This window comes from Epinephelus fuscoguttatus, linkage group LG20 (genome assembly GCF_011397635.1).
Source record: "Epinephelus fuscoguttatus linkage group LG20, E.fuscoguttatus.final_Chr_v1".
NCBI lineage: Eukaryota > Metazoa > Chordata > Actinopteri > Perciformes > Serranidae > Epinephelus > Epinephelus fuscoguttatus.
The window spans coordinates 13,122,843-13,366,753 of NC_064771.1; the positions used below are offsets into that span (position 1 = coordinate 13,122,843).

At 41.4% G+C, this 243,911-nt stretch overlaps 18 protein-coding genes, 1 long non-coding RNA gene and 2 other non-coding genes across 38 annotated transcripts; 13 read left to right on the plus strand and 8 right to left on the minus strand.

The window, feature by feature from the left end:
* The first annotated feature begins 2,892 nt into the window (after positions 1 to 2,892).
* On the plus strand, positions 2,893 to 27,849 carry gucy2cb (guanylate cyclase 2Cb). 4 transcript variants are annotated; one of them, XM_049562892.1, is made up of 28 exons: positions 2,893 to 3,531; positions 7,271 to 7,383; positions 8,737 to 8,804; positions 8,972 to 9,187; positions 9,423 to 9,535; positions 9,776 to 9,878; positions 10,297 to 10,411; positions 12,032 to 12,173; positions 14,425 to 14,507; positions 14,593 to 14,701; positions 15,944 to 16,025; positions 18,797 to 18,907; positions 19,085 to 19,187; positions 19,327 to 19,386; positions 19,482 to 19,553; positions 19,685 to 19,789; positions 19,954 to 20,040; positions 20,422 to 20,554; positions 20,657 to 20,794; positions 20,907 to 20,983; positions 21,075 to 21,166; positions 21,294 to 21,452; positions 21,546 to 21,738; positions 23,267 to 23,441; positions 23,606 to 23,704; positions 23,926 to 24,020; positions 24,194 to 24,270; positions 24,945 to 27,849. In XM_049562892.1, the coding sequence occupies exons 1-28, from the start codon at positions 3,318 to 3,320 to the stop codon at positions 25,156 to 25,158; spliced, it is 3,348 nt and encodes a 1,115-aa protein (XP_049418849.1). In that variant the 5' UTR covers positions 2,893 to 3,317; the 3' UTR covers positions 25,159 to 27,849. The 4 variants fall into 4 exon arrangements, with proteins under 4 accessions (XP_049418849.1, XP_049418850.1, XP_049418851.1 ...); XM_049562893.1 differs by having other exon boundaries at positions 8,740 to 8,804; XM_049562894.1 differs by lacking the exon at positions 18,797 to 18,907 and having other exon boundaries at positions 2,894 to 3,531.
* Positions 26,988 to 48,955, minus strand: kctd17 (potassium channel tetramerization domain containing 17). 3 transcript variants are annotated; one of them, XM_049562899.1, is made up of 7 exons: positions 48,492 to 48,955; positions 38,170 to 38,278; positions 37,335 to 37,426; positions 36,586 to 36,681; positions 34,300 to 34,425; positions 33,634 to 33,769; positions 26,988 to 31,408 (listed from the first exon to the last, which is right to left on the minus strand). In XM_049562899.1, exons 1-6 carry the CDS (start codon positions 48,849 to 48,851, stop codon positions 33,674 to 33,676), a joined length of 879 nt encoding a protein of 292 aa, XP_049418856.1. In that variant the 5' UTR covers positions 48,852 to 48,955; the 3' UTR covers positions 26,988 to 31,408; positions 33,634 to 33,673. The 3 variants fall into 3 exon arrangements, with proteins under 3 accessions (XP_049418856.1, XP_049418855.1, XP_049418854.1); XM_049562898.1 differs by having other exon boundaries at positions 36,586 to 36,684; XM_049562897.1 differs by having other exon boundaries at positions 36,538 to 36,684.
* A 1,077-nt stretch (positions 48,956 to 50,032) lies between these two features.
* plbd1b (phospholipase B domain containing 1b) lies at positions 50,033 to 62,780 on the minus strand. The gene is made up of 11 exons (XM_049563443.1): positions 62,489 to 62,780; positions 61,716 to 61,938; positions 61,216 to 61,299; positions 60,166 to 60,307; positions 59,923 to 60,069; positions 57,712 to 57,856; positions 56,484 to 56,684; positions 52,285 to 52,425; positions 51,990 to 52,175; positions 51,720 to 51,826; positions 50,033 to 50,839 (listed from the first exon to the last, which is right to left on the minus strand). Exons 1-11 carry the CDS (start codon positions 62,553 to 62,555, stop codon positions 50,663 to 50,665), a joined length of 1,620 nt encoding a protein of 539 aa, XP_049419400.1. The 5' UTR covers positions 62,556 to 62,780; the 3' UTR covers positions 50,033 to 50,662.
* Positions 62,772 to 62,844, minus strand: trnar-ccu (transfer RNA arginine (anticodon CCU)). The gene has a single exon. It is a non-coding gene; the product is annotated as a tRNA-Arg (tRNA).
* Positions 62,845 to 63,265: 421 nt separating this feature from the next.
* cby1 (chibby homolog 1 (Drosophila)) lies at positions 63,266 to 65,627 on the plus strand. 2 transcript variants are annotated; one of them, XM_049563513.1, is made up of 5 exons: positions 63,266 to 63,377; positions 63,619 to 63,717; positions 64,017 to 64,122; positions 64,262 to 64,374; positions 64,752 to 65,625. In XM_049563513.1, the coding sequence occupies exons 1-5, from the start codon at positions 63,372 to 63,374 to the stop codon at positions 64,830 to 64,832; spliced, it is 405 nt and encodes a 134-aa protein (XP_049419470.1). In that variant the 5' UTR covers positions 63,266 to 63,371; the 3' UTR covers positions 64,833 to 65,625. The 2 variants fall into 2 exon arrangements, with proteins under 2 accessions (XP_049419470.1, XP_049419471.1); XM_049563514.1 differs by having other exon boundaries at positions 63,287 to 63,462; positions 64,752 to 65,627.
* A 213-nt stretch (positions 65,628 to 65,840) lies between these two features.
* pdap1a (pdgfa associated protein 1a) lies at positions 65,841 to 73,823 on the plus strand. The gene is made up of 6 exons (XM_049563511.1): positions 65,841 to 66,026; positions 67,010 to 67,092; positions 67,171 to 67,245; positions 67,587 to 67,711; positions 67,862 to 68,013; positions 72,280 to 73,823. The coding sequence occupies exons 1-6, from the start codon at positions 66,014 to 66,016 to the stop codon at positions 72,312 to 72,314; spliced, it is 483 nt and encodes a 160-aa protein (XP_049419468.1). The 5' UTR covers positions 65,841 to 66,013; the 3' UTR covers positions 72,315 to 73,823.
* A 2,251-nt stretch (positions 73,824 to 76,074) lies between these two features.
* sh3bp1 (SH3-domain binding protein 1) lies at positions 76,075 to 93,294 on the plus strand. Its single transcript, XM_049563011.1, has 18 exons — positions 76,075 to 76,376; positions 80,518 to 80,560; positions 80,976 to 81,080; positions 81,169 to 81,245; positions 81,835 to 81,946; positions 82,315 to 82,391; positions 82,507 to 82,594; positions 82,708 to 82,776; positions 82,867 to 82,957; positions 83,054 to 83,190; positions 85,266 to 85,377; positions 85,811 to 85,892; positions 85,977 to 86,057; positions 88,215 to 88,328; positions 88,801 to 88,898; positions 90,003 to 90,174; positions 90,350 to 90,699; positions 91,950 to 93,294. Exons 1-18 carry the CDS (start codon positions 76,327 to 76,329, stop codon positions 92,225 to 92,227), a joined length of 2,136 nt encoding a protein of 711 aa, XP_049418968.1. The 5' UTR covers positions 76,075 to 76,326; the 3' UTR covers positions 92,228 to 93,294.
* Positions 93,295 to 93,328: 34 nt separating this feature from the next.
* On the minus strand, positions 93,329 to 108,257 carry cdc42ep1a (CDC42 effector protein (Rho GTPase binding) 1a). Its single transcript, XM_049563012.1, has 4 exons — positions 108,076 to 108,257; positions 100,953 to 101,061; positions 96,638 to 97,617; positions 93,329 to 95,059 (listed from the first exon to the last, which is right to left on the minus strand). The coding sequence occupies exons 3-4, from the start codon at positions 97,107 to 97,109 to the stop codon at positions 94,341 to 94,343; spliced, it is 1,191 nt and encodes a 396-aa protein (XP_049418969.1). The 5' UTR covers positions 97,110 to 97,617; positions 100,953 to 101,061; positions 108,076 to 108,257; the 3' UTR covers positions 93,329 to 94,340.
* A 25,023-nt stretch (positions 108,258 to 133,280) lies between these two features.
* Positions 133,281 to 138,484, minus strand: si:ch211-141o9.10 (probable endonuclease 4). 4 transcript variants are annotated; one of them, XM_049563002.1, is made up of 8 exons: positions 137,942 to 138,484; positions 136,584 to 136,750; positions 135,848 to 136,057; positions 135,499 to 135,681; positions 134,328 to 134,459; positions 134,022 to 134,126; positions 133,744 to 133,873; positions 133,281 to 133,533 (listed from the first exon to the last, which is right to left on the minus strand). In XM_049563002.1, the coding sequence occupies exons 2-8, from the start codon at positions 136,747 to 136,749 to the stop codon at positions 133,473 to 133,475; spliced, it is 987 nt and encodes a 328-aa protein (XP_049418959.1). In that variant the 5' UTR covers position 136,750; positions 137,942 to 138,484; the 3' UTR covers positions 133,281 to 133,472. The 4 variants fall into 4 exon arrangements, with proteins under 4 accessions (XP_049418959.1, XP_049418957.1, XP_049418955.1 ...); XM_049563000.1 differs by having other exon boundaries at positions 137,859 to 138,484; XM_049562998.1 differs by lacking the exon at positions 137,942 to 138,484 and adding an exon at positions 137,620 to 137,852 and having other exon boundaries at positions 133,282 to 133,533.
* Positions 136,770 to 158,201, plus strand: tnrc6ba (trinucleotide repeat containing adaptor 6Ba). Of its 4 annotated transcripts, none has more exons than XM_049562996.1 (22): positions 136,770 to 137,295; positions 139,298 to 139,387; positions 140,465 to 140,486; positions 140,933 to 141,376; positions 141,492 to 144,407; positions 146,202 to 146,366; positions 146,613 to 146,809; positions 147,036 to 147,110; positions 147,318 to 147,533; positions 147,741 to 147,860; positions 148,094 to 148,219; positions 148,950 to 149,120; positions 149,754 to 149,864; positions 149,968 to 150,172; positions 151,408 to 151,575; positions 151,974 to 152,120; positions 152,230 to 152,373; positions 152,713 to 152,805; positions 153,498 to 153,701; positions 154,049 to 154,116; positions 155,078 to 155,217; positions 155,714 to 158,201. In XM_049562996.1, the coding sequence occupies exons 2-22, from the start codon at positions 139,331 to 139,333 to the stop codon at positions 156,279 to 156,281; spliced, it is 6,357 nt and encodes a 2,118-aa protein (XP_049418953.1). In that variant the 5' UTR covers positions 136,770 to 137,295; positions 139,298 to 139,330; the 3' UTR covers positions 156,282 to 158,201. The 4 variants fall into 4 exon arrangements, with proteins under 4 accessions (XP_049418953.1, XP_049418951.1, XP_049418952.1 ...); XM_049562994.1 differs by having other exon boundaries at positions 136,771 to 137,295; positions 141,492 to 144,458; XM_049562995.1 differs by having other exon boundaries at positions 136,771 to 137,295; positions 139,301 to 139,387; positions 141,492 to 144,458.
* A 1,304-nt stretch (positions 158,202 to 159,505) lies between these two features.
* Positions 159,506 to 174,329, plus strand: csnk1e (casein kinase 1, epsilon). Of its 2 annotated transcripts, none has more exons than XM_049563021.1 (11): positions 159,506 to 159,595; positions 162,606 to 162,703; positions 162,910 to 163,020; positions 165,471 to 165,619; positions 168,333 to 168,561; positions 168,850 to 169,020; positions 169,239 to 169,387; positions 169,560 to 169,758; positions 169,841 to 169,986; positions 172,307 to 172,372; positions 174,259 to 174,329. In XM_049563021.1, the coding sequence occupies exons 2-10, from the start codon at positions 162,628 to 162,630 to the stop codon at positions 172,337 to 172,339; spliced, it is 1,263 nt and encodes a 420-aa protein (XP_049418978.1). In that variant the 5' UTR covers positions 159,506 to 159,595; positions 162,606 to 162,627; the 3' UTR covers positions 172,340 to 172,372; positions 174,259 to 174,329. The 2 variants fall into 2 exon arrangements, with proteins under 2 accessions (XP_049418978.1, XP_049418977.1); XM_049563020.1 differs by lacking the exon at positions 159,506 to 159,595 and adding an exon at positions 160,959 to 161,262.
* LOC125880491 (uncharacterized) lies at positions 172,294 to 180,669 on the minus strand. Its single transcript, XR_007448076.1, has 3 exons — positions 180,551 to 180,669; positions 174,037 to 174,085; positions 172,294 to 172,400 (listed from the first exon to the last, which is right to left on the minus strand). It is a non-coding gene; the product is annotated as an uncharacterized LOC125880491 (long non-coding RNA).
* On the plus strand, positions 177,600 to 191,290 carry tmem184ba (transmembrane protein 184ba). Of its 3 annotated transcripts, none has more exons than XM_049563018.1 (10): positions 177,600 to 177,933; positions 178,007 to 178,072; positions 180,578 to 180,811; positions 181,537 to 181,702; positions 185,896 to 185,986; positions 186,206 to 186,373; positions 186,701 to 186,870; positions 186,961 to 187,155; positions 187,463 to 187,489; positions 188,166 to 191,290. In XM_049563018.1, exons 3-10 carry the CDS (start codon positions 180,578 to 180,580, stop codon positions 188,393 to 188,395), a joined length of 1,281 nt encoding a protein of 426 aa, XP_049418975.1. In that variant the 5' UTR covers positions 177,600 to 177,933; positions 178,007 to 178,072; the 3' UTR covers positions 188,396 to 191,290. The 3 variants fall into 3 exon arrangements, with proteins under 3 accessions (XP_049418975.1, XP_049418974.1, XP_049418976.1); XM_049563017.1 differs by having other exon boundaries at positions 178,027 to 178,072; XM_049563019.1 differs by lacking the exon at positions 187,463 to 187,489 and having other exon boundaries at positions 178,027 to 178,072.
* A 1,286-nt stretch (positions 191,291 to 192,576) lies between these two features.
* On the minus strand, positions 192,577 to 198,559 carry maff (v-maf avian musculoaponeurotic fibrosarcoma oncogene homolog F). The gene is made up of 3 exons (XM_049563455.1): positions 198,419 to 198,559; positions 195,575 to 195,665; positions 192,577 to 195,367 (listed from the first exon to the last, which is right to left on the minus strand). The coding sequence occupies exons 1-3, from the start codon at positions 198,505 to 198,507 to the stop codon at positions 194,924 to 194,926; spliced, it is 624 nt and encodes a 207-aa protein (XP_049419412.1). The 5' UTR covers positions 198,508 to 198,559; the 3' UTR covers positions 192,577 to 194,923.
* A 2,248-nt stretch (positions 198,560 to 200,807) lies between these two features.
* On the plus strand, positions 200,808 to 203,368 carry tomm22 (translocase of outer mitochondrial membrane 22 homolog (yeast)). The gene is made up of 4 exons (XM_049564213.1): positions 200,808 to 201,105; positions 201,604 to 201,722; positions 201,954 to 202,071; positions 202,244 to 203,368. Exons 1-4 carry the CDS (start codon positions 201,016 to 201,018, stop codon positions 202,316 to 202,318), a joined length of 402 nt encoding a protein of 133 aa, XP_049420170.1. The 5' UTR covers positions 200,808 to 201,015; the 3' UTR covers positions 202,319 to 203,368.
* A 696-nt stretch (positions 203,369 to 204,064) lies between these two features.
* On the plus strand, positions 204,065 to 208,720 carry dmc1 (DNA meiotic recombinase 1). 3 transcript variants are annotated; one of them, XM_049563164.1, is made up of 14 exons: positions 204,065 to 204,240; positions 204,501 to 204,586; positions 204,969 to 205,013; positions 205,121 to 205,267; positions 205,399 to 205,481; positions 205,684 to 205,736; positions 205,847 to 205,888; positions 205,976 to 206,048; positions 206,319 to 206,410; positions 206,523 to 206,596; positions 206,832 to 206,946; positions 207,164 to 207,224; positions 207,346 to 207,462; positions 208,395 to 208,720. In XM_049563164.1, the coding sequence occupies exons 2-14, from the start codon at positions 204,524 to 204,526 to the stop codon at positions 208,462 to 208,464; spliced, it is 1,035 nt and encodes a 344-aa protein (XP_049419121.1). In that variant the 5' UTR covers positions 204,065 to 204,240; positions 204,501 to 204,523; the 3' UTR covers positions 208,465 to 208,720. The 3 variants fall into 3 exon arrangements, with proteins under 3 accessions (XP_049419121.1, XP_049419124.1, XP_049419123.1); XM_049563167.1 differs by having other exon boundaries at positions 205,414 to 205,481; XM_049563166.1 differs by having other exon boundaries at positions 204,065 to 204,586.
* A 119-nt stretch (positions 208,721 to 208,839) lies between these two features.
* gspt1 (G1 to S phase transition 1) lies at positions 208,840 to 223,129 on the plus strand. The gene is made up of 14 exons (XM_049563163.1): positions 208,840 to 209,231; positions 209,526 to 209,570; positions 212,657 to 212,926; positions 213,018 to 213,051; positions 213,557 to 213,634; positions 213,851 to 214,031; positions 214,321 to 214,475; positions 215,296 to 215,436; positions 217,415 to 217,508; positions 219,527 to 219,607; positions 219,815 to 219,988; positions 220,552 to 220,641; positions 220,797 to 220,965; positions 222,393 to 223,129. Exons 1-14 carry the CDS (start codon positions 209,036 to 209,038, stop codon positions 222,443 to 222,445), a joined length of 1,761 nt encoding a protein of 586 aa, XP_049419120.1. The 5' UTR covers positions 208,840 to 209,035; the 3' UTR covers positions 222,446 to 223,129.
* Positions 223,130 to 224,164: 1,035 nt separating this feature from the next.
* Positions 224,165 to 228,679, plus strand: rsl1d1 (ribosomal L1 domain containing 1). The gene is made up of 9 exons (XM_049563686.1): positions 224,165 to 224,251; positions 224,529 to 224,668; positions 224,767 to 224,905; positions 226,429 to 226,577; positions 226,738 to 226,839; positions 227,247 to 227,340; positions 227,451 to 227,576; positions 227,662 to 227,811; positions 228,168 to 228,679. The coding sequence occupies exons 1-9, from the start codon at positions 224,213 to 224,215 to the stop codon at positions 228,306 to 228,308; spliced, it is 1,080 nt and encodes a 359-aa protein (XP_049419643.1). The 5' UTR covers positions 224,165 to 224,212; the 3' UTR covers positions 228,309 to 228,679.
* LOC125881380 (small nucleolar RNA SNORA55) lies at positions 226,987 to 227,118 on the plus strand. Its single transcript, XR_007448234.1, has one exon. It is a non-coding gene; the product is annotated as a small nucleolar RNA SNORA55 (small nucleolar RNA).
* A 3,028-nt stretch (positions 228,680 to 231,707) lies between the features above and the next one.
* On the plus strand, positions 231,708 to 233,177 carry LOC125880878 (transmembrane protein 238-like). The gene has a single exon (XM_049563687.1). The coding sequence runs from the start codon at positions 231,927 to 231,929 to the stop codon at positions 232,419 to 232,421; it is 495 nt and encodes a 164-aa protein (XP_049419644.1). The 5' UTR covers positions 231,708 to 231,926; the 3' UTR covers positions 232,422 to 233,177.
* A 2,455-nt stretch (positions 233,178 to 235,632) lies between these two features.
* LOC125881304 (zinc finger protein 260-like) lies at positions 235,633 to 240,066 on the minus strand. Its single transcript, XM_049564395.1, has 2 exons — positions 239,763 to 240,066; positions 235,633 to 239,675 (listed from the first exon to the last, which is right to left on the minus strand). The coding sequence occupies exons 1-2, from the start codon at positions 239,932 to 239,934 to the stop codon at positions 237,583 to 237,585; spliced, it is 2,265 nt and encodes a 754-aa protein (XP_049420352.1). The 5' UTR covers positions 239,935 to 240,066; the 3' UTR covers positions 235,633 to 237,582.
* Positions 240,067 to 243,911: the final 3,845 nt, after the last annotated feature.

Here is a 243,911-nt window from a genome sequence, read left to right on the forward strand (position 1 = left end):
GATCGTGTGTAGTACCTAAGCAGCACATTCTTATGAATTTGTTTTTATTTTGTTCATTATTTTCTATCGCAAAGCATCAATCACAATCAAAATCCAGACATCTTGAATATGAAGCATGCACAGACACACAGACACACAGACATTTATAACTTGTTATTGCCACGTTCACCGAGTTGGTTCCTTCTGCGTCACATTGATAGATGAGTAACATTTGTATTGTGGAGGAAGTGAGCGAAATCTGGTCACCCCACTGATAGTTTTAACTGACAGTGTTTGTCAACATGTGTGTGTGTGTGTGTGTGTGTTTGCATGTGTGAAAGAGAGACAAACACAAACACACACACACACACATCGAGGGAAGATGAGATATCCTCCATGGGGTGATTGTTCCAAGTAATGAACTGATAATGAATTCCTGTCAATAAATTACGTGTGTGTGTGTGTGTGTGTGTGTGTGTGTGTGTGTGTGTGTGTGTGTCCTACATGTTGATGCAATAGGGTCACAGCACTGCTCAGACACCAGAGTTAACTGCCTGTGTGTAACCTGAACATTTACAGATTAATTAAGATGAAGAGATTGTACTAACTGAGTGAGGACACTCAGTTTGCAGGATTAATTTACTTCACTCAGTCTCTCCCGGTGACTGTATTACAGGGTGTGTATGTACATATGTGGTGCAGATAAACACCACAAAAAGCCTCTGAACTGAATCACAGAAGTGTGTGTGGAGGGGTTTATAGCGTGTTATCTGCAATGAATTTTATGGCCCGACCAACCTTTGCTCTTCTCTTTTCTCTCCTTGGTTTCCTTTCCATAGCTGCCATTCAGACATTTACGAGCTGTGTGTCTGTGTTTGCTGTCTGCCTGTCTCTGACACAATATAGTGAAGACACACACACACACACACACACACACACACACACACACACACACACACACACAAAACACATGCTGTATATCATCTGTCAGATTTTGAAGTATTTGTTGTAATATACACAGACTTCATCTTAAAGGTCCAGTGTGTAGGATTTAAGGGTGTCAGCTGGCAGAAATGTTTTCATTAGTTTATAATCACCTAAAAGTAGGAATCATGCTTTCATTACCTTACAATGAGCCGTCTATATGTAAATAGGAACCAGGTCCTCTTCCATAGAGTCAGCCATGTTGTTTTACAGTAGCCCAGAACAGACAAATCAAACACTGGCTCTAGGTAGGCCATTTGTGTTTTTGCATTGGCCACTGTCGTTCTTGGCGCACAAGAGAAGTTCGAATTCTGCGCCCTCGCTGCTGGATGTCGCATAATCCTACACACTAGACCTTTAAATTACAAAAATTAAAGATCATTTTAAGCTTACATCGCAGTGTTTATGTGTATTAAGATAAGCGCGGAATGCACCGAGATTAAATTGGTACAGATCTTCTCATTTAAGTCCTGGTCCAGGTTCCATGCTCCTAGGGTCCTACGTCTCTTGATAGAAACTAACATTGTAAGAGAAAGGTAAGGGCTAGCTTCCCAGTCCAGATTCCAAAAGCATGAAGTTAGGTTAATGTTTTTAATGTGCTGTTTGAATAGGGAAAATCTGCTCACCCATTGTGGAGGCATCAATCAAGAGTACAAGAAACTGTCTTGCCCACAAATTAGAGGGTTTTAAAGAACATCTCTCTCTCTCTGTTTATCAGACCGCAAATGAGAACTGGTTAACTCACCACCCCACAGAGACCTCCACGTCCTCCCCACTGCTGTGGACTGCTACCCCAGAAGGAGAGCAAGCAGCTATAGTGGCTTGAATTTGGCCAGCACAAACCTCATCCTGGGTGTCACAGTGGGCTGGTGGTCAGCGGTTTTCCCCACCAGGTCTAACCTATGTAACAGCAACAGCACATTTTTCTGATCCGAGGAGGAGTTAGGGCTGTCCAGTCCCTTGGTTCTGGGGTTTGTGCTGGCTCAATTTGGGTTGTTGTAGTCGCTGACTGGGGTCCGTCTGTGGAGCTGCTGCCTGCTTTCCTCCCTAGGATGTGGTCTGTAGTGGCGGGGAGTGAGGCGGAGGACACATTCCACATGATTCAAGACTCTCGCTAATGCTAGCTACGTAAACTTGAAACCCTTAGCTATGAGCCTGTAGCTCCACTTAGCAGAAGGCTAAACTATTAGCAACATGTTCTGTCCGTTTCTGAAACTCCTTGCCAATACTAACACGTGTCATTTTTTCATTTAGTGTCAGACTCTCTTTTTGATAAGATCGTCTTTGCAGTGTAGACAGTTGTTGCCGACACTAGAATAGCAACTTTCTCTGCAGGATTCTTCGCCATTGACTCAGGCTGTTGTTCTGCATTTGTAGAACAGCCAATAGGAACTCCCTCTCTCTGGAATGACCTATGATTGGCTAAAGTCTCTCATTGTGGCCTAGATTTTCTAAAGCCTGAGACAGAGCCAAGAGGAGGTGAAAAAGTCTAGTGCTCTTTCAGACTACTTGACTTGATGAAAGGTAATATGGGATTTCTTCCCAATGTAGCCAAAATTAAACTGCCTACCCCAGCTTTAATGTGTCATACTGACTGGATATTGACCCCAGGAACATAACACACTGTTGTGAACTCCTTTTGCTCACCAAGGAACAACATGACTCCCCTAATTATCTTGAATGACTCCTGGTGTGTTCAGGTGCACTCTGCTAGCTCACACCCAACAAGCTCAGCAGTTTGTGTCCTTCATGTGTTGCTGGCTGCCAATGTGAGTTTCAGGTCTCCCAGAGGTGACGTGTGCAAGACCTCACCTTTACTCTGCTGCTGAAGGTCAGTGCAGTGTGTTTCACATTACACTGTCATCAGTTATCCAGTGGTTTAATCTTTACCTGTCCTTTTTTTCCCCCTTTAAATTGTATGTTACCAACAAGCTCACAACCAGCTACAATCTGTGCTCCCTGTGTTTGAAGCTTGTAATTCATGCAGACCTTGGCACAGTACGAGCGAGAAGGTTATATGGCTCGCCCATGTATCTTTAAAGGTTGTATATTAACAAATTGATGTGAGAAGGACAGGTGAGCAGTCACTTAGGGAAACAGAGGGAGTGTGAATGTGAGAAACGCCAAACACAGCTCAGAGGAGAAAACAGTCAAAGACGTTGGAACTGGATATTGCTCTTGTGAAATAAACTCTTCGTTGTGGATCAGTCAAAATTTAATCTTTGGAATTTGCCACAAAATTCAAAAGGAAGTTCTTGGACTTTACTGCATGCACTGGACTCTGGAACAGGAGTGGAGAGAGAAAAACACTGGAAGTCTTTACTAGGTCATGGACTCTGTTTAATAGCTCAAAAATGGAGAGGAAAATGGGAAAAGGGTGGTGGTGGCTGGGTTTGTGTGTGGTGGGGATTCTTGCTGCTCCGTGTCGGGGCAGCAGAAACTGTCTGGAAGGGAGCACAATCAGTGTGATCCTGCTGTATGATGAAGTGTCTCCCTGGAGTCTGAAGTTTGTGAGAGGAGAAATACTGAAGGCCTTAGAGACGGATACAAACATTAATGCTGCCCAAGGTAATGGAATATAAAGATGTCTGCATGTGTACACAGAATGATGTTACTTTATGGACTCAGTATTTTATTAGATTCAACAGTAAAAAAAAAAAATGGGACACCATTCATTAGAACAGAAATTAACAGAAAATATTTATTATATTATTCTATTTAAGTTTTAATTTCTTGGCTTCCATCTGAACCAATGTTTGCTCTCTTAATACCCACCACACCAAACTATACTAGACAAGTTATAACAGGGGACATTCAAAACTATTAGGCGACTGATAATAGATAAGATATTCGACTTAGTCAGTGTAATAAATTATTAGATATGTTTCATCATACTGTGACGCAAAAGAAATTAATCATCCGTAATGATTACTTAATGTTTTATGCTAGTTTAGCTTAATCTGTGGTCTGATGATGATAACATTTATCATGTTTTGACTCACTTAGACACGGCCTGCTACGTGCTAACCCGCATTTGTTGTGGGTTTGTGATAATTTGGTTAATAACATTTCTTTTGCAATTATTTCCCATCTCAAATACATAAGCTAAGATAAGAGATAAGATAAGATACACCTTTATTGATCCCATAATTGAGAAATCCCAGTGTTACAGCAGTCAGGGGATAGAGTCAGATTAAAGATGTCACTTTTTTTAAAGATATTTTTTGGGCCATTTTGCCTTTAATGGACAGGACAAGTAAGCATGAAGGGGGGAGAGAGAGAGGGGATGACATGCAGCAAGGGGCCACAGGCTGGATTTGAACCCGGGCTGCTGCGGCAACAGCCTTGTACATGGGGCGCCTGCTCTACCACTAAGCCACCGACGCCCCCAAAGCTGCAATATTTAAAAAAAACTTAAAAACACTAGGCATGCAAAAAAGTACAAAAATACAGAAAACAGCAATAAATAATAACAATAATAATGAAAAAGTGAGCAATGGGTTAAAGTGAACATATTTAGTGCAAAGTGAATATTGAATGTGCAAATAAACAACAACATGGGGGACAACAATGCTCATAGTGGTGTTTATAAGAGTCCGTGCAGTTTACTGTGAGCAGTGCTGGTTGTGAAGCCTGACAGCAGCAGGCAGGAAGGACCTGCGATAGCGTTCCTTCACACACTTTGGGTGAATCAGTCTATCGCTGAAGGATCTCTCCAGAGCTTTTATAGTAATGATATAGTAATGATAATATAATTTGATGTGATATTGAGCATTATTCCAAGCCAATTTGCCATTAATCAGTTACCAAAAAGACAACTCATACATAATGAAAATTAAATACATTTTGAATTGATTTCAGCAAGGCCATAGCCAGGGGTCAGAAAAAAAATCTAAATTTTAAACACAGGTTAATTCCTGTTATATTGCATTATTCATCATAAGCAAGTACAGCTATACAGTATACTATACGCATATGACATAAAAAAATTTAAAAAACCACGCACAACTGCAGTACACTGTAATACTGGAACTAGTAGCCTCATAATAATGGTCATTTGTTAAGTTCATTTGCCAATGATAATTTTGGGCAGAGCTGTGTGGTTGCCTGTTGTAGCTCTGCAATTTTTAAGAATATTTGAGTATTGGTGGGGATGTGTCCCACCCAATATATATAATTGGATTTCAGACAGGCAGACAAAAGCATCTCTTCATTTCTAAGCGGGGCTTTTGCCTTCTGAAATGACAGTTGTTAGCATATTTTATGAGCTGGAGCTAGCTGGCTTATTAAGCTCTTTTATCTGTCAGGTCAACCTGATCTTTGACTGACCTCCTAATGTTTCAAGATGACTTTCATTAAAAAGGAGAACCCAGTATGATGGCCACATTATATCATGATTAGACTGAGGCTAAAGCTTCATCCTCATCAGATATTGATGTAGATAACAGCAAAATGAAGAAATTACATTGCACTTGTGTTGCAGTTAAAGCTAGTTGGTCCTAGTATTGTAAGTGTGATAGGGAAAAATATAAGATCAAATTGTTTTTTATTCTAACACAACCCTGTTTAGCTGCTTAGCTTACATACAGCAAGCAGATAGATTTATGCTTTACTATTCATATTTTAAAACACGTTTTAGGATGAGGATTAAAGCTACAGTGCTTAACTTCTGTCGCCTCCCAGCAGATAATGCGTTATTACAACTAATATGCCGGCGGCACTTCCATGTACACAGAGTAACACTCGCCAGACACCATGTACACAGAGTAACACTCGCCAGACGCCACACACCGTGTACACAGAGTAACACTTGCCAGTCGCTGCACACCGTGTACACAGAGTAAGACTCGCCACACACTGTTTACACAGAGTAACACTCGCTTCACACTGTGTACTGTGTATTACATTACGTTCATAGCACCATTTCCAAGCAAATAAAGTACTAGGTCCAGTACATGTAACAGCAACTCATACTACTCATAATATAATTATAAAAAAAGTCACTTACTTATCCAACAGCAGCAAGGCAACAACCATGTCTGCCCTCAGCCCAATTTCTTCCTTCAGGGCTCTCCACCGAGGAAAAGCGATGCCAGTACAAATCCTTGTTTGCCTTCTCTGTCGGTCACTTTCCTTCTTTGCTAACAGACCTTCAGCCGAACGTCCAGGCTTTTTCTTTGTGGTAGGATCCACTTCTGAACCGTGTCTTGGCCGCTTCTCCGCCATGTTGCTTTCTCTTTCTACCTGTGCTCTATCTCTTGCTATGACACTCTCCGCTCTTCCTCCCCCTCCCTTCTTGTTGTGAGGAAGCATTTCCTGTGCGCCAGCATGGGAATGTCGCCGGTCGACACGCAAACTAAAAATGATATATATTGAAAAATACCGCGTTGTTAGAGGAGCCGATGGGCTTAATCAGCATTGTGTCATCTCCTCTAGTAGTGGCTTGGGTGAAACGGACATTTATGGACCTGTAGAAGTTACGCACTATAGCTTTAAGGTCCAGTGTGTAGGATTTAGATGGATATATCAACCCTGTCTCACTCCAGAGTCGTTGAAAACTGCCACTTGGTCAGACACTGACGAAAAAAAGCTGTTTTTGGCATGATATGCATTTGGTTGCTGTTACTGTTTAATGGCGCACAGTAGGTGAACCATTGACTTTAACCCTGGAGTCCGGTGTTTGCTTCCCGTAAGATTCTAAAGCCAAACCCTGTTTTTTTTTTTCCTAAACCCAATGGCATGCTTTTGTTGCCTTAACCCAACCACATGCTAGTGTTTTTGAAGAAACAGCCCAGGGTACCTTGCACGTCCGCCATGTTGTTTCTACAGTGGCCCAGAGTGGACAAACCAAACACTGGAGCACTGTTGGAAAATGCTATACAGAGGTTGTGTTAGTCATGAATGGGCTTCTTAAATGTAATGTTTAACCCCACAAAATAATGTAGAATTAACTGCTGCTGGCCTTGGATGAAACTCTGGGTTAGGCCACTACTGTAGCAGTAAGCTAGTTAGCCGGACATGCTAACGTCTGCAGCTTGTGTTAGAGCAGTCAGATCTGTTTCATTTAACTGTTTAATCTATTAATTACATGTTTGCCCTGTTTTGGTTTTGGAAAAACGCAGATCATCATCATCCAAAGCTAGACAGACCTGCTGTGTCTATTTGTGGTTACTAAGCTATGATTATTTGTGTGTAGGGAAGAGATTTACTGAACAGAATATCAAAGTTAGAATAAAGTTGCTTTAAATTATTATTTTTTAAATTAATGCATTGTTTCTCTGCCTTTTATTCTTTATGTAAATCAAAGATGTGAAGTTTAATCTCACGGCGAACTATGGCGGGTTAAACACGACCTATTATCGACATAAAGGTTGCCAGAGCAGCGCATGTGAGGGAGTGGAGGAGATAAAGAACCTGATGGTGAGTAGCTGCTGTTTTACATCCACCGTCAACTCATGGTATACTCACTTAATAACATGTAAACTTGCCCGTATGCTCAGTGTGTAGAGGGATTCTACAGGGTAGTAATTGTTGTCACTTTTTGTTTCAGGTCTGCTCTCACTTAGGCCTTGTCCACACAAAAACATGGATATTTATAATATATAGCCTTTTCTATGCGTTTTGGCCTTTTGTCCTGTTTTAGGTTATTGAAACAAACAAACAAAAAAAACCTCCTTCCAGGGTGACTATTTCAGAGACTCTGTTTTCAGTGTTGATATGTAGACAGGGAAAAGAGTTTCTGGCAAAAAACGTCAGAGTGTTATCGCCCTTGTGATGCGTCACAAGTGAAGCATCATTTTGTGTGTGACCAAAATAGTGCTGCCTCTAACTTTGCTAACAGAACTTTTTTTTATGTTTACACGTAATTGTACAGCCACTCTTCCACTATACTGAGGAACAAAGGCTTCAGGATATGCTATGGAAGTCACTGCTCCAGGCAACCTTTTTGTAATGGCTTTTAATTAAACTGTAACAGTCTAGTACAAAACTGGGACTCAGTTGCGGAGGAAAACACAAAACACCAAGAACAGTTTATCAAATCCAGATCTTTACTCAGGAGGTCAGGGGTCAAACACATTAAGGCAATCAGTAGAGGCTGAAAAGTCCACAGAGGGAAATCACACAAAAAGTCCATAAATCAAAGACCAAGAAATCAACACGAGGAAAAGGCTTGATCACACCAGGGTGACAATGACGATACGATACGATACGATACGATATTTATTGTCTGCTTGCACAGAAATTTGTCTTACATCATAGTTGGCTTGATGACTAACTACACACAGGTGAGTGGAAGAAGACACAGGTGAAACACATGAGATAATTAACAAAGGCGGGAAAACTCTGTGAGTAAAAGAAACACTAAACACAATCTCAAAATAAAACAGGAAGTGGACACAAACACATGAGCATAAACTGACAGAATATCATACATACTCTTCACAGGACCTCAACTGTGTTATGCATTTTCATGTGAACTGGGATTTTTATTTGTAACAGTGCTTGTGTGGACGAAATATTTTTGAGGATGAAGGAGGGAAAACCCTGTTTTCAGAAATACCTGTGTATGTGTACATCAGGCTTTAGTTGCATCTTGTGGACACAAAGTTAATTTGTGAACATGTCTACAAGCAACACTGCAGAGAAATTCAGGGTTCACAGGGGTGGCTATCAAACATACTTAAAGGCAAGTACGTCAGCTCTGTGCACACACATATGAAATAAACACAGCTGACAAACAATTAACTTGCACTCATTTGTATTTTCTTGCAGCAGTCAGGATCCCTTGGATGTGCTCTGCTTGGGCCCACATGCACCTTAGCTACTTACCAAATGTCTGAGTAAGTGCATTTTTTTCCAAGGTCACATCCACATTAGTGCAGATAAGTTTGAAAATCTGTTTACTATCTCTTTACATTACTATCCCCCTTATTGTTTTTTTCCACCATGTACATATCATCATTTTCTATCTCTCCCTCTCTCTTTCCACTCCTCTTCTCTCCGTCAGTGCGGACAAAGGCCTGAAGCTCGGTACACCCATCATCTCGGCTGGAAGCTTTGGTCTCTCCTGCGACTACACGATCAACCTGCAGCGCCTGCTGCCACCGGCACGCAAGATTTCTGACTTTTTCATTCACTTCTGGAGAGACATCAACCACATCAAACCTGAATGGAAGACAGCTTATGTTTACAAGAAGCAGATTAACATGGAGGATTGTTTTTGGTGAGTCGCCTATGAGATGTCTTTAAAGAGCACACAGGAGGTTGGAGAGTGTCGAGGTGTGTACATCTGCTGCTTGAACCTACATTTTGCTGTGTTTGTTACCAGCAGTGTGAGGACAGATAGGTACTGCTTGTGCATTGAGGTCAAAACAATGATATGGCTGCCTGTTCCTTCGGCTTCATACATCTGTTGCTTTCTTTACTTGGACTTTACTTGGAGTGATGTTCTTCCACAGGTATATTAATGCACTTGATGCAGGCAAGTTCCCCCTAAATATTAGCAGAACAGTGCTGCGCAGACCAGCAGACCTGATAAGAGAACTGACATTATCCAACAGGACGAGCAACTGTAAGTCTTTTCTTTAAAAACATAAACACAAATCTCACATGCCATAGTTTTTTAATACATGTTGACGCAGCTATAAAAAGGGCACTTTGGGTTTTGGCATTAACTTTAGTTTCAAGGTTGAATTGGAAATTTAAATGCAAATCAAGGTTAAAAGGGGGTTTGACCCTGCTCGAGGCTACTACACTAAAAATGCATTACACTGTTGGTATATGGTGTTACATACAGCCTCTCTGTTTGCAGTGTTCATCATGTGTGGAACCCCAATGGATGTGATGGAGGTGAAAAATGGTAGCCCAGAGGCAGACAGCAGTGATATTCTCTTTATCCTTATTGATCTGTACAAGTCAGTGCTCTTTATTCTTTCATCTCTTTTATGACACGCTTACACTTATTATACTGTCTAGTTAATTAATGTTCATAATGGCTTTTTTGTATTCCTACATCCTTCTTTTTCACTTATTGTACTGTCTAGTTAATTAATGTTCATAATGGCTTTTTTGTATTCCTACATCCTTCTCTTTGACATTGTACACAGCAGTGATTCCCAACCAGCCTTACTTGTATTTCAAGGAGTAGCCTACTTCTGCTATTAACAGGGAATATGTGAAAAGACACCAGTTTGTGACAAAGTGCATGAAAATACGCAGTTAAAATCATTTGGTACAAGTAAGCTAACAAATACACAGTTAAAACATTTAGCTGAAAGTACAGAAATCATTGAAATATACAGTAATGGATAAATGGTCGCCTCCCCTCCACAGCGATCAGTACTACACCAACACATCATCAATGCCGTTCATGAGGAACGTGTTGGTGCTGACTATGCCCAACAACAGAAGCTACATTATCAACAACGACCTGAAAGGCAACAACACGGTGAGGACACAGGACTTCCATATTACTCCTTTTGACTACTGCTGTTTAAAGGAATAGCTGGATATTCTGCAAAATATAATTTCATTGCTTTTATGTTGCGAGTTACATACTGCAGTAAGGAGACTACTAATTTTGGTTGTGGCACTACCAGTACAGCTGATAATCACATCATGTAGTTTAATTGTTCAAAAAAAAGGTGGAAAAACAGTATAAAAACAAACAAGATGTGGTTTTACAGGGGCTTTGTGTGGGACCTGCTGGGTGACTTCCTGGTCTCTTATTGTCACGGTGGGGTTGCCATGGTTGCATCTCATCGGTACTCTCAGCAAAAAAGTGAATAGTAGTAGTAAAAGTATTCCCTTAAAGATCAGCTGACATTAACTGCAGTCAGCCAACTACTGACTCCAGACAGGCTCCTCTTCTAAAACAGTGATATTTAACTAGCGGCCCGTGGGCCAAATCTGGCCTGCAACAGGGTGCAGGGTGGCCTCCACCTATTTACTAATTTACAGTGAAAATAAGTTGATTCATAATGGGTTTTTTTCACTTTTAATGTAAAATGAGGTGCATAAAAAGCATCAAATTGGAACTTGTTTATCAAAAAGTGCCAGGGGAGGGTCCCCCATGGCCCCTGAAAGAGGTCTGGGCTGACACCTGAATGTCCTAAAATCCAAGAAACACCCTTGCATACACCTGAGCTGTACACCTGGCTTTTTCAATTGGCTCCTGTCCAGCTGTCAATTTCCGTAAGTGGCCCCTGGACAAAGGAATTTGAGTATCCCCGTTCTAAGAGATCTGTTGTATGTGCATCATTAGATGAGAGCTGGCTTGTCTAGTTAAAGGACCAGTTCTCACACATTACAGATAAACATGTCTTCTCACTTACTTCCAGTAGTTATTTAGCCTGACATCACCAGACCAACACCGCCAATTCATTTTCGATTCCAAGGGAATGTTATCAACTGCTGTAGACCCAAACATGAGATGTAGCGCTGTTGCTGTTTTGGCCATCAGGATCTGAAACTAGTACTTCAATACGTTCCTCCTTAGCTGCAGCCAGCTTGGTTTCCAAGAACAGCACTCCTCTCTACTATAATAGGTTTATGCTTTCCATAGTGTCCCCAGCGTGGTGGTGCATGAGACGAAAAATCAGATCATCACATATTTTGCATAAAGCATTAGGGTTCCTCAAGTTGTCACCCCTCATATTAGATAACCCGTTGTGATGGCCCCAACAAGGGCCAGACTGGCTGGAAATCTGTCTGAATGGGAGGGAACCAGACATATCATAAAATAATTAAAACATGAGCTCACAGATTCGTCTCATTCTCTTACTAGTGGTTAATAACCCAACAAATAGTTTGGGTTTTATTTGCCAAGGTAACTGTCTTCATTACATCCACCCTAAAACAATGGAGGTGAATGGAATATTATTGGTGCTGCTCACAGCACTGACAGATTACATATAAAACAATTAACAGCAAAATCTTTTTCAAGCATTAGTGTTCATGTTCCTGTTAATAATGTACTTTTCTTATACTGAATATATCCAGAAATGAATTCTTATCATTAATTTATCTCTCTCTCTCTCTCTCTCTCTCTCTCTCTCTCCCTCTGCAGATGAATGACTATATGGCTGCGTACCATGACTCAGTGCTGCTGATAGGCCAGGTGATGAGGGACCTTATTCAAAACAATCAGTCGGAGATTCAGCAGATGGAGTATGTCAATGTGAATTACTTCAGAGACATCTCCTTTAATGGTAAGGAAGGAGGAAGGAAGAGGGGGACTGAACCTCTGATGTGTTTGCCAGCGGTCACTCTGGGTGTAATGCTGAATAAATCATTTTAGACCCATTTCTGGGATGAGACAAAAACATAAAAATGATTGAAGATAAGTAATAATAAAATTAAGTGGAAAAATATAGCTTAGCTCAGAAAACATTGAGTAACAGAGAGAAGGCAGTGCTGTGGATATGATTTTAGAATCCTGAGGTCATCATCACAATTTCAGAGTTGTCCAACACTTTGGTTGATGACTGTAAACCTGCAAAACAAATGACATTCCCATCACTGTCACCAGTGTCTTAGTGTTTAGTGTCAATAAGCAAATATTAGCATGCTAAATTGATGAACATGACAACATACCTGCTAAAAATCAGCATGTCAGCATTCTTATAAAAAATTCTTATAAAATTCAATTCAAGGCTGCAGACTTTGAAGGCTGCATTTGACTGTTTGCGTCACAGCGGCATGACAAAGGCTGTCCCATTTTGAAGGCTCCTTCAAATGCGGCCATGAAATGAAGCCTTCTTGGCCCAAATTTAGAGGATACACAAATGAATCCTTCGTGGCTCAGTCTATCCCAAGATTCATTGCATGCTGATGACTATTGGGTTTTTCTATAGGAGTCAGTGGTGAAGCATCTCCTCGACTATGTTATAAAATAAGTAATGATCATTTCTGGCTCCATTATTTAACTAACTTGCAGCCTACTAACTTCTCTTGTCAAAAGCAGCTGGTTGCTAGGTAACGGGAGCATCAGGGGGTGGAGGCGGGAACAGCTGGTGACGCAATCAGTAAATCCAGACCATCCCATTTCAGAGACTGCTCAGTTCAGCTGTTGTGGTCGTCAAAGGACACGGGCGACATAGACCCCAAAGGCTGCGTCCTTCTAAGGCTGCAGCCCCTGAATAGAGACACAGCTGTTGTGTGAATATTAGCATGCTGATGTTAGCATTTAGCTCAAAGGACTTCCGTGTCTACGTACAGCCTCACAGGGCAGCTAGCAGAGCTGTACTGGGGCTGGTTGCACAAAACACCTTAAGTTTGTTCCTTAAGTATGACACAAAAGGCTTGAATGAAATACTACACCATTACCTGACTGGAAAGATCCCGTTGCTTACAACTGCAGAGCAATCATTAAACTGTAAAGATAGTGCGCAGCTTTGAAAAGTTGAGTGCTCCAAAAGCAGATGGTCACAATCATAAACTGACTTCTGGTCAGATTTATAGCTCAAAATCATTTGCTCATCTTTAAGCATGTCCATCTCATTCTCCTGGTTGCCGATCACTCTTCTCAGGAAGCCTTATTTTTTCTCATTCATTTCCATTAACTCAGCCATGTTGCAGTTAGGATGGAGACAAAGGTGCTTTGTGTTTTTGTCCTTACTTTGGCTACTAAGGTCCAACGGTTTAACAAACTCGCTTTGTCCCTTAAGTACAAGACCAAGATAATGCGAAAAATTTAAATCCATAAGTAAACATTTTAAGGAAACATTAAGGAGAAGACTTAAGATTGTTTTGTGCAACTGGTTTTATTGCAAGGAAACCTTAACTGGGACGTCTAGGAAAATCTTAACTTAAGGTGCTTAGTGCAACTGTCCCCCGGACTTCCAGAGAGAATGACTTGACCTTAAAGGCTGTGAAAGCAGCAGTTAGAGTTGATACTGGTCACTGTTGTGTCTGTGAGAGGGCTGAGGCCCAACAGATGGGAGCTGTCAACTGCTGTCACTTATTTGTGTGTGTGTGGGTTTTTTTTTTTTTACTGACAAGACAAAGCGATGAGGTGTTATAGCCTGCAGGCAGCAGCTGTAAATACCCTGTGTGTAATTGTGAGTGTGATTGAGAGACAGAAGTTGCTCCCTCTATCACACTCGTTCATTAGTTGTCCACTGTTCCAGACCACCAAACAACAGAAGCAGGTTTTTTAAGGAGAGGTCAGGACATGTCCAGCTGTGTTTGTGGCGACCAAACTGGGTATTTTAAGCTGAAACATGATCTTTTTCTCACCTGAATCAAGTGGTTTTTGGTGCTTAAACCTAACCTCATATTAACTGCAGCATTGTCATGACATTAGATTGAAAATTGAGACATAAAGAAACGTAAAGTTTCCACATCTCTGCTACATATAAAATGCCCATCAGTGTTTGCAGGAATGCACAACATTTACTATGGTGATTAGATGGTCTGTCATATGTTGGTCTATAAAGATGCTTCTATGATTCTGCTCAGGAATTGCTGGACACTACAAGTTGGACAAGTATGGAGACAGAGACGTGAATCTCTCAGTCATTTACACTTCTACCGACAACAAGGTACATTACCTCCCTCTGTGAATCAGTTGTTGTCACAGTATTTTACTCTGAAATGTGCACTTCTCTCCTCTCATGTGATTCTCAGTACCGACTTTTATTCACATTCGACACTGAGAACAACTCCACCAAAGTGGAGGAGACGGATCCTGCCTTCATCTGGGGAAAAAGACTTCCTAATTTCAAACCAGAACAAGGTACAGCTAAAACACACACACACACACACACACACACACACTGTCAGTTGTCAGTAGGCCATCACAACCTTCATCATAAACCGTGGTTATACGCACATTCACACCTGTCCACACACATAAACAGACACACAGCACACCTGTTAGATGACAGTGTTGAGTGATCACCGGCTGTTTATTGCTGTCAGTCAGGTAAGCTATCAGTTTTACTGTCTCTAAGGTGAAGTGGGAAATGTCGCAGTTAGAGTTGCAAGTTTTGTCTTGGTTGGGCAGTTTGTCTGTGAGCTGAAATCAGGTTGCATCTATTACAAGATTCAAGAAGTTTTTTTGTCATATATACAGTAAAAACTCAATCTGCCAGTCTCCATTCACTCAAAACAATAATAAAATTTGAATTAAAGTTAGCTTTTATGAAAAGAATAAGCAGAGACAAAGTCTGGCCTATGGGCAGAAGCTGTTCGTCAGTCTTGTTGGCTTTGATTTCACATTCCTGTAGCATCTGCCTGATGGCAGAAGTGTGAAAACACTGTGGTTGGTTGGGGTGTGTACTGTCTTTTACGTTGTGGGCCCTCCTGATGACCCTGCTGTTGTATTTTGTACTATAAAATTCTGCTGCCTCTTGGCCAGGTCGCTTTTGAATAAGAAATTCTATATCTCAATAAGCTTTACCTGGTTAAATAAAGGTTAATAAAAAATAAACGTCCTGAATGGAAGGGAGGCCTGCTCATGAAATGAGTTGTGCTGCTTTTATCACACGCTGGTTGGCCTTCTTGCCCTGAGCAGTACAGTTTCCATACCAGACTAAGCTTGAGCTGGTGAGGACACTCGACTGAACATCTTTAAAAGTTGCTGAGGATATTGGTTGCTGGGATTTTTTAATGATTTACCGTGTGTCAGTCATGTGAAGTTCAAATGTTACGCAGCTTTGAAACACTTTTACACAGAAACGCTGGTTCAGCTTAGATTAAAATCTCCCTGGCCTGTGGAGTTTTCTTGTAAACAGCCAAAGGTCATGTTTAAATTTAGTGTTCTTGTAGAGACCTATTTTTCCATTATGAGACCCTTGGGTGATGACTGGGGGAACTTGGCAAAAAGGTTTCCAAAACAACTTAGTTTAATTCCATCCATGAAGTGGTTACATACATTTTCTTTGGGAGCCTTAGTTAAATAAGAACAGGGTTTGTTATAGTAAATGCCTAAACTTTGAATTATAACAGTGTGGGGTTTTTGTGCTCATACCTTCAGGCCTGGCAACTCATGACATCATTGTCATCATGTTGGCTGTTACAGTGGTTGTGGTGGCCACCATCGCCTTCATTTTCTACAGGTGAGTGATGAACCAACTCTAATGCATTAAATCTCTTATCAAGGACATCATGCTGGTTAAAGTGAGCTGACAGCACAACATGTGGAAAACCCCAGAGGTCACTCTGACCACAGTTTCCATGGCAGATCACAGTCAATATTTAAAGTATGCTCAAGATAACTGAAGAAAGTGATCCCTGAAACAAACACTGACTTATGATGTGCGCACATTTTGTCAATTTTTACTATTATTGAACCACAAATCAAGTCATAGGTTAAAGGTTTAGTATTTTAGATATGTATGGGTGTTTTTTTTAAATCTCATAATGGATAATGTGAAACATTTTTAGACAATGGTTTTTGATTTTTTTTTTTATATGTACAAATGTTTCTATCTATTTTTAATTTCTTTCAATAGATGTACATTAAATGCAGGTTTTTCATTTCATTTCATTTATTTCCTTTTGACCCCTCCCTGGGGTATAAGGGACAAACAAAAATAGCAATAACAAATCAGAGCAGGCGGCAACCAATGTACAACAAAATAACTAAAACAGAATTAGTGTACATACGTACAAGTCAAAGCAAATCAAGAGAAACTATTCAGGATTTTCTTTTAAAAGTTTCAAAAAATTTGACAAAACCTTTACTTTTCGAGATGACATTAACTTTTGAAACTTGTAAATATTTGGATTTACTCTATAGAAATGTCCGACCAACCCTCTTCTCTCTTTGTTAAAAAAAGAACACACAAGTACATAATGATATTCGTCTCCTCGATTGCCAGTCAAACAAAGAGTACATTGCTGAGGGACATTTTCACGGTCATACCTGCGCTCAGAGATAGGTAACTTATGATTTCCACACCGAAACTTAGACAAACAAATCCTTTCGGTAGGTCTTAACATAATCAGATAAGGTTCAAAAGTGAAATCAGTTTTAAACAATTTATAACTATCACATAAAGGGTTACTTTGTAATTTCTCATGCCATCTCTGTAGTTCCATGTCAGATAATCTACGTTCAATCATTAATTTTAAATACTTAGGATTCATCCGTCCAGCGTCATGCCATAAGAACGATAAACCACAATCATCAAGAATATTTTTAACTTTGGAAATCCATTTACACTGAAAAGTACTGTCATCATACAAAATCTTGAAAACAATAAACACAATCAAAGAGATTTTTGTTGTATTATGACTAATTAAATGTACCCAAAAGTTAATCATTCTCATGTTTACCTTTAAATCTAGACTATTTCGACCAAACTCTCCATAAATAATACAATTTGCTGTGCATTTATTAACATTAAACGAACATTTCAAAAAAGATCTGTGAAGCATTTCAATTTGGTCAAGTTTATGAAATCCCCAGACTTCGCTTCCATATAAAAGAATAGGCACTATAAGCTGGTCAAATAACTCACATTGTATATCAACAGGTAACTGTAATCTAGTAACTCTGTTTTCCAAGGAGAATAAAACTCTTTTAGCTAGTTTAACTTGCTTAGCTATTGCTTTATCAAATCGTCCATTAAAATTAAATAACGTTCCAAGATAGTCATTCTCAAAAGTAACTTCTAATTTATCTGAACCAAACTTAAATTCTGGGAGTATCTATAATTTCCCCTTAGAGAAAATAACAACCTTTGTTTTGTCTGTGTTGACAGTTAAATACCAGTTTTTACAATAAGAAGCAACTGCATTTAATGTGGTCTGTATTTCTGAAGGAGTCTCTGCCAGTACAATTGTATCATCCGCGCAAAGCAGGACATATAATTTGTGTGATGCATGAATATTAGGGTAAATTTAAAATGATAACAGCACTTTAAATGGCTGGTTTCTGGATTCTCACCAACCTGCAGAATTTTGAGGCCAAATATTCCTTTGTCCTGATTTTAGAGCAAAGTGAAGAGTTAGAGTAGGAGTTAAAGAGTAAGAGCTAGAGTAAGGGTAACCCTAACCCCATGTACAAAACTGGAGGCTCAATAAGGCTGTACAGATATTACAGGGGACCTATTATGCTTTTCCATCTTTTGTCTCTTATGTATAGAGTTAAAATGAAAGATGTTCATATTAAATGTGGCCAAAGTTTTAAATGATAAGGTCAACATATGTAAAAGTAATTCCTGTAAATAAAACCCCCAGATTTCAGACTGTTCTGAATATTCTGTTTTCAATGTTTTTTCTGCTTTTGAGACAAGATGACGTCAAATAGTGACAGATTTCTTTATATGGACATCTGCTCCAGTGTTTACATTACATACCCTACACTGTTACATGAAGCACCATGCTAACAATACAGAAACATGTAAATCTGGTCGTCCATTTTGTTAATTTCTCTCTGATTTTGGATCATATTCCTGCTGGAACAGGTCCAGTTGTAAAGATTTTGGTTTAGAAGCTTCAGTTTGTGATTTTTAACAGGAGAATGTGGCTATAGACCTTTTTCCATGGCAGACATTTTGACATGTCTTAGTAGGAAATGCACAAGTAAATTTAATAACATGAATGATAGCTGCATTTCATGTAGGGGAGGCCCTGTGTGTGCTGGCTCACTAGAATAGCTCACTGGGACATTAACATTGTCAGTGTTATCAGTTTCATCAGTGCTTCTCCTGCTATGACATGTCAAAATGTCTGCCGTGAAATAGGCCTGTTCACAATCATTCCCAGCTGCAAGTACACTGCTAACGCACATGTACCTACATGCTAACGTCAGGGAAACTTGTAATCTTAGTTGCTGATGTTGTTTTCTTTGGATCATGTTGCTGCTGCGATGATGGTGCAGACGGGATACGGACAATCTGGAGACGCTGGCCAATCAGAGCAGACTGGACCTTTTTTTGGGAGGGGAGCTTAAAAAAACACAGACACTAAAATGGAGTATCTCTGACAGAGGGTGAATACAGCATGTATACATGTAAACATGTTCAAGTAAGAATCCAATATACAAGTATGAACCAGAAAATGAACACAATAGGTCCTCTTTGAAGTGCATGTCTTGGGTGCTCATGGATGTGGATCCCTGCCGTACTTTGCACTTTGTATTTCATTATGGTATTTTTTTCTTATGTAGACAGAACAGGAGAGAACGTCTGAACAGGAAGCGCTGGTCCCACATCGCCTCTCACCTCATCACACCGCTGGAAAACAACGAACTCAATGTCATCTCTCTGAAGGTAAATGAGGTGTAAGTCTATCAGTCAGTGTGGGGGCTCTTTTCCAACACTTTGTCACTTATTGACAGGACAAACAGGACAAAAACAAACAGTTTGAACATGTTTGCTCTGTTAAAATGTCCTCCATCTGCCCCATCAGATTGAAGAGGTGAGGAAAAACAAAAAATTCCAGATCCGCCGTGCGCACTACGATAAGAAGGTAGCTGGACACAAACAGTGGCTTCAAATGAATCGACATACTTTTGCACAGCACTGAACATTTAGATTTGCTGACTGGTGCTGCGATGTTTTCAGATTGTGATCCTGAAGGAGCTGGAGCACTCAGATGGGAACTTTAAGGAGGACCAGATGATAGAACTTAATGCGGTATGGTGGTTTGTGTGATGTCAGGGTTTTACTGATCTGATGACCCGTGTGTGCCTGTCCTTTGTGTTAAATTTTTTCAAAGCTAGCCATTGTGCAAGTCAAAGAGCTACTGTTTCTTCTTTTCTCTGCAGCTCTTGCAAATCGACTATTACAACCTCACCAAGTTTTATGGCACCGTGAAGTTCGATGAGGGTGTGTTCGGAGTGTTTGAGTACGGCGAGAGGGGGTCACTCAGGGTAAGTATGGCATGCTCGTGTCACTCATGTGCAGGTCAAGTCCATCCAGAAGTTCAGTTTGCACATGTCACATTATCACTTTGATTGACAAGTCAATAATATCAGTAACTTAGTACAGAACAAGCGACAAAATATTCACCAGATTTTATGTCCCTTTCTTCCAGTATGTGCTGAACGATAAGGTTTCGTACCCAGAGGAGACCTTCATGGACTGGGAGTTCAAGATTTCTGTCATGTACGACATTGCCAAGGTAAGACAGAGACTCTGGGCCAGACGTACTCAATGATAGTATCAGGGATCATATGTTCTTTTGTAATAAATTACAAAACAACAAATAAAAGTCAAATTACATTTGATTTTTAGTATTAAACACCTGACTAATAACATTTTTTTAATTGTAATGTGAGGAGTTATTACTTGTTTTACTTCCTATACTAGAATTTGCTCACTTTTGTGTTTCCACTATGTGTATTTTGGCATTAATCCGGGCCTAAACTTGAATGCTGCACACATACACTAGGAGGAATTGCGGCTGCAGTTTCCCCTGGCAGCCAGTAGATGTCAGTAAAGATCACAGATGACTTGCTGCCTCTTTAATCTAAAACGTCTGGTGTTTAAATCCTCTGTGTAGGGCATGTCCTATCTCCACTCCAGCCAAATCCAGGTGCATGGTCGCCTCAAGTCTACCAATTGTGTGATGGACAATCGCATGGTGGTGAAGATCACAGACTTTGGCTGCAACAGTTTTCTTAGCCCCGGCAGAGGTGAAGCAACAGCCGCAGTGTTCCTAATCCCTCACTGAGTTTATGCTCATTCCTTCACTTTCATCACTTTCTTACACCTCTTTCTCCTTGTCCTCCTGACAGACTTGTGGACAGCTCCGGAGCACCTGAGGAAACAGGGCACCTCTCAGAAAGGAGACGTTTACAGCTTTGCCATCATCGCTCACGAGATTGTTCTCAGAAAGAACACCTTCTATACTGAGACCTACCACAACCGAGCAGGTGGGACTCACACATCCACTGTCCAAAATTAAGCCCCTACGCTCACCCTCCCACCCACTCAACACTATTGTAAGCAACTTTGTGGAGACTGAATGTCTGTGTTTCCTAACAGAAAAGCTTGCCAAGGTCATCATGTCCTACTTCAGACCTGATCTTAACTTTGAGACGGCTTCAGAGAAAGAATTAGAGGTGAGTCAATCCCAGCTGTGCCCCTCTTTATCTGCAGTTGGGCTTTGTGTGTTTGAAGTGTCTTTAAAGCTTTGTGTCCTCCGTCTCGTAGGTGTACATGTTGATAAAACACTGTTGGGATGAGGATCCAGAAAAAAGACCTGACTTCAAGAAGATAGAAAACTGTCTGGGGAAAATCATCAGGTAGTCACTGTGTTTTCTTTCAGAGGTTCCTCTCCGTGCTCTGGGAAGCTGATGACATATTTGTAGTTGGTTTCAGTTAAGGTTTGTGTTTTCTTGCTTCCTTTTCTTCCTTTCCCTTGTCCTTCAGTAAAATTCATAACCAGGACAATGAGAGCTACATGGACAACATGATCAGACGGCTACAGATGTATTCCAGAAACCTAGAGCACCTGGTGGAGGAGAGAACAGTCCTCTACAAAGCTGAGAGGGACAGAGCAGACTGCCTCAACTTCATGCTGCTTCCCCGGTCTGCTCGGGATACATTTTAAAAAGCAACTGGTTTGGCTAATTTAACTGGAGGGACATTCTGTTTCATTTGTCTTTGTTTCTCTCTGTGTAGCCCAGTTGTGAAAAGCCTGAAGGAGACTGGTGTGGTGGAGCCAGAGCTGTACGAAGAAGTGACAATATACTTCAGCGACATCGTTGGTTTCACCACTCTTTGCCAGTACAGCACACCGATGGAAGTTGTGGACATGCTCAACGACATCTACAAAGGCTTCGATGGCATTGTTGACCACCACGATGTATACAAGGTATAAAGGGTAACTCTGGACATTTTTAACCTGGACCATATTTTCCTATGTTTTTTGTCTAAGGGTGCATTCACACCAGGATAGTCCGGGGCACTTGGTTTGATTGGGCGGGGAATGCCGAAAAATTTTACATCTTCATTTGGTTCGGTTCACTTTCACAGTGCACTTTTTAAAGTGGACCAAACGCCTGGACAACGTAACACAGTTACAACAGCTGCTCATTTGGGGGCGGTATTGCCCGAAACGACCACTCACCAGGAAGAAAGAAAGCATGAGGAAGATGAAAACCTGGCTCATCGATTGGCCAGGGCCGAAAACGGAAATCCATCCCCCTCAGCCGGCTTGGTCACCACAAAAACACCAAACACCAAAATGCGTTGCGCTCTACGTCTCTTCCTCTCTTTGGTTCACTTCTTCTCTTTGGTTCACTGGATAGTCCGTTTGCATTTCCCACTTTAAGCGAACCGCACCAGGGTTCACTTGCAAGTGAACCGAGACCCCCAGTTTTCAAGTGGACCAGGGTTCACTCGTTTGGTCCGCACCAGTGTCCGAATGTCCGTTCACACCACTCCAAACGAACTATCCGTGTAGAAGTGGACCAGGGTTCGTTTAAAGCAGACCAAATAGGGCAAGTGTGAATGCATCCTAACAGGAACATCAATTTTTTAAAATTGGTCCAGTATTGAATAGTGAGTGCAGCTGACAGTGGCGAACACAGTCTGCAGTGTAACCACTTAGGGCATTTGTACATCATTGATTTACCACTAAAAGTGCTTGTTTTTGCCACTGACAGGCTCAGATTGTTATTCTAAATGTCTGACAGCATTATGGAAAGGATTCTTACAGCGATAAGACTTTTTGTTAAAGAGTAAGATCCTTTTTGCCCCAAAATCTCTATTGTCAAACTCACAACACAACATTTGAATAAATAGTAATTTTATCTTTGTAAAACACGCTTCATTCAAAGTCCACATAAACAAAGTAAAACTCAAGATAACAGCCTTGGGTTTTTTTTGTTTTTTTTTCAATTGTTCCAACAATTACCAGCTCTGGTTTGGTTGAAATAAACCCTTAATTCACCCAGTTAGATGTGATAATATGCTGGCTCTGCACGCGGTAACAAGACTGTTTATTTAAATGGAATCTGATGGGTTTGGAGATGCAGATTTTGGGTCTGTTTTTGGTTACCCATGACCAAAAAGGTCTTATCTCTGCAGGAGCCCTTCTGTGATGCTGTCAGACACTTATGATAACAATCTGAGCCATTCAGTGGCAAAAACAAGCACCTTTAGTGGACGTACATTGAAGGTGCACAAATGCCCCAAGTGCTTACATTGCAGCCTGATTCTCAGCTGCTGGCTGCAGTGTTCTTGCTCATTTCTGAACTACTTTTGAAAACTGTTGTTCCCATTACTCATTTAGACACAAGAACATAATAAAATAGGTCCAGGTTGAAAAAAATGAAGTTACCCTTTAACAAGGGTGAAATTCACTAATGATGGACAGACATCCCCATTTGCTCCATCAGGTGGAGACGATTGGTGACGCCTACATGGTGGCCTCTGGGCTTCCGAACAGAAATGGGAACAGGCACGCAGTGGACATCTGCCGCATGGCGCTGGACATCTTGGCGTTCATGGGTACCTTCCAGCTCAGACACCTGCCTGGTATCCCTGTGTGGATACGCATCGGTGTTCACTCAGGTAGACAGCACCAAACTCTGGGCTGTGCTTAATATTTCTCAATCTCCCAGTCAAAACATACACATTATTTATAAATTAAACTTAAGAGCTAAGACGACTTGATCTTTAAATGCAGTGTGAGGCCACGGCTGTAATGATGGAAGACTGAATATGTGTGTGTGCAGGTCTGTGTGCAGCAGGTGTCGTGGGGATAAAGATGCCCAGATATTGTTTATTTGGAGACACAGTCAACACTGCATCTCGTATGGAGTCTACAGGACACCGTGAGTAGAGAAATAAAAACATCCATACCATGAGCACATGAGTTACACTGATGTTCCTGCTGCCAACCAAGACTGTCCACCTATGTTATAATAGCAATGTACAGCTCATTACTCCTGTGCATTTACAGAACCTACCAATCAATCTGATGAGAGAAATAAACCACAGCCAGGGTTTGGTAAAAAAACAGATGCCTGTTGTTTTATCTGTTAATATCCTTTAGCCCTGCGGATCCACGTCAGTCAGCCTACTATAAATATCCTGCAGAGGACAGACTGCAAGTTTGAGTATGAGCTCAGAGGAGAAACATATCTGAAGGTAAAGATGGGCCTCTTCATTAAATTTACTAACAATGTCAGACAAATGATCAATTTTTTAAATGAATCCAGAAACATTCAATTGTGCAAAAAGCCCTGACTGAAGCTTGGATGTCTGCAGACTTCACTGCCACACACTGAAGCACAATGTTGTAAATGTGTGTGTTTTCTAAGGGTAAAGGCACAGAGACAACCTACTGGTTAACGGGTGAGAAGGGCGAAGACTATGACCTCCCAACTCCACCCACAACGTAAGCAAACCCTCCACCTGCTCTCAAATACATCTCTTTAATACTTTTACTTCTAAACTTATGCAGCTTTCTGAGCTGCTTTTGTGAGTCTAATTATGAGGTGAGCAGTTTGCAATTGCTTTTTGTTTTTCTCTTTTTTGGAATATATAGATGTACACACCCCCTCAGTATTTGGATTTCTTAAAATAGGCATCAGACATGACCATTTTGCAAAACCGCAGTCAGTAAAATACGGGAAATATAGTTATTTGAGTTCTTGCCAAGACTTAGATGAGAAGATTGAGACCACTCTCATGTCTGTACAATAAATATGAAGCTACAGCTAGCGGCTAGTTAGCCTAGCTTAGCATAAAGACTGGAAGCAGGGGGAAACAGCTAGCCTGGCTCTGTCCAAAGGTTACAAAATTCATGCTCCAGCACCCCTTAAGTTCACTGATTAAGTGATTTACATGTTATATTTTATCTGTTATAGTATGGATTTATCCCATTAAAAGTCTTCCATACAATCTTCCATACTGTAGATACTTAACAGATGTTTGTGTCTTGTTTGTTCTGACTTCACCTGCATTTGTACAGTTAGATTTAAAATTTGACACAAAGACATGACACGATATTCTACTGCAGACTGGACTGTAACCTTTGTTCTCTTCATGTACTGGTTCCTGCTTTTCCAGGGAGAACTTCCAGCGGCTCCAACAGGACCTCGCCCACATGATCGTGGAGTGTCTGGAGCGGCGCTCTCAAGGCTCTGTGCGGAGGAAGAAGCCACTCTTGAGTCAGAGCAGGGAGGATGACAAGGAGCAGGAATCAGGGGTGGAGTCTGAGAGTGACCAGCTTGAGTACCTGCATCTGGCCACTGTGGATAACACCCTCAGTACATTCCTCTAGTACGTGCCTACTGTTGAATACATCGCTGACACAATCTGTATGTATGTGATTACACTATGCAGTAAGGGAGGGAGGATAACCAGAAGACAAGAAGGGAAGTATATGCATTACAACAGTATAACAAGCAGAGATGTAAAGACTAGTTGGTCAGTTCCATTTTGTTAAGGCTAAACTGAGGCTATGATCAGCATCAATGTCTAGACTACAACTTAAAAATGTTCTTGTATATATCAACATGTCTCCTGCATTTTCTTGTGAGGTTCATTAATTCATTTAAATATGTAATTCATTTGCTGTTTAGTGTAAACATGGGTCATATGCAGCTAAAAGATATTGCAGTTATTAATTCCCAGTGCTTAATATGTCCGTCATTCTGGAGGAAACTGGTTTGTGCATCACTGCTGTTAAGCAGGGCGATATGAAGGAATTAACAGGAGCATAAAAACTAAAAAAAAAGCAAAGCTATAGATGTAGCTTTATTGTGTCAGGTGTGAAGCACCTCAACATAATTGCAATGAAAGTGTCAATTTGTGACCTAGTAACCTATTAGATCTGGTATAAATCTATAGACTGAATCACATTTGTTTACAGTAACTTCCTTGTTTCACATACATTAAAATAATACAGTGCTGAGCAGACGCTGCCTCAACTGGATAGTCTTAGGCCACCTAAAAAAAAAGCCTAACCCTAAAAACAATCAGTATGAGTTAAAGTGTTTGCTGTGTTTAAATGTTTTTGCGGCTTTACTTCCCCACCAGACAACCCTTTCCCATGGGAGACTGAAGTGGTTATATCAGAGCCACCAAACTCCACTGACAAACAATAGCCATTTTACTTCACAGAACACGGGAGTTGCCAGTCTACCGCTGTCTGGATTTGTAGTGTGTAAGGTAAAGCTGTGAAAAATATTCAAAATATAATATTCACTTAAACTGATATTGATTTTTTTTAGGTTGCTACATTGTTTCGCTTCTGTGCTGGTAAATTTGATTTGTCAAAGATGATAGCAATTTACTTAGTTCATAAAATAGGCACAGCAGAAGTGTCAGATAGGTCTGATCACAGTGTTTAACTATATATATCTTTAAACGTTAGTTACAGCTGAAAATCACAACAGAAATAATCAATGTATGCTTTAAGCAGGATCAGCCAATGAGACAAAAGAATTTGACTTTTATCTGCCATATTGTTCATTCTTAAAAATGTCCTGACATTTTACTGAGTGATGTTTTAATTGAAAGTGTTTTTAAGTTCATTTTGTTTGTGTAAAATTTCTAATATGTTGAAATGGAGCAATGCCATTATTCTTGTACTGGTTATTTTCTATTCATATATTTTTTTTACCCAAATGACAACTGCTTTGACCGCAGCTGCATCGAGTGCTGGCAACCACAGATTGATGTGAGGTGGTTAAGGACAGTGGTTCCCAACTGTTGGGTCACAGTCCAAAAGTGGGTCGTGGGTCCATTCTGAATGGACCTCAAGTGACAAGATTGTAAAAAACACACTTGATTTTGAAGTACTGTGAATTTTTTAGCACAGAGCTTTTATTTTGGAAGTGCTGTTTCATGTAGGGAATAACTAACGGACAGCTACGTCACAGAGACAGCAAACTAGCTTGATGACATGTCCAAACGCAACTATGACGCTGAATGTTGGAAAGCAATGGTTTAGGAGATAATTGCTGTCATGGCTGTACTTTATAACCAGCTTTGTTATTTCGTCATTTTCAAACTAAATACCAGGGTATACTGACATGTGGACTCATAATGAGCGTGTCACGGTTGTAACATCTGCCTTGACGGGAAAAAAATAAATTCAAATCTGTATTTTAAACCAAAGGACAAAGATTTTATTTTGTTGAGAATGGTGATATTCATTTACATTAAATAAAAAAATCACTTTCTGTCACATCTGTTGAAAATGCTGTATATTGTTCAGGTGAAATACAGAAATGAAAACAGCGTTTCTCGAAGCCTGTACAGGTTCATCTGAGGCGTTACAATGCATGTGTCACATTATTTGACGTATACAGACACCCAGTATGGACAGCAGAAGAAAAAAAAAAACTCCAGCATCAGATTAAAATGTTTTTCTATCCACAGCTGCCTGACAGATGTTTGTTTTTTGCACGGAATAATGAAAAGTACTGCCAAGTAGACTTTTACACATCTAACACTATGTGAAAACACACTCTACTGTACAGCAGAAACAATTCAACACGTAGTGTACAAATAAGAAACTGAAGTGTGGATCCAGCAAACCAAACAAGGTGACTGGACATGCAAGTGGAGGCTTATAAAACGGATCGACTGGTAACTCCTTTTCATTGGAGGAAAAAAAGACTATCATCTGGGAAATGTCTTTTGAACAGCATTTATGTGAACTTAACTAACATATTCAGTAAACCTGATGAATATATTTCTATATACTGTTGAAGATCATCAGGTTAGTCAAAAATAAAAGCAAGTCAAGTAGAAAAAAGCAAAAGTCACCCTAAGATGACGTTAACACCCCCTCCCCACCTAAAAATATCAAAACCCAGATTCTTTTTACTATGTAACATTCAAAAAGAAATGTTGAGAATAAATTAGACAACTGAACGTACAAAAAAAAAATAAAAAGGCATGATATTTTATACAAAACAGCCTTCTACAGGAGCTGCGTGAAACCAGCTTCAGCTCACACACAGCTGCGTGTACTCTCAATCTCTACTTTATGAAAAATAAAAATTCTCAGATCAAACATGCACTAGAAGAAATGTACACAAATACCAAACCTAGACTCTCAGTGAGACTGTAAACTACCCATTTGTCGACTAAAATATTAAAACAACCATTTTAAAAAAATGCATGTAATGTAAAACACCTATGATCATGTCAGTTTTGCTGCTTGAACTCAAGGCACCGAATGATTCGAGTGAAAAGAGCTGCGAGAAAAAGCTGAAGTGACAAAACATTAAACAGTCTTCTCCCTCCTGCTAATATCACTGTTATGATTATCAAAAGCATGATGTAACATCACTATCCTAACATTTACTGTACTCTGCTAATCAGCCGTTAAGGTATTGCGAGGAACCTTAAAGGTCCAGGGTATCTGTTTACACTTTGGATGGATGAGACATTTAATTTCATGTACGCACACACAAACACTCAGTATTGTATTTGCAGCCTTTTTTTCAGATTTAATTATCAAAATGTTATTAAAAAAGTAGCCAACCATGATCTTAATTCTCGATTGTCTCACGTTGTAACTCTAAGTGCTTATTGCCTGTATAAAACAGCCGTGTGTGTTAGTGTGTGTCCTGACTGCATGTTGCTGGTCAGTCAGTGTTACAAAGGAGCTGAACAGCAGGGGGGGTCAGACATAAGCTGCTGACAGCCAATGCTCAATATGGCTGCAGAAATCTTTAGAGGCAGAAATAATCTCTCTGCGTGAGGTAAACCTCTGCAGGCAGAGCCAAAAAAGTGGTTAGTGAAGAACAGAACAGCTTTAATGAGTGGTTTGGTTTAGTGTTTTCTTTTTTCTTCTGGTCAGCAAACAAAAATAAACCGGAGCAAATGCTATGTGTACCCGTGTTAGAGTAACTGCAGCTAAAAACTTCACTTCCCACGTTTAAGGAAATGTTGTCAGCATAAATATCCCACAATGGCTAAACATGAGCGACCGCATATTGCTAAAGCTTTCAAAGATGGTCTAAAACCTGGTGTGGGGGTTGTAAAGTTGTCTGTTTCCACTTTAAATTAGGAATATGAACTGGAATATGTAGCCAACCACCATATCATAGCATAGTTACCCATTCACCTTCTTCTCCCCTTTGTATTGTAATGTCTTAACTGTTTTGTTTTTTGGCTCCTACCACTGCAGATGAACTCAATGAGTTAAATTATTTATGCCTCCACTAAATGCTTTAAAAGAGACCTGCCCCGCTCCCATTAGCATTTGTTCTACAATGTATTTCTGTGTTTTATTTGGTTAAATGTTTTCTAATAGGCTACGTCATGACGCTGGGGTACTGTAGATGTATTCTAGGCTGTATGTGTATTTACACAGTTTATTACCTGCTGATAAAAACTGAACACCCTGTTATTTTTAAGCTACTTTCCAGCATTCAACAACTGCAGCTGCAGATTTTTACCAGTGAATGTGCTGTCAAGACCTCATGGCAGGTACATTTGCTAATTCATGTCATTACACAGCACTATACAGACTGTCATGGGTTGTGCCACAGACCTGTGAGGTGGTTCCAAATTTGATCCGTGGTGCAGTTCCTACAAGTTGCCAACAGAGGTCATTAAAAGTCATGTGTGATTGAACTTGCTGCTTCTTAAAAACCTTTTCAATCATACACCTGCACTGCGGCAGATCTGCTGTTCATTATTTTACAAACAAAGATGATAGAGGACCTAGTGTGACTATCATTACTGCAAGGCAGAGATACACCTCATTCTCCTGTCTCTCCTCCTTATTTTGATCCCCCCCTCCTCCCGCCCTCTACCCCTCTCAGTTACAGCCTTCTCTGACTCACACCAACATCTCTCTGTCAGCTGGGGCCAAAGCTGGCTCTGGATCTCAGCCAGGGCGACAGCCTGAGACGACGCTGCTGCTGAGCATGCAGTGGCACGAGGTGATGCAGGTGTGCATCAGCTCAAGGAAGGATGTTGGCGCAGAGAGAAAATGTAGAGCAGTGTGTGTTTCTGTCAGTGCGGTGTGCTGGCTGCTCTGTTGGACAATGATAGCCTGTCTGTAAGGAGATGAAGCCTTTGTAAGGTGACCAGTAAATAATGGCGTAGGATAATACATCTGTCTCCAGCTACACTGATCCATCTGTCAGCAAAGAGAACCCATAAATGGCTAACATCTAATACCATGAGATCACACCAGGGTTAAAACATGTTCACACAGGTAGACCAGGGTCAATGCACCCGATGCAACTCAGAACCAAAGGCGCACTGACTCATATCTGCTTTGTATGCAGTGCACACTGCCAAGATCTGCTCCAGCCTCGACTACAGGGGTTGCGAGGTCAGTGTTCAAGATCAAACCAGTGTTTTCACTACGGCTGCCCCCTGAGAGTCCCTGAAGATTCGACTCATCAGTGTCGGTGACCCTATAGTCAACTAAGATCTCCTCAAGTCGGGCAGTCTTTTTATTTTGGTCGGTCAGTATATTTCTGGGGACGATTCAGTCCCCAGATGTGGCTGCAGAGTGAGAGCTTTTTGCTGTCACGCTGCTCTCTGTTACAGGCAGCTGCAGACCAAGAGCCAAGGTAAGTTTGACTAAGACGGAGGCAGCTGCCCAGAGGAAGAGAGGCTTTGCCCGGTCAGGCTTTGAGATAACGCTATCTTCTGCCTTTACAGCTCATGGCTACTTAATACAATATCGTCTCTGGCTTTTGTTTGATATCATTAGCATAGTTAGCTTGCGTTAGCTCGAAGGGCCCACTTGGCTTGTTTACTGTATTACGTGTATTACCAAACCCTGTTCAAAGTCTCAAACTCTACATAGAAAAAAGGAATGAATATTCATATTGAACAGCCACATCCATTCGGTGCCGTCCTAGTTTTCACAGACAGCAACATTAAATTAAATTACCATCATTATAACCTCCTCATTTAACAAGTAAAGTAAAGTTGGTCCTGTCTGAAATGTCTGCAGTCAAAACCTTTGCAAAATGCAAAATAAATGAGAAGACTACGGGATTTGCCTTGAATTAACATTAGGATACGTGTAACACAGTTAAAGTCTGATCCTTTCACATCATCCGTCATTCATCAGATCATAGTGACACAGTAAAAGCTCCTCACTGGGTAACAACAGCAAGACAATGTCAATTTTTCCTCAGGCAGATTTTCTATTCTCTCTCATATTTCGGTTCAGCACCTTGGTTCGGCCAGCTTTAATCTGGATCTTTGGTTATAATTTACTAAGCTCCACTACTGCCCTTGGCAATGTAACATTTGCACACACCGACACATTATCATCTCTACTAATAAAATTAATTCGCCTGAAAAATATTTCTGAACATATTGCTGTGCCTGACTGTGAGATTTAAGATCTTTTTTTCTTTTCTTCTTTTTGGTCGTTATCTTCCTAACTGGCATTTTGTCAATGAACTGATAACAATGCTACAAATCTGTTTCGATGAGTGTCCATTGACGCACACATGCACCATGTTGTGATAAGCCTAGAAAAAAATAACTTAAATTTCTTGTCATTTCTACATCCGGGACCCATGGATCTGGAAAAGCTGTGAAAGAAAAGAAGAACACAAACATAAGGATTTGTAGATCAATATCAATCTAATCCATAAACAGTTTATACAATCTATGCTGTGATTTGTGATGATGGTGATGATGATGATGAGAATGGTGATAGAATGAGAGCAAATGACTTTACTGACATGTGTAATGGACAAATGAACAAATACACCCACAGCCATGTCTTAACCACATATTACATGTTTAAAATGTGTGCCCCTTTAACATTTACTTTATTGTTGTATGGTTAAATGTCTTTATATGTGTCCGTTATGTGGTGGGTGTGACTGTGTGGCTCTACGTTGAGATTGTACATACAGTATGTACACAGACTGGGAAGAAGGACATCTAACACTTATGCTGCACTGAAAGGTCAGGGATATTTCATGTCACAGCATTGGTAATGAGAGCCCATAGAGACACAGTGTTCGATCAATATCTAGTAGGGCTGTGTCAGGTCACTGTTGGACCACACTGAGCATGTCCGTGTTCAGACGCTTACACAAGCTGATGCGGGTCATTGTGACAAACAGTGACAGGGAGTGACATTTTCAGACAGTGGCCAATTAGTAAAATTTATCACAAATGGGCATTTTAGATTACGACATCTTAAATCAACACGGGACACATTTTAATTTGTATTTAATGACCTTGAAGCATTTTGTATCCTACATCCTAACGGTTGTAGAGATATGCTCTGAGAGTCTGAAACTGTTGAAACATGTTCTCCTCCTAGCAAAAAATAAGCTTTACTGTAGCATCTTTTTCTAAAAGATGTGGGTCTTTTTTCTCTGATGCCCGCAGTGAAAAGGGACAATGGAGGAAAAGATGATGGTGGTTGTTTCAGGTCAGCCTGGTTTGCTGACAGACATCATCAGTACACAGTATCCGCACTGGAGGGTGTTGACTGCAATAATGATGAGATTTTCCTTTATTACATAGTGATATTGAATTATCCCTCGGCCCTACTGATGACTAATTAATGTTATTAGATGTTAGCTGTATTTCTGTTCAACAGTTTTAAAATTAGATGGCTTAAAGAACGTGTGGTTCACATTTCTTATGCTCTAAATCAAGGAGTTACAAATATGTAAGAACTAAAATCTCTCTGAAAATGAGATCTATGATACTGTTAACACCTTTTTACCAAGTGATTGACGGGGAAATTTTGTGGTCACCCAGTGGCAGCAAAAAGATAATAGTCGTTATTTATGCCGTTATGGGAATATCCAGGAGTACACTGACAGCCGAAACAGCTGATAAGTCTCATGACATGTCAGCTTCATTAAAAGCATAGCTGCAAATTAAAGCAACAATAGATGTAAAAACACACAGACAACACATCTGTGATCAGTTCCCTAAGTTAATTTTAACAATTTTTTCAATCTTTTCTTCTTTCCCGATTTCTCGTTTTATTTTATGGAAGTGATCAATGTAAGTGCATTTGTCCTTTAAACTCAAAAAAAAAAAAAAAAAAGCGAACAAAATACAAGACGCCTGGTACATTCGTTACAGGCGTATCAGCTCGTAGAACAAGTTTGTAGAACAGTTTTGAACAGTTAGAACAAGACTCCTTCTCGTGGCTGCCTGTGCTTTCCCTGTCCTCGCGGCTGCAGCTTGCGCTCTCTTCATCTACTTCATCACCACTGCTGTACACAATTTAAAAACTACAACACCCATAATTCATGTAGGAACTGCTGCAGCCAATGTGCAGCCGGTGGGAGCTGCAGGACGACTCAACCACCATGATCAGTTTTTAATGTTTTGAACATTAACTCTGCTCTAGTGTAATTTTCTGGACAATTAGGGCAGGATTCGGGAGTCGGGACAGCTGCTTGGATTTTGGGATGTCTGGTCACCCTAGCTCCTAATGGTGATTTTATCGGCACAGAAGACAACATTTCTCCTGAGTCTCGTATCCAAATGTTAAACAAAAGCAATATCAAAGCCTTAAACTTCAGTGTACAGTTGTTTTCACAGCTGTTTGCATTTGTCTATTAGAAATATTTAAGAGTGTTTTCAGTAAGCACAGGGTTTACTGATAGACAGCTTAGAGGTCATAATCAATGCAGCGCCATGAAACACCCCAGATCTCTGTAGACATCACACACATATATACTCACACACATGCGCGCACACACACGCACACACACGCACACACACACTATATTCTACTTGGTCTACCCACTAGCACATCTATCGTACAGTTCCTCACCCATTCCCGCCTCTCTTTGGAACAATGAAACATGACTCCCTCATTCTCTAAGCCACTCATTTGGTGTGGTATCTCTCCCTCCCTCCTCCTCCTCCTCCTCATCCTTCGCGGCTTCCTCCTCCTGCATCTCCGCCGGCTTCAATCAGCATGAAGGACGGAGGGGAAAACACAAAAGAAAGGGGAAAAAAACAAAACAAGACAGAAAATGACAAAAAAAATGAACACGCTGATGTGTGTCAGTGAGTGGATAGTGAGAAGCTTAGAGGTAAATACAGAGACAGGCAGATATATATCTATATATCCATATGAAAGAGAGAGAGAGAATAGATTGGTACAGAAACAGATAGACAGGAAGACAAAGCGAGAGGTCGATAACAGCAGGAAGGAGAGGGAGAGCTGTGTGAATGATGGAGTGAATGTGTTTGTGAATGACATTTCGAGGCGAGTGACATTTGGAGCTTTCAGTGGAGAGCGCAGGATCAAAGCACACTCGCTTCAATACCCCCCTTCTTTTTCACACACGCCACAACAAAACAGACACACACACATACAAAACAAGGACAGGACCACACATGGACACGCAGCCTTGCAGCTTGATCCTACAGCGGGTCTTTACACGTACATATGTGTGTTGGTGAGGAAAAAAAATTATGGACGGACACTCACCTTGGTTTTGTGGCTCTGCTCTGTAGCCAGCCCAGATCCCGGAGTGTGAAGCTCCTTGGACACGACACACAGAAACTCAGCCTGGTCCTCTGTTCCATAGCTGTATGATGAGCCGATGTTCACCATCTAGAAAAAGACACACAGACATGGGCACAGAAGGATACGCAGAGGAGAGAGGGACAGAGACAAAGAGACAGAGTGAGTGTCAGGAAGAATTAGAGATTACAGGAGAGAAAACAAAGCAAGAGAAAGAAAGAAAGTAACGGAGAGATCCCAGACTGAAGCGAGGAAAGACTTCTTGTGCTCATGCATGGCAGGGGGGGCTAAAAAGCGGACAGCCTGCTGTTTCACACTTAGCAGTGGACTCGACAGGAAGCATCTTTTACTTGTAGGAAAAGCACAAGCAACTGTGGGTGAGCTTCTGCAGGGAATTGTGTGCAAATCAGAGCTGTGCAGCATGCAGTGGAGCTTGGTGCCAAAGCAGTGGGAAAAGGGGGGTCTACTTGTGACTTTTAGGGCTACAGTGGGGACGACTGACCTATTAGGACTTCACCAGGCTCTGAGTTGTAAGTCTGTGTGTCACTGTTGCAGAGGACATCTGTGAACTAAAGCCTCCCTTAAGAGGCAAGGCCTTCACCTTAAAAGATAAAGTTAACACTGACAGATGTTCCCTATTACTGATGTAACAGTGACTAAAAGATGAATAAAACAGTGCCTGCTTTTACTGTGTGTTCACACTGTGAGCAACGGGCTGCTCTACTCTAAGAGATGGTCGATAGTGTGAGAGTAAATACTGGTCTGCAGCTTCGTTTTTTAACATTTGTATGCCACAGTACGACACTTAAAATTTTGACTCTTAGGAGTAGGCTCAGACTCACGATTTTTCTTTTCAATTAACTGATTAATTATTTGGTCTGAAAAAATACCTAACAATTTCACAAAGCCTAAGTTGACATATTCAAATCGTTTGTTTGGTTCAAGAAGTTTAGACGACTTTTGAAATTGTAATAAATTAATTTACTGTTGATAAAAGTCAAGACGGTCCAACTTAGGGATGTTCCTGATTACTCGACCAGTCTATTAAACGTACCTACCCTAGCTAAGTCGGCGCCAACCTCTTATTAGAAGTATTATCTTGTGCAATTTTGTTAACCCAAAGAAAATGTCATTGTAATAATCAGACATGTTTCCTAAGATTTATTTTCGATAAGTTATTTTCGATATTTATTTACTTTTTTTAGTAAGGTGTAATGGTTTGCAGGATAATGGGCAATAGTTATAAATGCCTGGTGCAAAGTGCCAGACACGTCAGTGGCATTTGAAATACTTACATGTTATTGGAAAAAGGTGATTAACAATTCTAACTAGCTCCATTTATACTGTATATATAATATTTTTCCCGACAATGTTCAACCTTATAGATTAAATGTGCTCAATTTTGACTGACCTTTATCTGCTGTCTTACTTTCAGACTCGTTGAAGAGTCTCAGTTTAAACGTAAGGGAAATTAGCTGTTAGAATATCGCTACTCTAAATATAGGGAACAAAACATAAGAGAAAAATATCAAAGCAAAAATGTATATTTCTGAGAATACATGTACGTAGTGGTCTGAGTCCCTTGCTGGCAGTGAAATCATGCATGGCCACTAGCTCAGCCAAGCAAAAAAGGTTCATGCATCCAAAACAGAAGCATAAAACTAGCTAACTAGTCTGTGACGCATTTGATTTTGTTGCTCATAATGTGAACACACTGTGTTAAGGTGTTTTTGTCCTATAACACCTAATGGGCACTTGGTTGTCTATGACTCTGATAAATAAACTATAAATCTAACAGCTGGAGACAAACCTCTTTAACAAACACAGTGACTGAAGCCTGTGACTATCCCAGGCCACACCCAGGACTACTCCAGTACCACTGCAGGATGTGGGCCTGGTATGGATTCTGAACCCTTGATGAAGGTATGAAGGTAAAAGATACTGAAGACTGGGTGCTGTGCCTGTGGCGGGATGTTTTTATCTAAGTACAAGTGCAATGGACAATCTTTAAGATTTGACTTGTTGGGACTATCAGTGAAAAAACTCACTTGATTAGTCCAACTCCAATAAAGTGATCTTAAGACTGATACTATCTGGGAGTCCTAAACTTTGGGAGTGCAGATAGCAGGGCTCAGGTCAGGGCCAAGGGGTCAGGCCAAGGGTCAAGATTGAAGGGTCAGCAGCAGCATGAGTCCAACCCACAGTCCAGAGCAGTCCGGTGCGGGGCTTTCTGCAGGCGCGCACGCTGACCTGCTCAAACTTCCAGCCGTCCGACATTGTGGAGACCATCTGGGTGAGCTCCTCCTCCTGGCACTGCAACACTCGGTAGACATGCTTGGGGGGCACCTGCTGGGGAGAGAGAGAAGAGGGGGTTGAGAAGACAGGGTCACATCTCAGAAACACATTTATTTCCCTTGTCCGAGCCTTTGCAAGATGGCATGGAGGCGGTGGACAGGAATCAAAGAGAAAAATTAAAGTAGTTGTGGGCTAGTTACAACACCAGCACTTCTATATTCATATTTTGGCACCACATTTGACCTCAGGCAGAGACTAGCTGTGAGTCCAGCAAAGTACAGTAGAACACAGGGAAAGTGGGTGTCTGTTTGAGAGGGCAGCGGGATTATGTAAGTAGTGAGTGCTACCATCCTGAGAAAAGAAAAGAAGCCTGGTGCACTACAGCAGAGCTCTCTTTGGAGAAGCAAAGAAGGGTGAAATCACAAACAAAAAGAAGATGATTGAAAGGCACTGCACCACAATGATGTGTTTGTGGATATGTACAATGTGTCTGCTTCTTTTGGGCGCAGACGGTATTGAAATATATAGTACAGTACATATAAGTGCTGTGTTACAGTATATCTTCAACATCATATGCACATGATGTACTGTATTTGGTAGTTTCATTAAAGACAACTGCAGCAACTGAGGCAATGTGCTGTTAGGTTTTCAAAGCGAACTCTTTGATCATAAAAATAGCCCTACTTGACAGGTTCTGTGTATACCTGTGTGGCTTTGGAGTCCCTCTCCACGATCCTCTCCTTGATCAGTTTGATCAGCGGGGTGATGTTGTAAAACTCAGCCTCCTCCAGGACACCTTGAGACAAAAGAAACATGACTCAGCTCCTGTGTGCACACCGAAGCAGAGTGATTCTCAGACATGTTTGTCAGACATTATGTTAACCCCACAGTCATGTGTTCATTTGAACAGATTTTTAAATGGATATTATTTAGAAATTAATGAGTGGATATGATTTTTTCCCTTGCAATGAACTATTAACACCTATTAATTGAGCACTTTCAGATAACTATTACAATCTACAACATTTACTATCTGTATATATAGTATGTCATATATTTTCCAGATTTAATAAACTAGAATATAAAGTGCTTAATGAGAAATGACAAGACATCAGGCACACCGTATTAGCTTGCCAGTTCCCTATTTCCACCAAGGAAAATATAGAGGAAGGAACAGTCACAACAACAGTGACAGCGTTCAAAGAGTCAGACTTTGGTGTCAGTTCCATTACAGTCAATGGGGCAAGCACAGCAAATCCCATTTTAACCCATCATATCTTTCTTGTTTCAAATTTGACTGAAAAATCCCTCCACCAGATTAAACACACATTCGTTTTCCTTGTTACTGATCTCCAAAGAGATCATGGCTCTATCCAGCAGAGGCTGAGATGCAACTCACACCAAAGTCTGACCCCTTGATTGCCATCACTGTCATCGTGACTGATCCTTCTTTCATATTTTTCTTAATTTCCACCTGTCCAGCAAAACCACCTCATGCACCCAGGACCCATCTGAACAGAGTCAAAGCAAATCAAAGACCTTCTTCAGCCAGCTCCTTGTTGTAGACCAGTTTGCCATGCCGCAAGTAGTTGAGGATGGGCCCGAAGTAGGTCGGGTCTCTGTCGATCACGTAGGCTCCTGACTCATCCTGTTAGACACAAATAATCACAGAGACAGAGAAAAAGAACCCACACATTATAAACTGTACACAATTACATTGCTTTTCTTGTGTTTTTCCCTAATGAACCATTGGGTTTTTATTGACCTGAACTAGGGCTGTAAACTGCACTGTTATTCTATTATTAACTGTGTGTGTTGTAAGTCGTTACAGTACTAAGGACAACTTTTTGTGGTCATGTGTATAAACATAGGATGTGGCTACTTTTATTTTCGGACCATTAATGGAGCTCTTCTGAGATATAGCGAGTATTTTTAGATCCAAAAGTTCACCAGCTGGGGAATAACATCCTGGTTGACTATTTTCATCTTACGCATGCAGTACTGGCTGTCAGAGCAGATGTTTGATGAAGATGAATTGCAGACTCCAAAATAACAGCCCCCTACAGAGCAGATGGAGAACTTTATGAAACTTTTTTTGCCGTATTGCTGCGTCAAAAGGCAGTGCAACTACCAGTGGTCAGATAGGAAAGTAATTCTTCAGCACTGATTATAAAAAGTTCTTTCATTCCCTAATATCACATTAAACTTTGTTGCTCCCTGTTATACAACATTGCTATTTAACATTCCTGCCACAACAACAGCATTTTTGCAGCTGGACACAGAAGCAACTGCTCACTGGAACTCCTGAGTAGTTGTTGCTGACTTTGTTAACACACGTTTGTTGACAGGCTGCTTGTCTCCCACCTCCAGGCTACATCTGCAAAGCCTGCCTGGCTGTTATGTCATGTCTACTGCCCCTCCAACATACACACAAATCCTCCCTCTGCTTGTCCTCGTGACGAACGCTTAAAGCCCCCTTTTTAGAGTTGACTTCACAAAAGAGCTACAGCTGGAAAAATCCATACAAAAACATACAGGCCTTTAGGAGACCCAGGCGTAGGGATATACAGGGGAAGAGGAAGTTAAATAACATCAGTCACATCTGCTGATCATGTGTCATTAACACATGGTTCAGTGGCCTCTGTAGAAAGCATTCAGGACAGAAAGGAGCACAGAGGCCAACACACGTACATGTCATTTGGTTCCTCAGTTGAAATCAAACTCTAGATTAAGTCCCACAATTCACAAACCACTGTCACCACTTTACACCCACTACATGTTTAAAATCGAGACCTTAAAAGTAATGGTTAAAGAGATGGTTAAGTTAAGTGAGAAAAATGAGAAGAAGCTTCATAATGTGAACCTACTGTATTCACATGACTGACTCTTTTCATGATTTGCATTAGTGGCAATGGACAACTGTAGCCTCCAGCCGCATCTTTGCACGTAAGCATGTTAGCGCTTTTATTAGCAGATCCTTAGTGACTCAGACAGCACCACTCACACCAACTGAAATTGTTATGTCCTTTAATTATTTGATTAAAATCCTAACCTCAAATGCTGAATCCAGACATTTGTACAGTGTAGAAACAAAAAAGCCAATGTATCTGACATTCCCAATCCAGTTTAGTGGTGTAATTCAGCTGCTGCAGGTAGACCTGATTAGGGTTTAGTGCTGTTATAAATATTTAAGGGGATTAACCGGACTTTCATGCTGTTCATGTAAAATCCGGTTTGTTTATTTGGAACTGCAATATTATCAGCTTGAGAGTCCCAGGTTAACAAAACAGTTGTCCAATTGAACTATAGGCAAAAGAGCTGTATTACAGCCAGTTTACGCTTCAGTTATGAGAATCAGAGGCCATACTCTGTCCTACTGGGTGCCTTGATTTAAAAAGGATTGAAAGTTTAACATGTTCTGTTGCTTGTGACAGTACAGTGACTTCCTGTTTACATTTGATTGGACAACAACAGATCTTTCCCAGCAACCAATTTACCCATTGCTAAGGTTTATTACTGGCAAACACATTCCTTAGTAAGTCACTTGTTTGAAACTATCTAGTGCTTAGAGATTATGTATGCCAGTAAAGCATCGTCGTCTACGTCTTCCTCTAATCCATCATCTCCAGTGTGACAGATTTGTAGAACAAGTCCCAAAAGAAACCCACAGTCAGATGGACAGAATCCGCAAGATAGGGACACTCATGATAGATGGTGTCTTGACGCTCATCTCTTCAAGTCCAGCCAATCTTTGCTGGCGAAGCGTGACAGGAGCTTCTGATGAGCCGTTCCCCATGTGAGGCATGAAACGAATGCAATGAACGAGGACACCTACATACACAAATAGACGGATTCAGACTGTAAAGCAGTCCATAGGATGTGCGATGCTGCTAGATGAAGGATGGATTGGTGGAGAAAAAGGCAAAAAGGCATGACAGAAGACAGAGAGACCTGCAGATCAACAGGAGAAATAAACAGCTAGAAGACTAATATCTTAGAAGAAAACTGCATGACAAATAACCTAATAGAAACGACAGGTAGACGCACTTGCAAATTCCAAGGACAAAGAAGCATAGAGGGACACTGCCATAGAGACGGTGGATGTAGACACATGGGATTTCTGTGTTTGTGTGTGAGACAGAGAGACACAAATAGAGGATCGAGACAGACAGATGGAGGGACGCGATATGAAGCCCAAAAAGCAGCATGTACAGACATCACTATGTGTCTTTGTGTCTGCACCCAAAATCACAATTATTACAAGCGTGTAAAGGCTGGGACTGCAGCACAGAGCACAGACACATGCACGCACACACCATCCTAAATGAGCGGAGCTGCAGTGGAGGACAGACCGACGCCTCATCAACGTGACTTGACTTGACAGTGTGGGCATGACAACACTGGGGAAAAGCTTCCTGAATGTGTCAGAGCCCCGTTTCTCTTTCTCACGCACGCATACACAGAATTAGTATTGTTATTCATTACGACAGACCCGTTTGCAGCCACAGTACATTCCCTTTCTCACAAGTTGACGTTTGCAGTTGTTGAGAGGACGGGGACGTGTAGTTGGTGAGTTAATGTTTTACAGAGCATTTGTTCAGGGAAATAAGATGTGACTCCACAACATCTCCCTGCAGAGGTAAGTACATCCCACGGGCTGTCACCAATAGCCAAACAAAAGCCCTGTTCACTTCTCAAAACACACATATACACACACGCCTGTCTGCATACTGGTGCTTGCTTGAGCAGGTGTAAATATTAGGGCTGAATGATACTGAAAAATATCAACATTGTAAAATTCTATAGCTTAATTTCGACATAATTTAATATGTATCGCTCAAAAGACATTTTTAAGAGAAAGTAGGGCAGTTGTTCAATTTTTTAGTTGATTGCAAATGACACAGTCGCATCAGTCTCATTCAATCAATACTAACTGATCACTCCCTTGTCTTACACAGACTGTGAAGTTGTGGCATGGCAAGCATGGAAAAAAGGTTCAGGATGGTATTTCTTTCCTTTTGTCGTGGATTTAGTTAAATATTTAGAAAGCCTGAAGGGGTGCCAAGTTCTTTTTTAAAGGTGGGAAGTTTTAGTTCTTTACTTTAGCATTTTGTAGCTTTGTAACTAGCACCTTGCCTCTGCCAGTATGGGGTTTTTGATTGTACAAAGTAAAATTCAACATGCAGTTGCTTTAAATCAACCTAATCATTTGAAAGACTAAAATGTCAAGCTTTACTTAATAAATAAAAAAGCTAAGGTTGCCACATTTAAGAGTACCATAGTGGGATTAATATGACTAATTACATTGTAGTCTTTGTGTTATTACTATAACACTGGCATTAATTGTGATGTAGATGTTGAAATACTGTTCTGCCTAAGTGAAAACGTGCAAACACACACACACACACACACACACACACACACACACACACACACACACACACAAATAATTGGCCTGCTCATTCTGATCTAAAGGCGGACAAGAGTTGTGGGAAAAAAACTGGACATACGTGAGATATCTAATTACGGATCAGCCTAATTTATCATCCGTTGCACCACAGATGGTCTGGCTGAACCACCGACATCTCGGTGTTGGTGACATTTTTGATGTAGGAGGCATCACAGGAGCTCCACGCTGATTAACACGTTTAGATATATGTGCTTCGACTCCATGCTGGGTGAATGAAACAGCTTTGGGTTAAATGCAATCTTTGGATTTTTAGGAAGTTCTTAAAGGGCTTGTAACTAATTTGTTTGCTGCAATTGTTTCCAAAGTGGCAGTAACCTTCTCAAGTGCATTTTCTCACCTCACTGCAAACTGTATTACTTACACCTGTTTTTATGTATTTAAAGGTGGAGTGTGGAACTTTACCATATGAATGAATGACCATTACATTCAAGCCCTTGCCAAATGAGTTCACAAAATGCTGATTAGGCCTACTGCTGCGAGGCAAAACTCTCTGTATTTCACAGTATATACTGGAGCTGTTGTGTCTGTGGAAGTGATGTGTTTTACAAAGGGGGCAGGAAGGGGGTAGAAACCATAGTGACAGAGCAGCAGCCAGAAGCGTCTAAAAGTTTCTGGAGTTGATGGTCAAGAAAAAAAATAGTAAACTCGGCGTTTGGAGGAGGGATTCAAGTATGAAATGGGTGCTCCTGGGGGTGGTGGAGATGTGGCAGGCATACGCCATAAGCACGCTTCCACAGTGTTCGTGTAAGTACACAAAAAATCTCCACACTCCAGCTTTAAGTAAGTGTACATAAACAAAACAGCAAATCTGTTATGAAAATAATTGAGAACTGTGGTGAAAAATGGCAAAATTTCAATCCTTTTTTCCTGAAAAAGGTTTGTCAATCCCAGCCCTGTGTTTTAACGAAATATCTAACAAGGTCTTATTGTGTAGCCCAAACCAAAGTCTTATTCATGTATCCTGAGGGGAGACAGGGGACAAGTTCACACAGCTCTGCACTGTTTATTCAAATCAAATGCTTGGTTCTTGCATCATTTTCATGATTACTGGTCCCTGCCAACGCCTCATATTCGACCTCTCACGGTGCAGATACAGCGGTAAAGCGAGTCAAGGCATGTCGTGGAATCCATGCTGACACTGCGAGATGGGACAGAGATTTAACATAAGATAAAAACATCTGAAGGTTTGTACAAATAACCCAGGTTACAAACTAGTGATCCCCGTGGTAATTCATATGAATTAAGCTGCTGATAATCACAAATCTGTGGTAATAAGATTAAGCAGTTATAGTCAACATCTGGCTGCCCTGTTACACCTGCTCAGCTAACATAATCCAGCATCATCAAAACTGAATCTCAGCTGCATAATGTAATTGGCGTGGGACGGCTTGAGGTCAGCTTGGGTCGCATTAACGGCAGATAGCCCTGGGTTTGGTTTGGTGAGGGGGGCAGGGCAGCTGAGGTGCTGGTAATCTCATTAAAACAGTCACACACAGCCAGACAGTCTGTGTGTGTGTGTGTGTGTGTGTGTGGGGGTAAAAACAGCAAAGAACCCCTGAGAAGGTACACACTAACGCCAGTGGATTAGACGGGGACGCCATCCAGCGTGGATAAAATCAGCTTCCCTCCTGAGTGAGACAAGAAAACACACACACACAGGCTGAACTGCTCCTCTGTGTGATACAGCTTCAGATTGTTCTGTCTCTCTACACAACCTGAGCAAAGGCTAGTTTCAACCTGATGTCTGCTGGGAAAGATAGCACGCTGGCACAATTAGCCCCCCTTCCAGGCCTAGATTTGGGACAGGATTTTGCAGTTTGTTCATTTTGTTGTTTCCCTGATACAACAAGGAACATTACAGGATGTCAGCAACAGGGTGCACCCTGTTAATTGTTTAGCAGAGGTGGGAGGAAACCCAGATCTTGATCCATTTAGCTTGTAGATGGCTGCCTAAACAAAGACAGCAGTAGCTCTTTTCCCCTGAGGGTTAATGTTTTCTTTCATGAAAGTGTATTCACTTTTTCTGATTTTAGTGAAGGCGAAGGGGAAGCCTTTGCAGATCTGCCTCACTTGCATGATCATTGTCGATAAGGTCAAATTTAGCAGGCAACTTGTACGGGTTGGTCTGTAATATTAACTTCAATGTAGTAAAACAACTTTGCTGGTTCAACGAGCTTAGAGGAATAAACTGTAGCTGTTAAACTAGGGCTTAATAAAAAAAATTCTCAATTCCGATTCTGGCTTCCAATGCTATGAACACAGGATAAGATTAAGATTAAAAAAATATATATTGTGCTGCCTTCCCTTTTGCAATGATGTTCTTGCTTTTGTCTTTGTTACAAATTCAGCCCACTTCTTTCCTTTACAACTGTGCACCCGGTGTTGCCAACATGGCGACTTCCTTGCTAGATAAAGTGATTTTTCAGATCCTCTCACTGACTCTATTTCTAGAAATTGACAAGCGACAAATTTAGCTACTTATTTAGATCATCAGGGATAAAGCAAGAAATATATGACTTTATTATATTTTAATTTATTCCTGTGCATGCTGCACAGACTAATCGCAGTGACCAGCTCTTCTGCCAACAAAGCGGGAATTCTTCCCCTCCTCTTGCACTCTGCTTTTTACATTTCTATTATGTATTTCACATTCAAGAAAATGCACTGCCAAAAAGACATTTAAAAAAAAGTTCAATAAATAAATACAGTATTTTCAAAGTCAGTGAGTAATTGTGTTAAATCGTGATCTCAATATTGACCCAAATAACTGTGACCATGATTTTTTGCCACAATCGAGCAGTTGTATGTTAAACATTTCCTCTAAAAAGACAGATAAACTTGCATCTGTGTTGCATTTTAGAAAAATGCTAAATTTATACCGAGACAGACTCCAATTTTCGAACTAGCTGTGCACTCAATCTGTTGTGCGGCTCACGCTTGTGTGCATTCACAGCTGTTAGGATCAATGGGTATTACTGATCCAAAGAAACATTTATCATGAGGCTTCTGAGGGTAAAACCACTAAATAAAAGCAAATTCACTTTTCCTTTTACTCCTGATTTCACATTTCTACTGCAATTATTCTTGTGACTTACAACAGAATTACTTTGTACAGCGATTTGATTTGCTGGTGATTATCTAACCAAACATTTTTCCTTTGGCTACTGGATTGTTGCTCTGAATACATCTGACGACGGGCAACCTTAGCTGCATACATATTTGCTCAGTAAAATCCTTAATCCTCCAGCGACCGGTGTTTTGTTCTTGACTTGACAATCTGAATCTCTAGGTATGATACAAAGGAACTTGTCCTTGTGTCTATGGTAACAACTTACATAATGGCAGAAGCACAGGCTTTGTCTCTTTGGTAGACAAATACTTGCATCAGGTCTTTCTATAGTGTATCATGTGTAAATACTAAATACCGACTTTGGATGGCTGTGTTAGATGCCTGACAAAAAGCAGCCCTGTCTCTCCTCGCCATCATATTCACAGGTCACAGCTCACGGAGGATCCAGAGCCTTGCCTACAGCTCCGTTCCTGTTTTTAGGATGACAGTGATGTGATGGCCCAAGAAAAAGAAAACACTAAAATTAAGCCTCTCTGCGTCTCTCCGCATTTGAGAGTTTGTGATAAAGAACAGAAATAAAAGGCGAGAAAGAACAAGTCCGCGATAAGCTCTTCCAGTGAGTCAGCCGCTGAGAGCGAGGATAAGGAGAGGACAGGACGATGGTGAAGGAAAGAGATGTAGGTGTGTGTTTGTGCATGTGTGAGACCGAGAGAGATTTTGTGTGTGACTGTGTGTGTCTTCGGGCAGTGCAGAGGGAGCTCCTGTCAGGTCGCTGCTGAAGGTCACATGGGAATATTCTTTCCACAGAGTCTAGTGGTGCAGCGAGGGAACAGTCATCGCTGCTGTCGGGGAGAAATCTCTGAACTCCAATTCTGGTGGTTGTTATTTTGGCTTAGTCACTTTAGCTGAAGGAAAACCTGCTGCTCTGCTGATATGAGGCTCTTCTTTAAGCGAACCAGAGACACAGCTTGAAACCCTCGACTGGGTTGGACTGGACACTAAACATGAGCTGATTAGGATTTGGCAGTGTGACGATGTATACTGTGAGATGACATAAATGTATCAACTGTTATAGTTTGTACTGTGGTAGTATCTGTGGGTGTATTTCAACATTGTGGGTGACCTAAGTAATGGTGTGATCCAGTACCCATACTATCATACTATTTAGAATACCAGAGGACTTAGTTCATCCCTGTACACAGTATGTCAAATGCAGTATGCCAAAAATACCAGGAACATTCAGCATCCAGTCACATTCTGCAGCATGTAAGCTGGCATGTTTTTCTTTCTATTCTGACCCACAATCCTCTGTGCAGTGGAAAATATGTCACACCAACTGAGCCGCAGACAGATGACAGCTTATTGACGGCTGACAGAACCCACAATGACAACAATCAATCCGTAAATCACAAACAATCTACAATGTGTGCAGTTACACCTACGTACTTTGTAACGGCAGCTGCAGTATGTACTTAAAGTAAAAGGAAAAAGTATGTGATCCAGAACACAGCCAAAATGAGCAGGACTGTTACACAGCAATGATGGATTCCAAAATATGTTTTGCACAAATGTGAATACCTCGATTTTTCTTTCATCTTTCATTCTCTTAATCCATCTTTAAAAAGTTATTTTATTGATTTTCAAAAAAGATAACTAGGGCTGCAATTTACTCTTCATTTTCCATTATTGATTACTGCAAAGATGAATTTCTCAAGTACATCTTTAAACATTTACACATCACACACTCACAGAGCCCATGGTGATGTCTTCAGATGTCTTATTTTTCTATCTTATCTAATACAAGCATATGGTACAATAGCCAAAACAACCCACATAATGGTAGGGTTGCAAGTGTTAGTTGCAACCCTATTTTGTGTGGTCTACAAAGTGTCAGAAATTGTGTAAAATGCAATCACTGTTTCCTAAAGGAAAGATGACGTCCTCAAATGTCTTGTTATGTCCACAACCCAAACACATTCTGGTTACTTTCATACAGGAAGTAAAGAAACCAGAACATATTTACATACAAGAAGCTCTTAAAAATGACACACCAATTAATCAAGTTAGCTTGCTATTAATTTAAGTTGACAACTAATCAATTAATCATTACAGCTCTAATTTGTACCAACCTATAAGACTACATATACCATAACTGGACATCCACATTACCCCCTCCTATGGCGGATTGTCTTACAGTCGCTATAACAGCTGACATTTTAGAGATACAAGCCTTTCACCCGACATCTACAAAATGTCAACTTACAGTAGACCTGTCCCCTTCTCCCCCTGTCACACACATGCATATCAAAGGCAGCAGCATAATAGAAATCTGCATCATTCATGAGACCTGCCCGTCCTTACAGTGTGCTCGCTCTCCATGTGACGGGGAGTCACATAATGCATCTCTCTCCCTCTCTCTCACCCTCTCTCTCCCTATAAGATGCCAGCTGTACAGCTACTGACTGTGCAGCTCCGTGCAGAAGAGGAGGCACGTGTTCATCCATCTGACCCAAGCTACATTCACACCACAAAATGATGCTGAAACACACACACACACACACACACACACACACACACACACAGAGGAGCCATGGAGAGAGCTTCATACTGCACATATACTGTATATCAGGTGGTCATTAGTCAACTGTACACCTGCTTTAAAGCTGCAGATTACAGGTGTAGTGATTTTGGGAATGACCCACACATAACACAGTAAGATGGTCCCTTTAACACTACTGTGGTAATTTAGGAGATTAAAAAAGCATCGTAGAGCACAATTCAATGATTATTATTGGGCAGATTTTTTACACCAAGGCTTTTCTTCATGCCAATACCTGCACATGTATTTTTGGCAATCCCTTTAGTCAGCTTAGAGAAAATCCACCTTACAAAATCAATCGTGTAATCATTTTACATGTTCTGTAAAATGTATGTCAAGCCAAACTACAACCACCTGTCAGGGTATCATAACTCACTACTACACGTCACTGTGAGTCACTACAGGAATGTTATTGAATTGTTATTGTGTTTTTTCTAGGAAACAGTCTGCTTTGTTACACATACCCTTCATGTTACGACAGTACCAGCCTTCTTCTTTACTATCCTTAAGAGATATTAAATGGTGGCTTACAGAGACACGCAGTCACTAACATGTTATAACAAAACTTAACATGATACGAATATTAAAGCATCACCACAGTTAATAACGCAGTGAATTGCTAATAACTAAGTACTACAAAGTGTTGTACCAAAGTAATACTTGTGTTAGGCGTGTTGTAAAGTAACGTTCACCGGCAGTTGAAGTGTCCTGACCGGACTCACCGTGTCTGAGTGCAGGTCCTGCTGTTGGCACAGCCGGTAAAGAAACGAAGTTTGCTCTTTGAGAAGAGTCTGCCGCGTTGTGAGGAACACGGTGCCGCCGACGTTCAGTCGGACCCACTTCCCGTTGTTCCCCCCGCTGGGGTTAATAACCGAGCCGTTACCGATGCTCTGCGACGCCGTCCCGCCGGGTTCAGTGGTGCTGGCGGTGGCGGACGTCGCGCTCTCTCCCGCCTCGCTGTCTTTGTTGTTGTTGTTATTATTATTGTTGTTGTTGTTGTTGCTGTTGTGGTGGCAGCCGTGGTGCGTCGACAGTGCGGCGACGTCCTCCGGTTCCCGCTGGTCGTCCGCTGTCGTTGCCATTTGGAAACAGCCGCTAGACACGAGATGAAGACGAGCGAGGGCGTCCGTCCGTGTCCGCTGTTGCCTCGGCTTCTTCTCCCCTTTACCAGCCAGCCGGAGTAAGTTCCGCCCCTAACCGAACTCAAAGATCAGGCGCGTGAAGTTACGGGAAGTGAGACGTAGAACATCAGAGAAATACTTTCAAAATAAAAGCACCCTGGACAGGTCGCCAGACTATCACAGGGCTGACACATAGAGACAAACAACCATTCACGCTCACATTCACACCTACGGACAATTTAGAGTTGGGACGCAAATTATAGAACTTAAAAAGTGAAATCGTTTACTACTAGTTTACTTAATTATGCTTCTTGCCTGATATATTCATTGCACAAATTAATTGACAAAAAAACTTATCGCTGCTTCATAATAATTTTAGGCTAAATTTAAGATAATAATAATATAATAATATTAATAATCAGTGTTAAGATAATAATAACAATAATAATAATAATATTTTTTTAAATAAATTTAAGTATGCCGGAGACCAAAAAAAAAAAAAAAAGTTGCATACAGTGTATTTGTAAATAGAAACGCAGAAAAAACAAATTGACATTGTAAAAAAAGAATGATAATAAATACAACAAAAAAATAAACAGGTGTGTAACAGAGACATGGCTCAAGAGAGGAAGGGTGGGCCCACACAGACTGCTTATGCAACAGGCGCAACATTTGCTACGCCCCTGTCCTAAGGTACCAAAGTTATATATTTCAGAGGGAATGGTGGATGACCTGATTTGTCATACAATCACATGCTGTGTAACTATTCTGTAGATATTAGGACGGACTTTGATTATGTCTCACACATTTTAGCAGTTCTTTTGAAAAGCAAATTTCAACATTTTATTTTGAAAGGTTTCCTATTTTCAGTTTTGGTCTAGTTTTCCATGGAAAACTTGACAAAGATAAAGACAAAATACTGGGTTTTGTAGTTTTTTGCAAAACTATTCTGAACACCAAATAAAGGAGAAAACGCACCACAAAGAACAATACTAAGACTTTATTATAGTCAGTATTTAGTAAGATAAATTTGCTCTACATTGTATAAACCTGAGTAAACATTGCATAGAACTTGGAAAAACACATCAAAACAGATAAATTAGTATTTATTGGAGAAAAAAAGGTGAATAGCATTTCCCTGATGGCTACAATCCCAAACGGTGTGGATCAAACCTTTACACAATTTGTGAGACGCCACTGATGAACACCACTCATATAAATTCAGAGTGCACTGTCATAATGCAGCCACTCTTGGATGGACACTGAGAAATGAGAGCTGCAGTGATTCTAACAGGATCATCTTGTGGCTAATGGCTGGTGCTCAGTTAAACATACAAACAAAATGCATTTTAGGATAATATACTAATGGTTAGTGTTTAATGTCAAATAACCAAACTGTCTTTCTACCTTAAATTTACATTAATCAGCTTTAAAATAAGTGACTATAACAATAAATTTATGCAGACTGCATATTTGACAATGGGAGAAGAAGTCATTCATATTGTCCTGTAACTGTATTTAAGCCTTTCATGACTCATTTTTAGTTGTAATATTGCACAGTTGGAGAATTTGTACTGATGCTGCACTTACAATTCAATTATATTTTTGTCCAAATTAGAAAGACAGTTTACCATATTTTGCCAAGCTGTTGTGCCCAGTAATCACAGGTGCACCAGGATGTCTAGTGTCGTGACAAAGTCTGTATTGCTGATTTAAACAGGGAAGCCTGACTAGTTGTTCCTGGATGGGTGATATCTTCTGTCTCTGTGCTCTCAGGGCTGACGCAGTGTGGGCCTCATAGTGACGAAGGGAAAGTTGTAGGTGTGTGGGAGCCCCTGATGAGTCGTGAGGTTGAAGGATTGCCATGAGAACGGACGCAGGCCCCCCTGCGTCGTGGGGCCATTTACTGCCTCCGCTACCAGCTGGACAGCCATCTGGTAGTCCGTCACCTGTACCATGAGATAGATGGGTGAGGAGGGCACAAAGGAAAGAGTGAGCAACAGGAAGGAAGTGAGGTTGCTTAATATGGTTCGGAAATCTAATAGACATCCATGAAGACATTTCTGCTGCCGTTAATGGAGTTTAGTCATTCAGAACCCGTATTTAACTTGTAATGGTTGTGTTCAATCACTGTTTGTTCTATGCCATATTTAAATTGCTGATTGCTCTTTTGTTTTTTTAGAGTGGAAAGCCGTTGACGTAAGCAACAGACTGTCAAAATTATTTCCATGTTTGCAGCTCTTTAAGGCAGGGTACATATGTGCATATTCTAAAATCTGGCATCTTTGATTGAAACATGTGCAGTTGCTTTAAACATTATACCAATGAAGCATTGGCATGTTAGCATTGTCATTGTGAGCATGTTAGCCGCCATCAGCTAGCTAGGCTGTAAACTATAGTCTTGTTGAACAAAGAATATAGTAAAAATATCAAATGACTCAACACAACGGGTAAAGACAGTAAAATATCATTGCAAGTTTTACAAACATTTTAGAAAGTTGGGGGCAGAGATAGTGGCACTTCCGGGTGGGAGGGCTGGTACAATCTAATCGAATTCCTGAAATTCAGTTTTGGCTTTTTGTTTTGGTGTGCCACCCCGAGATTTTCCGTGACCCCATCTGCCAACCCCTATGAAAAATTTCTGGGGGTGCCACCCACTGACAGTGGTGCCTAGCCAATAAACAATATCAAACAAAAGGCAAAATCATTCCGATACATAAAACAGATAAATGCACCCAAAACAAGTCTGTATTAATTTTGTAAAATAATTTTTTTAATGTACATAATCTTAAACTTGATTGGGGCACTAATGTGCTAATGACCTCTGACCTTAGTGTCATAGCATCCTCCTGGACGTGGTCTCCTTGGTCTCAGGTCGTTCCGACAACAGATGGTTTTACATGGATGGCCCTTGGAGTAGGGATCTCTCTTGTAGTCTGAAATAGAATCAGTCTGACCTAAGTCACGCTGCTTAATGTCTGAAAATAGCAACAATATCCTGAATTATTCGTGTGTTGTTTTCTGTCACATCCCTGAAGCCCTTTGAGTTCAGGAAAGGCTATGAAATATGAGGAATGCATGACTTATTGTTGTACCTACTGTTGTATCTCATGATGTGTTTGAGGGAGCTGAGGTCAGACACCTTGGCCTGGTCCCTGCGGAGGATTTTGGCCCGGGGACAGAGGTCGTAAGAGAAATCCTCTCCGTATCTTTTCCACATCACACCGTACCCACTCAGGTTGTAGATTTCAGCATGAAATGGTATGTTGTATGATGGCCAATAACCTGCCAAATGCAGCACACCAAAGGTGGAGGATGTCCAGACAAATCACCACCTAAAAAAGCCATCCTGGATAAAACCAATAAACCTATAGGCCTATGTTTTATTTCTTACCTCTTCGTAAAGCTTGAGTCTGATCAGAGTGCATCACCTTCCCAGGAATCTGCTCCACCACAGTCAGAGCTCCATCCCTGATACTGTGACCCAGAGAAACCCTGTCGAGGTCTACCACCATGTACTGGCTGTTATATGTACCTAAAACACAGAGGGGGACATGCTCTGTTTCCTGCCTCACAGGCACAAAGAATCCTCATGGTTTTTGAAGTCAGTATCACTATAAATGATTAACCTAAACAGTAGTGGTGTTGCATGTTTTAGCCACAAATTACACAAATTTTATATATTTCCAGAGAATGCTGATAGCTCTACAGCAGACATTGGTTGCACAGAAATCAATTTGGAGACACTTGTGCATGCTTTAAATAGGTAAACCATTACAGTGAACAATATGTTCTCTTTATCATTATTATTGGTCATGGTTACATCATAATAGCGTGGTACTAAAGTCTGGATCATCATTAAAACTGTCCTTGCTGCCACTTTCAAGGACACTCTGACAGATCAGAAGTAAAGGGAAGTCGGTAAAAAGCGGTTGCGTTGACGGAAAAGTGAAACTTGTGTGACAGTCATCATTTGATTTACATGAAATTTACATGGCATGGTCTCCAATTGATATAGATCAACATGAAGTACAATTAGTATTTGTTTTCTAGCACCACATAGTGGATACAGGAAGGAACAAAATTTACATTGGGTTATTTCCCACTCGCACACTCCACGCAGGAAATACCAGTTAAGTGTCCGACTTTACAGAAATGCACAGCCGCACTGTTCAGCGTCTTGCTAGTACCCATGGCGTCTTCTTCTTCCTCCGCAAAATGAATCACATTTTTGCATTTTTCCAAAACTCACAAAACTTCGCACACACATCAGAAGGGGTGCAAAATGTGATATTTTATTAAATAAAGGAACCATTATTATTGTTCTTTTATTCCTTGAAATTAATCACATTTTTGAGGGGTTAAAGGTGCTCCAAAACTCACAAAACTTTGCACACACATCAGAACCAGTGGCTGCACTGTAACCAACTGTGCTTTGAGCTTAAAGGCTATGTCAAGTATTGGACAAATTAAAAATTTTGGCCTGCTGGTGGTGTGAAAGGAAAGGTCAGAGAATCACCAAAGTCAGTAGGATTTATCCTCTTGGGACCACGAATGTCTGCATAAGATTTCACTGCAATCCATCAATCAGTAAAGATATTTGAATCTGTATTTAGGTAATGGACCAACATTGCCAATCCTAGAGCCATGCTGCTAGCCGGCTAAAGAATTCTTTAAAGGGATAGTGCACCCAAAAATGAAAATTCAGCCATTATCTACTCACCCATATGCCGAGGGAGGCTCAGGTGAAGTTTTAGAGTCCTCACATCCCTTGCAGAGATCCAAGGAGAGAGGGGGTAGCAACACAACTCCACTTAATGGAGGCTTATAGCGCCCCAGATTCAAACATTCAAAAACGCTTGCGCGCGAGACCAGGGAAAGCACGTGAACACACATGAAAGCGTTGCCCATGTCTCACGGTCTCGCGCAAGCACGCACACGTGGGCACTGTGCACAGAGAAGCAGTTAGAGCTACAGGCTACAATAAGGCTAAAAATAGAGTTCAAATGTCAGGGCTTCAGGACACTTGGATCACTATGGACGAGCAGTATGGAGATATTTTGTGGTTTCAATTATGTGTTTTTGGACGTTTGAATCTGGGGCGCTGTAAGCCTCCATTAGGTGGAGTTGTGTTGCTATCCCCTCTCCCCTTGGATCTCCACAAGGGATGTGAGGACTCTGAAACTTTACCTGACTCTCCCTCGGCATATGGGTGAGTAGATAATGGCTGAATTTTCATTTTTGGATGCACTATCCCTTTAAGCTAGCTGCTGAAAAGGAGTGTCAGTGATCTTCCGAATATCAGATATCAACACATCCTTGAACACACCAACGGGTAAAGTTAGACTGTCTCTGTGAGCACTGCAATACTGTATTGGCATAAACTTACTACTTTCTACGAAGAAGGAAGTTAATTTTAAAACTTCCTTTGATCTTTGGAAAGTTTGCATTGACATAAAACCTACATGATTTGGACCAAAAGATGCACACCTACCACAATAGTATAGTGGGATTATGTAATACAAAAAAAGTTGCATTATTATCTAGTTGCATTGCTTCCAGTGTGTGATTTGCACAGGAAAAATAACATGCACAGTCCTGCATGTGCCTGAGGGATCTGACATTAGAGATGGTTAACTTCTGGCTCTGGAGTCACTGACTTGCACAGACAGTAAATCCCCAACCTAACCCTGTCTACGTCAAGATTAAGAACAGGCAAAGGTAAAGGCTCTCATGCCTGCAGGCCACCACAACAGTTTGGCAGGACTGGATAGTATGAGAGCAGACACTGTTGGGTGATGAGAGGACTTTCAGTCTCAAGAACACTCTGTCCTGTTCTCCTGTGCCCTCCCATAGCAACATGACGTGAAAGATCAAAGCAGCTGCCCAATTAACACAAGTGTCATGTAATGAGAAGGATGGTCTGTTTGGGAGTCTGGTAAATCTCTATGGAAATTTGTCCTGTGAATTTTTACATAGTCAAGGTTTTAGCTCCAGACCAAGGTAATTCATCATTCATGCCTTTCTGCAAGTCTGATTTTCTTCCTGTCTGTTCTTAATTCTCTGCCCTGTCCCATCTTACTATTACTCAAATATAGGTTACATTAATTGTTAAAGTAAAAGTACTCATATTCATGTCCCCCTGAGGATGGACTGTAATAACTTTGGTGAGCCCCTGACTTTTCCTACAGCGCCACAAGCAGGTAAAAGTTCTCCCCTTATCCTGTGAAATATCTCAACGTCTGTTTAATGAATTGGCACATAATTTGGTGCAGACATTCATGGTCCACAGGGGATGAACTCTACCAACTTCTGTGAAATGTCTCAACAACTAATGGACAGATTTTTGTGACATTTAGTACTGATGTTCATGCCCCCCACAGGATAAAGTGTAATAACGTTGGTGATGCCCAGTTTCCGCAGCCATTGGCTATCAGTGTGACAACGATTTAGCTTCGGAGGACAACGACCAGTATTTTGGGGATATGGGTGTGGATATCCAGATGACGGCCAAGACTTTCTCTTCCATGCGCCAGTTATTGATAACTGTCTGATTAGCAATTTGAGATGTTGTATACACAGAGTCATGGTATCTTCATATGAATGCAGATAAATACAAAAAATAGAAGCTGATAAAAAGTCCTCGGACAATAGCTGATGGATTCCGAGAATGCATTTCGGCCTATGAGGTCTGTCTCTTTTGCTCTTCACATAGACTGTTTACCTTCATGCAACCAAAGCCTACTCAAACAGCATTGGTCAATAGTACAAACATAAATCTAGACACTTTCACCATGGATGTATAACAAGAACTGGATACAGTGTTTCCAGTCCAACAGAAGTGGCTATCTTCTGCTGGCTGAGGAGCTAACGTCTGGTTTAGCCCTCTTCTATCTTGAATGGGGATAAAATAGTTTAGTCATGCGGCTCTTCTAGACTTGAGAAAGGTTATCAGACCAAATGGATCATATTCCAATAGTGAAATGAGTCATTTTCATATCCACTCATTCATAGACGTCTCTTTCATAATGTAAGTCTATGGCATCACATGACAAACCTGGAACTTGTAATTCCACATTTGGCCACTAAGTAAAATTGGCTTCAAAGCCCAGCACTTTTCATGGGGGTCTGGCTTTTGATACCAAAATCTTGTCTTTTTGCCCACAGATTCTACAAACATATGCAGATATCTCTTTATATTAATGATCCCCTGACCTTTTCTATATATATTTGATTGTTTATTTAAATTACCTTCTCAGTATTGATACCTGGTAGGCCACTGTCCGCTGGCACTGATTAGTCATGGTTGATCTTTAGTCTGTCAGCCATTTCTTTGGTTGTGAGATGATCGAGTCTAAATAATAATATGCGAGGCAGGCAGAAGCTATAATCCGTACGATCAAAATGTTTGCTCAGGCAAAGATAAGGGAGTTCTACATCATGTCATCTGCTGACACGTCTGGAGGGATTTAAGGGTTTAGAACAGATTCTGTTCAACTGAAGAGAGATTGGTGTATTCATGTATTTGAAAAGTGGGTAACAACTTTTCAAACTTAACCTACTTTGATTTAACTCACATTAAGAGGATTTTACCTGAGTTGTATTTGGAGAAGACGTGTGCCCACTCCTCTCCACTGTGCGCCAGGCTGTTGGCCAGGCGGACTCTCTGCCAGGCCAGTAGGCTGTGAGGGCTGAGCTGGGAGAACAGAGAGGCGTTGAAAACACCGATGGAGGTCTGAGTCATTAGCAGGCCGCTCCCAAGCAGGTAGAAGTCATCCAGAGACATCAGGAAGCCTGGAAGAGGGGGAGGAGGAGGTGGTGGTTTTAGGGTCATGTTAGGGAAATACTCGAGACACATGAGCTAATAAACAATAATAATAAATAACAAGAATACAGTTTGTGCAAATTTGCAAATTTAATCTAATATTGCCTATAGGAAGATCCATCACTGCTTACTGGTATTACTATAACTACACACAGAAAGACATACTTCTAGTTCTTTTAACACTTCTGATACTAAAATTATATTTCCATTACTACTACTTCTATTGCTACTACTTCTGCTGCTGCTGCTACTATTATTAATGCTTATACAATACAGCCGCTGCTATCAATAATGTAAATCATAGGCAGAGGAATATTTCCACCACCCCCACATCCACCTCTACATAATGTATCTGCATCTGTTCTTGCTCTGTGGGCCCCGACCTGCTGCTGTGTACGCTGAATGTTTCACATTGTCAGAAAGAAAGCAGCTTAAGGAGGCTGCAGGGGTCACACACCACCTCCAGTGGCAGGGGTGTATTTCATCTCTTCGTTTTAATATAATGAAGTGATATCCTTGGCCTGCCGGTCTCTAAAAATAGTGCATTAAAACCACTGTTCTGATAGCAACGGAGCCCGTAAGAGGATTTTTATGGCCCGGACCACTCTGCAAATCTTTGCCCACAAAATTACTCAGCCTCCTCTGACTCGACGGTGAGGGAATACATCATTGTTTCTCTGTTTTGTACACACACGGCGGTGGATGGTTCCTCGTCACTGACTAAGCTGTGTGCTTAGCAGAAGAATTACTTTCAGTAGGCAAGAGAATGTACATTAAGGATTTGGGTTAAGTCCCTGATGTCAGTGTTTATATTTTCCAAGATGGAAATGAAACCATGTGGATTAATAAGGACAAGCAGTTCACCTCTGCGCAGGGCTTTTACAAGAAAGCTGTGTATCGCTGTAACATAGGTTGACAAACTGGAGGAGGAGAGAGTGTAAATACAGGCTGTGCAACTCATAAGTGAGACACTGTACTTTGTGTAAGTGTGTGTACCAGGGTAGCTGCTGAATGACATCTTTCCGGTGGCGGTGTGTGTGTCAGACACCCTGATATCCCAGTGTTTATAGATTCGCATGGTGGCTGCATACGTGTACCAGCTAGAGTGGCCAAACAGTAGGTTTTCAAAGCCTGGCAGCACCTTGGACACAGAGGAGGGAGAGAACAGGTCATGGTGAGGGTTGTGTGCATGTTGTGTCTGACGTTGGCAGTAATAAAACAGTGGACTATTTAGGGCATGTATGCAATTTACTGAATCACTGTTACTATCACGATTGTTATAACTGTAATTTCCTGACCCCCTAAACTTTTTAACCAGCTCCCCTGATCACGTCAGAATTTTGAACAGTCCAATAATTTGGCTTATGATTTAGCACCTGCAGAACTATGACATTCCCAACAGCTGTACTTTGTGTTAAGCGCTAATAAGAAAATGTTTGCATGACAGCAATATTAAAGGAATACTTCGGCCACAATACGATTGTTTGAATGTCATTAACTCGCCCTTGTGTTACATGGAATTCTGAAATGCCTCATGCCAGTGAATGAAGAATCAATAAACAGAAAATTCATAGGGGTCCATGTTTAACAACAACACGACTATATCAAAACATCCATTTACAAACTCTCACACAACTCATGCAGTATATTTTAAGTCTCATTTATCCAGTCTTATGCTCAGTACTTCCCAAACATATGCATTTTTGCAAAAACCTTACTATTTAAAACTTCACTATATCCACTACAGATTACTGAATACATGCCCTCAAATGTAATTTGTAATGTATTCCATTAGATTACTCAAACTAAGTAACGTATTCTATATACTTAGATTACTTTTGAAATACTTTAAAATTGTCTTATTGAGCTCATTTGACTGGGTCTTACTTTTCTGTGCTGAAAACATGTGGCAGTGTCCTGGCTGTGCACCTCTACTGCCATTGTCATGTAGCGATGCATTGCAAACACTTGTTAAAAATCTTTACATGCAAAATGCATGCCTCATATGAATTTTACACCGTGTCCTAATAGTAAGTGAGCATCCCTCTCTGTCCACACTAAGTCTTTTGAATATGCACTTCCATAAGTAGGTTGTGATGGTCATTTACCAGTAATTTTCATTCCCTGGCAATGCCCCTTCAGTCAGCTCTCACCTTATTTAGGTTTTTGTAGTGAAATGAGGAGGTGTTGTGTAGATAATGTCTCATTTCAACTTCATAAATTAGCTGCTCCTTTAAAAGCGATCGACAGATCGATAGAAAAAGGGCAACTGGCAAAAGGTTCAGCTCAAAACATCAGCGCTGCATTGCTCGCAGCCAGTTAGAACATTCCAGTAGAAAACAATACAATCAAACTGAAGTTCGCACTGCATTCAGAAAGGACATGGTGTTAGAACAAATATAACAAAAACAAATAATGTAATCTCTTCAAATAATCAATATTTAAAGACAGTAACCATATTCAGAATACTACCAATTTAAACTGTAGCTGAACTGTAACGGAACAGAGTTACTCCTATTTTTGATTTAGATATATAACGCCATTACTTCTATTCCATTACAGCCTCCATTGCATTCCAATGGAGCATGCTGCTCACATGCAAAAGGGCTTTAAATATTAAGGTTTTAATGAAAATGCATGTGGTTGGGAAGAGCTGAGCATACAACTGCATAAATGAGCCTTGGGTTGTTATTATTATTATTATTATTACAAGGTGTGTGAGAGTTTATCAGTGGGTGTTTTGATATAGTTTTGGTGTGGACCCCCATGGCTTCAATTCATCAAGAATTTTCTTGTTTTTTGATCCCTCATTCACCATGGAGGCATGTAAGAAAATCAAAGTTTCTTTGCATGAATCTAGTGTAACACTGGGTGACTAATTGATATACACATGATCATTTTTGGGTTGAAGTATTCCTTTAAGGCTCCTGTAATGAAACGAGAAAAGAATAATGAAGTCTCATTAATTAAAACCTAATGATGTGATTGCAATGCATCACTCAATCTTCGCCATTCCATTTGTACTTTGTTTTGCCTGAATGAGTGCAGGTGGAAGAGAAAAACATCCTCCTCCCAGTGGCCTTTTGCACTCATCGACACACTTCAGAAGAGGAACCCCCATGCACAAGGACCCACAATAAAACTAATTAGGCGTCAAGGCCTCCCAAGTGCTCCTTCACAGCTTGAGCCAAATGAGCTTGGCCTAACCTTAATGAGAGCAGTGCAGTGGCCCATTCCTGGCATCCTAAAAGTGCTGGTCCCTGTGGAGGAGTTGGAGCGAGGCGTCAGAGCTGGGATGAGGTCCAGGAGGTCGCCGACGCCATTCAGAAACTGGAAGGTGAACGCTGACAGAGGCTGGGGAGAGAGGGCGGAGGTGGCAGAGATGACTGAGATGGTACTGTGACAACTCTCTCACCAGCTCTCTAAACACACACACATACATTCACACACCTCTCTATGTTTGCTTTTGGCCCACTCTGCAGCTCCGGCGTGGAGTCCGTCCAGCTGGGCCAGGATCAGTCCCAGATGCTTCCACAGGGGGTCACTGTATCTCTTCAGTTTCACCTGCTCTCTGGCCCACTGGTCCTGTTTGCTGCGGATCATTCAGACAGCTGAGAGCCACTTTAGACTGTTTCTGTCACTAATGAGTGCTTTTTGCAGCTTCTTTTGATTTAGCTGTCCATCTGAGTACAAAATTATAGCATTCACTGCATGCATAAATGTCAATTTCGCAATTGGTGTTTACCAAATATGAGACAATTCTGCTGAAGATGCCAGTGAGTCATCAATCAAAATCTTAAAATTTGAATTTCTACAAATAAAAATACTAAAATAAATACAAATATAAAGTATTTCACATAGGCAGATCACACTGGGCCCCTGGGCACAGACACACAGACGGCCCCACCACCTCTGCTACATAGGAGCAAGAAACAGAGACTGTGTAGTTGTTTGTTGTTTGGCTGTTTTGTGTCTTTTTGTGGTTGTTGTGCATCTCTCTGTGGTTTTGTGCTCTTTGTAGTTAATTTCTGTCCCTTTCTGATAAATTTGTGTCTCTCTTTTTTGCGTCTGTGGTTGTTTTCCCCCTTCTGGTAGTTGTTTTGTGTCTCTTTTTTGTCATTTTGTAGGCTTTTGTAGTCATTTTGTGTTTATTTGTGGTTGTTTTGCCCCTTTTTATAGTTGTGTCAGTCTCTTTGTGTCTCTGAGTAACATTTTAAAGGTAAAGGGGCCTCTGACACTTTGGGCCCCTGGGCCTGTGCCCATTAGGCCCGTTCATTAATCCACCCTTGGTCTTTCAAACCCATTTAGTCAGGTAAAAAAGTATCTCAACCACCGTAGGACATGATATCACTTCAGTGAATCTCTCTCTTCTCTCATTCCTTGCAAGTTTCACAGACTGTTTCTCTTCAGCTGAAGGGAGGAACCTCTGGTATATTAAGAGTATTCTTAGCGTCTAATCTCAGTGTAAGCCATGGACATGAGCAGATGGTGGGACTGTACCTTAAAAACCTTTTCAGGGGATTCAAGACCTTCTCATCCTTTACGAGTTGAGGGTACATGTTGGAGTAATGATTGAACATCTGTCTGTGGAGAAAGAATAAGAAGACTGTGGGAATTAAACCATTTCTATGACACACCAAGTAAATACAGTTAGAGCTGCAGTTACTAAGGACACTGTCACAACTGTAGTCAGTACTGTAATCCAATTAATGAAACCAGTGGTTCTCAACCTTTTTCGTATCAAGGAACCCAAAATGTATACACATTATGCCAAAGACCCCCGTCTTCAGGGGCTTCCATCTGAAAAAACATTAGGTTGTTTGATATAAATAAGACCAGAATTCTCTATTTTCTGATTCAACATCTAGAACAAAGACTTGAACTGATGATGTGTTCAGGTGAGTTTGTCCGTCAGTAGCAAACTGCGGTTGCGTGGGCTCAGAGAGTTTTAGTTTGAGATATTTCAAACAAGTCTGCTCGTGTTGGACTGTGACACTTACCCAGCAGTGAGGTAACCCTCCAGGTACCCCGCTAGGAAGAAGGTGGTCTCATCCTCCTGTGTCATTCCCCTATGACCCGCGCAGATCTCCAAGACCCCCCATCCAGAGAGGAGCAGGGTGTCATTGAAGTAACCGTAGGCTCCCCCCTCTGTCTCCATCACCCCCTCTTTCAGGATCACACTTTTCTGGGCAACATCCCAGTACACAGTGGCCTCTTGGAGCTCTACCATTGTGTGAGGATTGACAGGGTTAAGGGGTTGAGGTTGAATAACACATATTATGTAACATAATGTCATGACACCAATTGAATGAACTATAAGGAAAACAGGACTTATAAATAAAAATAAATTGTTTTTTATTACTGACTTGACTTGACTTTTTACTGTTAAATGAATATGACTCAGGGTTCACATTGATTAGTGTAGTTACTTGGACATACAGATAGAATTTAATGTAATATTTGAAGCTAAATCTGATTTCTAGCATGGGTAGGTATATACATACAAGTAAACATGAGCGATTTAGTAAATATAAAATGACACAAAATAATTTATATGTTTAAAAAATAATATATAGCCTATATAAATAGAATAGTACAGAATAGAACGAAGAAAAATATGATATAACACCTAACATTTAGATGACATGTTTGTATGATAACATGAAATGTATCTATAAAAATATAAACATCCAGCTTGTCTTTAACAGTAACCTAACAGTAAGTTTAATTGTATTATGCTGGATTAAAAATAGGTTTCCCTTAAATTACTCACGGTTAGTTTGCACTGATGCGGCCAAAGTGCTCAGGAGGACGCACAGTTTGATGCTTTGCTTCTCCATGCCAGCTGATTTTTTCCTGCGAATCTCTGCCTACTTTAATAAATATATGTCCTTGTTAAGAGTACTTCCACTGAGGGCGCCGGGGATGGAGTGTGTTTTCAAGACCCGATGAACCTCCGTTTTCCGGTTGCTGTTTGTTTTAGTTGCTTGAAACATTTTTCGTAACAACGATATGTCTCATAACATTCAGCTTCTCCGTCCCTGAGCAAAAGAGTTCACCCCAGATGGGACTCGAACCCACAATCCCTGGCTTAGGAGGCCAGTGCCTTATCCATTAGGCCACTGGGGCGGTATGAAAGAGGGGCGGGGTCAACCCTATTTATATCCGGAACTACCGGTTGTTTATAACTGGTATGTCTGTAGATATAATATTTGTAAAATTCAAAAGCTCCATTTTTACAAGTTGAGTTTCCGAAATAACATTTTTATTAGTTTCTCTGAATATAAAATATATGCACGAATATAAACAGTTGGAAAGGTCGAGTGACGCGATCACCATGGTGATGCCTTTACGTTTCATGGATGGTTCCATTATCTCCTCTATATAGGGGTGTTTACATTAGCCGAATGTGACTTTACGATTAAAATATGCATAAAAGTTCCTAGATAGAGCATTAAAGCATAGAATTTCATATTAAATATCGTAAACTTGTTGGTGTTGGTAAATCTTTTCCAGCTGCTTTGTATTAAAGCTGTGCAATATTTCACGGTGTTGCCCATTTCAGACTGGACTTCACACGCTTGCGCAGTAGCAAGTATGGTTTTGAGAGAAAAGAATTTCCACCGCTACGTTAGGAATTTAAATAAATAGTCTGTATGGAGGTAAATATATTAGATATATATTTTCAGTGACAAAACAACTACTAACCCACCTGTGAGGCAGTCGACAGTTTCAATTTAATGTCAGGTATGGGTAGTACTCACAGCTAGCTAGTGTTAGCCACCTAGCATTAGCTTGGTAACGTGCCGTTAGCAACGATAAATACAGTCAACTGACTGTGGCGACGTGATGCTTCCGTCTGTAAAATACTAATGCTACTACTGTGCCCCATCTTTTATACAGGAACTTAAGAAGTCACTAAAGATGCCGCTCTTTGGAAACACATTCAGTCCGAAGAAGATTCCACCCCGCAAGTCTGCATCTTTGTCCAGCCTCCACACGGTGAGTTTAAAGACTTTGTGTTCTTAGGTAACGTCATTGTGCTAAAACCACTGTTTAAATAAAGTGTGCTGATGTAAAAGGTCAAATAAGGCTTATCTCTCATTGACCCTTTAATCTACACTGATCAACCAAGAGGATATACTGATGGGATAAACAAACGTAAATGTGTTAAACACCTTGTTTTGGGATAACAGAGGTGTGGATTATGCCAAAGGGACTGCATCTTGACATTGTGTAAGCATTCATACATTCATTGCATGCAGAATGACCTATTGTATTTGTACCTCCTCTTGTCTTAGTTGGATCGCTCAACAAGAGAAATAGAACTGGGCCTTGAGTATGGACCTCCTGTGATGAACCTTGGAGGTCAGAGTTGGAAATTTGAAGATGGACAGTGGATATCAGGTAATGAGTTAAAAATGCTGATCTAAATCAGTGCAATGGGTGCTTCCACAGTTTACGTGCATAGAGTCTCACCATTTCCGTGGTCTCTGAATGGCCAAAACAACATTAATTCCTGTTTTTTCTGTTTTTGGTGAACCAGAATCTGGTGGGAATGGGTCTGGTAGGGAACTGCAGCGGCTTAAGAAAAGAAATGTGCAGCTGGAGGAAGAGAACAACCTCTTGAAACTAAAGATTGAAATTCTCCTGGACATGGTAAGAGCTGAGCAGCTTTCATCATGCCTTAATATTCTCAGTAGCATTAAAGATGGAATATGCAAGTTTCTGCAAGCATGCTACTAATTTATTCTGGCCCCTTCCTCCTCTAACCTTTGTCAGACAGATGCAATGACCTTGGATAAACCTGTGTTTTTCATGTACGAATGGCTCAGGCAATCAGGTTCTATAACAATGCTTGCAACATAGGTTTAACACAAGTCAAACACTGCTTGGATTAATTCTAAAAGTTTGCATAATACATTTTAATATACACTCAATTTCCAGTCGATGGGTATCAGAAGCAGTTGATATTAGATGTCATTATCGTCCTACAAAATCTGTTAAATGACTGATATTTAATCTTTCCCTCCTAGTTGACAGAGACGACTGTTGAGTACCATCTGATAGAAAAAGAAGTGGAAGATATAAAGACCCAACACCGAAGGAAGAAATGACAAATCTGATCCAGTGCCTTCATCATGGAAAATGTTGTTTATTTGCAGACAATTTGAAGTTTGCTGATGTAAAAAGAAGTGTTACTTTGTTTTTCTTTTGTTTGCTCATAACTACAGAGATAAAGTAATGAGCCCTTTTTTTTTTGCATAATGAGGATTCTTGTGTTGTAGATCTTGGCACTGCTTGTAGTTAAAAGCAACTACCTTTCAATCAGATTTAGTGTCTACTTTTGTTTGTCATATCCTGCATTTGTAACTGTAAATCTGAAACAACTGTGAACATCTTTGTTCAATGCACTACATCTTCTTCTACATCTTTTACATATATATGACAAGTATTGTCTCACTGTTTCTTCTTATGTTTTTTTGTATTTACTGTATTTTCTATCTAGATTAAAAGTAAAAGCCATCACAGGGAGTGCCAGTTTTTTCACTCAGTTTTCAGAATATTGCTAAAACCACTTATTGGACTGAAAGTTTGTTGCTTAAATAATCCTCATAAATTAAAAGTTTATTCTTGACCTTGGGGACAGTAGTTTGACTCTCAAAGGCTACTTGCTGGCTTTTTGCAGAGCTTCTTGGTCAAAATGCTGGTAATGTTTATTACAACATTAGAATTAGATCATGATAATGTAATGTAATGCTTTTGCACCAACCTGCATAGAAGATCTTGGCTTTTTATTCTCTTCTGCATTGCTCATATTTTTATGACACTGTCATATTCCCCATATCATGATGTAATGATCACATTCTTATCCATTCTGAAAAGTAGTTTGGAATTTCATTGCTCTTGTGAGAGTGCACTTCTCAAAATGGGACTTTTTCTTCAAAGTACAACTGCATATCATGATAATATACTGTATTAAAATTAATAATGGATTCCTGTCAATGAAAGGTACGGCCTTTCATGAGTAAGTTTGACCCTCTTTATCTAATTGATGGCTGTACATGTAAGTTTAAATGCTCAGTGCAATGATTGGTTGAATGGCCCTAACTGCGCAGGCGCAGACTTTCATCAGTTATTGCAGTGTTTCAACGTTGGTGGTGCCGACAGCGGGAGAGACCAAGTAGTTTCTAGCTTTTTCTTTCAACACTTCAAGCCGTCGCCTTTGCTTTTACAACTATCACAATATTCAACGATTCAGTAGCGGACTTTATCTGTGTACACTTCGCTATTAACAATGCCTCGGGGTGGTAAGTATTGACATTAAAGTAAATGCTAATTTCAGCAAGCTAATTCGAGCTGACGAATTGTTAGCTCGCTAAAGTACTATGAAATCCTATGAACTCTCACATGCTTAGCTTTTAGCATGCTAACCGGTTAGCATGGAATATTTGCCGGTGTGAGCGATTCTGGAAAGACACAGCATGTACCATTAGTGATTAATCAATGTCTTAACATGAATACTTGATGATAATTTCAGCATTTAAACGGTTTAACGAGTCTATTTCTGGCCGTTTATCTATAACCGCTAGCACCATGTGCAAAGTAGAGCGCTGTAGCTTACCTAAACATATGTATTAGCATTTACTTTGCTTCTTAGCAGATAGCGACTGTTGCTACCACCAGATATGTGCGCAAATCTTTTGTTTAAGTATTCACTGGATATGTATCTGGCTGTTTTTGCCTTCTTGTCCCGAATACTAGCTCTACCTTTGCCTGTGAAAATAGCTGGCCCTCAGTGAACGTCATGTGTGACTCATCTCCTACCCCGCATACTCTCTGTCCTTGTTTTCACTTTGCACCAGCTTGAGATCTTAAATGTAGAACTGTAATTACAAGTTTGAACTGTGTTGTGATGTTATCATCCAGAGATGGTTAGGAACAGGTGTGTCCACATACAGAGAGTATACATACAGACAGACACACCTGTACCACATAATGCCATCTTGATTATACATCACCGCAAACTGTGACTGATGAAATTATCATAGTGTCTCGTCTAGGCCTTTCAGTATCAACTAAAAAAGTTTTTTTGAGGCTGTTACTAATTCAAGGGCAACATTTTAATGACATTACATCGTACAGTTGTTGAGTGGATGTAGCATAGATGTAAACGTGTCCCTGTACTGGAAATGATTTCGCACACATTGTAGTTTGCTTGTATAATGACAAACTTCAAAAACAGATGGATGCAGTTGAATTGCCTTTAACAACTATTACATTTGTTTTACAGGGAAGAGGGGCCACAAGGGCAGAGGGAAGCAATTCAGCAACCCTGATGAGATTGACCGACAGATGAGAGCACAGAAAGAGTTGGTGAGTGAAAACCTTTTGTGACAGAAATGGAGTTACTGTCAGACTAGGTCTGGTTTGATTCAATGTGTATGTTAACAGGAAGAAAATCCTGGTGCAGACAAGGAGAGCTCTGCAGATTCTGATGAAGAGAGCAGCAGTGAAGATGAATCTGACGTGAGTGATGTCAGGGCTTTAATGTTGACTTGGGAGTGAAACTACTCGATCTAGAACTTGGTGGGGTTAAAGGACTGACACTACACCTAATAATTAGCGTTTAAGTCTTGCCTTGCTAAAATGCACATAGCTGAAAATCTGTTGTCATTGCTGTCTGTATTCTTATGTAACATTGATTACTTTTGGCATTGGTGGGGAATTAAAAAATGCACATGAAAAATAAAATGGGTCTGAAAGTGTGTTTTGAAAAGTTCACTACCCTCTGCCATTATTTCCCAGCTCTGCAGGGGTGGTTTCCTGTCTCACTTGTGTTTTATAAAGGTGTCCCTTTTTGTACACAGTCCAGGAAGAGGAGTGGAGTGGAGGGGCTTATACAGATCGAGAATCCCAACCGTGTGTCTCAGAAGAACAAGAAGGTGGCTGAGGTAGACGTTAATGCTCCCAGAGAGCTGTCTCGGAGGGAGAGGTAGGTGTCACACAGTTACTTAGGAAAGGACTATTTGTATTTGTGTTGTTGTATTTTTGAGGTTCTTAAATCAAATCATTTGCCCTGGCACCAGGCTTTTTATTTTGTTAACTTGATCTTATGCATATGCCCCCCTGTTCTCTCTGCCAGAGAGGAGATCGAGAAGCAGAAATCAAAGGAACGCTACATGAAGCTCCATTATGAGGGGAAGACTGAGCAGGCCAGGGCCGACCTGGCCAGACTGGCCATCATCAAGAAACAGAGGGAGGATGCTGCCAAGAAGAGAGATGAACTCAGGAAAGGTGAGAGGTTGCAATGATTTTTGCACCAAACAGTTCCATAACGTTAAAACTTTTTGTCCTCGGGGTGGAAATTGTAAATCACTTCACGGATTTGAGTATTTATTTCAGTTTTGTTTCAACAGCTGTAGACACATCATCAGTCACGTCTGACTGCCTCTGATTGTCTTAAATTCAGTAGCAAGTTTATTCTGTTGCTGTTTTGAACATTTCCATTTAGGTGGAAGGTGGACACTGCATACAGTGTTTCTGTAAGTTGTTAATAAAGTTGGTAAATCATTCCTAATAAATATTACCTCTATCTCAGTTGCGAGATATCCAAAATACTGGAACGCATTTTTATTCTTCCTCACATTTTCTGAATTCATAAATATTCTGGGGGCTGTATGGGAAGCTTTTGTGAGATGTATATGGCAGGCCACTAGTTTACGATCACTGATCTACATGAACAGAGTTATGTTTGATTTTGTGGCTTTCAAGGTGCTCTAATGCTGTTTTCATACTACACATGACACAGCAATAGCATGACCAGTTACATTGTTGCAGAGCTACTGTTGAAGTGTTAGCACCAGCCAAATGCTGGTAAAATACGCAAGTTGCTACTAGATTTACTTCATCCACCAGCCAAACAAAGATAATCTGTTGAGTGGCTGATTCCACCAGCCACAGTGGCAGGTGGACAGAAAGTTAATTTCCAACCCTGGTTATGCTGTCACAGGCTTGTGTGTGCCTGCTACTTGCAACAAAGCACCTCGACTGAACGTCCTTTAAAGTTTGTATTAGGTGAAAACAAGATCTATGCTTTTGTTTAGTGTTTGAGCCACATTTTAACAACACCTTTCACCTCCCCATTGCATCCCTGTGTGCACCGCAATACACAGACAGCTAGTATAGCATCCGCTAAGTAACCTAAATGATACAGTAGGCTACCACAGCTACAAACTAAAACATATGATTGGTTGATGCCTCACCATGTCATAAGAGTGCTGAAAAAAGTTGAGGCTGGCTTAACTTTTATTTGTAGTGCATCATGCTTGATAATTGTACCCTATTGTGTATATATGTCTCTTTGTTTTTATTTATTTTATCTTATATATATATATATATATATATATATATATATATATATATATATATATATATATATATATATATATAAAGCCTGGGCAACTGGAGGACTGCTCCAACAGAATTTCCTTATTTGTGCAATGACAATAAAGATTATTCTATTCTATGCCCATCAGCAGCATCAAGTGTCAGATGTCAGTTTGTAGCTTCGTGTCTCCAGCTTCCACTGAAAAAGACTCTAAAGGTGCGGACACACCAAAACGACATCAAAGAACTAGCGGCAACAAAAGCCAACTGTTGCGTCGTCTACGTCGCCTCATGTCACCCTGTGTCAGTTGCATTTGAACACACTACACGGGCTACATCCGACGGCCAAGTAGCACGTACGTTCTGCGCCTGCGTGAGAGGAAATAACACAAAAAGGGAAACTGGAAGTCCAGGGAATGCATGAGATAAACAAAGTAGCCGAGTGAGAGAGTGGTACATCTTGTCAGCTGAGGGTTTCCTATCTGTGCAGCCGAGCACCGCAGCACCTCCACGGACTATTACATTCAGACGGTCCTGATGTTTCCTCTGCAGGCTCCACTTCACTCAGCTGCCCGATAAACCCGCTGCTTCTTCCCACTTTAACCTGAATAACAAACCAGGGGCCTGTATCACGAAGCCGGATTAATGTCTTAGCGAGGTAACTTCAGGGTTAACCCTGGGTTTTCGGTCTCACGAAGCCGGTTCAGTTCTTATCGGGGTAGATCACCATGGTAACTTACTCTGAACGGCTATCCTGCTCCGGAGCGGGGTAAGTTCAGGGTTGAATCTGATCCTATAAAAAGCACCACCCACTGGCCAATCAGCTGTTCGGAAAAAAATGACTCCGCTGACAGAAATGCAGCCCAGTCATGACAGAAGTTTAATTAATGTGATTGATTTTGATTTGAAAGTTTATTTTGAACAATAAAAAAGAAAAGAATGCAACAACAACAGACAATGAAAAGATTGTTCAAAAAGGAGTGGAAAGAAGTCGAAATTTCATCCCACCCCTTCATAGGAAAGAAACTGATCATTTGCGGACACTTAATAGCACCATTAATTAGTGCCAGCATTTTGTTTTGTTGGAGGAAATGATCCCTGTTAAAGATAATGGGCCTAACTGACAGCTTTGCTGCTGGAAATGTGGAAAGTAGCCTATCATGTCTACACTTCATGGTGTTTGAGGGATTTTCCTTTTTGTTTTTTAAAGAGGGAGACTAAGTATATTTTTACACAGCTGTTAATTTCTAACACAGCTCAATATCAGGATGATTTTATTCAGACTATCAATTTGGTGTTGATATGATTTAATAGTGGCGTCAGCTTTAAGCTTTATTGTAGCATATATAACGTTATGACAAAGAAGACCAATTTATCGGACGCAATGATGTTAGACGATAATTGTAATACACACAATTCATCTGCGCAGCATTGATTTCATGGGATCATGGGGAGTGTGATCAGTGTCAGATGTACAGGTACAGGTACTGTAGCTACTTGAACCAGTGATGAGTAATTTAACCTACACATCATTTTATTTGCTACCTTGTTTTGTCTTGATTTTTCCCTCTCTCCTCCTCTATTTCTTCTTTCCTTACCTGCTTTTTTCTTCTCTATTATGTGATTTCATTGATGTTTTGACAGGGGAATTTCTTTGATAAGCTTTTAGTGGCTTCTAACCTCTCCGGCACTTTTCTTTTTTTAATCTTGTAAATGTTATACGGTCTGTTTTTAACATTATGTGCAAATAAACTAATCTAAACTAAAACTAAACATTATTCATCCCGTTATGCGTTGCCATGCATGTTTCCTCCTCCTGCAGCTGCCACGGTGTTGGCCTTTTCTGTAATGTTGCTTTTCTCCTCCTCATATTTTAGCAGAATTAATCTCTGATCCTCACGAGAAATACTGTTTTTTCCCCTCACATACGGCGCTCTGTGAGGACGCTCAGTGACGCTGCGCTTCTCTCATGATTGTGATTGGTCCGCTGCGTGCGCGTTCACGGCTCTTGATAAAGCAACCCTGGGTTGAGTTACAGAGTTGATATCCAGCGTCGTGATACCGATTATCCTGATTGCCATTGTTAGGGTTAGTCAACCCAGGATAGGTCTGGGTAACCTAGGAAAGGTTGATCTCGCTTCGTGATACAGGCCCCAGGGCTCGGTGCTCCGGTTGGATCCAAACAGAGAGCCAGGGCTAGCTCAGACTAGCAGAGGTTAACTGCCTGTGCCTTCCTCCAGTCATGCTGCGGCTAACGCTCCGCTTGCCTCCCAGCTAGCTCCGGTTTGTTATTCAGGTTAAAGTGGGAAGAAGCAGCTGGTCTGTGGGCAGCTGAGTGAAGTGGAGCCTGAGGAGGAAGCACCGGTTAGCCCCAGTTTCACTACAGGCAGATTCACTCGCTACAGGGGCGAGGAAATAAAACCTGAACAGCCAATCAGAGTATTCTCTCTCACCGACTAGCTCCGCCGGTGATTCAACTCAGTGGCCAAAAAGCCGCCGACGCCGACACTGAAGGGCAGACGGTGCAGCACACACTGCAAAAACTAGGCCAACAGATGCTCACCGACGGCCCGACTTTGGTCAACGGCCGACCGTCGGCTTGGTGTGTCAGGGCCTTTAACCTGTTGCTGTGTTGCTTGTTCTGTGAACACAACATTAGGCCCCTATCAGACAGAGTGCGTTATGCAGGTTTCTGAATGCGAGGTGCACCACACTGCCTTTTTGTTGAAGGCTGCCCTGATTAGCTGGAGCGTGTTTTGCAACTGGTTGCATCTTCCTTTTTTGCTCTGTATGATCATGGGTTTTAATGAGCAAGTTACCTACTGTTAAACATGGTGCTCTCAGTCACCAGTGAGCTGCAGTGCAGAAAGCTACTGATTGTGATGTCATGATTTTTTTTTTCTCAGTTAAGCTTGAGGATTTTTTGTGAAAGATTTGTTCATACACGTACTGGTTACTTACTGTGTACACACGGTGTCCTGACACGCAAGGCCATGAAATGCAAATGTGTTTTAGTCAGGAGGAGGAGGTGGGAACTTCAGCAAATGTCCTGGCATCACACAAGATTTGTTACTTTATTGGGTTGTTCGAGCAGGCCCTCCTCGTAACTATCATCTTTTTCTTTTGAGCTTTACATAATTCTCTTTGTTGCCTCTTTTTTTTTCTTTTTTTCAGAAAAAGAAGCTGAAGAAGCCAAAGCAAAGCGCTAGTCCACTACCTGAAAGCTTCAACATGCACTTGTCTCAGAGGGATGGAGAGAGACGGAGATCTGGAGGAGGAGGAGGAAGAGGAGGAGGAGAGCGGGGAGGGGGACCAGTATGAGTGGCATCAGATCAGGGGCACTCCTGAACTCCTGTCCCTCATTTCAAATCAGAGAGGCGTGGGTCTTCCATAACAGTTTGGTCAGGACGGGGCAAAACGGGTGGATCAAAGCGAGACGAAGAGGAATGCAACATTTGGGATGCCTCTAGTTTTCTTCCTCCAGAGGAGACAATCGCAGGTTTTCCAAGTGCTTCACTACCTCTTTGCTCTTCCCCCACCCAGCAGGGTTTTAATTCTGAAGCTGCTGAAGTTATTTTCATTCCTTTTGATTTATACATTTTTACAAGGTTACCTAATACAAGTTTACTTAATGACTGGACAGGTGTTACAGTGAACATGCATGGGGATATTTTTGGTGCTTTACCTTTTTTTTCTCTCATCTCGCCTGTTTTGTAATACGGCAGCTGCAGATGGAGAAAAAGAACACTATTCAGAGGATAAACTGATATATAGGAATTATACAATGTAGTTTAGAATTTGTGGATATGTTGCACAAGGCATTGGTATAATTTTCTAAAGATTTCCCCCTTCATTTAGACACAAATAATCTTTCTCCACCAGCTTCTTTTTGTCCCAGAGTCGCCATGTTTTGATCCCCTTTGTTTCAGTTGGCAAGTTACAGTTGGAAGAATTGGCAGTCCTCCTTCCGCAACACATATTCAAAGTAGAAAATATTTAGTTTCCTTTGCTTTTTCATGGATCTTTCCCTCCAAATTTTCACTTTGCTCACTAGAATCATCTTATTGCTGTCAGTTCAAAAGTGTTTCAGAATGTGTTTTGTAATCTTTTGTTCAAAGCACCTGGAATATTACTTGAATTGCCTACAAGAAACGTTTTTAAGTTGTCATCAGTGCTGGAAAGCATCGTCTCAAAGTTCCTCAGTAACCGTGGCCTTGCCCTGTTTCTGATGGGGTCCTCTGTGGTTCTGTTGGAGGGATTGTGTCTTTTGTTGCCTTTACACAGTTTACACAAGACCAGTTCACTGTCTTACTCCTGTAATTGAAGTCCTACAAAGAACATACACTGAGTTAGTTTATTAGGTACACGAAGAATTCAGTGCAGTCCTTTACATCAGCACTAGTACCAAAATTACCAGCGACCACTCAGCTCTCTGACATTTTAAACCAGAACACAAAATTCTAAACTCCACAAGGAGAGGATTTACTGCAGGGCATTTGTATTGTGTGGACTGCACAGATGTACATGATAAACTGCCAACTCAGTGTGCGGGGGATTTGCCTTGATCAGGACACCAGTATTCCCTATAACATGGAAATAGCTTAAAAAACAAACTGTTGAGATGAGAAGTGTAAGAAATGTAGCCACAATCTAGTTCCAGTTTTCCAACCTGTATTTGAAGTCATTTTTAAAGAATAAATTCAACAATAGATAAATGACTATGTGGTGTTTTGTATTCAAATTTGTAAATGTTTATCATGTACTTAACAAAGCAGCTGGAAGTTGTAGTTCTTTGTGATTAATTCTGTGAAGTGTCTTTTACCTGCAAATTGGTTTGACTCTGAAAGTGACGTCAGTAGACACAAGTGTATTAAATACAGAATGTCGCAGAAGTTAAGTCAGATCCAGAAGCAATTCAAGAAAGACTTAAAATGACACAATGTCAAAGTTTACATGCACAAAATATTCCTTTATTCTGGAAAACACAAGTTTTCCTACTAAAGTGTTTAAATAGCTAATGAAAATGAACATTCCACTAGTATTCCTGTCTGCATGCAGCCGTGTATATGCCGATTAAGGTGCCCTGACATTATCTATCACATCAATATATTGAAAGGTGGAACAGCTGGAGCTGCTTGTGCCGTTTTGTGCATCAAAACAGGATTTTTCCAGAGTTTTCCACTACTGGCGGCCTTGTCCTCCTTTCCTTCCTTCAACCACCTTCTTGAAAGTTTAGCGTCGTGATATTTGCACCAAAAACATGTTGATACTCAAGTCTTTCATAATGTTAATAAGTAAATGTGTTTTTCATTTGACCAAATATGCGTGCTTTTCTTTTGGGCATGCATCTCTACTCCAGCCTCGGAAATCCAAACTGTTGGCTTGTTTGTGTACAGCGTATCCGTGACAACGCACAGAGCTGACTGTAAACAGGCAAGAGGCCATGTGTCACAAAGTATGGTACAAACCCCAGCTGAGACGCATAATCTAATGTGCTGTATATGTGTCCAAATAATGCTCCTAAAACCTGCATAACACATCCATATCCCACATCTCAATTGGGAAATGCTGCATTTGTAAAAAGATTTAAATCAGAAAGATCAAACAGACTATACTGTTACTCATTTCAAATTCAGAATATTGTCATATTCTAAATAATAGTGGAATAGTATTGTGCATGTAGTCAGTGATGTCAGACATGTTGTTCGTGCTCTGTGCATTTTGCCACTGTCACCACTAGACTGCAGCATCTGACAGTCACCAGGGTTACACCCTCCACCTGCGTGCCGCTCTTGATGCCTTGGTGACTGCCAGCATCTGAAGAGGATGCCATTTCACCACAATCCAAAGACAGCAACAGAAGCGCTCATGGTGATTTACCACATATAATCTGCAGAGCCGTGACTCAGGCTGCACTGTTCACTAAAATGTTTAGGGTTGGGACTGAAGGGATGTCACTGAGGTTGTCAGGTGAGCTCATCTAATCACAAATTCAACAGGGGTTTCTGTAAAAATGTAACTGTACACTGATGGAGAATTAAAGTATTCAATATGTATAGGTACAAAGCATGTGTAATAAATAATCATGAGCAAATGACAAATTACAGAACATAGTTATATTACAAGTTAGGCCAAACAGAAAGGATGTGATATATCAAAGTTTTTAAAGCTGACAGTGGGTTAGTACAACTTCTAAAAACTTTTAGTTACTAGTGTGTGTGTGTGTGTGTGTGTGTGTGTGTGTGTGTGTGTGTGTGTTTTATTTATTTATTTATTTATTTTATTATTGTGTTCACAAAGTAGTGACCTCAGCTGTTTTTTTGGTTTGTTTTTTAAGTAGTTCAAAAAATAATAAAAAAAAAAAAAAGTGGTTCTGTGCGTATTTGTAACAGGAAGTGTAAGTAATTGTTACCAAACCTATAATTAAAAAATTAACTTTATGTTAGAAACTAAAAGCAATAGCAGTTAATGCCAATAAGAAGGCTTGAGAAGAGACACATTTAAATAAAAAATCATTTAAAAACTGACTGAAAAACAGATCCTGCTTCAGGCAGCAGCATTGATAGTTTCCTCTTTTGGCCTTCTCACATCCTTTTAACTCATTAACACATACTGTTAGCATTTACAGAAGTACCTACTGATCGCAGCCTGTCAGACAAGTAATGTGAAGAGTGTGAAAATACTTCTAATGAGATTTAAATCTGCAAATGTGCTCTTACAATTCAGATATATTACATACAGATTTACCCTCTCAGACAGTTCTTAGAAATTGTACTTTTCTGTTTGGAAAGCTGACTTGAACAAATGTTCTTCCATTTTAGCTCTAATGTCAGGGTGAACACCAAATCTCTCATTACCTTCTGTGAGTTTGTGCTGGTGGAGTGTGTGTTTTAGTTAACTGAAATCATAGTGTGACAGCCAAACCTGAAAAAAAAAACTCTCTCTTCCCCCCTCACAGCTGACACTTCATCTATGCAACTTCCTCATTCACTGCCTTGTGTTCAGTGTGACTTAAGCGCACAGTCCTGAAACAAGAACGAAAACTGACGGCCAAAACACGCACAGACAACACACACAAAGACAGAGGCAGAGGCAACCAGTGTGTGCTGTCCTTCTCTAATGCAGTGACACAGCCGGACGTCTTCAGAGCAGGATATCTCGTGGTGCTGAGCAGGACTGAGAAAGGTCAGGGAGTAAAACTGGTCTGACTCCACTGCCAGCATGCTCCGGCAGTCTCTGAGCATCCTGAAGCAACTGGGCTCTGCGGGAAAGTAAGTGCTTTAATCTGATATATCTCTCCTTGTTGTTGCAGTGAGACTGCGAGCTGCACATCAAGGCTCTCACACTCACATGTACACTGAACTCAAGGGTTTTTCAAGACGTGTGAACCAAGAAGTGGCATGTTTTGGTGTGGGTTAGGATTTTGGTCTGATGACATACACACACTACATTAAGAAATCACAGTTTGTAACTTCATCTAACTTCTGAACATAGAAAGAACACAATCTTCCTCTTAAAATGAAAAGTTTATACACAAGCAATGAAATGCAGCCTTGTTTAAAGCAGTGCACATGTTGCTGCTACACATTACTTAGTCTGATCAGCCTATGGTGGCCTGTGTGGTCAAACTTTGGATAGATAGTTATGTAAAACCGACATCTGCCTTCATGACTTTGCTCTTCTTGTGCAACGCTGTTTTATCAGTGACCCTCTTCCCCTAACTGTGACTTGCCTGGTGCGGCTGATTTTGTTACGTCTCATTTTTAAGCTGCCCCTGTAAATCTAAATCTCCTTTGGCTTCTGGGTGTTAATTAATTAAGATTAATTCAAGGATGTAGGTTTTGTTTTGAAACCAGAGGTTTAGGAAAAATTTAAGCATCAAATGATTAATTTCCTGCATTCTGGTGATTTTAATGCAGCAGTTTGTGTCTTTTATGCGTCAATTTATTGTGTAAATGTCTAATTTTGCCAAAATAAGTCCTCTGCACCTATGGATGGATTAATTGTAGAGCTCATTTTCCCCCTTAAATTGAGACACTTCTGGGCCTTTCGCAAAGCCTGTGGGAACTGTAGTGCACCATTACCTCTGGAGAAGTTTTCATTTCAGCGTGTTATTCAACTTTGAGGAAATGTTAAGTTTCTGTTTCCATCTTCTCAATCTGACTGTTGCAAACACTGTGTTGAAAAGTGTGTAAAGCTGGAATGACACAGTCGCTGGTTCCTCTTGAAAGCGAAGCATGCTGTTTGGGTTTTGAGGGAAACCTCAGGCTCTTCGTGGCGTGAAAGCCATGAGGACAAAGTCACTCGAGTTTGCAACGAATTATCAAGGCAGTGGTTATCTACCAAAAGGGAGGTGATGTTTGTGGTATCTCTCTGAGAGGAAACAAAACTTTGACACATGAAACATGATTTATTGCACTTGTATTTTGTATTAATATGTCAGTAATTTGATAATAAACACCATGAAGGAACACTTCACCCACAAAATGACCATTTGTATATCAGTTTGTCATGTTGTGTTACCTTCAATTTGTGCAGAAAACATTGTTTATCTTGCATGCCTGCACAGAAAACAGTGGACATACTGATTTATTGATTGACCTGGGACTGCATGTAAGTCTTATTTATCCAGTTGTATGCTCAGTACTTCCCAAACAAAGACAAAAAAATGTGGTATTGTAGTCTGGCTTTGAAGAGAGCATAGATAAGTTTCACTTTAAGCTCATTTTTTTAAAGGTTGTGGTTTCCTACTGAGGCTTTTAAGTTAAAAATACATGTGTTTAGAAAGTACTGAACATACAACTCGATAAATGAGACTTGGATTAAACTGTAGAAGCTATGTAAAACAGATGTTTTGATGTAGTTTTGTTGTTAAAAAATGCACTCCCTAATCATTTAATAAATCAATTTGTTTGCCATGTTCCTGGAGGCATGCGAGAAAAATATTTCCTTCACAAATTCAACGTAACATGGCATGACTAATTGATGTACAAAATTTGTGGGAGAAGTATTTATTGTCATTGTCGAACAGGTTGAATTCCTCTCATCTAGAGGGTTTGAGCCTGTGCATGACAGCGTCTGATAACCATACACTTTCACCCTGTCTGATTTTCCTGTCACACAGTTGCATGCAGCAGGGATATAGGAGTGTGCTTGCGTGCAGGCCATGTTGCCTCTACCTGTGGCGTACTCTGGTTTAATAATAAACCTACGCAGCGTGCATCTGCAGCAGAGCAACGTGGGCTTCACCTACCACAGCAGCACTTCACCCAGTTCGCAGTTTTGCACTTACAGCACCATGGCCTTTGATGAGATGAACACATACGTACAAAAATAACACATGCACACACTCAGATGAACACGTACTGTACATTATGTATGAAAAGAGCTGTTTTTATGTCAAAGTGTATCAGTCAGGTCACTGTGGGGAGTAACCTCCCTTATATCAGCATACACACCTCCACACACACTTCTACTTTCTTAACAGAGCGTACAACACATCTGCTCTGATGTAATTCTACTCTTTGTGGAATGAGTTGCTTTCAAAAGGAAAAGCTGAAATGAGAGTCAGAGATTTAAAAAAAAAAAAAGGAACTGGCATGTGGTTCAAACACTACGGGGAATTCTCCACTTTGTGTTTTGAAACGTCAGGTGTTCACTGGAGGAAATAAGAAGCTGCACCGTGAAGGTGCTTGAAGCTCATCTGCCCTCTTTGCGAACTGGGCTGGGCTTCCTTTTGGTGTGACACCCAAACCTGAAGTTGTCAAAGCTGTGGAGCTGTTCTTCTCCCTCCCTCCTTTTTTTTTTTTACACTGCCACGTGTTGTGGCAGAGATGGTGTGTCAGCGCCTCCTTCCTCTCATAGAGCTGGTACTGAACTAAACCACAGAAGAAGCCCTCACAGATAAAGTGTACTCAAATCTTAAAATGCAAAGCCTCTACAATAGTTTATATTTAATGATCATCTGATTAAGGACATCAATACAGTCGACTTGTGTTGTAAAATCCTGTATTTCAGACTGTCCCACTAGCACATGAATGCAACACAGTAATTAGATTGTGTCATTGTTGTCATCGTTATGCAGAATATAACATGGTCATACTTGGTATTAAAGGTACAGTTCACCCCTGAATCAAAAATACATATTCTTCCTCTTAGCTGTAGTGCTATTTATCAATCTAGGTTGTTTTGGTGTGAGTTGCTGAGTGTTGGAGATATCGGCTGTAGAGATGTCAGCCTTCTCTCCATTATAATGGAACTAGATTGCACTCGGCTTGTGGTGCTCAAAGCGCCAAAATGTGGTACCAAATTTTGGCCTGGCCCATAGATTAAAGCAATGAAGGCCAAGGCTGCGGTGTCAAACCAGTTAGATTAATCAAAAACAAAGAAAATGAAACAATGAAAGTCCAAACATGTCATGTAGGATTGTGGCACAAAGAGCATAAAAAAATAACTCCAGCTACTGCAGCAGCCAAAAAACATGAAGGCGTGAAAACATGTTGAAGCAACACTCACAGAAACAAAGCCTCGTACAAACAAAGCAGCAGTTTCACCATCGAGAGAAGGCCGGGAATATGAAACAAGCCGCCCACTGTGATGCACAGACACTGTGATGCATAAACATGCCAGTGAGCAGAGATGCAACCTCTAGGCCAAAAGGCAGATGACAGCCACCAGACCACGGCTCACCTACTCTACAAACAATTGAATCTGTCTGCCAGAAGACAAGCCAGCCCCGCTTTCAGTTGCTGCGAAACCCAATCAGGAGGGGACTCAGCGTCAGCCATGCCAAACCACACCACCAGCACTAAAATTAGGTTGGACATACACATCTGAGCAGCCATCACTACTCTAGATATGGTGCACTGCGAGTCACTGAATGCAGCCCTGTGACAATTAAAGGGCAGAAAATGGGCCCACCATCTAACGAATCACGAGCAGTCACTCAGCTGGCACACACAGCTGTCAATCATAATGTCAGACCCCCCCTTTTTATAGCATCAAATAACAAATTAAAACCATCAGAAGAAGCAACAGAAACAAACAACAGAAACCATCTTTGACGAAAAGGTATCTGATTGTACTTTGAGGTTTTAGTTTTGCCCATGTCCCTTAAGATAACATGGAGGAGGCGGGGTTTATGACCTATACTGCAACCAGCCTCCGGCATACAATCAAGATGTTTTGGCTTCGCGTTGAGGTGCTGTCATGTCAACCATCTTTATGATACAGTCTATGGTGTAGATAGAAACAGTGCACAAAAATAGCAGATTAAACAAATAGTTGAGATTGTCAAATATGTGTATATGCTTTCTTGCTAAATATTAAATCTGTTATAGATTATTTTTGTTTTTTGACATCAGGGTTGTTAACCTGTATATTCACTAACCAATACAACACGCATGTCTGCAGGTCACAAGATGCCACTGAACTTCTACACGAGGACCTGGTCATGGTGAGACAAAGACAAGATTCTGTTTCATCCTTACAGCTTATAAATCTGCTATTAAGACTTAATATAGTTTTTATTATATGATGACTTTATAGCTTAAGCTGTATTTTATTACAATGTAATTCAAACTAAACAGTCGTGATTATGGGAAATTTATATCACACATCACATATCACTGATTTTTTCACAAGCACCACACCATCTGTTTTTCATTTGTATCATAGCTTTTAGGCTTATTATGGAAAATGTTTTTTGCATTCTAAAACATATCAACATACGTAAAAACACATGAAACATACAGACCTAATCACCACAACATGGACAAAGTTATATGAAACCTCAGACACTAACGCATGCACAAGATTTTCTGGTTAACAGATCAAAGCGTTACTGTATGTGTGTGTCTGACCGAATGAAGGTTGAGCAGCGGGTGGAACCGGCCAAGAAGGCCGCCCAGGTCCTTCACAAGAAGCTGCACGGCTGCATGCAGAGTCAGACGGGACTGGAGGCTGAAAAACGAATGGTACTGAAACCACAGCATCCATGTGGCCATGTCTGAAAATCATTTGACTGGTTACTAAGAGGTGTTACATCTGCTTCTGTGTCCTCAGAAAAAGCTCCCTCTGATGCTGCTGTCCATCAGCATGGCAGAGAGCCTCAAAGACTTTGACGCAGAGTCCTCTATCAGGTGACACCCATCGCTCCCTCCATGCTCTTGACCTGAACTGTTGACTGACTGCTGTCATGTGAAAACCTTATGACTTTAGTGCAGTGGTTTTCAGTTCTGGATGGAAAGGAAAGAGGATCCTACACATTGTCTGCAGCTTGTGACTAGAACTCTATTCAGTTATTTATAGTTTTGAGGCTCTGATAACCCAGCTAGGTGAGTTACACATCACTTGATGGTGATTTATGATGTTCCCATTGTGTTTTAGTCCCAAGGAAGATCCATGTCAGATCAGATTGTTTAGTTCTTGTTGCCAGTGTTGCCATATAGTGAAATACATTTATTTAAGAGTTGTAGTCAAGCACAAATTAGAGGTTTATGGCACTTCCTTCTTCTACTCCACTACAATTCAGAGGGAAATAACAACTATTTTTCAGATTTAGTTACGAGTTACTCTGCTTGTTGAAGCCTCTCCAGACTGCAAGATCCTCTTTACAACTTGTTTATTTTTCCAGATGTGCATGTGTTTTAGTTCTGACATCCATTTAAAAAAAAATATGGAAACAGCAAGACAGGAGTTGACCATACACTGTGTGTGTGTGCGTGGCAGGAGGGTGCTGGAGATGTGCTGTTTCATGGAGAAGATGCTGGCCAGCATGCTGGCAGACTTTGAGATGAAAGTGGAGAAGGAAGTTCTGGAGCCGCTCAACAAGCTCAGCGAGGTGAGAATGGCTGTGTACTGCAGACAGAAACTAATGTAATACTTCTGATTACAGCGCTTCATATGCGCCAGCCTATGTGTATATGCAGGGGTGACCACAGCTGCACATCTATAAATAAGTAGGTTAATTTTAAGATCCGGTATGATTGAAGTATAATAAAGCGCAAAGAGAAAGCCAGTAACAAGCTAATATCTTTCTTTCATTTTTATCAGATCTTCCATCTTTGTCCTTTTAATCTTCATTTTTCAATATTTTTTATGCACATGTGTAAATGTCTAGTTGTTAATAACAAAACTGAATAAAAATCTAATTTATATTGAATGGCTTGAACCCCAATATTTTAACTTTTTTTTAATTTTCCCTCCTAGGATGATTTACCAGAGATTCTCAAGAACAAGAAGCAGTTTGCAAAGCTCACTACAGACTGGATCAATGCAAAAACTAGGTGAGTTACACAGCTACAGTCACGGTTACATGTATTACAGTTTATCCAAGTAGCTTATGCACATTTTCCTCATTTCTGTGTGTGTGTGGGTGTGTGTGGGTGTGGGTGTGGTCAGGAGCCAAGCCAGCACTGGCCCCCAGGCGAGGCAGGATGGGCTCAAGGAGGAAGTGGAAGAAGCTTGGAGGAAGTTGGAGAGCATCAAGGTAACATTGTTTTCTCTTACAACCATCTGGGCTGCAGTATGCATCTCCGACACCTCTGTGGAATCAGTACGGTAGCCTCGACCTCTGACCTCTCTGTTTCTCTGTCTCTGTAGGACCAGTACTCTGCAGATCTGTATCACTTTGCAACTAAAGAAGATGACTACGCTAACTACTTCATCCGTGTGAGTTGGGGTTGTGACGGCTTTTTGTCTTCTAAACGTGCAAACAAATTAAAATGTAAAAACGGACCTCCCTTGTTTCTGCGTCTATAGCTTCTCGAGCTGCAGGCAGATTATCACAAAATTTCGCACGAGTTCCTGGACAAGAACATCAGCGAGCTCAAAGAGAATCACAGCCAAAAAGGTAAAAGTTCATCTGCTCCATGTTATTTGCAGCACTGTTGTTGCGATATTTCTACGTGTGTTCTTACTTCCTCTGTGTGCTTATCTGATTGCGCAGGGCAACCGCTGAGCCTCCCTAATCAGAAGGTCTATGGGGAGCCTCTGATCTCTCATCTGTCTCAAAGCAACAGAGAAATCGCAGCACCCATCCAGGAGTGTATTCACATGCTGCTGAGAACGGGAATGACTGAGGAGGTAGGACTGATGGGATGAGACTCCAGGGCTTACAATCCTGAAACTCAGATTGATAAGCATGTGAATTCTGCCTTTAGCTTTTAGTTTTATTCTTCACCAAGTTATGCACCTGTGCACCATCCTAGCAGGCAGCTTTTGTTTTATTTTGGTTTATTTTGACTCTTCTCATTCTCTAATACTGCTTGTTAACATTGATTAGTGATGCCATTTAGAAATGTGTAGTTTTATTAATGCTAGATTTATTTTCTTCTTGGCACTCTAAACAGATTTCAGCTGTGGAATCCAGCAGGTTCCTTAAACTTCTATGTATAAACACACATTTGAAGGGTCCGAGCATTTTGCATGTAGATAAACATCAGCTCATCCTTATGAAATTTCTTAAACATTGTCATTACATAAGCCAAGAATTGTACCCTGTAGAGAATGTGAAGTTCACGTCACACTGTGTTAAATGTTTCAGACAGGGGCGCCATTTTGTGATGGCCACACTGTGTTATTGTGTAAACAACACAACGCAACGGTATTTGGACAAACTTATCATGATAACAGCATAGATCCACATGACTTGGCATCCCAAGGCTGGATTACAGACCTTGATTCACTACCTCAACCTAAGTAGCCTACCGAGATATTGTGAACTATCTCATTTTTGGGCTGTGTAAACTTTGATAATAGAAGTAACAGAGGGCATACTTCAAAAAAAGCGCCCCCGTCTCATGCAGCGGGATGTACCATCACATTTTCTATTTCTTTTGTGAGTGCCATTTTAAGAAGCTAGCACTGACGGCAGCACAGGAAAAGTGCACACATATTACAAAATATCTTTCCCATCTTACTTCCATATGAAACTGCTGAGTTATCCACTGCAATCATTAACTTTAGCTCACAGCAATGGCACTGATGACAGAAAGGAATTCCTGTGACATTTGCGAGGTGCCACTAGTTGTCACGCAACCAGTGGCTTTCTACATGTTGTCGGCCCGGCCCTGACAGACACTTGTTAGCTTGGCGCAATAGCCGAGTAGTGTATTAAATGTAAGCCAAGAGGTAGCTTTCATTTTGCATTGGAGGAGACACATATGAAACAGGGGTTTTGGGGGTCCAAAGCCAGAAAAATTTTCGCATCTAACACACCTGCATTCTGGTTAATTTTAATGCACAAATTTGTGCCTTTACTGCATCAATTTATGGTGTAAATGTCTTTAATTTTGTAAAATGGAAGTCCTCTGCTACTTTCAATTTTTTAATGGGAGAACAAATGCACATTCTCATTCCTTAATCTACACCTATGAGTGAATATATTAAAATGGACCGCAGATAATTAAAACCAATGCATGCATTTCATGCCACCCTCAGGGGCCACGCAAAATGAGTTTGAGGGCAGCCATTAGCCCACATGCTACACTTCCTGTTCTACAGCCATGTAGCTCTGTGAGGCTGCACTGACACAGTGGTGCTTTGAACTAAATGCTAACATCAGCATGCTAACAATAACAATGCTAACAGGCTAATGTGAAGCAGGTCTAATGGTGACCATGTTCTCCACGTGTTCTCTATCTTAGATTAGTGTGTTAGCACGCTAACAATGGTAATACAAAAAGTAGCTTTAGGCACAAAGCACCATAACTGAAGCTGAATGTCTGAAATTTTGTGATAAACCTGTACAGCTGTTCAATTGTTGAGACTTTTGAGTTTGGACCAAAGTGATGGACTGACTAACCGACATAACCAAACCTCAGGCCATACCCAGCGTGGCTAAAAGAGTCAAAATCTCTTCAGAGTTTGGCTCCAAGCTACTGTAGGTGCTTGAGAAATGCAGGAGGAAATACAGAGTCTTTATATAAGCTTAAAAGCACTAGAAATTGTTAGTTAATTTGTCTTGAGTCATTTCAGTGGGAGGAATGGCACGCATCTCCTCCAGGAATATGGAGGATGTGCAGATGTTAAGTCAAAATAAATTGTATATTTTTGGGTGCTGGTGGGCTGCACATATGTGTTTTTGTCAGGTAACTGCTCTCATTTCAGCACTCTTTTTCTCCATCTTTTTCTCATTCCTCTTCCTCTTCGTCCCTCAGGGTCTGTTTCGTCTGGCAGCAGCAGCCTCAGTGGTGAAGAGGTTGAAGACTTGTTTGGATCAAGAAGCGGTCGACCACAGCGAGTTCAGCATGGACCCTCACGCTGTGGCTGGTAAGCATGTGTCCACTTGTTTTTCCTTAGATTTCCTCTTAGTTTGAGCTTGAGTTTCTGTTGTGGGGCCAATGTGACTTATGCGGCTCATTCTGACTGCCCAGTTCCTCTTCTGTTTACTTCAAATACAGCCGCTGTTGCAGCTTCCAGTAATGTAAAATACTTAATTTCCTGTTTGCTGGAGAATTTTTAGAACAGCAACAGGAAAGCTTTCATAACTTAAGTAGAGCATGAGTCACTAGTTTTACCAAACAGTGAGCGAAAACAGCCAATATCATGACTATATATTATTTATTTATCTGTTTATTTATATCATAGGTCATATATTATTATTATACATCTGACAACACAAAAAGGGGCAGTAGTTAACATATTACCTTAGCTTGTTTATTTGCGATGATGTGATGATTTATCTCTAAATGTATTGTGACAGGAGCTCTCAAGTGTTATCTGCGAGAACTCCCCGAGCCTCTAATGACCTTTGAACTCTACAATGACTGGTTTAAAGCAGCAGGGTGTGTATAATATCTACAATACATATTTCTTATTTCTACTCCAGTATCATGTCTGTTTCTTGAGTTTGATGTCTTTCTTCACAGGGAGAAAGACCTGAATGAGAAGCTGGAGCAGTTCAAAGTGCTACTGAAGAAACTACCGCCTGAAAACTACAACAACCTCAGGTCTGCACTCTTTGTGTACATTTGTTTTTAGAATCACATCATCAAATGTTGCTGCTACTAGATACACATATCTGAAAAAGAAAGCATTTCAGGGGCAAAGGACATCCTCATATTCAACTCAAATAGACAACATTTTTAGCCACACTACTGATGTAGCTTTATAGATAGCAATGTTGCTCTGTCAGTTGGTTAACCTTTTCCTCCAGACTAAAATATCTCAACAATGTTGTGGCTACTCACATTGATGGTTCTCAGGGAATGAGGCCAACTGACTTTAGTGATCCCCTGACTTCTCTTGTAACGCCACCACGAGGCTAGCGTTTGTGATTTTTAGTGAACTTCCTGTTTAGCGCTACTGTAATTAACAAATATTAGCATGCCAACACACAAAATAAGCCGGTTAAAGTGGTAAACATTATACCTGCCTATCATTAGCATGTTATGAACTGCCCTTCTGGGCTGAATAAAGTTCTTTCTATTTCTATTTTCTATGTTAGCGTTGTCATATGAGCACGTTAGCATGTTGACATTAGCATTTAGCTAGTTTGGTTTATCCAAAGGGTTTTAAGAGGGGTTAAAACCTGAAATCATCATGTTAGGGTATCTCAGCTCTCATCGGTGTTGGATGTAACAAAGTACATTTACTCACTGTACTTAAGTACTAATTTGAGGTAGGCCTACTTATGCTTTACTCAAGTATTTTCTTTTCATGCTACTTTCAATTTCTATTACATTTTAGAGGGAAATATTGTACCTTTTACTTCACTGTATTTATCTAACAGCTATGGTTACTAGTTACTTTACAATTTAAGATTTTTGCATACAAAACATATGAAAAGCTTATGAAATACTATGTTTTCTTTTTATGAAAATACCCAACAGGATATACAAGTACAGGTGCAATGCTTAGTTGATTTACCAATAAGTTGACTGACAAAAAATTAATTGGCAACTATTTTGATAATTGTCAGTTTTTGGTGCAAAGCATTTCATGGTTCCAGGTTCACAAATGTGACGATATGCTGCTTTATCTTTTAATTATTTACACCTATTATAAACAAAATTAAGTTTGTTTTGTTGTTTGGAATTTTTCTGTATTGAGTACTTAATATTTAAGAAAACATACTTATTATATTATTTCTGCCAATATACCCTCTAAAATCATACGCACAGGACCTTTGAGATATTAAGTGTATAATCACCTGAAAATAAGAATCTTCGTGTTTTCGTTACCTGTGAATGAGTCATTTATATCAACATAGGGAGTGAGTCCTCGTTTATGGAGAGCGCCATGTTGCAATGCCATGTTTCTACAGCAGCCCAAAACAGACAAACTAAACACTGGCTCTAGATAGGGCCATTCACCTTTTCATGTCAGTAAGCAGCCCCTCCACAACGAGCCAAACAGCACTGGAAAAACACAGATTTTTAATGTGAAATTGCTTTAATTCAGTATTTTTTTTAACTTTTTTTATTCACTGGGTCTGTTTGTTTTTGAGAGGAAGAGACCTCTGCGGATAATTCAGCTCCCAGTAAAAACCTCCTAAATGCCTGGATCTTACGTTATCATAGAAAAAGGTAAACATGCATAAGCAGGCGCTGGGCTAGTGAGCTGAAGAATGTTGGTGAAACACAGATTTGTAATGTGAAACTGCTTTATTCAGTGCTTTCACCTGATCCGTTTGTTGTGGTGAAGAAGAGACCTGAACGCTGAAAAAATCCTGATCGGGAGTTCACACTTGACACATGAAAAACGTGTCAGCTGGTTGCAATCAGCATTCCTCAATGCTAGTCGCCATTAAATATCCCTAAATCCTTCACACTGCTCCTTTAAGAACGTTTTCCTCTTTATACTGCCATGATTTTATTTACTGTAAGTAACATTTTCAATGCAGGGCTCTTACTTGTAACAGAATATTTTTACAGTATGGTATTAATACTTTTACTTTTGGTTTTTGGTAAAGGATCTGAATACTTCCTCCACGTCTGCCTCTCACCTGATAGCATTAATTTGTCATCTAGTTTCATCCTGTACACACCTGGGCACCATAACTATTTATTGTGATGCGGTTAGGTCTTCTTGACTATAGCCACCTTAATATTGCTCTGTAACTTCCTGCCTTTACTACTTGTTTTCTTCCTCTTTCTTCCTATCAGGTACCTGATCCAGTTCTTGTCTTTGCTGTCTGAGCAGCAAGCTGTAAACAAGATGACACCCAGTAACATTGCCATCGTGCTGGGGCCCAACCTGCTCTGGCCACGAGCTGAAGGGTGCGTAGCAACCTGGTTATCTTTGTCTTTACCCTGCGTGTACTGTAACCATACTCCATTCACACGTTCCACTGTCCTGTCTGCTCTTCCTCTTTCATCATCTTTGTGTCTTAATATGAAGGATGAGCATTTGTGACATATTTCATCAGCAAAACCAGACCTACTGGTCACATGAAACTGAACCGCAGCATCCTGTTAACTGATAAACCGTGACAGATGGTTCATGAGGCTAACATTTTCTTAGCAGTGAGGTGGTGGTGGTGGGGGGGGTGCATTAATTATAGGAAGTGCAGTCTTGATGGCAAATATACTCTCAGTGGTTAAACCTCAATGGACAGAGTGTCTTACTTGAGTAACATCAAAGTTAGATTTGTATCTCTAACCATGAAAACCTAAGTTAATGTCACCATATTCTGCAGCCTGAACCCTTATCCGTTCCACGTTTTAACCCTCCACCTCTCTGCCTCTTTAGTGAAGCTGCTCTGTTTGACATGGCGTCAGCGTCTTCGGTGCAAGTGGTGACGGTCATTGAGCCTCTTATTCAGTACAGCTCCAGCCTCTTCCCTGAAGGTATACAAACACTGACGTACTCTCTTCACGTGCCATCAGTACACAGTCTTTAAAGGGTTATTCTGTTTAATACAACTTGAATTTAGCATTTTTATCAGCTTTAATGACATTGTAATTTTCAAACCCACAACTGAGATCTAAGAATATAGCGGCATCACTACAATTAGTCAGATGATCAGACAATTTGTAAACATCAGGGCTGGTGCCTGGGGGTAAGAAGGAACTGTAGGCCCCTACTGACCTCTATTTCTTCCCTTGTCTTTGCAGTTGTATTTGTATTAATAAGTAATTAATAATTAGTTTTTGTTGCTGTGTTTAAGCCCAGATTTATTATTTATATGTACCATATAAGCATAAGATAAACTGAAATAATACAGATTTAGAAATCTAGATCTTAATTTTTCAAGATGGAGCCTCAGCATAATGTATTGATGCAGGTGCCACCTTAATGTATAAGCTGTCATGCCATTACATGCAGCATAGCTTCATATTAAACAGGGTTTTTTTTATTTTTATGTCTAAAAATATAATACAAAAAGCAGTAAATGTAAATGATGCCTATTTTTTTTTACTACAGTGACACTTTACTAGAATGTCCAATAAAAAAATGACAATGGCCAAATCTTGTGGCACTATTGGCCTATCCTTAACGCATGGCAGTGTGCTGCTGCACCCGCTCTGCAAACTGCAAATCTGAACAATTTTATTTGGGAGGTAAAACTGAAAGTCAGCACACCCACTGCACAGGAAACACAAACAACTACTGCAAGTACAATGAGTCAAGGGTGAACCAGGAAGTCGGTCTATAAACTCTGAATGTTTACAACAGACAGTTTGGGTTGTTTCATTTTTCCAGATCAATTTAGCTGACACGTGGGTTTGTTTAAAACCTGTCTGGTCATTTGACTGCTGCTTTCTTGCCCAACTGGACTTAGTGTTTGTGATGTCAGATCTCAGGGACAGAATAGTTGAGTACAATGGTATCACAGATGGGAAATATGGCCAAAACTGAACAAATAAAACACAAGAAGAACAATTCTTATAAAGAAAAGCTGTCTATTTGATGGAGCACTCATAAATTTCACTCTGTTTTGTTTTGCTCAGCTGTATCCTTTGAGATCCCAGAACTTCCTGAGGTCTCAGATGTGTCCCTGCCAGTTCCTGTTGCCCAGTCTCTGATGTCAGAAAGGGGGAAACTGAGCAGAACAGTCTCCTCATCATCCACTGCCTCCTCCTCCTGCTCCTCTTATCACCTTCCTCTCTCAAAGTCAAACAGGTACCGCTCTGTGACGACACAGCTCACAAATTGCATTCACAACGCAGCCTTGTATCATTATTGTGATGACAGCACAATCATAACACACTAACTGCCTTAGATTATGACCTTATGACAAGCTGCTCTGGGTTTGGCAGCAAGAGGTAATGTTCCAGTTTCATTTTCTTCCCACCAGCACAACCTCACAGGACAGTGGGGCTTTCGTCTTTGTGAAATCTGGCTCCCTGAGTCGTACTGGCACCTCCACATGGGGCAGCCCTGCAGCTGACTCAACAGCACCAACCCATCAGAGCACAACATCCAGCAGCTCGTCCTCACTCGATCCCAGCCTCGTTGGGGCCTCCAACACTTCCACCACCTCTGACCCGACAACACTTCCTAAAGCAACGGGATCAGCACCAACCCCAGGTCAGATCAGGAGTCCCACACAGAAGCAGTGCTCAGACCAAGGCCAGCTGGAGCCAATTTTGGAGGCTACTCCAGACTCTCCAAGAGCTTTTGTAAAGATCACCTCACCGTATAAACGTAAGTCAGGATCTGCTGTGCCCAATGGCTGTCCAAAGGCAAGACATTTAAGGGTTTTAGCAATGTACTTTTGTTTCACTTTTGTAACATACACAAGAGACATATTTGTAAAAGAATAGTCAAATTGAAGTAGCAGAAGCTGAGATATCACGACTCTTAGCTCCACAAAAACTGGATACTACATTTCCCATAATGCAAATCAAGTGTCTTTTGTTACACCCTTCCTGTTTGGTAAATGCCAACATTTTTCAAACTTAACACCTCAAGTTTACAACACAGAACTGCTGTTAACAGTTTGAGACCTTAAGTCCAAGTTGAGATTACCTTGATGACATCACCATTACATCATCAGGGTAATTTTCTAAGATTTTAAAAAGCTCCTTTAAGAGCCACAAAAGTTTTCATGAGCTAGGTAGTACTCTTCATGACAAGTAAAGCAATCTTCACATGTCAAATTTGACTCACTCTTGTTTTTGGGCTGAGGGCACAAAGGACGTCTCATTAATCATTTGTCTCTATTTATTGTGTAATGTCCTGTGCAGATTCTTTACTTCTAACCCTTGTCCTCTCACAAAGCTAAAGTGGCGGCTTTTCACGTCGGGCTGACAGAGAGAAAATAAATCTACTGCTCTTGTAACAACCAGGAAGTAGGAAACAGGAAGTCTCACACCAGTGACCAAAATATAAACCTCTAGGGTCATGCGTCATCTCTCACATTGTTGTAACTGCCTCAAGCGCGGGTAGAGGCTGAAATACTTTCCCTTATAAGTCGTCCCTTCCTGATATGTTTATCTGACTATGAAACTGATTCCCATGACAAATTTGTTTTTTACTGTTTCTGACATTGTGTTAAGTAGTGTTTCACTGATTTTTCCATCACAACCAACTGAGGTACTTTATAATCTAAAGTACAAAGTTCTTGGTAGAGCATATACCTTCACCAACACTAACTCATATGTAAGTGTAGTTTGTGTTCTAGGATTTGCTTCCTAATGAAAAGTAATGCAGATGTCTTTAGCAGTAAGATGAATGTTAGACTTCTTTTCTTGAACTTGAAAGCAGCATAGCGGTGAGACTGGCTCAGTTTTTAATATAACGAGTTTAAAATTGCATTACATTTTTGGTTAATTCATAGGTAGATAACGTGTTGTAGATAACTGTCTTGCATTGCATCACAACCCTTTCCCTAATCTATTTGCCCCCATGTGGCATCCCTGTAACCCCACTGTCTTCTGTCTCTCATCCTACAGCAAAGAGATGTTTCAACGTGACCAAAGGCAACCAAGCTAACGAGCAGGTAACAGTTCAGTACTCTAAACCCAAAGCTCCAGCGCCTCCTAAGCTCCAGGCCCCTCCACCCCCCACCACAGCACCGGCTGCTGTGGACACAAGGACCCACCCAACACCTGCGCCTCGAGCTGTGTCGGCCAACCTCAAAAAGCCTGCTCCGAAAAAGCCTGGACTCAGAGCCCCAAACTGCCCTCCGCCTCTTCCTCCACCGTCACAGGCGAAAGAAGTTCCTTCTTAAGCACAGTGAGAAAAATGACATACAGTATGTGTCATACATTAATAAGGTTGTTTTTCTTGTATCACACCTATCAGTGATGCCGGCTGTGGTCACAGGGTTAAATCTATTAACCAGAGTTTGCAGCAAATCACTGTTTTTCAGTCTGATTATAAGTTGCTCTTTAAAGGGGACCTATTGTGCTCATTTTCAGGTTCATACGTGTATTTTGGGTTTCTACTAGAACATGTTTACATGCTTAGATGTTCAAAGAGCTCTTCATTTTCGTCATACTGTCGGTGCTGGAACACCTGTATTCACCCTCTGTCTGAGATGCTCCATTTTAGCGCCTGTCTCTTTAAGCCCAGGGTTTGGTCAGCAAAACGTCTACCATGAAAAATCACCGATAAAAGCTTATAAACCAAAATCCTCACAGCCAGACATGTTCCAACATAAATTTGACCAGAATCGGAGAAGAAAGGAACATTGGCAACCAAGAATATATGTTTCCCTGACGTTAGCATGTAGCTACATGTAGCAATGTACTGAGGTTTTTGCCTGCAGGGATTACTTTTACATACATTTACCTCATTATTTGAAACTTTGGCCACATTTAACATGAACGTCTCGCATTCTAACATTATATATATGTGACAGAAAATAAGGAAAAGCACAATAGGTCCCCTTTAAACATAAAGGTTTTGTTATTGTAAGTCTGTGCTGCTCACTATCTTCCTTCAAGTTGCAGCTTAATTTCCTTTTGTTGGGTCTACAAACATTTCTGTAACCAGCTACATTTATTTATACTTCAGTTACTGATGTCCAATATTTCTCAGTGTGCAAAGTAATTTCCAGAGAGCGAGTCTTTCTGGTATCTAGCTACACAATAAGTTAATCCAGCCATCCAAAACTGATTGCCAGTTGCTATGTGTGCTGTTTTCAGGGTGGATTTTTTCCATAAATATACAAATTAATAGTGTTCATGTGAGCTCATTAAGTATGGGAAAATGTAAATAAACTTTTTACAACCACCTCCTGATGTATGATTCAAGATTTTGGGTTATTCCTGTAAATCAACCTTCAAAATTAGACCTGTAAAAAATGTAAATAAATGCATATTCAACCTAATTAGAAACATCTTTATTGTCAATTTATATCATCATAATATATCATTGGTATTGACTGCAGCATATGGATGTGAACTGCACTATGTGCTGCAGGTGCTCATACTGTAAGTACATATTTATAGGAGGTCAGTTAATATCTTCATTGTATAAAAGAACACATAAATGACAACTCTGCTTTAAAAAGTAATACAGGAGTCGGACTTCATAATCATAAAAGGTGCACGGAGTCTCTATATATAAAAGTCTGCAGCATACAATGACCAATTATATGGTTCAGCTTTGGTTGCGACTAGCAAATACCAGTATTACTTGTCATATTCCCTCAGTCCATGTAGTCTAATAACTGAGATGTTTGTGTTTATCTAATGAGGCCTGAGATTCCAGATTTCTTATTTCCCTTTTTGTTTCCTAGTAGTGTATTCCTGAGTGAAAGGAGTTGACAGGAGATTGTAGTGAGGCCTGAAGGCTGTAATAAGATTAAATCTTTTTTTTCTAATCCCTACTTCCTCTCTCGTGAGTGACTGGGACACACACTGAACATCTTTTCCCCTCTAATGTGAGGAAGTGTGAAAAGTATAAAGTAAATGACTGCTTCTACACTGAGTTATGTTGGCGTTTCCTTTGAGATTATCTTATCCACATTCTCTGGCACATCCTTGCTGTCCACGCCTCTTCTTTGTTTCAGTCCTTTTTAAGTCCTGTCCTTTGAAAAAAGCATCCTCCCTCTCTGTGCTGGGCTTGGAGACGTGCGTCACCAAGTCTTTCCCTCCTTTTAGATACATTCAGCAACAGTTTTGCATCCGAACTGTACATCCTTGAAGCATGATTTGTATTAAAGTAAAGGATCCAACATTAAGGATACTGGATTGGAGTTTTCATGGTCATCCTGTCCAAAGAGCCAGCCTCGTTCACCATAAAAAGATTTTTGATGATTGATTTGATTGGAATTACAGAGAAATCATACATCAGCAATAGTTCTTTAGTGTCAAAATGTCTCAGATTTGCTCGGCTCAGACCTTAATTTCATCCTCGTCGTCCATGTAACTGTAGGATATTTTGTTCTTGGAGTGGCTGGTGATCATCATCTCTGAATCTGCAACCTCCATCCGGCTCTGTCCCTTAAAGTGGCTGACGCCATAGTGACGCGCGAGCACATCTGTAGCGTTCTGGAACCGCTCACTCTCCATCCCAATCCCCAACCTCACTCGTTCAGGAGACCCCATCACCACATCAGGTACTTTGACAGAAAGCCCGACTCCGTTCACCTCCATCCCCTCCTCTTCCCACTCGGCCCCATGCGGGCTCTTCCTGCCCCCACAGTCCTCTCGCAGCAGGGAATCCACGTAGGAGATAGTGGCCGAGTCCATCTCTGATCCCTCGTTGGTCAGCCCGCACGCTGACCCCGCCTCCTCTCCCTCCCAGGTGTGGCCGTGCTCCTCCGGGTGGCTGTCGATCAGGCCGAACACCTCGCTCATGAGGGAGGGGCCGAGGTCAAAGGTGAAGGTGTCCAGAGAGGTGAGGGAAGGGAGGGAGTCAGAGAAGGCAGTGGAGGAGGGTTTGGGGTCAGAGGTCACAATGGAGGTGGAGCAGGTGGATAAGATGGCATCAGTGGGGTCGGTCAGGGAGCCACGGTGGATGTTAGGGGGGCAGGAAATGGGGAGGGAGATGGAGGGCTGCTGTCGCTCAGCGCGGGAGAGACGAGGCAGAGTGACGAAACCAGACTCCAGACCTGAGGACGCAGACACAAATTGATACAGGACATTCAGTGGCATGTATTTTGTTTATGTGGTTGTGTCTTGTTTCAAACACTAAATAAAATTCAGTCACACTCTTCACATGATTTATCAAACAATTCCAACAGGGGGCGATGTAAACCCATCTGAAAACATCCTGCCAGCAAACCCCAGCCAGCAAAGTGCTGAGTTGTTCTGCCCTGTGAACAGTGAATCATCTGCCCGACCGTGCCAGATCACTTAACAAATCACACACTCACACACTGCCACCTTCATGACCCAAAGGGCTAAAATTACCACAGCATCTCTCAATCCCAGTCGCAAAGGGCAATGAGTCGGGAGGTTTTTCATACCAACTAGGGACAGGGAGGAGCTGGGGGGGCCTCCCTTGATACAATTTGCTGGCCTCCCCCGCAAAAATAATTAGGGGCAGATATTACTGGCTGATATTACTGTCTTTAAGAGGCTGTGGTGCGCTCATTTTTTAAGCTATCATGAAGGTAGTGGTATTTTGTGACTACTAGGCAACGTGATGCACCCATTGGTACCAACCATATCAACATAGCTTGTCAAGAAGGGGGCTAAATAACCAATTGCAAGAAAGCAGTAACTGGTGAAACCAGCTTATGAGGGATTTATTTGGACGCTAACTTGCAGATTCTCCTATCCCTGTGTCATAATGCATAATTACTAGAGTACAGTTGCTCCAGTTTTCCCTACAAAAGTCAGCTGTGAATTATGTGATTTTAGTTTAAGATTTTTTGATAAGAATGTCTGCGTACACAACTCCATATAAAAACCACACACACACACACACACACACACACACACACACACACACACACACACACACACGAGCCATGAGTTTGGTATTAATGTGAGCCACTCAGACGGCCTGTTGCCAGCTCTGTCTGGATCTCTGTGTGTTATCAGCAAGCGAGCGAGCGCTGCTGATTAAGAACCAAGGTGATTCATAAGGACATCTGGGGGAAATCTGTCTAGATTAGCGAGTAGAACTGATAGATGAGTTTCACTGCAGCTCTGCAGACAGTTTCCACTTCTCTGCAGTTTCCAGTTAGCACCGGTTAACTCATTTGACCCCTGTGTTTCACTTTGTGCAGCCACAGTGCCATTTAATGTCAAGGAAACATCTACCCTTAATCTCGGGGACCATTTTTGGGTTTGGTGGTGCACTTTTTCTTAATCCTCAAATGACTGAGCAAAAAAAGATGACAGGACATTATGTCAAGAAATTCCCAGGAGTAGATAAACTGCACTTTTCCAGTGATCCAAAACACTAAGCAAAACCCCAATGAGCTTCAATCATTTCAAGGGGGAGAAATCCTGTGTAAAAGGATTGTATGTGTATCTGTGTATGGGCAGGTAGCATAAAGTGGGATTAACTGAGTATTGCTGAAAACAGTTGTCTGCTGTATCCGTAAATGAGAGTGAACTAAAACAGATAACACCATGACTGACCCCTTTCACACACAAACTTGTCTGATACATTGCTGATGTAAAAATATTGATCATACCATCTTTAAAAAACATGCACAGGCTATCACCATACTCACCATAAGAGCTCTTCTTGTCCTCTGGTGTGCTGTGAGAACTGGGGAAGAGCACTTTGGCAGTGGGACTCCCATTCGGCATATCCACATCCAGCCTGGGGAGGGAGATGGCATTCTTGATGATGGGAGAAACGACTGGAGGCGGCGGTGACAGATCCTTGGGTCCTCCTGTGGCACGGTTTTCAGAGCCCCTCCTGATGTGACGCAGCGTCCTGGAGAAGAACGCTCCGATCTTGTTGTCAGGGCTGGAGACAGAATCTGTTTCCCCATTGTTCCCATTGGCCGTGCCGCCGTGGTTGCTGAGGAAGGAGGTGTCCCCAAACACGTCGCCACCACGGCCGACGTGCATGGTGTGGCGGAAGTCACCCAAAGGAGGGCTGATCATATCCAACGTGAGGTCGCCTTTATAGCGGCGCTTGCTGTGGGAGTGTGTGACCAGACCTTTTAGGCCTGACAGCTTTTCCTGAAGATTCATGTTCACAAGAGGTGAATGGCTTAGTATTTCTTGAAAATCAATGTTGAACAATGTCTGGAATTGCCTTTAATCCCAGTGAATGGCAAAACTGAATGTTTCTCCTCTTAGATTTGAGCCAAAAGCTTTGACAGTCCAGCAGTCCAAAGTACGGACCTAAGAAATAGCTCTGAAAGGTTATTCCAAGATCTTGAAAACGTGTAATTTGTGAAAGCTTGAACTCCAGGCCTGCATCGCCAAATAGTTCACTGGAATATTATCTGTGTTTATCATGTGCAGGCCAAACTCTGTCCCACTCTTTGTAGCTCGTTGTTATGCATAGCTGGCTGAATTAAACGGCCATAAATTGAGGAGAACACTGTGCAGTTGTGTTCCTGGAAACAGCCAGTTGGAGTGTGGTCAGGTTGCCTGGTTTCCCCCGCTTGCCTTGGGCTTTGGCTTTGTCGACATCAGCTCAGAAATAGGTCTGAGTCCAGCTGCAAACGGTTCTGCGGTCGCACCACGGAACCATCTATCGAGAGCAAAAACAGGGAAAAAACATCTATCTTTAAAAAGGAGACAGGGATGTATTTGATTTTGAGGGATGTTGAGAGAAACGGATGACATTTGCAGTTTATTCTGTGGAAGCTGAGATTGAGTGAGAGACCACTGTGCTGAATACTGTATGTAAACTAGATCTGCCTTTCTGCAGGTTTTTAGGATTCCAAAGCTTCGCTGGTCTGGAACCATCTAAATTTAGACCACAGACACTCCTCTGTGCAGCAAACCAAAGTCCGCCTCTTGTCCATAAAATGGGTGGACTTTTTAAGGGAATTCCTGCTTCCATTTTGTCCTGCTTTGTCTGGCGTGAAGGTTACACAAAGTTCATTTTACATTTCACTGAAGAGACTTATCACGCTCTTAAAGCCGAGCAGCAGCTCTTATTCAACAGCCTTAGCTTTGTTTATAAACAGGCAAAGTATGCTACGCCAGATAGGAAGAGATAATGAACATTTCCTGATAAGAAAACCACTGCTGCTACTTAAATGTACTGCTACACTGCCTGGGTACAGAGCCCCGGCACTGTCGAAAGCACTTAAAGATTATCGTACAACTTAAGAAATGGAACGCGTTAATTAATCGTACTAATTCAAATGGTGAGTGAAAAGAATAAATATGTGTACTCCACTCGGTAAAAGAAAGATAAAAGCCTGTTTTTTCCTCCTTTGCCTTCAATATGTGGATGAAATTAATTTTACTCTTCTATTTATCTTTCACTGGCTCAATTTGTTGCAGTTATTTCTATTTTCATTTAGCCCACATTTTTTTCTTTGCCTGTGTGTGTTTTGGATCAGTGGAGCAATGAGAGGACTATGTGGCATGCTAGCTTTACGGAGAGGTACAGTGAGCGACAGCCAGGCCCCCAGGAAGTGCAACGGACTTTGAAGTCAATTTTTCATAGTAGCCAAACAGTAGAATTACAACTTCCGATCTATCACGTGATGCCATTGGGCCTAAAGGAACTTTTCCCATAGACTTAACATTGGGAAAAAGACAACTGTAAGTCAGTAGATAGATTTTTTGGAGTGTCACAACTCCCACAACATGACTCGTGTCACTATAGGGATTTTATCCATTGTGTCCGATAACATTTGGAAGGTCTAGAAGATCCACAAGATCACATCATTTTATCTCCATTCAAGTTAGCAGAGCACTATAGAGTCTCAAGTGCGCTTGCTCTATGGGCGCAATGACGCAGAAGCAGCACCAATTATCAGAATAAATTCCTGCGTGGCAGCTGAATGTTTTTTGTTTTGTTTTTGGCTTTCATAGGAATGAACGAGTCCTGCCTCCAACACTGTATCCATGTCTCTAATACATCCATAGCACCGGCCTTTTCAGTTAGCTACCTAGCTAAAGCTAACTTTTGTGCAGATAATTTCAGTCAGCTGTACCTCACACTCCAGTGTTACAAACTCTTGTTACAGTAGTTAAAACGTTTTGGCCCGCGAGGTAACACTAAAAAAGTAGGCTGGCTAGTGGAAATTAGCATTCTTGAGATACCACGGTTTTGTCCAAAATTCCATACTAACATGGTATTTAGTAAGCTAAAACAGTATGTAAGATTTTTTAGAGTGCCTGAAACCTTTGTATGAAAAAAATTGTGTGTGAATTACATACTATTTTCGGTGAAATGATACAGAATGCAAACACTGGACACTACGCCGGCATAAATATCCGACAATTCAGTGCGACAAATGTTCATAATGGACAGCGACCAAGACAGCTCTCTAACATCAATCTCATAAATCTAAACTTATAAGATTTCACTTTGTTAAGTGTAATATAGTTTTAAAATTATTCCAAAATTACAGATGGAGCTCAGGTTGGCACAGGTTACCATGGTTACATGTCTCCAACTGACAAGGAGGCTCTCAGGAAGTGACGTGGTAACTACAGCTCAATGGGCCTGAAAAGATACATACTACTGTGTTTTTTGCACAGTATGTTCAACATTAGTAGCCTATGCATTGGCTATGGAGTGCTTACTATGTAATTGTGGATACAGTGCATATTTCTGTCTTCATAATATTAGCATCCATTATCTTCTCTCTTTTTTACCAACTGATTTGAAATTAAAGAAAACGTATAAAGCTTTATATTACTTTTTGCACCCCAGTTGTATTAATTGAGTAACAGCATTATTACTTGATATATTGAGCTGTGTTTTTGAGTTGACTGACAGCCTTTTACTGCCTTTTGTCGATTTTGGAGCTCCACACTTCCCTAAGTCTGTAAGTCTGTAATGAAGGCGGACAAAAAATTGGCCTTCTTTCATGTGTTGTTCTTTGCCAGCAGAGTAATGGATATCCAGTTCTCAAATATTTTGATAGCATAAGGCAGCCCTGACAAGGACCTCTGGTTCTTTTTAAAAGCTTTCCACTGCACCAGCTAAATGTCGGCAGGCCTCCCACGCATGCACGGCCCCGTCTGGCTTCATTAATGACCTGCTATGGTTCAAGAGATGGGGGATTGCGTCAGGTCCAAGGCAGCCCTTCTAATTTGCTGCTGACCGCAGTCCCAGGCCCTTCGCTCCACTTCCCCTGGCTGGCGTTTTAAGAGGGGCATCTGGGAGCGGAGAGGGTGGAAACACAGCACATACCAGCACTGAGCAGAGCCATATCAAGGCTCACAAAGGGACGCCAGGGACCAGTTCACCAAGGTGTGATCTTTAATATGAGATGGCTCTAGCCTGCAGGGACTTTGCGCAAGTTCCCATGAACCTAGCAGAAGCAACAGGTCACCTCTCTGATTACAGCTCCTCAGTGATAGCCTTCACAGACACAATGGCACTATGCTCTTTCCAATGAGGGAAATAGTTTGTCTTGTTCTAGGCTGCACAAGGAAAACCTCAGTCTAATTGATATCCTACAGTGTTACAGGAATACACACAGGGCCATTAATTACTCTGACTGTGTGCTTACGGAAAGCTCTGGCTTTGTCTTTGCCTGTAATCCTGTTAAAGACCTTTGACCACAGCTCAGAGGGGGTCGCTCCCTCCGACTCCTCTTGTGTATCTGGACCCTCTGGGCAAAGCTCATTTTATCTGCACATATGCTTCTATCCCCTCCTTCGCTCCTCTCTGCACGGGCTCTCTGTTTTCTGAGTCACGCAAATTTGGCAACCAGCACCCTCAGGCCTCAGATAAAATGTACTTAAAAGCACCACGAGCACAAATACCCCAATATTTTGACTCTTTAAAAGGTAATTAGTTTAACGCTATAATCCCAGTAGCAGCCTGCCTGCCTGCGTCTTGGATATCAGAAAAGAATAGGGGAGCTCTCGACAGGAGGGACTCGGACGTACCCTGGATTATCCTCTAATTCTTCATCTCCTCCGTTACCCCCGGTAGGGCGCCTCTTTTAAGCAAGGCCTGGCTGCTTCTCCTGGACGGCTGCTCCACTGGTTCAGATTCCTGTCAGAGTAGAGGAAATAAAATACAAGATGAGTTTCAGGGAGGGAGAGAGTCAATTCAAACTGAAATGGGGGCAGGGTGAGGAGTGATCATAGGAGAGAAGCAGGGGATGTAAAAAGTCAGTTTCATTTTCATATAAAGGAATGAAGGGGGAGAATGCCAAAACAAGACAGAAGAGATGACAGGAAGGGATACTGAGAGAAATGAGTCACAGAGAAAAGGTCAGAGGAGAGGAAACAAGGGGATGCAATGTGTTGAGAGGAGGGCAGAATGATAGGACATAAAAGAAAGGAAAGACATATCCAGACTAAGACATAAAAGAACCAGTAAGGTTTCAGTGAATGGACAAAAGTCTTGGAACACATATCAAAGTCACCTCTCTTATGTCATGGTTACCTGCTTAACTTTTATTTTGCTTGGCAGTCAAGAGAAGGGAAAAGACAAAGGAAAGGGACCCTACTGGGAGAAACTGAATTGCAATGCCAAGCAACTGTATCTGGACAAACTACTCACAATGAACAACATAGATCCATGTGACTTGGCAGCCTATATGACAGACCCTGACACACTACCTCCACTCACTTAGATTGTTTTTATACTGTGTGCATACACTTTGCTGAATTCAAAAGTCTCCTCTCATCTGTAACCAGGGTTGAAAATTAACTTTCCTGTCCACCTGCCACCGTGGGTGGTGGATTCCAAAATCTACCAACCACTCAATAGATTACTTTTTTTTTTGGCTGCTGAGTGAAGCAAATCTGGCAGCCACTTGCATATTTTACCGCATTTGGCTGGTGACCTGTGCTAACTTTTAACCCTGCATGTAACTACTTAACGCTATTCAGGATCACAGAGGGACTGGAACCAATCCCAGTTGACACTGGGCAAGAGGTAGGGTGCACCCTGGACAGGTCACCAGACTATCACACGGCTGACACACAGAGACAGACACTCATAATCACATCTACGGGCACCTAACCTGCATGTCTTTGGACTGTGAAAGGAAACTAGAGAAAATCAACACAACCCACAAACTTGACACAAAAGAGGCCTAAGCTGGCCAACAGATTCCAACTCAAACCCTCTTGCACAGGTGGTGTATCAAAGTCTGTTCCCCCACAGCATTTCCCTCCTGTTAAAACTATGTTTCCCATAGTGCCAACAACAGAAATTCTCAGAATGAAGTGATTAAAAAACATTTTAGACCCATCCAATCTGAATTTAAGACAATTAGTCAGTGTGTATTCAAGACATGTTGAGTTTTTAAGGACTCGCAGCCATCCTGTAAAAGGTAAGCAGGTAACTACCGTAGCACACAAAAGCCCTTTTTGGACTCTTTGTTTGTGAGGACAAGGATGGCGCGCAATTCCTTGTCTCCCCAGTTGCTCATCTTTACAGTGTCTGTCAGGTTTGTGTTTCCCTCTTGCTACTAGCTCTCGCTAATTCCTGCTATCAGCTGTTTCCTGTTTATCCACCGCCAGTGGGTCGCATGTGCGGCATCATCAGCAGCTCCTCCCACAAGTCTTCAACAGCCCCTGCTGTTGCGGAAGGCCTCCTCTGTCTTTTTAAATTAAAAGGGCTGCGCCAATATGACTACCCTACGAGGTGGAAAATTGGGCACCTCGGATCAACTCGCCAATCCAGCTCTGTGTGTCTAAACGCTCGCAGCTTGCCGGCAAAATGGCCCAATATTCGCAGGAAATCTGGCAGTGTAAAAGGGGCTATTGATAGCCTAACAGTGCTTTCTTTACAATATGGCGCCCTTTCCCACAGAGCATGACATACCTTCCCATTCCCCCTAATTTTGCTAATTCCTTAAATTTCCCTCTAGCACCATCACATAGGTCCAATACTTTGGTTTTCTACCAAATACCAGCAAGTAGTTATAGTAGTAATTAGCAAATTTTAGCATTTAGCAACTAAGTTGGCGAACATGGTAAACATTATACCTTAGCATGTTAGCATTGTGAGTATGTTAGCATGCTTCCATTAGCATTTCATTCATTGTACTTTTCTCACAGCAGACATTTTGACTTGTCATAGTAGGAAAAACACAGTTTTTTTTAGTAACACTAATGATGGCTCTGATCTATTCAAGCATGCAGGATACAAGGATCCTGAAATCAAAGCAGCTAAATGTAATTCATGTCTTTTGTCCTGTAGAGACAAAAACAGGAGGCTGACGTTGTGTCACATACTGATTGTGAGCTTTTTTCAACGCTGTATACCCGACAGATCTAAACACATATCTTCGTAGTAGTGGTTTGAAAACGGATGTCAATACCCACAAATGTTGCAGCGAGACATCAGTAGACCAGACTTAATCACTGTTGATGGGAAAACAGCTCCAGTTTGTTATGAAAATGCATATTTGCATTAAAATGTTTGGTTCATCTTTCTGCTGAAGCTTCGAGTTGCTTTCCTTGGGCAACTCACCATTCAGGGGATTTCGGCGCGTTCATACATCACAGACGGGCTCAATAAAATATTTCCATGTCACTATGTACAGTATTTGCTTGAGGTGGCTTTGCTGGATATAAACCAGAATAACCACAGTCTAATAGGAGCCGTGTGTGTTGTGTGTATGTGTGTGTACGAACACATTCCTGAGCAGAGCATCGGTCGGTAGAGTCTCTCTCTCGACTACGACCATCAAACATCCTTCTTCTCAACCTCAGAGCTGATTGAAACCACGTTTCGGTCTGAACCATCTTTTTTTTTGCTTTCATTCTCCTCTCTCCTCACTTTGTCTTTGTCTTTTCTTTTCCATTGTTGCCTTCTAATGTCTTCTCTTCATCTCAACTTCTATCTTCTCTTTCTTCCTTTTCTACTCACTTTACACTCATTCTGAATCTTTTCCTCTCCATTCTCTGCTTTTTCTCTTTACCCTCTTTTTTTCTTTTCTCTTTTTATGTCCCTGTTTGTTTTCTTTCAATTCCTCTCTTCTTCTGTCCCTTTGATTTCTTTTCTTCGCTTCTCTTTGAGTGTCTTGACTGACTTCGGAAGGCTGAACCAGCTGTTAGGCCTACATACACCCATTAATCTGTACTTCTGATGACTTAAACTCAAAAATGTTTACTCTGCTATAGTTTGTCTTGAGTATAATCAGCCATGGACTTTGTGTTTCATGGCGAGTCTCCCCCTCCCTTCCTTCTGCTTCTCATGTCCTTCACTCACTAACCCCGCTAACCAGGTGAACAAACATACAAGATAAGGCCGCATTTTTCAAGCTCACTCTTTGACTTTCAATTACGTCCCTATTTTCGCCGTCCATGCTCGGTCTGAATCCAAGCAAAACACTGCTACACTTCCTCCTCAGCCAAGAAAACATTTTCGTGCTTCAACAAATATCCATACTCTCCGAGGCTCTCTGCTTCCTGCATCTGCTGGAGCTGGCAGTCCCAATTTGCCCTCTTTGTTGCCTCTCTCTTTCAGTTTATATCTCTACTGCGCACATACATAAACTGTGTTCCTTCCTTCTCCCTTTCTTCTACTCACACGTGCACATTCCCTCTCTATTCTTTTGATATTACAGGTGTTTAAAGAAAGTTTTAAATTGGTTAGTTTATCAGTTAAGTGATGAGAGCACATCGTCGCTGCAGTCAGACTGAAACATGTACATGACTGATAGTATCTGTCAGTTTATCTTACTCATACTGTATACTGATATGTCTGAGATCATTTACTGTAGAAATAGTGAAACCATTATGTAGTTTGTCCACCAGAGAGCAGTGAAAAGTTTATTTTCTGTGTCCAGCTCTGGACATATCATGGGCTCAAGTCTTGAAAAGAATAGTTTGACATTTTGGAAATTATGCTTTGTTGCTTTCTTGCTGAGAGTTGATGAGAAGACAGGTACTAGGCCCTATTCATATCTGTAGCCGATTAAGGATATGAAGGTAGAGTCAGCAGCTGGTTAGCTCAATAGCTAAGTGTTGGAAGACAGATTCTGTAACCTTTGGACTAATCTCTGTAAACAGATATCTGCACATGTATGCAGAATCTGTAGGCAAGGGGACAACTTTTTGGTTTAGGAAGTGCTCTGGTTTCCATTTTGAGCAGTACTGACCAATCACATTTGAACGGCAGGTAAATAGTCTGTGTGGAGAGGCGGAACACATTAGCTATCATCTAACAACAATTTTGCTTTTTTAAAGCTTTTTTTAAAAAAAAATTATCTTCACGCACATGCACAAATGTGTTTATAAAGATTAGATGAAATGGCCGCCACAAGGAAGAGAAAGTCTTGGCTTAGCTATCCCCTTGCTACACCACATCTCCCAAAATTTGGCCACTGCCCGAAGAGGCTTATGGTCGTTGGACCTATACCTGATGGTTTCTGAGATTGCCTTTGGACAGAACCAAGCTAGGTGTTTCCCCCCGTTTCTAGTCTTTGCACTTAGCTTACCATCTTCTGGCTGTAGCTTCATATTTAGCTTATACATACCATACACTGTAAAAAATAATGGACATAGCTACCACAACATCACCCATTGGTTTTGAAGCCATGAGTTTGGCATTACTGCCATATTAGTTTTTTGAAGCCAGAAGTGACCATATTTGGATGAGAGGCTGGGGCTGTGGAGGAGCAAGGGGTGGATCTGACTCACAGACCTCACCGACAACCTGTCACTCAAGTGGCTCCGCCCTTAAATATACATTTGCTTCTAGAGCCAGTCTCAAGCAGCCTTTGAAGGAACTACAGGTTTTGGCACTTTTTTTGGCTTCATTTTCAGTGCCGGAGGTTGCCGTTTCTACATATCTGCAAGTGATCTTTTCATATAACTGTCAGCAAAAAAAAGCAAACAACCACACATAACAATGGGCATCAGCTGATATTTTCTTATTACATTTCATAAACCCTCAAACACTGATACCAGCAACAATACTGGCCTCAGAAATCCAGTATCTGAGAGTTCTTACCACATGTCTCTGCTGGTGCTCCATGTTGAAATTCTCGCATTTGTAATTTAGAGTGATGATAAGCAGCTGGCACAGTTTCAAAAGTTAAAAAAAAGGCCTAAAGTTAAGTTGAGTACTTGGCTACTATCCCTCAACATGAAGCAATGACCTCACTGATTTTGTTTTCCATGTTCTTATCACACACACTGACAGCACAACATGTTGTAAGTTTCATGCAGTATATTGTATACTTTCAGGGAGAAGAGCTACACTAGACAGAGCTGGAGAAACTATAAAACTGTCCACATCAATCATCGTCTGAAAGGTCCACATGCAGTCAAATTCTGGACAGCAGCCAATCAACAAACAGACCCGAGCCTATTCTTGTTTTTCAAATGAAAAAATCAGGGTGGTTTGGTCAAAAATGTTGTCTTATTTCACCCACACAGTCCACTGAATACTAACTTATAAAATATGACGACTACAGGGGGTTTGGATCATGTTGTCAGATTAGTGAGTCGTGACCATTTAGTAACGACGGACCATGAAGGAGCAGTTTTCCCAACATCATCATGTGTGGCAAAAAAAAGAGCCAAGGAACCCAGTGGTGTGAAAACAAATACAGCAGCCGGATTCAGAGTTCGCACCTCTGCAAGTAACCCCTTCCTGGTTGGTTGCGTCAATGACACCCAAAGGTCACGAAGGGTCCCCCTCGGAGGAATGTTGAACTCAGGTAAAAAAAAAAAAAAAAAACAGGGGGAAAACCAACCACAAGGAATGTCTGTACTCATTTACTTCATCAAGACCTGTATCATTAGTGTAAATCATATGAGGGGGATGTACAGGAAACATACAACATGCATGTGTTAATCATTTGCCGCTGGCTGAGCTGAATGCATACAGGAGGCTGACATCGAAATATCAAAGCATGTTCTCATAGAGGATGTACAGTACGCCTACTCTGGGTAGACTGAGCGCCAGTTAAACATGAAAAGTCACATGAAGTCTGAGTTCATCACTGCACGTCATAGAATGGATTCTGTGTTATTACCACTGTAGCAGACTGGCTTTTTATTGATCACCACTGGGGATGTTTGTTTATCGGCGGGCATTAGCAGGGCAAGCAAGCTCTTCAATCAATGTGTGTGTGTGTGTGTGTGGTATTTCACATGGTGGCCTCCCTCGTGGACTGCTCGCAGGTTGCAGGGGTCAAAAGGCCACTGCCTCCCCCCAACTTGTAACAAGTCCAACACTGCTCTGTCTGTTTGTCCCCATAATTAAAACACCTCAAGGCCACCGACTTCAACTTCACCCTGTCATGTTCCACTCAGTCAGAGCCCATCTCGGTCATTATGGTGACATGTATGAAAATTGATAGGTTATGTCATGTAACTACCGTAATTACAAGGCCGAGTGACAACATATGAAAGCACTGGCAGGGGTTTATTCTGACCGAGAATTTACTGCTGCTGCTGAATATAAACATGTTGCAGAGCGGATTGAGTTTCATGTCAGACATCTGAGACTCTCACAACACTTCAACACAATATGCCCATTAACACCAGGTCTGATAACAGTTTGGTTTCAGTCAACATTTTTACAAGCCTTAATGGGATTATCTTATCTGAAACTACTCTTTCTGTGATCAACAGGAGCCTTTTTCTCCTATTAATTAATCTATATCTACAGTAGAAAAAATAACAATTGCTATTAATAATTAATCATAACCTATGGAGCTATATCAATAGGCAATTGATAAGTAATTTTCCATCTTCGAGGAGCAGTACGTATATGAGGACACAATACAAATATGACAGAAAAATACATGTAGGAATATTGTACAAATGTTATAGGAATACTTCAGGATATATATAGGCTACAAAATCCCCTCAGTGATGAAATGACATTGCACACATTAAGTTCTCAATATGCACTGAAAAGTCACTACAGATTCAGCTCACTACTGCAAACTAACTCAAAGTCTCTTATTGAATATGATATAAAATATAACAGAAAAGTCTCCATTAACTTAACACTCAGTATTACACTCACTGAGAGTCTGTCTGAGAAAATTAAGTAGTGATATATCGTCAAAATTGAACACAAACTCACCGAAGGAAACTGCGACACGAAGAACAGGACTCTCCCTGACTCCACTTTAATTATCTTTCCATTAGCAGTGTGTTTGAGGCTCGTGCGGTCCGAGGGAGCCGGTGGTGCAGCCGGACTGTCCCGCTGGTGCGCCGGGTGTGCGGAGCGGCGCAGCGCGGAGGATGAGGAAAGGGGCGGACCGTGGATCAAATACCAATGAAAGCATCACAGAGCCACACCGGGAGCTCCCACACTGCCTCATGGTTAACACTTCCAGTTGACGTCTCCCTACAACACGCCAATTGGCTTGTCAACACGGTTTGGAGCAGTAAGTAAACATGTAATGACACGAGGCAGGTGGCTTTACAGCCAAACTAGGTGGCGCTGTAACATGACCTCCTTGTGAATATTTTTAAGGCTTTCTAAAAAGACAGATTTTGAGTTCACCTTTATGTTTTTCACACATATACATAAGAGTGAAACAGGAGGCTCAGTGTGACAGCCACCTCCCATCATCAAGTGGTCATCATCAGACTTCATCAGCTGAGTAACTGCTGACTTTCAGCTGGAGGGAAATACATTATTATGAAATTGTTTCACAATGACGCAGTTAGACTTAATGTTTAATAACTCACTACAAGTTACAGTAATGTGACACAGTTTAAACCTAAATCTAACAATGACTCTGACCTTCACTGAGGGTGTCTATGTGGCTTAAACTAACACAAGCAGGGCCCTCAGAAAGCGAAGACTTCTGCCACCCAGTAGCCCAGTTTTCCATGTTCAAATCAGGAAGTGCAACCACTATATATGTCTGGATATGTTAACAGCACTATCAGGGTTATGTCAAAGTATGGTAACTGAAGCCTTGTCATCTCAGCTGTGTATCAATCAGCATATATGTGCTTCTAAATTGGAAATATTTCACATATTTAACATACATTTGTGAAAAGTGGAAAACTATCATGTACATAATATCATCAAATGCTTGACTTATCTTATTATATCATCATGAACATAGCAGCCTGTTATCAAAAACAGTTGTTATGGAAAAACAGTATGTTCACAAGGAAGAAATTTCTACTTGATTCAAATGTGAATTTGCGTATTTAAAAAAAAAAAGTATGACACAAACCAGTATGTTTTAGTATCGTAATATTTACACACATGGTGTTACTGTTGTACTGCTTCTCCCATGAAACCACTGTCCCTGAGTGCTCCATGCTTTGTATGCACTTTGAGCAGCTATGTATGTAGGCTACCCCAGAGGATTACTGCTACCCTAGATGCGTGGTTCCGAGCTGGTGGGTTGTGATCCAAAAGTGGGTCATGGGCCCATTCTGAATGGACCGCAAGTGACTCGCAAATGTGTCAGATTTACGCTTTATCTTTAAGTGCAATACATTTCTGACGCTTAATGTATTAGACTTTGAGACCTCAAACTACTGACTAAGGAGAAATCTGGACCCCATGGCTGGACCAATTGGGAATCACTGCCGTAGATGATTCACCTGCAGCGTTGGGGGTGACAGGGAATAAGATACCAGCACCTCTAAAGATTACTAATTTACATGTTATATCTTGTTTGTTTAACCCATACAAAAACCAAATCTGAAAGGTTTATTGCTGAATATATATCTTTATCGGTGCTCGTAGACGGATATACACATACTGTATACATATATATATATTTATTTATCTTTGAACAGACCCAAGGTCGCTGTTTCCCCCTGTTTCCAGTCCTTGTGCTAAGATAAGCTAAGCTAAGCTAATCATGACCTGGTTGTAATTTCATATTTAATGGACATATCTAAAAGTTGTACTATTACATATAAATTAGCCTACAATTAAATTTTGTTTTTAGATCCAAATGTTCTCGATGGTTATGTACATAGTTTTCATGTTTTCAGAGCTATTAAAAATCCACGATGGAGGCTGGAAATTGTACTGTGGGCAGTTTTTTAAGTTGGCAATGTTTATATGTGACTGAAACCTGGAATCCTAAGAAAAAAATTACGTCATGTTGGCTCATGTTTGTGATGATTCAACTGAAGGAAACCAGAGTTGAGTCTAGTGAGTCATTGGACAAATGGCTCATTTACTGCTGTTTAGGATAGGCTTTGCACTTACATGCCTATACACAATATCTGACTTTGAGTAAATATACATTATAGAATTTCCATCACAGGGATAAGTTGACTTCACTCTTGCAGACTCACTTAAAGCTGATGAGTTAACTAGAGTTTTATATACAAACTCTCAGCAGGTTTAGCTTCAGTTCATTAACTGCTCCATGACTGACCCCTGTAAAGCTTCATCTAGAGAACAACAGCCGTCGGAGGTGTAGCCCCATAAAGTGCACATGTCAGTGGTCCCACGCTGACCCGTCCAACAGGAAACAGTGCCTTATCAACAGGAACAGAAACATCCTCACCCCGTCCTCAAAGGCTTCTAACAGGTCTGTCAGTCGTTAAAGCTCCGAGGTGGCCTGTGAGTCTGCCAGCGTTCACCACAATCGATGACGCCGCAGCCACATGCCACCTCTTAGTGCTACTGCTGCCCCCACACCCCTCGTACCACACACACACACAAACACACTGACGAGCTCACACATAGGCAGGCGGAAGTAAACAGAATCTCACACAATCTGGAACGCTGCCATCATTCACCGTTTCAGACAACACCCTTCCTCATCTTACAACGTCTCTGTTTACCCGCGTTGTCAAAGATTTTTTAAAAATAAATACTTTTTTTAAGAGGTTAAATTTGTTACTGTAAATGTCCACATTTTTTACAAGAAGTTTCAGAATATATCCAGTATTCTTTTTCCTAATTAGCTCCCCTCATGGATGTATTTCAAAAATCCATCCAATCAGGTTTGCCTGTCAGCCAATAAGGATCCACTTTTTTTAGGACTGTGCCTTCAAATGTTTTCAGTGTGACTAATTTAATTGTTTAATCAATGTTATCATTGGAGCAGCAGCTGATTCATACTTTGTTTAGTGACAAAGGGGCTGAATGTCCTTTTAGCACATACCCTGTTTAATACACACCTCTAATCTGTATATACAGTACTGGAGGGCATCTGAGGATTAGTGTGTGTTGTGTATGTGTGTGTGCGCATTCCATGCCTGTGTGTCAAACAGCACGTCTGTATTTGGTCTGTCCTGTCTCCAGCTGCCACCTATGCCCACACTTCCCGGGCATGAAGTGCTGGCACGGCCACTCCAACTGCAGCTCTAACAGACATTCATTTAACACCGCCAGTAGCCAGGCTCCACTGTGCTTTCAGCAGAGTCATTGGGTGACCTTCACTGTGGATGTTTGTTGACCAAGTTTTGGCTGCATTGGCAAAAAACGTTGCCATCCAGTTTCCAGGCAGAATCAAGGAGCTGTTTTCTCACAGAGACACATTTTTGTCCTGGTTTACATCATTTCTTGTTAAAACATTCCACATAATTACCACAGGTTAGCACATTAATGTGTGTGTGTGTGTGTGTGTGTGTGTGTGTGTGTGTGTATCTAGTTGAAAAGGAACACACTAGTGATATTCTATATTTTTCTTATTTTCAGCAAACCCCATGAAAATACTGAGGAGGGAACTGATCTTAATATCAAGTATTGTTTGTGTAGCCAAGCCTGATATACTGTATCTTGCTCCTCTATGCCATTAAGCAACTTCCATTGCTGTCAAGAAACTATTAAAAACACATTGATCAGCCACACTGTTGCACTGGGTGACATGTTCCTTCATTACCATAAACTGGGCACTGTAGTTTATTTTGAGTCTTTGCTACATACATTGTCACGTTGCTGTAAATACTCATACAGCATCAAATGTGTTCCCAGCAAATACACCGTTTTATTTTTTTCTGATTTATGTGTACTAAAAACAACAGTACCCAGCAGTTTTAGAAAATTATATAGGCTTGATGATTAACGCCCTCAGTGGAGAATAATCTTCTTGTGGCTGAGCGTGGCAGAGAAGCCTATAGAGAAGTCAGAAAGTTTTGAAAGATGGACTCATTTTCTGACAGTAAGAAAAATATAAAATAAACACCAGGCCTATACGTTAAAGCTTTTTTTGTATTTTTGTATTAACAATGGATAAATTAACTACGTGTAATGTGAAAGATGTCAAGAAAGTGGTGAACCCAAAGTTAGTTAACACATGACTCTGCAGTTCCCCTCACCTGTGTGGAGCATTTTAGCCCCTTTAAGCTTATTGTTTTGGTTTTACAGCCCGCGACTTTACTGCTTTGGTTCTGTATTACCACTCTCATCAGTGTCAATTCCAACCACAGGCACCTGATTAGCAAAAAAAACAGTTTAACCCACTTACACTGCCTGCCCAGCACCAAACAGCAGACAAACACCGTTAGCAACTAGCTGGTAAACATAGTGGAGAATTCATCAGCCAAAGGGGGTCCGCTCATAATTCCCACATCCCATTATTCCGACATCCCATTGTTCCGAAAATGACCCACTGTTCCAAAATCTCAATGTTTCGACATCCCATTGTTCCGACCACATTAAACCCATTGTTACAAAGTCCCGTTGTTCCAAAATCTCACTTTCACTGTTACAAAATAACTGTTTCATAGTTAAGGTCTGGTTAGGTTTAGGCACAAGAACTACTTGGTTAAGGTTAGGAAAAGATCATTGTTTGGGTTAAAATTAGATCTTTCAACATCGTTTCTACTTCCTCAAAACAGGGCGACCGTTGTCGTCATGGCAACAGTAAACAACACGACAACACGGTCTCTTGCTGCTTTCCCTTGCTGCTTGCTTTTTCATCTTTTTGCATTGCAACATTGAGATTTCGGAACAACGGGACTTCGGAACAATGAGTATAATATGGTCGGACTAATGGGATGTCAAAATAATGACATGGCACCAGCCAAAGAGACAGATTTTTCCGTCAGAAGATAATGGAGAGAGCCGAAAGCCAATTTAATTTAGCACTTACCTTTGTCTGATGGCCAAAAACACAACTCCAATTAAATACTAATGTTGCTACCTATCTGTTGGGTATGTTGCTAAACAACTGTTTGTTAACGTGCTAGCTGTAACAACTTAACAACATGAAACTTTGTCAACGTCTTATGTAGCTTGTTGCACTGTACCCAAGTGGCCAAACACTTTCAGCTACTGTATCTAAAATTACAACCTTTTAAATGTACTTCCTTTTTGTAGATTTTAAGTGGCAACTTGCAAAGAGAAAGTATGTTTTCCTCTCCTGTGTTTTTGACCTTGTGTCAATGATGGGCTCAAACTTGTACTGTGAAGATGTTACGATGCCTGACTGATTACTATTAGGTTTTGTGTTTAAAGGAGCAGTGTGCAGGATTTAGTGACATCTTCTTCTCTGTGCCAAGCATGAACTTCTTCTCCTCACAGGTATCTATCCTGTCCAAAACAAACGGACTAGGTGGTTAAAACTGATAAAATCACTGAATAAAGCAGCTCTGCGATCTACGATGCTATTCAGCTCACCACAGATGGGCGGCCAGCCCAGCACCTGCTAGTGTGTACTGACCTTTTCTCTCTGATAACTTAACTGTTAGGCTTGTTGCGAGAGGGCTGCAAACAACAGCGGCCAATTCAAAAACACAAAAACATGAATGGCCCTATCTAGAGCCAGTGTTTTTGGTGTGTATGTTCTGGGCTGATGTAGAAACTTGGTGGTGCAACATGGCCATCTCCATAGACGAGGACCCAGTCCCTATGTTGATATAAACGCATCATTCTAACATAAGGAAAACACAATGATTCATATCTGCCAGTATATCCCCCTAAATCCTACACACTTGACCTTAAATGTTGCCTTGATAACAAGTCTATCTTTGAATTGTTTATATAGCAAATGTTGTTACAGTGGTATATATTTCTACTACATCATGACTCTTGTTGAAATATGTCTGTTGAATGTCGTTATTAGTCACTACTTCTTGAATGCTGTTATCGTAGCTGATATGTTATCTGCGTTATTTCAGCACTTCAGCCTGCAAACCCTTTTAAGATATTAGAAGTAAAAATAGTGTTTTGTACAATTTTAGATATGTATGGAGGCTGATACTGCAGCATAATGTTTTTATGTTCCTCACTTATGCTCCTGCAGGCTCCTTGGTGTTGTCCAGCCCTCTCCTATCTTTCTAAACCACATTGTGACTCATGTGTTTGAAGCACTGTTTAGCATGTCTCGACTCCACACTTAGGTAGATTTATTCTTACATTAAATCTCTGTCTGGACCTGTTGGCTGTCTTGATTTCTAGGCTGCCCATGTCTTTGTTGCCGTGAGTGTGAGAAGCAAAATATTGTTTCTGTAGATCTGCCGAAACTTGTCATTTGTTTTTTTAGTAGCCCACTTTCCCAAGCATCTCCTTTCTCTCCTGCCTCCCTTTTATTTCTTTTGCACAATCTCAAATCCTCCTGTCCATCTCTCTGTTCCTGTTTTCCCCCCTCCTCTCTCTCCCCAGTTTTCCTTGCATCCCGCTTCTCTCTCCCCTTCACTCCATCCCAAGATAAACAACCTCTGTTCTGAGGCATGTCAGCTATTTGTTCAAAAAAGTTCACAAGTTTTTGGATGCCGTTCAGAGCTGGGTCTCCAAAGGGAGGCAAGATTACAAATTTAGTGCTTTTTCACAATCTCCCTCTCTGTTTTTCATTTTTCTTGGTCTGCGCTGCTCCTTTTTTTTCCTTCCCAACGCTCTCACGACTTGTACATTTGTACTTGAAACTTGGTGATTCCCAAATTTGTGAGTTTTGATGCCCTCTCACCTTTTTGTTTGACCTTATGTTCCTCCTCGTGAAACCAGTTAGACCATACAGAGTCTTCAAATTCCCGTCTTGTTTGTTAAACCGTGATTTATTTTCTGTCAGGAACTTTCATCGCTCTTCTCTGATTAACACGGGGGGAGAAGCCAACACCAGTTCTCATGCCTCTGAGCAGTCTGTGTCAAGTCCCTGTGAGAGTACAACACACACTTGAGTGACTCTGCGGCAAAACACTCCCAATTTGGCATTTGCTTATCACTGACTTGTTTAGAGAAGCTTTTTATAGTGTGATGACCTGATGTGGACATTTTTCTGATGACAAGGTTGCGTGTGTTTGTGTGGTGGGAGTCCAGAATGTGGTGTTCTGTGGTGAGATAAAACCAAGAACATTCAAAGCAATCATCTGTTTTTCGGTTCACACACTTTTCCCTGTGTGGTCTGAAGGCTTGCAGTCGTGTTGCATGTTTTTCTGACAACAAAATGATCCTAACTTCAATATTTTTCACCGCAGATTACATCTTTTCTTTCTCTCTTTGATCTCAGTGTTTAGCTTATTCTCTCAAATGTCTCCCTCCTTCACAAAGTGTGTGCGTGTTTCCCAGAGGTGTGGACTCGTGTCAAATGACTTGAACTTAAGTCAGACTCGAGTCACAAATTAGATGACTTTAGACTCAACTTGACAACATCAAAAAAGACTTGCAGCTTGACTTAGACTTTAACACCAATAGCTTGTGATTTGACTGTGACTTGAGCCTTTTGACTCTAAACTACTTGATACTTTCTCCCAAACCCAAAGATTAAAAAGTATGTTATTTCAAAAATGTGCCACACTCAATTCATTTCTCTCCATTTCCTGAATCAACTCACATAAACGCTATTCACTCCTGGCAAGTCGACACTTCATTCCCCAGATGATCCACTTGGTTTAAACCAATCCATTAGCATCCAGTCAAGTTGCAGGAGAGAACCACAAAGAACTAACGTTACATTTCTGAGTGCCAGTTGGAAAAAATGATACCACAGATAATTTCATTCGTGTACAAAAACTATGCAGTGGTCAACAAGAAACAAATAAAAGTATGCAAAAAGTGTGGGTTGAAAATTACAGACAAAGAGGCAACAACTTCCAACTTCATTCAACATTTGAAGTTGCATGAAGAACAGTAAGTCTTGACCAGGGAAACTCAACTTGCTTTGCCAGAGGCCACTTCTGCAAGACAGGAGGCCAGAGGCCCATTAATAAATAATAATATTTTTCAATATATATAATAAATGAATTGACTCTTTTCAACCTTTCAATGTTTGCTGTCCTTACTCATTTTTGCAAAGCTGGTAGTAGCAGTCCCACACAGGTCAAGGGTGTTTCTAGGATTTGTGGACACAGCCAGACCTCTGTCTGGGGATCCAGATCCTCCACTGATACTTTTTTGGTAAACAAACTCTTTTTATTTTATTTAGCTTATTTACTTGCAAAGTACAAAACACCCCGAGTGTGAATCAGTTTACTTAGATTTGGTCCATGGACCTTAAGTTGAGTAGCCCTGGTCTAGACTAATATTCACACAGTTTGTGCGCTAATGCTCAGCTGATGTTAGCTTAACAGTGAAGTAACCATTTCAGTCTTGAAGTGGACCAAGCAGCAACCTCTGGTGCTGAAAAATGAAACCAACATGGAAGTACCAAAAGGTGCAGTTCTATGAATGGCCACTTGAGGCTGGCTCCAGGAGTGCGTCGATCTCCATAGACCCACATGTTAAAGTGCCCACCTTTACAGCAGAAATAAACATGTTTACAGCCTGGTGCAAAAAAAACGTTTTTGGTCTTTATAGCTAATTTCCCCCTTCATGAGGTATCAACGGGGGTGAATTTTTACATAACTTACCCGTTTACATTTTATGAAGACTTAAAATTACGTATAATTAAGGGACAGCCACTTTTGAGTGACAGGCTGTCTGCCAATAGTGTCCTCAGCTTCTCAGTCAGATCCACCACTCACTCCTCCAGCCTCTGCTCTGCCAGCTTCTCACCAAAATAAGGTCATTTCTGGCTCAAAAGCATCAGTATGGTGTTGGCATCAAGGCTTCAAAATGGTAATCCACAAACCAATGGGCGATTTGTGCTTTGGACTTGAGTGCAAAGACTTAAGACTTGCAAAACAATGACTTGGTCCCACCACTGGTGTATTCACGTATTGAAATGGTGGAACCACGAACAGGTTGCCCAGCAGTGCCTAGCCTTTGATGCAAGGCACTTGTGTACTCTTGCATCTTGTGACAAACACACTTTTTCCCATAAAAACACACATAGAAAAAGACACCCACTTCTCCGTACGTTCTGCTGGTGACACATGCTGAGATCTGCTTCTTTTTATATCCCCGTGCACACACACATACACACACATGCCTGTACACAACAATACAACGGTTGTGTTTAGACTAGGCCACCATTCCTATATGGAGATACAGATCACTGTTTTGCTTTCCCGAGCATGATGAAGGGGTAATTATATCTAACCAGAGGGAGCACAACAGAGAGAGAGAGGGAGAGAGAGTGATGAGGAAAGGAGAGGGGAGTGTTGGAGCACAGACCCACATACTGTTTATTGTCTTAAAAATATTTTCCCTATGGCCACCAGTGCTAGGGATGATGGTGAAAAATACATGTTTATGTCTGACCCCAAAAAGTCAACCCCTAAACCTGCCTCCTGCCCCATAAGTAAGTGTGTGACGACAAGAATCAGAGTCTGACGTGCTTGTTAACCCCTCAGTGTGATTTACTCTGTGTCTGTGAGAGTGTTGATGCTGCCTGTCTGGCCTCAACCAATTTGTCTGTGGCTTGTTGCCTCGGTGAGTCCTTCCAAGTGATGTCTGGAAGACGGAAGATTCAACCATGAACTTTGTCAGCTGGAGTGTGCAAATGTTTTTTGACGCATCTGGTGTGAATCACAGCATTTTGCTCAGGAGCAAGATTTTTTTTTTCCCCCCTTTTAAAACGAGGGGGATTGTCAAAGCAAAGAAAGCAAGATTGTCTTTGAGTTGTGTGTTTGAGTTTGCTAGAATATAACATTTCTAGTCTCTCTATGTCTTCATATTGAATGTACCGTAGTGAGTGACGGAGAGCAAGCTGTAGCCTGCATGCCATTCAGTGGTGTAACAGTTAATAGTGGTCCCCTCTCAATACACTACACAGTGCGTACCTCTGGTTCTATAGATCTTAAAAGCTTGCACTTGACATTGCACTTCCTTGGGTCCTCACCAATACACCTGCCAATTGAAAGTTGATTGGGCGAATGGTTGTAGAGAAAATCAAAGGACAGACAGACATGCAGACAGAGACTACTTCCATTTTTGTTTGATACGTTGACCACAAAGGAAAAGGGAATCGACCAGGGCTGTGTGGACGCTGAAGAACAGCCGACAGCAGGCACTCTGCCATGATCACCAGCTGCACAGACCTCTGGCCCTCTCTCTGGTTCTCTAACCAGTGAACCTTGCAGGCCCAGGCTTTCCTCACACCCGTTATAACTGCCTCTGCAGCCCTTGTAAAGCCTTCATCATGGTCTTGACTCTCAGCTGTCTTGCTCTATCTCACAGCCCCTGAGCAGCCTCCAGCAAGCAAGCCCCACTGACCCAGACTGTGCTCTGAGCTCCTCTGCCAGATAACCAAAGGAAGGTCAGGATATCAGCGAGGTCTGTGCCCATGGGGCCCTCTGTCAGCTTTCCTCCAGTGTCCACATACCTCTGGATGTGAAGCTGTGGGCTTTGTCAGTTTCCCCGGGGATTTCGTTCCCCTGCTCTACAAATATTTGTTTGTTATGATAGGACAAACAATATTTCCTGGTCTAGCCATTCAAGTGGGTTACATAAAAACGTGTCCCTGCCCCGTTCCTCCAGACCTCCATTCTAGCATCAACTTAACATAAGATGTAAACGTTAGCGTGTCCAGCCAATTAGCATACTAGTTTCAGTAGTTGGTTCCAAGCCAAGCATCCAAATATGAGTATGCTAGAATGAATAAGTCTGATAAAGGTATGATTCTTACCATGCTTAGAAGGACTTAAACCGTAATACAAGTAGGTTATGCTGTTTCTTTATGTACATGTCTTCTATGTGGAGTAGCAGCTTTAGCACAATATGGAGCCATCAAAAGATTTTTTTTTTTTTTTTTTACAGATTCTCATTTAAAAACAAGTCAGCTGGAAACACTAAAAGGTCAGCCAAAGACACAAAGCATGCGTAACCCAGTATTGTTATCTTCATTTCCTAGCTAGCAACAACTGGTAAAATCTGCTAATGACATTTGTCATTCAAGCCAACAAAATCAACGATAGCCAGCTAGAAATGAGGTGGTTTTGTCTACATCCGTGTGAAACCAATAAAGACTTATTGTTTCAAAAATAACCAAGAACTATGAGTGGAAAATGTACCGCTGTTATCGTTGTAAACTGCGTGAGAACACGTAATTGTGCTGTGAGAAAAACAGAAAGTTTGCCAGAAGTAGGAAAAATACCTAGATGGATAGATTTTATTTAGTAATGGTGCAGGTTTTAGCAAACGGTCATTTGGAAGCATCTTATGTCAAAGTGTGATCTAGAAAGCTGCCAAAGAGATTGATGAGGAAAAGGGAGGAAGGAGAGGAAGTCGGGGTGCAGACAAGGATGCAGAAGAGAGGATAAGGAGGAAAGAAGCTGGAGGAGGAGAGAAGGAAAGTGTGAAGGGAGTGAGCTGGTGTGCTTAAACAGGATGAATATTTCACAGACAGAACATGGAGATGTCTTTCCAGGAAATGACTTTTGCACAGTGCACATGCCTGCCAGGTATGCTGAAAGCATTTCCAGCAGCAGAAGCCCAAGAAATTCAACCAATTACCAAAGTAATTTTCAAAGAAAATCACTGCTGAGCCAGCTGTGAACTATAATGTATTTTTATTTGAGACCAGAGACATTTTCAGGTAATGAACAACAGCCCTCTGAAATTGTAAGTAATGGTTTGGAAAAAAACAGTCTCCCTCCCAAATTGCGCAGCAACATTAGAGAGTTATGTGCTGTTATAATGTGTGTACTTGAAGGAATTATAGTTGTGTTTTGGTTGAGTTTTATGATGTTGCTGCTACTTGACCCTCAAAACATGCCCGGATTAAGCTAAAACAGGCTGATCTCACCATTTAGCATACCAAGAAAAATGCAGGCTGGGACATTAAAGAGGCAGCCATGACTTCTTCTCACTGGTAAAGAAGGAAAAGAGTGAAATCTCCCAAAAGTCCAACTGCACTTTTAAGTGGCCCAGTGTCCTTTGTGTGAGTTTTGGACACTGAAGCAGACATTCGGCCTGCCAGCAGACTGTCTTATAAAGCACAAATTCTCACTTTCAAACAAAACTAAATTTAATTAAATTCAAATTCTCAGTCTGAGTAATATCCTCTTTTTTTATTGCAGTGGTGTGCATTAAAACAAAGATTGAGTACCAGTTAGTAAATCCTGTTTCTGCGGCGCGGTCTGCTCCCCAGCGGCCAGACTGGTTTAAATTAGGCCTCTCCAACCTTCAGCGGCCCGTCCACTAATTTGACTCCTAGAATAACAGCAGCTACTGTGTTTTTCAGGAGTCTGGAACCAAACGTCCATCTAGGGAGTCTGCAGTGGACACAGGTGCTCTCTCTCTCTCTCTGTTCTCCAGGATTCTGGTTGAATTATGTGTTCAGGAGGGAATGTTTAACTATTTTACTGAGAAAAAATCCCAAATGTCTTGTTTTCATCAAGTGTGTTTCCTGATTGGATCTTAGCTCTCTAGTCTGTGGATCTGGTAGCACGTGTGTGTGTTTGTCCATGCGTGCTCATGAGGGTGTGTATATTTTGTCTATGTAGGCATGAGTGCATGTCTGCCAGTTAATCTCTCTCAGATTACAGGTTACCATCTTCCAACTGTAACCAGCAGTTTCTATTACTTTTTGTCTCTAAAATAGATATTAAAAAATAATAATTTTCAGTTTCTTTTCAATCTACAGACAGGAAATTCAAAAACTAAACATTTACATACATAACTGTGCCAGAATATGTTCATACAGTGCCGTCATCCGTTCATCTGTAGGAAAACATGCATGGACAAAAGCAGCCACAACACAGACCCAGAGACCTTTGACCTGTTGAACACGCATGCACGAATACACATGGACACACAGAGTCCATAATTCCACTGAACACACAGTAGATGAACAAAGTCGATCAAAGGAATGTCCAGTGATAATAATAGTCTTCAAAAAGCACTAGGCTTGGCTCCAACCATGCAGGCATTATTGACACAACATATTGACACACATATATACACACACACATATGACTTTGCCCAGTTGATGACAACTGGGAGGTTCATTCAACTGAAGGAATACTTCACCAGCAAAATGACCATTTGTATATCATTAACCCACTGCGTGTTACCTTCAATTTGTGAAGAAATGTGGGAAAAACAGTTTTCTTCACGAATTCGAGGTAACATGCGGTCGACTAATTACAGGCTGTTCTCATGCACTGTTTGTACATATACCTACAAAAAGTAATTCACCACAGTCTTGTGTATATCCCATGTATTCATGATTTTATATATCTCAGTATTTTGTGTACAACCCATGTAATCAGGGAAGGGTGTGATCACATAACCAATGGGCTTAAGAGAGTAAAGATGGAAGTCGTCCACCTAAATGAAGCAGGTTGGGGTGGTGGGTGGGTCACAAAACACGGGACTTTCCCCCAGGAGACTAGTATTTGGAACCATGTGAAACCAAGTGAACTTTGGCTTACTTTACGGTAAGCTGTCACCTTGTTTCCTTTCCTAAACTTAACCAAAGTAACCTGCCTAAAGTGACATAACTTTACATTGAGTATGTAACTTTACGTTAAGTAAATAATGTCATTTATAGCCACTAATTCGTTAGATTTCATTTGAATTGATGTATGTGTATCTTCATAAAATATACAAACTATATGAAAATGGGTTGATTAATATCTATACAAATGGCCATTTTGTGAGTGAAGTATCCTGTTCAGTTGCACGAGTTTGACAACAGACAGAGGTGATGGAGTGGTTCATTTGTTGTTGTTTTTTCTGTAGGCTAAATACTGTATGAGGCTACAGCCTAGCATAAAGACTGGAAGCAGGTAAAAGAGTTAGCATGGCTCTGTCCAAAGCTAACATAAGGTAAAATCCACATACCAGCCTGTAAAGGTCACTTATTAACATGTTATATCTCATTTGGTTAATCCATACCACAGTGACTTCACAAACAGTGTGTCATGAGCTGGTGCCAATTCAGTGCCATGTTTGCTCTGAACCCAATGGCCTGGAGTGCAGAGGCATTACTCAAAAAGAGACTGTCAGATAAAGGCTTGTATTTACACCAAGCATGCTTGGAGTAATTTATTCCAAATCTAGCATGTTATCTCCTCTAGGTCATGCTGTTTGTCAGGGTAAGAGTGATGTCATTCAAGCTTGGCACAAACAAACATGGTCAGACACCCGTACTTTCCAGCAAACTGTGTGTGATGCAGTTGTTAAAGTCAGATTTATATCATCACTACTTGGTTTGGTTCAAGGCTTAAAACTCTGTATGTGGAGATTTTCTGAAATATTTATGAAGAAAATGAAGGGGATGTTTACTTTTTAAACCTCGGCTGCCTTAAAAAAGAGAGTGGTCATGTTTCAACTATCTGCAGCCAAACCTAAAAATGTGAAAAGTCCACTTTCCCACCAAGAAAACCAACTCACTTTAGGTGTAATCACACTCTATTTGATACACTATAAACCATAAAGGCCTCTGTTGGAAATCCCCCCCATTCCTGGTTTTGCTTTTCAAACCCTAACCCTTCTGCACTCCACCCTCCTGCTCCAGTCCCCATCACTCAACATTCACACGCATCTGAGTGCACATATGCATACTGTAGATGTAGACCTCTTGCATTCGTCAAACTGGGATGCGACGCTGATTAGCTTCCTGGCAGGAACGCTACCACCCAACCCCGGAGTCGAAGCCGGGCTCCTCTTGGAGGGCCCGACAGTGGGTGGAGAGCTGTAGCCGCCGCTGTTTGTTTGCACTGTGTCCCGATTTCCGTGAATTCTGACCTGACAGGAAGAGTGGAAGGGAGATGGGACAATGGGCTATTGTAAGACCGCACTTTATATCCATGCAGGGCTAAAACAGGAAAACACGTTAAGACGGGCACAAGCATACACACACTCTAACCTGCACGAACACACAGCGTTACAGAAAACCCGGCAAACGCCGTCTTGTTCCCCATCCTGTTTCTCAATCATGCATTTCATTGACTGCACAATTTCAACCCCTCCTGATCTTACCGTTCAGAGCAGATCAAATATAACTGACCCATTATACGCAATCCAGCCACAGCTGACATTTAAAATACGTGGACTGAAAGATTACTACCCATCAAAGAGTTCCAATAAGCTCAGTGTATTTTGGATGAACTGTTCCTTCACATCAGTTTGGCAAGACGCTGGTCCTTTGACACACTGTCTTTCTCCATGACCCTACCTCAATGTGTACCCACACACACGACGTCCTCCAGCATGTCCATGCCTCAGCCTGTGACCTCGTCCATTTCACCTTTCAGGTCAGGTGGGAGAATTGAGCTCTCAGGCTGAATGATCTATGGATTCGCACAGGCTGTCAAAAGAGTCAGAGGAAGGGAAAGATGTAGAGGAAGGGAGGCTATTTACAGACTGGAGGTATTTGGCGGGGCAGTGCTGTTTTCTGTGCTGTATGTGTGTGTGTGTGTGTGTGTGTGTGTGTGTGTGTGTGTGTGTATTCTCTCGTCAAAGCCTGTGAATATGAAGGTGTGAGACTCTTATATAAGCTGTACTATGTGTTTACTCTGTTCATCCATCGAATAGCGATGTCCAAAGCCCCGACAGAAGGGAGGTCAGGGCAGGCGTGTGTGCGTGTGTGTGTGTGTGTGTGTGTTTGTGCTGTGAGGAATGTTGATGTCTGACCTTTTTACTCTTTGCGTATGGATGATTGACCCAGAAGACAGACCTGTGTGTGCTGGCTTCACTCACACATACACCAGACGTGCCTCTTTTCTAAAGCGAGAACAAAAACCCCAATCATGCAAACCAAAAACATGCCATACATGCTCTCTGAGTGTTTGGACACATTTGTCAAAAAGTGGATGCTGATCCTAGTCAGTGTGTGTCAAGTGGCAGTGACAGTGTGATTTCACTCACCTCACTGTAATTAGTTCTCAATATGTTTGGCTCGGTGGTATCTAAATAACAGTGTGAGCGTAGCTGCAGTGGTAAGTTTGTAAGTGTGAAAATAGCAGTGTGTGTGCAGAGTCTGCTGCTAGAAGTTTCTATTTCAGTATGATGAGGAAAAACAGCTTTAAGAGTAGGGTTTTTCTGTGAATGAGAATGACAGCTATATTTTGTCACATTCTGAGTGCTTGTTATTGCTTGTGATGGTATGTCTGTTTAGGAAAAATACTGGTAACAGAGGCAGGAAAGACTGATTCTCCCAAATTGACCTGATGTTTCTGGCCTTGTGCTCAGATGGATTAAACCTGCACTCAGTCAGCATTCTGATTGTGTATTTGTGTGAACATAATGAATCTAAGTCCAATATCACTCTTCTTTTAGCTCCGTTTTGGGCTCCACCATCTTCTGAAGAAAACATCTGTCTCTTTAGCTGCTAAATGTTCTCCAGCTTGTTGCTAACTTTGACTGTCTGTTGTTTGATGCTGAGCAGGTAGTGTACAATAGGTTTGAAAGACCTTTTCTGTTAAAAACAGCTGCCTGCTGCAGCTGGAAACGAGGTTGATAAGAGCTTTGAGAGTGAGCCAAAACAGTAAAGTTGTGGGCCAAAAAAAAGGGAGGGGACCTATTATGCATTTCCTCATTTTCTGTCATATATATAATGTTACAGTGTCGGATGTTTACATTTAACGTGGCCAAAGTTTCAAATAATGAGGTTAACATATGTAAAAGTTTTCAGCTTTGGTTACAAGCTGACGTCAGCTCATGACGGATTTCTTTATATGGTCATCTGCTCCAGGCACATTACAACAAATGTTTACAGTACTTTCATTGCTATGCTAACGTCAGGGTAACATGTATTTGGTTGAATCTAGGTTGTGACGATGGGTGACCAAAATTCAATGTCAGGACAATGTCTAATGCCAATGTCAATAGTATGTATAGTACTGACGACAGATGATGCTGATGAATGGTTTTGATGGTTTAAAGTTGTGTTGCTAAGTAACCAAAATCCAGCGTCTCATGCCAACATCATCTTGACATATAATAATGACAGTTGTGTGTATGGGGAACAAAATCCTACATCTGCAAAACATCAAACTCTAACAACCACACAATGTGAAATTCTAACATCGTCAGACATTTAAAGTATCGTCAACCCCATTTTCATTCCAACCAAAATTTAACATGTCCAACTGTCCAAAGTCTTTCTGATGTCATAATATGTTTTTTTAATTAATTTCTCACACTTTCAGATCATATTCCAGCTGGAACATTTCAAGTTTTGAAGATTTCAGCTTTTTTTGGTTTGATTTTTCCCAGTAGAAAGTGCTACTATACTCTGTTATGCTCAGTTCCCGGCTTCAATAACAGTACAGAGGCTGCAAGACCGCAGATGCGAAAGACTCAGACACACTGACAAATCAGAGACGACTAGGCTTTTTGGGAGAGGGGCTTTAAGTAACAGGTGCTAAAACACAACATGCCAGACAGAGGGTGAATAAAGGTATATTCGAGTGAACAGTGTGACGAAAATAAGTGTTTAGTTTTTAAATTTTGATTTTTTTAACATTAAAGCAAGGTCCAGTAGAAACACAGAATACAAGTATGAACCTGAAAAAGAGCATAGTAGGGGCCCTTTAAAGACACTGAAAGTGAGAGGAACTGCAGATTTGGGTCATAATTCTCTGTGGGTTCATTACTACAAGTGCCTGCTTTAATGTTACACACAGTAATTTTGTTGAGTATTAATATAAAGATATTGAACAGAGCAGCTTTAAAGTAAAGAGTTTGAGTCCACAGAGGTAAAGAAAAAAGTAAGTAAGAACTCACAAAATGTCTTTTATTGTAGATTTATAGTGTAGCATTTTTCCATCATACTAACCTTTAAAATTTTTACTTCAAGTAGCGATAAGCCATATCTCCCAGGCTGCCATTGATAACACCCATTGGAGGGGGTTCTCAGATCTCAGAGTACATGAGCTGCAGAGAGAGTGATGACAATGCCATAGCGAATCAAAGTGACAGTGGACAGAGAACATCGTCTGGGTGTGCTGCTGCTCTGAGCAAATTACAAAGAGGCCACTGAAGCAGCCGCAGAGTTCCCTCTCCACCAGCGACAGTCAGATCCAAAGATGATGCAAACTGTGGTTGTATTGCATTGTGGGATACTGAGGAAACTACCAGTGGAGAAATGTGTCTCTGTGCCTTCTCTAGAATAAATGTTTGAGCCTTAAACATTGTAACTGACAACTCTACAAAGAGCAGTGTTTGAGTTTACTCAACATTTCTAAACTCCAGGCTTGCTGCCGAGAATGCAGTATATCTATATTCCTCCAACATCTGCCATTTAAAACTGTTTAAAGGTGGATTTGTCTTTCACTTAGTCTTTTCAGAGGTTTTTCATGGACCAGGTTTTCCTTGACATGTTGGAGAGCACAATAAAAAACAACAAGCCGAGACTGAAGTGGTTAAGAAGAGGTAAAACTGCTTCACACGACTTCAGCAGTAATGGCCTACGCAGCGCTCATCGTCACTCTGCTCTTTCGTTCTTCCTCCTCTCCAGCCTCTTTCTTTGCGTCCCTTTTCTCCTCATCTTTTTCCCTGCTCTCTGCTGCTGTGATTGCCTGTCTCCTTGTGGCCCGATGCCCAGCCACCACTGGGTAGCATTCCTCACCCCGAGCCAAAGGGAAGAGAGGGATCGGAGGGGGAGGAAGAGGAGAAGGACAAATGGAAGGAATGAGAGCAAGAACCACAGCGGGTCTCCTTATATAGAGTGTGATGTTATATATCTGTGACCTCGCTGAGGAGGCGAGGAGCCATTTCTTCTCCAAATTGTTTGTCGCACTCCAGTTTTTTTCACCGTGCCCGCTGGTCATAAACCTCCTTTTTCTGTTTATAGACACATCCACTCACTTTTAAACAGCCGCTCACTCGTTACCACACTTTCACTCAGGCCACAGGATGCCCACACAGTTTGACCACGCAGGGGTCTACTAAAATACACATAGCATTCACATACAAACAGCCTCGCCTTCTTTTTTCCCTTTTTTCGCAGTGGGAAATGAAATGCCATATCTTGAAGGTAAGTTATGATGCCTGCGCTGCTGCTGAGGTGCAAAAATAAAAGATTTGCTGAGAAAGCAAAATGGACTCCACCCTGGCCTTCAGCTCTTATTTCTTCTACGCACTTCAGTTCATGTGTATGTGTGTGTGTGTGTGTGAGCTTTGAGGCTTGGAGAAGCTTGTGTATTCAGGCCAATAAAGAGGATTTTGTGTGTGTGTCCTGCATGTGAGTGTGTTTGTGTGTGGCATCTCCTCTTGGAAGTGCTGGCAGATGTAGCAGTCAGACTGTGGGTATAGAGGGACGGATAAAGTTTGGCTCAGCCTGCAACTCAAGCCACACTGGAACAGAGGAGCCACGCATACAGTCCTTTCTCTTTCACTCTCTCTTTTTCTCCTCTTCTTAAATCCCTCATTGGTTGAACTAAACATGAATTTTCTCTGTCTTGATTGTTCTGAGCCTCCCTCAGGTTAACACACTCCAATCAGATGTTTTAATTACATCAACACTGATCTAGATAATTAGGTCTCCTTTTGAAAGGGCCTTCACAGATCAAAACTAGAATTACTGCCTTATGATTATACTTCTCCGCAAAGCAGTTATGTTGTAGTTAGTTTACACTCATCATGTCAGTCTGGACTCACGAACATGGATGCTTCACAAACATCTTCGACGAAGATCTACAGTGGGTCACCAATTCAGTATCTGACCAATTGCCTCCCCTTCTGTTCAGTTATGATGTTGAATAATGGCCAGAAAAATGTTTTTACAGACACTATAATGTAACAGTAAAGTTGACCTTTGACCTTTTGGATATAAAATATCATCACTGTCATTTTATCCTATTCCTAGACATCTTGTTCTAGACATTTGTGTGAAATCTTGCTGTAATTATCATATGATTTCTTGAATTATAGCCAAAAACATATTTCTTGAGGTCAAAGTGATCTTGACCTTTGACCACCGAATTCTAATCAGTTCACTGTTGAGTCCAAGTGGACATTTGTGCCACATTTGTTTAAATTGCCTCAAGGCATTTTTGAGATATGGCATGGATGAAAATGGGACAGACAGACATACAGATAATCCAAAAACATAATGCTTCCTGACGTGGCTGTGGAGGCAAAAAAAAAAAAAAACTGCTCAAGGGGAGTATGGGTGATAAGCATTACTTTGTAAAGTGTTAACGCAGTAATGCTCAAGCAAGGGATACCAGCACTTACAGTTATCTGGGGGTATGTAGGAAGTTTGTGGAGTTGGTCAGCTAATTTTAAAAAAAGAAAAAGAATACACACTTGATGAAAAATATATCCACATACTTGTGTTAAGTACCTGTTTTAAATAGTAATGATTTAGGGAAAATGCTTGTGTTTAGGAAGACTTGGATTATACTGCACAAGTTGTGTGAAAATTTGTAAATGGAGGTTTTGCTGTTTTTAAATGCAGCTCCCAATGACTTCAGTTCATCAAGAATTTTTCTTCATTTTTGAATTTGTTCCCCCTGGAAGCATGTGAGAAACTAAATTTCCGTCACAACTTCAAGTTAACACCAGGTGAATAACTGATATACAAATAAAGACAAAAAGGAGATCACAAATAGAATTTCAAATTAGCGTGTGGTAGATCTTTAACATATTCATTGTCCAAATGATCAGTAATCATCTGGCTACAGTAGGCAGATGGTACAGTCATATACACCTTGATTTTAAGTGTGTGGGGACTAGTTAGCAAGAGGACAGAGAAGCTAAAAAAATAAAAAAGTTTAAACATCCAGCTTCACCACTCCAAGAGGCAGCAGTACCAAAACAAACTTGACTGAATCTATTGACACAACAATTAGTGAGACTAAGTCCTGACAGCTCCATTTTATAAAGAAAATATTATAACAATATTCACTTGTATGTATTTAAAGGAAAGGTCTGACATTTTGGGAAATATTTGCTTTCTTGCTGAGAGTTCAATGAGAACATTGATACCACGAAATCCGCCTCCAAGCACATCAAAGGCTCACTAATCAACACACTAATTAACGTGAGTTTTGTACTTAGTACGGAAGCTGAGAATGGCCATGCTTGCAATATACTTTTTCAATTGAGTTATCCCCAGATCAGGAGTTAAGTATTTCATTATCTTGAGACAACAAAGTTCATTTTATCGCAATAAGGGGCTATTATGTAAATTCTTAAGAAAACAAAAGGCAGATTTCTCCAGATAATGAGATAATTTATCAGGAGAAAACAACTCGTTTTCCAGAGATCACAGGATAATAATTATCCCCTTTTGTTTTCTCCAGATCAAGGGATAACTATCACTTTGATAATAATTATCCCTTTTGTTTACCCAAGATCACAGGATCCTGTAAAACAAGTCGTTTTCTCTTTGTTAATTATCTTGTTATCTAAAAAAAAAAAAAAAAAAAAAAAAATCCTTTTGTTTTCTCAAAAACAACATAAATTCACACATTACCATGAGAAGACAAGCTTTGTTATCTTAACATAACAACATAATTAACTTGTGATCTCAAGATAATGGCATTAAAAAATAATTGCAAGCTTCTGTAAATTTGATGTGTCATGATATTTGTAATATGTTTAATCTTGTTTGTCCAGGCACATTTATTATCTTTGGACTTCTTTAAAATTCTTTTGTACGCTTCCATATTTCATTCTATTTAGTTTGCAATTCAAAAACATCTCATGTAGACAATGACCCTCTAATAAAGTATAAGTGACACAAGCTGTTTTACTGCAGCATGTGTTTGAAGTGAGTAAAACCTCTGTAAGTCATTTGGTGGGTTATTAAATCATTGGTTGTATTTCACAAAAAAATTGTTTCATACTAACAATCGGCAGCCTGAAGGTCACTGAGCTGGATTTATGACCTGAGGATAAAATTTCCTGTGTGGACTGTGTGAGTGTGAGAGTGAACACATCACTCTCCCTTTGTTTGGTCTCACTTGTGACCAAATCCCTGCAACCATCCCAGTGGAGCTGTTCAGATGAAGAGTGTGGTTTTACCGAGCAGTTCCAATGCATGCCCCGAAGCTTCAATAAAGGAGGATAAAACTGGAAATTGAGGAACTGAAAACCAACAGCGAGACATTGGTTTAGGCATGCATGTTAAAAAAGTTAACAAAGTGCTTGCAACAAATTGCAGGACAAACGAAATGTAAACTGAAGTGCAAGCATTCCAGTGTAATTTTAATTATTTTTCCCCCTCTTTGAGCCACTGAAGACAAACACAGAAACAATGTCGTCATTTTAACTGTTTGAGATTTCTTTCCAGCTTCTCTTTGGCAGTCCCTCAGAGGCTCACAGCAGCTATCAGTCTGATGGAAACTGAGTCCAGTGAGAGATCATCAGTTGGCTATTCACAAGTCTTATGAAACACTGAAACCTAACCAAAGATATCTGGAAGTATTTACAAAGTTGTATAATTAGATCAGTGGCTTTAGGCTGCAGTGGAAAAATATTCACGGTGTAATGTAATGACAGAGAAAGAGGAGAACGAACGGCTGGACGAGAGCTCGCAAAACATGGGCACACACACACACAGCGCACCAGAACCAGCTAATACCACACATCTTAAGATAATTAGAGAATGGAAAGGCATTTTTATATTCCCATCGGTGTTTTACTCCACATGCCTCCTCCAGCAAATGATTAATTTAAAGTTCAGGAATGTGTGGTCTCTGTTTAGTCTTCAGCTTCCCTGGGTTGTAACCCCTGACCCGCACAGATCACCAGAACACCTCTGAAAACCATCAGACATATGCTTATCTAAACTATAGAGCGTACATGCACCAGGCCCAGCCTCCTCATTATTCAAGCTCCATCCATCCTTTCCTCCGTCAGAAGCCAAACTCCACTAACGGGAGACTAGTTTTTTTTCATCAGCACAGACTCAAACAGGCTGGACAGGCATTTCCTGTGGGTGGGACCTGAGAGCAGAGACATTCTTGGGCCAGGCACCTCCACTTCCTGTCTCTGTTAACACCACACTGAAAGACGTACTGTCTGGACCTGCTCTTGCTTTACACTTTACTTGATGTTCTTATCCACAGTGCAAGCAGCAGTAGATTAAGTTTAAATTCCAAGATTATTAATGTTGGGTGTAAACAAGGATAAGAAGTGCGAGGTCAAAGTCACAGTGCCCAGATAATGGAGGGAACAGAACAATCCTGTGAACGTAACGCTGTGATCTGAGACTAAGACGTTAAGATACAGCTCTTGCACATGAAAGCACATAAAAAGAGCAGAAACTCCAGGAAAATATATTTTAGAGCAGGTAAAAGTGAAAGAATATGGTAGGTTCATTTGTAAAGGCTTTACCAGAGATGCTTTAAAATTCAGAAATTTGTCTGCAACTGACCTGCTACTGCGTTTCTGTGTGTCTTAACGCCTTGTATACAAACTGTTTTTTCAGTCTTGTGTGAAAGTTTAAGTTGACTCCAGAAAACATGATCAAATTTACATCTGTGTTGTGTTTGCACAATTTTGAGTATTGAGAATAACGGTGAAGTCAACACATATGATTAGCTCATACCCCCAACTAATGTTTCTCTCTGTATGTGCTCTCCCGTGTCTTTTTCTCTGCTGCATTCACAGGTGAAAAGCTGCAAGTTTCCAAGCCTCAAGTGTCAGGGAACGTTTTCACATTGTGTGTGCGTGTGTGTGTGTGTGTGTGCACATGCATGTTTATGTGCCCCGTGAGGTGTTGGAATAGGTGTTACAATCAATTGGTGTCCTCCCAGGGGTCAACAGCTGCACCAAAGTGTTGGTATTCGACAGCTGGACCTTTTTGGAGAAGGAATGTGGGGGTTTGCTATGGATGAGAGTTTTGTGCATGTGTGTGTGTGTGTGTGTGTGTTGTAGGGGGTCCTAATAAATGCAAGTACATATGTGACAACTGTCAGTTAGATACACAGTCAATTTACATGAGATGTTGTGGGCGAAGTATTCAGATATTTAACTTAATAATACAGTAAAAGTCCCTTCATTCAAAATCTTACTTAAATAGAAGGTACAAAGGTATTTGCATCAAATTACTTAAAGTACCAAAAGTAAAAGTACTCTTGATGCAGAATAGCCCATTTCAAAATCATATGTATTACTTGATTATAATTACTGATACATCAATGTGTTCATCATTTTAATGTTACAGCTGGGGAAGTTGGAGCTTATTTTAATTACTTTATATACTATATGCATGTATGTATACATGCTTGTATTTTGTATTGATATTCAAAATCCTAAGCTATTAATTACTCTTAGTGAAATAAAATATACAATATTTGCCTGAAGTGGAAGTATCAAGTAGCATAAAACGGACATACCAAAGTAAAGTACAGGTACCTTAAAAATATATTTCAGTACAATACTTCAGTCAATGTACTTTGTTACATTAAACCACTAAGATGTTGATTTAAAATGATGATAGCACCATTTCCTAGCTGACACACTGGTCCTGTTTTAAGGGGATTTCCTATTTACTTGGTGACGTTACAGGTAACTGAATGAAACATGACATGTCACATAAGTAGTCTTTTTTTTAATTGTCTTTGATGATTTCATACACTAGAAATACATCATTTCCAGTGGATACTACCCTCATGCTTGTTCCCTTGTGTCTGATTTTCTTTTTTAACTCTACAAATGTTCCTCATGGGAACAAGTAATCATCAAAATCCTTGAAACTTTCCTTGCAAAGTGATGTGATTTCATTCAGAAAAATATAATTTATGCTTTTACTGTTAAAGGCATCAGCTTCAAATAAATCACATTACCTTGATCTAACCTATTGTCATGTGTGCTATAAATCTACATCAAAGATGTACATGAGCAACAAAAGGCCATCTGCGAGTAGTGGCTTGTGATCAGATAAGCAAAATAAAGTCACTAGCAACAATATTAGGTCCTATAAAGGCAAACTGCACTATTAAAAATGTGACTGCCAAATGCGCATACAAGTTGGATTTTTATACATTTTTCCATCTCTGCCTGCAACATCATGGCATCTCATTAGGAATTTGAACTGAGGTTTGTTCTGTATTTGTGTGTTCTTGCTGCCCTCTAATGGTTCAATGTGAACAAGACGACTCCTCACAAGCCTGATAAAAACTTGCAACAACACATTTATTTAACTCGTGTTCAGAACTGTTCACATGAAAATTAACAAACAGACAAATTGTGAGTGGGTTTTAAGAGAACGGGCTTCCCCACCCATCCACTTTGGTCCTTGACAAACAAAATTCTCTTAACAGACATGTGGCCTTGCAGGGCTCAGTTTAGCAAAGCCAATTCAACAGTAATGGTGCTTACTATTTTTTCTCACATAGGGAGTAGAGAAGTTCAATCTGCTCAGCATACTCAAATCCTGGCCTGTGGGGAAAGGACATAATAGTCATGTTAAAACTGCACCTGAGCTAGTGCCTCATAATAGCATCCATAAAAAACTCCATCAGAACAGACTGTGCACTCTTCTCCCATTTTGTTCTAATCCCATTTTGTACATTAATAAAGACATGTTGTCCAGTATAAAGACCATCTCTATCCATTGTTCACAGACAGATCCCTCTGCAGTTATCTCACCGTCCAGGTGTCTCCAGTATCAGAGGGATGTTGTCCAGTCTGGGCTCATTGACAATATCTCGGAAAGCAGAGATTCCGATGTGACCTTTACCGATGTCTTCGTGGCGATCGAGGTTGCAGCCTAGTTGACCTGCGACAAAAGAAAAAAAGAAAAGATAGAAAGGTCAGTGAGACATCACAAAGTTGAATTTATAAAAGTCACAAGGTTCATATGACCCAATGAACTCCTCTATCCAATCTGTGTTTATAATATTTTTGCATGAAAGTCCTTACGTTACCTTTGGAGTCATTGAGATGGATAGCTTTAAGATAGTGGAGCCCCACTTCCTGATCAAACTGATCAAGCATGGCCTTCACTCCTCCCTCTGCAGCCACGTCATATCCTACCAAGACGAGACACAACACTTCAACAGGAAAGCAAACACTTGTAACCCTAATGGCAGTTTTTATATTCTAGGGCTTCTTCTTCTTCAGATATCAAGCAGATTTTAGGTTTATATCATGGAGTTTGAGCAAACTACGAACTAAAGGTTACCTGTCATCCCTTTTGTGGGACAAAATGATTCATTTCGGGTTCCACTCACCTGCTGCGAAGGCGTGGCAGGTGTCCAGACACACTCCAACTCTGGTCTGGTCTCTCACTTTGTCTATGATGCTCTTCAGCTCAGAGAACTTACCGCCTATTGTACTGCCCTGTCCGCTCATGTTCTCCAACACTGACCACATGGAGAGCAGGACAAAAGCAAAGAAGGCACCATCAGTCCCACACACCCATTCAACTCCAGTGTTTTCCTCAACAACCTGATACACATCCAGGCTGCTTTTGTTCATTCCTGAACCCCAGCCTGAGGCAGCTTCTGCTCCTGCTTCAGTGTGTCTGCAGGCATTCCTCTGCAGTGTATTCTCATCACACCAGCGGTATTTGGGGTATGTGAGTCAAAAGGACTGTGGTCATCGGCATGAATCACAATTAATGCAACACCAGTGTCAAGCCTGTAGTCAGTTCCTCAAATTCAAAGTTATGCATTAACACAGAAGTCAGTCTGAGGTCAAATGATTCTGTAAGAGATGATGACGGAGGTATGGATTAAAATCACTGTGATTGCTGAGGCTTTATTTTACAGTGTCATAGAGCAAATACAACCTTAAGTGTCAGTGGGTGAGTGAGGCTGGTAAGATGTTGGTGAGGTTCTCCACTGTTTGTCTTTGCCTAAGCTGTTTTCCTGTGTTTTGCATATGCAATTGTGGTTATCTGACACTTATTTCCCTTGCTACATGACATAATTTTGCACTCTTTGCAGGTGGTGCACCAGCAGCAACGACTATCTGGCCCCATTTTATCTCTAAGTTCCTCTCTTTCTTGGAAACAAAGACCTTTGTTAAAGCGGATAGACACACTGCTTATTCATCTGAATATGACATGCTGGAGTAGCTGCCTTTGTAATTATGTTTTGCAGTGGTCCCTCCATAAATGCAGATGCAACAGCCACAAACACAGCAAAAAAGTTGTAAAAGTGAAAGGGAAAAGTATCAAAAATATCACAAAAAATTGCATCAGTGAAAAAGTTACAACGGTCGCAGGTTGACCCTCATCAAATAACCAAGTGTATTTAAACAACATTAATACACCATATAAATAACCCTTGAGTCATATCATTACTGTTGACAGTCTCAACACTTACTCAACTCATCATATTTGCTGTGGGGCTACTGCACAGCAATGGGTGTTTTTGATATTTTGTCCACATCCTGTACCTGTGACCACAGCAGGTGTTTGCTGGTGAGCGTGGTTAATAGCTCCTGCTATCTTCTCCACACACTCTTCTGCGGTGATGGAGCCCAGGGAGGAGCCAGGGTGGAAGTTGTAAAGATTGAGGCCCAGGAGGCTACAGCGGCTGAGCTCATCCACCAGCAGGGCCTGGCTCTTCTCAAACACATCTGGGTGCAACATGGTACACAAACCAGAGGCGGTTGTCAGAAGAGAAGATGTTGACATAGTTGAAAAGATGACATAGCTAATGCAAAACAAATGTGAGAGTGAAAGAGAAAGGGAGAAAAGTCAAGGACATAATCTGCAGGATACATCCATCAGTGTCTGACAAACCTTCTTTAGGAGATCCACAGTTCATCAGGTAGGACCCATGAGGCAGGATGTGAGCAGGGTTGTACCCCTGTATGGAACACTGCTCCTGAAACTTTGCTGCAGCTTTCTGGTCCAGTGCGGGCCTCTTCCATGAGCGCTGGGAGCCCAGAAACAGGGCGAAGCTGCTGCCACCCATCTCTGTGCAGGACTCCACTGCTTTCCATATCCCACCTGGGGAGGAAGCAAAAGAAATTAGAGTGCATGTGTGTTTTTCAGAGGTGGGATCAAGTCATTGTTTTGCAAGTCACAAGTCAGTTTTAAGTACTTGTGGGTAGAGTCATAAGTCAAGACAGGCAAGTTTTTACTTTACTGGTAAAAACAAGTTTGTTGTAACAAGTGTGACTAAACTTAATCAGTAAAAAAGTAGTGCTAACAATGCACTTTCATATAGCACTATTAATCAGAACCAGATCAGAGTGAATTTTCTAAGTTTCTACTCTGTCTTGTTGGATTTAACTCATGTCAGATTGGAAAAATGTCAATAATTCCTCTTTCCAAATTGGCTTGTGGGAAGGTATCAAGTATTTCCAAATGAGAAGGCTCCAAGTCAACGTAATGTCACAGCTTTCTGGGGTTTATGTCCAAGTCCAGATCTAAAGTCATCAAATCTGTGACTCAACTTCAAGTCATGTACACCTCTAGTTTTAATGACTTGAGCAGACTCTGACAACTCTGACAGGAAGACATTATGCAGTACCTTGAATGCCAACATGAGCTCCAATGTATTTCTTATTCCCACGGTCCTTTCTCCGCAGGCCTCCTCTCTCCTCAGTCTCCTTCTCTTCAGTAGCCTCTGCCTCCTTTTCTCCTCCCAAATCATCCTCTGTTTTCCTCTTCCTTGCTCCTCTCTTTTTTGGAGCCATGCTATCAAGAGAAAGTGTGAAACCGCAGCTATGAATATGCAAATATATGCAAAAGATTGTTTATGGCTTTAGTGGCTAATTAGAAATGTGCATTTGGGAGGGCTATGCACCTCCGAAGCACAAACAGTGGTGCTAAGTTTGACTTGTCAAAAGTTTATGAAGGTCAAATGCGTCTTTTATGCATCCCTCCCGGCAGCAGCCAGCCACTCAGAGGGCTTCCACGCAGCTGCCACAGGCTGGCCATTGGAGACGCTTCATGCTGAGCAGCAAAATGGCCGCCCGTCAACCGACTGACTCCACAGCGCTTTGAAATTTAAATTCTTCTGCACATTAGGGTTTACACTATTACAACATTAGTACTTATTTACGAACCAGTAGCTTGTTACGCGTGTGTTTTCATCATCTGCCACTTACTTGACTGTCCGCTCAGGCGTCGCTGTTCTTGTAGCCTCGACGAATGCCTCAAAAAGCTAAAAAAAAATCGCACTGAAGCACTTTAGCTAAGCTAGCTAGCACGCTAGCTTTTCTTCATATGTGATTCCAGAGGTGAGTAACGTTCGCTTGAGACGTGCGTAATATGTCTCAGCCTTTTAACAGTTCATAATTTGTATGCATGCAAAATGACTGCAACATATTTGCTAATAAAATGTCACGCCAGTGCGTTTTCCAGCCAAGCTAACGCCGTTAGCTCGGCTACTTGTAGCTTCTGTCAGTCGGTAACTTAGCTAACGTTCGCTAGCATTAGCACTGGTGTCGCTGTATCTGTGGTTGTGCATTAGCAGAGGAGGATATATGGCTCAAGGCTCGGTGTATTTGCTGTTAAGGACCGTTGTGTACACAGAACAGAGTAGTTGCCTAACATTTACTTACGTTGGTTGACAGCTGGTTGAGCTCGATAATTTGTTAATGTGCGCGCTGATCTGTGTCTGCGTATTTTACAAGTAAGGGCAGAAACCACTCCTTAATGTTAGCCGTCGACGAAATATTTTACCAGCAGCTGCTGTTAAACTTGTCGCCTCTGTAAACTTCCAAGTAGTTACAGGGATGAAGGTGGGTGGCTGTTAACCTCAACGCTAAACCGTTTATTGACGTTAAGCGTGTTTAATCACCTGTGTCTTCGATTTTTATAAAACGTTTTTCCCAGTTTTAGCAAGAGAAAGCTCAGCTCTTCTAATGCTATAGTGTTAGCTACCTAAATGCGGATGAGCTTGTGATAACGTTGACAGGACAACAGGTACGGTAACATTTGCTGGTGTAGTTTACATCAGTGACTTGGAGGGTGGCTTGGCAGAGCTGAATGCAGATTTGACAGCTCGTAATAACATATTACTCAGGTCGGGCTTTCTGATCCGCCAGGCCTGAGGTCAGAAATGCTTCAGGGAGGATGTCAGGTTCTTCGTATGTGAATCCCGTCAGCTGGAAATGTTGTGGCACTATGCAAAAACGAAACCTACTAAAATCAGACACCATCAGGGCGTAGCACTTAAGTAAGTTCATGCATTTGAACCATCTGTTCTCTTCTAAGTTAATGAACAGACGATTTTCAACATGGTAACACGAGCCTAGATATTCTGTGGGGTTTTGGTTATTGTCATGTTCGAATGTACTGGTAAATTAAATGGGTGGTTTCTCTGCTACAATACAGTAGAGTGACAATATTTTCTAAGCCTGTTAGACTGTAAAGCCAAGTTTGACTTAGAGTGAATGCTTTAACCTGTTGGACTATCATATTGCTACATTATTTATAGTTTTCTTTGGGAAAAAAATCTTGTATATGACTATCGTATAAAGCATCAACATCTAACGCTATAATCATTCTAGAATTTTTCAATATTTATCAGTATTGAGGTATCCACTCAGAAAGATTTGTCCATCACATTGGCAGCCTGCTTTACGTTGTTATATTGGGAATTTAAAATGACAATGCATAATTTGGTGTTCTTGTGTTGCCCATGCTTCTTGTCTCACAGCTGTTAAAGAGCCTAATCTGAAGTATTTGCTCACACTCCATCTTAGAAACACTTAAAGCATAAGCATGGGTCTCAGATCTTTATTCGACCACTTGTTATTGCTTCCAAAGCCACATTCAGACTCACTCGGTCTGCTGACAAGATGAGTTGTTGGCTGACTTAATCAACCCCCAACACCATCTAAATTGGTTGGACTACCAGTGTGATCAGCTTATGGAGTGATGTATGCGTATGATAGGGATAATTACTGTGTTTGTTGCCCACATGTCCAGCATTATTCTTAGCTCAAGCACCTGATGGCTGCTGATTCCTCCAATCGAGCATGCAGTCCATTGTCGCTTACACACATGGATGAAGGCTCACGTGGCCACGAGCCTCCATCCACAGTGCGACTGTTATAACGTCTTTTATCCTTTGATTCTTGCTTCAGTCATCATTAATTGTTGGTCTTTGTGTTTTGAGCAGTGGTTTACTCTATGGTTAAAAGCCACTGGCTATACCCAAAAAGCAATCAGTGATTTTAAAATGGTGAATGAGTGGCCACATTTTGGAATACCCCTCTTGTTTTTTTTCTCTAGAAGAAAGGAGTATTGGGACAGGAGCAGTAGTTCATGGAAGACAAGAAAAGGAAAAAAGACGAAAAAAGGAAAAGGGAAGCCTCTCAGAAGGTGAGCATGTTTAAAATGACTTGCAAGCTCCCCTATCTAGGTTTAACACCACTGAAAAACACTCCATTGCCTTGCTCAACAGCAGTTTGAGAACAGATCATGTTATATTATTTTGAGAGTATATTGTTGGACTTACAGTTTATGATTAGATGCGAAAATCTTGGAACTGAGTTAGGATGATACTGGATGATACTGCATTTATATTTTCTAACTTTAAGGCTGTATTGAAAGGACTTCCACAATAGTCCCACTCCAATAGAACATATGCATAGATAAACCTGGATGTGTAAATGAGAATTTTTAAGGGTCTCAACTAACTTGCACCTGCTGGAGGCACACGTACCAACAGCACTTACAATTGTTGGCAGTAGCTGATTTATTTGGTGGCACAGAATGAATGAATTGTTGTTGAACTGTTGTGCTTGTTGCAATTAATTTTGTCATCCTCAAGTGTGCCACCATTTTGTAAGAGTATAGATTTAATTCCCATCTATATCCTATCATATGTTGGTTTATGACAATATGAGTACATAGTCATATTGTTATACGTTATATGATGCTGTCAGTTGTTCACCTCAAATAGTTTTATTATTTGGGAAGGTAGCACTATGTCATTTTAAAATGGAGCTTTGTTATTCTAAAAGGGACTTACGTTTCTTTTAACATGTGGATAAAGTAAATCCTCTTTGGAAACAGGTCATTGCATTAAGCACAAATCTGAAAAATGCAGTTAACCCCAGGAAGTGTTTCAGGTTGCACTGTTCTGACAATTTAAAATAACATGAAAAGAAGACCAAACCGTGACAGTTATAATCAGTGTTTGGATAACATCTGTCAGTGTTGTGAGAATACTGTTTAAAACCTGACAAGTCTCAACAATGTGATCTATTTATTATCCTGGCGCTCCTAGACTCAGATGAAACCACAAACACAGATTCATTCTTGTGAACCCTTATGTCTTGTTTTATACTTATTTTTCATTTTAGCCCAGCACATGTTTTACTGATGTTTGACACTTGTGTCCTCTTTGAAAGAATGATTCAGTAACTAATGTGTTTTTTTTCCTCATCATTTTAGGTCACAGAACAAAAAAACAAAGGTGAGCAGCACAGTGATGTATGTATATATGTTAAGATATACTGTAGATGTCATGCATTTGCTTATCTTATCTCATGTTTGACATTTGATATTTTTATTTTCAGTTTTATTGAGTATTTTTGTCCAAATGGATTATGATAGTATGTAAATTGAAGTTATTGGATTTTACATTTCTGGCAAAACACTTCATGGCTTTTCTTAATTGGCCTTTGCAACACGTTGATGTTGAAGTTTTGGGGGGAAAAATAAGCTGAAAGGAACGCTCATGAACCCAAAATAATCTGCATTAGGGAATTCTATGTAGCATCTTCCATTTCCTAATCTTTTTCATACCAATATATGGTTAGTGCTCACATTTACATTTACATTTTTTTTTGTACAGATTTCTCTCTTATGTAACACTTTTTCATCTCCTCCGTTTCTCTCTCTGCCCTGCCCTTCCTGCAGTGCCAGACTTGACCAAGCCGGCGTCTGCCCAGTCTCCTGCCACTCAGAGCAGCTCTGCCTCCCCCAGCCCTGGACCCACCCCCTCTGCCTCCCCATCCCCAGCCACCTTGGGCACTGGCAGTGCTGCCACCCCGTCACAGGGCGGCAACAATGCCAAGCGCCTGGCGGTGGCTAACGGACAGCCCACCTCCACCACCATTTCTTCCTCCACCGCTGGCGGCCCCAGTGCTGCCGGAAACGGCAGTACAAGTAGCGGAGGCGGAGCCCAGGCGCCTCAGCAGCAACCTCGCTACATGCCGAGAGAAGTGCCGCCGCGATTCCGCTGCCAGCAGGACCATAAAGTGCTACTGAAGAGGGGTCAGCCGCCACTGTCCTCCATGCTGCTGGGAGGAGGAGGAGGAGGAGGAGGGGATGGCCCCAATGCAAACATGGCTGCTGTCTCAGGTAGGTGTTAATAATACTGTAGGTCACATTTAAAATTGATTGAATTCCACGCAAAGATTATTTCGATAATTTCCTTTTGACCCCTAAGTCTCTTTCGTGGGATTTGCTTTTTCAGATTCTGGTGCAGCTGCCTCCTCATTGGCCCTCACCTCATCATCAGTTGCTGCTTCTACTACTACTTCTAATTATGCAAATTCCATGTGGGGGGCGAGCTCAGGCAGCCAGGCCTCCTCTCAGGGCAGGGAGAAGGTGATTGTCGATGGCAACGACCTGGAGGAGTGGCCTAGCATCGCTGGCAGTGATGGGGGAGGAGCTTCTTTCACCACCGCTGGAGGAGGCAGCAGCAACAACGGAATGCCTGTGAAAAGCATCAGTGCCTCTGGCAACCAATCCTCACCCACTTCCTCGTTCTCTTTGCCCAATGAATGTATGCAGTCGTCCAACGGTGTGGCGTGGGGGATGGCTGCCTCCCAGGGTCATCTTGGAGGAGGGAATGCAGTAGCTGCAGCTGGGCCTCTGCTACAACAACCCTCCTCACTTTCCAAAGCCTCCACTGTGCCAGGGAGCCATGATGCCAGTGGCCCCGTTGACGGCAGCAGTGGGATTCCAGGTGCCAACTTCAATCCAAATGCCAACCCTTCGGCCTGGCCTGCCCTGGTGCAGCAGGATGGGCCCGCTGCTGCAGTAGAAGGAGGTCCGTCTTCCTTCCATCACCAGGGCCCTGGAGGGTCTTTGTCTGCCAACAACTCTGCTTCCCTGGGCCTTGGGCTGGGAGGTGGGGCAGTCGGGGTGCTGGGGGGTCACCCACCTTTATCTGTGAATCAATCAAGTACCCATCAGCGGCAACTTCACCAAATGCAATCCAGAGACAGAGAGATGGGAGGAGGGAAGTGGGACAGCGAATCAGCGGGACCAAAAATAGCAGGGGGAGAAGGGATTGGGGGAGGAATGGACCGTGGTGTGGGAGGAGGTGAGATGAGTGTGGGAGACCACAGCCTTGCCTCCTCATGGAGAGGCCAGTCTTCTTTCCCTGCAGCTAACTCCAAAACAGGAGCCTCAAGGACTGATGGATGGGAGGGTGGAGGAGGTGGCACAGGTGGATTCGGAGCTGCTGAAGGGGATAATGGGACATCGGGTTGGGGGTATCCGAGTTCCACTAGTGGGGTTAATGCTTGGGGCAGTTCTGGAACTGCAGGAAACGGTAGTCAAACCTCCGGGGTATCTCAGGGAGGGTGGGGGTCATCAGGAGTAGGAGGGGAGAGAGGAGTTTCTGGTGGTGATTGGGGTAGTAGCTCCACTGGTATTGGTGGTGCTAATCCAGGAGGTGAGAGTATGGGTGGAGCCTGCAGCAGTAACAGCAGCAGTAGTGGGGGCAGCACAGCTGGCAACCCCCCTGCCACCTCCACCTCTTCATCAACAGCCACCACTATGACCAGAGCTTGGGACAATCAGAAGGGAGAGAGTGAAACAGGGGAATGGGGTGCGGGAGTAGACGGACAGGGAGCACAGGGAGGATCTTCATCCAGTGGTGGAAATTCCAGAAACAGCAGTCACAGTCGTCCTCGCCGCCCTTCACCTAATGCTGAAGTTGCCTTACAGAACCTGCTCAGCCGGTCTGATCTGGACCCTCGGGTCCTGTCCAACACAGGCTGGGGCCAAACACAAATCCGACAAAACACGTCCTGGGACTTTGAAGAACATGGAGGACAGAGTAAAGGTGGATCATCATCAGCTACATCAAAACACCCAGCTTCTCTTGGTGGTGGTTCTCAGTATTCTGGTGGACCCAGGACTCTAATCAATGATTCTTTGGGTCCAGGGGTCAATCCGTCCCTGGTTCCATCTGCTGGGTCCTCCGGAGAGGGCTGGGAGAGCAGCAGCAACAGTAGCAGTAGTGGGGCCTCTCTGTCTGGGAGAGCCCCACCACCTTCAGGCCCCAACATGAGAAATCTTGGCGTCTCACAATCTGGGCCAGTGACCACAACGGGACCTGGTATGGGGTCAGGGGTAATGCCAGGACATAGCCAGCAGGGGAAGGCTACAGGCTGGGGTGGAGGAGGAATGGGTGTTGGGGACGGCCAGCAGGCCAAGGGTTGGGGGACTGAGGAATGGAGAGACAGTAGTAGAGGAGGAAATGGTGGAGGATGGGGTGATCATGGGCAACAGAACGACCTAGCGAGTGGAGGCTGGGGAGGAAATCAGGAGGAGAAAGGGACAGGGGGATGGAAAGAAATGGGAGGAAATGGAGGAGGAGGTGGGTGGGGATCAGGACAGAAGGCTGGGGCAGGTAGGGACTGGGGAGAGCAACAGTCCAAATCAAATAGTGGAGGAGGGGGATGGGAGGATGAGAGGAAGAACGGAGGAGGAAACTCAGGTGGGGATTCAGGTGTGGGTGGTTGGGGGAGCTGGGATGATGGTGCTCCCCGCAGAACCTGGGGAGCAGGGGGCACAGGGGGAGGAGGCAGTGGAGGAGGGGGGATGGGTGTTGTTGGGGGCATGGGGTCCAAATCCCATCAAAGTTGGAGTGGAGGAAACAAAATGCACCAGATGCCAAACAGCCAGTCGGGCTCCATCACAGGCCCGCAGGCACAACTGCAACAGCAACAATCACAGCCCCGCAATCAGCATCCACAGCGACAGCAAGCATTGGACCAAGGGGCTATGCAAGGGGGCGGGGGGAGGAAACCTCAAGCCCAGAATCAGAACCAAAGCTCAGGCTGGACCTCGGGGCCCATCCCTGGTGGCTCCGTAGGATGTGGAAGTGGATCTGAACCAAGTGGCTGGGAGGAGCCCTCGCCACAGTCTATAAGCAGGAAGAATGAGATAGATGATGGAACATCAGCATGGGGAGACCCAACCCATTACAACTACAAGCCGGTCAACCTGTGGGATAAAAACAGCACCCCTGCTGGCCAGCAGCCTCCGGCCCAGACTCAGGCGCAACAGCAGCAACAGCAACAGCAGCAGCAGCAGCAGCAGCAGGCACCTCCAATACAGCAGCAGCCTAGCAGGCAGGCTGCAGGGCTCGGAGGTAACAGAGACTTTAACACTGGCCATGGACCTGGAAAAACTTCAGCTATTAGTAAGACACCTCAAACTATGAATTTAAAAATATTATTTTGATTTTGAAATTGTCATGAAGAAAAAAAACAGCCATAATTCATTCGTTGCTAGAATTAAGTGAGATTTTTTTTTTTAAAAAATTTTAGTAAATTTAGTAGTAACTTCAGTTTAGTAATTTTAGTAAAGATAATTGAGTACTTTTTTACCTGCTTTCAGAAAAACTGAAATATTATTTAAACCTTTGACTTGTATTATAAGATACTGTTGTGTGTTAAAGCTATCATCAGGCAAATCAGTCATGAAGCTCAAGTAAACACTAATATCGAATACAAAGTCTACAGTCGCGTTCACATAGAGCACAAGGTTTAGAACCACAGTTTGTCATGTGGTAATTTTGCTGGAGGAAGTTGAAAAGTATTACTAACTTGCACAATGCTAAGGAACCAGATTCCTGAAATAAGAAAACAATCTCCCATTAAGTAATAGTAATCAGAAGCACTGGGGTCACACTGCCCACGCGAGCAGTGATGCTCAGGTAGGGTTAGCTGCTGCACAGCTGTGGAACATGTAGAGAATAGTCCTACCTATTTTTCCACATGATGTAAGTGGTTTTAAGCACAATAGACAGTTAAAATGGACTTTTGATAATCATACTGACATAGTACCACATTTCACAAGTTTCAATATCTTTATTTCTCACAGACATGAAAAAAATATATTTATGTTTAACTCAAACACTTTTCTGTTTTCTATTTCTGTTTCAAAATAGAAGTGCTCCGACAACGTTTCTGTGGACTAAATCCCTTCATTTGTCAATACAAGGCTTTTTGTTAGGGAATATTTGCAGTACAGTCTTGTTGACAATTCAATAGCTTGCACGTAAATACAGTTGTCATAGCAGCAGGCGATGCAGCAACAACACTGGCTGTGTGAACACCACACACGTGTGGGTTGCAGCATTTCAGCAGTCACGTGCTGCTCACAGAGGCAGTTTGGCCAGGGCGTAGGAGTTAGTAAAATCTTCTGACAACATTTCACATAAATTTTATTTACAAAATATGTGCATTTGTAAATGCAGGCTTTGTGCAAGTTTGTTCATGAGTCAGCTGTGGTAGTTTGACAGCTTAAGATGTTTAATATGTCTGTGTGGAAATCACCGAGAAGTTAACGATTCAAAAAATGCTGTACTACAACAGTTGCCTTTTACAGGAAAGGTTGATCCGTTGTTTATTGGTTGGTATATAAGTTAGCATATCAGAATGACAACTGAGTCATGAGAGATGATGATGTTTTTCAGCCAGCCACCTGTCTGCTATCTCTGCAGTTTCATTTCAAAACCACATTAACAGTAGTCAGCCATGGCAGTTTAGCTTCAGTGGGTGTTCCAACTGAGCACAGCTGAGGAAAAAACACATTTACTGTCAGTAAATATTCTCTGGGTAATACTGTGACTGTGGAGAAGATGCTCTGAGTCTGGATCAGTGTGCTAGACCACATCAAGTCAATAACTCATCAAAAAAATATATATGTGAGGAAGAGAGTTGCTATAGCTCTTTTGTGTATCACTTTTAAAACCCTGCACAATTTCTAACTTCTGTTAACATGCACAGCTTCTCAGGTGACCACACGAACAGAACTTATTGACTGCTTGTCTGCATGTTGTCTGCATGAGCAGAGTTGAGAGAAATAATTGTGTCCTTACTCAAGGGCTCTCTTTCAGGTTGCTTCATCTCAAGCCTGTGTTGTCCATGTGTGTCTGCAGGTCCTTCGGGTTGGGGTGGTACTTCTCCAACTAGTCCTACAGTAGACAATGGCACGGCAGCTTGGGGAAAGCCCACTGATGCCCCTACAGGCTGGGGAGACCCTGACGATGCTGGAGGGAAGACAACGGGCTGGGGAAACCCTTCTCCCAACCCCATCAAATCTAGTGAGGAAAATCTAATCAAAACTAAAGCATATGTGGTGTAACCAGCTGAGAAATATTTGAATCACTGTACTATCTGTGGGATATCCATATAACTTGATTTTGAGGATTGCATTGGTTGTGCTGGGTTAGACATTTGATGTATTGTATTTGGAACATTGGCACGCTTATACGCCTTTAGTAGAATATACAGAAATGTACATATCCTAGTCTGATAGTGGCATTACGCATGACTCTTTTCTCCCACAGGTTCAAAGTCTATGCAAGATGGCTGGGGGGACAAAGAGGGCTCTGTGGCTGCCTCGCGCCACTCAAGCTGGGAGGACGAGGAGGAGGGAGGCGGCATGTGGAACAGCGCCGGCTCCCAGGGAAGCGGCTCGTCTTGGGGACAGGGAAGCAATGGGGGCTGGGGACAGAGCCACCCTGGGAAGAAGCCCAGCAACAAGGTTGGTTGCTGACAGGGAAAATAAATTTTGATAAAGGAGAAGTGCAAAAAAAAAAAAAGTATTTAAAAAAAAAAAAACAAAGTCATGACATCTGGGGCAGAAAAAAATGGTTTTCACTGGTTGTGTATGGCAGGGTTATTGCATGTGTCTATATAATCATTTCACTGTTAAAACCATTGTAGAACTTTTGAAATCATGGTACGCTGGCTTTGTATTCATCTGTCAGGTTCCACTGAAGCCTGGCGGAGGAGACTCGTGGATGAGCCCCATCAACAGACAGTTCTCTAACATGGGACTGCTGGTAAGGAAAAAATCTCTCAGCATTTTAACTAAGTGTTATTGTGGCAGGGCGACGTTGAAACTCTCCTCTTTTCCAAATGCTTTGTTTTGTACCCACGCACTTATTTGCCAAAATGTACAGGTATTTAGCAGGTTAGTTGTTTCCTACATGATGCCGATGATGGTGGTGGTGATCATGATGATAATGGTGACCTTTTCTGCTGGACAGAACGATGATCCAAGTGGTCCAAACATTGACCTGGCTCCAGGATCCCTCCAGGAGAAGAAGATGGATGCGGAGAAAAGAGGCATGGGGATGGGGATGGGTATGAACGATTATAATGGAGACATGAGGAAGGGAGGAAGAGGAGGAGGAGGGATGGCTTATCGTCCACCTGGTTCCAAAGAGGCAGCACCTGGGGATGCTGGGTCCTACTATGATAAGGTATTGTCTTACTGCCACTGTAGAAGTCTTTGTCTTCTATGTTTTTCTCATGTCTAGATAACATTTTGTCATTTCTTACTATTCTTTATTACCTCTTGTGATTCTACCTTTTCTTCCTGGTCTGCCCCATTCCTCCCTGTCTCAATCTTCCCCACCCCCCGTTCACCACCACTCAAATTGGTCTCCCATTGGCTGTCACTGTGACAGACCTTGCCTTTGACCAATCAGGATTGGTGCCTTGGGGAGGAGGGTCCTTGCTCTCTGTACTCACCACCCACTGTCTACAAGCCCCATTCCCTCTTCAACCACACTATTCCCTTTAGACAAGTAAGATAACTGCTCCTCTTGTTTCTGTCCTGCCATTTTTTTTTTTTTTTATTTTTTTTTTTTACATTAGGCTCTTGTAGTTTTGCGTTTTCTAAAAGAAATCATACAGTTAAACCCCCAAATTGTCCTTCCTCCAGTCTGTCATGTTCTGTGTAGTCTGTATGTTTTGTTTCATGTATATTTCTCCACTGTTATGAGTCCTCTGAGGTTTAATTTTTCATCTTCGATCACAGGGCGGTCACAGTATCTTTGGCAGTGGTGGAGGGATGGCTCAGTCAAGACACCAGCCAAGTGTCCCACCCATAAATCAGTCCCCAGGGATACGAGCGCAAGTGCCTCATCAGTTCCTGTCACCTCAGGTAGCGATGCTTTTGCTTTCACTCTGTGATGAGTATTCTTCCCAGCTGTCTACATGTTTCACGCTTTGCACTGACACAGGAAGTATGTGGGTTTACTGTCAGTGTTAAGCAGTTTATTTTTGCCGCTAAGTAAACAGTTAAAAGCAGAGTTACTGAGGGCAATTTCTGTGGCTCTTCTTGATACGATCAGCTGGTCTGCTTTTGATGACATTTGTCGCTCCATGCTCGTCACATATATTGAATGTGAAAACTTGCAATGATGGAGAAACTGTTTTCTGTAAATTGTCTCCAATGTAATCATAGCATATGACCGGATCATGAATGGGGTCGACTGTGAATTTCAGACTTGTCTTTGTGCTGTGAACTTTCTGACATAGTATGTAATTGTCTGGTTCCTTTTTCTACGAGCTTACAAAATGTTGTCTGCTGCCTGTGTGCATTGCGTCCATTAGTCAGTGCGGTCCCTAGAGTGCAGAATCTCTCTCCAGGATGACATTGATCATGTTTTTTTGCTTACTTGTAAAGAATACTAAAGTGAAACGCATGTCTTGAATCAATTTCATTCGCTTACTTTGGTCGAGACCCTTGTTAACACCAGCTAATGAGAACATGAAAGAGAATCAATGTTAATCGGGGAGAAGCAGTAAGCTAATGTGGTTGCTAGTGGTTACAGCACCGAGGCGTTTCTGTGGTAACAGGTGTGCCTGCCTGCTGTTGTGTCTGTCTCCAGGTGCCAGGCTCCGTGCTGAAGCAGATGCCCCCTCCCAGCGGGAGCGTGGGGGGTGTTGGCGGCGTGGGAGGAGTGGCAGGAGTCGGGGGAAGTGTGTTCCCTGCACAGCTGTCCCCCCAGCATATTGCCATGCTCAGCAGCATCTATCCACCTCACATCCAGTTTCAGCTGGTGAGAAACAGCGCTATACATTTCTGAAAGTCACAAAAATCACTGCAGAGTTCCATCACAGGTCTGCTGAGTCTGGAAATATACAGAGAAAATTATGTGATAATTTCACAAAAATCTAGGACAAGAAAATCATTTTTAAATACTTTTCATATGTACATTGTGTGTATACAGAGTTATACAGTTACACAGTTAAACAGAATTAATGTCAACAACATAAACTCTTCTTGCATTTTACATTTCCTCCATGTATAGCGACCAGTCAGAGGGGGTGAAGAATGACTCATTTAAATTATATTCAACACCCACAAAATCCTTGAAATCATATCAAGCAATTAGATGAATAAGTAGTTTGGAAAATGAAACATTCAAATGTTTTCAGACATAGTTTTTATGTGTTTCACATGTATTCTTATGAAGCAAACTTTTGCCACAGACTGACTCACTGCCCAAATATTTAGACATGATGATTACCTCCAAGTGGAGCCAAAAAAATGATACTCAGTCTACAAAGCATTCAGTTGATCTGTGGGTTTGTCAGTGCAAAGCTTGAAAATTGTTAGTGCAGAGTGCATTTTTGTCTCTGTTGCCGTCTCACTCCTTTGTTTCTGTTTCTTTCTGTCTGTGTTTGTTCAGGCTTGTCAGCTCCTGCTCCAGCAGCAGCAGCCACAACAGCAGCAACAGCAGCTACTGCAAAACCAGAGGAAGTTCACACCAAACGTGCGGCAGCAGCCTGACCCTCATCAGGTATGCACAGAGAAACAGTATCACTCACTCCTTAGTCACGTCTTCACTATCTCGTCCCAGCTGCTGACTCTTGTTTTTTTTTTTTTTTGTTTTGTCTCCTCAGCTGGCCAGAATCATGGCGGTGCTCCAGCAGCAGAGGCAGCAGCAGCAGGTCGGGGGTTTAGGTGGCAGCTCCAAACTCTCCCCCTCGCACCATGGTGGAGGTGGCGGAGGGGGTCCCAAACTGCCTGGGGCTGATCCCCTGCCCCATCCAGGCCTGGCAGGATCTGTGGCTGACCTGCATCAGAAAACTCTCGGACCATATTCCGGTGAGCGTTGATTCTTAGAACAGTTTTGATTGGTGCTGCACGATTTGAGAAAAATGTGCAATTGCAATTTGAGTGGACAATATCGCGATTGCGATTACAATATAATAAATAAATAGCATCATGAGTCGTCTTGCTTGATTCAGTGTTCCCCCTACATTATGTTAGGGGGGCGCTGACCTGACCTGACATAGTTATTGTTATGGGCAGTGTGTAAATGACCAACAACAGACGGAGCACAGTCAAACATGCTGCTCACACAGCAGCGCAGCACGACACTTTACCTACAGCGGAGCGAGCCTGTGTTGCGTTCAGGTGCTGTCACGTAAATGACAAATTCCAGCACGCCATAGCACAACACAGCAGCATGTCAAGTAGACCGAAAGCGAGCAAAATTGCTCAATTTTTCATTTGTTATTATGTAGTTTGTTGTGGAGTCCGTGATTTCCCCATGACACTTAAAAATGTTTGTGTAACTGTGCTTGGATGTTGTTTTATGAGGCTCTGGCAGCTTTCAGTTGTCTCATTTTCTGACGTCCCTCGGCTCGGCTTTCTCTCGTATGCATTCTTCCTACTTTTCTCTGTAGTGTCTCAAGTGTTGATACAGACTGGTCGTGTTGCCGTGGGACATGGTGACTTTAACTTTTAAACTTTTACACAGCACGTCTTTCTGTTCAGCGTCACCGTACCTGAATCCAGAGTATCCCTTTGTAAAACACGTTGAGTTTTTTCCGCCACCAACTCAGCCTGTTCATGGTCATGGTCGTGCTCATGCTCTTCTTCAGCGTCTGTGTTGGTCACTCCTGCATGCCGGGTGGTCACCTGACCATACGTGCTGCACATACACCAGGATAGCTTGTGGGCGTAATGTCAACAAACTCCACACACTACAGGAGAAGTAGTCACGTTCACAGGCACACATGTTAACATTTATTTACATTAAATCGCAAATCACAGCCATTTATGCGATTATGTATTTGCACAGCCTGACATCGCGATTGCGATTAGATTAATCATGCAGCACTAGTTCTAGTTTTGATCACGTCATAAACCATAGTCAGTTTAGCCCTGTGATTATTTTTTTTTAACCTTTATGTTGATGAATTCAAAGTAAGTTGCCATATTATTTTCATTTAGCACCAAGTTTCCTTTTAACATAATGAATGTTTTAAAGAAATAACCCTTTTTATGTTTCCTTCTGTTCTTTATCTATGTTCTTTATCTCTTTCTGTTGGCAGGGTTTAGTTCTGGGGTGAACCTGCCAGGTTTGGACCTGGGTGGCTCTGTAGTGGGGGGGCCTGGGGGCATGAAGGACCTTGGGATTCAGCAGTCCCGCTTCAAATGGATGATGGAGGGACACTCTTCTCCAGACACCTCCTCACCTGAGAACGCATTCCACAAAAATGGTAAGATATTTTTTTAATTTATTCAAAATCAGGGTTGGGCAGTCTGACGGTGTATACTGTGAGTCAGTAGAAATGTGTCTCCATTGGTGGAGATTTGACATAACAGTTATTATCAAATGTGTAGAAGTACAGTATAGTTATTTTAAACCATTTCCAATTTGAATTTACAGAACACGTGATATATACCATTACCTTGATATAAAATTACATATACCTTCATAGAATATTTGGCCATATCACCCTCCCCTATTAATAATAATGTTGTTTGATAAGTCATGGAATAAAGGGGTGTTGAGGCACATGGTGTTAATGTGAGTAGCTGTGAATTCACCTATTAGGGTGGTTATTGAACCCATCTGGTGTTCAGTTATGTAACATACACGATCATTACCTTCCAGGTCCTGTCACCCCCATGAAGATGCCAGGGGGCTCGCCCTACTCTCAGTACGACATGATGGTTGGAGACGGGCTGGGCGACAACTGGCATCGCACCCCTGGCAACAAGATGGGTGCCAAGCCTCCCACCACGGCCAGCTGGCCCCCTGGTTAGTGACAGTTCATAGTTAAAGTGATAACCTGAGCTAGAGGACCCTGCAAGATGTGAATAAGACAAAACATGGTCTTTAACAGACCACACATGTTTTTCTACTTCAGAGTTCCAGCCTGGTGTGCCCTGGAAGGGAATCGATCGTGTCGACCCTGAATCTGACCCTTACATGACCCCAGGAAGCATGATGGGAAATGCAGTGTCCCCCAACCTCAATGATACTGAGCACCAGTTGTTACAAGACAATACTGGTAAGCATTCAACAGCTGCCTTATTAGCCCATTAATAAGGTGTGTGAGGACACCATACCTACCTCTTAGTTTACCTCCTTTGTTTCATGTCTTGCAATGTTGCACAAGGTAAGATGGTTTTTTTAGCTCATGTTTGTGATATGTTAATGTCTTTTTTAGGTTTCATAATTTTGCTTGTGTTCATTTGCATACAGATTGAACCAAATTTTTAGGTTTTTTTTAAGCCAAGAAACAAGACTCCATAAATATGTATGGATTCTCTTTTTGGAATAGTTGTTGGCCATTTTTTAAATGAATGAATGAATGAAAAATGCAGCTGGTTGGTGCCTTTGTTTGCAGATTCCACCCCTCCCCTCAACACCTTGCTGCCTTCACCTGGTGCCTGGCCCTACAGTGCCTCAGACAGTCCCCTCAACAACGCACACAACTCAGGTAACCACACACACACACACACACACACACACACACACACACTCAAATCCTCATTCTGGTCAGGTGTGTAGCCTTGTCTTGATTTCTGATCAGAGTTGAGATGGTAGGTCAATTAACTGGTTACTCAGCTGTCGTGAGAATTAGTGGGTAAGTTGTCCACTGATTATTTTATTTATTTTAAGTCATTTTTCAAACATAAATATCAATCATTGGAAGTTGTTATTATGAGAATTCTTTTTCCAACAATGAATCAGTTGATAGAGAAAATAATCAACTAATAAACTGCCAATAAAAGTAACAGTTAGTCGCAGCCCTGATTGTCTAATTTTCTGTCACATATTATAATCTGGGTCATACATCAGTCTGTCTTGGTATCCTCTCCAAAATGTGCTTCAACAAGCTGGAGAATTGTAATCCGGGTGTCCGCAGGTCTCTTAAATACAAATTCATAAATATATACAAAACAGATTAGGCCTTAAACGTCATTAAATAGTCTTAAATTCAAATTTATGAGGGCTCAACTGCCACAGACATCTTATCTAATTTAATTTATCCATCTTGATAAGTCTGTGTCGTCTTTGTTCTGTTGAAAGTTCTTCTTCATTACAACACTGGTTTTGTTACATACTGGTGTTATGTTTACCAGTATACAACTCCTCCAGACCCTGATTCACTTTTCTGTAACCCTGCAGCAAAGTACACAGACTACAAGACCAGCTGGCCCCCAGAGCCCATCGGACACAAGTCTTGGAAAGCTAACCGCGGCAGCAGCCAGAACCAGCTGTCCCGCCCACCTCCAGGACTAGCCAGTCAAAAGCAGCCATCGCCTTCCCCTTGGTCCGGAGGAGCCCCTCGATTGGCTGGCCGGGGCTGGGGCGGCGGCTCGAGCACCACTGGTAATGCCCTGACGCATTTTTCATGTTGTGTTGGTTACAAGGTTGTCCAATTCCTTCATCCAGGCACAGTGCTTGTTGAATTATTCAGCTGATTTAAATGTACACAGGAGATAAAACGACTGGCTCCGATTGCTGAGACACAACACAGTGCTCTTTTGAACTTAGGAGTCTGTTTATATTTGATTTGGATGAGTAGCCAAGCCTTGCTGGAAGCAGCAGGGAAAGTTATTCATCATTTATTACATTTGAGCAGCCGAGGGGAAGAAACAGAGTGGGATTGTGTTAACAGGGAATGTGGAAAACTCTCACTCACGTTTTTTTTTTTTCTGTTTGCTCGCTCTCTGTAGCCTCGACCTGGAGTGATGGCAGCTCTCGGGAAAGCTGCTGGTTGGTGCTCAGCAACCTCACACCACAGGTAAACACACAGATGCATTTTACAAAAACAACTACTGAAGCTAGGGCAAAAACAGCATTTTTTATTGAGGTTGTTTTGATGTTTTCATAAAGATTTTGAGCTGTAACTATTGTAGGGCTGGGCAATATATCAAATATGACGTAACATGACTGTATCTTGAACATCTAGTATAAATGGTCAGGGTGTTTTTTTTAAGCCACCCTCATGAGACTTGCCTCAGAGTTTTGGTTCTCTCACTCTATCCTGTGGCGCTCTCTCTCTCTCTGCGACACACACATAAGACTCACAAACCACCACCACCATGAGCACCACTGCGACTTGCTAATATTATTAATACATGAACAGGAGAGCTGTTAGTTGGTCTCCAGCTTACAGTGAATAAATCATCACATTTGACAGTGTTGCAGTAACAGTTTAACTTAATGGGTTAACCATAGTGTGAGCAGAGGAAGTGTGTGTCTTGTACCTGTAGGACCCAAGACACGAGTATTTAGTCACAGTTTGCGACAACGGAGCACCAAACAGATTTTTCTGTTTCAAACGTTGTCAATGTAATGTTGTCAATGCAATGCTTTGATTTATTTAATTATAACTATACTTAATTTAACTTTAATACAACAATACTTCATTTAATTTTATTGTAACAGTACTTTTTTCAGCTTTGTGGCTACAGTATTTTTTTTTAACATAACTATAACAGTATTTTATTTAATGTCATTATAACAATACTTTATTTAGCTTTATTATGAGAGTAGCTACTTCATTTAACTCTATTGTAACTTAATTAACTTAATTGTAAGATTTTAAAATATCACGATATATATCGTTTATCGAGATACAGCCTAAAAATATTGCAATGTTTATACCATATTGCCCAGCTCTAAACTGGTCTGAATGTCATACCTTAACCCATCACTGTTCCATTTAAGTTCACAATGGTCCATCTTTTATATTCCCGCAGATTGATGGCTCTACTCTGAGGACCATCTGCATGCAGCATGGCCCTCTGCTGACCTTTCACCTTGGCCTGACCCAGGGCACCGCTCTGATTCGCTACGGCTCCAAACAGGAGGCAGCCAAGGCCCAAAGTGCACTCCACATGTAAGGATCAATCTGTTGTTTTTATGACATCTTTATAATATCAGTGTCATGTTTGTATGAAACTGAAACCAGTTGCTTCCAAAGCTCACTAATTAAAACTTTTCTCATTCGTTTAATCCGTTACAGAAACACTGTCATTTTAACACTGCTGTGTTTGTATGGATCAGACAAACGAGATATTACCTGTTAAAAGACTCCAAGCAGTGAATTGATTATCAAAGTAGTTGGCAATTAATGTAATAGTTGATAACCAAGTGATTAATCGTTGTAGCTCTAATCTTGGCAACTGTTAAATCTGTTTAGTCTATTAAAAATAGAATGTAAACCTCATAAAATCAATCATTTGTATTGTATTACCTGTTTAACAGTGAAAAGTATTGTAAAACCCACTGTATATGCTCATTGTACTTTGTTCAGAAGGATTATTAAAAAAACCAACAACTTTAAAACCTTTCCACCATTTAAGGGTGACTGACATACTTTATGTTTGTATCAGGTGTGTTCTGGGTAACACCACCATCTTGGCGGAGTTTGTGAGCGAGGACGATGTGGCTCGCTACATTGCACATTCCCAGGCAGGAGGAGCAGGGAGCGGAGGAACCACAGCTGGCTCTACAGGCTCCGGGCCTACAGCATCCTCCACAGTGGGGGCCAACAGCAGTGGAGGGAGCTGCGAGCGAGCCGGAGCAGGAGGCAGCAGCGGGGGAGGAGGAGTAGAAGGAGGTTCCACAACTGGAGGAACAGGAAATGGAGGAGGCGGGCCTTCCAGCTCTGGGTGGCAGAGTCTGGACAGCACAGGCAGCTCATCGGACCAGTCTGCCACCCAGGGGCCCGAGCTGGGAATCTTCACCCAGTGGAGCAGCAATGGAACCGGGGTGGGCGGGGCTGGAGGTGTGGGGGCCGGAAGGCAGGGCCTGTGGGGGGGGATGGGTGGGATGAGCGGGGCGGGGTACCCCAGCAGTAGCCTCTGGGGTTCCCCGGCACTTGAGGATCGTCACCAGATGGGCAGCCCCGCCTCACTGCTGCCAGGGGACCTGCTGGGCGGGGGGACTGACTCCATCTAAGGGGCCGACTGACACACATATATTTTACACCCAAGTTGTAATACATATGTCACACTCTGTATTTATTTACACGTAGAGAGATGACATGAATTAAAGCTACACTGGTTACCCAACATGCAGACACTCAACATTCATACTACACACAGGCTACATGCACACATTATTCTCACACATACACATTAAACCGCTTAACTTTAAATGAAGACAACAGTAAAACTTGAACCGGGGAAAAAGGTGAAATCCATTAAACTCTTTAGGACTCAACTGGATAGCTCTTTGTCTTTTTACTTCAAATCCCACCATCTGCATTCAGAGACCCGATCACTCAGGCATGCACTGTAGACAGGCTCAGCCAGAGTCGTACATGTCAACAAGTTTAGCTATTGCTGTTTTTAGTGTGCCACAATTTATTTTCTTTTGTATTACTATTTAATGGTCGAATCTCAAAAATTCAGACTTGCAGACTGAGCCCTCATAGACCTGGCTGGCGTACTTCTAAGTTCTCACGTTTGGAAGCTTGAGAGTGGGGAAGGATCTGGAGTTTGTAGAAAATTTGGGACAGCGCCACACTACTGAGTCAAATGGATGATCAGCAACCTTTTGAGATCTGGAAAAGGAGAGCGTTTCTAGTAGGTACCGACACCTCTACCTTGGTGGAAATATGCCATCAACATGGGACCCAGGGTAAAAAAAAAAAGAAAAATCAAACAGAAACAACATTAGCCAAACTTGCACTATATGCCTCTGGGTTTGTTGTTGACACATCCTCCACAAATCCCTCCATTTTTGAAACAGAGCTACAACACAACTACACAGACCTTACAGGACAACTAAATGTTACAACAGCAGTGGCCTTGGCTAACAACCAGCGGCCGCCCGCCCGCCATGTCAGCAGCCTTCACACCTTCTCATCAGTTACACACTGCTCTTATATTTGACAAGCAAAATTGTATCTCCTTGTTGATGTACGTCGGTTGTTTATCATTTTCTTCTGTTTTAAAAGAAAAGAGAAATGTGTGAAACTTTGTGGAAAATTCAGAGATGTCCTTTTTTTTGCCCTTCAAACACTGACCTCGCTATTGTATTTTTTCTTACTCAAGAAATCAAGTTGGTTATTATATATTGTCATGATGTTAATGATGACTATGATCACTTATTTACTCGCTGTACAAGGTGCCCTCCTGCCTGCCTGTGTGTGCATGAAAGGAGTGATGACAGTATGACCGAATGGAGGAGGATGTGATGAAGATAATGATGACGATGATATCGGGAGTGTCTGTGTTAATTGCTACAATGTTGAATGTTTTTTTGTTTCTTTTTCTTGTCCATGAGAGATTCATGAGATGTGTGTGTGCGTGTGTGTGTGTGTGTGTGTGTGTGTGTGTGTGTGTGTGCTTGCTTTTGAACACTTATCTGCTCCAGTCAGGGAAGTGAATAGATGTTAATCTGACAGCTTACATTTGAGAGAAAGGGTGCGTGTGTGGATGTGTACACATGTTTGCGTGCTTGACTGTCTGGATATTGTGATAGCTAAAAAGTTCAAAAACATTGGCACTATTGCATATGTCTCTTAAGTTGTGTTTTTTAGCAGCGTTTTGTTCCTGTTTGTATTTTTTTTTTCTGCCAAATGCAATAAGAGAATATTATGTTTTTAAGACAAAGCAACCAACTGAAGGCATTTCTATAAAGATGCCAAATCCTACCATACCAAGCTGAGCTGGAACAGTGTTTTACAGACACGTTAAAGACATTACCTGTTATGTTTTACTGTTTGTTTTTTTGTTATTATGTATCAATTTAAATTAAGTCAGTCTTTATTATCACTCCTGTTCAGGATGTTTTCATTTATTTCAGATGTTACAAAAGGAGAGGAAATTAATTTAAAGCAGAAAAGAACAAGATAATAAAGGTTGAATTGAAGTCTGTAGTGGTTTGTTGTTTGGTGTGTGCGATTGAGTCGTTGACCGACAGGATGTCAGGTATTCATAGCACATTGTCCTCTGCTGTTTGAGGTGAAATGCCAACCAGCTTCTGAATTCATGTTATCCATGTACCATGGGACAGTGAAGTCAGTAGGACTGTCTTGTGATGCAGCATTGTTCCACACACAGTGAATGAAGCAGTGTTCACTGCAGCAAATTTCTTGCATCCAAGGCATTCAAAATCTCCCTGCACCTGTCTCTAGCAGTGCTAGAACAGTTAATGTGAGGGTGAATGCTGCATAAATTCTGGAGTAGTCCCTGATTTCTCATCCCCTCCCAACTGTCTTGTTTTTTCTCTTTTGACTTTGTATTTTTAGATTAATAATGAAGTAATTCCACTGCAGAAAGGAACCTCTCAAGTTAATGTTTCCCTGTGATTTACAGCTTTGGACAAAAAGTGATTGAGTTTCACAAACACTGGCTGCGGTCAACAAAGAAATTTTTATCAATTGTAATACAAGCCCATAACCTCAGGGAATGTCCATTGTGAGAGGGGAGGGGGTGGTGCGATTGAGGGAGGCATGTCAAATAATTTTTCAAGCACTGGGGAGGGAATAACGTTTTTTTTATTTTGGTTCAGGGGAGAGACATTCAGCTTTAAATGGTTGTATTTGTATTTAAATATCCTTAATACCCTCAGAAACCTGATGGCAGGTTAAACGGTATGTTTTCTTTAAAAATTAACGAAAAATACACCTTTTATTATAGTCAGAAGCTGTGAAACCAGGAATAATTGCTTGATTTTCACATTTCAGACTGTCAATGAATGTATCATGCACACTGAATGCATCCGTCAGAAAAAAAAAAGTTAAAATGTGTATGCCTCAGTTTTGCAGTAAATAAACCTTGGAGGGAGGGTCATGTAGGAAATTCAAGGCAAAATACAAACAAAGTCAAACCCCAGCCGGCCCCTCTCCTCTGATAAGTAAAGAACAGTCCCTTAGTCCAATCAAAGCCTAGACTCACAAGTCAGTCTTTAGACGCTTTGCTTAACTAAAGGCGGAGATCTCTGATTGTCTGGTGGCGAGACTAATCAAAGCCAGGCTAGAGGAACACATTTCTGTTAATAGGCTTAGTTGTAGGATTCTCCGGAAATTAGTCATTATTTTGAATTTTAAAAAGTCCAAGCAAATATGAATAACAGAAAAGTGAAAGCTAACTAAAAAAATACACTACAGTTTACATTTGTATAGTTTAAGGAGGTTGTTGTTCATTTCTCGGAATTAATCCGGCGCATGCGCACCAACATATTTGTGTATTCTCAATTTTTCTGTAAATTATCCATCACGGCCCAGTAAACTGAACTCCGCCTTTTCTAACTACTGTAAATTGGTAAGGTACTTGCAGAAGTCAACACAACTTTTGGGCATTTAAAGATACCATGAAAATATTTTTTCCTGTTTAATGTTTTCATGTCAAATTAAACAAATTAAGCTAGCTGTTAGCCGCTAAACTAGCAAAGCGAAACCGTTTTCGTGTAACATTAGTTAACTGAAACTCGTTAGCCTTTTAACTCCTCATAGTGGTTCCCTGTTAACATACTGGTTTTGCTGTTAAAATGAATGTATGCTGTAAAATTGTCTTAAAGACCTACTTACCTTACAGATAGTCATAGCTGCTAGTTTTAGTCCAACAGAGGTGATGTTAATTAGCTTACTTAAGTGACAGCTGTGCTAATGGCGGCACCACTTTGAAGTCCATTTTAGGAGGGTGATAAAACCACTTTATTGGCAAGACATTTTATTGGCATGACATTTCTTATGCGTTGCCAAAGCACAATTACAATTTAAGACAGTGAAAATTCGAAAACATTTAACAACGTATTATTACAAATTATTATTATTACAACAAATTACTAAGTGAAGGAGTGAATAATAACACAGAGAGTGATCTGTGATGAGATGAACTATATGTTGTTGTGTTGGCTGTCTCTGAGGCTGTGATATGCATTGACATATCTTGCTGCATCTATGGCGCTGACACTGTTTTCTCCAAGCAGATGTTGCATTTTAGTCTGGCCACAACATTTAATTTTCGTAATTAACTTTGCTCTGATGTCGTCATATGTGCTAGTCTCTATGGCCAGGCTGTGATCACCGAGTCTGTACATAGTCAGTATCTTTCTCAGTTTCTGATCTGTCACAGCGGTCAGATAGTGTCAGACATGTGTACTGTTTGTTTAGGGTCAAATAGCATTGAAGTCTATGTTAAGATTTTGTGTATAAAGCGCTTTTAATGGTACTCAGTAGGGTTCCTCTGTACAGGCTACTGAAAAATACAAAATATTTGCAGTTCCACTCCAATTAGGTTTGTGATCAAGTGTTCAAATTTTTCACAAGAAATGTGGGTTATAAAGTAAGACATTTTTGTAGGAAGCACCACTAGAGGGTGTTGACACTTCTCCTAGACACAACAATTGGTGTGACACACACACACAGCACTGACCTGCCCATGCTGTTATTACATATATTTTCTACATTTTACTTAAAGGATGAATGTGAGAGTGATGTATTGGTGTAAATACATGTCGCAACTCTAAGTGAAGGGTGTGAGTGCAGCTGGTGTGTCGGTGCGCTTCATTCATGCCTGCAAAGCCCAGCAGCAGCACGGCGGCTTTAAGACAATCCGGGCATCTCTTCAAGTCTGTGGATGACATCATTGATATTGTCAATGGTGTAAACTGAGAGAGGGCTGGGTGGGGGTGTGTGAGAGGGGGAGAGAGAGGAGAGCAGCCAGAGAGGAGAGAGAGAGAAGGACCTCAGTGTCTGGTTTCGACGTTTTTCCTCCAAAGAAAAAAAAAATCGTGACAGTGAATATCTTCCAGGGGGCTCCGGTCGGCTCGCACCAGCTGTGTTATCTGGGGGTCTTGTTTCGGGAGCGGGGGTTCGGGTGACATATCTCCGAGGTTATGAGCCGTCCGAAGCCGCGTCGGTGCGTCGCTGTCCAGGGTCCTGAGTGAGACACAGCCAGCGGGCGACCACGGAGCCTGACATAACCCGGTGAGGAGGAGGTGGGGTGGGGGGTGTATGTTGGCTAGTGTCTGGAGGCTTGTGTGTATGTGTGATGGTGTGTGTTAGGTTAGACAAATAGAGTCCAAATAGAGGCGTGTTGGGGTGGGGGGTGCGCTTGTTCAGAGGTCCTACCTGTATATGGAGGGTGCGGTTATGGGAATTATTACCACGTTTGATGGTCAGTGGGGGGTGAACGGTGTGTTTTTGCATCCAGCACCTTCCCGATTTCATCTCCTGTGCTATCTGGGGCAACTGCATGAAGTATTCTCTTTGAAAATACAACGTCTTGCCTGTTTTTGCAGTCCTTTGCAGCAATAGTGGGTCTCAGTTTTGTAACACTGACAGTATAGCGCTCTGAGGAGGCTGCGAGAGGAGATGAGCTGGGGAGACTTGAGGTAAAGGGTTTGGTAATGTGCAGCAGTGGCTTGCTCTGCCTTATTTTCCCTGCACAGCGTATGTGGATGGGGTGTATGTAGGTCTACAATGCAGCCAAAAAAACGAACTTAGTCAGCGTTTAGTGCAATGTCAAACAGGCATGTAAAGCCTAACCTCTGTCAAAAAAAGCCCCCAGTCGTTTCCCACTTTTAAGTCCCTATTTCATGGCTGTTCACACAGATAGGGCTTGGGTGAGGAAAACATGACTCATTCAAATTTCGTCAGGGGACTCCAGTCAGAAATTGGGAGTTTATGCAAATCGCTTGTACACAAGACCAGACTCCCTTGAAGTGCTTTGGGAAGAGTGTGTGAGATGCTGATCCAGCTCCCCCCCCTGCAGCTCTGAATAAATCATGTTATACAACTACACGCTCTGTTCTTCTTTGCTCGCACCTTTTCCCCATGCACTTCGTAAACACTTCATTGGCCTATATTGCTGTTCTCTGAGACACCAGGATTCATCATCGCGGCCTCTGAAGATGTAATGTCTCCAACTCAACAAAACATGGCTGGTAGGAGCAGCAGGGTGGTAACATCAGATCCTGTATACTGAGAAATGATTTGCTTCCACAGTTACATGAAGTCACTTTATAGCTGGAAGTGAGCAACATTTTCCTTCCTAGTTCCAGTGATTCAACTCAGGCTGCACTACGTCACTGCTTCACCTCAGCAATTTGCACTTTTCATTCTTTCTCATCTCTGCCATCGGTTTTCCCAAGCCTCCACTTTCATTTTCTTTCATGATTCAGCCGCCCCAGGGCTCGTAGCTTTGAGTCTGAAGTCTGCAGCTTTGCACCACTGTCCTTTTACTCTATTGATCACCGCTAATTGATGACAGCTTTGTGTTTGTATCTGTGTGTGTGTGTGTGTGTGTGTGTGTGCATTTACCCCTTCAGTGAGTTGAAAAGCTCAGGAGCCATGGAGTTGAGGGTGGGCAACAAGTACCGTCTTGGGAGGAAGATAGGGAGCGGATCCTTTGGAGATATTTACCTTGGTGAGAATTTGGACTGTTTGTGTTGTGCTAACCTGATATTGTTCCTTATTTCCTTAAATTCCAACAAAAGCGGATATTACACATATTCTAGTTTTTGCGAACTATGTTAAATAGATCTCACCCTCAAATTTCACAGATCAAAAGACCCTTTATGTGTTGGAATTTACTGATGTCTTGTAATTACATCTCTGCTATTCCCCGGACAGGTTCTAACATCGCTACAGGAGAGGAAGTAGCCATCAAACTGGAATGTGTGAAAACCAAACATCCACAGCTCCACATTGAGAGCAAATTTTACAAGATGATGCAGGGTGGAGGTAAGACGCACAAGAAGTGTTTCAGGGATTTTGGAAGCTTTACTAGGGGGCACTGAGAGGCAGTGAACAGTTTAAGGGGCGCTAAGGGGTGTTTAGGGCTGCGGAGGGGAATGAGCAATGATTACAGTTATTTAGAAGGCATTGCGGTGTATTTAGAGACCTTAAAAGACATCTCAGGACATTTAGGGGCATGTAAGGTGCATTCAGGGTCATTCTGGGACACTGAAAGGCATCTTTGACTGAAATTAAGGAGCATTTAAGACAGTTTTTAAGGTCGTTGAGCGATATCAGTGGTTGTTCAGTAGCACTGAGGTGTAGTCATGGCTGTTAGGAGGTATTGAAGCATTGCATGTTAATGGAATTAACTAATATGAGATAAGACTTTATTGATCCTGGGGGAAACATTCACATCACAACAGGACAGAGACGAGACAGATGTAAGAGAGGCAGGTGGAAAAGTTTTTTAATGAAAAAAAAAGAAAAATACATGGTAAAATAAGATTTAAATTTAAAGTCAATATTTAAATAAAATGAGGGAATTTGTAGCTTTATATTATATATACATCACAATAAAACTATAATATAATGACCATTATTTAATATGCAAGTTACATAATAATTATATAAGGAAATTATTCAAATATTTGTGCCAAAGAAATCCATTGGTGCACATAGGGCATGACATGAAATGTGTACTATTTGTAATATAAACATTTATATAGGTGTAAGAATAAATAAGTACAATACATATAATTACATATTAAAGTATGTTTATATAATATATGTGCAGATTATGTAACATGCACGCTATGCAGAAATAATTCACTAGTAGTAGTAATAATATAGCATTTTTATATGATGATATAAGTAATATAAAAAAGATGTATTATGTAGTGGTACCTATGTTGTGACTACTTATACCAGTGGTTCTCAAATGGTGTGCCGTGTTGCAAATCCAGGTGTGCTGTGGGATTTCGGGATAACCACATATTATTATTGCAATATTCAACTGGGCTTATACAAAAAGTTATGAATGAATTTTTAATTGATAGTATCAGTATGTCATGCTCATCTATTTCCTGATAAAGAGGCAAACTCTACCTAAAAAATTAAATTTTATTTAAAAAAACCTTCACAGGGAACCTATTTATTGCTATTCATGTGAGGGAATTATAAGTGTGCGACACGTCACATGTCTTACATTATTGCCCGTTTAAATGGATGTGTTATTCGTGCTTTGATGTAATTTTAAAATGTTTAAAATGAATTCTTGAATCATTTTTTGAATAAATATTTCATGAGTAATAGTTGGTTGTCAATTTTGTTTGATAGTAGTAAATAAAAACAAACATTTATGTTGTCATAAGAGTGATAACACACATAATAGAGGATATTGTGCTCAGATATAAATACAGGTGTGCCTTGAGATTTTGCCTTACCCCTTGGTGTGCCTTGGGCACAAAAAGTTTGAAAACCACTGACTTATAGTACTACTTCCCATAATAATAATAATAATAATAAAAATAGTAATAAATATTATAAGGATTAGATGCAGGTGTATTGTTATGATTTTATTGTTATATTATGCAACATTAAAGCCACATACTGGGTGCTCTAGAGCAGTGATTCCCAACCAGAGGTACATGGATACATGGGGTACTTCTGTAGTTATCAGAAGATACATGGGAAGGTTGTCAAGGAGCTCAAGTCATTTGATGAAATAGAAATTTCTATTTGATGTGAAAAAAATGTCAGCATATTGAGTCAGTTATTACACCTGAGCAATTTAAAGGTATACTGTGCAGGATTTTCCCCTAACAAACAAACAAACAATGTGTAGACTCATACAGAAATAATCCCTCTCAGTCATCACTGACGACCCACTGGAAGTGCGTGGCAGTGTTCTTATCTGATTTTGCTGTGTTTGGGATGCTCCTCGGTACAGCACGCAGGTGAGGTTAGGACTTTATAAAAACATAGGGACCAGGTGCAAGACAGTAAGCAGCACACATCCAAGAGGAAGCTGCAAAAATTGCATGACGCAGCACCAAAAAATAACATCAAGCGGACAAAGCTTATTTCAAAACGAGAGTGAATCTGGGGTTTACTTTAATTTTTACTTTAGCTGGCGATGGTGTTTACAAATGGTAGCCGACAATTCCTGCATAGTATGCCTTTAAGTTGTGACCAAGAAGTGTCCAAAACAAGTAATGTTAAACAAGTAATGGAGAAACAGTTAAACAGTAGGTAAAATTGAAAATAGATTGTTGATAAACCTGAAAGTAAAGTAAATATTAATTGTCTGCTTTAGTGGCAGTAGTAGTATGAATGCAAACTGCAGTGAAAATTGGTGGATTGTAACCCATATATACACTAGTTACTCAACTCTGTCTGTTAATGCACTATTGTGTTTCCTAATCCTGTGATTCCCCTACCCTTCCTCCCCACAGTGGGAATCCCATCTATTAAGTGGTGCGGAGCGGAGGGTGACTACAACGTTATGGTAATGGAGCTGCTGGGGCCCAGTCTGGAGGACCTGTTCAACTTCTGCTCCCGCAAATTCAGTCTGAAAACAGTCCTGCTGCTGGCCGACCAGATGGTGAGACAGACTTCCTGACTGCAGTCCACACTGTAAAACATAATAGTTCATCAGGGTTTTTCTTGGGATCCAGAGCCGATAATTGCCACGCAGTCCCTCCGTAGTAAGTAATTACTGGAAGAGCTCGCTGAAGGACGCTGTTATGTTTTATGGAGGCTTCATCAGGGTTCATTGAGTCTTTGTAAAGAGGTTCCTCCGGGCATCCAAGGAAAACAACAGATAAACAGTAATAGTTGTAAATGATGGGAAGGTACACGCTAAATAATACTATTCCAATCCTATTCATATTTGTCTAAACATGCACCTTTGCTCCCACATAATGCACTGAAGTCAACCTCAGGCTGGGAAGTTACACTGATTTCAATAAAAGGATGTGGCTATTTTTAGACTGGAACTAAATGGATCATTTGAAATCGGAGAATAATTCTCATCTAAACCTCTGAAGCTTGTTTCCTGGCTCCAGACAAAGCTTATCCCCTCACTATCTCTGACCATTCAGCTCCTCCATAAAAGTCAATTCCAATCTAGGACATGGAAGCTCCGCAAGACGGCCTAATCCCCGTCGCAGGGGTCAGCCCGTGGTGTCTTTTATGAGCCTCTTTAATCCCTCATATGTCATTCTTTAGTCTACAACCGGCACATTTGTTCTTTTCGTTCCATTTTCTCTCTGCAACTTTGACCTCTTTTCCTAATCGCTCTCTGTGCTGTCGTTGTAACATCTCTCCTTTCCTCTCCTCTAAAGGGGCAATAACTAAGATTTTAACTCTCCCATAACATAAAATGACCTCTATATATCTGCAGACTGACTGACATTGTTATTGATTAATACCAATGACTCAACTATTATTTCACCAGGCAATGAGACTTGTGGCCTTTAAAACTCACTTTCAGTTTTAGACTAAACACTCTGTAACTATGGGAATATAAAGACTTTAAGCCAACTCACTAATCTGAAAACATGTGGAAAGATAGATCCTCATTTATATATTTTCAAACATCAGATCACTCAGTTGTATTCCACATTGCGGGTTTTATGCATGTGACCAACACCCGTATGTTATCTAGAAATACAGAAGGGGTCAACCCTTCAACAAATATAAAATTTCAAGGACCACACCCAACAACTGCACACACTAAGGCACCGACAATACTACTCTTTTTTAAAGCACACCACAGCAGATGATTTTAGATGCATTTCCCACCTTATAGGCAGTCATTGATCTCCACTTCTTTTATTGCGCTATGAAAATCAGCTTGAGATGTGAAAGGTAATCCGTCACTTTAAGGGCACCATTACTTGCCTTATTTTGTGAAAACGGTGACTGTAGTTTGGTTTTGCAACTGTGAGCATGCTCTGCTTAAAAAAACTCCTTGTTGGTGCATTCAAGGACACTATGACTTTTGAGATGTTACAGTAGCCTTCTTAAGGGCAATGCTTTTAATGTAAGAAACACCCGACACATACAGTATGATCCTTTTAATGTTGTCCCTCTGTGTTATTTTTTGTCTTCTGGCTTTGATTTTATAACAACTTATTAATAGAATGCCCTTTGGTAGTTGACGTTGAATCTTGGATGTCAGAGCAGTTCATGATGGCAACATGCATTATTACATGGAAATGTTATTATGTAACTGTGACAAAAGATTGATTCAACACATGAAACCCAGTGAACTTGTCAAAAGGAGTACAACTCGACCTGTGAAAACAGTTGTATACTGTCCCGTGACTCTAAACGGAGCCTTCTTTAGATTCAATTCGTATTTATGGTATGTCGAATTTTGCTTGAGACTCCAATTTTAAACAGACAGCCTGCGTTTAAAAACTTGGGGGATATTGCTGCCTTTAAATGGTATTCATGAGCTTGTGGTTAAGGCTTGAAGTTCAAGTGGTTTAAGATGTGAGAACACTGCTGCTAGGCAACAGCAACATGAACTAAAAAAGTTTGCAGTAATTACTTATAACTAAAAAGCACATGAGCTAATATTAATGTTATTGTCACCGTCTAGACCTCACCAAGGCTAACAATTTAGCAAGCTAGCGAGCAGGTAACATAATGGAGGAAATGGAAAGGCATTATCTATCTTTTCCTCAGATATATTATTAAAATTAAAAAGAAAAACACTATACGACAAAAATTACAATATCTAATCTTACCGTCCACAGAAAAAAAACAACTTCCAGACATTCATCATTTCCGAAAATGTCAGTAAGCACGTCACAACAGGGGGGCCTTCATTTGAACACTGTTACACAACCCATTTGAAGGCAGCTTAAGATGTGGGCACTTACCTAACAAAAGACTATTTGGTTGCATTATGGGAGCTATAGGATCCATTGTTTATGGAGCTAAACACATATTCAGGAGTAAAAGTCAAGATATCTTGCCCTCTGCTGCTTTGACCATTTCTTTTTTAAATCTGCCTCTTGTGTGTCCTCCAACACTCCAAGTCCTCCTTTATGAAAGTGCAGTGCTAAATTGCAGTGTGTGAGTGAGTGTCCCTCTAAGGCAAATAAATATTTATGATTCATTTTGACTGACTCTCATAGCACACTGACATAAAATAACCCAGGGGATTCCTGAAAGGTCTAAACCTAAAAACTCACAGTATACCCCATGAATTGAATTTTTTTGTTAATGGACAACAACATGCAAAACCACTAATACTCTCCGTTAATCCCAGCTAAACCCTGTTCCCTGTCTCTCCGTTCCAGATCAGTAGGATTGAATACATCCACTCCAAGAACTTCATCCACAGAGACGTGAAGCCTGACAACTTCCTGATGGGGCTCGGCAAGAAGGGCAACCTGGTCTACATTATCGACTTTGGCCTCGCCAAGAAGTACCGTGACGCCCGAACGCACCAGCACATCCCGTACCGTGAGAATAAGAACCTAACCGGCACGGCCCGCTATGCCTCCATCAACACGCATCTGGGCATCGGTAAGACAGCGTACACACAGAGACTGGCCTAGATATCTGTGCAGGTGTGAATGTGTGTGTTCTGCTAACCCCACTGTGGTTTATGTGTGTGTTCACAGCAGTGTCAGTAGAACATGTTGCAATATGCATGCTTATCGATCAGGACTGGATTATTAGAACTGCAGCTACCTCTCCTTTCCTTCAACTTTTATCCTCTACCTCTTTTTTTGTCTCCTTTGCTTCTCCCTCCTCAAACTTTTTTTGCCTCTCCTGTCTTCTCTCTTGCTCTTTCTGTCTATTCCTCCACAGAGCAGTCGAGGCGAGACGACCTGGAGTCTCTAGGCTACGTTCTCATGTACTTCAACCTGGGCTCTCTGCCCTGGCAGGGGCTCAAGGCTGCCACCAAGAGGCAGAAGTATGAACGCATCAGTGAGAAGAAAATGTCCACCCCCATCGAAGTGCTCTGCAAGGGATACCCTTGTGAGTACACAGAAACAGACACTAATAACAGCAGAGAGGCCACTTTAAAGAGGACTTTTGCAATATTTCCTCTCAGAAGGTTTGACACCTGACTTTCTTTGCTTAAAATCCCCTTCCTCTGACTCCACTTCAAGCCGCATTCCTTATATGTACTGATGATATGTGCACACACACTTGGCCAATAAAGCTGATTCTGATTTCTCTCTTGTGTCTCCCAGCTGAGTTCTCCACTTACCTGAATTTGTGTCGCTCCCTGCGGTTTGACGACAAGCCAGACTACTCATATCTGAGGCAGCTCTTCAGGAACCTTTTCCACAGACAGGGCTTCTCCTATGACTACGTCTTTGACTGGAATATGCTAAAGTTTGTAAGTGGCTCGTCATGTTCTGTAACAGTTGCTATATTCACAGAACACTGTGAGCATCATGCTTTTGCAAACTACTTCCAGCCTAGAGGTTTCAAATGCCTTTTCTATTATGTTTTTGTCCTTTTTCTCCTCTCCAGTATGTTTACATCTGTACTATTCCTCTTTGTTTCAGGGGGCCAGCAGGACCGCAGAGGATGGAGAGAGGGAGAGGAGGGAGGGAAAAGAAGGGGAGGAGCGAGCAGGAGGAGGCCAAAGAGGAGCTGGAGGTCGAGCTCTGCCACCTGGTCCAAACCCTTCAGCAGCCAACAGAGTCAGGAACGAGGCAGATGCCGCTCCCGCAAACCCGGCCACACGTGGGGTCCAGCAGTCAGGTCAGAATGCTGTTTGTGGTTTTGGAGATACAACTGTAACAGACTGAAGGCTTTCAAATCAAGCACGTGTCTATGTGTGCAGGTAACCGTTCTCCTCAGGCGGGGAGAGCAGAGCGAGCCGAGCGAGAGAGGAAGGTGGCCATGAGGCTTCACCGCGGGGCCCCTGCCAATGTCTCCTCCTCCGACCTCACTGCACGCCTCGACCAGTCACGCATCACTGCATCACAGGTAGAAAGACTGTGGCTTTACAGGTTCAGCAAGACTCTGTTGTGAAGGGAGGCACCGCATGTTTTATGCGCATCAGTTGCTTCAACTGAGAGTGTCGTCTTATTCACTAGGACATACAGATTAAGGTGGCGAATCACAGAGCACAGGGCCAACAAACAGACTGAGTCATCACATGTTGCAAGTGCAAATTGCCTGATATCAGACAGCACTGTCAACTTATTCCACTCCATTTCCATCTTCAGTGTGACATTACTGGATGTCTATTCTTACTGATTTCCCTGAGAGAGGGGGATTCAGTTTTCCCTAACCAATCACTAGAGACCCACGTATCTACTTGACTCTGTTGTCATTTTAAGTCCACACTGATGCGTAGCCAAGGCAACATACAGGTTTTGCCAGGGTTTTTATGAGTGGTGCGGAGTGAAGTGAAACAAAGTAAGATTTTGGGAGAAGACATAGCAACATCTGTCTTGTGTACAGCACTCGTAATTGTTGTTATTACTCCTCATTGGCTTCGGCGCACCACTTGACAACAGCTTGACAACAGTATGACAACAGGGTGAATCCTGCACGTGGTGCTGATTGGCTAATTGTTAGTCCCCCTGTGCGGCCCTCATTGATTGTTTTTTTATGTTAACTGAGAAACTGCTGTTCCATGCCACGATGCCAGGTGAATCAGTCAGCTCTGTGGAGTGGGTATATTCCAAGGTTGGACCCAGGCATGACATCTCACTGATGCAAACTGAAGAAAGTCCTGTGTTTCTTGAATCATTCGTAGCCATGTTAGCAGCCATGCTAGTTGGTCAGTCAGTCCACGGCTTTAGTCCACATTGATATATCTCAGTAACTGTTTGGCCGATCACCATGAGATTTTGTACAGACATTCATGATCCACAGAGGATCAATCCTACTGACTTTGGTGAGCATCTTACTTTTTCTGTGGTGTCATAGGCATATCAAAGCTCTGACTTAAAGGTGAGATACCCTGACTTCAGTCTACTGAGGGGATTAGCACAAAATTGTTCACGGACATTCAAGGTCTCCTGACGCTATACCCAAATGACTTTGGTGATCCCTGACTTTTTTTCAAGTGCTACCATGAGATTTAATTTTTTTTTTTTTGTCCAATACTTTGGTTTATGACCAAATACCTGCAAAACCAATGACTTTTTTCAGCTGTGGTGGTATGCTAACACACTAAACTAATACGCTAAACATGTTAAACATTATACTATGTGCTAGCATAGTAATTTTGAGCATGTCCGTAAGCTGATGTTAGCATTTAGCTCAAATCACCACTGAGCCTAAGTACAGCCTCACAGAGCTTCGGGCATGTCTGTAGACTCTTGGCCTTATTTTAGAATTTACAAAACTCAACCATAAATAAGCTGCAGTAGATATTTCCCTCTTTTCTTGTGTCACATTAATTGCATTTTATTGTGAATGAAATGGATCATAAGGATTTTCATTACCTTGGACTGCTGACATCGCTACGTTCTCTGTTATGCTCGCTGCTCATGTTGATACAAATTTATAATTTATGATGCCAAATTGCAAATATTGAAGCTGGGAAGATATTCAAACACACTCTACTCATAATTACCACCACAAGATATTGATGTGGAGAGGTTTTGTTACTGTGCAGTTTAAGTCTGACATGATACAAACACAGAATAGACTAATCCACCAAGGCAGGCTCCTTGTGTTCCAAAGCCTCTTTATCATGTGTAATCGAACTCTATTAAGTGCTTCTTCATTTATTAGGGATCATATCTGCATCCTGCAGTAATGTCAGCAGCCATTTTTAAAACCCAAACAGTCTTTACATCACTACTCAGATAATCTTACATGCTCTGTGACAATTTAGCGGAGCAGATGTTCCACATTCCAAAAGATAAAATCTCAGTTTACACTGTACAATCTGAATTTGCATAAATTAACTATGAAGTAGACAAAACAAGCACATTTGCATATTATCCTATGATCTTGATAGTTTAACAGTACAACAGGCGTTCACTGATTGCACCAGGGTGTGAGATGACTTAGTGGTGGTTTTCTGATTTGAAGCCGACTGTTCCAGGTCAAAACCTTTGGTCACTTTGTGTGTTTCTGTTTCTCTGTGGGCCCGCCCGCCATCTGAATTGTTTCTATGCTAGCAGCAGCCTTTGTATAACTGCTGACAGATCACAAAGATCCGTAGCCTTACCAAACAGGATTTGGGTGTGGAAGAGCTCGCATTTTAAAAACAGTGTCTTCTTCAGGTGTCTGTCTTCTCCTCTTTGATCAGCTTAAAGCTTCTCATCTTTCCTTCCTCACTCAGGTCAGTGTGCCATTTGAACATCTGGCAAAGTGAGTTCCTCCTGGCTGGTCTGCAGGTCAGTGGCAGGTATGGACATGTCTCTCTCTCTCTCTGCCTAGCAAACACACACATACACACACACACACACACACACAAACACAAACAGCATGCTTGAAGAGCTATCCATGTCTTTTGTCCTTAATGACCCCTGACCCCTTAAAATATCCAAGTAGAGAAAGACATTGTTGATATCCAGCTAAAATTATTATTGAAATTTAAAAAGTGCCAGTTATTAAGCAAGTAAATTTTAAAAAAAAAAGCCAGATATGTTGCTTTTAATAAGTTAAGTAAAAGGAGGAAAGGAGGTACAACATTTATCATGACATTTTTGATGACAAGTTTCCGCTCTTGAATTAAATGTTGCCATTTTTCCTGCAGGGTGAATGTTGCTTTTCCTTTTGCAACCATTACCTAAAGCAATGCAGCCACAAAACATGTTTTTTTATTGTGAAAGAAATGCATGTGTCATCATAAAAAGGGTGTCCATAAATGATTTGGCTACCTGGTTTTATTGGATTAAGCTATTCTTGTAAATGTAGAAAATCAAAAAAAATTACACTTGCAAAACAAAGAAAAAATATCATAGATAAAATAGACAGAATTTATCAGTGGCTTAGTAACAGTACAAAAGTAATGAGGCTGGGTCTAACAGTCATGCCAGTAGATACCCCATGTTGTAAGGCCCTGTATTTATAGTGTAGTCTGGTGCTATTCTATATATTTTCTTACTGTTACAAAATCCTTGAAAAAGAAACAACAATGGTCCTACTTACAAACAGATATCAAAGCCTGATATATCTACTTCCTCTGTGCCATTGAGCTCCATTGTTGTCCAAAAACTATTAAAAAACATCAGTGAGCCACGCTGTTGCACTGGATGACATGCTCCATCATCACTGTGAACTGTAGTTTATTTTGAGTGGATATATACACAGTCCTGCTGCTGTAAATACTTACTAGGGCATCTAATGTGCTGATGAAAATAGTCCCAGACAAATGCACTGTTTACTTCTTTTTGAGTAATGCTTGCTAAAAAGCTGCCAGATGTTTCAGTCCTTTTAAAGATGGATGTGTATATTTCTGACCTGTTTTTTAAAGATTTAAAGAGCTGTGTAAAAACTTGAGTGTGTACACAACACATAACCGGACAAACGACAAACATAATTTACATACAACATACAGCACAGTTTAGAATAGTTTAAAATGTCCACCTTAAAAAGGGTTAAAAATGTCCTTGATTAAGTAATGAATAGGGTTAAGCACCCAAGCTAGCTCAAGCAATAAGGAATATGATAGAAGTAGACACATATACACATAGGCACAAAGCTTGACATAGCCTGTGTGGTCTGGAATGGGAGTGTAGCCCCTTTCCTGCTGGACATAAAATCCGCGAATACCCACTAACATCAGGCTTTTGTATTAAGTGGGAAGGTTTACAATCGGCATTCATTCCTGGGACGAATCACTCTGCAGTTGTAACGGGTATTTATCGGCTCCAGCTCTGATCAGCTTCAATCCACCTGTGAGGACACGCCAATCTTAGCCCCTTTGCCTGCGTGATGCAACGATGGGCCGCCCCAAAGTACCATCCTCCTTCATCCAAGCCGTGCCCAAACATTGTTTAAAATTTAGTCAGCACTGAGTTTGAAAGAAAGACCGATAAGTAATAGATATAAAAGAGAAGTAACTACCGTGATGTCTTCACTGGTCTTCATGCTGCTTTCGACATTGGGCTGAGTGCTGCAGACAGGGGAGGGATAACAGAAAGTACTGAGACAGACTCATGCATTGTTGGTTTTGATCATGATTATGAGATTTATTGGCACAAAATATGTGAAATAATCCCAGTTTTATCCTTTCAGTAACCCCAAAAGTGTAATTTCTCTTCCTTTGTTTTGTTTCTTGTGGTGCAGCAGCTGCAGGGTATCAAATACCCCTTACTTTTCGAATGGATGAATGAAAACATGAATGAGTGGAAGAGGACAAGAGGAGCAGGATGGAGGCACTGCAGGCCCTTGAAGGGGGGATCGAGGCCATCCGTGTGTGTGTCAGTATGCTGTGTGAACAGTGGTGACCTGGAAGAGCCGAGGGAACACTGAGGTGATGGAAACCTGTGGGACGAACAAACAAACTCTTGGCTGGAACTGGTTGGTACTGCATTTCAGGATGTGGCCCAGGAGGGGGAAGTGGGTAAAACAACACACAGGTCCCGCCCCTTCTTCACTCATATTCACCTGTCCATCGACTCAGAGGCTCAACTTGCAAAAAAAACCAAAAACATCAAAGTGCACAAAATGGACTAAATTTCAGTTATTCTGTGGTTTACACCTGTGATAAAAATTTTGAAAAATCTGCTATCAACCTGCTAATGTTTAAGAGCTACATCTGCTGCTTGTGGTGTTCTTGATTATAAATACATATGTAAACAACTATGGAGACGAACACAAAATTGTATTCAGGCCAATAACAGATGAGACAGGAGACTGCTTGGAAATGGATCACAGAAGGGATCAGAAGTGGGGAGTGAATGTGAGTGAGTTTGGGGTGAATTTGTGGATGGGAGCGAGGCTGCTTTTTGTCAATAAGTGTCAGTGTCTGTCTGTGTGTTACTGTCTTAAGTGTTCGTTTTGCCTTTAGATTTCCTTTAGAGAGCCTGAGGAATAGAGGAGGGAAAGGTGGCTGTTGATGGATCATAACAGAAGACTAGTCCCCGGTCAAAACCCCCTATTCAGCACACTTGTTACCGTCTTACCTACGAGACTGACAAGGAAAACATGCTCATTGAAGGCAAAAAAGAGATGGAGGAGGAAGACTGCTTACAGTTGAGAACAGAACAGAGCCATGAGGATTGTATGATATGATAAAGCCTTAGTCCAGCTTGTAACTCCAGGTATGAAAAGACTTGAGAAAGTTGTAAGATCTTGGTGATGAACAAGTCTGGTGTAGTATTTTGCTTTTTTTGTTTGTTTTATAATACATGTAAAATGTGTAGATACCTTTTGCCAGAATGTGACAGATTGTTAAAAGATGGGGCTGGAGAGAAGAGTACTGTTCACATCCTGACAGCCCTGGGGGAAAAAAGTTAAACAGACGTTTGTGCCACTAACCTTTAGAGTCTGCCACAAGTGTGTGTTTGGGTTTCCTCTGTGGCAGGCAATGACGGAAAGGTTCATGTTAATATTTCAAGGAGTGTTGTTTGACCCAGGCCTGTCAGGATGAGCGGATGTCACCGATGGGAATGAGCTGTCTGATGTCCTGTACATTTCTTTACCATGCTTCAACTTTATTACTATGATATTTGTGTATATTTTCTGAATCAATAAAAAATATACACAGCTTACAGACTTCTTTCCAATAGCATGTTTCAATTAATCGCAAAATATTTGACGTTTCATATTTATCATTTAATACTGAAACATATAATATACATAATATACATTTTAGAATGAGTAGATGTTTGTGCCAAATTCGACAAAACTCCCTGAAGGCCCTCTCGAAGTATTGCATTCATAAGCATGAGATGATGTCTCAAGAATGCCTTGTGGGAATTTCTTCAGATTTATTACACATTTGTCCACTTAGACTTAACGATGAACTGGTTTGGAGGTCAAGAATTTCATTAGTTCATCATTGGGTCCAAGTGGACGTTTGGGCCAAATGTGAATAATTTCCCTCAAGGTGTTTTTGAGACATTGCATTCACAGGAATGAGACAAATACAAGGTCACAATGACCTTGACCTTTGACCTCCAAAATCTAACCAGTTCATCGTTAAGTCTAGGTGGACATTTGTGACAAATTTGAAGAAATTCCCACAAGGCATTCTTGAGAAACCATTTCATGGTTATGAACGCAATACCTTGTGAAGGCCTTCAGGGAGTTTCTTCAAATTTGGCACAAACACCTACTTGATTAGAATTTGGTGGTCAAAGTTTAAGGTCACTGCGATTTTGACCTTAATCTATCCAGTTCATCATTAAGTCTAAGTGGACTTGTGCGCCAGATTTGAAGAAATTCCCACAAGGCGTTCTTGAGATACCATCTAATGCTCATGAACGCAATACCTCCTTCAGGGAGTTTCCTTAAATTTGGCACAAACACCTACTTGATTAGAATTTGGTGGTCAAAGTTCAAGGTCACTGTCACCTTGACCTTAATGTGACCAGTTCATCATTAAGTCTCGGTGGACAGTTATGCCAAATTTGAAGAAATTCCCACAAGGCGTTCTTGAGATACCATCTCATGCTCATGAACGCAATACCTTGAAAAGGCCTTTAGGGAGTTTCCTCAAATTTGACACAAACATCCATTTGATTAGAATTTGGTGGTCAAAGGTCAGCGTCACTGTGATGTCGCAAATCATGATTTGGGCCATAGCTCAATAATTCATATGCTGTCTAGTAGGATATAATGATGAAGTGATGACATTTTAGAACCAAAAGGTCAAAGGTCAAATTATCCGTGACATCGCAGTGTTCTGCAAGAACACTTTTCTAGCCATTATTCAACAACTTAACAGCAACAGAAGGGGGGACATTTGGTCAGACACTGAATTAGTCACACTATTCTTGGGTGCCCACCTTGAAATGGTGCTGATTGCACAGATCTGTGCTGCCTGTGGGGATGAAGATGTGTGTGTAGCATCCATGTTTTCACAGATATGGATGTAAACTGTAAGTGCAACTTAACAGGTAAGTGGAATGACACAAACACAAAGTAGTAATTCTAGTTTTGAGCTTGACCCATACTAAGCACCAAAGTATATCACCACCTGCTGTCTCAGTTTTATCATAAAACATGTTTATTGTGAGTTCCCCATCAAATTTTTCCCAATAGTAGATTATAAATGTCCTTGGACAAGACAGGAAATGCTCAAACAAACTTTGGAACAAAACGTTACTTAGTGTTCCTAAAAAGGACAGTATAATTAAAGTACCAATTATTATTATGGTATTTGTCACGCACACACTGTGACTACACAGTTAGGACAGGAAGTTGTAAACAAATAATTCATCACTGAGTGTGTGGGAGCGATGGATGCACAAAGAGAAGAGGGAACACTGTTCAACTTATTTTGTACATCACCCACATATCCACTGCTGCTAGACCGAGAATAGACCCGCGCATGCTCAGTGCTCAACGAGCAATCCCCGCCCTCTTCCGGGTTATTAATGGTAGTCGTTGTGTGATTGGCCGAACGAGCTCGTCCTCGCGGAATGGGCGGAGCTCATCTGATCTGCAGTTAATCCGACAGGGATTGGTTTGAAGTCAGCGGAGTGAAGAAAGAGGAGCGGAGAGGAATGACGGAGTTTACTATTATAACTCCAGAAACACGGACTTCACACGATATTAGCATACAGACAGGACCACGAAAATGATTTTATAGAAGTAGTTTAACATGAAAGAAAAACTTTAGAGGTGAGTTTTTGGGGGGAGACGCAGAGGTTGACGGGGCAGTCCGCTGAGGGCTAACGTTAAACATGGATGTCCGGGGAGCAACGGTGCGGCTCTGAGCAGGAATTAAGGCCGTTTCTGGGTTATTTCTGGTCGGGAGTTTGGCTCCAGCAGCAGCAGCAGCCTATTTACCAGGTGAGCCCAGCGTCTAAAACAGGTTAGGAGTACTTTACCTTTACGTAACACTATTTTAACCCCGCTAGTAAAGTGTCTCTTTCTCAATTGCAGGTTTAAAATTCAAGGCTGTGACTTGTTGTAGCGTCCATCACCTAAGGTAAGTGGAGTTTAGCTATCTGTGGTTAATTTGTTTGCATATTAGCGTCATTTCCATGTTATTCAAATTTGTTAAGTCAAATATACGCGCAGCAATCATTCACAGGAGTGTCATAAAATCACTGTTAGGGACTGTTCTTTACTTGTTAGGGGAGGGGGATGACTGGGGTGTGACTTTGTTTTTTTTTTTACCTCTCCCAAAGCTAAAAATATTTTTCCTTGAGTATAAATATGCAGGACCCTCCTGCATAAAATAGTTATCAGATTTTTTTTAATTTACCCTTTGATGCTTGAAAGTGGCTTAAAGTTGAAATTCTAGCAATGAAATAAGCTTGGTTTTTCACTCTTGTCGTGCATGCTGGTTTGTTAGCAGTTTATTTTTGCCCAATCCTCAAACGAGACATAGATTAAAGTGATTTTGATGAGATTTGGTTATGTTTTTTTTTTCTAATGGAAAAGTCTGTGGCCCATAATGTGCCCAAGGACCATCAGAAATTTGAAAATCCAACAATAATGTCTGTTTTTACAGTTTCTGGCTATGATAAATGGTGTAATTTTGGCAAGTTTGGAAGAAAACCTAAATAAATTGGTTGTAAAATCAATACAGAATACAACAATTTATATTATAATGCCCCTGCCCTAAGCCACAATAAAAAACGTGTCCCTTCAAAGTGCTTAAAAAATTATTTGACATGCCTCCCTCTCTTTGCACCACCCCTCCCCCCTCGTAAATAATGAACAGTCCCTTATGCAAGTAATGTTAAAGCAAAGACAAAAGCGCTAAAATGTCGTAGAGGTTTCTTGCTGAATAAATCCCAGTGTTATTGTTATTGTTGCTTCAGCCAGTATGATAATCCAGTCTGGCTGTCACCCATATCATTACTTATTATGTATTATAAACACAACCCCCACCACCCCTTTCCATCTGTTGCTTTGCTTTATTCCTGACCCCCTGCCTCTCTGATATATTATTCGTATGTGTGTGCGTGTGTGTGTGAGGGAGAGACTCCACAGACTGACCTTTTTTGCCTTTCAAATGAAACACACAGATGTCCCTTTGCTTCAGCACAGCATCATTTCACTGTCACTGGCATTGTGTGTGTGTGTGTGTGTGTGTGTGTGTGTGTGTGTGTGTGGCTGCTGATGCCTTCACTTCTCCTTGTTGACATGTGGATCTGCTGATCCCTGGCAAACCAATACAAATGACCTGCTGTCTCACACATGCACACACACACAGGTTACACACACACACACACGCACATGCACACAAACAATGAAACGGTAACTCCTCTCAGTCTCATATATAAAAGCCTAATTCATTTTATTGACCCACTAAATTAAATCACTTGATTTTAGTTTGATTTATGTAAGTGTGTGTGTGTGTGTGTGTGTGTGTGTGTGTGTAATAGCACTCTGTCAGCCTGTCATTGTCCGTGCTGTTTTTTTAGTGTGCAATGTGACTTATGGTTGCCATGCTACTCTGGCAGACAAGACTTGATAGGTCAGTTTGAAGGATACCCGTTCTCTGTCTCTCTTTCTCATTTGGTGACCATTTTTAGCACTAACGCCCACTTTTTTGTCATTTGTTATCTCTATTTGTGCCTGAAATTATGTGTGGGTGCCTTTGCATCAGCCCCCACTCCACCTCCACAACACCAAGGTCTCCATCTCCCCGAGCTCAGTCCCATCTGACAGCTGTCTGTCAGTGTACAAGAACAAATGTACCCTGAGACCATGACTGTGTCACCATAGAGATGGTTACAAGCTGCTGGTTATATAATATGTCTTCCGGCCACTTCAAGTCCAGTCATCTTCAGGAGCTGGAAGTGGATGCGGCAGCATATGTGACGTCTCTTGTCCGTCCCTACCTAAATTTGGTCAGGCTGTGGGCTGTTGATTCTTGTTTGACTTACTAGTCAGACATTGAAAGATGACGTTTATTGCAGGAATGATGATTCAATGATTGAAAACTCAAGCTTTAAATGCCAGGTTTTGTTGTGGGTCTTGCAAATCAAGGAGAATTTTTCTATAGATCTAAAAAAAAATCTGCTTAGTTTAGTTATCATACAAGGAAACATGAGCAATGACTCTAAATACCAGAATGCCTTGCAGCTAAATGACACGTTGCTTTCCGTTAACTTGAAAAACACAGTGTGCTATCAAGCTCCCATGCTCCACCTAAAACCACAGCGACTAGTAGATGTTTAGACATGTTATTTGGCAGAGATCAAACAGCATTCTGGGATATGTAGGAGCTTACACAGATACCATTGTACCGATGACACACAGGCATTCTTAACTGATATTGACCTGTTGAACTGCTGTGTGTCTGTGTTTATCTTCTATCTGTCGTCCTATCTCTGATTACTCATTACATGATGACATAGTGTCAGATCTATATTCCAGGTTGATGATTGCTGGAGGAAATGCATGTTCATACTCAATGAATTGTATCACTGTTTCACACACGCACACTCACATTGTCTGCGTTCTGTGTCACTTCCAGATGTTGAAGCTGTGGAGGCGAGACGTGCCGCTCTCGGAGAGGCTGGGGGAGGACTCTCCTCTGGCCGCAGCACCCGTCCCCCCGCCAACGGCAGCTCCGACAGGCCCCAACATTTCATGGCTCCCCGAAGCCCCACTGCTGGGCCAAGACCCGCCCATCTTCCTCATGACCCCTGCTGCTCAGGCTGTGTCTGGCTTCTTCGTCTGGACCGCACTCATCCTCACCTGTCACCAGGTAACTGCTTCCAAACAGCAGAAGGAGAGAGAGGGGGGGGTTAAATCAACAGGTCTTTACCAAGTTATTTACTCAGCTGGTGATACAGATGTTGAGATTTGACAGAGCAGACCGGCTTTTCTGAAGGAAGTGCTCACAAAGATGTGAACTAGATTTGGCAGGCAGATGTGTTTGTGTTGTTTAATGCACAAATGATGTGATCCTGCAACACACATACATCTGCTCAGGCCCAGAGAAGGGCAGGAGTTGCTTGGCAACGTCCCTCGGCAGATGTTTGTGATACAGAGCATGAATGTGCACAAACACACACACACACAAAGGTGAAACTTGATCCAGGTGGATGAAAAGCAGGTATGAAAAAAACCCAAGCTGAATAGAGTCAGAGTTTTTCTCTTTCACACATTCCTGTAAGATGTTGTCTGTGAGGTGAGGTAATGTATTGATTGTTAAGGTCAGGGACATTGACACACTGACAAGACAGCAAAGAGACATTAATGATACACAGGATAAAAATCTGATTTAAAAAAAAGTTTTTAGTTTCAAGTACTTTTTTAAAGATCAAAAAAGCTCTGTAACTTTTCAACCTTTTATTCATTCTTACATAGTGCTGATGTTTTAAACTTACATTTTGCACAATTTATAGTTTTCAACTTAATGTGTAAAGTCTGTTCTGCCTAAAGAAGTCTCATTTTCAATACTTAAAGAGTCTCCTCTGTCTGCCCCAGATCTACATGCACCTACGTTTCTACAGCTCGCCAAGGGAGCAGCGCCACATTGTACGGATCCTCTTCATCGTTCCTATCTACGCCTTCGACTCTTGGCTCAGTCTCCTTTTCTTCACCAACGACCAGTACTACGTGTACTTTGACACCGTCAGGGACTGCTATGAGGGTAAGGACATGCTTTTGTCTTCATCCTGTGGAGCTCAGTCTGTCACTTGAAGTGACGATGCAGTTTTGTTCATGTCACCGGTTCAGCAGAGGGCAGTGGCACAAAATCGATGAGCTGCTTTGACAGTACAGGACACAGGAACAGATCTAGGGTACAGCATGCTTGTTGGAATGCTGTTTTGGGAGTCATTATGGTCACACCAAAAACTAGCCAAAGCCACTCCACATTAGGTATGGTATTCCCACCCAGGGTCCAACTAGGTTAACATGTGACACACTAAGTTATCTTAAATGAAAACACATTTAATGGCATTTGTTTTGAAACAATAGATGGATAGAAGTTACCGATTAAAATCCCTTCCACCTCACTGTGGGCACCTTTTCCAGTTGAGTTGTCGAAACACATTATGATCAGATCAGAACAGTCTGTCCAGCCTCAACAGATTATTCCACCTACTTGGTCAATGTTTGTTTAGCAAAGTCCCCGTTCACCCTCATTAGATTCCTGCCTTCTCTGTGGTATACTGAGCCTGTCTCTCCTCTACATCAACTGTCTTTGAGTACAGGTACATGGTAAATATTTTAATGAAATAATAGCTAGTAAGTAAGATAAACATTAAGACAACATAAGGAACCTAGCTGAACTTACCAATGTTTCAAGTATGTAGAAATGTTGCTGTTTCAAAGTACAAATGGCAGACATTAATTTTGGCAGTTCTCTAAATTGATACAGCAAAAAAAGCTTGATTTTTAATCTGTATGTTGTCAGACTTATCCAACAGCATTTATCTGTTTACTAAATTTTGAATCTAGTGTCTAAAGTGTCCATATCTATTTAGACAGGAGCATCTATTGTGAAATTTATATCAGCGGAGGCCTTTTTAATCATTTTAAGTTGAGTAAGTGTGACTGGAATCTAGTGGAATGGATGTAAACATGGATCAATAGCTTACTGCTCACTGCGGAGTATGGACTGTGTTTATTTTTGTCAGGTCAAAAGAGTTAACTTTGAGCTGTCGGCTTTGGTGAGTGGATGGATGACACAAACAAAACAAATGCTGCCTGACGCTTTGCATCTCTGACGCCTCTTACATTTTTGAAGCGACAAATAGGCAGCTGACTGCCTCTGCTCTACATTCCTCAGAGTCACTTGTGACGCCCAGGATAGAAATAGTCCACACACTGTGACACACTTTGTCACTAGCGTCACTTCCTGTGTTGGCGAATCGATGATGTCACACGCATTCGAATGTGGAGTGGAGTCTATGTATGGCTTCTACTTTTGGCAGGAAGCGGCGTCAGTGTTGTGGTCGTCATATCGCTCCCTCAGACAGATGGCTCTCATCCTCCTCGTTTTATCCTCCTCCTCTCTTGATGTTATCTTCTCTCACTTCAGTGTTTTTTTCCACACCTCCGCCTCACTCTCACCCAAATCTTTTTCAGTACATTTCCACTTTCTCGTCCTCTTCATATTGTCCGCTCCCTCTCCTCTGCCTCCTTGCTCCCTCCTGTTTGCCTTCCCCTCTCCACAACGCTGCCGAGCCCTGCCTAAATCTTTTCCTGAGCAAGGATGACCGACCTGTTGCATGGCAACCGCGCTTGCAAATCTTCCTCATCAACCAGAATGGCTGCATCAGATAATGAGATTCACTCGACCAAACTTGCTGCAAAGTTCTCATTGTATGTAGGCCTACTGTATCACCGTGGCAACCAGCACTGCTGACAGGGGTCCTTGGAGAGAAGTGAAAGAGCATAATTGTAAACAGCTGAGACACAGAGAGCTACGCAGATCGACCAGTATGCTCGCTATTGTGTTTAAGCCAGGTGGTGGAGTGACATGTATGGCATCTTCTCACCTGAGTATTGTTTGACAGGCATCTGATGTCAGACAGGCAACCACAGCAGGCAGTGACGAAGTTCAAGTGTGTGTGTGGGTGGAGTAGAGCTAAAGTCAGTGAGAAAAAGGAGAATATAATAACAGCAGCAGACAGCTGACGTAACAAGAATCCCTGCCAGCAGTACAGCTGCTTTGAGATCAGTGTTGTGACACACACAAACATCCTCCTGAACCTCCCACACACACACACACACACACACACACACGCACATGCACACTATGGCACACATCCAGGATATATCATTTTTCACACTTTCACAGTTAACTGATATACACCTCTAAAGCTCACCTTATTTACCACACAGTCACAGTCACACAAACACATCCCCCCTGAGAGAGTGTGTGTTAACAGGATTAGCCCGGCTGTGTTTTTATGAGCCCTTTGGTCGTCATCACCCTCTCACTGAAGCAGCACAGAGGAGAGATAATCCACTGGTCACAAGAGACAGTCAGGTGGAGATCAGTCACACTGGGGGAGATGTGTGTGTATGTTTTTATCTTCTATCCTTGTGAGATCAGTTTTAGCTTCTTGCGCAGAAAGTAAAGATGTTTCTGCAGCTTGAAGTCAGAAATTCCTCCCATAATTTAGTGTCAGGTGTTTATCTGGACGGGAAGATTTATTGTTAGTTAGGCTTAAGCTTGTGTAAGGCAGTGAAGGGTCCTCAGAAGGAGGAAACACAAGTTTCTACTCAGGCATCTGTGCTTTATTTTCTTTATTTTGATATGTATTCAACAGCATTTTATTTAATCTAAGTTGGAGTTCATGCTTGACATCGGGGAGAAGTTTGAGCTGGTTGCCACTAAATCCTATACAGTGCCGCTTTAATGTTTAAAATCTAAAACTCAACTTTTCATAGGTTATGTTTGCTTTCTAGCTGAATTCGTATGAGCATGTTTTGTGCATTGCTCTTTGCCAGTGGTGTACCACAAATAAATATGCAGCCTTAGTGGACTCCCACTTCCCCTTTCTGTACATCCAATCTAATGTCTTTACACGTAACTGAATTAACATATTGAATACTGAAGTAAGTTCACAACAAATTCATAGAAAACAAATTAATGTACAACGTTTTAGAAGGAAATAATTTAAATACAAATGTAGGTGGAGTCTGTAATGTCAATAGTGTAGGGAGTGGATGGGTGAAAGCTACAACATGATTGTCGGTACCTCTTTTGGGTCTTCTGCATTTTGTTTAACTTAAGCTTCTGCAATAAAGGAAGTGTCTTGTAGTTGCTGCAATTGCTCCCTGGTCCTGCAGTGTGATATGAGGCAGGCTGCCAGCTGATGTCTGCCTCAGCCTCCTCATTGTCCGTTGTCACTGTGCAGGCCGCAAGGAAAGAGTGGATGCTGCAGAACCTGTCCTGAATCAGCTGCAGCATCTTCTCGACTAGATCTACAAAGAGATGCTGGTCTCTCTGGTGTCCAGAGTTTGTCTTCATCACCTGCCCAAGGTCACTGAGACACTTGTCTCATAAGCACACTGCTCTGGAGTCTTAAATCTCCAGCGCTGCTATCTGTGGAAATAATAGCCTGTTCTGTTTCCACGGTCCAGCGCATACTCTGCTGGCTGGCCCTGAGTGTCTGTGATGAAGCTCGGCATTTTGCAGTCCATCTCTCGGGATGGACTGGGTACCCTGTAGCCTGATCTGCAGCCACCAGGCCCAGAGACCACATATCGATGGCCTCATTAAATGAAATAATTTTTAAGAAATGACATGATGCCATGCCTTACTGTTTTACTGAAAGAGCTGAAGAGTTAATTTTATGTCTGCTGCTGGTTTTGATCGACAGTGAATCAGCACATTTGTTAGAACAACACTATAAATAACACATGATTCTGACTGTAATATATTTGCCTGCAGATGTCAAAACAAGTGTGACAGGAAGCGACATGTGTTGTGTTTGTGTGACTGCTGGGGGGTCTGTGGGCGACTGAATGATTCACTTTGCTGTACTTTTTGGTCTGTGGTATTACAGCTTAAACTGTTATCTCACAGTTACCACTGAAAGTTGCCGTTTTGCAAACTTTCCACATGCCGTTGAATCTGTTTTCACATGGGCTACATAAAGTCAAAATGTTTGTTGCAATACTAATTCACATGACAGTTTGGAAATTACCAATACAATACAAGCAATACAACAAACAGGCTTTATTTAGTCATGGGGAAAGACATTTTGAGATGTCACAGTAGGAAAAGTATGCAGAATCTGTTGTTTAGGAATAAAGCAAATTAAGTAAATAATATCTGCATAAAGATAATGACAACTAACCTTTTCTCTTCTTGTTTCTCCCCAGCATTTGTAATTTACAACTTCCTGAGCCTGTGCTATGAGTACCTGGGAGGAGAGAGCGCCATCATGGCGGAGATCAGAGGGAAACCCATCGAGTGAGTCTCAGATTCCCAGTTGGAATTAGTTAGATATCTAAAAGGCCATTAAGTGATATTTGTTTCCAACCCAACATAAAACAAGTGCATATATAATTACTGTCCATATTTTCATCATTCCTTCTGTATTGTGTCAGTTTTGCTGCTTGAAAAACTTTATTCCTCACAAGTATGAGAAACAGCATTAAGTGTATCCTGGGTATTTTGCTGCGTCATCAGGTCCAGCTGTATGTACGGCACCTGCTGTCTGAGGGGGAAGGCCTACTCCATCGGCTTCCTGCGGTTCTGTAAGCAGGCCACTCTGCAGTTCTGCGTGGTCAAACCACTGATGGCCATCATCACGGTCATCCTGCAGGCCTACGGCAAATACAAGGACGGAGACTTCAAGTGAGTGCTGCAAACAAGAGGTCTATAATTGACTTTTGAGTTCATGTATTGCCTCTGATTGGTGGAGCAGAAGCGCAGAAAAACTGTTTACGAAGATGCTGCCATATTTATTAAAATAAAAACAGGAACTTGTGGATTACTCTTTTAATTTTTAGATTAATTGAATGTCCCAGACTGATCATCGCCTCCTCCCTTAATCGTCTCAGTTTGGGGTATTAATCTCTAATGGGAGATTTTGGCTTTTAGCTTGACCTGCAACAGCAGCAACCTATAAATCAACACCAGCAGAACTAATGTCTGTCTCCCTGTCGTCTTCTCTCTCAACAGTGTTGCCAGCGGTTACCTGTACGTGACCATCATCTACAACATCTCCGTCAGCTTGTCCCTGTATGCCCTCTTCCTCTTCTACTTCTCCACCAGGGAGCTGCTCAGCCCTTACAGCCCCATGCTCAAGTTCCTCATGGTCAAGTCCGTCATCTTCCTCTCCTTCTGGCAGGGTAGGGTTAATCTGCGCAAGATACTTTTATTCATATATCATGTGAGATTTCTTTATCTTTATCATGTATCGTCTTATCATTTGTGGTCAGGCATGTTGCTCGCCATCCTGGAGAAGTGCGGGGCCATTCCCCAGATTAACTCAGAGGAGGTGTCTGTCGGCGAGGGGACGGTCGCCGCCGGCTATCAGAACTTTATCATTTGCATCGAGATGTTTTTCGCGGCGCTGGCTCTGCGTCACGCTTTCACATACAGAGTCTACATGGACAAGAGTCTTGATTCACAAGGTGAGGATGGGAATAGGGAAGAAACGAGGACATTTAGTTCACTGCATGTCTTACAGAAGAAAAAATGTCAAATGTTCTAAAGTAGCCTTTTGTCTCCTTTTTATGTCTGTCGTTACCATCTGTTTCAATCTCCTTCATCTCCCTTCTTTCAACCAAAATTCTCCTACCATTCTTTATTCTTTTCTTTGTCATTATTATCCACCTTTTTTTTCTTCCATTTATCACTCATGTTTTTGTTTGGGTCTCCCTTCCTTTTTCTACACATCCATCTTTATTTGTCTCTCTTCTTCTCTGCTGCGCCATAAAGGACCCGTTCCTACATATGGAGAGTTTGGTAGGTTAAACACTGACGGTGTTTACTCCACAACCCCCCACCCCCCTTATTTTTTTCATTCGTCTTTCCGAGATGTTTTAAGTTAGTTTCTGTCTTGTGTTTTTTTATCCAAGGTTTTGAATGTATTTTGGTTGTGTTTACATGTTGCTGTTATTCCTAAATCATTCCCATCCTCTTTTATGTTCCCTTTTTATACTGCTCCTCCCTGCCTTGCATCGCTCTACATCACTGTGAAGTTAACCATTTTTCCCTTTCCGTTCCCTCGCTTTAAATCACATCCACTGTCCTTTTGCAATTCCTCCCTTTTTCCCTAATTTCCTTTTCACCCATTCCTTCCTTTTGTGTCGCTGTTAAACGCCTTCTAAATCACTCCTCTTCCCTCTCTCCTCTGACTCTATTCTCTCCTCTCCTTTCCCTCCCTCTCCATTTAATGTGCTCCCACTTCCTTGCCTAAATCACCATAAAGTCACCCTCCTTTAATGCTTCCTCACTTGTTATTTTTCCTTCCTCTCCTTTTCTCCGGTCTAAATCACTCCTCTGCCTCTTCACACCTTTTATTTCCTCCCCCCACTGTCCTTTACTACCCTTTTCCTCTTCCTTTAAATCCCATTTCCTCTCTTTCTCTTTCCCCTCTTCCCCTGACCTCTAACTCTCTCGTCTCGTCCGCCTCCTGCAGGCCGCCGTGCCCCCATGAAGAGCATCTCCAGCAGCCTGAAGGAGACCATGAACCCGGGTGATATGGTCCAGGACGCCATCCACAACTTCTCTCCAGCCTACCAACAGTACACCCAGCAGTCCACGCTGGAGCAAGGGGCGCCGCCACCTGTCTCCCGCACCCACAGCGCCGTCAGCGGCCGTGGCGACACAGAGAAGACGCTCCTGCTCAGCTCTGATGACGAATTCTAGAGCAGGACGTGTCACTTTTACAGCTGAATCAGATTCAGACTGTTTAAATGGCGGATGGAACCTAAACCTCCTGTGCAGCCGGCCCTCTTTAATGTGTGAATGATTAGAGAGGTTTGATTTTCCTGTTTTTGAGACTGATCACAAATACGAGGATCTTCCTGCATAAACATTTCTGCTCCCAAGAATCCTACTCGGTGGGAACTCCTAAAGCTAATTTGGCATTAAAACCGTTGGCCAGAAAAGGAAAAAGGTTGTGTTGGTGCTTGGAAAGTTTGTGAGTCACACTCTTACATACTGAATCATACTTGACTTTTGGAACAAAAGTTTTCTGGCTTGGGCAGAAGCTTAATTTCAGCTCAGTCATGTGGCATTATAATCATCCTAATGGATGTAGTTTTTTTTTTTATTTTGTTCTGGGCCTGGATTGGTTTACATTTTGAAGGCCCTGTTGTTTTCACATAGTCACCGGCTGCGTTTATTAAGCCAAGAAAACCCTTAAGAAGTTGAATTTCATGACTGGAGATAGAAAATATTTTATAAAAGTTTTGAACTTTTAATTTTGTAATCTTATATTTTGATATTATTTGCAACAATTTAATAAATTAGTTCATCTGCAAATACATTACAGAAGCTGTTTTCAGTATCGTAGCAGTCTTGTGGTACAGTCATAAAAATGTGGTGCAACGTTTATGGAAAACATGTGTAGATGAACTGTGAGTGAACTGGGACGACCCTGGTGTGTTGTGGGATTTTTAAGGGACATCCTTCGCTGTTTTGGATTTAAAGGGAAACAGAGTGAAGACAATTAGTTAATGTCAGTTGTACGGATCAATATATTATTGGTATTAGCGGAGCAGATGAGGGTAGATGATAGATTATGCAGTTCATCTGTTTTGGGGAGTGAAGGGCAGCAGCAATAGAGCTGGTCAGGATTACATTGGTGTAATTGGGGCGTTATTTGAATGGGCTGGATTAAAGCTGGAAATAGTTCACTCAGGGAGTAGACCTCCGCAGGCCACAATGTAGGTTAACTGGACTGAGGGGAAAAACAAGAGCAGAATATAGGTTAAACTTTAGACACTTGTTCACAGCAGAGGAGTATACATACATGAAACCAAATGTTAAAGATTTATTGTGCTTAATTTTCTCATGGTCGATTTTAAAGGTATACTAAGTAGGATATTCCTAAAAAGTAAACCCTCTCAACCATCACTTATGACCCACTGGGAGTGTGTGGCGGTGTATTTATCTGCAGAGACTCTGCCCTCTGCCTACATTTTCTTATTTTCTTCTTATCTTGTATGTGTGGGACATTTATGGGTGTATACCCTTTAGTGCTCAGGGCTTTATAAAACGGTAGTGACCATGTTCTAGACCGTACGCAGCAGGCATCTGCTGACAATCCTGCGGAGTATACCTTTAAATTTGTCTGAGTAGTCCATCCGTCTATCACCCTGATGTTCCTAAATGGCTCCAGATACATAAGAAGGACTAAAATCCATCCACATAAAGTCAGTTTTCTGCTCTTGCTCTTAACACACTCACTGTAGTGACATCTCTGTCAGCTGTCAGGCTCCATTGTTGTGAGTGTTCCTGCTTGTACGGACCTAAGCCCTACTTTTTTTGCACATTATACAGCTATTATAATGAGGTATGGTATATTTGAAAGCTGAAAAAAGAATATTATTACAGTAATACTGGAATATATATATTCACTGTACCACATTTCAAAGCTATGCATTTACAATATGTTCAGTCAATATTCTTTCAATAACATTTGATGTGTAACTTTTGATGCTCTTCTGTTCTTCCAGTCATTTTTTGCCAGATTTAACTTCACCACAGCCAGAGCTTTTTTTTTTTTCCTCCACATAATTGAAGTTCTTGAGTCATCCGAATGAGTCATGCCGAATCTGCCGACGTGTTTACTGTAACTGCTGTCACTGCTCTGCCGTGGCTGCGTATGAACACCAGGGGGCCGTGTGGAGGAGACGTGAACACATTCACACTCCTTATCTACAAGCAGACAGGCACTTATCACACACTTTAGGCTTGGCGCACATGTAACTGCTTTGTTGGAGCACCAGTTTTTTTTATCTCCTCATCACTCTGTGGGTTTCGTCAGAGGAATGAAGTCAGCCTCAGGCCGGTCATGGGTTGTTTTTTTTTTTGTATTTCTGCTTCTGCCTGGCATAATATTGGTTTTAAATAGGACAGAAGCCACGTCTGTGCACAGGAGCAGTGTCCTATTTTTAGACATTGCTGAGTGTTGTCTGGGTAATTGGGTTGCTGGATTTCCATGACTGAGCTTGGAGCAGCAAAAGTGACCCTGCATTACTTGTGTAAAAGCACTGGTCAGTTCATTGTGCTGCAGTTAACATGCTCAAACACTGAATGACAGTGCTGATATTTTTTTAGTTAAAGAAAGTTTTGTGCATCAGTTGGTTTGCTTCATGCTTCAAACTGAAAAAAAATGTCTTATCAGGATGGATGTCAGGTGTACTGCACTTTGAATGCCATAATTCACTTTCAAGCTTCACCCTCTTTCTGTATGTCTTTATTATCTGCTGATGTGTGACGTGTCCCGATGTGTGTGAGTCGAGCTGAGGAAACGCCGCAGACTGATGTTGTAAATACAGTTTTAAGTGCTGTCTGTGGGAGGAGTTGTCGTGGTGTATGTTGGTGTAGTCATATATGCTGTTAATACAGAGCACATTTGGGAAAAAAAGACCTAGTTTTGTATTTTTATTTCATAACTGTCTTTTTTTTTATTTCAATGACTGTTTTGGTTTCTAGTTCTTTGTATATGATGAAGCTGCTCATGATGCTGATATTTTATGTCAAAATGGAGGAATATCTGAGGGGATAATAAAAAATATTTAGTCTGCTATGTAATTAACTTCTTGTTTGTTTTGTTTTGACTTTTTTTGTGATATATATTACAGAAAAACAAAGCAGGTTAGCTGGGCAAAGATCCACTTCAGACACATTTAAAGATAAAAACCCCGCTCTTTTCACTTTTAATCATTTTTGTCTGAAATTGGACCACGATTAGTTGCAAACTAGCAAGGTGATCTGTGATGTCACAGAATCCTCTTGCATATGCTTGTCTTGAACTCAGATTTAAGATTAGAGAAAGTGAAACACTCGCCCTTCAGCAGATGGACGTGAAAACAAACTGCACATACATCATTCTGTACCGTAAAGGCCAAGCATTCAGGCGGAGTAACAAAAAACAAAACACATTTTTAAGCAGAGGGGGACTTTAATCTATCTTCACATGGTCTGTGGTTGCTGTCCAGTAACCCTTTTCTGCAGGAAATTCCATTTAATGAGAGGGAAGTCTATCATATTAAGAATCAAAATGTTTACCCAGATGATTAACCTCTGTGGACATATTAAAGGTGCAGTCAGCGATTTTATTTTTTGTCAAATATATCCTCGTAGGCTTTGAGCTCTGGGAAACTATGATGAGCATTTTCCCCAATTTTGACATTTTATAGACTAAACAATTAATTGATTAATCATGAAATAATCTGCTGATTAATCGATAATGTATATAGGAAACAAAGGAACTGTCTCCTACTGAGTTCTTGCTCAAGCACTGAACAGGGTAAAGGCCATGAATGTTAAAAGAGTAAGGCAGTGGGAGTGAGAGGGATGACAAATCTGGCACATGACATATTTGTTTGGCTGTGGAGTTCAAATAACAATCTGTCTCCAGAGACACACACTCCACCTTTAAATCTCAAAATGAATACATTTCCCATAATCCACTGCTTCCTGCAACAATAGGGATTCCAAATGGTGTAAAATCTAACAGACTTTCCCTTTTTTTTATCATCTGCCACTGTGAAAAACAATCAACTATGTTGATGAACTACTACTGTCAATATTAATGTTATGTAATGTGACACCCATCTACTGCAACACTGGGGGGGGGGTCTGATGCATTCTCGCATTGAGAAAATGTAACTTTTAAGCACTTGCAGTTTCTCTACATTTCAGTTATTCAAAAACCCTTTTTCTACGTAAACCTCGAGTTTATCTTCTGATCCAGAGCGAGATAGCTTGTGCAACACATCCTGTAGATCCCCTTTCTCTCTGTAGTGACAGTCACTGTGTGTGTGTGTGTGTGTGCATCCTCTGCTCCGACCCAGCCCACGACCACAAACACACCATTTTATGTACAATATGTACAACATTTATTATAATTAATATATAAAATAGACAATGTACTTATATTTTCACAATAGAAAAAATACAGGTAATAAATACAAAAAAACATTTTTGTTTTGCAAGTTATTACAAAACATCCAGCACAGTTTGACAGAATGTGAGACGTTAAAATATTGAGAATAAATGCTTTGCCACACTGATATTCATATAGCTAAATATAATAATATGCCTCATTATCTGAAGGAGTTATTTGTCAACACAGCCTAATGTGTTACAATGCCTGCTTATACATGATATTGCTAGCACTATTCAGTGGCCTAGACCCCACGACACCCCGAGCCTGTTTGAGCACGCGCTGGCTGAAACAGCCCGGGGACTGATGGAGGTTTTCAAGTGAATAAAGCACCACCTCTTTGTACATTCCTTTCCCAGTTTCCAGTCCGCCTTGCCTACTTTCTGTCTCCATCATCCAACAATTCCTCTGCCTTCTTGTCTCCTCCTCATCTCCATCTTTCTCTCCGCATCCCGTGGATCTGCCTGCCCAGCCAATTTAGAAGTGACCTTAATGGTTTCACACAAATAACGTACGAATTATCGTAGAAAAATAATGTCCCTCCAAGAATCCACTGTGACAAGCCAGTACAAACATGGCAAAAAACACACACAAACAAAAATCATCATACAGCAATATGGCCATTGGCTTTGAGCATATTTCTACATAGCTAATAATTAACATTTTGTAAAGTAATCATTGTTGCCACACAACACAATAATTAGACATATCCCCGGACTAGTCATAATAAGTACTTCTGAAAACACGTAAAACATCACAGCACTCGTTAGCTTGTCTTTTTCATAACATCTACCTTTAAATACAAATAAAATATAGAATATATCTCTGATAAATGTCACTCAACATTTTCGTCTCTCAACGGCACATACAAACATTACAAATAAGGAACACAAAAAAAACGGGAATGTGTGCAGAGGATTTGCATCGACTTGAGCGTAATTCCTACCAGATGCGACTCCGCTTTTACACGTTTGTAGCAAAAATGACCAACATCTGTTGTTGGGAGTCTCAGATATGAAAAAAAGGAGGCCACAGCAGACTTGTAGCAAAGTTACTGCACAGTAGGGACTGTGAAAATGAGCAATGAGGGATTATAGCTCAGAAATCCTACAGCAAAAAAAAATGTGCGGTCATGAACAGTTGACAATGAGCGATTACAGTCTGGTTTTTACCCTTTCCCCTCTTAGGTTTGCATTCTTCTAACTCCTACATACACTGAAGGCACTGCATTAATGTGAGAAATGTGTACACAAGCAGTACAAAACTACTCTCCCCTCATGTGGAGGGGTGGATCAGGTAGGAAGTAGTGGCAGGTGAATCCCACAACAAAGAATTGTCACAGAATAAACAGCTTGCACGCAGCGTTTCTCAACCTTCTCCTGGACTGTGTGGCCATTATTTGCTCCCAAAATCCTCGTGACCCTAGCAGTTATATTAGTCTTCTCCCATGACCCCGCCTGCATATCAAGTGACACCAAGGTTGAGAAACCCTGCATTAATGACTAACAAAAGTGAATGAGTCATACTTTGGGACACTGTCTTTTCTGAGGAACTTCAGGCTACAGCCACACCAGGAATACAGGCGCTGTAGAGCTGGAGGAAGCTGCACACGCGTCCGCTCCACCCTGGTCTTTTAGCTGTTGGTCAGGTGCCATGACCGGCAGCGGAGAGAAGCCCCGGCTTTGCACCAGAGTCAGAGCTGGATTCGCTGAGCAGTGAACATGTACAGTAACTCTGGTTGGGTTGGTCTGGCTTCAGTCAGAGTCTGATGTGTCAATGTGTACGTCCCCGTGGGGTTTGGGGACAGTGTGAGGGTTTTGTGCGCGTGTGTGACTGTGAGTGCATCAGTGCTCAACGCCTCGTTCACATGGAACCTGTTCTGAATATAACTCTAAACAAAGGTAAATTTCAGTCGACTAAGCTGCGGTGTCATGAGGCTGCGTCAAGCGGAGGACACCTCCACTGGTCCTAGATGATTTTTCAACTGTTCCTGACCCTTGCTTTGGAAACTAAGCATAGCTGTTGTCTGTTAGGTGACATCGCACGCCACTCCGTCAACACTGTGTCATGAATTCTACAGAATTCTAAAATGTGAACGAGGTGCAACGCAGACAAGTGCTTAGTATTTTCCTACTAAAATCGTCTTCCTGTTCTCCGGCATGTATGTGTGTATAGACTGTGTATGCCTGCAGGTGTGTGTATATGTGTGTCTGTGTTTGCACTGCAGGTTGAGCGCCCTCCCCACCCTCCCCCCAGTCTGGTTCCTACAGCTCCTTCTAGGACGGCTCCTGATCCCTCTGAGACTGAGGCTGTTGCGGACTCTTGACGATGGTGATGACTGAGGCGGTGTTGAGACGTGGGGCTGTAGCCAGCAGGTTGCCTCCTCCGGCCTCCAGGCCCCTGGCAAACCTCTGGAGTGCTGCGAGGCGTGCGCCGAGCCCCTCCAGCTCTTTCCTCATGCCGGCGTTCTCCGCCCCGAGCCTCTCCACCTCTCTCTGGAGCTCCATTTTCTGCTGCTCCAGGGCTTCGCGTTGGGACACTCGTTTGACTCGGCAGCTGGCAGCATAGCCTCGGTTCTTCAGGGTGCGACGGCGCTGCTTTAGCTTTTGGATCTCGTCACGGGACATGCCGCGCAGGTGGAGGTTCAGCTCTCGTACTGTGAGAGACATGAGCTCGCTGTCTGACAGGAAGGGCACATTCTCGCCACATTCCTGCTTCACCTGAAGAGGAAGGAAGGGAGGAGGAAATAGGAAGGGGGAAACATGTTGAGAGAAGAGAAGAAAAACCAATGACGTTAAAATCGACTGATTAGAACGACAGTAAAACATCTTTTCAACGCTGGCGTTTTCCCTCTTGTAAAAATAGTCAAAGGCTATAAACATGACTCATTCTTCTGAAATAAGATTTTATTCCAGGCTGTGTGTTACCTTCAGGGCTTTGCTGTTTCTTTCTGATGTCATGATCCAACTGTCTTCGGTTGTTCCCCCCAAAGCACCAGTCAACACAGATGCAGACACTCTGGAAGGGAAAAAAAGGTGTGTTATCACATGCGACTGTGGACATCATGCTGTTTTGGTCCAGATCTGGCCTGACATTTACCAGCCGCTCACAAGACAGCCAGTCAGGCGATTAACAAAAAAAAAAAGGAGAACCCACAGATCTTTCATGCTTCTCCAAACGCGCTCTCTCATTAAACTCTGTGGTTTGATGTTAAAGGAAGGGGAGGTTTTGAAAGCGACATGCCTTTCTCTGTTAGCTGGAAGAGTGAGGGGGAAGTTATCATGTGTCTGCCCTTTGGTTGCTCAAAGCAGGTGTCCTAACAATTCCTTCAACACTTCCTCTTGTCAACACAAAACCAACGGTTCAGAATGTTCATTGTGAGAAAAGACAGCCAACTATTGTGGGATGTATTTCTCATTGTTTCATTTGTCTCATTTAGGTGAAAAGGAACCCAACGTCACTATGTGTTTTTATGATGCTCATTATTTTTTGCCTCAAACCCTAAAATGAAAACCAACTGAATCATTATATTAAAAATAGGAGTTCTAAAGTTACTAAACAGTAAGTTTGCTCACCCTTAAATTGCTGCTTCCAGTAACAACCTGTAATAACAGCTGTAAGAGTGTTTGTTTAAGTCTGTACCGCCTTAGCGCTACTGTATTTGGAAATTTTCTCCCATTCTTCTCGCTGAACAGTTCACACAGACTGTGTGGGGACTTCCTACACTCCTCTTAAGGTCAGCTCACAAAGGTTGTTGTGTGGGATTTAAGTCCAACGTCTAAACGGGCCAACTTAACTGCTTTCTTTCCTCCTTAGTCACTTCTTTGATTTGGCTGTGTGCCTCAGATCACTATCACGTTGATATAAATGACTCTGCACTTCAACTCAAGGCTATTTCAGATATATCAATATCATCTCCAACCTGACACAGGAGAGAAATTGCCACAGAAGCCATGCTGTGACTGCAGCAAAAATATCTTCTGACATTAGCATTTAATTAGGACCAACAAGTTCTACTTTGACATCATAAAACCACAGGGGGTTTTCCCACATGGCTTTTGGAGAGTGAAAGTGTGAACTTTTATATTGCTGCAACATTGGATTTTCTTTTTAGTGTGAGTGGGCTTTCATTTAGTCCCTTTGTGGCGCAGAAATGTTAAAAAACCATGTTAACAAGCACGGCTGCATGATACTGCATGCACATGGGGTGACAAAATACAGTCCAGTCCTTGCTTTGATGTTGCTGGTTGCCTTTTGACAGCTTTACTGTTGGGCAGAGAAACAGACTGATCGAGACAAGATCTCGCTGCAGCATAATTTCACCACTTCTTGAGTATAATCTGTGTGTCTTGGCACCTTTTTAGTCTCTGTCCTCTTGTAAATCTATTAACAACATCTTTAAAAAATTATGTGACAGTGTTCAGGGGAATCTGTTGATAAGAGTCTTTAAATTCCAGAGATATTTTAGTTTATTTAGTGTGAATTATCTAAGATCACTTCAAGGTATGATAAGGGGATTTCTGTTTGCTTTGGACTATGATATACTGTTTTTTTGTTACATTTATGACCCCCAGTTACGAGGATATTACACTTCTGTAAATGGGGGTTTTTCATTTTCAATTTGACGACTACTAGGAAGCATACAAGCAAGTCATTTTAGCTAGAAAGTCACATTTCATCAGTTTCGTTTCTGGGGGCACTTGAGTTAAGTTACAAAACCAAAATCCAGCTTTCCTAAAACTTGACTTCACAGTAAAATCAGCATTAACGGTGCATGTGGGCCTACAGCTCATGTACAGTAGGGCTAACTAAAGAGCTAAACTAAAAGACCTGTGATAGTGACCTGAAGTTTGCTGACAATAAACTGCATTTCCCGACATGCGTGGGACGTGGAGGTTGCAGCAATAGCGGTTGTCCGACCAGCCGGCGGACTCCGGCTGTAAACCGATGAGACCGCCGTTTCGTAAAGTCAGGGTGATTCAGCAATAACCCGTTTGCTCAGCTCTGCCGAGGCTGCCAGTCAGTCCTAACCCTGGAAAACCAGCTGTGACCATGTCTTTATGAGTTTGTCCAAACAAAACAGGATATCCACGTTTGTACTTTCCTATAAATATCGCTTTAGAGGACGTAGTACTTTTTAAGTAACGCTACCACAGTGGAACGCAACAAGTGAACGCAGCACAGCCAAAACGCGACTATTCAGCGTTTTTTTTATGAAGCTAAACACCCTACTAGCTAATATTTTAAACATTTAATGACCACATAACAAACAGGGAACTCCAACCACGGCTGGAAACTGTTAAATTTATCTATCTACATCCAGAATCCACCCTTATCCTTATAGGGAGAGGAGCTGGCCAGCTCAGGGTAAAGGCGCTGCTGCTATAGTAAACAGCCATCACGAGAGCCCTCGACATCCATTTTAGTAACGTTTTAAATAATCCTTTTAAATTGTTTTGAAAGACACAGCTAACAAGGAAGTGAGGAACTCGTCTGGTTGCTAAAAGCTACGTTTAAAGAGGCATAAATATGACGAGCGGAGCCGAATTATCCACATCATCTTAAACATGCTAGTAATGTTAACTGTTAGCAGCTAGCATCAACGGTTTCTGGTGAGCTAAAGGAGATTAAAGCAAACAGCTGCCTGCTCACTTGTCCTTGGTTTGTTGGCCAGTCTCCGCCGGATACAATTCCTCTAGTCTTCGGCTTTAACCAGCGGATTCTAGCTAAATATATTAACGTTTGATATTTCGTAAAAAATAATCATTTACCTGCTGGGTCGAAGCGACTCTGGCGACAAAATGTCAGTCCGCCTTTTCCCGGAATTACTCCGCTGCTCTCTGAGGTTGGATTCTTTCATTCACAAAAAACACAAGCGACAATGACGTCAGGCCTAAAGAATGAGGGCGGAGCCAACCCCGCCCCCGCGGCGTACTCCGGGAGGATGTAAACAAGGAATCCCTGCATCCCAGAACTTTTCCATGACCAGCCCCCCTGCTCTATTACAGCAACAACAACTTCTCTGGAAAAAAAAGATAAAAACGCTGGGAGAGGCATTAACGTCACAATCTACCGAGAAGTCATATGATGGTGAACTTAAAAAAAAATTAAGCTGAATCCAACAATAAAAACAAGTAGGCCTATTTAAAGCTACAGTTCACACACAGCATAAACACACACACTCATAGCTCATAGTGTAAGTGTCATATATGCTGAAAAGTACATTTGTGGCCATTTCACTGCTGCACTATAGAAAACCATGGCAAGGTCTTTTTTTCCAAATTCACAGGGAATTAAAAGGGCTGCGACAATTTTATTCTATTCAGTAACAAGATATAAGCTATATACAGCAGGATATTTAAGATATTTTTAAAAAATCATAAATGAAAGTGAACAGAGGGAAAGCATGTATCACAAACAGCGTACAATAAAATATGCCCAACTGAGGTAGATAAATAAAACTTTATTGTCATTGCTCAAGACAATAAAATTACAGAATACTGTATATCTATAAATGAGCAAAATGTATTTTCACTGTACCTGCAGTTTCAAATGTATGTTCAACATTAAAGAGAGGAGCTTAGGCTCCACTTTCACCTGTACTGTAGTCTACACATCTTTGGCTTTTGCTTGACCCATGTGCCTGGTAGGGTGTATCTGAGCTGAGCTCACATTGACTCATAAGGGAAAATGTGAATATATTTGTTGTGTTATATTTCCTGACTGTAACCAAGCTCCACTGAATGGCAAAACATTGGCAATGTTTGTTTTGCACAGAATAGACCATATAAAAACACAGCCAAAATATGATATCCCTTTTTGCTGTGTTATTGTGCTTTGTTGTTGGTCTCACCATGTACAGAGTGTTCCAACACTGTATTGGTGTTATGACAATTTCAGGGTGTTCTACCAGTCTAAATCTTGTAACCATGTAACACTAAACCAACATTGTGAGGTAAGTCAATGCTTGATGAGTGATATTTTGATACTCCTTTGTGATTCAATAGTGCTTAAAGGGATAGTCTGGATTTTTTGAGGTGGTATTGTATAGTCAGTGTATTACATACAGTAGATGTCAGTCAGCGCACCCCCAGTTTGGAGAAGCAGGCTGGAGTCCAACACAGAAGCTAAGCAATGTACTGCTGTGGACAGGGTCAGCAACTAAACAAATTTTAGCCACCTAAAAAAGTCAATATCAGTTTACGTGTATGCTATTTTGAGAGTATTTGTTTACGACTTTACCACGCCGCAGACAACCTGTTCCAATGGGGAAGCCAATAACCGCTTCAGTTCCCCATCTATGCTGTTGTCAAAGCCACCAGACTCCATTGATAAAAACAATTTTAGCTTGCTGAACACAGGGGCTGCTGGTCTACAGCTACTATGATCAGTTAGTTTGTGCCATTGTGTGACTTTAATGAATATTGTGCTCTAGCTCTATTAAACTAACTCTTAAATGCCAAAGTCACAAAATAACACAAACAAAATAACTGTTCAAGCAGCAGTAGACCAGCAGCCCCTGTGTTCAGCAATGTTACACCACTTTTCTCAGTGGAGTCTGGCTCAGAAGAGAGCAATATAATAGCTTCATTTTCCAGCTGGAAAACACTGTCTGACAACATAGTAAAGCAGTGAAAACATTCTTTAACATACACCAACTTGGTGCTCCTGGACACATCTTCAGTGATGTAACCTGGGGTCATTGGGTGTTTCGGGTCTTTCAACAATCACACACCCTCTCCAAGGCGACCCAGCCGGGGTTGATCAAGCCCCGACTTGTGTCCAGGTAGCTCTACCCCACTCACGGCTCTCCTCTCCTGATCCTCAGCCTATCTTAGGTTCTTATCTATGGATAAGAACCTCAAATCTGAATTATCCCTTTAATACAAGTCACAGTTTGTAAGAATGCAGTTGTATCTGCTTTATCATGAGCTGTTTGAATTAAAGGTTAGATTAATTATTGATTTATCTTTTAAGGAATACTAGGGAGGCCCTGGACTAAATACCAGGCGCACAAACATACATTAGAATGGTATTTTTAGCCACTTGATTTAATGACATCACTGACACCACAGGCTGCTATTAGACAGCCGACACAGCAGGGGCGCTGTTTATTTTGGGTGACTCACATACTGACCCCTGCCCTGCTTTCGTCATCCGTCCCGACAAGCTTCACGTTTTCCCACCGTGACCTCAGTCTGTCGTTGGAGCATATGCACGCCTCCTAACGTTAGCTTTAGTAAAAGCCGGTGGGAAATCATTATAAATACATTAAAGTGTCTGTCGGCTTTAACGTACTTCATAGCGACTTATTCGCCGTACACACAGCTGAACCAAGCAGACAGAGAGGAGCGGGCTAGCAGGACATATGGCCGGAATCGAGGAGCTTTCCCCCGCTGCGGGCCCGGTGTCCACCCGGCCCCCCGAGGACGAAATTGACGATGATGAAGATGAAGACGTAAGTGGCTAGTCATTCTGGGGTACTTTGGGAATGTGAACAGGAACAAAAATTGACATGAAGTCACACAGTGTTGTTTTGAGCCTGGCTTTTTCTTGGCTAAGCATGGCTAGCTAACATGGCTGTACCAATGCTAGCTAGCTAGCTACCTGAGGTGTCTGCTCTGGTTATGTCAGACCCTGTATGAGTCTGTGGGCTGTTGCTATTTTACAAAAGTGTTCAATAGGTAAAGGTAGCCTGTTGTTTCCTCCAAAGAGCAGTTTATTTCACTGCCATGCTGTCACCACAGCAAATTAATTAGTCACTGTGTTGACACCAACAGTTAAATCAACCTGTAGCAACCTTCAGGATGGATAAACTCTATTTACCAAATTGATAAATGCATGTGGATGTATTCTCTCAGGATGCTTTTATTCATATGAGATGCTGCCTGATTGCTTATTTTCTGTTCTCTCACACCAAAGTTTCATGTCTGATGTTTCTCTCAATCTCCTTCAGCTGGATGAGACACTAATGGAGAGGTTATGGGGCCTGACAGAGATGTTCCCTGACACAGTGCGAAATGCTGCTGAGGTGTCTGCACAGTGCTCTGTCTCACTGGCTAAGAAGTTTTACAGGTATGTCTACTGTCTCCCCTTATAATTGCATGAATTTGTGCTGTGTGTCATGGTAGCTCAGTGGATCAAGAGATTAACTGCTAATTTGAGGGTAATCCCTGCAGCAGCTACTGGTCCTGTCTTTGTTTTCCTGAGCTAGACTCGCATCTTCCAAGTGGACGCACATTATAAATCACTGGAAGCTACTGACATACAAATTCATAAACTAATCAGGTTGCTACCTTGTTTCAGCTTTTCTCGCTCTGCACTCTGGGTCGGTACTACCTCCTTCATGATCCTGGTGCTGCCTGTTGTGTTTGAGACAGAAAGACTACAGCTGGAGCAACAGCAGCTACAACAGCAGAGACAGGTGAGTGTTCAAGTGGATGTAAGATAACCATGAGTGGAGAGATGGCCACAAAAATGAAGGTTTTACAGATGTGGGGAAGCAAATACTGGAGGATTGAATGCAATATGAACAGAAATGGCAAATTGGGAGTACATCAACAAACAACCTGAATGACTGACTCATTCCCTTCCAGATCCTGCTGGGCCCCAACACTGGAATGTCTGGTGGGATGCCGGGAATGATGCCTCCTGCACCTGGCAAGATGTGAGACACAGAAAGGGGCCAGCATGAACCTGAGATCTACTGTTCTGCGATACAGCGGGGCCGGCCACAAGGAGAGACAGAGAGACCACGGAGAAGGGCAAAGAACTGCAGTTTTGAGAAAAAAAAGAAGAAGAAGCAAAAGCTGTATGTCAACAGCATGAGGCTCACTCCAATGTGTTGGATTGGCTGGCGGGATTGGATACGGAGGATGTGATGCATTTCTAACACTTCTGTCTCACTGTCTCTCCTTATTCCAACATCACACAGAGACTTATTTCCAGGAGCACTGCTTCTTTTTTCTTTTTCTTTTTTAAATAAATACTTATATAAGCATAAATAATGCGTTCTCTAGGAGATAGCGGGTGCAAGTGGATAAATTGAAACAGTTGTATGTCTTGGTGTTTGCAGTCTGAAGAGCTATACTTACAGTATGTCATCATGAGCTTGCTGGTTCCACTTATATGTGGAGTTTAATGTTAACAGAATATCTGACAGACAGGTCTGAAGCATTGTGGAGTGGAGCACCCTGTAGACAGTGATAATGTTGTTTTACAGAATGGCCTCGAACTTGTAGGAGCTAAATGACACTCTTTTCTGTGTGCTGCGTTTGTCTGCACAATTGTCATGGTTCACAGTTGTACTATGTATGTATGTCAAAAAGTGCAATGCCTCTCATTTCACAGTTATTTCTTTGGTTTTAAGCAATGGATTGTATAATGTACCAACACCAGATTCTGTGCTGTTAAATGATGAAAGATTGTTGTGTCTTTTTCCATTCATAGTATGTGATATAACACAATTATTTTGTCATTTAAGACAGGACACACGTCATACAGTTCTGGACAGATGTGGTTGTGGTGGCCGATGAAGTTTTTAAATGCTAAATGTCTCAATATTACCCTGACATATCCAGTCTGAAGAGAATGTTGTTTTCAATTCTCTGTCATCATCCATGTGAATTTACAATCTCTTACCTCTGGTCAGTAAGCAAACCCATGTTTCTGTTTTGTGTTCAACATGACTGCGGAAATTAAAGCACCGAATCAAATGGAAACCCAAGTGTTTACTTTCAGAAATGCCCAGAAAGGATTGTATAAGGAATCATGAATGGAAGCCAAGTAAAGCAATGACATTTTAAATGGTTTATGATATAAAAATAAGTGAATAGGAATTTAGGAATAATTTTTTTCACTGAATTTTCATGTTTTTTTCTTTTCATAATGTCTCAAAATAGCTAACAGATTCAAATGCCCTATACACCTTTTCTTCACAGCAGACATTTTGACTATTCATAGCAGGGAAAGTATAAGTGCAATCAAGACATTAATTATTACCCAGGAGCAGGAACTGGAGCACCTTAATATAATGCAGTCATAACTAATATTATTTACACTTGTTCTTGTCCTGCTGCAACATGTCTGCAGTGACATGTCATCGTCATCATTTTTGTAGTGATGACGATGATGATGCTTAAGATTTTATTATTGTATCACACAAACAACTATACCCATCCGCCATGAGACACCACAGAATAATAACATGAAGCATATCCAGAAAGCAGCACATACATTTTTTAACAACACTACAAAGAGTCCAGAAAACGTGCTGCATTCACTGCTCTTTTTCAGCTCCTGGTCCTGAACATGTATGTATAAAGAGAACTTAGGGTTATAATGGGAACATGTTATGTTTGGCTGAGAGCAGTAGCTAATGAACATTTTTGAAAATTCAAACCCACATTAAAGCACTTTATGGAGTTCTCCGTCCTCGGCACATGTAATCAATAATTATTAGCAACGTCATAAATCAACCCTGGTTTATGTTCGTTCAACTAATGCATTTATAATTTCCGACTGCATTTCAATGAGACAACAATTACGGATTCCCGCCAGTTGCCTCGCGCAAGCTAATTCAAGAACCAAAGAGGTCTCTAAACATTTTCTTTTAATTTAAACTTGTATTTTTTAATCAATATCTTGAGATTCTGGTTGTTTTTGAGGTAACGCAGTCGACCAAGCAAAGTTTCGATAGCTTTACCAACAATTTTGTTTATGTTGTGAGCAGTTAAAAAAAGCTAGCTAAATTAGCAATTTGCTAGAAAGATTAGCAAGCTAATTTAGCTAACATTGGCTAATGATCCCTACTGATTGACAGTAACTGAATCTTAACATCCATTTTATCTTCAGCGTTTAATTTATAACGTTACTACATGAAAATGAAATGTGCAGAAGACCAGGTCGTTGAAGAAGATACTGGTTACCAGGATGATGAGGTGAGATACAATTAAAAATTCTAATAAACTTTGCTAAAAAATTCCCCCATAGCCATTAAATCTTTAAATGAGTTGCCATCAATGCTAATTATGAGCCTGACTAACAATTAAAATGACCAATCTGTCCAGATAGGAATATATACGCAACATATATCAATATAATTGTAATAAGAACAATTTAAAATATAAACTTCTTTTTTTTTTTATTGAAAACAATTTAGCTAACATAATAAATACTATATGACAATAGTGTGACAACCAAATCATACTGATGACTTATGCATACTACAGATGTTTTTAGGGTCAAAAATTCTCTTCAGTATTTAAGTTTACTGCTCAGCAACTTCCTCATATAGATTTTCTTTTCCTCTGACCCTAACAGGAGTCCTTCTTCCAAGACATTGACCTCCTACAGAAACATGGGATTGTGAGTAATAAGCAGCAGGGCTGAAACATATGCAGATTTTTCACATCAGTTCAAAAATAATTTGTATATGTGAGCATCTCTCTGTTCCTCCTCACTTGTGACCACAGAATATGGCAGACATCAAAAAGCTGAAGTTAGTGGGCATCTGCACTGTGAAGGGGATCCAGATGACCACTCGCAAGGCTTTGTGCAACATCAAGGGCCTGTCAGAGGCAAAAGTGGAAAAAATCAAGGAGGCTGCTGGGAAGATGCTGGTAAAATTGGGATTCTCTCCTGTGAATTTTGTGTCATTCTTTAACCTGTTCTCATTTATTCCTGTGGAAGACTGAACTACTTGCATGCTGCAGAATGTTTTATGTATTAGATAATTTCCTTTACATTGTAGAATGTTGGTTTCCAGACTGCCTTTCAGTACAGCGCCAAGAGGAAGCAGGTGTTCCACATCACAACCGGGAGCCAGGAGTTTGAGTTAAGATTTACTCTTAACATTGTTAACATATTGAATGTAGGATTTACACCGCTGAACATATCTTTATATATTTTTATTTTATGCATTTACAATTGCATATACTATATTATCAAGGTGGGAGATAAAGGGGCATAATACATATATTTTCTTAAGTATTGACATTTTATTGTGTAGATGTTAAAACACCTTTTATCTCTGCAGTAAACTTTTAGGTGGCGGTATAGAGAGCATGGCTATCACAGAGGCCTTTGGAGGTAAGAGGATGTCTTCCTATACTTTAATATATTGTATATAATTAGATTGTTTGAATATCACTTAGTTTGGAGTACTGGCTCAAAACTCCCAACATTATTTCATCCTACAGAGTTCCGCACAGGAAAAACTCAGCTGTCTCACACTTTCTGTGGTGAGTAACATGGCTTTTGAAAGCGGCTGCTGATAAAACAACACTGTACAAGTCAAATTAAACAGATTCTGTGCTGCTGTTGTCCAGTCACCGCTCAGCTGCCAGGCGAGGATGGCTACTCAGGCGGGAAAGTCGTCTTCATTGACACAGAGAACACCTTGTATCCTCATGTTGATGGAAACAGCCATACAACATTTGATATGCTGTTTAGTTGATGTTTATTTGCTGTCCCAGGAGGAACCTTGGCTATAGCTGCTACCATGTACTACACATTGCTCCATGCATGACATCCCCACTATGTGCTGATTTTGAAAACATGTTTATGAAATATATTTCTCCAGTAGTTGCCATAATGTGACTACACTGACTGTTCATGTGTGTATCAGCCTGTGTTTCTCATTATCCTTGACTTGTACCTGTGTGGTTCCAGTCGTCCAGACAGACTGAGAGACATTGCTGACAGGTTTAATGTGGACCACAGTGCTGTGCTGGACAACGTGCTTTACGCCCGGGCCTATACCAGTGCGAACACACAGTTCATTTAGACCAGAAAACTTTTGTGGTGTTCTAAATGCAGAGCAGTTTGTATTGAAACAACACTAACATTTAAACATTTGTCTTGCTCACTCCTCAGGTGAACATCAGATGGAGCTGTTGGACTTTGTAGCAGCTAAATTCCATGAGGAAGGAGGAGTGTTCAAACTGTTGGTGAGTAAAAGCATGAACTCTAAAAAGATGTTTTCACATATTCATCATGTTTGTGGTTTTACTTCCCCTGTCTATTTTAGTCATTCTCTGTGTGAAGCTATTGGAGGGCGAGAATGAACACATTCTTGTTTTTTTTTCTGTGTTAAACAGCAGGCATAAATTCTAAAAGTAGGCATCTCTGTCTAGCTCCCTCAGCCTTTCAGTCTCCTTCTTGTCTGCTCCTCCCTGTCATCAGATCATCGACTCCATCATGGCTCTGTTCAGAGTAGACTTTTCTGGTCGAGGCGAGCTGGCTGAGCGGCAGCAGAAACTGGCACAGATGCTCTCCAGGCTGCAGAAGATCTCAGAAGGTCTGAACCAGGAGTGTGCTTATGTGCAAATATGTAAAAGCCACGGACATCAGCCATATATCTTATCTATCATATACAGGGAATAGCAGCAGAAATTAATACTGCTGTTTTTGACTAATTTAGCTTGTGTGTCTCTCACATGATGGCCTTAAATATGTATTAAGTAAAAATGGAGTAATATCCCTGATTATTTGCTTTCATTTATGTCCTTTCTTAGAGTACAACGTAGCCGTTTTTGTCACCAACCAAATGACAGCTGATCCCGGTGCAGGAATGACGTAAGAGATAGCAAATTCTCTCATTCTGAAAAAATCAGACAGGTGTTAAAATTCTGTTTGGTTGCTGACATGTTGAGTGCAACATTGTTTTGTTTTTTAAAATTTTTTGGCCTTGTTTTAGTTTTCAGGCTGATCCCAAGAAGCCAATCGGTGGGCATATCCTGGCCCACGCCTCCACCACACGGATCAGCTTGAGGAAGGGGCGTGGAGAGATGAGGATTGCCAAAATATTCGACAGGTAGTTGGCTGTTTTTGATTATAATATTGATGTTTTATTGAAGTTTTATTTCCCTGTTACCATGTTATCTGTACCCACATTTGGGCTGGGTAATAATCAATCATGATAAGAAACTAGTTATCCTCTCAGATTTTAGATATTTAAATATCATAAATGTTGTCTTATTTCCTGGTTTTAAAGGTGTCATTACAGTAAAGTGGTGTAATTTTTGTGGTCATTATATTTACATCACTGATAAATATTTATCAGAAATATTAGGTATTTTGTAAAAGCACCAAAACACAACACAAAAATATCTGAAATATCAATTTTGAGGTGTCAGGTCAAAAATATGATGATACCTGATTTTCTCCATATTGCCCAGCCCTAACCTAAATAGATGCTTGACATGTCAATAAGGTTTTTTTGCCTATCATGTTAGTTTAATTTTCTCATATCACTGAGGCACTACTCAAGGCCTTAGACAGTCCATAGTTAAAAAATAACATTTGTGTGTCCTAAAAAGTCATGTTCTGCCCCAAGTGTATCTCATGATGTGACTATTAAACACCATTTTCAAGTTGAGCCTATCTTTGTACCTGCTAATCATCAACATAGGCCTACTTGTAGATGAGATGAAAATGTCGTTTTAAACACACTGTTGGAGGTATGATGTGATGTACTAGTGAGTGTGCAGTGCATAGTGTAGGAGTGGCTTACAAATGAACTGTCAGGAGAAGCTGTACAAAATGTATACCATGTCAAAAAACAACTGAAGATAAATGCTCTAACATGTATGAGTAAGCTAAAAGTGGTTGCTTTGACTTGATTGTTAATTACTTGAATCTGGCCTGTGACCTCAGACTAATTAATGTGAACAATTAAAACATTTGGGACTCAAATTTACTCTGCTTTTTTTTTTTTTTTTTTTATCTCTTCTTGATTTCCTCTAGTCCTGATATGCCTGAGAACGAGGCCACGTTTGCCATCTCTGCTGGAGGAATTACTGATGCCAAAGAGTGAAGGATAACACGAGGAGACACACATGTTAGCACAGTCCTCTGTTCCTGACTATTTAAAGTTATGTAAGGTATTTTAATGGTTTATTTATTGAGTTTGTTAACTTATAAAACTTATTGAAGTCATGCTGACAGTCTTGTACCAGGTACTTTTGATGTATTTATTCTATTTATACTCTGTTGTATTTCCCCTGTGTTTCATAAATGTTAAAATAAACACAAAGCAAGAGATTGTTATGTACTTTTTTTTACAGTTTATAATTGCGGAGATTGCTCAGACTACCCACAGATAAGAAACATGTGAAGTTGGTGTTAACATGTTGGTACAGTGAGCAGGAGTCCGGTGCTGGCCCCTAGCGGTGCTTGCGGGACGTGCGGCGGCTGTACGGCACTTCTCGTCGGCTACGGGATCCATATGCTTGCGAAAGCAAGGCTTAACAAAGCAATGGGAACTTCACCAAACGTGCTGCTAAGAGTCTAAAACACATCAGCAACTCAACGCGTTTTAACGGAACCTTACAAACCATCCACCTTCCCCGGTAGTGGAGAGCTTGTCAACTCTAGAAAAAGGAGCGATGGACCCGAGAGACACAGCCCCGGATTCGTGGGAGCTGGAGGAGGATGCCGAGGCCCCGACTGCCGCGGCGGAGCTCCCCACCGCCTTCGCCGCCCTCAACGTCAACGCCAAGCCGTTTGTCCCCAACGTTAATGCCCCGGTGTTTGTACCGAGCTTCCTTCAAGCCAGCGCCGTGGAAATGCCGGCCTCAGACGGTACGTGAATGCCAGACAGCTGGCTGGAAGTTAGCTTAACTTGCTAGCTTGACTGCTAATCCAGCTAAGTTAGCCTTCCTCAGTGTAACTCGCTGTGCTCAGTCCAGCCTGTGCCACAGTGATCGCATTTCCACTAACTAATCAACAAGTCGGCTTCAGTGTTAGTCATGTGTTGTGACGGTGTAGTAGCAGATTTATAACGCAGTGACTGTCACAACGAGACGTTAAGCGTGACAATCATTGTCTAATAAATATTTATGGAAGTTTGACATGCTTTGCTTTCTTTCCTCAAAGGTGCCCCTGACCCAGTGGCCAGCATGGAGGTGGCAGAAACAGCTGGTATGCACCCACATCGTACACCTCGCACCACAACTAAAAGTTAATCAGTTACAGCTCTGCCTGTCAGGCCGGTTGTTACCACAGGATAGGTGTGGTTACAGGCTCAGGTGTGCACTTTTACCTGCTGCCAGATTTGAAATCAGACCAAGCTTCATGCAGACCAGGAAAGCTTGGATGCTCACTTTTGAGCCCCTTCTTGTAGGTTCACTTACTGAGCCATATTTGGATCGCTGGCATTGGTAAACTCATGTGCATGGGCCTACGTATAATATGATGCAACCTCACTTGTCCATGCCCGAAATAGACATCCCATTGGCCCACACTGTGGTGTGTCAAGCGCGGCATGTCCGAGGTCTCTGTCTGCTGAGTGTCAGACCAATTTGCATTTGTGTCATTCCTTCAGTCACTATTTGCTGACTAGTTTTAATTTGCGCGAATCAGGTTCAGTCACATTTTGACCCCTGGATGCTGTATGCCTCTTCTCAGGTTACAGAGAACTGGTGGTGTTTTTGTTTTTTAATAGAGCGGCTGAGCACTGCAGCTGTAGCAGAGTGAGTGACACAGGGAGGCCAAGAGATCAGGTGCTATGTATATTTATTAGACAGAGAGAATGATGAGATACCTTTCCTTTTCACATTTCCCACAGACATATTCATGGAGATGCTTATTCTAATACTTGCCTTGTCAGATTTCTCTGAGCGTGTCTGAGAGAAAAATTCTAATTACAGCATGATGAGACTGTCGACAAAGTCAAGGCATGGATGGTGCTCTGAGTTGCCAGCAGCAATATCTCACAGGCTGGTTATAAACGAGGAGGGTTGAGAAGAAAATAGGCTTTGTACATGACTGCTGGGCTGCATAATTTCATAGTTACAGAAATGGGAGGCTTATTTGTGTGTTGCCATGGGAAGATGCTCCTTCTGCAGAGCTCAGCAGATTTCAGCGTACTCTCGTTACAGTTTTTTCTTTTGTTTTGTTATTTGTTCAGTAGAACATTGCACTGATTGTGCTTCTAACGAGTTGGACGGGACTAATGAATGATTAACTGCAGACCACAGTAAAGTCTTGCAACTCTTTATAGAATATCAGCAATGGCAAATAACTTTTATGAGTATCTGTTATCCTTGAGGTCTTTCATATATGTAGACAACTTCAACTATAGTTGTTGCACTGAGAAATTTTATAGTTTTTGCTGCAGTTATTTTCTTTTAAGTGTGAGAGAAACAGGAAAGATAGGGGATGTGATGACATGCAGCAAAGAGCCTGGTATGGACTTGAACCTGGGCCACTGTGGTAAGTCCTCAGCCTCACTGATATGTGCTCCACCTGAGGTCTGTACTGCAAAGCAGGATTTGGAGTTAGCGAGGTAACTTAACAGTTAACTCTGGGTTTTCAGTACTACAAGGCTGGTTCTCTTTTGTACCGAGATAAATCGCTTTGGTAACATATGCTGAACAGCTAACAGCTCCGGAGCAGGTTAGGTTCAGAGTATCTGATCACAGCCTGTCAACACCCTGACCTCTGACCAATCAGATCACTGAAGAAAAGAGTATCCATGGATAAACGTCCAGAGTCTCGTGTAAAAAAGAGGAGACTATATGTTGCTATAGGTCAGGAGAATCATTTCATTGTTTCAGGGCTCTATTTCTACTGGCTTCAAAACAGAGCTTCTAACACACACAGAGATCATTTACAGCGCTAAACACATGATTTTAGCTGTATTTCAACTTGTGCAAAGTTTAGTCTACAGTGGTAGTGTTGATACTTTGCACTCTGATTCCATCACTGCAGCTCAAAATAACATGAGACACCTGTGTGATGAGAATTAGGGAAAAAAAAGATTAGATTTCATTAGAAACAGAAGCAGTGTTTTAGTAGTAGTTTCATCATCCTCCAACTAAACAGCAAAACATATGTCACATATAGCCTAGTGATACCTACATGTAATTTAAGTCTCAGCCGACAGTGTATTTTTGGATAGTATTCATAATATTTCTACGTTTCCGTTATAAGATTACAGAGTATTATTTACATCCCATGCCACTGACATCTTACTGTCTCACAGTCCCGGAAACTTTTGGTACCGAAGTAGCCGACATCATTCATGGTTCTGGTGATGTTGCTCATATTTAACATCCCTGCCGCTTTCACATGTATAGTACGTGCTTGTGGTTGGATAGGAAGACCCAGAGTTGAGTGAACTAACTGATAACCAGCTTTGTAGTACCGGCTTTCCAGACGGCCAGTGTTAGGGTTAGTCAAGCTAGATAACGACAAGATATCCTGCGATTTTAATACAGGCCTCTGGTGAACTACAGGGGCGCCCATAGAATAAAAGTTTAAGATTAGAAATGGCCCGAAAAGATCTGTTCAGTCTTAAAAACATCCACGCAAGGACACAACCAACAGTTGACCTTGTGGTTGACAACCAAAGAGAGATTGTGCAGCTGTTGTGACAGTGAACATGTGTATTTCTCTGACAGATTGGATGTTTAAATTACAGTTTATTCCACATAAAAGGGCCCAAGCTGACCAGCGGGCTTGAACCCAGAACTTTGTTGTTGTGCAGCAATAGTGCTAACTGCTGCACCACAGCATAGCACGTGAATGTAAATTCAGTCAGAGATAAAATTACAGCAACATAAAATGACATAACTAGATGCACAATACAAACTAAACATATTGTCTAAAATAGAGCAGGTGAATGATAATGGTGTAGGAGATGCAAGGGAATAAAGTGACTTCACTCAGTGCAGTTTTGTCTTTGAAGTTGGATTTGTTCCTGCATGTGTTTGATGTGTGCAAAAGCGGCTCTCGTTCCAAATTTTTGTGCAAATGTGGTAAAAGGATTAAAGTTTGGTATAAACATAAAACTGGCAGAAACGTCGCAGCTTGAGTGAATTCCAGGATTCAGAATCAATCAGGATTTATTCACCATCAGTCTGCAGGTTTTCATTTCAGCCAAAAAGATGCTATATCATTAAATAGTTCCTCCGTAGCATCTAGACATTACAGAGGAGTACAAGGTGTATGTACATATATATATATATATATATATATATATGTATATATTTGTTTGGTTTCAGCTCCGGTGGAGAATGGAGGCACAGATGCAGACATGACCACAGAGGAAGAGACGTGGGAGCAGAAGGAGGAGCCAGGGGGAGGAGGAGGAGGCGGAGGACAGGAGGACCTGGGCTCAGGAGGAGCCTGTGAGGAGGGCGCTGCGAGGAATGAGGATGAGGAGATGATGATGGAGGAGGAAGAAGAGGAGATGCCCATGCCTAAAGTGGCTCCAGCACCACCAGATGCCCCCAAGAAAGAACATGTGAACGTGGTCTTTATCGGTCACGTGGGTGCGTCCCATTTGTATCTATATGTATATTAATTTATCTGAGGAAGACTGTAGAAACTTTTATTTATCTTCTGAATGTTTTTGTCTGTCAGACGCTGGTAAATCAACTATTGGAGGACAGATCATGTGAGTAGTACTTTTTCATGTTATGTGTCATCTGATCACAATGCTGCAGGGCTGCTCAATATTTTTTTATGGTTGCGTAACGTATTTATTCTTGCATATTTCCTATTTCAATTTTCTTTAATTTCTCTATGCCTGCATACAGTATAAAAGCAACTGAAAAGTGTCCCCTCGAAATAAAGTATTTCTGATTTCTGAATAGTTAAAAAATATCTATTATTTTTCTTAAACGCGGTAAAGTGTGACTTTTAATTTTCCCATTTTATGGAAAACTGCATCCAGACTTAGAAAATTAAAACAAACAAACAAAACAGTCCAGTGTTTATTGATGCCACAGTGGCTGTTAGCTATTGCGCAACATTTTGCCTCTTACACAACAGTTGTTTTTCTTCAGTTTCAGCCTCAGTTTCATTTTTGCCTCCATAATGCCACAGGTATAATAAAGACAACATAATTTCCATGACCCCCTGCTTCTCACCTTTCTATTTTCTTTTTCCTCCCTTTGTAGGTACTTAACTGGAATGGTGGACAAGCGAACCCTGGAAAAATATGAAAGAGAAGCAAAAGAAAAAAATAGGGAGACATGGTGAGAAAAATATGTTAATGAAAGCTCTCAGAAGCACCAAATCTGACCCACCATATTTTGTTATTTTGCATGTTTTATTCAGCATCAACATGGTGTTCAGGATGAATAATTCAAGCAAATATTGCCCAACAACAGCCATGTTTGGCACAGCAATTTTAAATGCTCATAAAACAGTTTTGTAAAACATAAATGAATACATAAACGTGGGGGTTGCAGGTACCTGTCGTGGGCTCTGGACACAAACCAGGAGGAGAGAGACAAGGGAAAGACGGTGGAGGTCGGGAGGGCTTACTTTGAAACTGAGAAAAAACACTTCACCATCCTGGACGCCCCCGGACACAAGAGCTTTGTTCCCAACATGATTGGTGGAGCTTCACAAGCCGACCTGGCAGTCCTGGTGAGATAAACAAACATGCCAATCCTAACATTCACCAACCTTAAACCTCAGACACACATAGATTAAATCCTGTAAATCCACTGGTGTTTCATCACAGGAAAAAAAAAGTATTTACGCATATCCACGGAAACTTCTCAATTCGCCTCTGCAGCAAAATCCTTTTTCCACTGTCCATCTTTATTATAGTTTACAAATAAGGTCACAGAATTTATTTAAAGAAGACGACACTTTTAAATGTCATGGAACCGTAACTGTGGAATTATTTACCTCCCTTATTGGTTTGTATCAGGTGATTTCAGCGAGGAAGGGTGAGTTTGAGACCGGCTTTGAGAAGGGTGGACAGACGCGGGAGCACGCCATGCTGGCTAAAACAGCAGGAGTCAAGCATCTCATTGTCCTGGTCAACAAGATGGATGACCCCACCGTCAACTGGAGCCTAGAAAGGTGAACAGGAATCGGGTTAAGATAGATATGACGTGTTTGTGTTGGCTTAAAGGGGCACACCACCTAAATTAAGAATTTCAATAGCCTAGGATTTATGAACATCAGTGTCTCTCTCAAGGCCAGAAACCAGAGATATATATCTCAAACTTGTGAGATGTCAGCTCCAGATTTTATACCTTATGACATTACAAAACCCAGGATGACAACCCAGAAACGTTCAGTTTACTGTCATAAAGCGAGTAAAGAAACCAGAAAATATTCACACCCAGAAAGCTGGAATCAGAGAATAGTTACTTTTTCCCTTAAAACATCACTCAAACCAGTTAATAGATTATCATATTCATTGGCTATTAATTTAATGGTTGACGACTAATTGATTAAGTTATGATAGAATTTTAATTATCCTGATGAAAATTGCTGTGCAGCAGTTGCAATACAAAGTTGGTGGAGTGCAGATACAAAGAGTACAAAATGAAAGGACTAAAATAACATAAAATGCAAATTTAAAGCAAATTTAAAATTGAATTTAAAGTGAAATATATTGCAAATATAGCAGGTGGTGTCAGTCTGTTGCTGAAGGTATTCCTGTGCATGAGCAGTACGTGATGGAAAGTGTGAGAATCATTATCCATGATGCTTCAAATATTTGTCACGGCTCCAGTTGGCACCGAAACACTTTCCATCATTTAATTATTAGCATTGGCTTTTATTCAGATGGTCCGTTAATAGCTCCTATCTGACGTCTTCTTTTGTAAAAACCCATGGTGTTACGTTTCTCATATTGTAGTAAATAATCACATATTTCATTACTTTCCTGCAGGTATGAAGAGTGTAAGGAGAAGCTGGTTCCATTTCTAAAGAAAGTGGGCTTCAACCCCAAGAAGGACATCCACTTTATGCCTTGCTCCGGACTCACAGGTGCCAACCTCAAGGACCCCGTGCCCGAGTGCCCCTGGTACACGTAAGTGCAGTGGGTGGGATGGTTTGTTAGTACAGTGTGAACTTTTGTTGGGTTGTCTGGTTCACAGGGGGAATTTTAAACACACAATCATCCTCTTAAGCCTGTATTTACCACTGGCTGAACCCAGCTACACACACTCGATTCACCTGAACAATGATGCTTTGTCACATGTTAACAAAGTAGTCATAGAACATTTTCACATCTCAGTACTCACATGAATTTATAAAGACATGATGATACATTGAATAAAAAAAGAGACCCGCCAGCTGCTTCTGTTCCTTTAATGCTGCATCAGTACTACCTTTATTTTCTGGCACAGTTTTATGTTTCCCAGAGGTGATCAGAGAGCTCTGGTATGCAGCGCTGACACAATGTTGATTCACAGTCATTTTTATAATGGAACATTTTTTTTTTTTTCCCGAAAGGTTGCAGCTCTATACTGTACACTGATCAGACAGTGTGTGTTTTGGTTATGGTTTTCAATGAGAGTGAAACCCGTTGCTCGCTCCTTTTGCGTTGCTGAGTGCCTTGTGTTTTTCCCCTCTATGTGCCTTTAGCTTTTGCAGGAACGTGCTAAACGGTTCGAGTTTAAAAAACTTCAGCTCAGAGCAAAAAAGCGCCCAATGTCATTGGGCCTCATTCACCAATATCTTAGCAAAAAAAGTCTACATCTGATTAATGACATGTTCTTAAACCTGTGTTCTTATAATGATGAATCTCCTTGTCAGTTTAAGGCGTGTGTCGACGCTAATTAACACCATGCAAATAGCCACAAAAAGGGCATGAGCCTGCAGGGCAACAAAACAAACAACAACAAAAAAACAAGTTTTGAAGTTGAGGTACTTCTTCGGAAAGTGAACACCAAACGATATGTCACATGAAGTAGTGTCAGGGGTCAATAAAAAATAACAAAATAAGATGTATGTAATGTTAAAGATTCATGTTAATCAATCACCCGACCCCCAAGCTCCAAACTTAATGCAGTTTCGTAGCACAATTTTCAGGACAAACGACTAAGACGCTGCCCAAGCTGTGTGTGTGTGTGTGTGTGTGTGTGTATGTGTGTATTTAGAGAGAGACAGAGAGAGGGGGAGAGAAGGTGAAGGTGGACTATTTCACGCAGTATTTCTGTAAGGTAGCAATAACCTACTTTTCATCACTTTTTTCCTGCCCATCCGAACTGCCAGTAATATTTGCCTCCACAGAAAACGGCAAGCGTTGGGGCGTCGGTGGCTTAGTGGTAGAGTAGGCACCCCATGTACAAGGCTGGTGCCGCAGCGGCCCGGGTTTGACTCCAGCCTGCTGCCTGTGGCCCTTTGCTGCATGTCACTCCCTCTCTCTCTCCCCCTTTCACACTTGTCTGTCCTATCCATTAAAGGCTAAAAATGCCCAAAAAAATCTTAAAACAAACAAACAAAAAAAAGAAAACGGCAAACATATTGATTTATTGATTTCTTGGGGACCACGTCTGACAACAGCAAAACTATATCATAACATCCGTTTAAAAACTCTAACACAAGTCACACAATATAATCCAAGTATCATTTATCCAGTTGTATGCCCAGCACTTAGCAAATATATGCATTTTCTCTAACAAAAAAAACTCTTTATTTGAATGTGCAGTGTGTAGGATTTAGTGACATCTAGTGGTGAGGTTGCAGAACTGAAAATTCTCCTGTGTATCAAGTGTGAAGGAGAACTACTTTGGTTTATGTGCAAATGCCCTGATCTAGAGCCACTGTTTTATTTATCTGTTCTGGGTTACTGTAGAGCAACATGCTTCAGATATGATACACAGCTGTGGTCTGATCAAAATCTGAATTAAAAAATCTGCTAGTATGCACTTGAATTATGAGTCATAGGCTGTCACAGATCACATTGTAGGTACATGGTAGGACATGGCACTCATGGAGACATTTCTGACCCCAAAATAAAAATAATTTTTTTTTTACAAGTGGTGATTTTTGTTCTTTTCCAGGGGTCTGCCATTTATTGCCCATCTGGACAGTTTGCCAAACTTCACCAGATCCAGCGATGGACCAGTCAGACTACCTATTGTCGACAAGTACAAGGTGAGCAGCTGGAGGACGTGTCTTTCTAAAGAGAGAGAAACAAATCTGTGGCAGCTTGTCTTCTCCCTGTCCTCAGCAGATGAGTGGGTGTAAAGATTTCTTTTGGTTTTCGTTCGCTTGGCCAAAATCTTTTTATGTTCCCTCTCCAGTTTGTCGTTCTGCTTCCTCTTTGGTGATTTTCCAAGCGCACACCAACATGCTTACACACACACATACTGCAGCCTCTGCGTAGTCATTGCTCTTTAAGATAATTCAGCTTCTTGGCACTTCCCTCAGTTTGGATGTTGGAAGCATTTCAGCACATACTGTAAGTGTTGGTGGGACTGAGTTATTTTGGAGTTTTCTCATTTGTCCATACATTAATCATCTTTCCCTTCTTCATGAATTATCTTTTCTTTTTGTCCTCTTGTCTTCAAGATGTTTAAATGCTCCTCTCTCCCTGTGATTGCAAAGAGACTTATATCGTGGTGATAAGATTAAGTAGTCCCAACTGGAGTTCCCCTGATGTACAGGGATTATAGTTCAGTTAATTGTCTGCTGCATATGAATGGACCAGCCAAGACTTTCATATAGCAAGCTTTCTGCAGATCCACGCAGCTGTGGATAAAACAATTACCCTCATTATTTTGTGAGGAATATTGGATGTAATGATTGTCAAGCATGATCATTAATGGTCCAGTGTGTAGGGTTTAGTGGCAACAAGCAGTGAGGGTGCAGAACGAAAACTTTTCCCATGTGTCAAGTTTGTAGAAGAACTACAGTGGCCGATGCAGAAAGCACCCTATCTGGAGCCAGTGTTTGATTTGTCCATTCTGGGCTACTGTAGAAACAACATGGCGTATTTCATGTAGGTAGAAACGGCTTGGAAAATATGCTTTGCTGCTTTCTTTACCAAGAGCTTGATGGAAGAATTGATAGCACTCTCGTCTGTCATTTAAATATAAAGCTATCTCAATTAGCTCAGCTTAGCACGAAGTCTGGAAAGAAGGGAAACAGCTGGCCTGGCTCTGGCCAAAAGTACAGGTAGTGAGCTTTAGAGGTGCTAGTAGGCAGATTTTTCTTAAATTTAGTCTGTCTTCTCATCAAACTTTCAACAACAAAGTGGATAAGCCCATTTCCCCAAAGAGAGGCTTGTAGGGGATTCACATCCAAATTTGCACGTTTTTGAAACTATGTGTTAGGTCTTGGTTCCTGAAATCGTGTGGGAATTTTTATGAGCTTGGATAAATTCACAGACTCCTCCAATGTTCTGGACTGCTACATACACTTCAATACAAAAAATGGGCCAATTAAATAGCTGTTGCTAGGTAAATGGAACTGAGATGAGATATACAGTAAGACACATACCTGATTTTAGCATTGCATTTATCTTGGATTTGCACCGTACTGTTATCTTAGGCTTTTACATAGTTGCCCTGTTTGTATTTGCACTCTTCCCACTTTGCATTGCAATTGCTGCACAGCGTTTTTCCTCAGGATAAAGAAAGTTTTATTTAATCTTAAATACTGTTTAGTGGGCAGTTGTGCGAGAAAGCAAAAGAATAGTTGCTTTCATATTGTAGGTCAACAGGATATCATCAGTATTATTATTTATCTTCAGCCTGCTAATATTTGCCTGCTGGTATGTGAAAACCACCTACCTCCAAAATGCCAGGTTTGCATGAGTTAAGGGACCCTGTTTTTAGCTTTACATGACTGCAGTGAGTTGAAGAAGTTTGTACATTTTTCAATCCAATACATGGTTTTTATTGAACAGTGACAATATGTTGTATTTTCCCGAGTTCAATAGGTGTAGCTGTAATGTTATACTGTATTTACTCAGGACAGGTATCATGGTCCACACTCATAAAACAGGTTTTGACACATTCCTACATTACATAAAGGCTTTACAAAACATTTGAAGGTCAAGATTAATAACTTTTGATCAGCCAATGATTCTAAAAGTTAAGACTAACACACATCAGAAGTTATTTATGACTTACACTCTGACCCTTCTCAATGTGTGTGTGTGCTTGCAGGACATGGGCACAGTTATCCTCGGGAAGCTGGAGTCTGGATCCATCAGTAAAGCCCAGCAGTTGGTCATGATGCCGAACAGGGTGAGCTCTCCTCCGTATTACTTTCCTCCTTCTCACAAGGGACCAAGAAACCTACCAGAAATAACTTCAAGGCCTCATTCTTGTATTAAATTTACTGCAGCCTAGATGGAAAAATGATATAGTTTCACTTCTAACACCAGCCATATATAGCAATAATGTGTTTATTTGAAGTGTATACTAATAAGAGTGTGTCTCTGTGTGTTGCAGCACACAGTGGAGGTATTGAGCTTGCTGAGCGACGATGTGGAGACAGACGATGCAAGTCCTGGGGAGAACCTGAAGTTGAGGCTGAAGGGCATCGAGGAGGAAGAAATCCTTCCCGGTTTTATCCTCTGTAGCCCTGACAACCTCTGCCACTCCGGCCGCACCTTTGACGCACAGGTACACTGACACCAGATGATCAAAGTCACTGCATGCTGGCATCTGTGTCCTCACTGTACATCTGACTTTCAGGGTCGTTACTTGCGGGGAGAGTCTGAATCAAGAGATCCAGGCTGGGGCTTGATTCACTCTCATTTATTCCATCTGATGCCAACAGATAGACTCCCAGATAGAAACTCCACCACACCACTCAAACAAACAAAAAAAAAACAGGTGTAGGTGGGAAGGCTATGCTGAAAGCCGATTGATTTTAAGGCCACACGTTTATGCAGAGCCACTGTTAAAAGCCCAGTTAGCAGCAGCACTTAGCTGCTTGTTTGATGCAGAACATTATCATTATTTGATTTATTGTTCAGTGTTCAGAGCAAGTGCTCTGAGCCAGAGTGCCCAGTGGTTTGGAATGAGGCATTTAAATGACTGATGCTTGCTGATTTTATCTGTGAAAGACACATTTTAAAGCCATTTAACACTGGGCAGCTTGTTTTTAAATATGAAAATGTGGAGACTATAGATAAGGAACTAATATATCCAGCTCTGTTTCAACTCTGTATGCATTTTTTCAGATCGTCATCATTGAGCACAAATCAATCATTTGTCCTGGTTACAATGCAGTCCTTCACATCCACACCTGCATTGAAGAAGTGCAAATCTCAGTAAGTTACCTGCCTGACTTCCCAAGCTGTAGCTGAAACATTTTACAGTATAAGAGTGTGTTTCTTGTTATCTATTTTATTTGCCTAGCCAGTGGTTTTTTATGGCCTCCTGGCCTTACTGGACTGTAGTTCAACTCTTTAAATCCTGACCGCAGGCCTTAATCTGTCTGGTGGACAAGAAGACGGGGGAGAAAAGCAAAACACGACCACGCTTTGTTAAGCAGGACCAGGTGTGTATCGCCAGGCTCCGGGCAGCTGGAGTCATCTGCTTAGAGACCTTCAAAGACTTCCCTCAGATGGGACGATTCACACTGCGAGATGAAGGTAAGGACACTGTGGGTGTGTTTGTAAGACAGTTTGAGGATGTTTAATGTAAAGGGTAAGTTTAATATTTTTTTATCCTGGATCATATTTTCCCATGTTTTTGTGTGTAAGGGTCTAATGTGAACAGCATTTTAAAGTTGGTTCATTATTGAGGGAAACAGGCTGCAATGTAAACACGATTGTTCCCACTGTCTATTTAAAATGTTTGTTTTGCTACTGACAGGCTCAGATTATTATTTTAGGTGTCTGACAACTTAGGACCAAGCAGCCATTGGTCAGTGTCAGGCTGTCAATGACCATCTGTTGCCCTAGTTTTTGCAGTGTATCTCATACCATTGGCACTAGCTGGCCCTCATTAGCTTTTTTTGGCCGAATCAGCATGTTGAATTAGTGTTGGAGATGGTGGAGCCCATTTTAATGACAAATACAGACGAACATCACCTGCTGGTATGGAGAGATTGTTCCTCTCTCGCAGGTGTAGAATATATGCGGTAGTTGGCTGTGGACTTAAGGTGTGTTCAAGCTCAACTTTTAAGCCGAGACACAGGTGACATGAGGCGATGCAACAGTTGGCCTTCATTGCAGGTAGTTCTGTGAGGTTGGTCTGGCATGTCTGGGCCTTTATGTACAGGATCCCTACAGAGACAGATCTTTTTGTTAAAGAGCAAGATTCTTTTTAACCAGAAACAGCCCTGAAATCGTTATCACCAAACTCACCAGACTCCATTTAAATAAACAGTAATTTTATCCTTGTAAAACACACTTCATTCAAAGTCGACAGAAACAAAGTAGAACATACAAAACCATCTTGCTTCATCTCCCCACCTTTTCAACTGTCACTAACTCTGGTTGAAATAAACCTGTAATTTACCCAGTTAGGTGTGAAGATATGCTGCATTTATATACGCTAAAATTACTGTTTATTACAATGGAGTCTGGTGGGTTTGGCAGTGGCAATTTCTTGGTTATTATTTGTTAAACAAAAGGATCTTATTCTTTAACAAATAGGTCTATCTCTGTAGGGATCCTTTCCATAATGTTGTTTAAACACTACAAATAACCTGAGCCTGTCAGTGACAAAAACAAGCACTTTTAGTGGATGTAAATTGATGGAAGTGTTTACGTGGCAACCCGTTTCACTGCTGCTGGCTGTAGCAGTCTCGATCAATGCTGAACCATTTTTAAAAAATTGTTGTTCCCATTACTCCTTTAGACACAAAAACATAGGAAAATGGGCTCCTGGTTAAAAAATACAAAGTTAGACTTTAAGCTAATAGATTTTTCATAATTTGCTTACAGACACAGACGTTACAGCAGAGATAATAAATCATGATTCTGCTTACTTCTTTTCACGTCTGACTTGTTTCTCCAGTGAGTCTTGAATCCCCATTTTGTCCCTCACTTCTCCTCATACACTCCTCCACCAGGCAAAACTATCGCCATCGGCAAAGTGCTGAAGCTGGTGCCAGAAAAGGACTAAATGCAACAGTGGCAGCATGCATGGAGTTCTTCCACCTGTTACCAGAGGAGACATGCTGCTAGAGCCGACCCAAACAGCTACTCTCTCTATACACACAACTATGCTGAAGAGAAGAACAATGACAACAAGGAGCGAAGAAGGAGAATAAAATTGCGTCACATGAAGAAAACAAGACTGAATCAGTTTTTATGATGAACAATATGAAATGAGAGACCAAGTCCAGTGTGTCAGCTTTCTCATATTGAGAGCTCAGCTATGCCACTAATGTAGCTACATGCCCCCATTCAGTACTCCCACGGCTAACCGCGCAGTCGGCCGGCCACGCCATTTGTTTTTAGAATGGAGATGGATGCAGTGTAACTGAGTTTGGGGAAGAAAAAGACAAAAACTATAGAATGATGATTTCATATCCTGCAAAAGACCAGAGTTAGCCTGTAATTATAATTTGCAAAGTACATCTCCCTTTTTAAAGAGCGGGATTAAGAATCCAGCGGACATTTTATTTGGTTTCGAGGATTGCTGTACCAAAATTTTTAGTTTGGTCTCTCTCCACATGGGATGGTTTAATTGGATTGAGCTCAAATACTACTCTGATGAACCATGGATAAACACACTCACACAGACAGACACACACAGCTGTTACATAATCTAAAGTGAAAATAAATGATCAAGCTGCAACAGAAAGGTGTATTTGTTTTCCTTTAAGTAAGCATTCCAGTTTGGGATGGGCAAGTGAACCTGACATTTCCTTTTGAATATTAGTAGCATATAAATATCAATACTGTATAAGTGTCCTGTCCTTTGATTTATGCATTTTTATATAGTACAATTTGATGTATTGCCATCATCTAAAACACTGCTATTTTTACCCTTTCGGGCTGCCATACATTTGTAATTTACTTTAGTATTTTATAAACAAACAAAAAAAAACTTTCAGTGCAGATACTTCCATAGTAAGACTGCAATACTTGTATCTAGTATTTTAACTTCGATTTAAAATCTTCTTGTCTTCAATATGGTCTTTAGTAGGCCAGCCATTAGAAAATGTTGGCAGGAAGTGCAGTATTTTCCAAGGTGAGCCCCTCTTCCACACCCACACCCATATCACTTTGCAAAATGATGTACTTCCTGCAATTATATTCCAATTAATCATATTTCCACATGTGCTTTTTGGCTGAGAAAGTGAACTCCAGTGAAAAGTAAAATCAAACTGAAGAAATAAATGCAAGAAGGTATTAAATCATAAGATCAAATCATGACTGAAAAAATACTACTTTGATAAAATAATGGTCAAAATGTGTGCAGACATGAAACAGTGTAAAGAGCATGTGGCTGTCAGCTCTCAGTTTTCCAGTCACACCCAATTTATGTAATTGCAAGACTTTTTAGGGGCTCCAGTATAGAGACATAATTTTGAAAACTGGCAATGCTTCTTTTCTTTTGCCAAAATTTAGCTTAACTTTGGAAGCGGAGTATCAGATGGCACAATGAAATGTGTTTTAATTATAGAATTATATAGCTATGTATTTGTTATGTTAATTACAGACAAATTATAAGTGATTTCGGACAGCAAGTAAATTGTTTTACTTGATCTAATTCGTAGGACAGCCATAGACCTTTTCATGGGCCCACACTTGGGCTCTTGAGGCAACTTTTCTTTACTCTTGCTGTGTTCAGACTTGTCATACAAATAAAGTTCTCTTGAAGTGTGACGTAGGTACACCGACTGCGCATGCGTGTCTACGGTTCGCACGTGAAGCAGACAGCATGGCAGATACAACACCGGTTGTCTTAGACCGGGCACAGGTAAACGTTTGTTTTTGCCACTTTACGTTTAACTCTTTGTAAATATCATGCCGGTTAATAAAAGTTTACGTTACTGTGATAAAAGATATTGTCATGAATCCGCAGCAGCTGTAACGTAGCTAGCATTAGCTAGTCTGTTTGCTAGCTGACTGGATTAGCACCGAAGCTAATTCCGAGTGACACTCAACAAGTCCTTATGACGAGAACTTTGGAAGAAAACTGAAGTTTGTCGGTTTGTTTACAGAGTATTTTATAACTCTGTTTATGTGTGTGTCAGGTGAAAAAGGCCGTCCAGGCTCTGCAGGCTTTCCTGAAAACTAAGTCCACCAGTGATGCCCTGTTTCTGGAAGACGCTCAACCGATCAGCCTGCTCTTCACCCTCTGGATGGTCCCGAGGGAGGCACAGTCCATCCGCATGTGAGTCCACCACACAGAAACATAAACCTGCCTTCATGCCTGACCTGTAGCTCACCTGAACCGGCTGTATTGATATGTATGTCTCATTCCACCGTCAGTCCCTTGCCCCATGGCCAGCGGCCTGACACAGACGAGGTTTGCCTCTTCACCAGAGATGAGCCCAAAATGACCTCAGACCAGACCCAGAGGTTTTACAAGAAGCTGCTGGAGGAGAAGGGAGTGAAAAACATCACTGAGGTATCTATCAGAGTTCTTATGGACAACTGACAGCTGCTGATGTGGTCATTGTTGCATGAGTGGTTATAGACAAACACAAATGCACTCAAACCAAAAAACCACCAGTGTTTTACTAGCTGGCAATGACTACATAATGACCTCCTGTTGATGGCAGACACAATCATGATTTGTCAAGATTCAAGATTAACTTTATTGTCTCACAAAGTCAGAAATTTGTTCTGGGCCGTTCGCCCATGCTGCAGCCACAACACAGAACATACAATACAATACAACACAATACCAAACATACAATAGATATGTGCATTCCATATCATACAAGGTGCCAAAAAGTGCAAGAAACATGGTGAATTAAGAAATGAATAAATAAAAGAATGAATAAATAACACCTAATAGGGCTAATAAAATGCTAAAATTGTAATAAGTAAAAAATACTAACCTGTGCAAAACAAACAAACGCAAGTCATCTGAGCTCTGGTCTTATCTGACCTTGTTTACCAGCTTTATTCACACAGGAACAAACAAGTTTTTAAATCTGTTCAGTCTGCAGTGAGGAACTCAAAACCTTTTACCAGATGGTAGCAGCTCATACTTGCCATGCATGATGTGTGATGGATTACAGATAATTTTATTTGCTTGTTGCAGAGTGGCCTGTTCATAAATACTCTGAATGGAGAAGTGCTCTTTAACACCAATAATTCTTCCAGCAGCATGAATTAGCCGAAACAGTTTGTTCTTTAGTTGCACAGAGAGGTTACCAAACCAAGCTGTGATACTATACCTGATCAGACTTTCTAAGACTGCCTTATAAAAAATCAACATAAATCTTTGATCAACACCATGAATTCTCAGACGACATAGAAAATTCAACCGTTGCTGTAGTCTGCAACAAAGGCTGTCGACGTGTGTGCTCCAGGTGAGTGTGTTGTCAATAAAGACACCCAGATATTTGTATGACTGCACCTGGGCAATGGCTTGGTTGTGGATGACCACGGGCCTGTGGTCACCCACTCCTCGAGGGTCGAACACCATTTCTTCAGTCTTATTCACATTCAGAATAAGGTGGTTATGGTCGCACCCCTCAAGAAGCCTCTGAATTTCCAAAAAGTAATCAGATATATCATGATTCTTTTTCAACAGTGATACAATTGCAGTGTCACACATACACATACACACATCTGTGTACAGAGTGAACAGGACCGGAGAACTCACGCATCCCTGTGGTGTACCTGTGCTCAGAGTTTTAGTGTCAGATAAAGTTCCATTGACACTGACCCGCTGTCTGCGATTTGTTAAAAACGAAAAGTACCAATTAATAATTAAAGGATCAACATTAAAATCATTTAATCTACTAATTAAAAGATGTGGCTGCAACGTATTAAAAGCTGAACTAAAATCAACCAATAAAAGATGTGCAAATGAGCTAGAATCCTCCAAGTGCTTATTGATAAGATGGGTCACAGCTAAAATGGCATCTTCAGTACTTCTGTTGCACTTGTAAGCAAACATCCCTGTCTCCGGATCAGATCATCCCATACTCGGTCCTGAGGACGGAGTACAAACCGTATGAAGCCAAGCGCCGTCTGCTGGGGAACTTTGATGTGTTCCTTTCTGACGACCGCATCCGCCGCCGGCTGCCATCCCACCTCGGAAAACATTTCTACGAGAGGAAAAAGTAAGACCTTTTCTTAGTGCTGTCAGAGTTTAACCTTCAATTCCTCTGTATCTTCAAAATAATACCACAGCTAACATGTCTGTTGGGTGTTGACCAAACCAACACTGAGGTTTTCCCAGCTGCCATAGATGCATCCTCACCTCATTTCTGTCTTTCCCAGGGAGCCGCTGTCTGTGAACCTGCAGAGCAAACATCTGGCCAGAGACATCCAGAGAGTCATCCAGGGCACCTACTTGAAGGTCACCAACAAGGGCTGCTGCTGGTGAGATTTGCTCCGCTGCTCTTTGTGTTCCTAATCAAATCTTTATTCTGCTTTATGAAAACATACTGTCTGAACTGTTGCTTCAGCGAGACTGCAAACAATTTCAGTTTCACAGAAGTTTTTATGCCGTGTGAGGTCAAAAGAATAGCACCTCTTAGCAACCCTGTCGATTCTGTGAAGTGTTTGATACGGGCATGTGCTGGTGCCATAGAGATTCAATGTAAATCCAGATGGACCTCCTCTCGTTGTGGAGCCTGTCTCTACAACCTTGATACACAATGTATAATGTTCACATGAAATACTACAACGCCTGTTTTTACACCACTTGTACTGGTGCTGTTTACAATGTCACCTTAGAGTTTTATTGGGTAACCCTGCGTTATCTTTATGATTGGCCCGTATCGTAGCATGGCACGTATTGCCCACGCCGGCATGACCGCAGATGAGGTGACAGAAAACATCGAGGCTGCTGTCCAAACAGTGGTGGCCAAACTACGCACGGTGAGTCTCGCTGTCTTGTGTTTTCATTAGAGGTGGTTTAGGCAAAGATTAATTCATGGACTGGGCTGCCATTTCCTGATTATGTATGTTATTTGCATGGCTATTAACAGAAAGGACCAGTGATGAAGCTCATTCACATAAAGAGTCAGACGTCAGTGGCCCTGCCCATCTTCACCTCAGACCTGAACCAGCTGAGCGAGCTGGAGAAGATAAAGGAACTGGCTCGCAAGAAAAGGGTGAGAACAAGTTCATACGTTTAAGTTCATCTTGTGTGTAGAAATGATGTGTAAAATAACCAGCTCATGTGTTTGTGGATCGCAGGGTGGCAAAGACAAAAAGGAGGCAGAGAAGAACGAGACAGAGAACATAAAGCAAACCGATGCCACCAGTGAGGGAAAAGAGGAAGAAGAGGAGGAAGAAATCCCACAGCTGGTTCCCATGGCAACACCTATTAAAAAGCCTAAACTGGAGGTCAGTGCTACTCTCAGCTGCTAGATTTGAATACCTAAACTAATTTGAATATATCGACTGACTCTAGAGTGTAACGGTACACAAATCAAAGTTTGGTACAGTGGGAAAAACACAAATGCATTATGAACAGTTACTTTTCATTTCTTTTGAGGTAACATTTCACTCCCTGTTAACGTTTACAAACTATTTTCATTATAAAAATTAAGAACATTAAGAACGTGTGGCTGTGCGCACCAGACCATGACTCACGTTCCCTGACTTTTCCATACAGTTACAGAAACCGTCACAGCCCTGATTACGCTGTACTGTTTTAATTTAGAAGACTGTAGACCCTCACTGCCTTTCTTTCTTTGTAGAAGCCATCTAAAGAGAAGCAGCTGGAGAAGGCACCCAAACCTGCTGTAGCAAAGAAGGAAGGAAAAGCACCGAACAAAAAGACCAAGACAGCCGGCAAGACCGACTCCAAAGTAAAAAGAAAAGTGCCTAAAGTGAAATGATTCTCAGCAGAGCATCTTTGCACATTACCCTCTCAACATGGACATTTTACACAGTACACAGCACCGGATCGTTCAGAGAATGGTCAATATGTTCAGTCTGTATTTTTGCTTTTTATGAAGCAGATTATAACCTTTGTTACCCGAAATTATCTTTGGCTATGCTGTGTTCTCTAAATGCTTTGTAACAACAGGCCTTTTTCACAGGTGGAACTAATGTTGTGAACTCGGGCTCTGTTGAGTCTATCAATAAGCCATGCCAGTGAGCCATCATACACAGAGGCCCTGAAACATTCTATTCTATTCTTAGATGCATCACTGTTGATGCAGAAATGTCAATAACAAAAAATTAAAAAATTGTGTGTAAATTGTGATTGCCTGTGACAGTTTTATAAGACCTGGATGTTCCCCAAGGCTGAACCAGTTGGAAGGTGAAATTTACTGGACCTAAACATGGTTATCGTGTTTACATTCTAAGCAAGGCTACTTTAGGACTTAAGTTTTGGTGAGGATGGCTGAGTGTGAACAGCCACAAACTGATACAATCTGACCCACACCCCCTGGCTTAAAAGGGACCTACACCCACTTTCAGAGTTGATTCATGTTATTCTTGTGATCTAAGACAGTCCAAACACATTAATAACTCCCAAATCGCTCCCAAAAGTGATGTCATATGGTATAAAGTCTGGAGCTGCTCCATTGACAATGAATGGTAAGATGTTCTTGATGACACTGAGAGCACCCAGGGTAATGTTCTGAGTATATGGGTACATTTTCTATCTTACAACTGAGAACACTACGACAGAATAAAGCTCATTTGGGTGTGAAAAAATAAAACAAATGTTATGTGGGTCCACAAAATCAGTCTCCCATTCATTTTCTACGGAGCAGCTCCAGACTTGCTGGATAACATCGCAAGTTTGAGACTTATGTAGTGGAATGTTCAATTTAGGTGGCATTCCCTTTTAAAAGCCAGTAAATTGAGGCATTTAACTTGTATAAAGTCTCATCTGTATGTTACTACTACTGTATTAATTAAAGATAATGGAAGTAATTTCTTGTTTGATTATGGATCATTACAAATCCGCTGTTTGAAAAGTAGCTTGTAGTCACACTGAGGAAAACTAAATCTTGTATAGGGATCAATAATTTTGATACATAAATAATTTGTAACCACAGCATAGCCCTTTGCATCAGAATCAAATCATGAGGTGCCTAGATTTTCCCACCCATATAAAGTATTCTTGTGGTTTTCCTGCTATGTCAAAATGTCTATGAATCACACCTTGTGAATTTGGTGATTTATGAGCTACTTAGGTTAATATTTACTGAATGGGATGTTCCAAATGCTGGGAATTTAGGTGTTATTCTTGATGTGACAGAAAAATACTACTCCTTAACATTTCGGCTTTTTGACCTTTTATTTTAAAGCACTAGTTCTCAACATGGGAGTCCGGATCCCACTAGTGGTCATCATAGCTTCACAGGGTGTCGCAAGGCTTTCTTGATTTTACAGGGTGTTAGAAGACTTTTTAAAAATATAAAAATAGGCCTACATCTCAGCATTTCATTTATTTCTGTGAGGAAAACTAAATCAAGTTGTTTTTAAACTTAAGTTATTCAAGATACAAACTTATAATCTCACAGGATAGGGGCACAGGAAAGACCTGAACATCCTCATAATCAGAGAGAAAGAATTGTATAAAAAGTTCTTAAAATATCAGGAAATCTGATGTGATATTCACAGGAAGTAATCTGCTCAAATTTAATTCAAATTGCTTGTTTTACACAAACTTCCTGCAGCTACTGCGTTTACTATTTGAGTTGATGGTACAGTTAATCAGCTGTTCTGTACTGTTACTGTTATACATTGAATACAGTATAAATTTTCATAAAATATGTCACTTGTGGTTTGTAAGCTTAGTCAATGACAGAAAAGGGGTCCCTCAAGGAAAAGGTTGGCAAACACTGTTTTAGGGTATTTGTACCTATCAGATGATGCTTAGGAGAAGTCATTCTTGTCAGGATGAAAGAGATAATACAGATATATTTAATCATCCCTGATTCATGCAAAGTTCGAGTAACACCCAGTATGTTATGGATCCTCCTAGTATGAATCATGAACATCATGATTTTGCAGAATGACTCACTGATCATAAATAGAATAATGACATTTTCAGCGTTGGCGACTAAATGATTTTCAATCTACTTTAGGTTTTTAAAAAACAGTACAGTAAACTTTACATCTTCAACACTTGGTTTCAACTCAGCAGTGCTTCATTTTAAGATCTTATCCAAGAGCATCACCATCAGGCAGCACAGAAAATTATATTGTTTCACACACTTAATAAATATGGACTGTTTAAACACCTTCTGTGTACCTAAAGTGCACCAGCCTCAAGGCCTGTTTGCTCTTGGTGTATTTAGCCATCAGAGCTGTGCATGTATAGCTGCCAGCTGTATCAGATGACATGCCTATTGTTAATGAGAGTATACTCCGGCTTGTTCAGCTGCTGCCTGCTACTCACATGGCACATCCCCTACAGTATGAGGCTCTGCATCTTCACGACTCCTTCGTGTCCTCGAGACGCCAAACATACATCCTACACACAAGCTGATCTGAAAAATTAAGATAGGAATTTATCTGTAGACAGTATATTTGTTTTGGAGGTATAATGCAACAAGATGGTCACTGAGTGGCCAGCCAATCGGTGATGATGATTTGGTTGTCAACAGGTGGGCTGAGTCTGTCTTTTGCATCCAAGCCCTCCCTCTGCTGTGTGGGTGTGGTGGGCCATCTGGAATTACAGTGTTCACGGGTTACTGGGCAGGAGAATGAGAGATGCATCATGCGGACACTCTCGTTGATCATACAGAGGATATAGCTCCTGCATATGAGTGTTGGGAGGCGGCTGCATTGATTTTGACGGGGACTGGCTGAGCAGACGGGACGAGCTGAGGGAGAGCTATGGATGTTCAGCGTCTGGTATTTGCATTATTCATGTGTTAAAGGTTCTCAGAGGGGAGAGACAGAGCGGGAACAGACATTGTTCTGTGAAGCATCCATGGAAGCAATTGGAGAAACTTCATTTCCAGATGACTCTGGGAGCCAAAGCCTGTGTCCAGACCCTCACGCAGGCGCTGCTGTGGCCCCGGGCTGGGCCCACCTCCACAAACCCATCATTGTGATGGTGATGGGATCTCTGATGTGCGCTGCAGGCGGACTCCTCTTCCTCCTCCAGTCATTAGGGGTGATTGAGTCATCCAGCTCCGTGGCCTCGGCCTGCCTGTCCATAGGTCTGATGTTCGTCGTGATGGGACTTGTTTGGATCCCCATACTGAAGGAGAAGCAGAGGCGGAAGTGGTACAGCCAGGGGGCTCGAATAGAAGTGACTCTATAATGTGGAAGTGGTTGTTTTTGTCATTGATGATGCAACTTCTTTTGAAACATCCAATGCAGTCACAGAGCTGGTGTGGTTCTTGCTGATAACCGCTTGCGTACATTGCACTTTGACCACTGCAGGTTATTTCATGTTGAGTCAATGAGGATTGCACTTCACTGTCCTGCTGATACACATCTGGACTAACTTTTGTCTTGTTTGGAGGATCTTCACTTGCACCATGTCCACATCTGTACAGGTAGAGCCAGTCATGGAGAGAAGGTATGAAGGAGTCGGCCGCTGCAAGTGCTCGTTCTGGTTCGCAGTGGCCCACGACATACTCGGTGTCTTCATCATGATGGTGGGAGTGTTCGGAGGGCTGGTTATCCACGATCTGTTCATCTACGCGGGGGCTATCATCATCTTCCTCAGCCTGATCTGGTGGGTGTTCTGGTACTCCGGGAACATCGACGTGCCGCCTGAAGAGCTGGAGGATGATGTGGGCCTGATCAAGCTGAAGAACCGCGGACTCAGCCGGGTGGTGAGGCGCGTGTCCGACCGCCTCTCCAGCAGGATCAGGAACTCTTTCAGAAGGAGCGGCCCATCCATCAAAGCAGACCCCGCAGTCAACAACAGACCTTCAAACGCTGGTTCAGAGGTGCCACTCTCCACTATCTATGACGCCACCATGGCCTCCTCATCTAAAGAACTTGTCAGAGAGACATTGTCAATATGAACTACCCCATTACAGACTGTAAATGACACACAGAGACACTGAACCTGAACTTATTTGTTTCCTTTGCTTGTCAGTTTGAAAGGGATTGTGTGTTTGTTCTGCTAACACACACGAGTAATCATTAGACAGCATTTAAGTCTTGCCTAGATAGCATCCACATGTTCTTATCTCGCTGATAAGATGTAAACTTTGCACACCATAACAGTGTTGCAGATGGCTCTGATTTACAGCATGCTCATCAGTCACTAGTCTGTCATCGTAAAGTCATGTGTGGTTGATTCAGAGACCTTACAGAGAAGGGATGTAGTAACTGTAAATAGAAAAAAAGGCTGTAACAAGAGATTTGCTACAATGAGACTGACTCTTATTTGGATAATGTGTGACCTGAATACTTTTTTTGTACTAGGACAGCAGTGGAAATTAACCAAAAGCAGCAAGTTTACTTATTTATTTCATATATAACATTAAACTGAAACCTTATCATTTTTGTTGTATCACATGTCAAATAGATAAAGTACAGCTCAGTTTCAAAATTCAACCACTAGATGTCGTCTGTCTCTAGCTTCACTCCCTTAGGTTTCCATTCTCTCCCAAACAATTTTGTGTTATGAATGAATATGTGAATATATTTGAGTACTGTGCAGGTACATTTCCTGCTTTTGCAAGGCAAAGTGAAAACAGCTCCTCAGTTATAACCTGTGTACACACATCAATTTGTGTCCAGAAGAAGTCCAAAATAAACATGTTTTTCCTCTTCCCTGTAGTGCTATTTATCAGTCTAGATTGTTTTGGTGTGAGTTGCTGAATGTTGGAGATATCGGCCATAGAGATGTCTGCCTTTTCTTAAATATAATGGAACTAGATGGCACTCAGCTTGTGGTGCTCAAAGCTCCAAGCAGTTTTATGTGGGAACTATTTTCTTTCTACCTAACTACACCTGCTAACTGTATCACTGTGCAGAAGGAAGCATGCATCTACTCATGGATGAGAGGCTCATGCGTGTTAAAGCGTGAGATGTAAACATTAATAGCATCCTCCTCAACTGAGGTGTAATGTTAGCTAGCTCAGTGGTGCTAGGTGAGCTAGCAGTACATGCACGCTTCCTTCTGTGCAGTGACATGGTTGGTGGATGAAGTTCAATAGGAGGAAAATAGTTCCTACTTGAAACTGCTCACAACAAGGTCTGTGGATTATCTTGAGTAATTGGGTCATAATTTATGGGAAGAGACATTGCTGTTGAGTTTTACAAATGTATTTTTTGTGCTTCAAGAGAAGGCAGACATCTCTATGGCTGATATCTCCAACATTCGGCAAGTCACAGCAAAACAATCAAGACTGATAAATAGCACTACAGGTAAGAGTAAAAAGGTGTATTTTTGATTTGGGGGTGAACTGTCCCTTTAAATAATGTTGCTATGCTTTTGTATAGTAAAAAAAAAAAAAAATACACGTTTGGGGCTGTGGCAACACTACCTACCTATGAAATGTTTGACTAGCCATCAAAAAACTGTAAAATGTTTTGATTATGTAGGTCTTCCCAGATTTTATTTAGTCATTAAACTGTCTCATAGCCAACTCTGCTGCCAGGAGTATAATTCTGTCGGAGGAACACTACATCCCTTTATGTACTAAATATAATGAATTCTCTAAAACATTTCTTGCTTGCTACCCATGCTTGGTTGCTAACATTTTTTTATAGGATACACTGGAAGAAGTGATGTAAACAATTGTTCTTTATCAAGCAGTGTGAAATAAAGCGAGAAGTGATTCTTTCTTCATCTTCTGGTTCAGCCAGTGCTTTAACATGTGTATTTGTACAGCTGAAATCACATACACTGGTTCAATTTGCTTCAAAAGCCCAAAACAGCCTCGTATGTGCGTTCAATGTGTAAATCCCTTGCCATGAACATGACAGAGGTGACCATGTAAAAGCAAAGCACAGCTTGCATGAAGATATTCAATCACAGACTAAACGTGCCCAATCGCTTCAAAATACACAATTCAGGCGTCCAAACTGTAGCATTTAAGTAAAACACAGACAATCTCATAAACCAGCTCTGGTCTGAGAGTATCATTTGATTGTCATCCTCCAATAAAACTGCAACACACATACATAGGCGATACACAGACACTAAAACCTTAGATAAGATATGACCAAAGTGATCAGATTACAGATTAAAAGAGTACTGTGTAAGATTTAGTAGCATCTAGTGGTAAGGACTGCAAATTGCAACCAGCTGAAACTTCTCGCAAGTGCCATTTCTTGTGACTTCACGGTTATAATTCCTTCAGTGTTAATTGTTCATTATGTTTTTACTGGGAGCCCAATCAGCAGAGGTGTCTACCTCTCCTAAACAATGGACCAGGTGATTTAAACCGGTAGAAATGCTAAATAAAGCAGTTTCATGAAAAAAAATCAGTGTTTTTCCGATGCTGTTTGGCTTGTTGCGGAGGGGCTGCTAGCTACAGTGGCTGATGCAAGAACCCATCTAGAGCCATTGTTTGGTTTGTCTGTTCTGGGCTACTGTAGAAGCATTGCAGTGCAACACGGGGGACTCTGTGGACAAAGACCATAGAGTGCTCCAGGGATGACGTTTTTCTGTAGGCCAACGAGGAAGTTACATCGCCCTGGTTCCTTTGTCAAAAACCCTCTGGAATTTTTCCATTGGATTTTGAACTATTGCAGCAAATAGGCTCTGTGGCAGACAAACATTTATGATACTTACATGTTTTGTTTCAGAATGATAATCTGTAGAAATGTTTCTCCTGCTGGCCCAAGAGTTACTGCTTATGTCACAGACTTTACATTGTGATGATGTCACAAATTTTAAGTTGCTTTTTCTGTGCTTGAGGAAAGTTATACAAATATAAAACCTCCAAAGATCAAAATGGAATAATACAAAGAGTCATACTTGACCTTGTTTACAGCTTGAGGAGTGCCGTCAACAGTTTTACAGTGGAGATCTATGGGTAAAGTGCCTTTTTTGCCGCAGGTGAATTCTTTCACTGCAGTTTTGCTAGTTGCCACTGACGAAAAATTCAAAGCAAAGCTAAGCTGCATTCCTGGGGCCTGACGAAGACCCATTCCCTTTGTAGATAAAAGCGGCTCATTGTAAGGTAACAAAAACACAACGATCCTTAATTCCAGGTGATAATACACAAAAGAAAACATCCTTATTACATTTCATTTCTGCCAGTATATCCCCCTAAATCCTACACACTGGACCTTTAAGCAGACTGCAATGAACTTCTCAGGTCATTGACCACTGATCAGGTTACATGATACCCATAACTGAGTGGTCTTGTCTGAATGAGTTCTGGGAAAAGGAAATGAAATGCCGCACATAGTGTAGCTTAATGGCTGTTTACTAACCACAGTGGTTTGGTCTGCATTTGCAGGAACAAAGGCTCTCTGAGCTCACAGAATAATGTGTTAACACAGGAGCCAAAGTCACAGACATACAGCTGAGGATGATGGAAATGCCATTGGTTTTGAATGTATTTGCTACAAAGCAATGTATCGGACAAATTGAAATTCAACCTAATGATGCTGCTGGATTTATTGGCCTGATCCTGATCCCACCCCCAGAGGTTGATTGACAGGCAAGCATCAGCCTCAAAGAGATACACCATGACATAAACAAAAGAAAAAGAAAACCTGCAGTAAAATGAATAAAAAAGCCAGCCATCAAAAATAAAAAGGTCTACTCAGAATATAACAAAGCATCTGAACTCCATCCTCCACTCCTTTGCCATCCACATTGACAACACTGACCTTAACAGCCAGGGCTCCAACACCCGCAACATGGGCTGGACGAAGAACAATCACAGACTACAAAGATGAAAATCAGCAGTGCTGAGGCAATGTCTGCATCTTTCCCAGAGTAACTGAACTTATTCAAACCGTTTCATTATATTTCTAAAATCCACAGGATGCTGTAGTGCTAAGTCCTGAAAGCATATGAGGTAGGGTTTGCCCCACTTACAACTTTTGACAATTTATTCTCTAAAAAGTTCTCCAAATCTAAAATTATTGGCATTAACCAGAAACTAATTTGATAATCAATTCATGACTCATTATTTACTAGAAAATGTATAATTTACTAGAAAAATGCCAAACATTTAAGACATATAAGTGACATAGTGTATGAAAACAGCAAAAAGGCGGCACATTAACATTTAATAGAGCTTAACAGTGATGTCACTCACTCTCAAATGTTACATTTACTTCTCACAAAGATGTGCAGGAGGCTTCATATAGAACAGTGGTTCCCAACTGGTCCAGCCACAGGGTCCAGATTTCTCCTTAGTCACTAGTTCAAGGTCCACACAGTTAAATATATTGAGCATCATGCGTGTGTTTGCCCATGTCATGCAGCTAGTTTGCTGTCTCTGTTAAGTAGCTGTCCATTAGTCACTAACACTCAAGATCCCACATGAGGTAGGGTTTGTTCCATTTACACTTGCTGGCATTTTATTCTCTACAATTAATTGGCATTAACCATGAACTAATTCAACAATCAATTAACCATTCGTAATCTATGGAGGAAAAATGCCAACAATTTGGCTAGCATATAAATGACGTAGTGTATGAAAACAGCAAAAAGGAGGCACATTAACATTTAATAGAACTTAATATATGGTAATAAATAAACGGTGATGTCAGTCACTCTCAAACGGAAAATTCCCTTCTTGCAAACATGCGGAGGGCTTCATATAGGACGATCAAAACAACTCGAGGTACGTGGATTTAAGTCCTTGTTATAGTTTAAACTAAAAGTGAGTCTGACATACTTCATTAACGGCTATTTGACAAAACTGAACACAATCATGAGTCATGACCCCACCATCACTTTAAAAGCAACTACTGTGCACTCATTAATTTCGAAGATAACAACTGTTTGCTAGGTAATACAGTCACATGAAGGGAACCTTTCACCTTTTCAAGAATGTGATTTAAGAAAAACTTTTGCCACAAGTGCTGCGATTATGTGGCTCCTCACATCTGTCAGTTCTTGTAGGTTTTGACCATGAAGTGACACAACTGACCTGTCTCACACATATGTTGCCAACACAGGGCTACTGGTTTGTATGTCATCTTATATGCTTTGCCGTACGAGACAAAACAAGAATGTTTTTCTGCAGATCTTGACGGGTACGTCTACTCACCAGCGTGGCTTTTCATGTGTTTTTTCAGGGAATTAAGATGTCTGAAATCTTTGACACACATTTTGCACTTATATGGTCTCTCACCACTGTGGATTCTCATGTGGCTTTTCAATCTTGCATTGTCCAAGAATCCTTTCCCGCAGGTCTTGCAAACGCACGACTTCACGCCTGTGTGGATTCTCACGTGGACTCTAAGGTCATGATAACATTTGAAAGCGCTGCCACATGTCGTGCAAGCGTACGGCCTCCTGTCAGTGTGGGCTCGTATCATATGGATTCTCATGTCACCACTAGTTATGAAACCTTTTCCACAGTTTTTGCAAGTATGCGGTCTCTCACCAGTGTGGGTTTTCATATGCATGTTAAAGTTTGTATGGTGGGTGAATGTTTTCCCGCAGGTCTTGCAAACGTATGGCTTCTCACCTGTGTGGGTCCTCATGTGGATCAACAAGGTTTCCAAACGCGCAAAATCTTGTCCACATGTTTTGCAAGAATATGGCTTCTCACCTGTGTGGATTCTCATGTGGGCTGTCAAGTGAGTGCTACGTCTGAAACATTTCCCACAATCTTTGCAAGTAAACGGCTTCTCACCAGTGTGGATCCTTTCGTGGTTTTTCAACGCTGAAATGCGTGAGAATGAGGTCCCGCAGGTCTTGCAAGGGTACGGCTTCACACCTGTGTGGGTATTTGCGTGGATTTTCAGGTCCCCACTAAGTCTGAAACTTTTCCCACATGTTTTGCACGTATACGGCTTCTCACCAGTGTGGATCATCATGTGCTTTTTCAAGCCTGTAAGGGCAAAGAAGCTTTTCTCGCAGGTCTTGCAAACGTGCGGCTTCTCACCTGCGTGGATTCTTTTCATGTGGGATGACAAAGCAGAACGTACTGTGAAATCTTTCCCACATATTTTGCAAGAGAACGGCTTCTCACCGGTGTGGCTTCTCATGTGGACTGTCAATGTTGAAACATCCCAGAATTTTTTCCCACAGGTCTTGCAAAGGCACTGCCTCTCACCTGTGTGGATTCTTTTAATGTGGACCGACAAGGCACCGTTTGTTGTGAAATCTTTTCCACACGTTTTGCAAACATACGGCTTCTCACCTGAGTGGACCCTTTGAGTGTGGACCTTCAGGGCTCTATTTGTTATGAAATCTTTTCCACAGGTCTTGCAAGCATGCTGCTTCTCACCCGTGTGGGTTTTGAGGTGTTTCTGCAGTCGTGAATTGAGCTTAAAATCTTTCCTGCACGTGTCACATTTGAAGGGTTTTTCATTACTGTCACTTTTGCTTTTGTGGCGTCTCTTCTTTAGTATTGTCTCCGCACTCCTGATTGATCCTGCGTCTCCATGCTCTCCTCCTTCCTGAGTTTGGCTCTCAGCTTCATCAGAGTTGTAAGAGAGGAGCTGGTGGTCGCTGTCTGCTTCTGATACCACAGATGTTGTATCCGGCATGTTGACGACAGGCTCTTCCTCTGTTCTGCAAGTGTACTTCTTCTTGCCTGTGTGGGTTTTGAGGTGCCTCTGCAATATTGAATTGTACTTAAAATCTTTTCCACATGTGTCACATTTTAAAGGCTTTTTAGCTGTGGGAGTATTACGGTGGATCTCTGACGAGTTACGGCTGTCTACGTTGTTACTGTGACTTTTGGTTTTGTGTGAGTGTCTCTTCTTCGGTTTTGGCTTCGCACTCCTAACTAATCCTGCATCTTTATCCTTGTATCCTTTCTGAGTGTGGCCCTCAGCTTCATGAGCGTTGTGAGAGAGGAGCTGGTGCTCACTGTTTGCTTCTGATACCACAGAGATTATAACTGGCATGTTGAAGACAGAATCTGTCTCTTCTGAACTTGTGTCATCAGTACTGAAGTTCAGATTCTCATCCTCACTGTGGTCCCTTTCCTCATTTGTATGAGCCAACTTTAGGTCATCAGTCTCGTGCTTCAGCACAAGCTGCCCTCTCTCCTGTTCCTCTTTAACCTGTGGAGGCTCTGGGTCCTCCTGGTCCAGACTGGAGCTCCTCTCCTGAACACAGAGCTGCTGGTCAGTGAGACCCTCCTCCTCCTCCTTAAAGGCATGTTGCTGAGGGAGCTCTGGAGGGACAGAGAACAACGGGACTGTTAATGTATTTATACATAATACTGTGAGAGTAAAGAAGAAATAATTAAGTGTAGCCTCACCTATCCTGTGTAGCTTTATTTCAGGTTTCCAAACGACGTCCAACAGTATGCGCTGACGCTTGATTTCTTGCTCGTACTCGACGACAGTTTTGTTAACAGCTCTGAATATTTCTTCAGCAGCAGCGGTTAGTCGCTCGTTGACCAACTCTCTCAGACTCTCAGCTGAAGACATGCTTGTTAAATGACAGCTGAAACTATTATCTGCTACAATATCGTCCTCTCGCTCATTCAAAGTATGTGTGCATGTAACCAAACACTATTATATATACACTATCTTTAATGTAACCCGCTGCGGCGCTGGGTGTCACACTGTTAGTGTTCCGAAGGTGGAAGTGAGGGAGCCTTTTGTTCCGCTTTCAACTGATGGCAGTCAGCTATTTTATTTCAACTTTTTCCCGCTAAAAGCACCTAGCAACAAATTTACCTGCTTATAGACCATTTCAAACTGGACAACATAAACATTCTAAATGGGTCCCTTTGTATTTCCTGTTTGAATATATGTTAAGATGTTAATATGCAGAAGCTGACAGGAAGTAAACAGGGACCAAAGTTGTTGCCCTAGCAACAGAATAGCAATGAAACGGTCCATAAAATACATCTGGGAACTTTTAGCAACTTTTAAAAACAGACTCAAACCCTAAAATGTATTTATTTCAATACACTGTTTAAAACTGATTGGTCAGAATGTGTAGTTTGACTGAGAAATAACAAAATAAACATAAATTTATGATACTAAGTTTGAGCCTGATAGCTGACATTCAACAAAAATCAAAAATCGTCTAGATTTTGACAGTAAAAAGAGGGTGCATGTTTTTTAAGTTAAAAAAACAAACAAAAAACCCTGTAAAGTAACTTTTGTAACTATAGCTGTCAAATATTTGGGGTAAAAGGTGATAAAGAATTACCACACTACAAATAATTATTCAGTCACAATAGTGATGTATTGTTGTTGTTGTTTTTCTCCATTTTTCTATCTTGTTCATCAAACTGTTTCTAAATCAGTGTGTCAGTGTTTGAACTGATTGCTCACAAGGACTACTAACAAAAACAACAGGATGCTGGTCTTTAAGAGAATGCTACTTATCCACACAGCAATCAGTCGTACACATCACCCCACTAGCTTAACAGCCATTACTGCACACTCACTGAGACAAAAGTTATGTCCCATATCGCTGGATCGCAGCCAGAGTGATTCTATCTGTAAATTTACAATGTGGGAATTTTGCAAGTGGACATCCAAGACTTTTATTGAACTGCGACTGCTATATGGCTAATTATTAGCAGTACTCAAATACAAATATGCAGTACACACACACACACACACACACACACACACACACACACACACACACACATTCATTTCACAGTATACATATCAAGCAGCTCTTCCAACAACTGTCACAAATGTCGTTTTATTACATTTCTTAAATCCGCTGGATGTTACAGTGCTCAAGTCTGTTTATGAGGTAGAGTTTGTTCCATTTAGACTTGCTGGCATTTTATTTTCTACAATTCACTGGCATTAATCATTTGTAATTTACAAAGGAAAAATGCAAAAAAAAAATTGGTCAGACATAAAAGTGACATAGTGTATGAAAATAGCAAAAAGAAGGCACTTTAACCTTTCATATATGGTAATAAATAAAAGGTGATGTTGGTCACTCTCAAACGGAAAATTCACTTCTTGCAAACGTGACAACGATCAAAGCAACTTGAGGCACATGGATTTTAAGTCCTTGTTATCCTTGAAACCAAAAGTGATTCTGACATACTTCATTAATAGATAGACAAAACTGTACACAAACAAGATCCACTAATGTGCACTCACTGTGAAACTTAAATTTGTTCATTATTTAGGAAGATAACAACTGTTTCAAAGAAATACAGTTGCTAACAGAAATATACAGTGAACCTTTACACTATGATATGAACATCTCCTCTTTGTGGAAAACATTTTACATTCAGTTACAGAAACAAAGCTACTGCAAAAGTGTATTACATTCAGGTGGTGAAGACGTCTCCACGGCAGTCTCAGCTTGATAGTCTCTCCTGTGTTTGTTGATCCTCAGGTGTTTTTCAAGGCCCAGTGACGATGAATGGTGAACGCACTGCCTCTCACCTGTGTGGATTCTTTTGATGTGGACTGACAAGACACCTCTTGTTGTGAAATCTTTTCCACACGTTTTACAAGAATATGGCTTTTCACCTGAGTGGATTCCTTTGATATGGACCAACAAGGAGCTATTTGTTGTGAAATTTTTTCCACACATTGTGCAAGAGAATGGCCTCTCACCAGTGTGGGTTCTCATATGGTTTGTCAACAATGAAATGTGACAGAATGTTTTCCAGTAGGTCTTGCAAACAAACGGCTTCACACCTGCGTGGGTCCTCATGTGGACTTTCAGGTCAAAACTAAATCTGAAATCTTTCCCACATGTTTTGCAGGTATACGGCTCCTCACCAGTGTGGATCATCATGTGCTTTTTCAAACCTGAAAAATATAGAATCTCTTCCCGCAGGTCTTGCAAATGTACAGCTTCTCACCTGTGTGGATTCTTTTGATGTGGGTCGACAAGGCAGTACTTGTGAAATCTTTTCCACATGTTTTGCAGGAATATGGCCTCTCACCAGTGTGGACTCTCATATGGACTGTCAGTGCTGACGCACCCCAGAGTCTTTTCCCTCAGTCTTGCAAACATGCAGCTTCTCACCTGTGTGGATTCTCATGTGGACCATCAAGGTTCTACTACGTTTGAAACCTCTTACAAGTCTTACAAGTATCCTTCTCACCTGTGTGGGTTTTGAGGTGTTTCTGCAATTGTGAATTGTGCTTAAAATCTTTTCCACATGTCACATTTTAAAGGCTTTTAGCTGTGGGAGTATGATGGTCAATCTCTGATGAGTTACGGCTGTCTACGTTGTTACTGTGACTTTTGGTTTTGTGATGTCTCTTCTTTGGTTTTGGCCCTGCATTCCTAACCTAGCCTGTGTAGCTTTATTTCAGGTTTCCAAATGATGTCCAACAGTCTGCGCTGACGCTTGATCTCTTCCTCATACTCGACGACAGTTTTTGTTAACAGCTCTGAATATTTCTTCAGCAGCGGTTAGTCGCTCTGTGACCCACTTCCCTGGGGCATGGAAATAACACATTGGAATTCTTACTTTAGGTGGTGTTTCCATTTAAGTTCAAATATCTCCAGCGAGGAAGCTGTGAACAAGAAAAGAATGACCATGAACACTTACATAAAAATATGTATATTTTCCATTTTAAATGTAAAGGAGGGTAAGATGTGTCAATGTTGTATCACCCTGTTAAAATGACAGGGAATACACAGACACATAGAGGCTAAACCTGAGCAAATTGGTGTGTTTTTTTCAAAAACACGGCAATAAGCAACTTGATAAGAAATGTCCCACAAATTGCGCCCCCCCCCCAAAAAACCCCAAACAAAAAACAAACAAATAAACAAAAAACAATACAAAACAAACAAAAAATATTACTACTACTGCTAATGATAGTAATAAAATAATAATTATTAAATGGATTTAGAAAATACTTAGATTTAAAAAATAGGGAAAAAAGAAAAAGATGGGGGAAAACTATATCAATTATAGTAATTATTAATACATTTTTATTAATTATGTTACAGAAATATTATAATTTGATAATGTTTGGAATACAATGATTAATGCTCTTGTAAAGAAATAGGAATGTTTACTCATCTTGTCTGCCTTTTCTTTTCCCCTCCATTCAAGGTCAGTTGAGTGGAAAATGGATAATAAGACTCATCTGTAATGTGTGTGGCTGTGTGTGTGATTGTGTGTGTGTGTGTGTGTGTGTGTGTGTGTGTGTGTGTGTCTGGAGTCTATGTGTGTATGGATGGGTGAGAGTGTATAGATAGCTTGGTGTGTGATTGTGTATCTCTAGGCTTATGCTAAGATACGCATGTATATTTGTAATGCATTTGTACTTTGTATTATATTGTCTCTGTTTTGTCTTCTATGTGTGTTATGATTTTTCTCTTGTGAAAAATGAAAAACAATAAAAAAAAATAAAATAATTATACAAAAAAAGAATTATTATAATTTCTTTTAGCATTCTCTCTTGGTTATTTCCTTGATTTCCTTGTTTGTCATTGTTCTTTTTGT

Excerpts from the sequence above, each read along its gene's own strand:
- gucy2cb (XM_049562892.1), top strand. The coding sequence starts at position 3,318 with ATGGAGAGGAAAATGGGAAAAGGGTGGTGGTGGCTGGGTTTGTGTGTG. Across the intron at positions 19,188-19,326 it reads TCAATGTCATCTCTCTGAAG|ATTGAAGAGGTGAGGAAAAA; the intron begins GTAAATGAGGTG and ends CTGCCCCATCAG. Across the intron at positions 24,021-24,193 it reads GAGGAGAAACATATCTGAAG|GGTAAAGGCACAGAGACAAC; the intron begins GTAAAGATGGGC and ends GTGTTTTCTAAG.
- kctd17 (XM_049562897.1), bottom strand. The coding sequence starts at position 48,851 with ATGGCAACGACAGCGGACGACCAGCGGGAACCGGAGGACGTCGCCGCA. Across the intron at positions 37,427-38,169 it reads CAAGGAGCTGGCTGAAGAAG|GTGTCCTGGAGGAGGCTGAG; the intron begins GTCTTTGATTTG and ends TTTTGTCTCAAG. Across the intron at positions 36,685-37,334 it reads GGGACTCCAAAGCCACACAG|CAGGTGCCCCCCAAGCATGT; the intron begins GTATACACAGAA and ends CTCTCTCCCCAG.
- plbd1b (XM_049563443.1), bottom strand. The coding sequence starts at position 62,555 with ATGGAGAAGCAAAGCATCAAACTGTGCGTCCTCCTGAGCACTTTGGCC. Across the intron at positions 60,308-61,215 it reads CCCCTGAAAAGGTTTTTAAG|CAAACAGGACCAGTGGGCCA; the intron begins GTACAGTCCCAC and ends AATGATCCGCAG. Across the intron at positions 52,426-56,483 it reads CTTCTCCAAATACAACTCAG|GTACATATAACAGCCAGTAC; the intron begins GTAAAATCCTCT and ends TCTGTGTTTTAG.
- cby1 (XM_049563513.1), top strand. Across the intron at positions 64,123-64,261 it reads AGATGGACAGTGGATATCAG|AATCTGGTGGGAATGGGTCT; the intron begins GTAATGAGTTAA and ends TTGGTGAACCAG. Across the intron at positions 64,375-64,751 it reads TTGAAATTCTCCTGGACATG|TTGACAGAGACGACTGTTGA; the intron begins GTAAGAGCTGAG and ends TTTCCCTCCTAG.
- pdap1a (XM_049563511.1), top strand. Across the intron at positions 67,093-67,170 it reads TGAGAGCACAGAAAGAGTTG|GAAGAAAATCCTGGTGCAGA; the intron begins GTGAGTGAAAAC and ends GTATGTTAACAG. Across the intron at positions 67,246-67,586 it reads GCAGTGAAGATGAATCTGAC|TCCAGGAAGAGGAGTGGAGT; the intron begins GTGAGTGATGTC and ends TTTTGTACACAG.
- sh3bp1 (XM_049563011.1), top strand. The coding sequence starts at position 76,327 with ATGCTCCGGCAGTCTCTGAGCATCCTGAAGCAACTGGGCTCTGCGGGA. Across the intron at positions 81,081-81,168 it reads TGGAGGCTGAAAAACGAATG|AAAAAGCTCCCTCTGATGCT; the intron begins GTACTGAAACCA and ends CTGTGTCCTCAG. Across the intron at positions 90,700-91,949 it reads GATCACCTCACCGTATAAAC|CAAAGAGATGTTTCAACGTG; the intron begins GTAAGTCAGGAT and ends CTCATCCTACAG.
- cdc42ep1a (XM_049563012.1), bottom strand. The coding sequence starts at position 97,109 with ATGAATCTTCAGGAAAAGCTGTCAGGCCTAAAAGGTCTGGTCACACAC. Across the intron at positions 95,060-96,637 it reads GGACAAGAAGAGCTCTTATG|GTCTGGAGTCTGGTTTCGTC; the intron begins GTGAGTATGGTG and ends CTGCGTCCTCAG.
- si:ch211-141o9.10 (XM_049563002.1), bottom strand. The coding sequence starts at position 136,749 with ATGGCTCCAAAAAAGAGAGGAGCAAGGAAGAGGAAAACAGAGGATGAT. Across the intron at positions 134,460-135,498 it reads AACACCTGCTGTGGTCACAG|TGTTGGAGAACATGAGCGGA; the intron begins GTACAGGATGTG and ends CCATGTGGTCAG. Across the intron at positions 133,874-134,021 it reads CCATCTCAATGACTCCAAAG|GTCAACTAGGCTGCAACCTC; the intron begins GTAACGTAAGGA and ends CTTTTGTCGCAG.
- tnrc6ba (XM_049562994.1), top strand. The coding sequence starts at position 139,331 with ATGGAAGACAAGAAAAGGAAAAAAGACGAAAAAAGGAAAAGGGAAGCC. Across the intron at positions 146,367-146,612 it reads TCCCAACCCCATCAAATCTA|GTTCAAAGTCTATGCAAGAT; the intron begins GTGAGGAAAATC and ends TTTCTCCCACAG. Across the intron at positions 149,121-149,753 it reads CTCACATCCAGTTTCAGCTG|GCTTGTCAGCTCCTGCTCCA; the intron begins GTGAGAAACAGC and ends GTGTTTGTTCAG.
- csnk1e (XM_049563021.1), top strand. The coding sequence starts at position 162,628 with ATGGAGTTGAGGGTGGGCAACAAGTACCGTCTTGGGAGGAAGATAGGG. Across the intron at positions 162,704-162,909 it reads CTTTGGAGATATTTACCTTG|GTTCTAACATCGCTACAGGA; the intron begins GTGAGAATTTGG and ends TTCCCCGGACAG. Across the intron at positions 163,021-165,470 it reads CAAGATGATGCAGGGTGGAG|TGGGAATCCCATCTATTAAG; the intron begins GTAAGACGCACA and ends TCCTCCCCACAG.
- tmem184ba (XM_049563018.1), top strand. The coding sequence starts at position 180,578 with ATGTTGAAGCTGTGGAGGCGAGACGTGCCGCTCTCGGAGAGGCTGGGG. Across the intron at positions 181,703-185,895 it reads CGTCAGGGACTGCTATGAGG|CATTTGTAATTTACAACTTC; the intron begins GTAAGGACATGC and ends GTTTCTCCCCAG. Across the intron at positions 186,871-186,960 it reads CTTCCTCTCCTTCTGGCAGG|GCATGTTGCTCGCCATCCTG; the intron begins GTAGGGTTAATC and ends ATTTGTGGTCAG.
- maff (XM_049563455.1), bottom strand. The coding sequence starts at position 198,507 with ATGAAAGAATCCAACCTCAGAGAGCAGCGGAGTAATTCCGGGAAAAGG. Across the intron at positions 195,666-198,418 it reads GAGTCGCTTCGACCCAGCAG|AGTGTCTGCATCTGTGTTGA; the intron begins GTAAATGATTAT and ends TTTCCCTTCCAG. Across the intron at positions 195,368-195,574 it reads GAAACAGCAAAGCCCTGAAG|GTGAAGCAGGAATGTGGCGA; the intron begins GTAACACACAGC and ends CTTCCTCTTCAG.
- tomm22 (XM_049564213.1), top strand. The coding sequence starts at position 201,016 with ATGGCCGGAATCGAGGAGCTTTCCCCCGCTGCGGGCCCGGTGTCCACC. Across the intron at positions 201,723-201,953 it reads CTGGCTAAGAAGTTTTACAG|CTTTTCTCGCTCTGCACTCT; the intron begins GTATGTCTACTG and ends ACCTTGTTTCAG. Across the intron at positions 202,072-202,243 it reads AGCTACAACAGCAGAGACAG|ATCCTGCTGGGCCCCAACAC; the intron begins GTGAGTGTTCAA and ends ATTCCCTTCCAG.
- dmc1 (XM_049563166.1), top strand. The coding sequence starts at position 204,524 with ATGAAAATGAAATGTGCAGAAGACCAGGTCGTTGAAGAAGATACTGGT. Across the intron at positions 207,225-207,345 it reads GATCCCGGTGCAGGAATGAC|TTTTCAGGCTGATCCCAAGA; the intron begins GTAAGAGATAGC and ends GCCTTGTTTTAG. Across the intron at positions 207,463-208,394 it reads ATTGCCAAAATATTCGACAG|TCCTGATATGCCTGAGAACG; the intron begins GTAGTTGGCTGT and ends GATTTCCTCTAG.
- gspt1 (XM_049563163.1), top strand. The coding sequence starts at position 209,036 with ATGGACCCGAGAGACACAGCCCCGGATTCGTGGGAGCTGGAGGAGGAT. Across the intron at positions 215,437-217,414 it reads CCCGAGTGCCCCTGGTACAC|GGGTCTGCCATTTATTGCCC; the intron begins GTAAGTGCAGTG and ends GTTCTTTTCCAG. Across the intron at positions 219,608-219,814 it reads TGGTCATGATGCCGAACAGG|CACACAGTGGAGGTATTGAG; the intron begins GTGAGCTCTCCT and ends TGTGTGTTGCAG.
- rsl1d1 (XM_049563686.1), top strand. The coding sequence starts at position 224,213 with ATGGCAGATACAACACCGGTTGTCTTAGACCGGGCACAG. Across the intron at positions 224,669-224,766 it reads GAGGCACAGTCCATCCGCAT|TCCCTTGCCCCATGGCCAGC; the intron begins GTGAGTCCACCA and ends TTCCACCGTCAG. Across the intron at positions 224,906-226,428 it reads GAGTGAAAAACATCACTGAG|ATCATCCCATACTCGGTCCT; the intron begins GTATCTATCAGA and ends TCTCCGGATCAG.
- LOC125880878 (XM_049563687.1), top strand. The coding sequence starts at position 231,927 with ATGTCCACATCTGTACAGGTAGAGCCAGTCATGGAGAGAAGGTATGAA.
- LOC125881304 (XM_049564395.1), bottom strand. The coding sequence starts at position 239,934 with ATGTCTTCAGCTGAGAGTCTGAGAGAGTTGGTCAACGAGCGACTAACC. Across the intron at positions 239,676-239,762 it reads AATAAAGCTACACAGGATAG|AGCTCCCTCAGCAACATGCC; the intron begins GTGAGGCTACAC and ends CTGTCCCTCCAG.